Here is a 262,500-nt window from a genome sequence, read left to right as displayed (position 1 = left end):
CTTTCCCCTCACGCTTGTCGAGAACCAGAGGAGAATGAAGGATGGAGGGAGAGATGTAGAAGAAACAAGGGGGATGCTCAAACTCAAACGAAGCTTTCCCCTCTGTGCATTTATGTAGCGTGATCACTCGCACGCTGCTGACAACAGAGCCTAGTCGGTGCCTCTCACCCCTCCCCCACGATGTCTTCCCCCAGCCGACAGTGAGCTGCTACTTGTCAAATATCAGGCAGATTAATGAGATTCAGCGCAGCTGATATGAGCGACAGTTCGGCCTGTGCTTTAACGACACGGTGTTTGGATTTACAGTATATATTTCTATAATGTAGATGGACTGTACGTCTCCATTCAGGGGTCCTATTGTTAGGCCACAGGCCATTGTCATTGAAAGAAGAGACAGAGCTTACCAGTGTATGTTGTCTGACCTTCGATGCCTCATAGTTGTTGTCATAAAAATGTATGCATGAGAAACTGTTTGAGTCGTGCCCGTGATGTTTCCTCACTCCCTAGCAACCGTGTGATTCTAGCAGTTCAAAGTTCAATATACTTTGAGACATGTCACTCACATGAGCAGAAGGCATGTATCCTCAGGGATTTGTTGCCCTCAGGCACTGACCTCGAATAGAGGTGTACTGTGATCCGGTTAAAGCTCCCTGCTCAGAATTTGAGTCAGCTACTGTTAGGGTTAAATAGCGAGAGGGGCTTCTGTGGGCAGCGCCGTCATATTCCTCGCGGGCCGAAGGAAACGGGGCTGAGATGAGCAACCGAGACTTGAAAGAGAATTCAAAACAAGAACCTGGCACGGACAGGCGGGTGAGGAGGGAGGACTAATTAGGAGGGTGGAAGAAGCGGCGTTTGGGAAGGGGTCGCAAAAGGCACATGAGGTCACAAGAGGCACTCGGAGGTGCATTAGGCAACTGTCAGTCTCCATAGCAACGGCCCATTATGGAATGGGTAAGTGGTGAGAAATTTTGCCTGTATTTGGTGTGTGTGTGAAGCAGGGAGTTTCTGTTGTTCTCTTCTAATGCTGACAGATGGGACCGTCTATAAGCACACTCATTTGATCAGTTGAGTGCATAAGCAGGCCAGTGCACATACATTAGACTTCAGTGACTGAGGGATCCTCTTATTTGCCATGTGTATTTAGTTTCATTGTTAATTTACTAGTTTTTTGTGTCTTCATTATTAACTTGATTGACTAAATGATTTGCATTTATAACATTTTTTTTTTTTTTGTCAGTGATGCTTCTCAGTGACAAGTTGTTAACAAGAATGTAGTTTCAATTCTGAGGCTTTCAGATGAAAACTATAGAGCAGCTAAAACGAGAACCTACTTCAACAAAAGGGAAACTGTTTCTTCCACTTTGAAACAAACATGGAGCCCGAATCTGCTTTATTAACAATTTGAGGAAGGAAATGAGAGGTGTGATACAGAAAAGGTCACCGGCTCAGTCTAAACATTTCATGCACTAGTTAAGCCTGTGCATTTGTGCCTTTGCCTTCACATTGTTTTCATGTTCCTTCCATGGCAATCTGAGTGGATCTTTCGCAAACAGGCTCCTTTTCTTTATCTTGTTCTTGAAGGCTAACAGTAAATATTCCCTCACCTAGATGTACAACTGTTTAAAGCCTCTTTAAAAGTCTTTGTTTTACTTTCACTACTTCTTAGCTGTTATTGGATTAAGAAATGCCCCATTGTGTAGGGCACATAAGCCTGTGTGTTGCATCCCCCTCTTCTAGAAACATGGCTGCATAATAAAGTGGGCCTGCAGACAATAGACAGAAGAGATGTGGGAACCTGCACTGCCTAGCACCGGGCTCAGAGAGCCAAACAGTTCCTTACAATAGCACATAACCCCATCTCCTTGCTAATTCTGGATTGTTCTTGGAACTCCAGTTCTGTGATTTACTCATTATTTTCCATTTAGTGTTTCAAAAGAAGGCTGTAATTAAAACTTTTGTGCAAGGTGGCTGAGAAAGCCCCAGCAAGAGAGTTTAATGGAATCTACAGAGCAGCTGAGACAGATGTTTATTTAACTGGGTCTCATTTCCACGTTTAGTTAGATGTGCAAAGGCTGCCAGTGGCACATAAAAGACTAACCTGTCAGAGCACAAGTTACACATTCACTGTTTTTACACGAACAGTCGTGCATCAGTGAAGATGGTGCAGTGATTATTCTCTGTGGTAACCTATGGGTAAGGTTTATGACTCGCAGGTGACAAAGCAGGAACTCTGTTGGTCTGATGTTATTTCTTTACTGAGAATAGTGAAGCCAGAAACCCTGAAGCAGTAAAAGTCTCTGCTCAGACAAACTGAGCTGAAGCATTCATTTACATGTTTGCAGGTTTCTGTGAATGAGCTTCTTTGGTTGTACAATAGGTTCTGAGGTAGTCGTGTTGGGGGGGGGGGTCTTCTAGAACTGTCATCCAGTTGATGTAAAATTCAGTATCGTGCAATTTCAGCGTGCAGATTTCATCCCCTCTTACAGGCATCGACTGGTGCAGAAGATTTTTCACTTTAATGCTGTCATCCAAAAGATTTTCCGCTATTTTTTTTGTAACTCCCTCCTCTTCCGAGGCGCTCACCTTCGTGGATGAAAGACATGTCTCATTAAATGTGTTTGTTTTTGTGGGGTAGAGAGGGATCCGTGTCTCTCACTCGTCCTCTTTTCCTCTCTTGTTACACATCAGGATTTTTTGCCGTCTCATTCCTGACACACATGCTCACACTCTGCTTCCCTCTCTGGAGTGTGTTAATTCTCATTCTCAGCCATGATATTCCTGTTAAATACAGATGACTCCAAAGATGGCTGCACGTTAATCAGCTGAAAAAGGGTTAGAGCTGCAATTTTCTTGGAAAGTAGGATTGCTTTAGCTTTTTTGTGATGATGTTTATGACAGTTTGGCTCTAAATGTATCATGATTATTGTAGGGAATTAATGAAGGGCATCACTGTGCATGTAGAGGATAATAGATGTGGTAATCTTTGTCATTTGCTTATCTACCAGACTGGCAGTAGCATCTGTATTGGTCTTTTTGATCAAATTATCTCAACTCTTAAAACATCGGAGGAGCCCTTTTGTGCATTTGTGTCTGTGTGGATTGCATTGATTTGAAAAGTCAGGCAGGCAACAGAAGCCCTAAAACTAAAACTAGTTTTCCCAGAACATAGATCAACTTACAGTGCTGTAAACTGCATCTCGGTGGCTCCTCGTTGGAAAATACTACTTTGAATCCAGGCCCAGGAACCCAAACTAGAATTAAATTTGTGAGTTGGAGAGGTTACTGGGTTTCTTGAAAATTACTGTTACAACAGTCTGTGGAAGTACGCAGCAGCCAAGAGGAAAGAAAAGAGATGTTCTGGGAAATTGGGCTCCTGTTAGAAACATCGGGTTGAGCTTGGAAGAGAGATGAAAGAAAAGGAAAAGAAAGGATAAAGACAGATTGGATGGAGGGGGAGATTTGGAGTGCAAACAATAAAATGGCAAGGAGACAGAAATAAGACGGGGGAGTAAAAAGAAACAGAAAGATCCGAGATAAATGATAAGGATGTAAGAAGCAGAACAACATAGTAGGCAGAGAACTATGCAAAAAAAAAAGAGCTGAAGCTGTGGGGCTACAGAGCAACCGGCTGATGGAAAGATGGGGGTAAACAGGGAGGACAGGGGGCAAGACGGTGTGTATTCACCTTCCTGCTGTCTTATTGGCAGAGACGGCGTCAGGCGGGCTGAGCTGAATTTAATCAGAGATGTGCGTCACCAGCTGCAGTTCCAAGCTAACATCCAGCCAGATACTGCTGGAGCAGCTCCCCTTTTCTTTTCTCTCTTTGACTAAGGTTTCATCAGTGGAATTGAATTCAAACAAGTCTTTTTGCTTGTGTGGCACATTTTTATGTTTTTGTTTTTTTTTTTCAAACATGTGCACTTTGTGCCCCTGAGGAAGTTTGTGCGTGTGTGACTAAAAGAAAGAAAAGAGTCCAAATAAAGTAGTCTTCCTTGTGTAGAATGATAATGTTTCCTACTTTCTGCTCCCTTCGTTGCTGTGTCTGTGCTTCAGCAGTCTGTTTATGTCCATGTCTGTAGTGAAGCTCACGTCGGGCACAGAAAATACCTCCGTACTCATCATTCATTATAACCTCCGGCGTTAGCAGATGTGCACGTCACTGTGGGGTTCATTGCTAGCACGGCATTATAAGACGTAGTAGTTGAGGCTCGCATAGCAACGCGTTTGAGCGATTGAAGCTTTAGTTCTTTGACCCCCCTTCTCTTCCTCTTCTTGCACTAAACTGCTTTCCCCGTCCCCATCCCACTCCCTTGAGTGGAAGCTGTCACATCTGCTGTGTAGAACAGCCAAATCTATCTTGAGACTGTGGAAAACGACATCATGAACTATTCATCCTGCATTTACACATGCCACAAAAAGCAACTCAAAGCAGCTGTTGGGTCGTTAGCTGTTAGCTGTAAATGAAAGCAGAAAGGAACTCTGAGGTAGAGTGCTGCTGATACTCGCTCATCTGTGCAGTCGGCCGCAGAATCGTGCCAATATACTCCTCGACTCTCTTCATAAAACCGCAAAGTGTGTAAGTCAGACCTTTTCTCTTCTTCTCCTGCCAGTTTGTGCAATTTGGCAGATATTCAAATCCTGCAGATACAAACATCTTTCAGATGACTGACGGGTTGGTCTCTGCAGCCACAGGGTCAGACTAGTGCCAAATCATTTGAGCTCTTATAGACCAAACCAACATAAGAAACCAGCGGCCAGGAAGCAACAGAAGAGCTTTAATGAGGAAGGCAGCAGGTGGCTCTGTATGTTTGTGTGTTCAGGAAAAAATGACCTTTTCACAGTAACGCGTGTCTGGGCTGGTAACATATGTTCAACAACAGGCTGTCTGAAGCAGGTGATTTGAAGTGATAATACACACGTACAGTACTTAGAAAACACCATCAGAGTAGCATACATACAATGCAATACACAGAAATGGTATTTACTCGATAAGCATGTGTTTCCAATCAGAATCACTTGCTCATTCTTTAAGACATTTTCATTTGTCGTGCTTATGTTCCATCAAAGTCTGCGAGAATGTAACTGGTGTCAGTTTTGTGTGCTGCTATCACATGTGATGAGCATACTGCATCTGACAAAACTGGACTGCTGTTCACAGAAACTTCTCTGTTTTAGAGGCGGCGAGAGAAAATGTGTCTGACATTTTATTTCAGGCTTTGTTCAGCGTCAGTACTGCCCGGTCATGTTTAACCTCTGTAATGTAGGAATGTTCCAGTGAGTTTTCCCAGACATTAACACATTGCTGCCTGCATGTGTTTTTCTGTGTGTGAATGCTTGTGTGCCCGTGTATTATATCTGTCCAGTGCCAGAGCCTGCTCCCACTAAGCCCAGTCCCGGTCCATCTCACCACCTCCACCCCGCCAGCCCCTCGCTGCCCCTCTCCTCCTCCTCCTCCTTCTCCTCCTTCTCCTCTTCTTCTTCTGGCAATGGCAAGCGCCCCCCCTGCGGTAGCCAGCTCCCATCTCAGACTCCCCCTCAGCAGCAGTGCCAGTTGTCCTCTGCCAGTGCTCGCTACCCGCCCAGAGAGGTGCCCCCACGCTTCCGTCAGCAGGAGCACAAGCAGCTACTGAAGAGAGGCCAGCCACTGCCTGCAGGAGCCCTCGGCGCTCTCACTCCCTCCTCCTCCTCCTCACCCTCCTCCTCTTCACCCTCATCTTCTTACTCTTCTTCTTCTTCTACGAGTACCAGCAGCACTACCCTTAACTCTGCCACGTCCGCTGCGGGCAAACGCCACTCAGGTTTGTGTCAGTATTGTCAGTTTGTGTACGCGGCCTGTGTGGAGCACGTTTTGTTTTCCATGTGGTGGTTGTCACTTCAGTTGATGTTGGCTGTATTGACAGTAACTTCATGTTTGGACACATACTGTAAACAGACTTTCCATCCTTTCCATCTTTTGTTTTTTCGTCTTGAACTTTGTATTCAACTCCTCTGATGCAAAGCAGCACACATTGACCACAGTGATGACACGGCAAAGAAGAAGTGATCAGTTTGATAGTTCGGCAGCACATCTGCATGTTCTTGTATAGAAAGGGGGTTCAGTTGTTATAGCCTCTGCATGCGCTTGGCCTTGACTCACACTCGGACCTCTTTAGCCAGCGGTAGCTTTTAATGAATCCCTTGTTGTCCCCTACACTGCGCTTGCCTCAGAGAGCTGTTTGCGGAATGGTTTGTTTGTGTTTGCGTTGGCAGTTATTTACGTCAGAATTACAGCTATATTTCTCTGTCCTCGGATGCTCCCATTTTTTCTTCAAAGAGAAAAGTGCCTAAGCACTTGTAATTAGAATTTTCAGCTTTTATGTCCTTTTTTTTTCGTGCCATGTAGAGCATATCGTGCTGTTTTCTTTCATTTTATTTATTTATTCATTCATTTATTTATTGACTGTCTGTGAAGCATTCGCACTTATCTGCATAATGTGCACACATGCAGAAGTGGCAGTGAATCCCATCCTCCCACCATAATGCACCAACTTTGATGATATGCATGCGGGGATACCTCTATCATGCCCCACACAATGTTTTCATGGTGGAGGCTCTGAGCGTGAGCATTGTGAGCGTGAGCATCTGCTTGCATCTTTGTTGGGTTTCTCCTCTCTGGCTCACCCCCCCCAGCTTTTGATCAATACTGTTTTGCCACTCCGTGCTGCATTTGATTACTGTCTGAACATTTGCTGTGAGAACACCAGGCTCTTGGTAAGCAGATCTGCCAGAAAAGCGTTGCAGAGGCACTGGTCTTTGTACGCTCGTTGTTCCTGCGCTCGTGCCTATTCCACCAGTCACAGCATCAAACAAAAACTTAAACTCATGTAACCGCAGTGAATTTCTGTTTTTTGGGATGTTTTGCATGTCTTTCTTTCAAGCTGGTGTAATTCTTTAAGCACTTCTTTATAATTGAGGTTAGCTTAATTGATCCAGCATTTTTTAATTATCGGCTAAAAGCATGAGAAACTTGTAGTTTCTAATAATAAAGATGTAATATGTGTTCTCGGCTGTTATGAGTGCATGGTTTTCTCAGCTGTGGGCCGGGATCTAAATTTGGCTGCCGGCTTAATTCGCAGCATTGGAGCATAATGTCCCAGCCTTTAGTTTTCAGGCTTCAGACGTGTTAAGATGCCCTGGTTGAGTGTATTAACCTGTAATGTCTCGATCCAGCAGTTGTTTTCCTTGTTGGCCTTTACCTCTCGCTCTGGTTTTCTCAGGGGTCTCTCAGTCCAACACTGCCTTTGGCAGATTAGCCATTGGCAGGGTTTCTTCCTCCTTTACACTCTTGTTTTTGTCCAGAGGGCTTCCAGTCCGCAGCCTGTTCTTTCTTGTCTGATCAGCTAATAGCCTCAAGCCAGCTGCCCCGTTGTTGCAGTGATTCTGGCGTACATAAATTAGAGAGAAAACGGCGTAGTTAAATGATGTCGCGCTCATGTTGGGCTCAAATCTCCTGCTCTGTGTATTGTTAACATTATAATTGTTGTATTTGAATGCTATTAAGATTATTTAGGTTGTGCAGGTGCCACTTTGTCTATAGCTCTATGCTTTGAACTTATAATAACTGATTCCCTTTTATGCACAAAGAAGTCATGTTAATTATATATCTTAATCAAAATCTCAGTTTCATGTTAAGTTCACATATTGTGCACACTGCCAGAAAATACAGACATGAAGTTTCCTCTCTTGTCTTTGCTCTGTTTAGATTGATTTTGTTTTTGACCTCTGACGAGGCTCCAAGGGGATGTGGGGATGCGACAGTTCATTGGTGTTCTTGTGGTCATGAAAACAAAAACACATGTATAAAGATGCAGTGGCTGACTGGTCTGACCCAGTTGTGTCCTCTGAAATAGCCGTTTCCCCTCCGGGCCAGCCAGCTCAAAGTTTAAAGGGAAGAGAACACAATGATATGCACACAAAGCGCAGGGATAGCAGCAGTATCGTGCACGTGCCAAAGCGGTTAAAGACATGTCCTTTTGCCTTATTTGATGTAAATGTGTGGAAATTTGGCTGGGGAAAAAGGTTCTTTCTTTTATTTGAAGGCTGAATTTGAAACATTCCCCCATGCTGTCAAACACCAGCTCATTGCAAAAGACTGAAAGGCAACCTCCTCCAAATTCAAGGGCATTTACACACTGCTCTGTCACATAACCTCTGCCCTATTAACAGCATTATTTGTCCCACCAGACAGAGACCCCCTGTCCCCTTTTCATCCGTCTGTTGCACCCACAGTTCCCGTCTCTCCAGCTGACTGGGGACCATTAAGTGGTCTGAAGCAGCCAGCAGCCGTCCAGACAGACTCCCCACCAGCAGGTGCTGGAATGGGGGGTCTTTTAAGACTGTGGGAAGCACAACACAACAGCTGTTTGCTGGTCATCCAGACAGCACATGTAGCCAGAAGGGACTCTGTTGGGTGCAGTTAAAACACTTGGCTCTTTCATTTGGCCCCTTTTGATTTGAAAGTAAATTGTTTGGGATTTTTAAGTTAAAGATGCAATGTGCTTGCTTGTGTTTGACTAAACTAAAGTGTTTTGAAATATAGGATTCTTTTCTTACAACAAAAAAAAAAGCTTTGAAAAGTATATCAGCTCTTTTGTGCCATCGTATGAAAATGCAGGCCCACCTCTTCAAAATACTTCTTACATCAACAGCCCGTGGCTGTTTGTATGTTATAAAAAAATCAAATAGTCTAAAGACTACTTGGCTCTAATGAAGCCGGGGACGTATAGATTGCCCCTTGTGCTCAAGCTGCGACACACTCATGCCCACACAACTGAGAGAACTCCCCAGTGGCTTCATTAATGCAGCCTCTGTCAGGGAAACCAGGGTAGTCATGATGGTGTCCCTCTCCTATTTTCTCTCATCTCTCAGCAGAGGTAAACAGACATGAATGATGAGCTTTTCAGCCCCCGTGGGACCATTCCTTCAGTCGCTCTTTTTCCTCTCTGCTTCCGGGAAAAACAAGTGCACGCCGTCCTTGATGTGAGTGGGCGTAAAGCGCTCCTCAAAGAGAAATGGAGAGGGCACAAACGATTAATAAACATCTCCTCTTGATTTGGTTCTGGTTTCATGTCGTCCGACAATTTGCACGAGTCTGTGGCCCGCTGTCTAAATGTGGAAATCAGTTTGTTGCCACACTGAGTGTCTGCTCTTTTATTCCCTCTTCTTTTCCCTCGACCCTGCATATACCAGCCCCTCCCCCCAGACTCTCCTCCATCTTTCTCCCCGCCACCCTCACCCTCTCACGTTCTGTCACCCAGCCTTTCATTTCATTCAGAGGGGAGGGGAGGCATTTAATTCTTGGCAGAATGCCATGTCTATGATGGCAGCAAGTCCTCCATAAGAAGTTTGTCTTTTGCTCATTTCTCCTTCAACTCTGAAATGCATCACACAGCTTCACGGTATAGACGCTGTTACTTTGTTCCCGTTATTACAAGCACCGATGGTTCACTCATCACTAGGAAAATCTTTGTTAGTGTTGAGCTGTAGTCTGCTGGCTTTACAGTTCTGCGCATGTCTATGCCGTGAGCAAGCTTGTGTTGACTTGCACGTAATGCACACAAAAGGTAGTCCTGCTCTCTGTTGGAAGCATGAGAAGCCATAGAGAGCCCCTTTGTTTTTTATTTTCCACCGCTTTCATTCAGAAGGCATAATCAGAGACTGCCCTACTAATTGCAACCTGAATGAACGCAGAAGCGCCTTACTCACACATGATTGCAAATGGTGGATGAAAATAATTGTCCCCTTGTCTTTGTTTTTCATGTTCAGCTTGCTGTAATGCTCCTCCCTCAAATCAGTGATTTGCCACGAATTAGCGAGGCCGTTTTTTTTTTTTTTTTCCGAATTCCTGCGAAGGCGTTCGAACGACACGTATAGTTTAATTTGAAAGAGACTGTTTTGGGTCTTTTCAGAGGTGTATATACAGAAGCATCAAAACCAACAGCCCTGTGATAAATGCTCGATTCGCGGAGCTCATAGTGTTCCAGTTTCTGTCGTGGCAGATGCCCATATTTGCTATTTCCAGAGCACACACTTAAAAAGAAAATCCTGTTATGCATTTCACAGCCACGAACACCCTAGTCTCCTGGTGGCTGCAGTGCATTGCCCTTGTTGCTCTGTGTTAGAACGCTGCAGATGCATGAAGAGGATGTGTGCTCTTGCCCATAATTGCATGGACCTGGAAAAGTGCTCTGAGAATGAAGTTGTTGCACCTCTCCTCGGGTATTTTTCCATTCACCCTTTCCCAGACCGAATGTACCGCTGGCAACACCGTGTCCTTATGCTTCTAGTTTCCTCTTTTTTTTTTTTTTTTTATTATGGGGCTTTGGGTGTTAGATTTATATTGTATCCGATACGGGGGATTAAAAGAGTGATGGCTTGTCATCTTTCCTTTTTTTTTTTTTTTGCATGTTTCAGAAAACAAACTGTGCAAATGAGTAAGGAAGATGTGTGTGTGGTGGTTGTAACGTCAAAAACCAGAGTCCAGCCCTGATAAACTGGCTCTCTGCTCAGAAAACTGTCATGGAGTAACAGCAGTTGCCTTGAATAAAAGTCGTGTTTTCTCTCTCTCGATCTTTAGAAAACAAACGTGGACAAGCTGCTGAGAGTTTGCTGTGGAAAATTAAAACAAAACATGCCGTTTTGGGTTTTGTTTATTTTTCTTCTTTGCTGTGTATTTGGGTAGCAAGCGGCACGCACCAGTGAGTTTAAATGAAATGGTGCCAAATCAGCCTTTTTTTAAATCACACTTTACTCATCCAGCTTTCAGTATTGCAAGCAGCGATATTTGACACCTTAACACTTTTGATTTAAATCTATTTTTATAACTTGGAGACATTTCAAGGCATGGTGTTCTTTCAATGGCAACAACCACATCCTGTATAGGAAAACACAAAAGAGGAATTGATTGAGGGACATTAAAATAATATCGCCAACCTTCACTAGACATTTACTTCTCACTGCATGAATAAAGAAAGATATTAATGCATACCATCATTCAGTATGTAATGATAAACAATGCTGGAGGTTCAGTTCAAGGTTGATTGAATATGTCTTTAAGTTTGGGCTGTTTCCACCAGACCTCATTTTTTTGCCTGCTTGTCATGTATGAAGGCTTTGCCCTGCAGGTAACTGCAGAATGTTTCTACCGCAGTCTTTATTAGATTTGTTGTGCAAACTAAGATTTGGCCCACTCCTTTGACTAAACTGTCAGAGGACATAAAGCTTGTGAAAAGTCTAATTAAAGGCTTTTTATTGAACGCTCTCGTCTGACTTGTCTTCAGATTTTAACAGCTTCCAAGGGTGCTCGACTAGAAAAGCAAAGGTACTGCAGATGTAGGTCTCTTTTGTTGTGATGTTTCCATATATTTTCTGTTTTCGCCTGATTGCAAACTTACTGCAGACTAGTGTGTATGCGTGTGTGCCATCAGTCTGATGACCCCATGAGATAATGATGCCTGGGGAGTTGAGATAAGTGTGTTGAGGAGCAATTTTTATTCACAGCCACTCTGTGGCATGTTACACAGTATCTTGTGGCACCATTAATGTTTGTGCCCACACACCTCAAACAAATGGACTTTTCTCTCATCTGTGTGGATTACTTTGACCTCAGGGTCTCTATCTCAGGGTCAAACATTTCTAGCTGTATCAGAATAACTGCAGAAATCTGCTATCAGCAGAGTAATAGAAGGTAATGCAGCTGAATTAGTAAACCAAGCAAATATTTTACCAACTGCGTTGTCTTTACAATTGAAAGCTGGCGAAAGACATCAAAGATGGCCAGTAATGTTTAACTGTCTTTTATAATTGTGATTTCTTACATGAATACTGACGGCATATTGTGCATTTGCATTTTAATAGGAATTTGATGCAAGTTACAAAAATCTCACTGTAATGTTATAGCTTATCTACGGTGGATATGCTAAAACTCATCATGGTTTTTACTTTTGGAACCAAGTCTTTTGCTGTTTCGGAAATCAACTCGGATAGATACCCAGTGTCCATGTAAACGTGTTTATGATGCACATTTATCGTCTTGTCGTCCTACATAATAACTGAGAGAAGTTCTCCTTTTATATGCTTTTTTGCCTGTGTGCTGGAGATATTCACGACAGTCATTTTTATTGGTTTTCTACCAGTTGACTGAGGCTGGCCCAGTGGTTGGAGTGTTTGCATGCTGGATCAATATTCTCCCTGCACTCCCCTAGTTGCATTAATAAGATCATTGATTAGCTGCCTCCCAATGATTGATTACCCTTTTTCAGCATCGACTCAGTCTATTGTTAGTTCCCCATCTGATTGGAGGCTTTTGTGCCCAATGAACTTGCTTGCGTGCGATACAATGCCGATCAGAGTTGCTGGAAAGGTTCTCATTTGGTTTAGTCTCTCTGGATTTGTGATTCTTAGTAGTCCATAAGTCCTTGATCAAAATGAGCATTTGGTCCTTAGCTCCAGTGTTGTTTGTACATATGAAGAATAAGTCTATTGTCTAAAAACACTTACTTATTTAAGAAGGTATGTTCCAACTTTTAGCCTGTACTTTATATGAGAGGAGAAAAAATCCAGTGGTTTATGTATATGCAGGTAGTGAGAAGCCAGCAGAGAGACGCAATTATTGGTTTTAGTGCAGTGCAGTTGGAGGAGGAGTCAGCCCAGCAGAGCATGAGGAGTGATGGATGAGAAGCCGTCCTTGTTTCATTCCAATAAATGAGCGGCGTTCCACTTGGGCTTCCCTTCACAGTCCCAGCCAGCAAAGCCACGATGGAGACAGATGGGCCTCTCACTGCTGGGTTGTTGGAGGAGAGCAGAGGGGAGAGAGGGAGAAATTAAGGGGTGAGGAGAGAGGTGGGAGATGAAGGGGAGAAGAGATATGGGCAGAGTGAGAAATAGGGGTGTGGTATAATACCAGATAAGGGCATCCTGAGAAAGAAGTAAGGACCAAAAAAGGGGTGAGGAAACAACTTGGAAACAGAAGTGGAAGTAAAAAAAAAAAAAAAAAAAAAAAAAAAAAAAAAAAGAAGAAGTGAGGATGAAGAGAGTAGGAAAGGGGGATGGATTAAGGACAGAAAGTTGAGTCTAACCGTTTCTGCACCAGGACTAGGATATATGGATATGTCATAGCTGATCTGACATGGAACATGCTCGGCTATGCATTCTGATTGTGTTGGATTGTGAAACATACAGGTGTGACGATCTCATCCCGTTAAGGCTGATAGCCAGCATTAACCAACCAAGAACATAAAATTGGTTCAGGAAACTTATTGGACCCTGACTGTGGACTTAGTGTTATAACATGAAGTCCCTCAGTCAAACCTAATGTATTTCTTTCTTTCTCTTTCCCGTCGCTCATATCCCACTCTGTAATTTTTATCTTATTTTTTTTTATCCTTTGTCTTCTTATGTTATGTATTATCTTCTTTATTTCTTACATTTCTGCGTCTTATGTAAATTATACGCTCTTATTTCTGTGTGACTGACTCATCTTCAGCTATCTCTTTGATTATATTCCCCTGCTACCTGTTGTCTCACCCTTCTCTCTCTTATTTTTCTTTTCAGACATATCTATCCAGAGTGGCCCTGGTGCCCACTATGACACCTCTCATTGGGGAGCCTCTGTACACTTTGACAGTTCCTCCAGTGCCGACAGCTGGGACAAAGTGATCATTGACGGAAGTGATACAGAAAATTGGCCATCCATCAGCCGTAGTATTGACTACAGCCACCCTGCCATACCAGAATGCCCCTTGGGCTCGTCTGGCTCTGACCTAGACAACAGTGCTGTCACTACTACTAGTAGAAGTGGTTTTCTGAGTATGGCCACAGGTGCCGCAGGCCAGCAGGCCCACTACAACTCTCTCAAAACAAACAATAACATGATGACAGGACCTGTATCAACCAACGCATTTGCGGGCAATAGAGGCTGGGGATCAGATGTGAAATTAGAAGCAATGAATGGGGGCAGAGTTGGAGCTCCTAACAATTGGGGATCACCCAATTTTAACTTGAACCTCAATCCCAACGCCAACCCATCAGCTTGGCCTGTTCTGGGTCATGAAAGTGGTGGAGGTGGAGTTATTGGTTCCAATGGAGTGTCCAACTCTCCATCCCTCCCACCAGGCATAAATGGCAATGGAAATGTGGGAAATGGGAATGCAGATAATGGTGGGGGAGGATGGGTCAGCATGATAAGTGGTAATGAAAATGATCAACAGCACCCCTCAAAGAAAGCTAACTTATCCTTCAATATGGAACCAACTAACCTTAACACTGACGGACCAAATTACACTAAACAACAGAAACAAGCTCAGGAGCCTATGAGCCCTATCCATGGCTTAACTGGCTGGGGAGGCCAGTCTCCTACTGAATCATCCCAGCTCAATGGTGACACAACAGGCAGCTCTGTGTGGGGTAGTGGAGAAATCAAGACGACTGGGTCTCCGAAGGACTCAGGCTGGGACTCGACTCCTTCTGGAGGCCCTTCTGCCTGGGGTCGCCAAGGCAGTGGTGGTGGAAGTAGTGGAAGTTGTGGCTGGGGTGACTGGGGAAAATCCTCTGGCAGTGGGGATGTATCTAAAGGCTGGGACTCAGTAGATGCTGGTAGTTCTGGCTCAGGCCAAGAGCAGCACATTAGCTCATGGGGTAAGCATTCTGGGACAGCCCCAGCTAGTGAGGATAGTGGGGACAGCAGTGAAGGTCGATCCTCTCAAAGAGACAGATCCTCCAGCATGGAATTTACCCCTGTGCTACCCCGGCAGGACCTAGACCCCAGAGTGCTGAATAACTCAGGTTGGGGACAGACCCCCATCCGACAGCACACTGTCTGGGAGATGGAAGAAGCCAATTCTGATGATGTAAAGAGCAATGGCAGCTCTGACAGGATAGGAGACTCTAGCTCTAATGGTGGACCCTCCTCAGCCAATGGAAGTGCTATCAACCCTAACATTGGGCCCTCTCAGAGGCCTGGTTCTGGGGGAAAAAGTGAAAGTGAGGGATCATCATCCTTTGGCTGGGGAGCTCCTCCACCTCAGCCAATTCAGACTGGATCAGGATGGGGAGACGCCCCACCGTCACACAATAAAGCCCCGAATGGCAAAGGGAGTGGCTGGGGAGACCCTTTACCTTCCAATGGTTCTAAAAGTGGGGGAACACCATCCTGGGGATCTGATGATAAGTCACCAAGCTGGGACGATGCCCCGAAGAAAAACCAGCCAGCAAGCTGGGGAGATGGCCCCAAAAGCTCCCATGGTTGGGGCAGTAGTAATGGGGCCTCCAATGGCTCCACCACAGGGGAGTGGGAGCCAGATGTGAAGAACAATGGATCTTCTAGCAACATGTGGGAAGGAGAAAGAGGTAATGGCGGTAGTGGAGGAACTGGCGGATGGAAAGAAAGCCCCAGAGGAGGAGTGAGAGGAGGAGGAGGAGGAGGAGGAGGAGGAGGAGGAGGGGGATGGGGCAAACCCGCTCCTGCCGTGAGTAACAGCAATTGGGGGGAGACCTCATGTACCAGTGGCCCAGCGCAGGGAGGCTGGGGCTCTTCTAAGCCCCAAGAAAGCAGCAGTAGCACTGGTAGTGGAGGATGTGTCAGCATTGGTTCCTGGGGTGGTCCTGGCTCCGTGAAGCAGAGCAGCTCAGGCAGGGGAAATGTAAGCAAACAAGACCAAGGCATGGAACCCACTGGCTGGGAGGAGCCCTCTCCTCCTTCCATCCGCAGGAAGATGGAGATTGATGATGGAACATCGACCTGGGGTGATCCTAACACCTACAAGAAGACTGTCAACATGTGGGATCGTAACAATCCCAATAATAACCCAGGCAACAGCGGCCCACCTCCTAGCAAGAACGGTGGAATAATTATGCCCAACAATAACAACAATCACCACCACCCTCACCACATGCACCACCATCCTCATCACGGCCAGCTCCCAACTCACCTGCAGCACCAAGGAAACAACAATGGATCACCCAACAATGCTGCCTCGCATCCAAGTGCGGGCCCCCAGGGCAGACCCCCTCTCGCCAACCCAGGTTTTTGAAATCTATTAAAAATATATATCTCTGTTATAATGTATTACATTAGCTTGAACTGGCATTTAACATTTCCACAGTTTAAAAGAGTGTTTCATCTTTGTATAAAGGCAACAATGTTTATTGACTTACAACGCAACAAAATTGCAGGAACCTTGGAAACAACAGATTTTTTTCCTTAGAAAAATTCTCTTAGTGGTTTTTTAGCAGATGGCATCAGAGGAATTTAGTTTCTTACCATGATACCTAATTAAAATCATGAATAGTAGTCTTAAGTTAGTGCTGCGGCCAGTTCGAATAAATCCACAAAGACAAAGGCCATGTATATAGACACAACAGAGCTTGAATACCTAACTCTGCCACTCCTTATAATTGTGAATGAGACCACCTCCCCCTGCTGCTTACCATTTATACTGCACCTACAATTGAGCCTAATGACCACCTTAAGATACTTGCTGGCTGAACAGAAATACTTAATCAGCCAACTCAGCTGAGATAATTATGGCTCTGGCCTATCTCCAGTTGCTGCTTTCATTTGTCCTATTCTCCCTCTCATTATTCATAAAAACGCCACCCGACAGCCAGAATAGTGTGGTCAAGAAAATTGCTGCTATCGGGAAGAGGCTGGTATGAGAGGCGATTGGCAGCTCAAGACTACTGTTATCCATTGTTCCAATAAAGCATTTCTAAGGTCTGCACAGACTGAGAAGAAAGAGAGGATGCATTTTAATAATCTTGTAATGTAGTGACTACCATTGTGTCATAATATGCTGTCATTTGCTGGCAACTCAAAGTGTATTTTGTCAATGTCTTATATGTATTTTGTTCTGCCAGGTTGGGGGGAACTTCCCAATGTTCAGCCCATGTCAGAGCCTGCTTGGGGAGAGCCAGCAGCTCCAACATCAACAGTAGACAATGGTACCTCTGCTTGGGGCAAGCCTACAGGTGGTGTAGAGGGATGGGGGGACGGTGGCCATGATCCCCCTGGACCTTATGTCAGGGCCAGTGGACCCACAGGTTCTGCACCTTGCAAGCCAGGTAACATCTAAGAATGATTTATATTTGTGAATGCAATAGTTACTGATCACACTCACAAATCCCAATCTTAGAAACGAGGAGATCGTGAAAATTACTTTGGATTTTGGTGATAGTCTGTACTGTTGTGGTTATTACTGGAGATTGGGTGGGATGTGGAACATGACAATGTGGAAGCTTTTCAACCTCAGCCTTTGAGCAGATTTTGTAATCTTAGCCAGTGGAAGCTTGTAAAATACTTATTGATGGTAGATTGCAGTATGTTTGCACAACACACTTCAGTTAGGGAATAAAAACAGGATATTTCTTCAGACCTGCACCATTTGTGCCAGCTGTGAAGGTGTTTGTTAGTGCTATCTGAGGGGAATATAGTTGGGATTAAAGCAATTCCACGAATCAGTAGATCTTGGTTAGTTGTGGTGTAGGGTTGATCTGTTTTGAAATAGAGGGAGATGCAGGGGGGAGGCACAGAATGTCAAACGGCAACAGTGACACCCAGTGGTCAGGTTAAAAACTCCCTTCTGCTCACCCTCCAGATTTCTAGCAGTTTTTGTTATTTTAAAATCGTTCTTTATTCATATCCTCAGTTTGATTTTGATTTCATTGTTTTCAGGCGCCAAACCTATGCAAGATGGCTGGGGAAGTGGAGGAGAGGAGATGAGTACGTCAACCAGCCAATGGGACACAGAGGATGGAGATGTATGGAACAGCCCCACCTCCCAGGAGAGTAGTTCTTCTTGTAATTCCTGGAGCAATGGACCTAAGAAGTGTTCAAACAAGGTCAGAGAATGCGTCTAACATGGGTCAGAAACATAGCAGTAGATGTGCTTTAAATTATTTGGGAATACTTTTGTTGTTCATAGAAGTTAATTGACAATGTTTTTGCTTGTGTGTTGTCAGGTGAAAATTGGCAGCAAGCCAGATGAGGCCTGGATCATGAACCATCTCATCAAACAGCTCACTGATATGGGCTTTCCGGTATGGACACTATGTATTTAGAAAGAAATGTTCATGCTGACATCACTAAAACGCTGTCTTCATTATTATTCTTGTTATTATTATTAAATATAGGCACTTGTATAAAGTTTACAAACGGAACACGATCACTTCTGGGCCACATTAACCACCCACTGATAAATGCAGCCAGCTAAACTTTTAATGTCAATATCAAACCCTTTCTAGGACTAAAACTCAGTCAGGTTATATCAGTTACAGATATATTACCAATGTGTTACAGAGAGACCCTGCTGAGGAGGCACTGAAGAGCAACAATATGAACCTTGACCAGGCCATGAGTAAGTCAACAAGCTAATGAGATGCTTTATTCACAAATATGAATTTTATCATTGCACAACAACATTGTTACTATATCTACTCAATTCAGCTGAGATTATTAGTGAGCCATCCATAAATGTAATATTAGCCATTACTGTTGACAATCTATATGTATATTTTACAGCACATTACTTGTTGAAGTAAAACAGCTTCCACTGCTAACCTCTCACATCCTCCTATCTGCCTCCAGCCGCCCTGCTAGAGAAGAAGACAGACCTGGACAAGCGTGGCATGGGCATGTCCGATTACAGCAATGGCATGAACAAGCCTGTAGTGTGTCGGCCTTCTGCACTCTCCAAAGACCACTCCGACTGCGCCACCTTTCTCGATAAGGTGAGAAAATTAGTAAGTGACCAATCATCTGATCTTCTCCAAATATATGTCATAAATTATAGATGTTTCAGTGACAAATTTAAATGCATGGTGGTATTCTTGCTCTGCTTTGTTGTTTTTGGTCTATACTTCACTCTCTACAGTTACGAAGACTGATTATGGCTCATTATCCTTTTGTTTACTTTTTTTTATTTATTGCCTGTGGTCTGTTGTGTTTTTTCTTCTCTGATCCAGGATGGTGTCCTGTCAGATGACGCCTCCCCATCACCGTTTTTGCCTTCCCCTAGCCTGAAGCTCCCCCTGGCCAACAGTAGCCTTTCTGGGCAGGGTCTGGGACAGGGCAACCCGGGGCTGGCCATGCAAAACTTGAACAACAGACAGGTAATTGTGTTTTTATTATTCCTTCATCTTAATGTGGAGCTCAAACTATCAAAATAAATGAGTAGACAAGATAAAGTGTGCAAAGTTTTCACCTGTAGAATTGATACAGACAGTTTTGGTTTACAATTTAGGACCAAATCATGTAAAAATATAAAGGCAACAGTTCAGTTGGACAGCTGCTTTCAATAGAACGCATTGACAGATGCAAAATGCATTTATAAGTATTTTGCATTGACTGAGTAGAATTTAAGTGTGCCTGGGATGATCGTAGCCGAGTCACACACACCTCTCTACCAGCACACTCTCCCCAAAATCTGTTGCTCACTTAAGTGTGAATGACCTTCCCTGAAGCACCAAGTGAAATCAGATATCTAAGCCCTTATCAAGTATCACCCCCAGCAGCAGGCATGGCCCAGAAAATGCACCATGTCCTTGAGGGACTGTAAGCAGCCAGTTTTCTTTTTTGCTCTGAATAAAACAAAAAAAACTCCCCAGTTTTATGGAAATGTGGCTAAAGCCACCTTTCACTCACTGATAGTTTGATGTATGGAAAAAAACCTTTTTTCCTAAAGTCCAGCTGCTCTCATTGTTCAGTCTATGCTTTTGCACACAGTCTATGCATGTTACCCTGAACATTTATTACTGTTGAGCTTCCTGCTAGGTTAAATAAAACTGGAAAAGGAAAAATGAGGTTTTGGTTTGCAAGCTGCGAATGTTTTCAGTCCATGTTTTGTATGCATGTTTTTCATCCAGTTTAGGTGCACTTACTCATGTTCTGCATGAACTGTCAGTTTTCTTATGCTTAGACTCTGTTCTTGACCTCTTTGTGCTCTGCACTGTGTATTGCGCTCACTGGAATTCTGAAAAATACCTTTTTCTTTCCAATTTGGTGACCCAGGCCTGCAGTAATTTGATTAAAAAGCTTGAGGAATATCATTGAGAAATGATTGAATGATTATTATGATGATGTAATAATTGGAATATAACTGGAGGGTGTATTGGGCTGTTATGATTCGTACTCGTAGATATCCAGTGGAATGTTTGGCAGTAGTGGAGCAGCACAAACCCGGGTCATGCAGCAGCAGCAGCAGCAGCAGCAGCAGCAGCCTCCACAGCCACCAGTGCCACCTCTCAACTCCTCCCAGCCTAATCTACGTGCTCAAGTGCCTCAGTTTCTCTCCCCTCAGGTAGATACACACACATGGCAATGCACGTGTTATATTAATTACATGGAGGTACTGCATATCCATTCATAACACACAAAGATTACAGTTTTTGTCTTGTGACTATTTAATATTTATTACTGTAAACCATGATTTCTGAGTTGGTTTATCTTTTCTCAGATTTTTTTTTCTCTCAATCTGTGATACTCTGTTAGAAGTTAGAATAGTCCTCTGACTTTGTGTTTGTTGGGGATGCTGCAAAATACTTTTTATCTTGCCACTAGGTGCAGCTGTTGTGATGTGCAAAAGCTCTCTTGTCATCTTTTCTCTTGTTTTTTGTTTTTCTCTGCCTTCCTTCCTGCCAGGTCCAAGCACAGCTCTTGCAGTTTGCAGCAAAAAACATTGGTCTTAACCCTGCACTTTTAACTTCACCAATAAACCCTCAACAAATGACCCTGTTGTACCAACTTCAGCAGCTGCAAATGGTGAGGCACCACCCCTCCTTTCGCCGGATTTGTAGCGCAAATAAAAAACAGCCAGATTACACCAAGTTCAGTGTAAAAAAAAATAAATAAATAAAACAAATGGCCAGTATTTCATGTGAATTGTGTATTGAATTTTTCTATTCTATTTCTAATGATAAACACCTTGTTGAGAGCAAAGACTGTTGTCTTTGAGCAGAAACAGACTGATGTAACAATGGATTTAGCATATCAAGAAGGTTGTCTGCTCTCTGCTGCCCTGTTTTCTCCTTATTGTTCTAACTTTGTGTTGGTTTTGTTCCCTTAATACAGGCGTACCAGCGTTTACAAATCCAGCAGCAGATGATGCAGGCGCAACGCAATGTTTCCGGCCCCATTAGGCAACAAGAGCAGCAAGTGAGTAAGCAGATGCATTGTTACCACAAGAAAGAGTGAAGCTAGTCATTTCATGTGCGTGACCTTCTGCGAGTCCTGTCTCACAACACTGTGACACAACATCATTCTAACATGTTGCTATAACAACCAAGGGGAAAACATGTATTGTCATGACAGGAGCTGTCTAAACTTTTAGATGTCTAACTTTTAGTTCTCACTGAACATGGTCAACTGTTCTTCCATTGTTCACGAGCTGCTAAAAGATGCTTTTCTAAACAAAACAAGTGCTTGATATGCTCATTTTCTCATTCTCTCCTTTCAAAGCTGAATTGTTTTCCTCCCTCTACCCTTCTCCTTCTTCATCTTATTTTTTCATCTATTGTCCTATTGAAATGATTCACTTGATCATCTTGCTTGGCTTGCCTTTCTTTTTTCATGCCCGGTTCTGACAGTCGCTCTCATCTCTCCAAGGTTGCGCGTACAATCACCAACATGCAGCAGCAGATCCAGCAGCACCAGCGTCAGCTGTACCAGGCGTTGCTGATGAAGCAGCAGCAACTTCCCTCTCATTCCTCCTCTTCCTCCTCTTCCTCTGCTGGTCTGCATCCCCCCGTTGGCCCTGCCGGAGGCTCTGGCCACGGAAAATCAACCCTGGACCCCTTCAGTGGCTCACACCAGGCTCCGGGCCTCGCTGACACACTGCACACCAAAGAGCCGCCGTCTTCGCCCAATGCCTACAGCACCTACCCTCTTTGTGAGTCTTGGATAGGGATGACATACAAGTTGAAAATAATTGCAGCCATGAAAATATGCTCAATATGTCAACAATCATTGAAAGAAGTTTGTGAACTGCTGATAAATCTGCAAAGTTAAAAAAAAAAAAAAAAAAAGATATTCCCACATCCTAATTTTTCTTTGAGAAAAACATAATTTTCAGTGTCTGAAATCATATTATATAATCAGCCATCGTCACACAATGAACCGCTCTATTGAGTCATTTGAATTTCCCCTTTTGGATGTAATTTGAATGTCATTTCCCCAAGTTAAAACTGTGATGATGTTGCATATAAAGAAGACGACTGAGAGATGCGTGCGTTTTGTGTGCAGCTGGACTGAATCCAAACATGAATGTAAACTGCATGGACGCTGGGGGTCTGTCCCTGAAGGAGCCCCAGTCCCGCCTGTCCCAGTGGACACACACCAACTCCATAGACAACCTCTCTGGCAATTCTTCAAACCTGGAGAATAACCTCAGTAAGCACGGTAGGTAGCAGAAGCGCACGGGGAAGCGTGCTCTTACTCCATACACGGCCAATTTACGAAAACGGCTGCAGACGAAACCGACTTCACTCTGACTCTGTCTCACACGAGTTGCATTAGACAAACTCCTGCGTCATGTCAAAGTGATGTAGATGTTTTACTGACAGTGGCGTACATACAGACATCTCTCAAGCTGGTGCACTTCTGATCCATACTCATTCTCTAGTTGAAATCCTGGGAAATCTTTTGTTAGGTGTCAGAGTGGCATCCACCAGTAGAAACAAGTCAGTAAGAAGCAGCTGAAGCTTTTATATGCCACATTTTTATTAAGTATAAATGTGGAAATGCTAGGCCCTTGAATATAAAACCATATATGTCATTTTTGTAATATTTAGATTAATTTTGTGCCACTTGAGAATGTATCTTTCTCACAAGTGTGTGTTCCCATCATCTGCACCTCACTGAGTGTTTACGGCTTCTCTTTGAGGGGAATATAAAGAACTCTGTTTATCCATCCAGGTGCCATATCTGCTGCCTCGACCCTGGTTCCACCTGGGAAGCCTCCCCAGCTGGAGGACTCATACAGCCCTTACAATCTAATCTCCAACTCTGAGTCCAACACCAGCTCCCTGGTCCCCCCTGACAACTGGGGCCAAGGCAAGAGCCCCAATGAAAAAATCTCAAATGGGACCAACATTAATTGGCCCCCAGGTGAGGATGAAATGATCATTTTAATAATCTCTGTCTGTCTGTTTGTTAATGCTGGCAAACTTAGGTTAATTAAAATTTTAGCAACAAACCTTTTTTACCCCCACTACCCCTTTTTTGACTTGCCACAGTAGCAGAAAATCAGATGTTACAGATACATTAAGATCAGCTTTGGGCTCGTTAAAGCCAGATATAACAAGTCAGCATAAGACTGTGTAGGTAAGGTAGAAAAGATGAATAATTAATGTTATTTTTTACACCTGTGCTTCTGCCACTGTGAAATGTCAAAATGTTTTCAATCCAAACTCTGATTTTGATGTTTAACTGCAGTTTATTGGGACTTCTAAGTGTGTCGGCTAGTGCAGCAGCTGCTGTAGAAGAAGGTAAAGAGACACATGTTCTCGGATTGGTACAGCAGGTGGATTAGACAGAAAAAATGATGAAGAAACCATGAGAGGCCATGAGATGGCACTTTTGAAGCTCTGGATCGTCCGATCATGTTGTTTAATGAACACGCCTCATTCAGTGAATTCTTCTTATGCCTTAGAGTTCTGCCCAGGCGTGCCATGGAAGGGCCTTCAGAACATTGACCCCGAGAATGACCCAAATATGACCCCTGGCAGCGTCCCCAGCGGTCCCACCATCAACACCAACATCCACGATGTTAACCGATACCTGCTGCGTGACAGAAATGGAGGTATGTAAAATAATAGAAAAAAGGGCGCGTTCTACTACGCCACAAACCTCAAAGACAAGATCGATCATCATGAAGCTTTTTTTGTTTGTTTGTTGTCCATCTTTGCTTACAACACTTGGATCTCTACAACAATGTAGCCACTTCCCAAACTTCTCCTCTTCAGAATGCGTCTCTGCCTCCGAACAGCAGTGACTATTCTAGCTCTTTCAGCCTGTCGTCCTGTAGTGGAGACAGCGCAGCCACCCCTGATCTGTGTGTGCGTGGGACCTTTCTTACACATAGATCTGTTACTTTTGTACCTTAAGGCAACACCTTCACCTAAACAGCAGCCTTGGTGACTGTTAACCTTCTGTGCCTCCTGCTACCAAAGCCACAAAAAAAGCATGCCTCACCCAGCTGGTGCTAACTTCAGTACACACCCTGTGCTCTGTGTTGTGTGAATGCTTTATGAAAGTCATGTGTGGGGATTTTTCCTTTCCATAATTACAAACTTGTTTTTCTGTTCATTGTTTTTTAGGGAAGACCGAAGTAGCAATTAACCCTGCTTTTCTTTTCTTTTTTTTCTTTTCTTTTTTAGAAAAAAAAATAGATGGGGTGGGGGAACTTTTCTAATGGTACGGTAGCCTTTTGCAGACTCATGCACTGTATGTGGCATTTTCTGACTACATTTGGACAGCTTAGGCAGCTTTTCTGATTTAATTTAACTGAATCGTAAGCATTATTCCATAAACATTTGGAAGAAAGCCTTTCTTTTGCAAGTAGACGGCATCTTACTACTTTGTCTTTAATCAGATTTTCTCTTTTTTCTGTTTAAAGGTAAACTATCTGACTTGAAGTCCACCTGGTCCCCGGGCCCCATCTCTCAGAGCCAAGCTTCTCTGTCACACGAGCTATGGAAAGTCCCTCAGGGGCCTCGCGGTTCCACAGCCCCCTCCCGGCCCCCACCAGGCCTCACCAACACCAAGCCCTCTTCCACTTGGGGTGGGAACTCATTGGGCCTGGCTCAAAATTGGAGTGGTTCCTACTCCTCTGGTGAGCACAAGTTTTTATTTTTACGTTCCGTTGAAATTGAAAAACCATCGATACAAACTCTTTGGGCATTTTTCAGGTTCACTTTAAGTTTTTTTTTTCTTTAACCTTGCAGTATGACATTCAGAGCTGTGAGAAAGTGTTTATCTCCAAATGCCGTCTGTTTTATCATTCTAAACCCTGTCCGATCTGTAACCAGAGGATGCCAGTAAACAACATCAACCACCCTGCAGAGATCGCAAACATGATTAGATGCTTTCAAGCCAGCTCAAACCAGTTCATTATGTTTTCTACATTAATAATTTCGAAACCAGTTCAGAGCCATCTCATTGAGACATCTTAGACTTTGTATGCTGAGATTTCAGACTGTTGAAATCTTGAAAATGGACTCAAGTAATTGTTCTCTAGGCTTTCTGAAAAATGATTGGGACATTATCTGTGAAAGGCAAAATGCAGACGTTGACAGAAATCATGCACTTTACGATGCACTTCACACCCTTAGAAAACAGGCCTGACTGAAGATGCATAGATGTGCTCACAGGTGCATTTGTACATTCACAACACAGGCTTCATAAATCCTGTGGAACACGCCCTGTTAAACTGACATTTTGAGGTTTACTGCAGAAGCCACATTTATACATAAGAACTTTGTGACCTTGTCTTGACTTCACATGCATATAGATTTGTACTCTTGCTACATAGATGAAAGACTGACTAGAACTACGCATGGAAGTAGATAATAGTAAGCTCTCTACAGTTGAACTGACCCAGATCTGCCTTTAAACAGAATCACAGTAGCTAAGACAATCTAGCACACACAGCTTTGCAGGAAGTGACCTTTTTGGAAAGTAGCTGCTTTGCTTTTTTATAGTCAAACACTCGATACTAAAGCAGATTTTTACTTGGATGTGTCTGCATTTGTGTTGTAGAAGGAACCACGTGGAGCACTGACAGCTCGAACAGGACCAGCAGCTGGCTGGTGCTGAGGAATCTCACCCCGCAAGTATGTGCTGTGTTCTCAAACTGTTACAGTAAATAATCCGAAAGGTTTAGGTTAGTGAACTCACAGCGATTATCTTCAGTGAGTATTTTTAGATTTGAAGTGACGAAACAATGATTACAATGAAAAGCCCGAAAGTGAAAATAAACAAGGAAGCTAGAGGGCAGATGGCGTGCAAGAGAGTGAAATGCATGAATGGCTCTGAAACTGGGTCTCAGTGTTGTTTTTTCCTTGCGTACATCAGATCGATGGATCAACTCTGCGGACGCTGTGCATGCAGCACGGACCCCTGATCACATTCCATCTCAACCTGACCCAGGGGAACGCCGTGGTGCGCTACAGCTCTAAGGACGAGGCTGCCAAAGCCCAGAAGTCCCTGCACATGTAAGCCTCAGCAAAGTCTCTTACAAAGCGAAGGAGGGCTTTAAAAAATAAAAGGAAAACTTCACCTTCGTTTGTGTGTCAAGCGAAGCAGAACAAAAAATGAGGAAGAGTTCAGGAAAACCTCAGATTCTCCTGTCTTCTTGTTTCCCCTCCTGAGAACGCTTCAGAATAAGTTCTGACGGCGTTATTTTTGTATATGGAGAGTCACATGAAAAGAGGGGGTGGCTAGTCACGCTGCAGTCAGCTGCAATGTATTATTAGTGATTCCTGCTGTGATCACATAACAGGGGGAAAAACCCAGCATGGATGTAGTCTGCAGGACCACACGCTGTCTCACTCCTGTGTCAAAGGAGTCCTCAATCATGTTCGGTTGTCGTGGAAACAAAATAGAAGATGTATGTCCCCATTTTTATTAACAGCAGCTGGAAATGTGGATACGGCAGCTCACAGTAATGAATGATAGCAAAAACACCCAAAGAAACAACAGTCCCACTTGAATATGTAGGCCTGTTTTTTACACTGTGAGGAAACCTTAAAGCCAACAGTTTCTTGTTTGTTTCTGAGAGATTGTATTTATTTTTTTCTCTTCTGTCCTGTAGGTGCGTGCTTGGAAACACCACAATCCTGGCAGAGTTCGCTGGGGAGGAGGAGGTTAACCGCTTCTTTGCACAAGGCCAGTCGCTAGGGGCAAACACCACGAGCTGGCATGCTAACCCGGGAACCAATCAGAATCGCATGGGCGGGGCAAATCAGTCCCACTCGATGGGCCAATGGAGCAGCGGCGCTGGTGGGGGCAAGGCCAACGGGGGCGATCTGCTGTGGGGCGGGTTCCCCCAGCACTCCAGCTTGTGGGGACCGCCTGGTGGAGAGGACGCCCGCGTCATCGGGAGCCCCACTTCTATTAACACCCTGCTGCCTGGAGATCTGCTGAGCGGGGAGTCCATGTAGGACGGTGCCCCGATGCGCTAACCCACCTCCACCGTGTCATGTAAAGCCATCGGTGGGCGGTGAGGTTGGGAAAGGAAAAACTCCAAACAAAAAGTGGTCAAAATAAGCAAGAGCAAAACCCAAGCAAATCATGTGGCGATAATCAGTATCAGTTTAAACTGTCTTGATCTGTGAGTTGTGAATCAGAAGCCTGGGGGTCCCTAACAGACTTTACAGCCCCATGCCTCTGCTTCACTGTGTTCTTTTTTTGTTTGGTTTACCGTTTCTTTTTTTTTTTCCCTTTCAGTATTTTTAAAATGCATCATATAAAAGTAACTGAAATGAGTCAAAACACAAAGTAACTTTTAAAGAGTTTTTAAGGTTTTTTTTTCCATAAATATACATGACATTCTGTGTGAAGAGTTTTAAAAGAAGCAATCAAAGCTGCCATCTAAGACTTTCCTTTACCCTGTGAAAAAAAAAAAAAAAAAAAAAAACAAACAAAAAAACTAATCATCCCAAAATAACACTTTAACAACCATTCCCTCCATATCCATGGCCAATGATGTTGTTCAAAGACCTTTATAAGTTATGTTAATGTTTGTTTCTCAGCACTAATATTAGCCTTAAGTGCTCTCTGGCCCAGGTCCTTCCCAAGCCGCCTTTTTTTAGTTTGTTTTGTAACTGAAGAAATAGCTGAAATCTTGCACAGTTCACCTCTGAGCCAACAAAGTGGTACAGGAACACGACTGGTGACCAACTCTGTCACCGGCAGTAAGAAGGCCTGGCCGCATGACTGGCACTACCAATCATCTGCTCAGTTATTTTGATTCTTCTCAAAGGGATTGACGCAGCTGTTAAATGTTTTGTCATTTTTAAGGTGTAAATCCCAACGGTTATTTTTTACACCTATCGCAAAAATATAAGCTGAGAGAATATTAATTGTTGACCTTGCTCTGCGTTTCCTTATGAACGTGTATGTCCGGTGGAATCTAATCATCTACACCTGCAGACTCAGATCCTTCTGGTCACCTTCAGCCTGAACTCCAGTCGCTTTACTGGTGCTTTGTTGAATTTTTCTAATGTCCAGTGTTTTGTTGTTTTTTTTCCTAAAGCCTCCCCGATCAGCCAGTTTTTCTGAGGGGAAAGAAAAAAATGTACTTGGTTTTATTTTCATGTGACTGTAACATTGTGCAATATACAGCATCGACTTTTCTTCCGTCCATACTCCACCGGAGCTGGTTTGTCTTTTTTCTTTTTCTTTCTTTTTCCCTCTTTTTCCGTTTTTTTTTTTTTTTTTTTTGTCTTTTTGTGATTGTTGCTGATTTCAGCAAAAAGACTTTGGAACTTCAAACAAAAAAACCTTACCCCTTTTCAAAACTTGGATTCCCTCCAGGCCTCCAGACCCCTCTGAAACTGTTGGGAAAACTTTGCAAAGAGGAAGAAGCAGCTGTAGAACTGTGCACGCGGCAAAGTGTACTACGAAGTGACACTGGGTACACAACGATGCACACTTCCTCTCTGCGTGCCACAGCCACACCCAACAGAGACTGAAGCCACAGTGGGATTGGATGGTTCTGGGTATCTGGCACAATACCAAATAATCCTAATGCAGTAGACCTTCGAGTGTTCCTTGCGCTTGGTACTGTACAAACAGAAGAGACGGAGGCTTTTATAAATTCAAAGGGTTTGATCATAGCACTTATGAAGAGCAAATCGCTTCAACTGCAATCCAATAAATCAAAAATAGGAGCAGCAAAAACATTGCAACCAACAAGAAAAAAAAAGAATCGATTCCTGCTCTTTTACGTACTGTATCGATTCCATGGAAATGTGTATGCCGTTGTTCCTCGGTAGCAGGATGAAGGGAAACACAACCGAAATGTACCATCAGACTTTGGGGCTTGTTGTTTTTTTTCGCCCCTCCTTTGAACTATATCAAAAATGAATATCACTGTTACTCCAAAATTGTTCGCCTTGTTCTTTTTGGAGGCACTAGACTTTGCAATGTCAGCTGTTTCCGACACCCGCCGGCCTGCCAGCCAGCAGGTGCGGGGGAGTCGGGAAGGAGTGGAGTGGGGTGTGGGAGTGTCCACTGAGTGCCTCTTTGCTGTGGTCCTCTGGGTGTCAGGCGGCAGCCCCACAGTGCAGAACTTCCTCCTGGGCTCCACTTGACCCTCCCTCCGTCTGGCAAGAAAGACCCCCCCAACCCCCCAGACTGGCCAATCACGGCTCTATGCCACACGCGGCATCTCCAACGGGGGAGGGGGCCCGCCACCACTCGACCCTGCTGTCGTCCTGCCGCCCCAACCCCATCTCTCAGTTCTCTGACACAAAGATCACTTTAGCTGGAAGATGTAATAGTCATATTTCTGGAATTTTTGCCAGTGTACTTTGTATTCTTTGGAGAAAATCATTTGACTCTTGTTTTTTTTTTTGTTTTTTTGTTTTGTTTGTTTGGTTTATTTCAGTGTGTTATATTGTGATTAAGATACTGGCTGCTGAACTAGCCCTTCACTGTTCATATGCAGAAACACTTTGGTCAGAGGTGCCTCTGTATGTTCATCCTGTGTGTTGAATGCAAAATGAGGATCAATACTACAGACCGTTATTGATTGTCTATTGTTTTTAACTGCTCATGCTTTTGTGTTTGACAGTATTCTGTAGTACTTCCAGGTAGTATCTTGAGATGTGTAAAAATACGGTGTCTCAGATGGGATTGTGGGTGTCTGCCGCTCCAAGCTGCTCCGCCTGCCTGCAGGCTGTCCCCCCCCCTTCCTCTTCTGCCTAGCTGCTACGCTATAACCTCCTCCACTTCAGCCAGACCCAGTAGCCCTCCCCTGACCAGGCACCAACAGGCCCCTTTATCCGTTTCTATGCAAAAGACTAGAGGCTGGGCCCCTTTACAGCACGCCAAACCTGACTTTGTCCCCTGTGCGCTCCTGTCAGCACTTCAAAATGGCCACAGCCTCTGTAAAGTCAGGCTAAGCCACTAGAACACTGTCATAGTAAAGTGAAAACACACGATCAAAGGTTGGCCTTTCTCTCTGCGCTGAAGACACTTCTGTCCAGCTTGATCTCAGGGTAGGGGAGTTGATGATAGCAAGTATGAGACGCAGCTCTCCGCATCAGTCCTCTCTACTGTGAGAGCAAACAAAAAAGGCCATCGAAGCAACAAAAGCTTAGAGAAATTTTCAGCTCATGCCTTGAAATTGAATGAATCCTTATTGGAAGGGAAAAAGGCTTGTTATGAACCCTTTTTTTTTTTTTTTTGTTCCCCTAAAGGTTGGTCTACTGTTCCTGTTTGGGGGGGCATGTGTGTAGGAGATGCCAATATATTGTGCCAATATGGATTAGCTGTGTCATACTGTATCTGTTCAGAGAGCACTTCTTTTCTCTGTTTGGAGGAGCTTTGATAACCTTAGCAGAGGGTGCAAGGGGGGGACAGGAGGGATCAAAAAAAGAGCGGCAGCATCACACCCTTCGATGGCTGAGATTTTTTTTTTTTTTTTTTAATGCTTTTTGTGGGGAATGCCCCATGCTAAGGAGAAAATATTAACTCAGTTTGGGGGTTCCAGTTTGCTACAGTGCACAGTTGATAATGGGTAATCCCGGGTACATATTTTTTTAAAACCAAAAATGAAATTGCATTTTAACGTCATTTTTATGAAGTTTGACATAAAAAGCTTAAAAATGCTACAAAATCTAAATGAAAAAAAAAAAAAGAAGAAGATCTATAATATGTTAAAGCTCTGCACTTCTAGCTGAAACGTCTCCGGCCCCTCAGCCTCTGCCACCGGCGTCTGAAAGGTGGTGGGAATGTTGACCGGGGCTCCGTTTTGTGGATGCTGTATTTATCTTGTTTTGTGTTTTGTGTCCTGCTCAAAGCAGGCCCACCGAACTGTACATTTCCACAGACCCAGATGGCTCGGGCCACTGTATCAGCCTCACTCTCTCGTTCTGCAGCAGCAGGAGGGGAGAGGCACATTTCAAGAGGTACAACGTCTTAAAAATGAATAAAAAAAAATAAATAAATAAAATATACAGGAAAAGGCTACCTTTCGGGACTTTGAGTCCTGCAGCACACAAGCAAAAATCACTATTGCCTGTTTCTGTAACTGCCTTGATCCAAGCTCAGACAGACCCAATAGCCGAGGACCTCCCAGCATCCTGTACTAACTGGAGAACCCTGACAGCTAAGGGTGTTTCCCATGCTGCACCAGCACTGAGAGGCTCCCCTCTCTACAGCTCTGTTCTACATAGCAGTATATGTGTATACATGGCATATATATACTGTGAGTACTATGTGGCGTCACCTCTTCAGACTTCTTGGATCGTAACCTCTGAAACTTTTCAGTTTAGTTCGAAAGGTCCTGGTTTAATACAGCTGAAAAAGAGCAATATGTATTTTTTTCCCCCGCAAATAAGTGATGCAGAGGAAAGGTTTTGGGTCGGGTGTAAACTGATACTTGACTGACCGAAAGCTACGTCTTTCTTACGTGGAGACGGATATGCACGTTCCGGTTTTGATGACATGCTACAGTACTCTGAAGTGCTTGTACTGTATATGTGTGTATTTGTTAATTAGCCTGTCTTAAAGCCCAACATGAAGCACCTGGTCTGATGCATATTTTACCCACTTGTTAAAAGAAATCGCAGACATATCAAGACAAAAGAAATTGAACAAAAATACTTGAATCAATGAGCGCCAATAACATAATGTGAAGTCAGTAATTATTTCTTTTTCTGTCCATCTGGCAGGTACACTTACGGGCTTTTTAGAGAATATCAGATATGTATTGCATTAGGTTACAGATACAAAATCTTTTTTGGGGGGGGGGGGGGTCATAGATGTGTGCTTGAAAGTCAGATGTTTGTATGAATGTGTACTAAAGAAACTGTGTATGCAGGGCACATGGCCTGCTGTTATGCTCCACTCAGTGTGTTATATTATGTCTGTTATTAAATTTTCCTTTTTTTGTTCTGTCAAAATCTGTTCTGATGGACGTTATCTTCTAACGTTGCACTGAGTGTCTTCTGCCCCTCACTCAGCTAATCGTAGGCAAAATTAAACTAAGTACAGAGGGGCGATGGTGACAATTCACGTGTACATGTTTACTCAAGGACTTTTTATTTCCCACCCCCCACCCCATTCTGTCTGTTTGAAAAAAAAAAGAAAAGAAAAAAAAAAAGTTATCAACCTTATAGTGGCTTTTTATTGTTGAATAATCCAGTACGGGGATTATCATTGAGTATTGCACCATTTTGTTTCAATTATGGGGAGAAAAAAATGTAGCAAAAACAAAAAATTTAAAAAAGGAAAAAAAAAATATTAAAAACCAGAAAAAAGGGATCGGAAAGAAAAAAAAAACGAAAAACTGTGGCCATAGATAGCTGTAGAAGGACTAGTACTCCCAATGTTAACGTGATAGAGAAGTGGAAAGGGATAAAGCGTGGGAGGTGAGTTTGTTACAAGACTCATTTCAGCGGTGCCTATCTTTTCTGTCTTTGTTTTCGCAAAAAAGCCACCTGTCGTTTACAAGCATTTCATTTGTCCAAAGTTCAAGGAAAAATAGGACTTTATAACGGGAACGTCGTGAAAGGACAAATTTCATCTTCCACCAACTGCGGACACGGAGAATCTTGCAAAATGGAGATTTATGCTACTTTCAGAACTCTGGGATTGATCAGTGTTGTGTCACATTTTAAACTTTTAATTTCTCTCTCAGTGGCTATCTTTGTGTGTATTAAGTTGTGATTTGATGTTTTCTGTGATACTGCGACGCAGTTTGCTCACGATCTTGCACACTCGTAAAAAAAGAAAAAAAATGTAAAAAAAGATGTGGATATCGTCTCAGGAAGGCCAGGGTTCCATTTACCAACTCCATCATTTCTTGGTTTAATGTTTGTGTGGGGGAGGGGAGAAAAAAAAGCAACTTACAACTACTCAACTCCAAACAAGCACTGAAGTATGAGTCAACGGGATATAGAGTACCACTGTCTCTTTAAAACAATTTTTTTAATGTTAGTAGCAAGTTACATATTTACCAAATAAGACTGAGAATCATTTTTGAGAAAAGTGGAGCGCTTTACGTGTGAAATCTATGTAGAAATTGCTTTACATTGAAACGATGAACAATGGTTTGATTGTCAAAAAGATGTGTACATTTTGACCTCTTTAAATTTCCATCCTGTTGTTCAGGAGTATTGTGCAAGCCTTTTCCTTTCTTTCTTTTTAAAAGAAATGATCTCTCGTGTCCATTATAGTTCCTGTGACAGGTCGTCAGTAGTTGAGAGATTTCCTAACGTGTAACAGGTGGGTTTCAGAAGGAGGTTGAAATGGAGGAATAAAGCTGGTTTTTAAAGGATCATGATCTATGCACAAGTGGGTGGGACGAGTCCAAACACCTGCTGCTGTACGGCAGGCGTTTGTTGACTCACACTTTGGGATTCAGGGTTTGATGTAGGGTTGGTTTGTTTTTGTTTTGTCGTTCATCCCCCTTCCCAAGCCCCCTCCCACCTCCAGCGTCAATTAACGCTTTAGCGAAACTTTACATTGCATCATCATGCTGTGTTCTCCTTAACCAATGAGCGCTTATCCTTCTGCTAAAGCACTGTGGGTTGTACTGAAAGGAAGAGAAAAAAAAATACCCATGATTTTTTTTCTTAGGGGAGGATGGTGGGTGGGTCAGGGAGTTGGGGGTTCATTGCCTTTCCCTTTCTCTTTACTTTGAGGGAAAATTTAAAAAAAAAAAAAAAAAAAAAGCATTAAGGAAAAATGTCTGTAACTGAAATGCAAATTTGTGGCTTTTAATGTAATTTTTTTTCTCCTCATAGAATGTGATTGTTAAAAACATGCATTGAAAAAAAAGTTTCCATGGTTTATGGAGCTTCTTTCAGACTATATTAATAAATTACAAATTTTCTTGGCTGTTATTTGTCGTCTTGTCCCTTTTTTTCCTGCGAAACAGTTTGCATACGTCTCATCGTTGTAATTAATGTTTTGTCATTGATGTGACAAGGTTAAGTTACCTCAAAACTATGAAAACGAATATGTTGGGAAAGCAAGTTTGACTATTGCTGACATTAAAACTATCCGATTAGCAAGCTAAACTAATCCGATGTTGGCTAGCTTGGGTTCGAAACCTTTAACATTACCCTTTGCTGCTGTAGTTACTACAGCAGAGTAATGTAATGTCTGTGTTGGTTATGTTGCAGGGTCTGAATAAAAGAATTTTGTCACAAATTTTTGTAACAAGATGTGCAAAAAAAATGACAAAGAAGAAGAAGAATGCCAACTTGCAAACATGAATTTGAAAAATTTCCAATGTTTGTGGAAGTAAACTCTGAACTGTTTACATGTGTTACAGAGACCATAAATGTACATGTTTTCTCTTTTTCTTTTTAAATGAACAGTTTTCTCTGTTTGTATCTGGTTATTATTCTGTGTACTGTTTTGAGCAGAAGTCTTCCTACAATCATGAAGCAAAGTTTCAGTGGTTTAATTGACTTGTTTTTTTTCTGGGTCAAACATGTTTTTGCAAGAAAATTACAAGAGTTTGGTGCACAAAGTGTGTCAAAAACACAAGTGTGTGTTTTTAAATACGCACGACTTGCCAAGGCCCTTTCACTTCCTGTCTTTCAACCAACATGACAGACACGTCTGTCTGTTCAAACAATTTTACATGAGATCAATTTGTTGGAGGTGTAGACACTTAACCAATGTCTGAGAGAAGATCAAACTTCAGCTGAGAGGACACTGGTTCCGATGGTCCCAAACCACCAAGCTGCCGACGTCAGTGTCTGCATTCGGTTGAGTTTTACATCACTGTGGACTGTGAGGCTGCTGCCCTGGTAAGAAGTCCCTCCTCCAATATCCACACCTTGATGTTCTCCTGAAGAAAAGGCTTTCTGGAGGAAGGTTTGATGGTCAAATGAGACAGATTTATTCATCACTGAGAGGCTTTTCACCCCAACAGTTGTTAATTATGATAATTGTACCGTCAGTTTTGGTGCCAGGGGGATTTGTTGATTACTCGAGATTGAAAGACTGCCTCAGAATTACTCAGCATAACTTCAAACCACGTGCTGGACTGCAGTAACGTAGACAATACTGGCTCCTCGTCTCTATTCCCAGTTTGTGCATTCTTGACTCCTCTCCTCGTGTCTTGGCCCCTCCCATCAGAAGTGGAAGAGGAGGAGTCGAGGTGTGAGACGTCCTTTGCTTGGAGTCAGTTGATTATGTGTGGCACAGGGGTTAGGGTTAGGGTTCCAGAGTTTTTATTGCAGCATCCATTTGACAGAGGATGCAGCTGTGCTTTATTATTTCTGTCAGATGGCCATTAAACGTGAAATATAGAGATTCTGAAAAGACTTTTATATTAAGTTCATTAAACAGATGCTTTCATCCAAAGCAACTTCAGTGAGGTACTCATTGGGGGGACAAAATGGGATTCAGTATCTTTCCTAAGGATACTTTGACATGTGGACTGGGCTTTGGGGATCGAAGCAGTAATCTTCTGTTTGAATGATGACAGGTTGTGAAATAAACAAGGTTAAGTGTTGCGCTTTTGCAATGGCACTTCCAAAAGTCCCGACCTCAGCACTCTCAAGAATATAGGAACTATGCTTAAAAGTTAGATCAGAAAATCAAGAAAATCCACATATTTTCTGAACTTGATTATTTCTGCCAAGGACTGTAGTCACAAAACCAAAGAGAGCTCAACTTCCAAAGGGTCATTAGTGAGTTGGTGTGTTTATGATTTTGAATCTTTATGTTTGATCTTTGCAGAGTAAAAATGAATGAAAGAAAACAAAATACGCACACGTTTCTTATTTATTTATTAAAAATGCGTGTTGCACAATTCATTTGCCCCAGGGGAGCAGCAGTATAAAAATATCACTTAAAATGGAATTTTGCCATAATATTTATGCCTGTTTCAAACCAGAACTGTTTTAAAATAATACTACATGCTACGATGGAGGTATCTAACTCACTATCATAGCAGCCAAGTGTATTTTTTTTAATAATGCCAAGGGACAAAAAAACAAAGCTTTACGAAGCAAATAAAGAGAGGGAATGAATCTTGTGAATTTGAAGCAGCTGAGTTGCTCTGGTTCATGAAGATGGAGAAAAAGGCTGAGCGTTTCATTTCTCACACTCTCTCCTGGGGAAGAGAGCCCCACTGGGGCTTTCATAATAGTTTTCTGGGCAGGACTTCTTCACTGAGCAGTTTCTGTACTCAGAGGACTCCACTTCCTCCAGATGGCAAGAGGCCAGTTTTCGGCTCTGAGACTGCATGCCGACCATCTCCTCGTAGATGGGAGCTTGAGGGCGTGACTTGACGCTGCGGTTTGCTTTGCCCTGATAGTCATCGAGAGAGGAGAAAAACAAATCAGTGAAGGGAACAAACAGACACACTCTCGATTTCCTGTGTTAAAATCAAAGCTTGTCATTTTTTTCTCCAGACGGCATCTTTTGATTTGGAGCCCCAAAAAAGTCGAAACCTCATGGGAGCGAGCTACATAAACTCTGCTGCTCAGTGCTCGCATAAACTAATTAAAACAAGCAAATAAGTGTCACAGGGGCTTCATTACTGCCCTCACCAGAGGTGGAGACAAACATGGTGACATCTTGCAGCACAGAGTTACGCAGTCAGTGTGGTTTTTGTGGTGAGCTGTGGAGGAACTCACTGGCACGCTCTCAGCGAGCAGCTGCTGTTTGTAGTAAGACGTCAGTTATGATCTTCCCCTCTCCTTCTAATGTTGTCTCAAAGCAGCAGTTTACAACCTGCGAGCAACTTACTTTGAAAAGCACCACAAATCCGAGGAGGAGGAGGATGAGGAGGAGAATGCCTACAGCTGATGACAAGGTATACAGCAGAGTAGGGTAGCTGGAGTCGCTGTCGGCACTGGAGGAGCCACACTGACCGCCTGCGGAGACACATGGACACACACACACACACACACACACACACACACACACACACACACACACACACATAGAAGATGAAGACAAAACGCTGTGATGTGAAAGCAACAGAAGCACAATAACAGCCCATATAGGGAGCTCAGAGAAACAGCGGAAACCACAAAAACAAGATTTCCTTCCTACTTTTAGACTGCAGTTTGAATACATTGTTAATTTCAGGGGCCAGCAGTTATTGCGGGAAGATAAGGCTTCTCTAAAGTGTGAAAGGATAAGAAGTGAACCTGCCAAAACCATTCATAAACAGGATGACGTTCACGTTATCAAACAGGAACTCTGGCATTAACTGGAGATGGTGTCTGGTTTGCGCAAGTAGGAGAAAAAGACAACGGCACAAGACTGATGGTATAACACTGATAACCAGTTTGAAATCATTCTGAGGCAACGTCCTCATAACGTCTTAATGTTCTATCATTTGGACTATCCACATTTTCATTGTGGTGAACGAATCCAAATCCGATACCACAGTAAAGAAGTAGATTGCAGACTTTTTTTGCAGGCTAATTTTCACTGTGAACTAATACATATCTGACTTATAAGCATGTGAAAAACAGAAAAAATATCCCCGAACTTTAAAATGACGGGATCGTCATTCATATTCTCGTTCAGAAAAATAAAATAAAATGTCTCATAATAAAGGTTAAAGGGCATAACAGACCACTTCTATAAACCACCGCTTCCACTGGAGATCGTCTACTGCAGGTAATGAATCATAGATTTGAAACCAAAGATATCGACGTTTGATGGTTTGACTTCCTTTTCTGAGAAGTAAATGTTAAATGAATCAGTTGTAAAAAGCTGTTGCACAACTAATGAAGAGGCTTTTCATGTGCTTTAGAGCCTGCATTTCCCCCCAAAAACTGCATCTGCTCAGTGCAAACACAGAAGCGTGTCCTCCGCCAAGGCTGCGAAATGAGTTAGTTGCCATTTGTTTTGTTATTTTGTGTCTCTGTGTCCACAAAGATTTCCATGAAACTTGGTGAAGAGGTGGAGCACCAGCAAAAGGAAGAAGCCATTCCATGTTAACACGATCAACTTTAAGAAAAAAACTGAAGACGCTGGAATGGCCCCCCCCAGCCTTGATGGCGGATGCACGTAGTGTTTAGAAGCAGCTGTGTTAGTAGAAGCCACAAACTTCCTGACATGTCGGCTGACTGATGATGGCTGGAGATATATGTTAATGCAACAGCAGGAAAGCTGTTAATGGCATTGTCATTTCAAAAGCCCGACAAAGAAAAACCACGCTGGTGATCAGCTCCCGCTGTGATGCGACCCACCTTGCACGGAAACAAAAAACACTCGTCTGCCGAGGCCGGTGCTGCTGTCGGGCCTGCCCCTCTGGAGCAGCTGGCAGCTGTACAGGGCGCTGTCCTCCGGCTGCAGCAGCTGGAAGGTCACGTTGTAGGTGATGCCGCCTGGGCCGGACGCAGAGGACAGCTGGACCCGCTCAGCAGGGAGCTGATGGTGGTGCCCCTTTGAGTGGTAAACCACCTCCACGGGGGCTCTGCCTCTTTGTCTCTTTAAACTCACTCCTTCCACGACCTGGCCTTCCTCATGTGGCGTGAAACAGGGAATCATAGCTGAACCCCCAGCACACGTCTTTACCAGCTCCACGTCCGCCAAGCCCTGGGCATCTCCGGGGGGGGGATAAAGGGAATACAACTGATGTGACCGTCAGGGGCACCAAAGTTTACAAAGAAAGATCATTTGGAGTCTAGCAGCCACAATGAGTTATCCTGAGGTTTTTCAAAACGCTATGAAAATTTTACATCCGGCTTTCATCAACTTTCACACACTTCGCCTAAACGACTGAGGACTGTTTTGGTAGTTTCCTGTGAACATGAAGAACATTCAGACTTCTCATCATGATCGGAGCGCCGGTGGTATTTTTTTTCCCTTAACTACCAACACTGTCCAAACCAATGATGGCATTATCATTGTCATGCTTACATAATACAGTTCAATGACAGAACAAACTCAAAGCTACCAAGAAAACTCCGACAGCTTCTTCAGGAAACCTGTCAGAAGTCCTGCAGGGTAAGAGTCTGAGCCTTGACCCAGCAGAGCATCTCTGGAGAGATGAGAACATTTATCCTGTTACATCTGAAAGAATCCTTCCATGAAGAATGGAAAGAAACTTCCAAGAGTAGGACAGCCAAGCCTAGAGAAGCTTTAAAAAAAAAAGATGAAGGATTTGAATAGAAATAAATCAACTAAACCCTATGAAATCTTCCAGGGCCTTTGGTCCCTGGAATTCCCTGCGGTACCACTCGACTGGATCAAGGTGCCTGCATCGACCGACCGTGTTGTGGATCACTTTGATATGTTCAATTGACAGAAAAAAAAGATTAACCTGACGCCATCATGGGACTAACTAATGAGGAACTGAAGAGTGGAAAATAGTTGAGGGGTAAAGAACTGAAACCCGCAGCTGCTTAAGAAAGAGTACATATTTCAAAAGGTGTCACGATCACTCAAGCAATGGTGTGGGAAATCTACACCCCCAGAAAAGAGGCTTCTCAATGCTATCTCAGAAAGAAATGATTAACAAAGGCTGGGGCATCCTTCAGTCAGTGAGCAGATGTTAACATCTTTTTGTGCGCAGTCACTGAAAGATTTGACTTCCTGGTGGCGACGAACGGGCCAGTTGTGTAGGATGACGTGAAAGAAGAAGAAGAAAAAGTGCACTTACTGGCAGAGACGAGGAGGAAGAACTCCGTTTTTCCTTGTATCCTTTCATCCTCAGAGGAAGGTTTCTTAATCACAAACTCACAGACGTAGCGGTCTGTGTCATCAGGTCTCAGCTGAGAAACGGTCACGTTGAGGGAATGATCGCTGGGGTCTCCACTCACATTGATCCGCTTTTCATTGGCAGTCAGGCCCACGTTAAAGTCGTACTTGGTGTACTTGAAAAGCACTTTAGCGGGAGTCAGCCAGCTGCGTTTCAGGTAGAAGCCGATGGGCGTCGGGCCCCTCGGATCCACGTCGCAGGGAATGACCACCGATTCACCCTCGCTTCGCTCGATGAACTTGATGTCGCTGCAAACTGGACAGAAAGCGACGCGTCAGAACCTCAATACACCCCACACATGTTTAGTTAACTGAATTATACGAAGGCAAACGGAATTTGTTAAAAACAAAATGGAACAAAGTTTCATAAAGAGGAAACAGTTAGGCTATTGTCGCCCTTTATCAAATATCTTTAAATGTGTTCGAAAACATCAAAGGACAAAGAAAAACACTCCAATTAAAATGTTAATTAAGGGTTTCGAAATATCTAGTTCACAGAATGCTGAGCACTTGGTTATGGTGGTTATTTTAGTTTCAGTCCTTTTTTTTCCCAAAGACTATTCTAACCGGGACTCGAACTCCCGACTTTCGCCTTCTATCCGCTTACAAGACGCAGGGCTGACCAGTGAGCTCGTGACACTCGTTTTCACCCCCGTCACTTGCCTATATGGCAGCGTCTTTACGTGTTATTTGAGGGGGTCACTATACAAGCGGAATCCCATCGTTTCTAGCTGTAAGCATAGAAAGCTTTATTACAATTCCTTGTGTTTTTTTCCCTCGCACCCGCTCGCTATGACCGCTATGACTCCTCTCACACCTACTACCTGTACCATTTTCTAAATAATGAACGATTTGTGGAAGGTGTGTATTAAAAAAAAAGTTATCTTAGTTCTCGTCTCAGCAAGCGAAGGTTAGAGCCCCGACCTGTGTGGCTAATTGGTTTTAAACTCCTTCCCTCGGTCTGCCGACCTCTCTTCCTGCAACCTACTATTAAACAAAAGCTCAAGAACTTCGAAAATATCTGAATAAGGACGGTTATGTTTAGAGTGTCACTGAAATTCAACGGAGGACACTGAAAAATATTAGAATATTTTCTTTTTACCGAACAGTTTTTACTTTTTTTAACAGGCATCATTTGTTTGTCAAAATGTGGAAATATTTGTCCTTTCTCTCGCAATTCAACTTTCTCCAAATTACAGAAAAACACCCAACTACCCCACAAATTAGGGTTTATTCGGAGGGAAACAAAAGCTACCTTTTTTTAACTGCATGTTCACATTATTCTCACCTGTACCACAAACGCAACGCTGCTGCGCGTGGGAAAGCCTTTCGGTGTTTGTAGCGGTGACACTGTGCCATTAGAAGCTACTTGCTTACTCAAAAGCAGGGTTTCTAAATAAAATTTGAGTCCATTTTCAGTCCGACACTGAATGTTTCCCTTACCCTCACCATGACAACACACAATTAGATTCAGCTTAAACTTTGAAGCAGCAAATCACAACGGGCAGTTTCAGAAATCCCTCCGCGGTTTCTCCGGGAATCGCATATAGTTACTCTAATTTTATAGGTTTGCTTTTCAAAATTCTGATCAAAATTCTGAATTTTTTATTTATTTTTTTTTTTTTAATGTCGTTTCAGGACTAGTTTGTTGCCCACTAACATATATTGTGCAGCCAGTTGTATTATAGCTATATAAAAACAGTGTATAAAAAGAACAAAACCTTTTCTTCATTAATTGTGAGACCAGAAAACGACATCATTCCAAAATACTTTTCACAAACTGTCTCCCAACAAATGACTGGAGGCAGCTAATGTCATTTTGTCCGCTGTTCGATAACTTTCCCAGAAAAAAATAACACTTCCATTCTCCTTAAGTACAATTCACACTCGCGAAGAAACCACAGATCAGACCATCAGAGCAAAACTTACCAAACCCAGTCTGTGTGATGGCCAGAGTCCACAAACAAGCCAGGCACTGGATCCAAGTCATCCTCATTACAGCCATAAGACACTACAGAAGACTCTTGGGGACGCCAATGATGTAAACCATGACAGCATAGATGTGAGCACTCAAAACTAAATGACAAAACTCTGGGTAACAGTAAATGAAACCAAGAGGAACCCCATGAAGCTCCACCTTAAAACCTCAAGGCCTATGCAAGAGGAAGCACATACTAACCAGTGTCACGTAACCTTCATCAGCTGCTTCAGCAGCAATTTTATATATACAAAAAAACAAAACGAAATATTACTACTATTAAGAAATTAAGTCAAGGACCATCAGGCAATGAGCTGCACACTGGAAACCATCATGGCCCTGAAGGCCCTTTGACCTGACTGTTCAAGTTCAATTCCCTTAATTCACAACAACTATTTTACATCTGCATTAATATTGGGTTTCACTTGTTCATGAAGAGAGAAAGAGAGAGAAAAAACTTCCGGACAGCTCATAATTGGAACATCCCAGAGGAAATGGTTGCCTGAGTGAGCAGGATGTGTTTGGATGTGCTCTTTGGTGATAATTTGCATCAGTGGGCTGACCGAAGCGCCTCAAAACAGTCAAGGATCCCGTTTTTTTTAACTCGGTAAAAATAACTAAAACGCAAACTGCCGGGCCCCTCGCAGTGTTTGTCAGGGCGGTGTGTTGTGCAACATGAAAAAGTAGAAAACTTGAAAGACTTTTCATTTGACGTATGGCTTTACTTTTAAAACATAGGCCAACTTGGCATTCTGAGGTGAAGTGCAGTTCAGTAGTTGACATTGTGTCATTTTAAATCTGTGTATATATAAAAAAAAAACACATGCACCCACAGTGCAGCATGTAAGCGACCCATTAGGGCTCCATCTGAATAAAGCATTAAAAGAGAGTAAATGTCTATAAACACACAAACATTCAGACTTTTCTCTTGTTTGAAGCCAGTAGAAGGAGTGGGCTTGAACTAAAAAACAAAGCCAGTGTTGAGGTGTAGTGCACAGCAGGAAACCACAAATGGAGGCGCTTGAAAAGTGGTTTTAAGAGGCCGTTTGCTGCAGTTTAAGTGTTAGTTTTAGAGCTTACAGCTTCAGTGGCCACTTTCACATTAAGAATTCAATTCAATAGCATTGGTGTGTGGGTTAATGCCGTTTGCTGAATAAACTCAGAAAGGTTAGGATGGCACCTGCGGGCCTAAACGCTCTGAAGCAGAGAGGTGTTCAAACGCTTTGGCAGTGCAGTGTGGCGTGTCCCACTCCTTTCCAACCGCAAACTCAGGCTCAGAAATGCAGTTTGCTTTTATGTAAATGTACACAGCTAAAAGGGAAAATGATAAGACAATTGTTATCTTAGTAGCTTTAACATATTTTACAGATTCTACTTCTTCATAAAATGAAATCAAAACATCTTTCATCATTTCCATTTGGTGTTTAAAACTCACTTTTTTTTTTAAATTTCCCCCACTGGGGAATAAATAAAGTATTTTTCTTTTCTATTCGCCACATGGTGGCTGCAGTAGTGTTGATTTTTCCCCCCTTTTATTTCACTTCCTTTTTAATTCTTCTGAGCTTTCCCAGAAAGGAGAATGTGGTTCTTTATGGGACCCACAAGCCACCTCCCACGTGCCACTAGGTGGTGCACTGGTTTGAGAAAACAGAGACGGAAACCCCGGTGGATTTCACCACAAGTTTGATTTCTGTTATAGAAGAAAGACAAGTGGCAGCAGAGTAATCCAATTTTATTCAGTTTTAATGCATTATTAAATTGAACACATTTAACATTCCTTCATTCACATGTCAAGCTACGTTCTAAAAGCAGCCACACAAAGCAGGTCTGATACTTGCACAAAGGAGACCTCATATAGTGGAAAAGTGATTTAATAATGGTCAAATTATAAAGAGAAATCTCTCCGCAGATAACAAAACACACTTCTGGTATTCAAACAGCGGTAGCTAACCCCCAAAAAGAGGAAAAACATTTCTCTACTCATCTCCAGTGGTTTCATTTGTTTAAACAGAAGTTTGTTTCCTCATTTTCCATAAAACAACAGAGCTTGTTATTGTGTGCTCAGTGTACATTTCACAAGTACTTCTGTGGCTCCTTTGCAGAAATATGTCCCTTTGTCAGACAGGAACCACGCAAAAAAATATATATATTTTAAAAGTACCAATAAAAACAGCTCATATTGTAGATTGTTCAGACTTTCTAGGCAAGTTTGAGCCTTTTTCTTTCTCTAAACAGTCATTTTTCAGCTCTGATCACCATACACAAACCCACTTAACTGGTTTGTTTTTGCAGTACAGACAAAACCTGAAAGGGACCCCAACGAAGATCATGAGAAGGAAGGAAAAAATAAATTAAACAATCGTAATTGCATTTTAACTTTATGTGCTTCTTTCAAGACTTTCACCTTATCAGGTCTACCCATCCAAAAAAAAAAAAAGGTTGGAAGGCTGTAAAATGTTAACAAGCGGTGCTGATGCTGGGGAAGCGTTGAAGGGGAAAGATGCTCAACTCTCAACAGAACAATGACAACGTCAAATTTTGACAGAGACATTTTTCTAGCGTATGAAAAATATTAGCTCCTCTCGAGCTTGATGGCAGTAACACGTTCGTGGCACTAAAAAGAAGCAGCTGGAGGACTTCATCAAGCAAAGACGGGCAGAGGTTCAGCTTCGGCAAAAGCGGCTCAATTTCAGAACAACAATACTCAACATGTAACCGCAAAACCTTCAAATATTCCATCACCTGCAGTGCATATCATCGTCAAAAGATTACAGACATCTCCGAGCACAAGACATGCATCCCAAAATAATAAATAAATAAAAATAATCAATGCCGGGTGCCCGTGATGTTTTGGCCTTAAGGCAGCGCTGCATTAAACTGGAAAACTGCAGGGCCGACTCTGACAGAGACCACTGTCTGTGATAAACTGTGGTATCCGTAAATGCTCCAAACGGAAAGAGAAGCCAGATGTGACCCCTGAAACGCTTAAACTGGGCTGGGCTCAACTAGTTTAAAATGGGCTGAAGCAAAACGGAAAACTGTTCCGAGGTCACACTTGGAAACGCAACATCAACGCTGAAAGGTACGTACAGGTTTTACAGCGACGTAAGCTCCCATCCGGATGACGTCGTTTTCATGGGAGGCCTTGCATATTTCAGCAAGTCAAAGCGAAACTGCATCTGTTACAACAGCACGGCCTTGCAGGGGAAGAGTCCGGGCGCTGGACTGAGCTGCCTGCAGTTCGCCAACTGAAAACATCGTGAAATGCAACATGCAACATCCAGGAAAGTTGAGCAGCTAGAACAGGATATCAGATTGGGACTTTCCTCTCCCTAAAGCTCCAACCACTGGCCTCCTCAGCTCCCAGATGCTTACAGACTGCTGTTAAATGATGCCCCACTTTACTGAGATGTGCCGCTGCCATCAAACTTTACAATGAGCTAATACATTCACAAAATAATAATAAATAATAATCTCTCACTTTCAACATTCTCTGTTGTCTATGTTCTATTGCAAATAAAATATTGTTTTGTTTTTCTGTACATTTTACATTCAGCGTCCCAACTTTCCTGGATTCGGGGCCATAATCTGCGTCTCACATGGAAGGAAAAAAAGACACTTAACTTCCTTCCAACCACTTACCATAATGGTCAGTGTCGCACCAGACGGGGTAAGGGCGCACATATTTAAAGTTTACACCTCAATGTCTTCACTCTGTGTGACTTTTAATAAATCAACTGGAACAGATACCTTCATCTGGTCTTTACAGAACATACTTGAGTCAGAAAACATCATACAGTACACGCAGCTGGTCGAACAGGACAGACCCACACTGTAATGAACATCAGGTACTTACTGGGTTTAACTGACCTGTCATGCCAGCTGACTGGGTTTTAAGGGTGAAAAGCTCATATGGATGGGCTACAGACAACAAAAACAAATACAAAAGCGGTAAGTGATAAGGGCAGAGGAAAACTTGTGCCACACTAAATACCTACATGTGCTCGTGTGAACCAACTCGTGACGTCTTTGCCGCAATAACCTGGTTTACGGTTTCAGAGACTGCTTTTCTGTAGAACCATCTCCCACACAGCATCATGACACGGGTGATTTTGGAGGACGTTAATGCAAAAAGATGGGACAGAACACAAAACCACCCAGCAACACAGACAGGCCCTGCGGTAGAGACCAAGCAGGAGAAACCATTTTCCTTAAAGCTACTATCAGCGTTTACCCCGATCCTGTGTTAGTTTTGCAGTATAAGCCAGCTGTCTGTCAGCTGATGAGGGAGTCTTTGTGACCACTGATCCTTCCTGCTATGAAGGCTTTTTTTGTTGTTATTATTTTGAAGGTAGGCTTTACACGCTGTTAGAATGCATTATAACTAGATGCAAACTGATGAATTACATCTAATCAAAAATAAATACGGTTCTTACAAAAGTTGTACGTTAAAGAAATATCTTAACCTTACAAGACTGAAAAAAAAAATTAGGTGAGCTTCACAAGATTCAGGAACTTAACTCTGACCTACTGTGTTGTTGGGTTCGTCTTGTTTTGCTAACATTGTGGCATTCATGCATGTTTCAGGTACCGATATGCACATGTAAGAGGGGAAAAAGGCTAAAAGTCAGGAAGTTACTTTCTCTTCCATTGTGATGCAATTGTACTATAGCTACACATGTAATTAATCTGAAATTATTTCCTTCATATTGGTCACATGCTGTTATGTGCTACATGCTAACCAAACATTAGCCAACATCCTGGTTTCGGGCTCCTCGGCATACATGAACTGGACTTATAAAAATCGTTGTTCTAAACTGATGTAAACAGTTCTATCAAGACAATGGCAGGTGAACTTAAAAAAGAAAAGAAAAAAAAGCAACACATGATGGTAAACTGGGGTGTTTAAATACCTGATGAAATCTTGTCACTTAACAGCGCCTTAAAACGTGGAGAAAATACAACACTATTACAAACCTTTAGGACTCACCTCCACGTACGTCAGGACAAACCAGCATTGATTTCAAGATGGATTTTATTACAACAGATTGATAAAACATTACAAAGGATGCATACAGTTAAGCGTTTGACCAGGAAATATTAAAACAAACCTGAAAAAAAGAATAAAGCTAGAGACTGATGAGTCGTAGATCTGAAACGCTACTTTGTTGGAATCATCTTTAATTACTGAGACCCTCACCAACCAAGGTTGGGGACGAATGTCCAACAGCACCTATGCATGCTGTGAGGGCCTCAATCAATCTACAAAAAGAAATAAAAAATAATCAAATGTTTACAAGAGAAACTTGCCTTTGTAAGGGGTTGGTATGTTCATGTGTAACTCCAGCAGCTTCAAAAGAAATACGAATCATTTTTACACACTTCACCTCTATGAACCTGAGTGAAACCTATGGGAAAAAATATATCCTCACATGTGATCAAATAACACCAAAACAGCTCTTAGGTATTTATGTGGTGTTTGGCTGTTTTCCAATAAACATGTTACAACAAATGTCCATGTGTTCTAACAAATAATGTTTGTCTTCACCACCACTGGTCTTACTGCTCTTTGCTTTGCAGCTAGGTTTGAAAAAGCACAAGGGTGAGAGAAAGGTATTAACCTCAAACCTAATGTGGTGGCTGCTTTGCTTCTTCAGTAGCGTCCGGCCGGAGACATGACAGGCGGCCTCATACCCATGGGAGGGCCTCCCTGGTACGGGGGCACCATAGGAGGACCTTGCCCGTAAGGAGGCATCCCCCCAGGCATGTAGCCTGGCATACCCTGAGGAGGGGCGCCATACTGACCTGCAGAAAACACAGACCAAGGCGGTACAATTGTTATTGCTACATTTCCAACGAATTCGACAGCCATTTAAAACCCAAAATTTTTTAATAAACTAACTAAACAAGCGGCATGCACTCATTATTCTTATGCACGTTACTGTTCAAAACCCAACAGAAATGTTCTTACCATGCATGGGATGCCTCATGCCAGGCTGCTGTGGTGGCAGGCCTTGCTGTGGAGGCATTATGGCTCCCACAGCTGCCACTGGGGGAGCAGCCACATGGGCCTGACCAGGCCTGGGTATGAGGCGCTGGTAACGAGGCAACTGGGCCTTCATCTCCTCCTGTTTGCAGGGACAACACACAAAGCAAACATTCAGACTACAGAAACCCTGCTATTCCCCTTTCAGTACAAAGAAACACTCACAAAAAGGTTGAGGAATTGGGTACCAATGTTGGCGTGCCCATATTTCAGACTGAGGATATTCAAGTTCAGAATGATCCTTTAACATAACCACAAAAGAGAAACTACTGAGTAGTATAATGGATATACAATCTAAAAGCTCAACTTGCCATATAAGAGATGAATATCTAACTCCATGTTGATTTTTAAGCAGAACCTGGCTGCTGGTCTCATAATGCTAAAGTCCAATATCACTAAATGTACTATAAATCAGTCATTACTTACTGTGAAAAGGGCAAAACAGAAAGCTCAAGCAACTTACCAGTGAGATATCCTCATCAGGGTGGATCAACTTACTAGTTGCACTCGTGGTGGTGAGGGTGGCAGGCTTACTGGTCACTGTGGCTGGGGGTTTGGCCACAGTGCTGCTAGAGGGATTAGAAGAAGAAGTAGAAGAGGAAGAGGAGACAGAGGGTTGGGTGTAGGCAGGGAATGTCGCTTTGAGAGGCTCGGACGAGGCGCCAGTGCTGAGTGAGTTTGTAGCAGCGACTCCTGAAGTGCTCTGTTGGGCCTGTGCAAACACACGAGACAGACCGGTCAAAATAACATGCAAAACAAATCGAAGACTTTTCAGACAAACGAGAAGCTAAGGATTATACCTCAGTAACACCCAGTGGGCAACAGAATTAATTTCATTTAAAGGTCTGCCTTTTCATTCGGGCTGAAATGGATGAATAAGCTACAGTCAGTAACTGAATCCAACATAAAGTTGTACCACGATTTCACCACATATATGAACCACTTACATCGCTACAGTATCTCCTCTGAACCTTGCAAATCCTGCTTGAAATGAGTTCAGCCCTTTGTATCAAGAGTAGTATATAAATTCAAATGAGTCACTTCAGATGGTCAGAAATCAAGATTGAAGAAGAAAATGAATGCACATTATGTACTACTGCAACATACAAAGTCATTTCAAAGCACCACTAGTAATTCTTGCACATTTCATGCTGCAGAAGTCTGGGGTGGACGATGCCAAGTAAGATCCACATTAAATCCCTTCGTATGCCTCCATTTTTTGTTAAATAAACAAAGCACATGCAGTTATAAGCTCACAGGTTTTGCTAAAGAAAGCTTACAGGGCAAATTCTGTTAGTTAACAGCCGAGCTGGATACTTAAAAGTTGACAGGCAAAGTTAATATGCAACATGCAGCTGCCTCCACTTCAAAGTGCTGTCTGTGAGCATACTTGTGGCATGTTAGGAAAGGGAGGCTGGGAGGAGGCAGACTGAAGGTCTGCAGGTGGAGTAGAAGCGGCTGTTGTGCTGCTGTGAACACCAGAGCCCATCTGCAGCATGGTGGAAAGGAGATCACAGGATAGGCATGTAACATGTCCATATCAACTATCCAACTTTAATTCAACGGTGGCATTGAGCAACAAATAATGATAAAGGGGTTAGTAAGAGGAGCTGAGACTACAGAAATCCAAAGGGGAAATAAAGCATGGACACGTTACCCTTGAGTGTTGTTTGTATAAAACCTTAAAGATGACTTAAATAGTGGAAAATAAGACAACCTGCAAATCGTTCTTTTTAAGGGTGATGTGTGCGTGTGGGGGTGTGTGATGCTAACCTGTGCTGCACTGGGGAAGAGAGGTTTGGTGACGGCGGGCTGAGCCGCTGGTACTGCTGGTCGGCTGGGTATTGGTCCTGCTGCCGGAGCTGGGGCGATGTGGGGCATCCCCGGCCTTGGAGCCATATGAGGAGGCATTCCTGAACCATCAAACACATTCTGTTAACATTCTTCCAATGGCACTTAGGGAGTCTTTAAAGAAATAATATAAAAAAAAAAAAGGACTAAAGAAAAGCAAGGCCATTCATCAAGCTATGCCACTTTCTGAACAGATATGGCTCTCATTGCTTCCATTTGGAAGCCAAAGTCATTATTTGGCCATTTAAGAGATTCAATTATTTTGTTGAGGAAGAAACAAGAAATAATATGTTGCTTCTAAAAGTGTAACCAAAACTCACCTGGTGGAATAGCAGGCATCCCTGGCATCATGGGAGGCATCATCCCACCCATTGGCATCATGCTGCAAAAAAAGTGTAGTCGTTTATTTCCCTGATATCTACAGCAAAGTTACAGTTGATGCCAGAAACGTATGTTAAACCCATTAAGAGAGTCGATTCTTACGCTGGTGGCATTCCGTGCATCGCAGGAGGCATGCCGTGCATCATGGGAGGAACACCTGGCATCATAGGAGGCATTCCTGGAAGAAGGAGAGAGAAAGCGTGGTCCGTTTACTTAAAACTCTACATATTGACACAGGCCACACCCCGAACAATTTTTACAAGCTGCAGCAATAGTTTTTAAAACCATTTTGCTCATCTGAACCTGCTGCAGTGCACTGCATCTGAACCACAGTGTGAGCTTTATACATTTGAAATTTATACATTTTATACATTTGAAACAAAAAGTCAGGGAGTTGATCTGAGATGATCTGCAGAAAGCAGCTACACAGAAAAAAACATTAATTTAATCCATTCATTTAACTTCAAAACTCAGTTACTGAGTTACACGTCAAAGTGGCACCAAAGAGTCCCGTTAGGGCTGCGCAATACATTGTTTCAGTGAGGATGTCCATTATCAAGTCAGGCAAATTAATTCAAACACATCGCGCCACAGGATTGGTAGTGTATGACACAAAAGGTTATTCTACAAGGGAAGCCCGCAAAACTTTCGTCTGGATTTATAAAAACACAGGTTGCTGATGTTTTTATGGCGACATGCAGGTTCTGTGTCAGCGAACAGGTGAAGAACACGAAACGTTTTGGTTGCAATAAAAATGCAACGAACTGAAGCGATGAATCAATTTATTCAACTAATGAGGAAGCAGTGTGCTCTGTTTCTTCTCCATTATTTGAAGCGTGTTAGCCAAACGTATAGCCTTAAAGTATATAATTGACATTATTTTAAAGCTGCTATATTCTCATTTTCTAAAAGCTGCCTCCCAAAAGTCAAAACACCAGAATGATGATTCTTTTTTTTTTTTAAATAAAAAATATACCAAACAGAGCATTTGCTGAAAATCTACTTTCACATAAATATCTTAAAGCATTTCCTAAAACTTTAAAATCAATATACCTTTTAAAGTTAAAATACTAACAATGCATCTGGCTAGATGAAGACCTACTTTCAGTTTCCCATAGCTTATGCAATCCTTAGTAAAGCAAGAATATCCTTGCCATAGAAATCCTACAATGTTCCTTATAAATAATAAAGATCAATGCAACCAATATCACTGCAACCCGGAGCTCTCCACTCGTACATCTTAACAGAAATCACAGCTTTTGAGTTGGTGAGAAATCCCTGTGAATGTGTGCGTTTTCAATTCAAACTGATTTCCAGCTTCTGCCGTTTGTAAAATCCTTGCCTTGATATCCCGCATGAGGAATCCCAGGAGCGCCGGCCACAGGAGGTATCCCAGGTTGGGTCATTTGAGCAGCATAGCCTGCTTGGGGCTGGACAGCAGAAACCTGCTGAACTGACGGTCCTGGTTCGTCGTCATCGTCATCATCATCTGAGTCGTCTTGATTGTTAGACTTCTTCTTTTGACTCTCTAGAGAGAAAAAAGTGTGATGGTGATGCCGCTGCCTAATCATAAACCACCCAATACTTTGACAAAAAAAAACACAGTACGGTTGACTTTATTGTTAACACACTGCCTCTGACCATCATAACTACTGAGAATACCATAAAACCCTGAGGTCTACTTTCACCGTTTCTCAATACAAATCAAACCAATTACAATAAGTCTACTGATCCTAGTCACATATTCACACAACTACATAATTAACTCTTGCATTAACAAAGCTACTACAACTACTTTGCGTTATCCAGTTACAGACAATATATGCACAGGACGGTGAACTAACCCTGCGATTTTTGTTCTAACGTTCGTCTTCTTTCCTGCATGTCTTTCTCTGGAATTCCCTCCATGCCGTAGATCTCCAGCTCAATGTCTGTTCTGCCAGGAATTGCGTTTGGAACACTGTCAATCGTCTCTTTGTGCACCTGAAACACATGAAAAAAGTGAGCCAGATCAGATCCTAGTAACAGGCAGTGTGTAAAACTACTGATCTACATATTCAAATTCAATCTTTGGAAATGAACGACCACAAGAATAAAGACTCTTACCTGCATGCAGTGAATAGCCAAGCCGGGACCAGTGTATAACTTCTTGTGGCAAATGTGGCATTTAAAATGCTTTGCCTTCTGATGCTGAATGAGGATTTTTTCATCGTCAAAGTCTCGATTGCAATACCTTCAGCAGTGGTTAAGGTTCACAATAAATTCAGCATATCGCAAAATCTCACAAATAGTTCAATAACAGCGATGCTTAAAAGACAAATTCCGTTTACATGCAGTCACTAAGCAGCTTTCACTCAGCTATCAGCTATCAAATTATCGAACGCTAAAGGCAGCATTTCTTTTTTTAATGGTACAGCTACAATCTTAAATTAGCTTACTAACACGTAAAAACACTCAACGCCAAGTGTTTTACTTATATCAATTGTACAGAACTGGGTAAAAACAGCGCTCTCAACGGGATTAAGACCAACTCGTTAAACTAACGTTAGCTTGCGATATGAAAGGCGCACGGATAAGTTAGCTTAGGCCTCCCTTTGTCAGGCTAACACGTAGCCGGTTGCCTTCCAGCGGCAACGATTTACCATTTACATAAAAAAGGATACCAGCACCATGGTTTCATCTGCTTCTTCTTTTTTCGCCCCATTATACAAAACTAATGTAAAAGAGCTCACACGACGTTAAATAGTACTCCTATTATCTTTTAGATGATAGCATGCTGTCGTCCCGTGACGAGGATGAAAATGGCGCTTCGCAGAAGGAAGTTCTGGACACAAAGTAGACGTCACTGATACGCCACTAGTTTTACAAACAGGAAACGGGAAACACTCTGCACATATTTAGTTTAAACAGAGAATTGAGTTGATTTAGATATATATTTTTTTTCTTTTTATCTATATTTTTAACACGGACAAACACCTACCTCACATGGCTTTATCAGTACAAAGCTCAGTTAGGCCGCCGATGCTTAACAATCATGGCCTTGGTAATTGATTGAGGAAGTTACGTTTTGGTCATTTTGCTGCCATCATTCACCTTAAATTCCCGCTACTTAATGAGAACATATACGAATCTGGACAGGATCACTGGCTCGTAAAGATTAAAGACAGTTTTCATTAATGTTATAAACAGAAATGTACTCTAACTTGCCTTTCATGTAGAGTTTAACCTTGTCTTTGCCCTTAAATAAAACCTTTAAAGACTTCCCAACAAGGACTTCCTTGAATACTATTTCCAAGATTCGGTTTACACACATTGCAGATAAAATGCCTTTTCAGTACATTCTGATGGTAGGTGGTATTCATTCAGATTATCAGTTTCTGCTTTTTATAGGAACCAAAAAAAACATTTCATAAGACACCAAAAACAGCACAGATCGATTAAATACCTGTAGAATTATCCAAAACCACTGTCACAAAGATACATGTTGTAAACACATCGACTCATGACAGCATTATGAAACTAACTGGTGAAAATGATATACGGGGACTTCACTTATTACGCTATAGAAGGATATTGATGAAACTGTCCTTACACAGAATAACAGTCAATCTGATTGAGAGGAATGCTTTATCATGAAATAAGTGGCAGCCTTTTTTGCTTCTAAATCTGTCACATAAAGATCCTGCTGGTAAAACTTGTTCTGGCTTCTTAATTAAGATTTTAGATTTCTGTCCATTTCTGTGAGCTCATTGTTATGGTGGACATTTAAGATGGTGAAGGTAAGCAACTGGCAGCCTATTGGACACACGAGGAAATCAGTAACAACAATCTTATCCCAATTTTGTCCCAAAACGTGTAATTGCCTCTGAGCCACATGTAAAGTAGAAATGTGAAGCTGGTTCATTGATTCAACACAGTTTCCCTTCAGCACAATGATGCTCACACAGCTTTAGAAAGACAAAAGTCATATTTCGGTTGTAAACCACATAGTTTGACCATTGTGCAGCACTGTGCATTGTGTCGGTTTGTGCTTTCCCTGTTTGCTTTGCTCATTCAGGTTTGTGTATACTGACAATTATGGGTAATAATAAAAAAAATATACATCAATAATAACCATTCCTATCCTCTTAATGAAATGAAAAACTTCTTCAATGTCTGTGGACAACTATGATGTAGTACTGTACATTCGTCACCGGAGGGTGGTCTTTCCTGGTAGATGAAATGCAACTGCTTTAAAATCTCCCAAAATTCTTTATCTTTTGCATTATTTTCAGATTATTACTATGAGTCCAGATTATGAGTCCAAGAATGGATGTAAAACATTTCCCAATGAGAGTTTCAATGATAGCAAATGTATTTATGTTGTATTTGAATAGAAGATATGGCAGATGTGGAAGAAGAGTTGGGATCTTGGTCAGATGTAGTTGACTTGAACACAGAACACTGCAGATGAACTAAATGCTCCCACAAACCAGTTTTTAAGGACTTGCCTAAACATACATGGATGAGCTTGATTAGAATCTTAAAATACAACGATTCCATACTGAACTCACAAAGTAGGAACATCTGATAGTCAGAAACAAAACTTGTTATTCACATGTCAGGACACAACGGGAAGTAGCAACAACTGATCAAACCAAAAGCCAACTGTTGTTCAAGTAACCATCACTTATAAAACACATTTAAAACAACAATGTGCTTTCCATTCAGGTTGAATTAAAGAAATAAATTACTGATATATATATATATAAAAAATATTAGAAACATGACACAACAGAATATAAACAAAAACAGTGCCAAAATCAATTAATAATAGTTCAAACAAACATAGAATATGATGACTAAGTTTAAAATTAGAATAAAATCAAACAAAACTGAATAAGAGCTAAAAATAAAGTTTGGGAGCAGCAACTGAGAGTTTGACCGACTTTGGATTTGAGACGTGAGCAAGGGACTGAAAGCCACAAGTGTCCTGGATATTATCTGGTTTCCTAGTGTCCCCCGGATAAATATCTGGAAAACATCAGTCTTCATTGCTTGAGAGGCCCACGTTGACTCCCCACTCTTCCTGGTTCAGTGAGAACAGGGCAGCTCTACGGCATCTCACTGAAATGAAGTGAGTTCAAGCAGGTGATCCTGTGAAAAGACCACAAGTCTTGCGCTCAGTGAGCGGCACTTAGCAGCTCTAATTATTGCTGTGATGTTTACAGTATATGTGTAGCAGATCCCGTTCAGCACAGTGGGAAGAGATTTCACCAGGTATGTCTTTTATCCATCCATCACAGGTGAGGCAAATAAAGATCATATGGACAACAAAGCCAGTGTACCATCAAAAGGCTCATACAGTGGAGATGCAGAAAGCGTATTACAAGTGGATTATGAAAGAGGGTTTTCAAATTTGCAGCTGGAATCCAATAACTTTTGCATCAGTGGTATTTCTGAAGAAGTAGACTAATTTAGTCATTATAAACAAAGTAAATAAGACAATAAGGTAGCAAACAGTTTAATAAAAAACACTTTATAGCCTCGAAGTTAACTGTGGATTGTTAAGTTGTTTCAGTGTAAAGAAATGTCCATACTTGAATGTCAAATAATATTGATATCTATTCAATGACATTTGGAACAATGAACTGCAGCATCTCTTTAATGAAACAGTTATTGTTACTTTGGACAATTTTCATGTGCAGAAAACAATGTGTTGACCGACAGTATACTTAAAGCTACTTTCTTCATAGAAAATGGCTTTCACCCCAATTATTTGCCATAAAGACAGAAAATCCAAACTCTCTGGAAAATAGCTCCTCCTGTTTAGAAAATCTAATCTAAACCCTGCTTAAAGTTGTCTTCTTTTAAAAACAGTATTATTTTGAACTGAAATGATTGTAGGTCAAACAAAAGCCTCCTGCAGTATATGTGTTTTTACATATTCTTTAAGTACAGACAATAGAAGTACAAGGCGGGACTGACTTAATATCATACATGTGTGAGCTGCGTTTATGTTTAAAGCTTATGTTTAAGGTAGCTACAGAAGTGGAAGCAGCATGTCTCCTTCACTTAGAACTCAGTTGGAGAATCTTGGATATGAGGCTACATGGTGGTGTGTACCTTTCACGCAGTGGCAGCTGGGATAGGCTTCTGCTCCCCACGACTGAATTTTATTGAGTGAATAAAAAAGATTTCAGGTATGACACCCAGCAATATATAAGATTAACCGCACCCTTACAAGCTACAATGTTGTACATGTGCAGTGTAACATATGAACATTCACATAATTTCACATGAGTAATTTTACTCCTGGTACTTCACTTCTGCACTTTTTCTGGTTTATCTATCCAGGGATCTAAAAAACTGTGGCTTACATTTAAAACAAGGTAATATTTCAACAGTACTTCTCTCAGCAGGCAGCATAAATGTTGAGAATCAAAATAGATTTTCAGACAGATTTGACTTTCCTCATTTTCTCTTTCTCACTATGATGATTGATTACCTCTGGAAAGTAGAGATTTATGATGGAAAATACAACAAGGTGGCCTTCCTTGTTCACATAATGAATTTTTCATTGTTGCCTTCAGAACCACCACCCTCCATATGGTTGCTACTGCCAGACAGACAGGACATTCAGTGACAGCTTAAGGGATCCCTCCCTCTGAATGAATTATAGCTGCTACTTTTAAGCTCACACTTTTCATTGATCACTCTGACAGCTTTTTTCCCCATTAAGGCTTTTGCCCTGGCTCACCACTGCAGTTCTCTGGGTTTCAACTTAGAAATTAATACAATTCTAAGGCTGCTTTTGGAGCATAAATCCTATCGTCTTCCCCTATATGCTATTTCATGAAATTAGCATATATGTGTGCAGCCTCTTGTGTCATGACATACAGTGATACCTGAAGGATTGTGAACCCTTAGAAGTTTCCATATTTCTGAACAAATTATCTAAAACATGATCAGTAAAATAAAAAGAACCAATGTAAATAGATAAATCACACGTTAGAACTGATCTATCTGGCAAATATTTGTAAACATCCACGATTAGATGCGGAATTTGGAGTCCGGTGTTTTCAGTCAGTGGGATGATGATCAAGTGCGAGTGTGAACTCTGTTTTATTTAAAGAATAGAGATCTCTCAAAGTCTAATGTTCACAAAATGTTTGTGGAGGTGTATAACACAAACAGAAGTGCTGTTGATGCTCATCAGGCAGGAAGGGTTACAAAACAAGCTCAAGAGTGTTTGAAACCCACCACTTCAGAATTAGACACATTAGTTCAAATAGAGGGAATTCAAGAGCCCTGTTATCATCCACAAGAGAGTTCAACCTACAAAGATCACGAAAAGTCTGTGAGGTCAGGGTTACTTCATAGTAACTAAAGGTCTCTCACATTGGCTAATGTTAACATCACTCCTAACAGCAGTGAACTAAAGAACTGCAATTTGCAATAGGCCCCTATTTTCACTTTGCTTAAATTAATGTGGACATATATTTAGTGGATGGACAAGAACAAAATGTAGCTGATTGTTTTAGCCAAAAATAGATGTAAAGCCTTTAAAAACCGTCACGGATACATGACCCCTGCGGTTTGAGTCGACAGAGCGGAAGAGCCTTATCACAGTTAGGACCAACCTGGGCTGGTGGGCTAAGATTTGAGGTATCAAGCTGACTATATTTTATTGTCATTGGTCCTGAGGGTTTTTTAGATAAGACCTCTGATTGATGGCTGATAGATGTTTGCTTTAAGATTCATTGAAACATAGAAAAGAAAAAATATAATATAATAAAAACAAAAACACCAAAACATTTACAAAGGTCAGGGAAGAAATCCAACAGCATCGCATTTAGTTTCTGTATAAAACATTTTATTGAACCCCTTTTTGTACATATCAAATCTACAAAATATGCACAATGTTAAAATACTATCAGTGATTTACCCCTCACTCAGTTTGGTGTCATAGCCCTTATCATCTACAATCCCCGGCCATCATTAACCATGAATTAAATAGGATACATACAGGATATAGCTAAAATATCACAATGCAGACCGACCAAACAACTGACACAACATACCAATATCATCACGTAAAAAAATCAACTGCAAATGCATGTTAAAATATGGATCTGTATTTCATTACATTAATATAACGTTTGTGCAAAGCGATTATCAGTGTGACATGAGGTTAAAATACAGTACAGTTTGAGACTTACAGCTCCAGGCTGGGGTCGCTTTTTTATCTTGGTTCAATCAATTAACAAATCAAGTTGTGACAGGAACTAATGACAGATCATTGATTTATGACTTTGACCAATTGCCTCCTGAACTGAGAGTAAACCAACAACCCAAGCCTAGATGTAGTCGAGGTCAGGCATGTGTGCTTCTAATGAGAAAACGATTTATTCAGAATGTCCAAATGTCCGGCTCCGTGGACACCACTTGGAGTTCCTTTTAATAAGTAAACTTCTTTTTACTTTTTGCAATTCCTCTTAACCCTCACAAGAATCATTGCAAAACCCTAGCAATGATAAAAACAAAAACATTTTTTGGAAAGCTTTTTCAGTGACATTTAACCGACTGTTCTCCGTACACAAAAGCAACACTTGTCAGGCGCTGTTCTTCCCTGGTGCTTGTTGCAACATTTTGGCATCATTTTTTTAAAAGTTTAAAGTCTGAATGGCACTTCTGCGTCACGTTCATATCTGTACACACAATGAAACATTTGTGGCACCCCCTACACACACACACACACAAAGGACACAATATTGAGGTTCAAATTGTCCTGAACAGATAATAATCCTGATGCTGAAGGCAACACTGAACGGTAACCCACACTTTCCTTCAAAATGTAATGTCAAAATGTTTCTGAAGGTGGCTTGTCACCTGTATAATCCCTGTTCTCTCTGTACAGTGTAAGTTTCATTGTCCTGCTGCCTGTTGTATGTGAACTTGCTCACCAGCTACTCATATTGACAACAAAATACAAACTATCTGCAAGTCTAAACACTCATAAACGCCTTGTTCATCTGGAGATAAGAGGATTCTCAGGAAATGGTCTGATTAGAAAATGGTATTACATTGTAGGGTTTTACAGCTGTCACCCTACACAAGAGGCAAAGTTGCAGAAATACTTCTAGCAGGCTGATGTCTTCATGAGAAGGCACCGTTGGATAGAGGAGAAATAGGCAGAGGAGGTTATGCAATGCTGTTTTTGTTAGATCCGAGGCTTCTTGTTTGGTCATGGTATGTTGTCAGCAACGGTCTCACAAACACCCATTAGACACTGAGATGAAGAGCAAGAATAGGTTAGCTTGAATGGTAAGGTTTAACTGACAAAAGAAGGAGGAAGGTGACTGTGAGACGACTCTGATCACCAAAATATGGTTCCAAATGTGAGGGCTGAGGTGACACATCCAGTGAAGGTGGCCAATCAATGCAGGAATAGGGAGGGTAGGGTGTTTTGTCTCCCTCTAAAGAGCAACTCATGGTGCAGGGGGAATTCGCACATCAAGCAGGCTGTAGGCGAAAATGTTCCAGAATACAGCGCAGAGCACAAACAAAGTGTAGACACAGAAAAATATCCAAAACAGAGACTGCTCCTGGAGTCGCTGCTCGTAGTTCTGCAGGACCACCACGCCCAGTGTCAGGCCCACCACCACTCCCCCCAGGTGGGCCACAAAGCTGGGGTTGGGGCACGGAGGGAAGGCCGGAGGGTAGAACCGCAGCCACACTGCTCGACCAAACTCAACGCTCACTATGAGGAGAGTGAAAAAGAGGAAAAGACATTATGTAAGCTTGTATGTAGAAACAAATATCTACTGCACATCTTACAGCCCCAATTCCAAAACAGTTGGGGTGGTGTGTAAAATGAAAATAAAAACAGAACACAATCATTTTTTAAATCTCATAAACAACTATTTCATTCACAATAGAAAACCATACACACATAGCAAATGTAAGTGAGACATTTTACTATTTCATGAAAAATATCAGTTCATCTTGAATTTGATGGCAGTAATGTGTCTGAAATTAATTGGGACAGTGTGTAGCATCACCTCTCCTTTAACAACAGTCTGTAAACCTATGGAAAATGAGGAGACCGGTTGCTGGACATTGGTAAAAGGAAACTTGTTCCATTCTGATAACCCATTTTAGCTGATATCATTATAGGTGTTTAACAGTCCTGGCTCATCTATGTCGTTTTTTGCAATTCAAGATTGCGGCAAATGTCTTCAGTTCATGAAAGATCCGGACTGCAGGCAGGCCTGTCCGGCACCCAGAGTCTTCCACTACGAAGCCATGCTGTTCTAACAGATGCGGATACAGATACATTGTCTTGCTGAAATATGCAAGGCCTTCTCTGAAAATGGGATCTAGATGGGACCATATGTTACTCTAAAATCTATAAATATCTTTCAACGTTGATGTAGCATATGCAGCGAATGCAGTGTATACCACATCCTATGTGGAAGAAGCTTAAAACTGGAGGGGATTACGATTACGACATATCACTTTAAAACAACCATGATCTATCAGAGCCATCGGGAATTATGGTGTCATTACTCATTGACAAGATACAGGTTAGACCTAAGTCAAAGTTTATCTGGCCCTGATATGCAGCTGAGTCGGCAAGGGAGGTAGTAACAGAGGTGAAACAGGCCTGACTTGTGTGTGCTTACACACATCATGTTGGCATCAAGGAGCTCGCCTTGATGCGGGGCTGAGTCTCCTCTGGTTGATGTGTAAATTAAGAGAAAGAACAGCTAAGAAGTTACTAAGGAAGTCTTTTTTTGTCCACAACCGATTTCTGAAAGAGACTTGTGTGCAGAGATTTATTTCAATTCACATTTACACAATTTTTCCTAAAAAGAATATTAAGAAAATCAGATGTGCACAAATACATGGACAGAAATGACCATGCATGTGTGTAAACATCTGCACAATCTACTTTCCATCTACACACGTAAAAAAGCGCATCCTCCAAATGGATGAGAAAAGTAGTAGATTTCCATGGGGGACCAAAGCTGTCAATCTCCATAGAGGACGCTACTATAACTGGCTTGTTAGCGGGTCCCATAGTTTCAATTCTATAAATTTTGAAGCTGCCCTGTCAGAAACTTTAATATTATAGCTAAGGCACAAAATCATATTTTTCAACCAGGAACCTTTGAAGTAGATTAAAAGTATAAGTAGAGGAGAGTGTTGAAAATGTAAAAGAACTTACTGCAAACCAGAGCCATGGCCATCCGGAATAACTTAAACTGACATTTCATTCCCGACCAGTTCTAAAAAAATAAAGAAAAACAGAGGAATGAGAAATTACAAAGATAGACTGTGTCAGAGTCCTCAGAAACACACATATAGGCATGGACACACACGCACACGCACACACACACACACACACACACACACACACACACACACATACATCTACTGACATAAAATGACAAGAGATTGTGCCCCCTGTATCAATTCAGGTCAATTTTGAAAACCCAGGAGGCACTCTGACCCGTAATCTAACACTGTACTGGGTAATAAGATTTCACCAGAGAGGAGAACTTATCCTGCCGGACTGCCGGGATCTGGAGGAGAACATAATAAACTCTGCATAATATACAATAGATGTTCACCTTGAGTGACAACAAAAGTGTACTTGACAACCCATACAAGAGAGCGGTTTCACTAAACAGAGTAGGTATAGATGTCCAAGGACAGCAAAGGCATTGATGGGGAGGGATTTCACTCACACTGTGTCATATAAGTATCTGTACTTGCTCATACTCTTTTCTGATCTTTGAATGACAAGGTAAAAGTGATGCTGAAGAATGTATGGTATCTGGAGATAGAGAGGCACTGGCTGGGGACCTAAAGGGCCAGTTTTGATAATGTTGCAATGCTCTGTAGTGACAGGACAGCTGAGTGATGTGACACAGTAACATACACGTGTATGTAAACAGGAGAACTCACCATTACTACATTAGCTAAATGTGCTGACACCAGGGCATACACTCCTCCAGATGATCCGACCACAGGAGCTGTCATATCAGTGACAGATACCGCCAGAGACCCTGTAGAGACAAGAGAGGCCACAGGTTAGTCAGTTTGCTATAAATACATAAGAACTTCCTTCTAATGTCGGATTCAAAGGGATAAAAAACGTTCTATTTTGTGAAATAATCATACTTTTTTCTCTTTTTTACTATGTGCCTGTGCTGGAACTACACACCACAAATTACTTTTGTTCAGAGTGCATTTATGAAGGTTTCATTGCAGGTTTCAGGAATAGCAATAGTCAGTGGACAGTCAGTGAATTCATTTTGTGCAGAGCCATTGGGATTGAGAGTTGATGATCCTTACCAACACCTGCCTCATTTTTTGCCTTAGCTGATACACTGACTCATAGTCAAATGTAATCTCTTACTTCCCTGCTGGCATGCCCATGCTGGTTCTCCGTATGTCTCCTGAACCCTTGGCAGCTAGGAAATGCTCGCCATGAGAATGTAAGTGGGTTGCAATATTCAACAATACCGATAAGCTGGAAGGTGACTGAAATATCTAATATATTACTATATGAACAGCTCAGCTCAGTGTGAAGGAAAGATGTGTTTATATAATGCACACAATCAACTCCAGGCAAGACAGGCCTCAAATAAAGTATTGTTTTCCATCGTTTTGCATCTTTTTTTTAAAAACAGTGACAATAAAGCTGCTCTTATTCACATATATTCACATCTTTTTTGTCAGATGGCTAAATGTGTCAGAAACTGTGATTGAAACTCAGTCTATTAAGACTTCGCATCAACTTCCATCCATCCATCCATTGTCTTCTGCTTATCCAAGGTTGGGTCACAGATGCAACAGGTTCAGGAGAGAAACCCCGACATCCGTCTACCCAGCGACACTCTCCAGCTTCTCCTGGGGGATCCCAGACTGTTCCCAGGCCAGAAGGAATATATAATACCTCCAGCGAGTTATTGATCTGCTCTGGGGCGTCCTCCCAGTTTGATGGGCCCAAAAAGCTTCGAAAGGGAGGCAACAAGGAGGCATCCTAACCAGATACATCCTCTTCCTCACCAGGGAGGAACAGCTCTCAGGATTATGGGAATACTCAAACCTCTCTGCCACGTTAAGGTAGCGTTTCCATGGAAGGGTATGTGTCAACTTGCAGCTACTTAAATAATTTTCTGGCCGTTGATCTACTCTAAAAATTATTGTAATTTTAAAATCACAACATCATCTCAAAAAAATTCACCATTCACGTCTGTGCAGTGAATTTGATAATGCTTTCATGTGCAATAATCTCAAAAAGTGACAGTAAGAAGTGGCAAAATGTCCTAAATATTTTCTCTCACAGTCAACAGCGTTGCATCACAGGACAAACTTGGGTTAAAAACTTGATTCTGCTCCCTCACATATAAACCAACACAAATATGGTGGTCACATGAAATGACCACATTGGGCTGTAACAGTTGCTTGACTCAGCTATGCTATTTCCTATTTCACTCAGTAAAGTTACACGCACAATGGAACTGAGCTACAATGACAGATTGAATATGCCTTTTAAGTGGGTTCTTTTTTTTTTAACAATTTCTGATGCATTAAGCCATCTGACAAAAGAAACTGAAGAAAAAAATGTAAATGAGAACAGCTTCATTGGAAATTCAGCTATGTACATTTTTGTTTTTTTAAAAAAGCAAAAAGATAAAACTTTGAAGCATGCAAGGAGCGACTATTTAAGTCTAGCTGAGCGTATACAGTAATCTGATCACCAACTGCATTACCTAGCCGATTATTTTATCATTACATTATCTTAAGCTCGATTTTGTACTACTAATTTGTTAACATGTATTTTCAGTTAAGTTTAAGTTCTGGTTTAGTCAGACTCAATCATTTTTTTTATCTGTCTTAGAGTCATGTAAACAAACTCACAAAGTTGGATTTATAAAATCTCTCTGATTAAGGTTGCCTGCTCCTAATGTTTTCAGATGGGGGTCTCTGTGAAGGCTCCCCTAATCCTCAGTGTGTATTCTGTATAATTCTGTGAGGGTTTCAGTCTTTGCTGTAAACATTACTGAACTTCTCACATACAAGAGGTGTAAATAGTTATGAGACTGAACAATATTCTAAAATGTAACAGATTTATTTTGGATACATATACTTTACGCTAATTTTCTAACTTGCGATACAATACAAAATTCTAGAATGTCAATTTGAATTGATTAATTAAATAAAAAATGTCTTTAAGCTTTTGCACTTATGAAGGAACTTTTTTTAACCTCTGAGGGTCATACTGACAGATGCTGTGAATAGCTGACTAATTTGAAAAGGCTCTGACTATTTGCATACTGAATACATCTATTTTGAATAGTACAAAGGCAGCTTTGCTACTCACAGTTTAATGTGGGTGTATTATAAGCCGACCTCTACGAACAGAGGCTTGCTCATACTGTGTAAGAACACACTGTAAAAATCCCAGTGAAAATCCCAGTCAGCTCTGCAAACAGGAAATGGCTTTCTGTAGCACTTTGGTACCAATTCATCTCATACACAAAAGAGCCAATCAAGTATAGAAAAGTTTAAACATGGAGAAACTCACGGGCAGAGTTACACATTTGTTCTCACTGAATTTAATGTTCAATAGAAAAAGAGGGATTATGTGTTTGAGAATTAAACTTCTCAAATATAAACTTTCTTCTTTACTTTGTTCCTTGTTCTTCTTAAAATCACTGTTTTCTTTACATACAGTCACCGTTTCATCGTATATTTTTCTTTCAAATAATATTATTAAGCAAGTATATGGGACACGAGAGAGCTGTGGATGAGTGGTGTCATTTAATCCACTCTCTCGCAATACAATTATACATTAAGAAAGAGGAGCATGCAAACATATCACTGCACTTTGCAATATACACTCCCAAACTATACAGAATCTGATAATGCTGAAAATGCATTTCAGCATTTATTTCATGTAGATGATACAGATGAAAGAGCTGGTATTTCATTCCTCATGCATTGTCCATGTTTGACATCGACTGGAATCTGAATGTCTTTTGGACGAGCAGCGAGTGCAGTGGGAGTTTTTTTTATTTTTTTTATTTTTTTTTATTTCAAAGGTTACTCTGCTTATCGAGATTCCAAAGATTTGTTGTGAATTCAAGGTGAAAACACTTGCAGGGTTGTGAAGGTTAGTCATGAACTGCTTATATTCAACGTGTTTTATCAAAATTAGAACTGGCGAGTGACACTCATGTAACCATTAGACATCCTGAGTTCCATTTTAGTCAAGACCATGATAAACTCTGAAGATTAGCCAAGTTCATGTGTAGTTGGTGCAGCAAGTTGACTGCTTCTGGTGAACAAATTCAACCACAGAGGATATATTATCCCTCTTGAATACTGAATGAACAAGACTTATTGTCATTGCTTTGCAAAATGTGACAACTATGAAAGAAAGTATCTTTGCTTGAGCCATTTCTGCTAACTTTAACCCAAATAAGTCTCAGCTACTAGCAAAGTATGCAGAAGATATCTGACATGAGAACTGTAAATATGAGTTAAACAAGCCATATTTACATGCAGAATGATAACTTGTCAAAAGTGACTCAATGTCCAATTTATGTCTACAGTTGCATTTCGTTTAAGTTGTATTTGAGAACGTTCTTATTTTGCACATAAAGCAGCTGAATGAAAATGTCTCAGGTTAGAATGCAGAAGTTGTAAAATGGCCTCAGTTTTTTGTCCACTCTCTGCCACGCGACTTTCAAACAAGTTCATCATCTGTGTTATGTTCTATTTAGTTCAGCTGCTGCTCTTTCATTTATGATGTCTCCCTCCAACCTCTTGTAGTGCAGTTTTAACTGACAACTAGAGCTTTTTAGCATTAAAGACTCTTTTTTCCACTTTTAATGTGGAAGTTGAAATACAGATTGACTCAAATGGGCAAAGCATTTCTCCTTTGAGGCTAAGTACACATAATCGCTTCTATTTTAAAATACCCTTTGAATTCAACCTTTAATCACAATCGTGTATACTGATGTAGAAACTAATTCAACAATTTACAAGTAACCCTGAAGAACAAACAAACTCCTTCTTTACAAGAGTACTGTAAACTCTGGAAAAACTGACATCTGCTTTAATTAAGCTGCAATCAATTTTAAATCAAATGTCTTGTTTGAATTAAATTGTTACCACCCTGTCACACAGCCCAGTACACACTTTTATGTTTCAACACACACACACACACACACACGCACACACACATGCACTGCACTTAACCAGCTGGTTCAAGGTGCAGGGTAATTTGGGAGGTGTGCTCGGGCATGGTCTCTGTCATTACTTTGGTTTAATAACATTATTTCAGTACTGTGATTGAGTGTGCTCACTAACACACACAGACACACACACACACACACACGGAGACAAAGACAAAGTCTCACTGGCCCTCAGCAACCCTCAGGAAACCTGTACTTTAAAGAGTCCAGAGGTGCACCTCATTTTTCTTGCCGTCTCTTCCAAACTGCAACAATAGTCGAGCCTCTGGCTTTGTGGGACTACGCCTGCTTAGGCTCTGAGAACAGACAGACCACTTTTTTATTGTATCCACGTCTGCTGTCCAGAAGAGTAAGTGTTGTGTTTTTATATTCAGTCCATTGATTCCATTAAAGTGTCAGCGGTGTGTTGGGCATTGAAGGTCACAGACCTTTATCTGAGTCATTTCTTGGTCTCTGAACTGTGCTTTGACCCCTGTGGGTGTGAGCTGAGCCCTTCCGTGCCTGTTTGAAAAATGTGTTAGAATTAACTGTTCTCTTTGAGTTATGCAGCTTGGGAGCATTTTCTTTTGTTAACTAATGTTCTCAGTTCAGTTTAAAGCAATGTTCCATATTCAGTAACTTTGCCCTCAAAACATTACCAAACATTAACTAAAGCCTGACTAACATGAGATTTTTAAGGTTCTGTAAAGAAGATATTTTTTTAACTTTTAAGTAAACTTAACAGTTAATTTAGGATATGGAAGTTTCCACATTACTCTAATTTATGTTGTATGTTTGACCATGACTTTCCTTTAAACAAATGCAATTTCTATGCACGACAGTCCATACGTTTTCAAAAGAAATTTCCGGAGGGGCTGCATGTCCACAACACTGGTTCTTTTCCGTAATACTTTAACATATAAATCTGACAAGGTTGGACCAAGTAACACGTCCATATCAATTTCAACACAGCACAATTGTGAACTGCTGCAGTTACATTAATGGGCAGCCATGCGTTGGTTTGGATATATGATCAGCTGTTCAGAAGAAAGTCACAACACTGAATAAACAAATAACAGCATCTTCACCAGCAAACTCCCCACCCACAGTGTTTTTATCTATGCTAATTAGCTGCAGCACTAACTTTTTTTCTAAGCATTTGAGACAGTTGAAAAAGAGAAAACTGTTTGAGCTGAAGCTGAAGTTTCTGCTCTCTGTCTGACCACATATCAGTGTTTCAGCTGTTGCAATCCACTGCCATTAGTTTACCACAAAGCTCCATTTTTGTTATTATGATTAAAAAAAAATCATATGGCAGACAGCATTTTGTTATGAAAAAATTGTAACTTGAGGACCTGCAGAGTTTTGTGTGATGATGGAGCATCTTTTCTGACAACCCAATGCGACGTTGCACAGATCTCATATGAATTGTTATAGCGACATGAGATGTTGCTGTCATAAAACTGTAAAGGACTATTACATCACAGTCTTATAACTGAAGTCTAGTGTGGACACTCTCCATTCTTGTATGTTTTGCAAATACTATGGCTCTTTGCCCCATTTTCACAGTCATATCTGAATGAAGGGTGTGTAACAGTGAAGTAAACAATGCATGAATGACCCTAATGCCATTGTCTTAACAGCTAGACAAAGCCATCAGTTTTGTGTATCCTATGTGTTATTATGCCACATAAACAGTACAGTGATAAACAAATGTATTGCTGCTGCTAAATGGTGCAAATTCAGAAAGAACTGTGAGTTTTTCAACTGCCAATAACAAAAAAAAAAGCCTAGTCCAAACCCAAACATCAGGGCCAATACAACCAGAGTGTGCATCCTGTCTTCGTCTGGTGGTCGATATCTAATTAAAACAGCAGATGTGTGTGTTGTCGGTATGTGTGCATACATAAGTGTGTGTGTTGTATAGTCTGTTTTCTTGTCATTTCACAGTGAGAATAAAGCTATAGGTCACCACAGCTGGTATCCCCAGGGTATTTGTCAGTGACCCCCTTGCACACCACACAACACACACACACACACACACACACACGCACACACACGGGCTCAGAGAAAGGGAAACACAGAATCTTAAAAATGTCAGCCATCTGCAGTTATAACACTATCATCTCTATCAGTAGCACACCTACATTTACGGCCAACATGGCATCATTTTTTCATCCTTAGGCAACAGATGGGTTGTTCAAAGAAAACAAATGCTGAGGTCCATTACTTTGTTAGTATTACTGATTGTGTTTACAGTGCTCATGATCTTGCAGATACACACACAAATGTCTCAGGGCTGAATATGGAAACTGCCCCAGTGTGTTTGTTTGAAAGTAAGAGGGAAGCTGCAATATTTTTGTTTTAAACTGCATCTGCTTCTAATTTCTCTTTTGTAACCGTTGGCTCTCTTTCTCCTAATTCTGAGCTACCTCTCTTCTTCTTCTTCCATCTTTCTCATATTCTGGTTCCCCTCTTCAAACTCTCTCAGTTATCAATGTGAAAATCTGTCTCTCCTCTCTATCTTCACCCCTTTTTCATTATCACTGAGAGTGTGTCTCTGATTGAACTCCATTTGAGATGACTCTCTTTGCTCAGCCCTATTGTAAATTAATATGGGGGGATGTGGGCGCTTTGATGTAGCACTGACAACCCCCTACATCCCATCATGAGACACAAAGCCATCTGTCCTAAAATTGCCACACACACACATATGCACAAATTCCTCATTGACTTGTATCCACAAGCACTCTGGATGGACCTGATAGGCTGTTAAATCCATAAAAACACACAAGCAGATGGAACAACAGGGGAGAGAAAACTCTGTAGTGTGTGTTTGGATCTTGTCTCACTAGAATGAAGAGACAAAGGGAGACAACTCGCCCACCTGCTAGCACACCACACATGTAGACCAGTCCGATCCTGAGGGCACCATGGACCATTTCTAAAGGGACGCCCACCAGCAGTTGCATGGCCATATTCAGGCTCAAATGTTCAATCCTGTAATACACAAACACACACATATGTACTGTTAGGGTTAGTGGGTCAAAACCAGATCCATATTCAGATGTGTGATAAAAATTACTAAAAATACACTTATACTGTGAGATCACTTCCATGAACTCAACAAATTGTTTATCCTTTTAAAGAAAATTAACAAAGGTATTCATAGTACAATTACTTATAAAGAAATAAAGATAAAATCAACTTTGTGTTGTCATCTAAAACAAGATGACAAGACCAAAACCCTGTGTGCCTGAAGCAGCCTCACTGCATTATACTGCCCACACTGTGCTGAACTGTGGGAACTGTAATTTTCAGATAGAAAGCTTTTTTCTTTTTCTTGACCAAACAAAATAAACACCCAGCCTCAGTTTTGATTCATCGGAACAAAGACTTAAAAGAAAAAGTCCCTGACAGTCAAGCTTTTATGTGCGAGCAAAGCTGTTTTCTCAGGGCGATGGCACTGAAGTGCACTATGACAACCTCACAACAGTATTTCTAGATACTTTAAGCCCAGAAGAGGGTTAAAAGTACCAAGCATGGTTGATGCATTTTTAAAAATTAGATTTTAAGGAAAAAGTTTCATATCCCTTTGGTGGTTAACAATTACCACAGACAAAATAAATTTTTACAGTTGTTAGCCATAAAATGGTAAATGGTAAATGGACTTGTACTTGTACAGCGCTTTTTTAGTCTAACTGACCACTCAAAGCGCTTCACTACATGCCGCATTCACCCCACTCACACACACTCATACAGCACGTCTTAAGATACACATAACTACGTGTTGGTAGTAAAATGAGGTTAGATGTAAGTGTATGTGATGTGTATTCGGGTTATGATTTGAGTCTGAATTGGAATAAAATACTATGAAAATACTGTGAAATACTGTAACAAAAATAAATATTGTAACAAAAATAAATAAATAATCAGTTGATGGGCTTCAAGGGGAGCTTTACATAAAGCTTCCCTTGGCAAAGCAAATATGTTTGGCATAAAAGGTATTCAGATTACAATTCTGCTGCCATCCATAATGCTGGACAGGAAAAGGGGAAGAAAAAAAAGGAATAAAATACAATGAAAATTTTCAATAGAAAGTTTACAGAACCCAGACATCATCATTTAATATCCTGTTTAATGACCAACTTCTTTTTACCGAAGATGTAGTTCCTATAAGAACTGTTAAGAACATCGTGGTCAGCCAATTGTTACCCGAACAAGGCTGCTGCAGTTTTTCAGTGCTGCATGCAAAATGAATAAACAAACGGAATTCTGCTCATTTCCATTGTATTGGGATTGTGACGGAAGTCTCATGTAATCTGTGCACGATTATTCACTTAGTCTTTCATAATCTTAAATGTCAGAAGATTGTGTTCTGAAAGCTTTGGAAAGGAATCTGAAGGTGATTTCTTTGAATGTATTAATTTTCCCAGCCAACACTTTTAATGCAAGGAAGTTAAAAAGGGCACAACTGCAAGAAATCTTCACATCTGACAAGTTGGAATTAGCAAATATCCCCCAGATGACAATCATTTCTCAAACTGTTGCTTTTTAAGTTTCCGATTACTGCAACAGCAAATCTTTTTGGTTTAAAGATATGCTGGACCAACTGCTGGACATTTAGAACAGGAATGTAGCTGTTAAAAGGTCCAGAAAGTCCAGTACGTAGACTCATCTACTAGGAAGCAAAGTTGTAAAAGATGCAGTCTGGAGGATGTGGCTTCCAAAAATATTTCAAAATTTGATTTGTCTGATCACAGAACAGTTCCACTTTGCCTCAGTCCATTTTAAGGGAGCTCTGGCCCAGAGAAGAAAGCAGCATTTGTGGATCATATTCCCATGTGGTTACTGCTTTGCATGATACAGAGAAATGTGTTCACAGAAAGGTATTTCTTGAAGTATTCTTGAGCCCATTCAGTGAGTTCCATGACATAATCATTCCTATTGTTAATGCAGTGCTGCCTGTGGGCCTGAAGGTCACAGATATCCAATATCTATTTTCTGCTGTGTTCCTTGTGTCTCCAGATTCTCTGAATATTTAGATATAAGTACATACAGTACATATGATAACATAAATTATTATATGTACTGTAGACCATGGAATATTCAAAGTCTTCATAATTCTATATCAATGAGAAATTATTCTGAAATTGCTTCACAGTTTTAGATGTAAGTTTTTTAGATGTATGTTCTGCCTATTTTTACTTCTGAGAGTCTCTGCCTCTATAAGGTGCTCTTTTATACCTAAACATTTTACCAACCTGTTGCCATTTAGCCGCTTTAGTTGCAAAATGTTTCTCCAGCTGATTCCTTTCAGTAATACCAACTTTTCCAGTCTTTTCTCGCCCCCCCAAACAACTTTTTAGAGACATGTTGCTGGCATCGAATTCCAGATGACTTCATATTTCTATGGAATTGCAAAACATGTCACTGTCAACATTTTATATGTTTTCTGTTGAGAATAAAATGTTGGATTCTGAGATTTGCAAAGGCTTGCATTCTGTTTTCATTTGTCTTGACCTTTTTTTTGGAATTTGGGTTATATATAAAAAGACCCAGAGAGGGAAAATGGGGCGAGTGGATCTTCATAGTTTCCACAATTTGTCTTTGGAGCCAACTTCTGCACTCAGATTTTGATTACAGTTGCAAAGCTGGTGACATGATTATATGATCTGTGCTGTGTGTGTGCAGCTATTGAACTTAAAGTGCCCCAAAATAACAACAGATTTAGTGCATTTTACTGCAGGATTTAGCACTTGTTTACTGACACTTTATTTTCCTATGTGGCTACATAATAGATTAAAAACACCCATATCCACCAATAGGGCCTTCTACGTCTGCCAACAAATGCAAATATCCTAACTTTCTGCACTTCAGGAGGCAGTTATATCTTAACGATTTATATATATGCAAAATTCCAAATAAAAGTTACAATGTGTTGCCAAATCCCTCTTGTGGGCGTGTGATGATTAAGAGGAAACACAGTCAACTCTGGCACCATACAATAATGAAACATAAACAGTGAATCACTGTTATGTTTACTTTTATGAAAGCATAAACTGTAAAGTGTCTCCATCCATAAAAGAGAATTTTGCATACATTTTGAGGTTTTTGCCAGGAAAAAAATATCTTGTCCATTAAATAGTTTGAGTGTAACTGCACCTTTTTCCTCACTGAATTTCAACAATATTGGAAACATAGCAATATTAGAGGGGGCAAGCTGATTGACCAAGGGTTCACAGGACTGGGTCTCAGTGCACAGCCACCCCACGTGTACAGAGAGATACCACTTGAGTCCAGGAATATCCACGAGAGTGGGAGAGAGTAAACACACTAAAGCAGAGCATCAACTGGAGGCCACACAGACTGTGTGAGAAGTAATTTCAGGCTGGAAATGAATTCTTTATGGAACACTGAGACTGCCACTGTGTGTCTGCGATGGGAAAAAACCCGGAGTATCTCGAGCTTTGCCACACTCGCCAAGTATCTTCTACACCTAGCTTGTGCTAATCTTTTATTGTAGCTTGTGCTAGATTCTCATTATTTTAGCAGTTCCTTAGAGCACATTCAAATTAACTGTAAAGCCCAACCTGCAAGTAGTCCAGATTGGGTTCTCCAGAGTTCCACGCAGAACAGACTGCTCTGACCTTGCCTTTCTGAGGCTGTAGGTGGTGCTCTGCAAATTCAAAACGGAAATCCTCGGCTATACTGTTAATAGCTTAATTTCCTTGTGATATGCCTAGTAGCATAAAAAAAATTGTCTAAAGGAAAAAAACTTTACTTTTATCAGAAGGAGACTTTAAAGTCTGGTCATAAAGTCATAAACCAAAGAGTGATTGCATTGTGGCTACGTCCAGCCTGTATATAAAATCTATGGATGGAAGTTGTTTTCCACACTTGGCAAAAACAAATTGGATCTTCTTAAAGGAGAATGAGAAGATCAATTCTTTGACAAATAACATAAGAATGTGGTCAGTTTGATGCTATCACTTATTTCAGACTCGGTCAGAGTGCAGTGTGGCGGGTTTTATTGTAGCACTTTTTCACTTGCTGGTCACACTGCATACAGACAGAAATATTCATATACAGCCACAGATGTACACACACACACACACAAATAAAAACATCAACAAAAAATGTGTGGCTGCTGCAATAAGAGAGGGATACTAGAGCTGTAGACAAAAACGCTCACACACTCGCTCCCCGTGCCCTCCGTGTCCTTCCAGCCAAACCTCAGTCAGCAGCTTAGACACATTTGGGTGTCACAGCAGAAACAAAAAGGAAAGCAGCAAGCTTATCTCCTTCTCCCACCCTCTCTCCATCTCTTTAACCAGTTTCTGTTTTCTCTGTCTGAATTATTCTTTCATCGGTTTCTGCAAATATTAAAGACATGACAAAAACAGAGAGAAACAAGGGTGACTCTTTCAGGAGTCTCCTTTTTCCTACCCACTCCGCTGTTAAAGAAAACATACCAGCAAATGCATGCATTCCCTGAACAAACATCCAAGAAATAAACATTAAAAAGGCAAATAAGCCCACACATACAATTCCTCCAACACAGACAATGAAAACAAGATAAAAACTATTATCTTTTCAGTTTGAAACAACCCCACTGCCTCAGATATAATGCTGGCACAGAGCATCATTACAGTGATCAGAGAGAGACAATGGGGCATATTGATTAGCTGGGAGAAGCCTGTCCAACTGCACAAGGACAACTCCACTCCGGTGAACAGCGGCTATCTATTTCTACACTGCTAATGAGGCAGTGAGGAGTTGGCTGTGCGGTTGGGCAGATCTGTGGATGCCAAAAAGAGGTCCTTTTGTGCTCAGATCACTAATAGTCTTTTAGGCACTCAAAAAAAGTGTTAGCTTTACTTTACTAGCTTTACTAACTGGATGCAGCTGCTTGGTACTGCCATCTGCAAAGAATGAAATAATTCTTGTAAAAACTATATGATGTAACTTTACTTCTCATAAAGGACAACTTTCGACCATGATATTTAGAACTGGGCAAGCAGAGGACAAATACATTTAATGCAGAGAAACCAAGGAGAAAGAGATAGACAGCTTGCATGATGCTGCGCCGAGGGACGTTTTGAGGCTGATATGAACATCCTGTTTTAGTGTAGAGAATTGAGAGGATCAGCGAAGCTGAGCAGTTGATGGGATTACATGGTCTGTGGATGTGTGTAAAACAGAGAGAGGGTTTGAGTGTGTTTATGTGTGAGTGTGAGAAAGTAGGCAAAAGTGAAATGGAAACAGTCACTTCTAATGTGAGCACTATGCAGCAAAGTACTCATTTAATCCCGATATTTAATTGAGGACAGTAAAGAGAACAGTCTGAAACGTAAAAAGATTGTGAAAAATTTGTCTTTGGAAAATGATGTGCTTATTTTGAATTTGATGCCAGCATGTGACAAAAAAGTTGGGAAAGGGGCAAGTTTAACACTGGGTTTCATAGCCTCCTCCTTATATAACACTCTGTAAGTGTTTGGGAACTGAAGAGACCCACTGGTGTAGGTTTGAAGGAAAAATGTCATCCTGTTGTTTGTTGTAATGTTTGGTAATAAATAATAATAATGCTGATGGGCTGGGGCAAATAAAATTAATTTGTTTCTGGGTGGGGTGTGTTGGAAATCCAACTACAGAATATCATGAAAAGAGCCAATAAAATCTATTTTTTAAATTAAAAAAATCTATTTTGCTTGTTAAACATTCACCTCACCTGAGCCTCTGACCAGAACAAATAAATCACATATATGTACATAAAGTACATGTATGTAATTTTAGACTTTGCAGATGTGATTTGAATTACAATTTGGTAACTAAACTACTTATATCTCACTTTAATTGTGCCCAGAAACATATTTTTATGTATGCTTAAGGTGAAATAGACTAAGTAATCAGCTCATACAACAGGCACACTTCCTAAAGAAGAGAAGAAGAGTTCAACTGTCAGGCCTGATTAGCTAGGAGCACCAGTAAGGTGAAAGACAACTGTGGTTCAAACCTGATCAAAAGCTCGAGGGAAAAGCAAAGACAAAATCAAGTCACAAAGTAATCTGGATTTAGCTTCAAACAGAGCTTTACATTCCCATAGTTCCTTTTCCCCAACCATTTCCCCCAAAAATCCAAATAATTCCAGTGTGTTCCTCGGCAATCGGTGCATGTTAAACAGCCCAACTCCTTCCTTTTCTCCTTCAATCGTTCCTGTTTTTTGTCTTTTCACCATACACTATCATCCCTGCTACATTTTTCCTCTTGAGGCTAAGCGTTCTCCCAAGAAGCCACTCTATTACTTCTCTTTATTGGCTCACACTACATTACTCGCAGTCATAATTAAACCAGGATGACACAACCTGAACTGACTTTTCACAAGAGAAGAAGAACTACTGCAGGCTTTATCCAATTATTCATTAAATCATAAGTTATATAAAAGATATTTGAGTGTTCCATTAGCACCACTATTTTTTTTTTGTTTTGTTACACTAATAGTCCAAAAATAATCACTTCTTTGATAGTATAACACTGGAGGTATCCAAAAAGAATATTTAACCCTTGTTGATTTGCTTTGTAATTTAACACACCCTGATGCATTGTGACCCACCAGTTCTCACCAATTTTTCTTATCCATCATTGCTTAGTATGTGTCACAGAACAATATCTTCTGCATTGCTTTATAGATTAAACTGTTATGTGACTAGCTCTGAGTCATTTTAGCCTTTCAAATGGCATAAGCCTAAAACGCACCAGGCCTCATGTTTAAATACATCCACCCATTCATTTTGAATCAGTAGGTGTATCCAAAATTTTTAATGGAACTGTAGTAACCACGCCTAATTTGCACTCATCAGTGCTTAATTTCTCCACAATGGTGCTACAAACATGTTAAAAAAAATTATAATTTGATAATCTGATGTCAAAACCCTTCTCAAGATCCAAAAATCTGTATGTTGACAGGATCCCGACATGCAGCATGACACAATACACTATATACCCGATTTGAACTCACCCAGTATGCATGAAAATGTAGCTGAGGTACCTCCAGGCTTGGGCTCGTAGTTGGGGGTGGTAAGGTAGGGGGCTCTTTAAGAAGGATGGGCTGGACACTTGCAGAACCATGCGTTCCAGCTGGATTCCATAATACATGAACGCTGCTACCTGACAGAGAACAGAAGAAACACCTCAAGGTTTGAAGGAGTAATGCTTTGGTATACACACTAGTCAATGTACATAAAAACAAATTAATTCATTTCTGTAATGAGATGAAAGTTGAGCACAAGCTTTAGATTCAACGTCTTGTTAATAGTCATGTCGACTTGAACAGGAAAAACACCACAGGTGTAAAAAAAATAAATCAGTCACTCTTTCTAATGGCAGGTGACTGTTTAAAGTAAGTAAGATTTCAGGTTGCTGTTGTCTGAGTGCCCTCCTCATGATGCTCCATACATTTTTAACAGATGACAGATCTGGACAGCAGGCAGACCAGTTGATTACTCACACTGTGTTCATGAAGTCATATTGTAAATCATGCAGGCATACTGACATTGACCTGATGAAATAACCACGGACCTCCTAAGAAAAGAAAAGTTACATATGTCTCTCCAAAATTCCAATATATGCCTCTGTATCAATGATATTTTCACACATAAGCTACCAATGCCATGGGCACCAACTCACCCCCATACCATCACAGATGCTGGCTTTTGCACCTTTGTCTTTTAACTGCTTAGATGGTCTTTCTCATCTTTGATGCACAGAACCAGATGTCAGTTCTTTCTCAAAAGAAGCTGAAACATGGACTCATCTGACTACAGAACACATATCCGATTGTCTTTCTGGCCTTCTGAGATGAGCTTGTGCCCAGAGCAGAGTGTCTAAGCAGAGTGTTTATATATGGTTTTCCCCTTGTGTGATAGTTTCAGGTTACATTTCTGAATATAGCAGCAGAGTGTGTTGATTGAAAATGTCTTGAGCCTGAGCCAATGAAACAACTGATCATGGTGACATGTTGGCTTCTGCCTTTAAACAGTGAGATTTCCCCGGAACTCTTTTCATAATATTATGCACTGTAGATGTTGAAAGACCAGAGCTTTTTGCAATATCACATTAAGAAATATTTTTTGGAACTTACTGATGATTCTCTGACTGAGTTTGGCAAAAAAAAAAGGTGATCCATGACTCACCCTTACGTGGAAAGACTAACCCTTTGGTGGATGCTTCTTTTATACTCAATCCTGGCACCCTTACCTATCACCAGTTAAAAGGGAACTCCGGTATTTTTAAACCTAGACCTTATTTCTGGCATGAAATACATTTATCTACTCACCGAGAACAGTTTGGCGAAAGTCAGTGTCCTTCGGAAGATATTTAGATAACTCGCGATCCATATAACGGAGTGAACAGGGCTTAGACCAGGGATGTCAAACTCCGGTCCTCGAGGGCCGCTGTCCTGCAGGTTTTAGATGCTTCCCTGCTTCAAAGCAGCTGAATCAGATCAATGCATAATTAGCAGGCTTGTGCAGAACTTAACAATCTTTCGAAGAGATCAATTTCATCTGAATCAGGTGTGTTGAAGCAGGGAAGCATCTAAAACCTGCATGACAGCGGCCCTCGAGGACCGGAGTTTGACATCCTTGGCTTAGACGATGCAGCCTCTAAATAAGGCATTATCTTATTTGACAAATACTTTAAGACGAATGAATGAACAAACATGTACTATAGTTCTGTTAGCTAATAGGTGCTGTTATTTCGCTACTTGCAGGTATAGGAGAGCTAACGGAAGGATTTCTACACAGGCACTCTACTGGGACCACTTCATCCACACGCCCCCCTGGAGCACAGTTTATTTACTGCTCAGTGACAGTCGACAAACTTCACATGGAGTTTGCTACTGATAGTTTTGTGCAACATGGCAGGATATTTATCAAATTTTGACAACGTGAACGACAATTTTGAGTAAGATGGACGTTCTTACCGGAGTGAATGAGCTGTGCTGCAGCCATGCGTGTCGATGAAGTCGATGAAATAGTACGCGTTCGTTCATTCATTCATCTTAAAGTATTGGTGAAATAAAGACAGATAATGTCTTATTTAGAGGCTGCATCGTCTTTACCATTATATGGATTGCGAGTTATCTAAATATCTTCCAAAGTATGCCGACTTTCGCCAAACTGTTCTCGGTGAGTAGATAAACGTATTTCATGCCAGAAATAAGGTCTAGGTTTAAAAATACGGGAGTTCCCCTTTAAGTAATTAGATTGTAGAAGCAGCCAGAACTTTGTCACTTTGCCCCTTCAACCTGTTTTTGAGCAAGCTGCTGGCAATAAATTTTAAAGTGAATTGAATTTTCTAAATATAACGAAGTTGGTTGGTGAGCTGAAAATCTTGCTTTGGTCTTGTATCTAATCAGTAAAAGTTCAAACAGAGAAGACAGATATTTAGAAGTTTTTAATGCATCCATTTTAGGACATTCCCCAACTTTTCTTGAAACGTATCTTGTTGTCTTGTTCAGAAGTTAAGCTTTATATTTTGTCTCTTCTAAAACAATTTACCTCAGCAATGGTGATAGCCAGGATGAACCAGGGAGGAGGACAATATGTGTAGCTGTCAAAGTACCACTTGCGGTCGACCTCACGGGGCAACGTCTCATAGGCCACATGACGGACAAACCGCTGGGACAGTCCCAAGCCAGCCTCATCTCTGAGACTGCAGCCTTTTAGCTGCCTGCTCCCCTGCAGAATGGCCCTGCGGAAACTATTGGAACGCTTGTTGCTCATCTGGGAAAAAAGAGGCAGGACAAGGGAGGAACAGGAAAGGGGCAGATATGAGGAAAAAGGGAGGATAGAGAGGGAAGAAGAGATGGATCAAGGACATGTTAGAGATTATAGCTTTAATATATACCGTACAAACTCCAACCAACCTTTAACCTTTCTTTTTTTTTTTAAAGATTTGCACTACACCTCTTGTTTAACCTTACTTTCTAATGCATTTGCCTTTTCTACACTAAACAATGCTGGAATTTCAGCAGACACTCTGAATACAGGCCACACACACTCCAATCTTCCTCAGTCCCCGCAGATCAAAACACAACTCCCACCTCGCTATGGCAAGAGAATGCCTGTACCATCGCTCAGCAACCAACGCACCCTCTTTACATGTCTCTCTGCCTCTGAGGTCATTTTAATCTCCCCGTGTGTATATCTGTATCTATACTGCATATACATTTTTTCAGGTTTCACAAGTTGTTAATCATTCAAAAGCAATTAATAAGAGACTTGTAAACCTGACTAAACTACCCTTCAGATCTCATTTTGAGGGCATCGATTTTGATTCAGTGTAACCATTTTTCCAGAAACTTTATCACAATTTTCACATTGGTTGACTATCATTTGGTCTACCAACAGTGCAACTTGGGAAATACACTGAATATGCGACATTTAAAAGTCAGAAATCAACTAATCAGGAGACTGAAATGAAAATACAATTCTGTACATCCAACCATATAAAGGAGAACATACATATTAATCCAGTTAATTATTAGAAGAAAAGTGAGCTTAAGTGAATATCTGACTCAACTCAAAGGAAATTACATTGATGTATAAACCAAATAACTTAAATCAACATGCAAGTCATTACACATGATTATTCTGTCATAACATCATTACTGATAAAATGTTTGGTAATGAACCAACAGTTTGGCCAACAGAAAAACCAAACAGAATTCTCATTTAAAAGGAAATATAAATGGGATTTGTCTATGTATTCGACATCTATGAAAAAACAAACAGGTTCACATGGTGAATTTTTTATAGTTCTGATTCTACTATTGTGATAACCCTAAAAGTAACACATAAGGGTTTGACTACAGTTTGCAGGTTTGCAGCAGGCTATTTTAGGACATAGGAGGACAGGAGGTATTCAACCCCAAGAACACTGTGCCTCTTGTTAATCATCGTAGCGGTATCATCACGGAACAAGAAAATTCCACAAGGTGGATAGAATGATGAAGGAGGAGTACTATCTGAATTCTTCAACATCACCTCAAATTATCAGTTAAAATGTTGAAGTTTTTCTTCTCTTTACACCAAAAGTACCATCTTTAAACTGGATTTTCAAATGCACGTACGACCACTAACACAATCCGAATAAATCCTTTCCCAATGCCAGCAGTAGTGTGTTTATCCATGGTGCTCTTGGGAATAGAATATATTCGAAACCGGTCCAGAGACAACTCCCAGGACACAGGCCTGTGATTACATCAAAATGAAGGGATAGCTTTGCACTTCATCCTATGAGCAAACTCATTGCAAGTGTGCTGCAAGATTCAAGCTTGTACATGTGCACAGAAAGAAATAGCACAATGTAAAATCGATGTTTTAACACACATTTATTCTCTATAAAGGAAATAGAACAATTCTAAAAGAGGAGCTACGATCAGTTCCATGAAACTGTTTTTTGTTTGTTTTTGTGCCAATAAGTTGCAACTGATCTGTGAAAAAGGCTTAAAACTGAATTCAAGAAACTTTTATTTGATTTTAAGTATTCAGAAATGGTCAGGAACGTTTGTTGACATGTGCAATACGTTGCAGAGTCAGAATAGAGGTTTTATTGGATAGTGTCACCACTGAGTATTAAACTGTGTAGTATATGACACTTTAGAGTTTTCTAACCATAAATATGTCATTTTTAATATCTAAACCTAACCAGATACATTAATTCTAAACCAAACCATGTACTTCTAATTCCTATTAATACTGTGAGTGGGTGGGAGCAAAGTAGAAAAGTAAGCAGTCAAGGAAGTGGAGAAATTTCAGAACAGTAGAAAATTGTACAGGCTGAAAATTTAACCAGTGATCCCCCATTTAAAAGGGGAAAAGGATCTAACACCAAGCACGAATCTTTCCTTACCCATACATGGCGCTTTTGCCGTACATTAAGAAGAGAAGTGAGCTTTCATACCAACATTTGAGGTCTCATTCTGAAATTGCTGAGTTGTATGACATAACACATCGTCCAAATGAACCATCCAGCTAATAATACGAAATCTGTTTCTCCTCGAGGGGATAAAGCTCATAACAGTGCAACAGGCAGGTTGAATAAGTGAGAACAATAAGCAGGGGTTTCAGTTGCTAGGGAATCAGGTTCCATCTATAATCAGGAAGCGTTACTGACGATGCTTATTCATCTTAACTCAATCTATACAATTACCTAATCTATTACTTTGTTTGTGTCACTGCAACTGCAGGAACCTCAGATGTCAGTTACCAAATATTCTTTTAAGATTGCCAAAATAACCATATATAATGGCAGACTAGTCATAATAAAAGTATAACAGAAAAAGAGAAAGAAACTTGAGATTATCTAATAATGATGGTTATGTAATGAAGCTTTGATTTGTTTCTTTCAAGTACAGATTCTTCGTAACAATAAGATCAAATATAGAAGACGTACTTTGTCCTGAACATCTTGAAAAAGGACCATATCATACTTGATTTTATTTGACTTATTCTGAAAGATAAGAAAGACAAGAAAACACCACAAGCGGAGAATACAATAAGGGGTCTTGTCAAATAAGAAGCTCGATAAAGTTGGCAGATGGTTCTTTAATGACACTCTAGAGATAAAACTGTTTGGAGATCAAACTTCAGAAACAAAGACAATTATTTCAGCCTTAAAATCAGGCCCAGAAAACTGTGGGAAAATGATCACAGGTTACCATGGCCACTCATAGACCGCACAACAAGGCCAAAGCACACATGGACCTCCCTCAGACAGCTTTGCTCCATAAAGACAGTCAATTCTTCTTGTAAAGTGACTGCAATTCCTTTCCTCTTTGTAAGACACAAAAGAAAGAATGGTGTTTTGTGTGTTGTCACACTGCCAAGAGAGGGGAAAGAGAAAGTGAGGAGGTGAAGGAGACAAATGTGTGTTCGGCAAGCGAGGGACAATTTTGTCGTTTGATCAATAGAAAACACAATAAGTGAAGACAGACATTCTTGAGACTCAGACAAAAGGAGCAACAGAGTAAGAAGAAAGTGAAACACAGAGAAGACTCCAATAGAGCAACAGAAGAAGAATTCTTATCTTCATCACATACATATCACACATGCTCAAACAAATGAGATTAAGTTCATGCCTTAATCAGTGCAACACAAGGGAGCTCCCAGCTTCATCTGATTTGTTGGTGTTTTTTTGCAGGTACTTCTGTCTTCTACGGAGTGGCTTCCAATCTGGTTTTATGGCCCAACATATGTGGCCACGAACCGATCACGTTGCAGTTTAGATGTCTGCTCAAATAAGTCTCACCGAAAATTTCAGCTGGGGTTCCTGCTGCCTCTGTGGATCTTCCTTTCACCTAACATGCATGAAAGGAAACGGCATCTGGCGGTTGCAAAATGACTATGGGTATCAGTGTGTGTGTATGGTTGGTAAGGTTGTGCATCTCTGTTTTAGCCCTGTGATGGACTGGCCCTATCACCCCCTGTCAGCTGCATATGTTCCAGTGATGGAAATTTGTAGAGCTTAAAGTTTTAATTTGAGAACACCATGGGTTTTGTTTAGATGGTAATAAGAAGTTTTATATCATGCAAGATCCACAGGAGTAATTTACAGCTTGTAGTGTTGGAGGAAAGACCAGAGTAGTCAGACTCACCTTGGCAGCCTCTTATGGGAATTTATTAACCGGAACAGGATAGAAACATATTACATGGCAGCATTCAAGGAATTCCCAAAGACAGTAGATTGTGGTATCCTCTTACACTTTCTGATAATGCTCTGTGCGTACATGGCCCAATCTCTATCTGACAACACTGTGTCTTAGATTTCTACAGACGTCTTCTGTTGTTGACCTTACCAGAGAACACTCTGACCCTGAACAATATGTAGCATGAGCAGCGGTAAGGCTGAGTGACTGATTATGTGGCGAAGAGTAGATCACGTATCATCAGTATAAAAGTGGAAATTGCCACGAGATACACTTTGATCATGACTGCTCACACCTGAAACAAGCAGCAGTGGTTCAAGGATCGATTCCTGGGGATCTCCCTTTATCATGCTGGAACAACTACATGTGATAGTATCTGCCCACACGAACTGAGATCTGCCACACGGATCATTTTCCCAACATCCAAAAGTATTTCTGAAAAGACAGATTGTGTCAAAAAAAGGTGGTAATACCTTATCTTGGTTGCTGCCTAAGATTCAAAACCTTTTAAAGATGCTGAAGCTGTGCTGTAATTTTTTTTCGAATGCTGGATTGAAAGTTTGATAAGATATTAAAATAAGAAAGGAAACTTGTTGTTCACTTATGAGGGATTGAAGAACCTTGACAGGGCCAGACAGCTATAATTGTTTAAGTCAGCAGGGTCATCCACCAGAAAGAACAAGACGTATGTCTTCATAGAGGGAATTTTCAAGTGTTCAAGGAGAATTTTTTTCAAGTGTTCAAGAAAAGATTAAAAAGATGTGTCAAAGGGGAGCAATAATATCAGCTAGCAGCATTAAAAAGTAACACGTAAAAATAAAGGGAAAAAATTGAGTTTAAGATATATTTATAAGAAATTGAACAAATTTAGATAAATATAAAGACAAAAGGCTGTTTGTTTTTGAAGAGTCAGACAATGTAACAATGCAACAATTTAGATACAGACAGAATATTAGAAAAATATATAAAAAATATAAAAAAAATAATAATTGAAGATGCAGAGTTCTTCTTATCAAGCTCTGTACAGACTGAGGGAACCCTAAAATTAATCAAGTAATGGGAGCACAGATCATGACTGCTATGTTTACATAAAATGAAGGAAGATAAATATGTTGACAGCAAAACTAGAATAGATTTGTAAATCAAATTACACCCATGCAAAGTCTGCTGATGAGGTGAGTGAGGTTTTACAGCCTGTCAAGAACCATACTGCTCTGTGATGAACAGTGTCATACATCTGTAGAAAACTGACAGAGGTGTTCATGTATACAACTTTACCCTATTAATAATTGGTAAGCAGATGGCAACAACAAGCCATTTCCTGATGTGAAATGAAAAACACGTTTTATTCCTAAAGTAAAATCCTAGTTTTAGTCTTAGTTTCTTTAAAACATGTTCAATATGGGACTCGAAAGAAAGATATTCATCGGTTAAGATACCAAAGTATTTATAAAAAGCCACATACTCGAGAGGGGTGCCTTGTGTGGATTTGATAACAAGGAAAAAAGTGATGTCACTTTCTGTGTTTTGTTAGCATTTAGTTCGAGTTTAAGGTTGAGCAAATGTGACTAAATCGTCAGAAAAGCACAATGCAAACAATCAAAGACCAAGGCAACAGTGTTTGCATGACAATAAACAATTGTATTGTCAGCATAAAGATGCAAAGATTCATAAGTAATATTCTGATCCGCATTGTTAACGTAGATCACAAAAAAAGTGGGTCCTGAAACTGAGCCTTGTGGCACACCTCTGGTGAGACAACGAGATGACAGAACTCTGAGTTCCCACTCTCGCCACTCAAAATAGATTGGTGTACTGACAGCTGGATGGGTGGCAGTCCACGTCCTTGCTACGGCTGAGGTGCCCTTGAGCAAGGCACCGTACCCCATGCTCCCCGGACACTGTGATTGGCTGCCCACCGCTCCAGTGAATGGCATCTGTCTCCATGAGCGTGTGACTGTGTGCATGTACATGTGTGTTCAACAGGTGCCAACCTGGATGGGTCAAATGCGGAGGAGTAATTTCGTGTTAACATTCGTGTGTACATGACAATAAAGTAATCTTAATCTTCATCTTAACCACAAAGACAGTTTGAAACCAAAGAAGTCTTTGGCATCCAAAGCTTCAACATCATTTGACATTTTTATGGAGGCAGTTACTCCCACAATTGGGAGATAAAATGTTGATAGAACACAAGTCTGATCATTCACAAGGGGAGAGGTTATCTGCTGACAGAATGAGATGAAATAGTGTAGCAGTTGTGTTGAACAGAAGCCAGAAAGAGAAGGGAACCTGCCTCAGATCTTGTATCATTGCGGCGCATAGTTTTGAGTCCCACTATGTGATTAGATTGTTTTTTTCATGTCACTGTTGATAGACATGTTTGTCATATGCTACGTTATGACAGAAATACTGAATCTTGTCATGCTGTGTTTCAGACACACAGAAAAGCCAACTGTTTGTGGTAAAATGACAAATCTCCGACTGACAACATCTGGAGCTCAAGGAGTGGAAACTATTAAAACCCAACCAGACAACATGATCACCAGTTAAACATGGAAACCTGCTTCACTACCCAAACAGGATCATCCAGGACAGATTAAAAAAAAGCGGTTTACCGCATGGCTGGAGTAGACTACACAGAGGGATGGATGGGCTACCACATAATTATAGGGTCTGCATGTCAGTGGGTGAGTCAGGTATACACAACACGGTCGTGAAAACCTCACAGCTTGTCTCACTGCCATTAAATCATGGATGGCCTGAAATCTCCTCAAACATTAAATCTGAGGTAAATATGTTCAGTCCCTCAAACTTTACGCTCAGTTGGTAATGATCTTGGAAATCTCTCAAAAATATCTCCAAGGCTACAAGGAATCCAGGGTTATCTGATGCTAATCTCTATTTTGATGCTCTGGATAAAAGTGTTACATGACCACTTACGGTCATCATACGGAAATCATGTAATTTGTTTCAGATACTGACTCCAGTGTCTCCACTGTCTCCAGTTGCTCCAAAATACTGCTGCTTTAACTTACTGCTGTGACAAAGAAGCAAATTGCAAATTAACAGCGAAAAAAAACAAAAACAAAAAATTAAATAGAAACAACTGCTGGACTTCTTCGATTGCATTTCGCTGGCGTCTGAAAGGACACAAACAATGCTGCAGCCTGTGTTGTTGAAACACAGGGCTTTTATCCTTTAGCTATGAATGTCTGCTTTGTTAGCTTAGACACTGAGGTTGACAAATAGATGGCAACGATGTTCACTGGCACTGACGTCAGACGCTTGCTGCAAAACATTCGACTTTTTAAATATACCAAAATTGATCAGGAGAAAATTTCCTTATGTGCATGAAATGCCTTTCTCCAAACTGTTACCACAAAAGAAGCGACACAGCTGTCGACACTACCATCTTAAAATGTAGCAGCAATATGATACGCAAAAGATGTCGAGGAGACGAGCAAAATCATGTGTGTTACACAGATTTGACCCAGTTTGGGTATAAAGTAAAGTGGTTGAAAGTGTCAGGATACTTTGGGGTTGTATAAAGCTATTATGGGCTACGTTCTGGCCAGTCGTAATAAAACCAACCTGTCAGAGTGATGTATGAGACAGATAGAAAAAGACATATAGACAAACTGAAACGAGGCAAAGGCACAGATAAAGAGGAAACAGGCAGAAAAGATGAAAAACAGAGATACAGATGTAAAGGTAAAGAGTCGGATAAGATGGAGAGGTACATGGAAGAGTGAGCAGTGATATAAATGTCAACGGTGACGCAGCAGTGAGAAGGCAATTACTGACAATCACGCTGATGGAGGAGCTGTGGTGCAAAGGAGAGGTGGCGAGCCAAATAAACCCCCCGCAGTCTGTCTCTGTCTGTCCTGGCCTCGGCCTCTCCTTCCCTTGTTTCTCCCTCTTCTCCCCACACTTCGTGCCTGCCTACCACCTAACTTTGAGAGCAATTACAAACCTACCATCAAATACCAGCCTCTCACCGATATCTTGGTGGAATGCAAATGCTCTTTCTCTGAGGTTCTCATTTTTGCTGTGGCACAGTAATCACTGAGACCTTTTATGTCCTTAGGAAGTTTGTTATATCATGCTGACATGACATACATTCCCTCAGATCTTTGTAAAATATTTGGTCTTTTCAGAGAACTGCACTTTTCTGTCTCTTATAACACTGTATAAAAAAAGTTGGGAGACAAAGTAAAATTAAGTTAAAAGAAGAATGAATTCATGGAAGGATAAAGGCAACTAATCAAACGTTTAAGACAACAAATATTTTTGTTTTTAATAAGTTCAAATAAGTTTTTTTTTAATGTATTCTTGCTTTGAATCTATAACAACTTGTTTGAAATAACTGGGCCACTTTTTTTCTACAACAGCTTTATTGAAGCATTTGGGAACTGCACAGACCTGAGGCCTTTCGTACAAATTAGGATTAGTGGTTTGACAAAGTAACGTCAGGTTCAACCTGCTCCAGGGAAGGTTATGGCTGATATAAAAGATCAGCACATATTTGGGCTCTTTTACACCAAACCAACGTCAAAAACCAGCAGCAATGGAAAGGCCCCCTGTGACAAGTGATCTACCCCGACGCAAGTGGACATAGCCCTCCAGCTCAAAAGGTGGATGTAGTCTATTCCCGGTGTTCAAAAAGGGAAAGCAGAGCACCACATTCAGATAAAAAAAAGAAGTAAACAGAGCAATGTTGGCTTATCATCACACCACTGTCGTTTGGATGCCATAAAGTTTGTGTGTACTTAAAAAAAATGGCCTGTTGCAACACTTGGCCTGCAGATTGTGGGGAAGGATAGGAAGAAAGGCTTGGATGAACTATAACATAATATAATGTCATTAAACAAAACCCCAGTAACTTGGTGAAATCATGGATCATTCTCCAGATATGGTGAACAGCCAACTGGAATGATGTGTCTCACTTATAGATTCAAGATACTGAATTAGCTGAAAACAGCATTAACAGAGCAGGGACAAGGGACAGATATTTACCCACGCTCCAGATGTTGCCATGAATGCATGGTATTTTTTTTTTAATCCAGAAAGGAGAAGCTGGGCCTGTTAGCAGGGAAAGCATTCCAGAGAGTCGGAGGCAGCGACACTGAAAGCTCTGTCTCTGTAGGTTGTCAGTCTGATTTAGTGGAAGGAGATGCTTATCTGTTTTTGTGATAACTCTGAAGCCCGTTCTTGTTTATCCTATCAGATCTGAGAGTAATGTTCATTTTCTTCTTTATTGAAATCATTCAACTATAAAAGTCTCCTGCTGTTTTTTTCAGACTCCTGCAGCGAAAGGTCATCTTCTCGAAATTGTTTGAAGGTACGTCTGCATACGACTTAGATGCCACAATAATACAGCTGCAACACATAAATTCAATTAAATACACAGCTGTAATTATAGTCAGATCTAAATGTGCTTTAATGGTGAAGCAGTGAAATTGATAAGCCTAATAAATCAGACATTCATGTAGTTGTTGTGCTTTTTAAATCTCTCACAAGTTCGAAAGAAAATATTCAGATGATATATGCTTGAAAAAATGTGCTTGAGATACAATGTGATTTGTTGACTGGTGCCAACTCTGCCCCTGTGACACGAATGTGCACACATTCATTGTCAGAAAACCTGAGCTGACTTGGAGAGTTGATGGCCAGGTTAAGGTGTTCTTGATTGTTAGGTTTAGTTAAGCCACATAATCAACCCTCACACTGGGAAGCTGTGTGGAGGTTCAGTATCTTGCCAAAAACACTTGAACATCAGGAGCTGGGGATTGAACCAGTCACCTTCCAACAGAAAGATGACAACTCTTCAAGCTGCAAAACATCTTATTCATGGCATTCAGTGATAGTATAAATAGATACTATGAAAGATAAAGAAAAACAGCTAATCTGCATATTCAACTGACCAGAAGACACAAACCTTCTGCATTTTAACTTAATAAACTATTCAAATCAGTTAAGTAATCATAAATAATCCCTTTATTTCCTCTGTTTTTAGCTTTTGTTGCTGCCACTATGAATGTATTAAAAACTGGGATTAGACAACATAGGGACTTTTCACTATGATGCACAGACACATCCCTCTCTGTCCCACTGCCATGACCTACTCAGTGGGTCTACATGATGAGATCAACTCGATTATAGCTATAGTTGGGTTATTCTCCTTATCTGAGCAAGAGTAATTATCCTTGGATATATGGCGGTGAATGAATCGAATCACTGGTACAAAGCATACGATAGGTGGCGCTGTACCCATTTCAACTATCATTAATAGAGCCACTTCCGGTTGACCTCTTCACCACCAACAACAACAAAGCTAAGGCATTTGAGAAAGATGGCGAACGAAGAGCAAAATTAAGCCACGTCCCTCTACATTTGGGATGAGCTGGTTATGGCACAAACGTGATGCACAACGGCGCATTCTCCATCGCGTTGTTTATTTCTTTCTGACAGCGGCAACAACAACAATAATATCGTCTCCTTCGACTTCCGGGTGACGATCCCGGGAAAAAATCTCGAGCATGCGCAGAACACTCAATCCGACCCACTGTCGTCTCCATGCACATTCAGTGGGCAATTGGATCGAGTTATCTCAGGGTCTTAATTCGATCAAGAGTAACCTGATCCGATCTGTTATTTTGTCAGATTAAGGTGTCGACATGAACTGAATAACTCAATCTTATTGTAATTTAGCCATTAATCCAATCCGATGGCACTCATGTAACCGTACTGATAGACTCTCACATGATGGAACTGGAAAAAAAAAACACAAAAAGGCTTTTTGACATTTTTTCCAAACTTCCTACAGGCCTCATTCCTCACAAACTGTATCAAAGAGACAGGAAGAGAAGGCCATGCACACAATGAATCTCCCCACAGTCTGCACAGACGTGCACCCACCCAAAAACACAAAAACGACTCCTACTCCGAGACCACTTCCCATTGTCGTGGGTCCAGCTTCCCATAAAGAACGGCAGCGAGACAGTGAATAAAAGAAAGTGAAGGCCAGGAGGCAGCAAGCACAGATGGTGGGACTTGAGTGAGACTCTGGATGATTAGCAGCAGGCAGCAGTTAGAAGGTGAAACTGAAAGTGGGGCAAGGTGATCGTTAAGAGGGGAATTTGTCACCAGGCAGGAAGAATCTACACCAAGTAGCAGAGGTGATGTTGAAGTATTTTTTAGGGCCGGATGCAAAAACTGAGAGAAAAAAAGAAAAGAAACCCATAGGTAGATAATGCAGACAGGATACAGAAATTGTTTTGCAAGACAAATTCAAGTCTCACCCCTCTGTCAATATCCAAATCACGTCCAAACCCTAAACTCCTTTGAGCTTCATACAGCACAAGGCATTATGTGTACGTTGTATCGAAATCTGTAAGTTTTCGTCACAGAATTCAAGAACACGTTGGATAAATACTGTATAAACCTAGATATAAAGACAGCCATGGCAGAGCTCCCAATAAACTGCTGTCTTGTGAACACTGATGTCAGAGAGTCCATAAAAAACATCTCACCAGGTTGACAAAGTCCTGGTAGCAGATCTTCCCGTCAGCGTTGCCATCAGCAAGAGCCAGCAGGACTTCCAGTTTGTGGGGGTCAAGCTCAGAGCCGTGGGTCGCCAACAAGTCCCGGAACCTCTCTGTGCTGATAAAGCCTGAATTGTCTGGATCATACTGCAAGTGAAGAGACAGAAGCAATGTGAAAATAATTAAAACTGCACATAATCTTTAAATATATATATATCTTTGATATAGTAAATATTACATGCATTGATATGGCTCACGACCCAAACCACATGCATTCTATCAAATACAGCATGTACCAACAAAAAATTCTGGATTTTCTCCACATTTGTTCTCTACATCTCATCCTGTTTTCTTTCCTTGTGGTTTTTCAGCTCTGTACTTCAAATCTTGTGAAATAGTGAAGTTGCCAGTTGAAAACAACTGGCAACTTCACTATTTAAACAAATATCTAGAGTCTGGAATTTAAGGATTGCAGATCTCTGTCACAGAACTGAGGGTTAATAATTCTGTCTCAGTTAAAAGATGACCTGGGGGAAAAAAAAGCAACAAATATCTGCTCAAATGAACATTTTATTGTTCACAATCACTCCTTTGTTGTGACAGTTGGGGCTTTATTGCTCCTAAAAGATTCTGTAGCTCTCACGCCGGCTGCAGGTCTCGGTGCATGGTGTGTCCTCCAAAACAACTATTCCTGTGTCACAATTTAGTATCAACATAGTTTTGCGCCTTGGAGGACTGAGACAGAAATGCAGCATATAGGTTAGCAGAATAGAGTATAAAGCAGCAACTCTTTCTGGCACCTATTTGCTGCATCCTTCGCACAGTGTCTCACCAGCTGATCATCCAGAAGTTTTACTGGGTGGACAATCTCAGCAGGAAGTGTAGAGAGAAAGCTGCAGGCAATTTTATCCTCACGTCACTGCTCCAGAACATTTCTCGAACATTTAAGGACTGCAGGGCATACATATTAATGGCTCTAGAATGATTACAGTTATCCTTGATCTTAGACTCATGATCTTGATTTTTTGCATTACATTTTATAGCACAGCTTGAGTCAGTTCTCCATCTATGAATTAATGACTTAATACATTTTTTGTTTATCTTTGTGGGTGATGATGATAGTTTTTCATTAGTACCTCAGCCAACGTTTCAATTGAGCTAAGACCATACTAAAAGGCGTTTAGCGAAGCATTGCGAACCACTAATAGGTTACCGATGGTGTAAACAACAATCTGCACCAACACCTAAGTCCTGCATACCTGAGGTAGTTTAAAATGTGTGTGCACAATGTACAATTCTGGGGGCATGAATTTAAAAAAAGTAATAGATTCTATTTTCTCCACGGACAAGAGGTGAGCTCTGCAGCGGACAGTTGGTATGAATGGTTGGTATCAATCCGAAAAGGCACTCAAAGTCCTGCTTCTAATAAATACAATCTTGAGACTCTCTTGTTTGCCTTTACATTTACCTGATTGAATTAAATGGAAGGAACATTTTTCTTTCCTTTTTTGTGTGTGTCTAAGGTTTTTGTGTTACTGCAATCTAGCATACTATCAATATGATAAACTGCTGCTCATGTACTGTGATATACGGTCTTAAGCAAAAAAAAAAATTAAACTGTAATTTGGGAAAAGCCTCAACAGACTGCCAAAAGACATAAAATTGCAATTCATCAAGAGAAATTACAAAGTTCCGCAATCAAATCACAGTAATAAGACATTAGAATTCAAATCAACAGCCCCAATTCATGCATAACTTTCAGAAAAGCAACGGTGTTGTACTAAAAGCGATGCGCGTAAATTACATTTTTCTCCAATTAAGACAGGCAAACAGGGATATATCCTACATCCTTCAGTTTAAGTCTGGCACACCAAAATCAACTCACTAAAACTTAATTCACAAACAAAACATTCTCATGTACATCACAAATGTAGTTTCCTTGCACGAAATCTTTTTATGAGGGCAGATTCTACAATTTTGCTGCAAAATCTAAATTTTTTTTAGCAAACCTGTTTGATAATGAGGACATAAAAATGACTTCATGTAAAAAAAAACAATTTTATCCACTGTATATTTGGATAAACAAAAGGGATCACAAAAGTAACCTACCCTGAATTTAGCTATTCATTTACAATAACTGAAGAACAGCAAGAACAAGCCCATGAATAACATGCACTGATGAGGCCAACATGCACACAACAAAGTCACTTGTACATGCATATCTCTGTAAAATATAAACTCCACTTTACAAAAAACACACACACACACACAAAAGAACAAACCTTTTCTGTTGAGGACATTTTGTCATGATGATGTCACATCAGCCAGAGTCCCACCACTGTGTGAGTGTGACTGAGACAGTATGCTCAGTGTCTATCCCTGTCATATTGTTTGTCCCAGACTGTGCAACCCTATTTCCAACCAGGACTAAAGGATTACAGTCCAGTCCAAGACACTCATCACACACCTCCCCCTGTCTTTCACTCTAACCCCCTTCCAGAAACCCCCCAATCAGCCACCCGTTAGCCTCCTCGCTACAGCCCACCCCATAATACCCCCTCACTCTACATTCATCCCTTACTTTCTCCTGTCTAGCAAACATGCAAGAGGGCTAACTGGAAAAAGAGATAGCTCCATAAATGCAGCTGTTGACTCCTTTCACGTCACTCACAGATGCAGACAGTCATACGTTATTTTCCCCACACTCACTCTACATTGCAACAGCGCAGGCTTCATAGCTGAGTGAACACTTGAAAGCCAACAGGCTGGCTGCTGGGTTGGAGACGCTGAGGGTTGCACACACTCAACAATGGGCCTCTGATGGCAATTTCATGCCAAGTTTACCCAGTCGCTTCACTCAAATTAGCAAACATTTCGTTCTGATCCAGGTCCACTCTGAGAAGGACATTATACTGGAAGATGAATGAACAACCCTCCACTCAACTTAGAAAGTAAGACATTTATGACTTGACTATTTAACAAGTGGAGTTATTTATTTAACAAATGGTTATGACTGCAAGTTATGGTTATGACTGACTGTAACTAAATTTTTTGGCAGTTAAATTATGTTTCAATGAATTGATCAGAAAAATAAATGCTCATGAGATGTTCAGTTACACAGATATTGAGCTTAGTATCATAGAAGACATACAGCCTTACTCATTAGTTTAGACTTCCTATACTTAAGCATATTATATCTTAATAACACATTTAAATCGCTTTACTAGGTCAAAATATTTTAGAATAATATGAGCACCAGATAAATATGTAGTAAAACAGATTACTATTGATGGTATGTATGTAAGAACAATCACCAGATTGCAAATGTAGATGATCTTTTGGCCCAAAACATTTTCATAACTATGTTGTTGCCTTTGTTTCAAAAAGCCTGCATTGCAAACAGCCAAGGGAGTGTGATGCAAATCCCTCAGACTACAAAGAGCACACACCCACACATACGTGCATACATAAATCCGGGTGTGGACATAATACCATAGAGCATTCACAACCAGTGATATTAAGGTCTTCTAAGCTGCCTCTCAGTGTGAAGGAGAAAAACAGCAGAGGGAGGGGAGAAGGGAATAAAGAACGTGGGTTGGGGGGGTGAAACAAGGGGGTTCAGATTGGACACAATGCAAGGTTTTTGTTTTCAGCCTCATTTTCATAAAGCTGAATATTAAGGAAGAAGAGGGAAGGCTGTCTGTGGGGGTCAGTGAGAGTCTGAAACTTCACATTTGCATAGAGAGCCTGGAGAAATTAAGCAGTCCTGGAAAATCGTGCAAAATATGCTCAAAAACAATTTAGAATGATGAAATCTGGCCTCATATCAAGCGTCTGAACCAATCCAACAACAGTCCTTTACTGTTCTTAGGGATGTATTACGGGATACGCAACAATAAGATAAAAGACTTTCAGTTAAATAATTTTGCTAATGGCCAGACAAGTGAGTGTCTAATCCAATGGGTCACCACCTTAAGAGATTCTTGCTGTTATCCTCTCTGTGCTAATATTTTTAATTTGCCATCACCTCAGCTCGGTTACCAGAGCCAACTCATCATAGACCTTTTTCATAGTAAATATTTTGACTTGAAATAAAAGGCCAAGCATAGGTTTATTAAGGAGGGCTCAGTCTCACTGAGAGGGAGTTCTCCTTTCGTTTCTTCTTCTACAGCTAGTGAAAAGCATATTTCATACACCTAAGCTTGTCCTGTGTCAAGTCAGAATGTCTTCCATGAAGATCTTAGTCGAATTAGCAGGAATCTAGCCCCCTGCTACAACAGTACAACCTCTGCCAAGTGCTCAATAGTCTTAATTTATGACCTTTAGACTCAGTTGTTTTGTTAGTTTGGCAAAGTTGACCTCTCATGCGTTTTTCTCATTACCTGTTGCTGTTGTTAAGGCAGAAGAATTCAGCTGCCACTAAAGTTAGCCTTTGGACTCTGTACTTTAAAAGGGAGCAAAGCAAGCATCTGGTTGCATTTTGGATTCTGCAGTGTTTTGGGCAAGAAGAACTTGGAAATGTCTAATTCAATATGCACGGTACACTAAGTAGCAGGTTATGATACAATGTAGTAGCGCGTGGTATCAAAATGGACATTCAATGTTCCTGATTTATTTTCATATGGGATTTTATTTTATTTTAATTTATTTTGCACACAGTAGATTACTAGAGTACACTTTTATTATCCACAAGATTACATTTGGAATAAAAATCTACACCCCAAAAGGAAAAACAACATAGCATAGCTCCAGATTCACCCACCTACTGACATGTGCTAGAAACAGATCATGAAATCACAAAATGTTTGCTTTGATTTGGTATGAAAACCTTTGCTGTGAGTCACCCTGGCAGTCAATGCTGTCTGTCTTGTATTTAATAAAGCAAAAAAGAAGTATCTCTATGAGGTTGTTTAATTTCACACTTACAGGTTCATCCAATAACAAGCATGAAGAATTCATTCAGCACCATGACATGTGTGACCTGTCTCGAGGGGATGCATTGACACACAGGGGTTTTAGCCTATTGTTAATGTTCCTCCCTGCAATTTTTTTTAAGTTGTCAGGTGGTCTATAAATCATCTGAGAGGATAAGAAGTAATAAAAACACTGCATAAATACACATGGCCTTTGGTTAAGGAGTCAGTGAAATTTCTAATGTCACACTTAATAATACCATCCTCCAGGCTTGGGCCGTATATAAAGCGTGACCACAAACCAGCGGGGAAACACACACTGGCTGGGGATGTAATAACGTGTATGAGAGTGTGTGTGCAAGCACATGCTGCACAGTCAGTGGTTGTAAGAAGGAGTGCCACAAATACACACTGGCAATGTATGACAGTGTTACTATAACTAAATTACATGTCTGCAAAACACAGTTCACAAAATCAAGGAGTCTGCAATGTCATATCAAATTGAACTTTTACAAAATATTGCTATTTTCGATAGAACTGTAATTTATCATTATTGCTTTTCTCCTGCTCAGTAATTACCCCGTCAGCACACAGCCTGTACATATGAATGATTACCAACCTGTGTCTGAAAGTGTGCACCACTGAGTTTCGTTAAAGTAAGGCTTATTCAGTGCAGAAACGGCTTCTACCGGTTTGATCTGCTCACCCAAAAAGAAGACAGACTATCCGAAAATACATCAAATATCTTATTAAAACTTCAAGCAATAAGACTGCATGGCAACACACATAAAGGTGAAAAACATTATGCTTTTTCAAGACACTTTCCATATTTACTTGTTCTTTAAATTCACAATTGTACCATTGGAAAGCACTATTTTAAATTCTTACGAGGTAATTGTAGATTCCACTGCACATACATCTTGTAATATGGCATTAAGGAGTAATTGTCTGTAGCTAACTGTGTAAAAGCTAATTTAATAAAATTGGTTGTTTGCTCCCCTAATATTGTCCTTTTCTGAGGGTCTGAACTGCAGGCTGCTGGTGATGTAATTAATGAAAAATGTGCATGTGTGTGCTCCAAAATGGGTTGAAAACCCTGGTTAGCACATGAAAAATGAAAGCCATCCAATCTCTCGTAGAGAAGTCCTTTTATGACAGCTTGTTCAGCGCTGTGAAGGGAAACACTGGCAGACAATTTGGAGCATGCAGGATAACCAGTTAATCAGCCAACACTGATTGTTGAGGACTTGCCCAGGAGCAGGCAGGGTGAAATTAAGCTACATGCATGCTCATATCCCTACTATTTTGAGGTTTAGGGAGGTTTAGGCTGCACTAGGGCCAAAAGAACAGTAAATCACTGTACCAAGGGTAATTTCCTCAGTCGACATTACGACATCGCACAGTAGGAAAAAAGCCCATGTGGTAATAATACCATTAATAATGGCTCTGTTAAAAGTGTCCCAGTAAGCGACCTGAATGTGACAGTGATTGGGCATGCATATTAATACGATCCTGACCCTGGAGCAACTAAACAGAATTTGGTCATTTATTTTACTATTTACACCTATTTGTCAGAGCACCGTAGGTTAACATCCTCACTGACTAATCAACAGCGTTAAAGCAAATGTTAATGAAAGATCATACAACTGTGATTAACATTTTTTTACACTTATTTTTCACCAGGACAATAGAATAATATACGGATTGTAGCAGCAACTGCATTGGCTCATGAATATAACAATAATACAGCTTCCTGTGAAAACAGTAATTGTCATTAATATTCACACATCCTTGCACTCAGCAAAGCCAAGCAACATCCTCTCTTCTATACTTGTACTGTCCTTGTGTTTGTCCTGTGGTTATAAAACAAGATTATACAAAAAAACTGAATAAGGCAGCTCCAACCCTCTCTCAAACATGCTGAAGAATGGAGTGCCTCGCAATTTCACTCGTCAAAATTCAATCAGTTTGCACTCTAGGCAAAGACAAGGGCAATTTTGGTTAGGTTGCAGCTTTCGTTTATGTTAAAGGTGACACTCTTGCAGCTGCGTGCAATGCACATGTAAAGAGAAAAAGCCCACAGACATGTAGCACATATTGTATGTTTATCTGTAAATGTGTTGATCTCCTTGATTAAATTATTTTCTGGCCATTCTACTGTAGATTTTTGTTTCATGACCCAATTTAAGTCAAGATTTAGCTGTCAGATGGCCTCACATTTGTGTCTAAAATACTTTTTTATGCAGAGGAATTAATGGTTGACTTAAGAGCCCTTTTCAGACATCAGTCATTACCCACCACTGTTGTTCTTTGCTAATGCACACAATCCAAACAATGGTGACTCAGCACCTCATCAGTGTGTACTTACAGAAAACTGCAAGTAAAGAATCAGCTGAGTGATAACAGCATCTCTGGTCAGGGCAGTGTGTAACGCAATGTTGGCTCATTCTTGCACACAGACTGTTTAACCTGATTGACAACACTCCTTGCTTGGTCAGAGGTACATCAGCAGGGGATCAATCACTCAGTCAACCACACATGACACCAATTTGCCACAAAGGTGCATGACAGTGATGGGTTAAAAAGCCCAATGACTGCAGGTTATCCAGGTCCTGTGGCTGCAAAACAAGTCCAAATCACCACCATACATGACAGTTTGGTTTTTGCCAAATGTGGTGCTGTGCATTATCTCCACTTTTGTCTCGTGTTAAAAGGACATTGCTCGTAGAGTTTTGTGATATGTTTAGATTTAACTTTGCAAACCTGCTCTGCTGCCGTTTTCTTTTATAGAGAGAAGAAGCTTTCTCCTGGTAACCCTTCCAAAGAAACAATACTTCAGTTTAGTCTTTTTCTAATTGCACTGTCATGAACTCTAACATTCAACATGCTAACTGAGGCCTGCAGAGCTTGAGATGTAGCTCTTGAGTTTTTTTGCAGAATCCTGAGCATTGCACATTCTGATGTTGGGGTGAACTTGCTGGGACGTCCATTCTTGGGAAGCTTATGACTGTTTTGAATGTTTTTCATTTCAAAATCATTTTTCTTATTGTAAAATGATGGATTACACATTATTTGGAAATGATCCTATAACCCTTCTTCAATTGATGGGGAGCACCAATTGCCTCTATTAGATTATTGCTGATGTCTTTCCTCTTTGACATTGTATAAACACACTGAATGCTCCAAACCAACAAACTGCACAAACCTCTGCTGTTTAAGAAGAGCTTGCAATTGCTGATGATGAAATAAATCAAGTGCATTTGATTAGCTGCATCTGACTGCTACTTACCCCTTAATTTATACAGTAGCAAGAAGGTTTGACTTAAGTTTTCATTCACTGCTTCTGCATTTGACTTAGTTTTTGTTCAAATAAATAATGACACATTTTTGACCTTATAAGGACCAAAAAACCTAAACTAAACTAAAAGAGTATTTATTTTTTTCACATGAATAAACTGAATATTTGAAGATCCCTGTCTTAATTTCATGAATGCAAGTTATAACCTCCTATTCAGGGTTTCTAGAGGTCAGATGTATATATTTAAAAATCAAATAAACCAACTCATGTACAAGTCTAGAGTGAAAATGTTGGTTCTGGCATTCATGTTAATGCCACTTTCACCTAAAGATTATTGCAAACCAAGTATACGTCCCCATGGCAATGACATTCCTCAACGTTGGTGGTCTCCCTCAGTAGGACAATGGGTCCCCGGCAGCACTGTAAAAACTGCCCAGGAACAACTTGACCCAACTACAAAACGCCACAGATCCTGGTCCAAAGCAGCATCTGCAAGATGTGCCAGAACAAGCCTGATCCATTAAAATCCCATGAGATGCAATCCCAAAGGATCTGTTTCGGTAATGCTGGTGCCAGACATCCGAAATGTTTTTTCAGTACAAGGCGCACCTACACAATATTATGCAGGTGGTTTGGATGTTTTGGCTCATTACTGAATGTTCACACATACAAAAGAACCTATATATTCCACTTCCCTTTGGTTCCCCCATATTGTCTTGGCATGGAGTAATTAGCACTTCTAATAAAAAGCCAGCCTTGTTAGAGCTCATTAGTCTTCCTGCTAATTACACTGAAGCACCGGGGAGGACAGGCAAAACCAGGGGCACCTCATTCACTGCCCATCACTTACACCTGCTGTAATGGGAAAACACTCTCTCTCTCTCTCTCTCTCTCTCTCATACACACACACACACACACACAGTGCTTCTCATGTTAATCATGCTTTTCATGTACTCTTGACATCAGGCGCACTTTTCTTATGTGGCATGATTCTTGTCTCCATGGTAGTCTCCCTGACACACAAACACTTTCTTTTATCACATCATCTGACACAGCTGAAAGAGTACATTATCAGCGCCACTGAAAGGTGGATGGTGCTCTGTGGTTTGGGGGTTTATCACTGGCCCCACTGCCAGAGCCCAGACTTGGCATCATTTTGGGGACTAGTTCAGGTTGAGTGGAGCTGACAGCTTTTCAGCAGCCGGCGGCTCTGAATGAGAGGGGTGGGACGGCAATCCAGAAGTGGAGAGTCGAACTCTCCCACCAGCAGCTGTCACAGATCCCAGCTCAAACAACAAGTCTAAACTGAGAAATTGAGGACATGGATGGAAATCTTGATGTCAGCCAAGTGTGTATTTGTGTTCATGCAAAGAGAAATATAGTTGAAAGCAAGTATTCAGCCTTTTAACCACTCCAAAAATTAGATGGACTTCCTTTTAACATTCCCAGGATACATTTGTTGTCCCTAGAAGACTTGACAGCAACTTGATGTTCAGACTTATCTCTCATCTCATGTTTCACAAGCACACTTTTTAATTACTGTGAGAGTGCAAAAATCCAAAAATCTTACTAGCTAGTCTCTCATTTTACCCTACTGCATAGGCAGCAGGGCTGAATTGTCGGGGTGAGTCACCATTTATCATGGAAAAGGGAAAGAGCTAAACATTCCACAGATCCTCTACAAACAAGAGGGCTAGAATTCCATAATTTGACAGAATGCATGGATGCATGAAATTTGCGAAAATCAGCTCTGTCAACTCCTAGCTGTACATGATGACTAATGAGCGAAGCGTTACAATTTCTCTTCAGGCTCCACTTTCTTGCTCATATTTTAACTTTTTTCTTGTGGAGGAAGGGGGATTGCCAGTTTGTTGAAAATCTATCAAACAATCAACTACAATAAAGAAAGAAAGAAAGAAAGAAAGAAAGAAAGAAAGAAAGAAAGAAAGAAAGAAAGAAAGAAAGAAAGAAAGAAAGAAAGAAAGAAAGAAAGAAAGAAAGAAAAAATTGTTAATTGATAATCTGTCAATCCCTTTTTCACTCCCAACTAAAGGCATACTGACATTTGAATGCACAGTGTCACTTTTGGGTGTGCAGGGTTTCCCGAGTTGAAAAGGTAACAGTGATGGGACATGTTGCCATAGCAACATGGAAAATGTCAGCATAAAAATTTCAGTTAGTTAGAGTTAATTATGTATTTGAATGCATAAACATAGTTCTTTGTCTAACCTTAACCAACATTTATTTCCTAACCCTTATAAAGGACGTTTTTTGCCATGTGAAGCAATAAACAGCAATTATGGTTATTCATATTATATCATGAATTTCATCAAATGTTTTATCATGGTCAACATATACTTTACTCAGGTGAAGCAATTTTGCAAAAACTCTGACTCCTTAATGTCCCAGAAATCAGCAGCTCTGTGCTCCTCTAAGCAGCTGCCCAGCTCTCTGAACATCAAAGTAAGTCATGAGGATTGCAAAAAGCTTTCAGCTGAATGTTTTCTCTGTTTGCAAAGAGACAGAAGTTAAAAGGAGCCGTGGAAGTCAAGCTGAAGTCTGACAAACCACAAAAACTTTTCAAGGAACCTTGCTGGTGGAATTACTTCTCTGAAAAAGAGGAAAGTTAGTCAGGATCTGGAGTGGTGGTTCTACTGTGCAGTTTCACAAATACGACACAAATCTGTCATCGAAGAAAACCTTTCTCTGTGTCCTCGACATAGAATTTAGCATCAAAAGTTTGCAAATAAACATCAGAATAAACCGAACATCTGATTTGTACCTCTACAACTGTTTAACATGAGGGTGGATGGATCGTGTTTGATATTTGACTTGCAGTAAATGTCACAGGCAGCATTGAGGTAAGAATTGATTCAGTTAAATACCAGCACAGTCTGGAGCCAAAACATGACCTATGTTAGTTAGTTATGGTTGTAAGTTATAGTTTTAAGGTCGCCTGAAATATTTCAAATCAATGTGGGAGGAAAGAGAAAAATGTCAAACTATTGTAATTCTATACTTAGCGATTGTTTATTCAAATGACAAGTAGCATTCAGCGAAGTTTAAAGATTCAAAGAGAAATCAACCTAAAAATGCCACTTTGAACGCACAACTGCGGTGGAGGTGAGAAAAGGCGCAGCTGAACTTTGAGTGACTGCTGCTCCACAAACCAGTGGGTGACATCATGGTGGTTACATCATTTTTGTTCTTATAAGCCTTTGTGCTTTAGCCTTTGATGAGCATCTACTTTAAATATATCCATTAGGAGAAATGTCCATACACTGACAGTGGATGAAAAGCTTTGTGTGCACACACAAAAGCACAAATAAGACAACACGGGAGGAGGAACTGCCTAGTTCATGCAGGGCGATCTGAAATGAGCTGGTCTGATCTCGCCCACAGCCCGGTCCTGAGCTGACAGCTCCTTGCTCGAGCACTGATGTTGATCACAACAACAGTCAATAACCGCTTGGTTGTTTCATTGTTCTCTGAGGAAAAAAGACCCAAGTTACTCTGAGAAAAGCAATTCTGCTATGTTCAAAACATGGAGAGGATGGATTGAATGCAGCAGAATCTAAATCTTTGTTCGTCTAATTCTGCTCTGTGTACTTGTACTTGTGTGTGCACCTCAGAGTCCAAAGCTTCTACCTGCACTGACAAAAACAATCAGCTCACATTGACTTAGATGACACAGGAGCTAGGTGACTTCCTTTCAGTTTTGTGGAACTGAAAATATCTTCCTTCTTCTCGGTTTCATTATCACCAAAGCTCTCAAACTGAGCTTCAAATGCATTCAGCGGGAAACACATTTCCTTCAGAGATAAAGGCAGATAGGCAAATCCAATACCTCCTTGCTCTTCCTGGTGAGATCTGGTGTCACTTGATAGCTGAGTGACACAGCAGAGTGGAATCGGATGCAGAGGGAGCTATGTGTTGAGCCGCCACATATTCAGGCCATTAATTACTCAGACATCACCTCTCCTGTCATGGAGGATTCTGCAGGAAAAGGTCAGCCGTCTGGCTCACATAAAGACCATCTCGCCATGCATGTCACGACTCCTGCCGGCCCAGCCAGTGCTCTGCCCACGTCGTCACACTTCAGAGACATGACTAATGCCTGAACAAGACTTCTAATAGCCCCAAAAATGCCACAGCAGTGTCACAGAGAATCAAAGGCTAAAGCCAAGGCCAAAGAGGGAAAAGAGAGTGGGACCAGTGAGAGGATCCAGACAGAGGAGTGATAGAGTTATAAACAAGTGGGAGCAAGCAAAGGAGAAGACCAAAGTTCATGTTTTTGTTACATTTTGCACACATTTGATTCAGTTCAGTTAGGTTTTATGGCGAGTTTGAGTGCTCTTAAGGGGCTTTCAGATGGGATGCAGCATGAGCTGCATTCACCACAGGCAAAGGGGGCAAAGCAGGAGAGAAGGGCGTACATAAGCAAATGGAGTCCAAGTGTGATGACAGTAAAAAATATATATACAACAATAACAACAACAATAATAAAAAGAAATATCCCTTTAAAAAGTGTTTACACCAGAAATGAACCAAACCGTGGTTCAGCTTGATCTACACTTATACCACGGCTTGTTTTTTGGACCAAATTTGTTCCAGACTCTGGTTAAAGGGAATGTTGAAAACACATGCAGAGAAAATGTCATCAGTAAGAGGAAGACTTAGAGAGGTTGATGAAAAGATTGAGATCATACTGGAAATCCTGTCGATTTGTAATTCTTATCTGATAAGAACAACACTACTGGCTACCATTCATAACATGGTAATGATAAAATATATTATTGTATTTGAAAAATACCATACTTTTACCTGTAAATGGAAATAACCAGCATAACCTGCTTGGCCAAAAACACTTGGTGGCAGGTGAGAAGAATTATTACTACTATTAGTGAGATAGTCATCAGCTAAGCAGGGAGACTTTAAAGCAACAATATAATAAAGCATACATCAGCAAGATCAACAAGCTGAGAGAGGACCTTGCTTGTCCAAGCACAGCTCTCTATTGTAACCGACTTTCACTAAACAGCACCTCCTCCAGCACTTTCTCACCCTCTCTGCTTTCTTTCCCTTGTTACTCATGTTTGAATACGATCTGTGTTTTGTGCCCCTGGGAAACTCTGGTGCTACACAGATGCCACATTTGAACTTGTTATTTGCCTTTTTTTTATATATATGGGAAAAGATGATTACTATAGGACAGAGAACAGACCCCATCCCCTTTGCTTTGAACAGTAAGATACACAGAAAGAGAACAAGATGTCATGGAAAAGTGTAGGTTGGTTGTTGATGGAAGGAGGAAAATATTGCACACTGGTTCACACACATACCTGAGAGAGCACTGTTTCCTTCAACTGTATATCACATATAGTCATGCGATGTATTCAATAAGCATCCATCCACTACACTGCTCTTACCAATGAATGCCTTGTAATATGTAAAGGAGGTTGCGAGAAGTAAATATGTACCCATGCAAAGAACTGCTATATGGTACAACACTTCTGACATACAGTAAATACAATTATTTTTGGGTTACATTGTCATTTTAAAAAATACTCAATTTTAAAATCTACAATATTTTTCCTTCCACATGCTTCCACATGGGGTGCACAAGATGTTGGGAATACATCATAAAAGCATGGTTAAGGGCCCCTCGATCTCATAATGAAGTGCACAGGATTACACAGATGTTCCCAAGAAAGTCTTTATAAATAGCCACAGATTTCCAAAGTAATACTTAACATATGCAAAAGATTTTTGTGCAAACCACCTGACTTTTGTGTTTTTGAGACATAAGAGGGAATCCTATTTAATACATAAAAATAAAAAAAACTGGAAGAAATGGAATTGCCTCGTTTCTGCTCAAAGACTGCAGGACTGTCAGCAGAGAAGCTGCTCCTGCCTGGAAGAGCTCAAAAATTCAAATTTCAGGTGCACACAGATTATTCAGGGAGCTATAATCACTCACATTAAGCATATCAGCTCTCACAGAGAGAGATGACCAGCAGTCCCGTTTGGCCACAGTATGTCCATTTCTCTTTTTCCTCCGTTAGCCTTTTTTCCCTTTTGTCTTCGGCCCGCTCGTATTTCCCCTTTTCTCCTCTCTACACTGCTCTCACTCGTTGTCTGTTATGGGGCATGCACATATTCTTCCACAGGTAATTGCTTTTTCTCACATGCAGCTAATGTACTCTCTGCTCCCCTTCTCTCATCTCTTATCCTTAACTCAGTCTAACAGCAAAAGGTGAAATAGTCATGAAAACTTAATCAATTGATTTGTGTCTGCAAACACGGTTTTCGCTTCTCGTGTGGGAGTGTGAGCGTGTGTGTGCATGTGTGTGTGTGAGTGTGCTACTGGACTTAAAGTAATTACATAGAGGGACACACCACCACTTTTCATGAAATACTCACAAAAGATTAATTCTGGAATTTGCTGCACCATGGCAGCAGTAAGCTGCAGCTGCTCCGATGCTATTGCGTTTACTTTGTGATTGTTTCCTCCAAGCTTTTTTTGTTTTAAGCCAAACATTTATCTTTGAGAAATGTTTCTGAGTTGGTTTTGAAGCTGTGATTTCCCCCATGGAACTGGATATGTAAATAATGTTGCAAAGCTGCTCAATGTTATGGACAATGCTGCACAACCTTTGCATAACAGTAAGCAAACAACGAAGTGTGTTCAGACAGAGGCTGCAACAAAGAACATTACAGGAGGTCATTTCTGCCACAGCTGTTTTTCCTTTTTACAGTAACTAATGACGACTAACTGTTTTAATTCTGTATGCTGCAGTACACCGCTTCACTGCTGTTTTAAAGTAACTTTATTTTAATTTTCACTTTTCGATTCAGTCAGTGATTCTATATGCTTTCAGTATCTTTTAAGGTCAGGAAACATCGTGGCTTAAGTAACCTTGATGTGATACGTTATCAAGGATCACATCAAAATATGACTTACCTGGATTACCAGCAGCCAAGTCCAGCCCTCACACATGAACCATGCGATTACTTACTGTAATACATTACTTTGAAAGTCGTGCTGAGTGGCAAAAAAAAAAAAAAAGAAACAGATTTTTTTTGCACGTCAACAAGAATACAAGATACGTTATTTTCTTTGTGGCTGTTTCACGTTTTGCTATGAGACCAGGCTGCTTTCCTAGCTGTACTTTACCATAAGACAAACAGGTCTGACAACATGCAGCAAATATCCATGGACTAAAACTCTTCTTCACACAGCAGAAAATATTCTGACACACACAAATTCTGTTACTAGTTTGATTTGGGACTAGTTACCCAAATTGTTCACCCAGTTGATATAACCAACATGGTTTTCAGACAGTTCCAAACTTTTCTTTTGCTGTTTCATGGTGGCTGGAGTATAGGTTGATCAAAGGAGCTCTGGGTCACCTGTGTCCTTTGACAGATTTTACACGCACACACACACACGCACACACACACACACGCACATACACACACACACACACACACATACACACGCACTCACCGAGCCCCACAAACTGTTGTTTGAGTCCATCACAAATTAGCACAGGCCATCACTGTTCCCTTGCCAACTGGCCTGTAACCAGGCAACGTTTGGTTGGTGTGGACATATGTTCAGTGCACATGCACACACATGCACACACAGAAGAGACCGGATTTGTGGACAAATGTCAGATACTAAGTTCATTCTTTAAAACCTAAGACATCTGATTCTCTTCCAAGGAATTATCTATGGTTTTTATAATGAAGGGGGAAATTATAACTGTTTCTTTTATATATTCCTCAAGCTACTTTAGCTTAGGTGCACAAGTTCATTTGCAATATACATTAGAAGAGTAGATGTCAGAGTCATTCATTTCAGTGCATCCGTGTATGGCAGGGAGTCTAACTATGGTATTAATCTGTGCCTCAAAGTGTGTGTATATTCTAGTCTCTTTGTGATGGACACCAAGGTCTGAATGGTGTTTCTACAGCTGATATGCTGCGTAACTTGTGTTCACCTGGTCTGAGCAAATCTGATGTCGTTTTAGTTTCTGCTGAAAGTGTGAATTGTGCAACCGTTTTTTGTTCTGTGAAACCATCAAACCAACTGCTGTAAATAATACTGCCATTCCCTTTATTGTACTCACCTCACTTAGGTTGGTATTCATCGGCACCCTGCCTTAGGCAAAAAATCGTAATAAGAATACTAACCTCCTTGCAACCACAAAGCAGCTAGGAGCAGCCTAATCCAAATTAAATGTTTCTCGGCAATGCAGTATCAATACCCTTGATCAAGGAGTAAAATGTTGTCTCTGTCCCATCGACATCTCTAGTAATTCCCACCACATCACTGCAACCTGCTCCACAGATAGCTGAGATCTATTATCCAGGATAGCACACCCACTCTGAGTCCCTGACACATTCAAGACACACACACACGCACGCACGCACGCACACACGCACACACACACACACACACACACTTCACTGCAGTGTTATTACAAAGTCTATTTCCTCTCTACAAAGTTGGTCCCAAAAGTTTAAAACTACACTCCCTTCTAGGTTAAATGTTATTTCAGACAGAGAGGGACTTGGGGGTCTCTAGAAGACGGGATGCAGTCATAACATCATATCCCTAACTTTTCTATGACAGACACTGCAGTATCAAGCATAAGATTTCACCTCAGCCCTTGATGTCATTACCTCCAGTCCTGCAGTCCTGCAATCAGCTGAAATTTACCGTTATTGTTTGTGTGTCAAGCGTGCTCTTCAACCAGTTCTGACATTGCTCAGCTTTGGTGAAAAGCATGTCCAAACTTTTGACCATTACTGTTACATAACTCACAACTGAAACCTACACCTATCACCAGTGATATAAATGTTTCGAGTTGTGGTCTGTTGTCAAATATCACAACAAGAATGGACAACTTGTTCTACTCATCTGGACAGCTCATGCTGACCGGACAGATTTTGGTACTCAACTGGACAGTTCGTGCAATTGGCTGGTCAGCATACGTTATCAAACTGGGTACTGTGCTACTGACTGGATAGTGCAGCTTGACTGGATACGAAAGACCTGCTGAATGAGTGGTGTCTTGGTTGAGTAAGCTTATGAATTGCATGGCCTGCCATACCTGTGCTGGCAACAGAGGTAGTCCCAGAACCAAATTGGCATATGTGTAAGGCTAAGCTTCAACCACAACATAGATGGATAGATAAGTAAATATTTAAAAATGAGTGGAAGAAAGCAATGTTGAGAAGGACAGGCTGATTGATAGTTTAAGAGAGGTGAGGAGGGGGCAGACTAAATGAGAGACAGGGAGCTGTACTGTCCCCAGGGTGTCTTCTCTAGCAGAGGGGATTGCAGCAGACACTTGAATAGCCCTCAGCAAGCTCTTTTGCATGTGTTCAAATAAACACTTTACCCCCTGTTGCAGCTGGTGAAAGCATTTACACTGGAGGAAACCGTGGATGGAAATACAACTATACACACAAAAATAAACACACAGCTCACAAACGGGATTTAGATCTAAGACACACAAAAGAACACCAGGCTGGGAAAACTCATACCACAACAGTCATTAATGTCACAAACACACAAACTTGTGTTTATTTGTCTAAGAACATACATAAGTCAAAATGTGTGTGTTACACATACACACAAGAAGCTTTAAGTATAGGGCACTGGCAGGTCAGCACAGAGAGAAAGGGGGAGATTGGTGACCTTTTCTACCAAAACCACCCCTTTACATCGAGGTGAACAACCCTCTTTAACGACAGGCCAAACCCTCTATAAAACACCCCCTCACTGCTCCGTGCATTCAGCAGCACTTCAAGGACTAAGACAGGGAACAAAAAGCGCAGAGAAACATTTGTTTAATGAGCCATCTCCAGGCTGTCTTTCAGCTCTCATTCAGTCCACTCTTCTGCCACAGGCCTGCCCTCAGGTCAACTCCTCCGACAACACCATCAAATCCCCGCACCACTGATGGCAGCAGTTCCATTCACCATTGAGATTTATGATCTCTAATAGCTGGCAAATGGACCAGTGGTTGGGCTCCCCTAAGAGGAGGCTCCAGACATCAAATCTCAAAAAGAAAAGGAAAAAAGGGGGAGCTGCAAAAAGCTATGGGTGAGGATGTGGGGGGGGGGATGCTTATCGGCCCCTCAAAAACATTTTCAAGGTTGCCATCTGGGCAGGGTGGGACCTTTCAAACTGCCTCTCAGTCCTAAAAAAAGAATCCCTCTCCAAACAAAAGCATCACAGTATAGACTCCTGACATTTTGCTTCCCGTGCTCTTTTGGAGCACTTTTAGCAAGCTGGAGATTTCATTAATTAGCTACAATCAGGCGGTCAGCCAGTCAGTTGTTTCCTGATCCCTGGCATTGGTGAAAAGTCCCACTAGGGCACCCTCTACTTCATAATCCTATTCCCATAATCCTCTAAGGGCAGAAAGCAAGAAACACTCCCCGCTCTACATGATCAACTCCTCTTTTATATTATGTTGAGTGAAGAAGGGAACATTTTCCTACTGCATTATAGAAACTGAACAAAAGACTTCCAGAAAAGACTAACGTAGAGCAAAAGACACATTCATGTGAAAACTAAAGTACACCCACTTTGAATTATAAGATTTTACATAATAGGACATGTAAAAAAAATAAAAAAAAAAACATCTGGTCCTTACCAGGTGTTTGTACTACAAAGCAGGGTTAATATATCCAGGGTATCTTCAGGTGATTTGGGTTAACTAACCCTAACATTAGCGATCTAGCTAAGCTGCACTTCGACACTGGTTGTCATCTCGATAATTCAATGCAGGTTTTCCAATTCTGGGTGTGTGCAAGGTCATGTAAAACGGGCGGAGTTGGCATCAGATGATCAATCACAATCATAGATTCCTAGCAGGCTTAAAAGTAACACAGCTGCTGCAGACAAAGCAGGAAAACTGACTGCCTGAATGCATAAATTAATTACCTGATTAATATCACTGTATGTCAATTAAGCAGGAGTACATCTAATGACTCATGATTGGGTATCTTGTGAAATTAATGTGTATTCTTGAAGTATATGAGAAAGACCCAAGTCTCAATTCTGTCAGATGCAACGCTGGCTGCTTTGAATGCTCTTTTCATTGTGTAGAGATTATAAAAGCGGTTAAAGACAAAACTTAGACTTTTACTGTAAAAGCCTAAGTTAATTTTCTGTCATCCGGTTCTAAAAATGTATCTAAAATTTTGTCCAATTAATTTCAGCAAATTTTAAAAGTATTTTGTAGGACTGACGTTGATTTGGATACATGGAATATATGGACCTTGTTTGATGCAGTTTGGTGAATTTGAATTGCTGCTCACACACACACTGTTTGAGAAGATGGCAGGAATTTTTTTTTTATAGTTTTTAAAAAAAAAAAGAAAATAATATAGCTCCAAATATTTAAAAGTAAGCAACTTCGGAGTAATCAGTCCTTTAGGTTACATAAGCATTTCCTTCTGATGACATATCTCTTAAAAAGATGCCTCTGTGTGAAAGTTAAACAGAGTAGTCACTTTTTGACATCAGTCGAAGTTGTAAAGGGACTCATTGTCCACGCACTGATCTCCCTTTTCTACTTTCAACTTCTAAGAAAACTGACTGGTCGGGAGGCAGTGCTTTTGTTGATCTCTCATCTTGGAACCTAACCTGCAGATTAGGTTTCCAGCACAAGTACCCATGGTGATACAACACAGTAAGAAGTAAAACCAGCTTTGTGTTACTGAAAATCAAGAGCTGAACCAAAAGTTATCTACGGTGAGAAAGATTAGTCGCAAGTGGAAAAACATTCAAGACAGTTGCCAGTCTTTACAGAAGAAGCAAGTTTATCCCAAGGTCAGACCGTACTTAGAGAAACTGAAAAAAAAAACAGAACTACATCCCAGACTCTGATCACACCGAGCAATTTTCTCCAAACTTTCTTCTTGAGGGGAGTCAAAATAATAATGACAATGTTGTTGCTACTGCTCTTGACTGACAGATCAACATTTTAACGCTCTGCATGTACATATGTACATTACTGTGCCCACACAAACACTGTTCCATATGTCTCAATAAAGTGTCAAGCTTATTTTAGAAACACTCCTCTGTTGCAGTGAAGCAGAAATGGGGATCCATTGCACCTAATCATATCATAATCTTGGCAGCTGATACCCTTGAGAAGAAAAGCTCATCATAACGCCAGTCTCAGTGCCAGACCCCGACAGGCAGCCAAATGAGCAACCTCATATGCAGCTGCGACTGCTGTAAACCAAGGCTCTATTCACACGTTTCAGGGCCTGAACTTTCCTCAATTTTACCTGGAGGAGCTGCACATGAATTCACACTCTGAATGGACACTACAGAGATTTGGGCCAAGATTTACTAAACCGGGCCAAATAACATGTGGTTGCAAACGTTTTTTGGTGCAGGGGGTATTGCATGACTCCTTCTAGTTGAAGATTCCAGATGTACTTACATTTCTGCCAGTCTACTAAAATAATGTTTGTTCGCATCACAAAAGCAAATAATGGTAAATAATGCCACAATTAGCCATGAATTGTGAATGCAAAGTTTCCTGAATAAGTATGCATGATTCTTTTCAATACTCTACTCTACAAATTTTGCACTTTGAAAGGGAAACTTCCATAGCAACAGGGCCAGGCGCAAAGACTAATGTATCCTAATCTGGGCTTTACCTCTACCAGCTGCCAAACACAAAGTCTGTAAGTTTGAATTCTGGGGATATTTCGGTTAGTCGTACAAGCATCTCAAGGGGAAGAAGATGCAAACAGACATATCTTTCTGGAGAGACAACAAGAATTGGTCATTGTTTCAAATGATGAACCGGCTAAAACCTCCTGGCCTCTGTCCACTCTACCAGGCAACACCAAAATGTGAGAACACATATGACACAATCTCCTGCTGTATATCCCCCGTGTTAAAGGATTACTGTTCATGTAAGATAACAGCTCCACTGACAAAAATAAGAATATCATGTCTGAATCTGGAGCTCTTGGAAAATTGGAAAAGTCTTTGTTTTCCGTTTATCGAAATCAGAGATTTGTACAATCTGAACATAGTAATAAAGAGCCAATAAATTGAGGATTTTTATACTCAAGTTGCAAGTGAGACCGTTTAGATACCAAAAAAACATTGAACGCTAAGGAAGAAATTCTGGTTGAGCTTAAAATATTGCCTTTTAACCAGCACAGTCCATTCGTAAAAAGTGAAATGGGCAAAAAAAAATCTGTAGGGCAGAGTAAGGCATCACTGTCTGATTCTCCTTCTCATGATGCACCATACAATTCCATTACAAGACAGACCTAAGCTGCCTCCAATATACATTCTACAGTAATGGTATTTGCATATGCAAGTCATCAATGCTTTGGCCAGTAATGCACCCCCATATAATCACATCCACTGGCTTTTGCTGATACCAGCCTGGAACATCTTTCTCATCTTTGTCACTTAGATCCACAAGTCTGTTTTTCCCCCAGAAAAGCAGCTAAAATGTGGAATCATCTGACCACAGAACACATATCATTTGTCTTTCTGTTCATCCGTGATGAGCTTGTGCTCAGAGAACTTGGTAGCATTTCTGGAGAGTGTTGATATATGGCTTCCACCTAGCATTATACAGGTTCAGTTGACATTTTTGGATGCAGTGAAAATGCTTTCCAAGGTATTCCCAAGCCCATGTGGCTATAGTGATCACAGCAGCATGACAGTTTCTAATAGGGCTGATACCAACTGTTTAACCTCTTACAATTTATACTGATATCATCCAATGCTGTCTGTGTCCCCTGTAAAGCTGTAAAGCTGCCTGTCTGTATTTCTCCTCGCGGCGGAGCCTCACCCCCACCTTTCCCTCTGTGTTTCTTAGCAACACACTGAGCTGGACTTGCTTAAAACTTCTTCTCATTGTTGCCAACTTAAAGGCTTTATTTTTAAAAAAAAGCAACCTTTCCTACGTGTAAATACTTCCTGGACAAAATGGGGCTAAATTCCATGGAAGAGTGTCACCAAAACAGCCTCGTGACAACACACATGCCTTCCCTCACATCTCACAACCCAAACAAAGCTGCAGCTCTCTGTTAACTGTGAATACCTTGGACTAAAATTTCTCCAGGTCAGCCAGCAGTTGCATTTTAAAGCAAGTACTTGATGCCCCAATGGTATTTGGCAAACCACTTACGTACTTATGTATATTTCTTACAAGCCAAAATAGTGAAGTTTACTACCACACACACATTACATGAGTCCCTCCCCTGTTAATACACCCACACTCAATCAAAATGTGATAATGGGAGGGATGCTTGTTGGGTTTCACTATCACCAATGAGCATTATCAGGGAAAACTGAAGCCACTCTACCTGTTTAGCTACTGTACATCCACCCAAGAGAATAGCTCCAGCAATTGCTCACTGCATAAAGTATAAAAAGTAAATGAGGAAAACCTGGGTTTAAATTTGATCTGAGCCTCTAGAAATAAGACATAATATGATGATATTATGGGCTGCACAGTGGTGTGGTGGTTAGCACTGTCACCTCACAGCAAGAGATGAAGGAGTAAATGAGCTGTGCTGCAGCCATGCGTGTCAATGAAGTCGTCCCCGTAGAGGTGTGTGTAGAATTCCCTCCTGTGCTAACAGAGCTATAGTACGCGTTCGTTCATTCATTCATCTTAAAGTATTGGTGAAATAAAGACAGATAATGCCTTATTTAGAGGCTGCATCGTCTTTGCCCCATTCACTCCGTTATATGGATCGCGAGTTATCTAAATATCTTCCGAAGGACGCCGACTTTTGCCAAACTGTTCTCGGTGAGTAGATAAATGTATTTCATGCCAGAAATAAGGTCTAGGTTCCCCTTTAAGCTAAACAATATTGAGCCCACCTTGTATAAAACACTGGTGCATATATAAATACATATACATAAATATATATTGGTCCTATATTGCCATTCAGCCAAGAAAATATTGGGATATAAATTTTGTTTCATATTACCCAGCCATAGTTTCTAATGCAGTCCCGTCCGAGGGAACCAAGGTCACACAGTGGTTTTCATCCTTTGTCCTTATGCACTTGACCCAGATTGACCCAGGCTCCCTGAAACTTTTCACACCATTCTCTATTAATGTTGAAAGACCAAAGCTCTTTCTGCAATTTTGTATTGAGAAATATTTTCTTCAAACTTATTGATGATTTCCTGATGCTTCTTTCAATCCTGACACCCTCACCTGTCGATAACCAATCTGCTGATTGTAGAATCTTCTAGAGCAGCGTTATTTGTATATTCTATGAACTTTCGTGTTTTGTTGTCTCTCTTCCAGTTTCTTTTGAGTGTGTTGAGGCATTGATTCAAGATTTTAGCAGTGAAGACATTGAAAATCTTTCATCAGTATTTGCATATTTTAAATATGGACTCAAGAAAAAAAATAATGATAAATATATTTCAAAAACTTTTCAACTTTTCTGGAAATGGGGTTTGTAAAACGCCAACATTTTATTCAACTGAGCTGCAGGATGATGGTGCTGACACAGAACAGTCCTCCATGGTCCTGTTTTTCGCCACTGTAGCACTAACATGCATTTTGGTTGATCTGATTCCAAGAGAACAGCTGGAAATAAAGGTGTGACTGCACCCAAATGCATCAAGGACGCTGGAATTTGATCACTACAGCCAAGTATGGAGGTGACGGGAAAACAATTCCCTGCAGGGCTGGAAAAGGATTAATGATATATATACAGGCTGAGAATCTCCCATACTCAGTCCTGTCAAAGCCCAAAGTCTTTTAAAGTAGCACCACTCACCCAACAAATCTTCCTATTGTTTGTTCAGAAACTTCAAATCGGTGCTATAAATAAGGGTTTACAGAAGGTAGACAGAGCTATGTGCTCAAACAATAATGTTAACACTCTGCACAGCTGGGTCGAGCTATAGTTGCAGCTGGACTGTGACACTAAACTGGACCTCCGTTCTTGCGTAAGCATGCATGGAACGGAATAGAATTTTTTACTCAAGTGTACTATATCTAGCTGAGTTAGCCTAGTGTGGAGAAGCTCGATTTTGCACGATTTCTGTCAGACTCACGCGTTTACATGCATTTTAAGTCATTTTTTTGTTGGACACAACACACAGTGGCACAATAATACCTTTTTTCAAGTGCCATATAAACATGATTACTGCTGAGAGCATCTCAGTAGGTCAAACCTTTTCCTGAACAATGATTTAAAAAATGAGAGCAGAAAAAAGTTTAAATAATCTGACAAAGCAGTGAAAAGATACGTCACAGCTGTAAATTCAATCTCCAAAGCTCTGTCATTTTGAAAGGCTTTAAAAGAGGATACAGATACATCCATGCATAATGTCATATTTTATTGTGGGGATTCAGCTAAGCCAGTAACAGAGAGAGCTCTTTCAAATGTGATACTTCAGCTTTCGTGACATGCTCCTTGTGATCTCAGCCCCTAATCGAATGATAATAAACGGTGCATTCAATTTTTTAACTGCCTGATTGCTCTGCTTATTCAGCTGTGGTAACATAACAATCCACATTTTTAAAATGTAATTTTGAAAAGGTGTTGCAGTTAATTCAATCATGACATTTCACGATATCAAATGAAACAGTAATCCCATGCCTCAGATTACATCAAATAAAAATGGTTGAAATGAGCAACTGATTTTTAAACTGAAAACAACAAAAGACAGACGGACTCAGTATTCACTCTCAAGACCCTAATCCTAACCCAGAGACCTATTTAGAAGGTCTGCACAGTGACCCGTCATCTCTTCACTTGACTTATCTCAGCATTGTCCGGATGTATCTGTAATCTGAAAATATAAAACTTGCTTTCATTCATATTCTGGAGAGAACAGTTAAGTTTTCCCCACTGGAGAGGTTGATTTCCTTTTTATCAGCCCCAAACACAAGTTGTCCATTAAGGCTCATACAAGTAAGGCCATAAGAAAAAGGGATGCTTCTGCAACACTAAGACTTCACCGTAAATGCAGGTCATTTTATTATAAGTGGGACCAGCTCTATCTGTGACCTAATTGTATTCCTTTTCTTTGGCAGAGGTCCTCATCAAAGAATTGTACACATGACACCTGGCATTGTTTTCATAAACCACATACATGTGGTCTGAACTCCATCCAATTGACCCTTTTATGAAAACACACCAGGTCTCAGCAAGAGCACCGCTTCAAACCAAAAGATGCCAAACATCACAGCAGGGGGTGCATGATCTAAAACGGCATTCATTTTCACTGGTTCATTTTTTTGTGTGGTGTGATGTGGTTTTGTCCTTGTCACAGTCAGCCGCCTCAGCACTTTGGTCCAGCTGGCAGGCTTCGGTTGCGATGTAAGACGACACAGAGGGGACGGGACAGGAACGCTTTCCTGGTGAAAGCTAAGCACTGTCACTCACCTTGGACATCTGCTGAGCCTGCCTAGCTGGACCAGTAAAGGTTACCATGACAACAGGAAAAATAAGACATCATAATAGTTAGACTGACTGTCTAAAACTTATTTTTAAGTCAAAAAAGACAAATGAGATAATAAGCTTGTGCTCTCTTTAAAATCTATTTATTTGTGAATAAATAGATAAATAATATCTATAAAGAAAAAAAACGAAAAAAAAAAACAGAGAGAGTACGGCTGTTTACTGCATCCGGACTGCACTGCCCACAATACAGGTTCATAGGTGCATAGGAGGCAGCAGAAAATACAGTTACCTTTGTATTATCCGTGTCTTGCATTGCCTTGATTACGCAACCGCCTGCCATAACTACAAACTCTCCAGGGAGACGAAGAGAAGGAGGAATAAACAAGGAGATGCTGGTGAAGCAATTTGTTGGAATCGTGCTTCACGGACAGCTGAGCACACAGCAAGACAAAGTGATCTGTAAGCCAGCAGGCAATTTAGAGTACAAACCCACAAAAAGTAGCTGGCGCTTGGGCATACAAACCTGCGCCGTTAGTTTTCGTGTGTGGTCGTCACCGCTCCATCTGTCTCAATATGATCTAACCTGTCTTGCAAGGACAGCAAATGGTCCATACTTATATCATACCTTTTTAACCTTGTGATTTATAAAGTATTTGTCTTTAAACAATTCACACAAACACTCATACAGCTCTTCTTCTTACAGTTGTGCACCAATGAGCATTATCAGGGAAAACTGAGACCACTCCACCTGCTGAGCTACTGTACATCCACCCAAGGAGAATGAAAACGTTGGCTCCAGAGAATGCTCAGTGGAACATTCCTTAATAGGAAGTGCCTGACAGCAGAAGCAGAAATCAGCAGACACACACACACAGGGGTACACAGAAAACACAGGGTTATTGTGACTGTGTCAACACTGCACCTGTGAGGCTTCACTGTGGACCCGTATGTCATAGGAATGTTTCCTGGGACCTGTGAACACTCACATGGCGTCTATGGGACAAAAACAGACATTGTCCATTTCGTGTTCCTCACTGGTCCCTGAAACCACTACACATAAATGCGGTACAGTCCTGAAATGTTCCAGAGATGTTCCAGAAGGGTGAATGGCATGTCAGAACACAAATGGTAGAATAATAGCTGCAGACTTCTTGCAGGACTTTCCACCCAGGACATTAAAATGTCAGAGGATCATCGGGTCCGACAATGTTCGAGCTTAGAAGTTAATCTGCCACAGCATTTATTGCAAGAATGCATGGGGGGTCAGTCCGTGCTTTGCACCTTTTGTTCTTGCAGTTTTTGTTTGTACTTAGTTATTTCCGCCTCGGCAGCACATTCGTTTTGGAATAAAGCTTCAGTTATCATCTACTGTTTCTCTTTGCCACCTTTTCCAATAGTACTGTATTTGGGTCCTCTTCCACAAGCCGTAGCATAGACAGGGCCAACAGTGACCAAAGAGCCCCTCTTCCTCTCTGATCTGGTACCTGATTGATTTTCACTCTTTCACCTCAGCAATTTTTGGGTTATGCAGAGACAGCTGTCACATATGGACCCTGAGGTGAGAGGAAATGGGACTTGTAGGGTGATTGCATGTGTGGTTGTTAGTTCTGAAATGATCTGTGGTCCCTGCTGGCAAGCTGGCACCCAACGGGACAAAATACTCATTAACATGACGCAATAATCACAACGTTTACAACTGAAAAAGGATATACCAGTCTTGTTTACTTGTTCTCCCTCAAGGTTCCTGTTTCTAGCCAGCAGCCATCATTTTGTTTATTACAGCCATGCATAGCATAGCCCACATTCAGTAGGTATTACATGGCCTGATTCATTCACCCCCTACCAGTTAATTACAAACTTAACGCCCAACTGCAAGAACCAAATAATTCAAAAAGTTTGCTTCAAATCTGTTTTGACAATTGAATGAAAACTCACATGGCATGTACCTTCGATGTTGTTATGAGAGGAAGAACTGATCAAGACCGAGTTCAGCTATTTACTTGTAGCTTGACTGTTGCTATTTTCTGATTTCACATCACATGTGACACAAGTTGCTGATTTTGATAGGTCATTCACAGTTTAATTTACCTCAAGCCTGCGAACACCCTCTAACATGTGGCTCTAATGTGGAAGTGTTTAATCAGCATTCAGCATTCGCATCTACTGCAAAGTCATTTGACGCAGGTTTTAATTGGCTCCAGCTTGGCTCGGCATCAATGGGAACACAAACACCCGGGTGCACGCTGTAATTTTCAGAGAGGATGATGTTCAGAGGCACAGCTCCCATTTTTCCAGAAACACAAATTCCACAACCATAAAATCTCACAAGAAGGCTTTGAAAATAATGGCAACAACTTGAGGACAAGAAAAAATGAGAATAACAAATCTTTTTCAAAAATTCTCTTAATTTTTTATACCTGTTATGACGACATCTAGAAGCTTATTCTCTGTCCCACTGTGTGGGGGACAGATGATAAAGCCGCTAATACACACATGAGAAAGGCTATAATCGGCCTGTTTTAGAGGATGTGAGCACTTAAAAAAAATTCTAAACACACCACATCCCTCCAAAAGAAGAGAAATTCTACATGTTTTCATTCTGTTGTTACAAGTTAGCTGTCTAACAGAGACAGTCTGACTGACTGCGTATATACGTGACAAATGACACCTTCACACCTTAAAAGTGGAGCTTTAGAATAGTCAGGTCTGACATTTATATTGTGCATCTCTGCCAGAACTCAGATTAAATGGATGGAATAAGTCTGTGATAAATTCCCATTGAACAAGCACTATTAAGAATTTGTGCAGAACAAACCTATTAAAAGACTTTGAAGTGATCAGCTGTGTGTTTGACCTCAAAACAATGACACGTACTATCATGTTGCTTTCCAAATAAAATTGTTTGCAGGTATAAATAGTCCTCAGGTTTAGCTGGCTTAGTGTGGACACAGTATAGGAAACATCACACATCATCTTTCCTAATAATGCGGCTTAACAGTGACTAAAAGCAATCAGCCATCAATCAATTTATTTAAAGTGGCTGAAACCTGATATCCCTGACAAAAGTAGTTTAAAGCAGCAGTGACACATACTGGAGCTCACAGCCACACAACATGTAGCTTCAGAGGAAACAACGGTGCAAGCTCTGACATCAACTCAGTCCATTCTGAAGAATAAACAGCAATCGGAGGGGAGAAAAGATAAAAAAAACAACAGTAACAATGTTGAAACTTGAACACCCAGCCTCCACCACTGCCCTCACTTGTCCCTACGTAATGGATTTACATTTTTAGCCCTGAAGTGTATAGAAAGACACTGTGTGCATACATGTGCAAACACACATGAAAACACTGCAATTTCATGCCACGGCAGCTTTATGAGTTTTGCACACAACAACCAATTACAGATAAACTGGCACATCTTCCTTCATCCATTTACAGATCAACAGATATGGCAGCTATTTTTACCTCTGCATAAAAGCAGAGACTGTTTTCACACGCTGCCAACTGGAACTGTGCCTTTCATTAAGGAAATCTATTTGGAGCTGAGCAGGGGGGAGGCAGAGGAGCGGGGAAAGATGAGCGCAGATTAAATCTTTCAGTGCAAATGTTTGAAACTCTCTCTGTTATTTCATCGCCACACCACCCAGGCGCTTCATACCAGAATGAGGCGGAGCATAATTTGAGGCTTCTAACTACTTTTATCATCCTAAATTAAGACAACACAGCTCAGTGTCACAGCAAAGTGTTTCTGAGTCATCCCCGAGACTCAGCTGGTGTCAGTCACTGATGCAGCGTTGGATGAGCAGGTCAGCACACTGTGACCTCCGCCATCTGTGCATGTGCCAGTGGTAATTAAGCTGATAAGCACATCAGAATACTATAAATATTGTGGATAAAAGAGAGAAAAGAGAGCGTGAAGTCAACACACACATTAAATGAAACTACAGGCCATCTAATGCAAAGATATACCACAGAGGGTACAAAGAAGTAGTAAAGTGGATCAACAGTAAATATCTTGATCACAACATTATGAGTTCTGTATTAAGTTGAATGCTCTTTCCTATAGGGTTGTAGAGAGTAACCAAGATGAATAAGAACCAGATTCTAACATTAAAGATGTGATTACATCACTATGTCGATACCTGGGTCAAATAAAATGTGTCATAAACAGGTCGATGGCCCAATTCTTCCATTAAAATCCAGCTAAATAAGATTTTGCTACAGATCAAAGCATGACTTCAAAGTCCAAATCAGAGTTAACATTAAGACATGGCGTACACCATTACTATAAGTTTGTACACCACCTGCCCGCACCACCCAGATATAGCGCTGAAAGTCCTCAATTAGTTGTGCGGTCAACGCAAAACCTGTTTGTAGACCTACGTTGACGTTGTTTACATTGCACAATCAAATATGCTGTCTGGATATCATTGGAATTTTGTAGGAAGGAAGAAACATTGAGAAAAAGTCTGCAGCAAGATGCCCGTGATGCCAGCACAGCTAGCACAAGCAAGAACAACAACACACAAAACAAAGACAAGGATACTGAAGGCTTTCTCCAACCAAAACGTACTCACAATTCAGCAAGCACGAGAAAAAAGAAAGGAACTTACTGTCTGTTTATTGCTTAAGATTTAGGATATTACACGGTGGTGGAGGGAGACAGCACTGTTAACATGATACTGTTTATACGTTAGAGATAGCAAATGTATGCCAAACCTATAATTCAGAGTAATTCAAACAAATGAGGTGAAACAAGAACTCTCAAATGATTTTTTCAATACTAAACAATGAACAGGGCTGGGTATCGCAAATGATTTCCTGAATCGACTCAATTCCAGTTCAGCCGGTTGCGATTCAATTGAATTTCCGATTCAATTCAACATCGATTAAAACAAATACTCTAATTCTCTGGCTTATTTTTCATCCAACACAGTATATCTAGTTTAGGGTTGTGTGACATATTTGTAGAAATGTACAAGAGAATGTCAGCTGTATCAGACAGCATCGAATCTCTTCGAATCACATCAAATCATTCTGCTTTAAAACAAGTTGTTCCCTAAACATGTCTCTTGATAGGCCCCTGTATCGAATTGTCTTATAAAGGAGATACACACCCCTACTTCCGTGCTGCACTGACCTCTCTCTATGAGCTCACTGTCTAAACCCCCTTGTTTTCAATGTGGGTAAAACTGACAGGGCGTGGCAGGACACGCTATCCCTGCATGCACCACTAAACGCAGCTGAGGCTTCACAGTTGGGTTTCCCATTAAGTAACAGTTACCTTGGGGGTGGAACAGTGCACTTCATGAGGCTCGGTGCTGTGCAAGAAGATACTTTATATATAAAAAAAAGTTTCCAAACAGTATAGATGTGTTGGGATGATTATATACTGTGTATTATTCTATCAACGTTTGCTTTCCCCATATTGCCGCATACTGACACCCTCAGTCCAGTTCCTAGAACACATACAACACGGTTATTTGTGTAGTTCCAAAGAGTTGCTGTGGGATAATATTACCAACAGAGTCTTTTCTGTGCCACTGACCAAGAAGTGAAAAGGGAAACACTTTCATGGAAAGTATGCAGCCATGTGAAAGTGTTTAATCGCTAAGCTTCTGAAGGCGCATGCCTGGGAGATTTTAACATGGGGTTGGGAGAGGGCTGTCAACACAAAGGATGCAGGGGACGCACACACAGATGCACTCGCACACTGGAACTCAGCCCAGGATCAAAGATGTGTTACTCCTCAGTGATAGTTTACAAGCTTGACAAAAAAAGACAAGTTGCAAGTCTAAAGGCAGACTTTTATATGACTGAAATACATTCTATAGTTTTTAAAGAACCTTTTCGCTAAAAGTGAGACAATTTCTTATTCAAATTTGCTCTTCGTAAGATGACCTGCGAGAAAACGATTCTCAAAGTGATAGTACTAGAAGAGAAAAGCTTTTTGACTGAACTTTTTTTACCAGTTTACACAAGTAGCAACATAGCACAAAGAAATCCTGTCAAACACTTCTCATATCTCTCCCTTAGCCACAGTCACACAAGAAAATCCGCCAGATGTGCCTTACCAACGAGCACAAAACAAATGTGTCTGCTCATTGCAGAGTGGGATGTAAACGTTATTAATGCGGTTTATCACGCAGCCCTACACAAAAAAATCCTAAAATCCCCAGAAATTCCAACAAAAAAACAACTAAATATCTGCAACTCATCCAGCACAGAAGGGAGAGTCTAAAAAAAGACCAGGTTTCTTTTCTGGGATGGTACATTTGTACGATCAGGCCACAGTGACAGCAGCCTTTCCAGATTTGTGTGTGTGTGTGTGTCTGTGTGGTGGACAAATAGATGCTGGGACACATTATGAAGAAGAGTGCAAGCTGCTAGGCTGTGTTTGTGCTCAGTCTTATTGTTTGTTTCAAGCAATAGGGAACATAAATCTAAGCATTCTGAGGTTTGCTCTCTAACTTCCTGTACACAGAGGAGGGAAGTACTTATACAGCAACAAAATCCTCTCCAGGGACAGGAGAGAGGAGAGAAGAGGAAAGGGAACAGAGCGACGCAGCACTTTGATTCTAGCCCCGGATGGTATGAAACTCAGATATGATTGTGCAGAGTCACATGGGAGCTGCTAAAAATGACATGTATACAGGCTAAACTGCCATAGTCCAAAGAACGAGTGAGGAGAAGATTAGCCTCTGTTTACTCGGCTCTGTAAACATCTTTAATGTGATGGACAGAACAGAGTGTGATCTGCATTTAACCGGGCTGTGATGTCAGACTTGATTTACACAAAATATGAACCAGTGTCTTAATCTGAGGACATCTGATTTTGCTTGTTTATTGAGCTGGAATATTTTGTTCAAATCACTAAGCTGTATTCACTCCAAGGACAGATTGTAGCTTATGGGACGTATGGAAGGGTACAGGCCAAGGCTGAACAAAATCCTGAAAGATATACGCGGAGCCACGAAAAGTAGCCATGTTTGTTACATTGTTGGCGGAAAAATTTTGAAAAAAAAAAAAGAAGATTGCTCAGGGAACCTTTGTTGCACGTCCTTCCTCTTTCTGCTCTTCACTTTCACGCGAAAAGCTAAAAAAGAACTGTGATATGATACAGTTGCATAAATAAACAAAACTGAACATGACACTGGACTTGCAAGCACAGATGAACTTTGCGGCAAGCATCTTTAGACAAACAAAAGCCAGGGCCTTCCTCTTTGTTTTCTTCCAGCATTTATCTTTTGTCCCTCATGCACTAACACAGGTTGCCAGGATGGATTAAAACCCTTCCTTTCCAGGCCAATCAGTTCTCTTGTCGCTTCACAGAAGCAGGGGGTCTCCAAGGTCAGCCCTTTGACAAATGGAGCAACTCATTGTGAGTGCGAAGGAGGGACAGAGAGAAAGGATATTTGTTGCCGCCTGAGAGGACGGCAACCTCAGCATTTGGACAAACCCATGTTTTGTTTTTTTTTTGTTGTTTTGGGTTTTTTTTCTAATTTGTGGCCAACGCCCACTTGAGAAAACTCAAAGCCATCCGGCACGCATACAGACAGTGGCTTGAGAGGCCCACTTAATGCCCACCCATTGAAAATGCTCCATCACTCATACACACACACACACACAACGTAATCCCATGGGACCTCTGTCTCTCCCTGAAAGAGTGGGCCTGACACTAGCCTCAGACTTACCCTAAAATCCCAGCTAACCTTTGCACACACTCACACATGCACACACATAAATGCATACAATTACCCACAGTGGAAGGTGGGGGCCCCGGGCCAGGCAGGTGCTGCAACAGTCCCACACAGCGATAACTGTGCATGCATAAGTGTTTTTGTGCGATTGTAGGAGGCTCGTTCGCCGTCTGTCAGTACAGGCTGCTGCTTGCATTATCAGCCGGTCTCTGTTTCTCTTCTCCCGGGGATTCTTGGCTGATTGTGTGCGTCTGCACGGTGACATGTGTTGCGTACAAGTCGATTCTGACTCATAGATCAGTGGATCCAGTATTATGTATCACCCTAATGTCATTACCGGGGTCACTGTCAGTGAGCGACACACCCACAGCCTCCAGCATCCTCCCGCTCTGATGCTCCCTGCATTGTTACATGTTAAGCCATGACTGTAAAACGGCAGGTGAGGGCTTTAAAACTGCACTTGTCGTGATTTTGACCTGAAAATAAAACTGACTAATCAGCCTAAATGACAAACTGGGGCTTCCGTCTTCACTGCATTGAGTGAAGCAGTGCTAATTGAGCTCATTTAGCTCATGAAATTCTGTTGCCATGCATGTTTACCCCCCAAAAAGAAACTAATTACATTTTAGCAGCGATGTGCAAGCAATAAAAAGCAATGAGCGAGCCACCAGCACGATCTCCAGGGATGCTTTAAGTGGCACAGATCAGCAAAGCTGGCAAACATGAGCGAGATGAATAAAGCCAAGCGAGATCTTAATGTTTCATTTTTACTGACTTGGGTTATTTTTTCAGCTAAGCAAAAAATTGGTTTGTACCACGTTGCTAAATGTCCTTAAACGCACGCTGTTAGTGGTAAAGCCACCGTTAAAGTACAGTACTTTACAAAAGTCTGAAACTACCCTCATTTCTTTATATGCTGCCAGGAAAACAGGCAATAAGTGTAGCAATTTACTAACAAATGTGCACTGTAGAAAAAAGGAAACACAGCAAATCAGGTAAAAACATAGTTTGCACCATTCTAATAGGCTCAATAAGTCAATGACCACCTTTTTTTCAACACAGGTTGAACCCTTTTGGGCGAGTTTTATTGTCATTTCTTGAAGTAGTCTTCAGGAATAGTTTTTTTAGGATTCTGGAATGACATTCAAAAGTTCTTCTTCAGATGTACACATCTTAATTAACATCTCTGTCTTACTGTCATTTTGGACTTTTTTTTTTTCGAGATGCAACTACAGAAATTGGAACTAGCAGCCTGTCTTTGCTTTTAACAAAGTACTTCACAAAGAAGAAAAAAGAAAAAAAACGATTCCTCTTAAAATGGTCCAGTACAAGGACTGGGCTGAAAATGTGTGAAAAAGCAGTCAATGTCCATAAAAAAAACCTTTCAAAGACCTTCAGAAAGCCTGGAGAAACAGTGCTAAAGAAAAAAAAAACACTGAAAAAATGACTGTCTCCTTGGAAGCAAAATATTCAAAAAATTAGAGGCAGCTCCAGACTTTTGCAGAGTACTTTATAATTACAACGTAAAACACGCTAAGTATTAGTTCTTTCTCTTTTAAAGAGCAGCTATCCTGTCTTCCTGTTCCCACTGATGTCCAATACCACAAATCTTCCGCCTGCTTCTCACCCTTTAAGCTGATAATCATATGTTTGTGTTGCTCTGAACTCATAATAAAGATTAAGTCAGAGGTCACCCACAGTTCACACATACACACACACACAGAGGAGCCAAAGAGTGAAGCATGCATATAGAAAGAGACTCAAGCCTCTGAGGCTTGGCATACATACCTTGTCAAACAGAGTCTTCCATTGCTGAGACAAGGAAAGAGAAGAAAAGAGCATGGTGAAGGAGTGAGTCAGAGGAGGAGAAGGGCGGAAAAATCAACTCAGAAAGAGGTGCCAGAGAGGAGAGGAGCACCTGTTTGACCAAAGGGGCTTTCTTAACAGCAGCCTTGCAATCACATGCTATAATCATCTGATTATTGATAATTCCTGCGCTGTGAAAATAAAGTCAGCCCACTGTGTGAAGTTAAATCCGAGTAAAGAATAAACAGAGGTCGTGTGTTCACCTGAGCCTGTGCAGACTTACCACATCCTCTGGAGCGACGGGAAGGACGTCGGTAGTTTCCAAAACCTCGATCTCTTCGCCCTCCGCGTTGGCAGCCACCGCCGGAGAGATGTTAACCGGTGCCTCCCGGGTTCCGCCAGTCATTCTCTGACTGCTCTTCTCCATACATCCACGGAGACCAGCGAACAGATCCTCAATGACTCCACATACTGTACTCCACATCCATCTTGCTTTGGAGATTAGACATTAAATGTGTGCGCATTCCAGGGATTTCGAGTGCAAACAAATCCTCATCCGCATAAAGGGGAAAAAGTTGATGAAGTTCAGTGATAGGTTAGTGGTGTCGCACGGTCTGGCACTACAGCGCAGCAGAGTCAGATGTTTGTGGATCTGGAGCGGAGCCACTGAAAGTGGGCAGCGATCCAAGTTTTTGAGACAGGTTTTGATCTTTTTACTTTCAAAGACGTGACGCAGGAGGAGCAGCAGTGCACGGATCCGTCTGAAAGAAACAATTACATCATCATCATCAGCGGTGACAGCGCAACACAGATGACAAACCGACCCGGATGACGCACAGAGTCTCGTGTGGCTTTTCCATGCACAGCAGCCGGTGAAAGTCGACTCAAGCAACGCGCGCACATGGCAGAGTCGAGGTGAGAAGTTGGGAAATGTGCCAAATTTTTTGGTGCGTCATGACACCTGGCACGCGCTGTTTTCTGCTGGTCGACGGCGCCAAAACGAAGACATCCGTTTAGTTCCTCCGTCTCGGAAGCCTCGATGGGGTGGAGAAAGATGGGGAGGGGGGGACACACATCGACTGAGTCTGCTAGGACGAGACGACTCCGCTCCACGCGTATTCGTCCTCCCGGGTACTAGGAGAGATGGAGAGTGAGGGTAGGGGAGGAGAAATGAGGGAGGGAGAGAGGAGGGATCACCGGCCACTCCAGATGAGGGATTTCGAGGAACTCCGGGTGTCTGGTTCAGCAGCTGGGTGTCACAGCCCCAGTGTGGCACTTTTATTCACATTTGAATCATTTCACATCTCATGTTATAAACGATTATTGATTCTGCTTCACAATGAACAAAAAAAAAAAGAAAAATGCTGGGAGTGTGCAAGGATGTAGGCTTTGTTCCTGATAATTTCTGGAGATCTAAACTGTCCCCTGCAGGTCTGCTGCTACAATCACCCACCCAAATATTACCCTGTGAGACATCAAACACACTTAATATATAGTTGGAAGCCAGGTATGAGGAGGCATCATGTGTGGTCTATAACGTGTTGGTTAATCAGTATCTCTGGTGAAAATCCCCCTGGTACGACGTGATTGCATTGCCATGGAAACAATATGGCTACATTATATTATATATTTCCGTCCCGAGAGTATTTTCCTGACTCCTATACAGCAGCGATAAATTAAAATCTCTTTTTAGATGTTTGAAATTCATGTCACTGCTTCTCTTTAAAGAAGTTTTAGAGAATATTGTAAACTTCTTGTGGCGTCACCAGTTCAGCCAAGTTTGTAGCCAACCAAGTTTGTAATGATTCCATCGCTTGTCTGTGGTTTGCTGATCTTAATCATGAAATATCCCAATTTCCAGGCATATTGGTGTGCAATTTCCACAACACATACCATATAACTTATTTGCACAAATATAGGCTTGATCTTTGCTAGAGGTCCTATTTTCATATTCCCACAGTTACTTTTGTCTCAGTTAAAGTTAAATCAGATTTAAGGTCTGCCATACAAGCTACAAAATCCAGTGTACACAGCATGCAAAAATATAAGAGAGTGAAATCAACCAATAAATAAACTTCATTACAGTCTTTCAGTCCAGATTAAATTCTGTTTTACATGTCACCAAGGAGTGAGTGAAAAGCACAAGAAGAATTTCCATCAAAAGCAGCTAATTGGCCAAAAGTGAGCTTCGAGTAAGAAATATTTCACAGGTCATGAGCTAACATCAGCCAAAGAGCTGTAACAGGAGAGGCAGAGGTGGTGAGGGAAGAGAGTGTGAACCAGAAGAGGAGAGACAAGAAGTACAGCAGGAAAAACACCTGCTATGTGGGAGAACTTAGCTCATGTATGAATTAGCAGCTAAGGAGTGACAAGACAGTGTTGCTGTCTTGTCACAGGAGTGCGACTGAAGGCTGTTTGCAGGCGCCAAACACTGATGATCTTACACCAATGCACCAGTTCATTAACACCATCTTCCATCTTCCAAATACATTAATCTGTAGGGATTTTAAAGTAGATGTTTCACTCACTGAAAATACAGCTGCACAAAGTTTGCTTTCATGTCATATGACAGGGTTTGTACCCCACTTCCAGTAGAGGTTTTCCATTGTGAATTGTCTCAAGCTTCTACATTTCCAAGCGACTGCCCAGTAGTTCCCTGTGAATTGGACTGTGCAGAGCAGAAACACTCAGTTCAAAGACAACTGTGTACTGTGTAGGGACAGAACTGAACACTGGTTCATCATGACACTTATCATTAAAACAGAGCTCATGAAAACGTTTACACGTCTTGTCTTGTCTAAACCCTGTTTAAAACTTAATATTAAAAAAATTCTGTTACAATGTTACAATTCTGTTAAATGTTACAATTAGTGGGAAATGATTTGTGTTGGTCCAGAGTGAGCTAATCATATCAACAACAAATTGTGAATAATTTTTGAGCTATTTCAAATGTTTATGCAACACTTTTAGATATAGGTGTTAATTTATATTTTTTTGCCATTTCAATTCTTTGAATGACCCATAACAACATTATTTCACATATTTATTAATTGATTTTACCTGACAAACGGTAAGGTCCAAAAGTCTGAGAGAATATCTAAAAAAATCTGTTATATTTTCAGGTGAACCTGAGAGATTTTCCAAAAGTTCATGGATTTACAAAAAATCAAAGACATAATAAGTCATGATGTGCATGATAGAGGAAATATTTAAGATTCTGCACTACTTAAATTAAGATGGAATCACTGCGCTAAGTCATCAGCACAATATATCAGATTTCACTAAGTCAGCAGTTAGATGACACTCAGGTAGATTTGATCAACTCATCAGAGGATTATCCAAAAGAACTAACCTGAAGCCATCACTGACCTCTTGGAAATATGACTGTGAGTCAAGTTTCAGGCAGAACACTAAGTGGCACTGTGATGGTAACAAATGTCACATTCGAAATAAACAAAAATGTCAGAGGTCAAATTGTCCTCTTTCTTAAATCATTGCGCAACTGGATGTCTCTAAAGGAGGAGGGGGGGGGGTGGGGGTGGGGGGGGGGGGGGGGGGGTGATGCACGGAGCTCTGAAACACTTCGAGGAAACTGGATTAGTTCAATTCCAACAAAGTTAAGCAGACCAAGAGTGAGCACACCACGAGAAGACCAATGGAGAGTGTTGTCCACTAACAGATGAGTGTATGTCAAGCCGAGCCCACTTTATTTATAAAGCACTTTAAAAATAGCAACCACTGGCCGAAGTGCTGATGAACATGATGCTGATGTATGTTAGATGAACATGAGGGAATGACACCTTCCAGAAATGCAGGGGTGTGAACATCAAAATGTCACCTTGTGCAAAGAGAAGTACAGTTTGTATTTGGTGCTTTTTAAGGACTTGCTACAGACAAAACAGATCCAGCTGACAGCTCAGCTTCAGATATCCAAATTCAGTTCCTCAGAAGCATAAATGTAGCAACTTCACAAGAAGTAGAGGGTGTTTTTCAATCTTACCTTCAGCCCTCATGAATTCCTGCCAAATAGGTGGGGAAACACGCTCCTCGCTCATAATTGTTATAAAAAAAAAGGAGAATTTTATATTCAAACTCTGTATAAGTTTACAACAACGCTCTATTCTGATCCAATTTATTTCTAGGTTCTGTGACCTAAGACGTGCAGCGGCTCATTTTCAAATCAGAGCGAAACCAGCACAACAACCAACTGTGATGACCCAAATATTCTGATAATTTTTAGACAGAACGGCTTGATAAGCACTTTTATAAGCTGATTTGCTTCACTTATTGTAAGGTCTTCATCTGAAGAGTTAAAATCCTCTTGACTGATTCCCTTGTGCTAAAGTTCTCACCTTGTACTGATCACCTCAACACGCTCTCATCTTGCCACCTTCCCTCAGACTGGATCATAACGGGTGCTGGTGTTTTTATTTAAACACATCAATAGGCCTGAGTCAGTTTCACACTGCATCTTTAAAACGTACTTCACAAGGCAGACATTTCTTACTCAATGCTGCCCCCTTGTGCCCAAGTAAATATTTCCCTCTGCGCCGAAACAGAAAAGTTCATCATTATGTGGATATTAAGTATAAAGGCATATAAAATAAATGACAAACTCCAAGAGACTTAATCTCTTGGCAGATTTTAAAGAATAAATTGTATTACACCACGTGTTATAGATATTAATTTATTGGAAACTTTTGGAAAGACAGGGTTGAGAAAATATATAAACTGCTCCTTTTGCGATGAGGAGAGCTATAGGAATTGGTAGAAGGATCCAACCGTCCACTGCGCAGCACTCAAACGTGCAAAATTGGACCACAATCTTTGTTGAAAGGGACACAGGAAACAACTAAGATATACTGATGGAGCAATTTATTTGCATCAAATCTTAAAACACTGGAATATGTTCAGAAATTTGGCAGCATGCTCACACAAAATATCATAAGACGTAAGCACGCTCATACACAAACATGAAAAGTAAAGTGACCCAATGTGGGAAAACACGAGAGAGAAGAAAAGTCTTCGTTCTCCTTTGAGACCCACTGATGATCAGTTCTTATGTGCAGCCTTTAAGGAAAAAAATAAATACAAGTGTGCCCAGGAATTTGGCGAATTTTCCGTCCTAGTGGATAATCAGACGCTTATCCAAGTGTACGAGCAGGATGTTAAACAAATACCGCTGTGATCAGATATAGCTCATTTAGACAACAAATAACAAAATAAGCAGTCTGTGTTAAATAGTGTTTCCACAACATAGCTCATACATCACAAAGCCTGTTACACTGTGAGTGACACCAAGTCGATCATCACATCAATCACAGAGCAACCGAAAAAAAGGTTTATGTAACATTAGTATATTACTATCATCATCATGACTCAGCAGCAGCTTATCCATCTTTCATTTCATATAAATATAAATATATTATCTTTACTTACTTGCACATGAGAGATTAAGCAAATTAGCAATTTGGTATAAAATAAAACTTTTTTCCCTCTATCCCCAAGAGGAGAAAAACATTGTAATGAAACAGCAAAATCAGAATGTTTGCTTGTACAAATCAGCGTACAACCCCCCAAAATCCAACAAAAACAAAATACACTTCTCTAAAGGGGCCAACAAAACTACAAGATAATGACAGATGAAAAAAATAAATAAATTCTTTACTAAATTGTAAATAGGGTTTCGATTGGTCAAAATGGCTCCATTTGGTTCCGTGGTCGTGAGGGTGGGCTCTGCCTGCCAGTGGATCACCGCGTTTTCAGCAGCACTCTGTACATGGCGAAGCCCAGCACTGCAAACACCGAGGCCCCAACACTTGCTCTCAGCCAGAACGTGGAGCTCTTCAGGTCCGCTTGGCTTATGTGTCTGTCAATCAGAGAGAAACACCCAACCAATGTAAAAACAGACGCAACGTGGATGTAAGGATGAAAACAGAGATGACAGAGAAAAGGGAGATGAGCAATCTCCTCTATAAAAGGCAGATTGTGCAAAATCGAATGGAAATCTGAACACAGTTCGACTGTCAAGCTTTAAATCAATGCGACAAATTACTTTCACAGAAGAAAGCTTGAGAAAATGAAGAAAACTGATGACAGAACACGGCAAAAGCTTTCAAATATGGAGATGCCGAAGCGCAAGTCAGTAAAACTGATCAGTCAGTAAAGCTTTACAGTTCTGACACGATTTGGGAAGACTATTAATGAGTTAGGAGACCAGTGAAAGACAGCAACAGATGAAAAGGTGAGGACACCGGAAAGATAGTGGATCTAAAATATAAACACTGAGAGAACTGCTTACAGTCCTGCTTATTAAAAACTGTTACAGGAAACCATCGTGGGACACAAAAAAGCTGAAAAAGAAACACTAAAGAAAAGGGTGATGATGGACAAAATGTCTGTTATGAGAACACAACACTCAAATTAATCTGACAGTGTAAAGAGAAAAGGTTACAAAAAAAAGAAGAATGGAAGAAAAGCTTAAAAAATGTTGAATGAAAGCAAACACAAAGTCCAGCAAGGCTTCATGGGGTGGCTTGTACCATATATTCTGGTACCAATTAAAAGTTTTATCTTCAAGCATTTTGTTACTAGCAGCCTGTCACAAAGACACATCATTTGCACCTATTTTTCTGGCAACACATGGAGAAATGAGGGGTGGATCAAGACTTTTGGACAGGACTGTATATTTGGATCATCATTTTCTACAGCAAGACTGAAAACTACTCGTCTGTACTGTGAGTTGTAGAGTAGAAAGATTATTAATGTATGAAGCAATGAGTTTATTGCTTCATCCTTTTCCCACATGGTGGCATCTGCAGCAGCCTGCTGTGATGAATTACTGAAACACCCCAATGCCACGGAGCCGTGTGATAAAGCATAGCAGAATGAGAAAGAAGAAATGATGACAAGCAGCATGCACTGATGGCAGTGACACATTACAGAGAAAAAAGAAGTTCTCAAGAGACCTTCTGAGCACGACAGCGTAGAGTTTGGCCCTGACGGTCTGCAGAAGCTCAGAGTTGAGGAAGTTCTGACACAAGCAGAACGTGCACCGGTTACAAGTGCACATGCAGCGCAGCCGGGCGTGGCTGAGGAGAAACACAGGGAGGACGCAAACACCGGGAGTTACAGACATACAGGGTTGGATAGGACACACACAGGAGAGAAAAGGTTCGAGTTAAAAAGACTTAAAGAGTCCAACGTGAAAAGCCGATTCTCCTGTGAGCTATATTCAGAAAAAGAAGGAAACCAGCACAGTTGGCCCTTAAAATCACTTCAGTATTATACAAAAACACAGAGATTCAATTAACAAGACTACTTTTGAACTGGGTGAACATTCCTCTGGCCCCAGATTAGTCTCTTTGCAGTAACTGAGTGATTTGTAATGGGAAGCAGTTTGTGTTGACAGTGAAGTGCAGCCTGACCGACTGTCAAGAGCCTCTGGGAGGGATTCACGTTAAAGCTCGGCAGCAACCTCATGCATCCACAGAGCGCGGATGCATAACTCTCTGGCATCTCACTCAAAGCAACATGTCCAGAGGCCAGGGCATTAAAGCATCTAGAGTGCATGATGTCAAATAGTGACACTCAGAGAGAGAGGGAACATCCCCAGAGGTAACACTTTCACAGACTAAAGGCTCAGATTTAAATTGTTTTTAGAACTATTTTTTCTTAGGTACTGCACCATAGGTGACATCTAAAGTATAAGATATGAAAAGTAACACTTTTAGAAAGAGTCGGTGTTTGAAATGCCTAAATACATACGGGTACATGGCCATAGTGGTAAGTTTGGTGTAAATGTCTCTGTTGGGCTCTGCTGCCGTGTTGCAGGTGAAGGACTGAGGCGGCGGCATCTTGTGCCTCCTGCAGAACTCCAGAGGACTGCAGCCGTACATCTGTTTGACCTCCGGCAGGTCGGACTTCGCTGCGACCATCATAGATGGTGTCTTGCTGTCCATGAAGTATTGCTGAGCGAGAAAGACTCGTTAGGGCATTTTTTTTCAAGGTGCGCAAATGTGTGTCTTTTGATATTACGGCAACATCGGACACAGCTGTACCTTGAAGACTTTGGCGCAGTATTCAAAGGAGTAAGGGTTGCTGACATCATAGACCAAGCAGACTATGTCGCAGGCCAGGTCGGCATCAGACAGGTAGTCGAAGTCAGGAAACACTTCGTGAAGCTGGAGAGCAGTGGAGAGGATGTGAATTTAACACTTTGTTAATGTGCTGGACATGAGCGTGGCGCGTCTTTATTTTCTACAATCGGCTCTTCTGAGGGACCCTGGTTCTCTCCAGTCATCAGCTGACACATTGTTACTTTAAAAGATGGCAGATAAACTGCCAGAAGAGAATGACTTGTCTTTTTCCCCCCACCAGCAGTATTACTATAATGACTTTATCATATTTTACACACACAACACAGAATAATTTATTGTACCGTTTTTAACATGCTGTTGGGGACATTAGTCAGATGCAGCTGTTGAGAATATGCAGCAAAGTAAAGAACAAAAGAAGTCACAGCTATCCTGTGACAATTAAGACTCAACCATAATGAGGAGTCAAAAGAAAGTGTCCAATGCCTGCCGAAGGGCTTGGCAGTGGTCCAGGTTCTTTAATCAGTGATCACACAAAATGAGTGCAGCTCAAGTTAAACTCTTTTGTGAATAACTGAGGACGTCCTGCCTCGACCAATGCTGTTGAAATGTGAAATCTAACACTCCAAAGCTAGATGTTCCGCAGAACTACACAAAGGGCGGCCTTCGCAGCCGCACAAAACACAGCAGGTGTGCACATGCAAAGCTTATTGTCTGTACTCGTTCAAAAGTGAGCAGAGCACTGCAAATACTTCCGTCAAGCAGGGAGAAGTGCTCGCTCGACAAAAGCACGAGAGAACGTGATAAGAAGATTATATAACCGGCCAAGTTAAGCACCTCAAGATGGGCTGGCCTTCGTGGCTTCATAGCAGACACCCCTACATACAATGCACAGCGACAACAAGCCTGTTTTCCTCTCAAGGCTCTGTACCTCATCGAATTCTATCTGGAATCTAATAATGGATACTGTACTTAGGTTCCACGTGTGAGCTTTAATTTTAGCAAGTTTATGTCAACTTATGTACTGAAAGAACTGAGTAGGAAACAGAGAATTTTTAAACATGCCCAAACTGCAAGATCATATCATACCATGTATTCAGGAATGACTAATTACTAACTATAATGAGCAACTGGGAAGAGTTATTTAGATACTCACAAGAAGGTATTTCTCCTGGCCGTAAACATAGGTGGTGCTGATGGCATAGTAGGATCTGTGCTCCTCCTTAATCGTATTTTGACGCTGGGAAGAAAGAAAAGGTTATGATCCCACATTGGGGAATTGTTTTGCCGCAGAGAGAATCAAATCAGTTATTAGTCACTGTAAATTAAAAAAATGTTTGCTGTAATGTTCTTTTGTTGCAGTGAAGCTGAAGAAGCCTCTGACTGAACACAATTCATTGTTTGATCCATTACATACGTTGACTCTACATTATGTTGAACGTCCGTGTTAGATTAAGAAAATTAAGAAGTGTGAGACATGGTCTCCGTGTCCGACACTCGTCCGGGGGAGTGTCTGGTCAGCTGGTCACTGGTCAGCTGCCTACATCGACATTTAAACCAGGAAGAACTATATTAACCCAAAGTCTGCTAATGTTACACGTTTCTATGAGGATCAGGTGTGTTTACTTGTGCCTGGAAATGTAACCAGAGCTGATGGTTTTGTGGGAACATCCCATAAAGCCCGTCATTGTGGAGAAGCTTTGACCCAGTCATCCGGCCATCACAACTTGGCCCTCGTCAAAGTCCTTAGATCCTAGATCCTTACACTTGCCGGCTTTTCCTGATTATAACACATCAGCCAGCCCAATATAGCTCACCTTTTGACTGGTGCCATTGTAATGAGATAATCAGAGCTAATCACTTCAACCGTCAGTGGTTTTAATGTTGTGGCTGACCACTGTATCGTCCAGCTTATGCAAGGTGAGTTGGCACGAGTATTTTCATCTAGCTCTGCTTACCATGAGGTTCCTGCCCAGAAATGCTTGGAGGAAGCCGCTCTTTCCGCTGCCAATGTCTCCAAAGACATTACAACGGAAGACGCTGCGCTGGGTTTGCTTCTTCTGCAGGTCAATCTTCTTATCTCTGGTCACTGTAAAGGGGGGTGGGGTGTCAAAATTACTATAAACTTTTATAGTAATGTCGACATTACTATAAACTTGCCTGTAATTCCTGCTGCTTGGGACTCCTGCTCAGCGATTATCGAGTAACCAAGGTAACCAAGGTACTCCAAACATCGCTGGACATCCAGATAAGTCGTTAACCTGAGCAAAAAAGCAAGTTGGAGGTCAGATATCAAAACTAAAACAGGTGATACACCATGGACACCAATATAACATTCTTTAACTTTTTTATTCATCCTCTGAATTTTGGCCCTGCCACGTTTTTGATGCCAAGCAACGGCGCATTCACTGTACTCGGGTATAGGCTGTGACTATTCTAAATGAGATCACTATTGACCCCAAGGTAGAGATAAAAAAAAAAAAAATTTTAAAAAAAAGGTGTTTTGTTCACTTTTTGGGGAAACTTTATCCAAATTACTGACAGAAATACAGTCGCTTGTGTTGTTTCTCGGATTTTTAACTGAATACAGCATAACATCAGCATCAAGAGGTAAGAGGACAAAGACTCGAATGAATAAATTTGGTCTACTAACTGTTTCACAGCAGCTACTTTCTCAAAACACAAACACGTCCACATAAGTCTGCGTCATCACTGGATTTCATGGAAAAGATGACTTTCTGCCAGTGGAGGGTATTGGCTTGTGTGGTGGCAGTTTGAACCTCTTGTAAGATGCTATCGGCAAAGGCCTCCGCAGGCTGCAATCATTTAATTCTCTGCATATCGGCTTCAGCGTGACGCCTACTTACGTCCACTGTGAAAGGTACCCCTGGTAGGTGATCCAGCCCTGGTCATTAGTGCAAATTGTACTATTGACATCCGGGCCCCAGGGCATGTAGGGGAAAACGTCAAACAAGTCCCTCAACTCTTCAGGCGACAAGGCACAATCACGGTCCTGTGGGCCAGAAAGGTTAGTGTTGCAGAGAAGGCAATCACTCTCAGTGGGGTTCGGGGGGTGAAAGTGAACTCAAATAATTGCTTCTCACAGAAAGAGACGTCTCTGCCCATCACTTTTGCCCAAGACAACAAACATAGACTGAAGCACACATTCACAGTTGGAGGCTAATCACTACGACAGACAGATCTTGGCGCGAGCTGTCACTTTCACTCTTTGACAATCCCTCTTAACCGGGCTGCTAATTCTCTTGTAAATCCCACCTCTTGTAAATCCCACCTTGTACGTGCCAACAGGTTAAACCGCGTCTCAGCAGGGGAGCAGCGTTGGCGGCAGGAATGCCTTTCGGTTTGTATTTTGGGACCTGAGCAGCTTCCTGCAGGTGTCTCCTCAGGGCAGAGGCTAAAGTAAACACAGAAGCAGGTGCACAGGGTTGTACCTTGTCATGTTTGTCAAAGACGCTCTGGAGGAAGAGGTAGGCATTGTGATTGAGCTCAGTGGTGCAGTCTGGAGGAAGCTTCAGCCTGAAGAATGCGAAATGTGAGAGGTAAAGGCTCATTATCACATGAAGTACTCAACTCAGATTTACATTCTCAAAATACATTTAGGAACAAGTTGGTGGTTGGAGGGATGTCTTAGGGAGACTCACGTAGGGAAGAGATAGTCCTGATTTAACTCCAGATCGTCATCGTATCCGAACCTCCTCAACACTGTCCAGGTGGTTTCATGGCGACCTCGCTGAATGAACAGTGTGTGGAGGAACAGGAAGCCTAGAGGGGAGCATGACAGAGACACCAAAGCAAAGAGACGGGAAGAATTCCACCCAGGATGGTGACATGAGACACGAAAAAGGAAGTCGGCGCGCTCCCTCTTACCTTTCAGACTGAGGCCGTTGTCGCTCACTCCATCAATCAAATTCTTCCTCACCACGTTTTTCACATCCTCCAACGCCTGAGGCTCTAGAGGGGTGTTGAAGCATGTCCGCTGGGAGCGGTCACACAAAAACATTTCTGTTGTCAAAACTAGTAAAAAGGAAATGGATTTGCACCAAGAAGAGGAAACAAATTCACTTAGTTCATCTCTGGAAACCAAAGACTGGTTTACCTGGAAGAAGTTGAGCTCGTTGTCATTGAGAATTCCATCATTGTCCAGATCCGACACTTTGAAGATTCGAGTCAGAGCTTTCACGCAAAGTGGCTTCATCTGAAAATTTAGGCGACGAATCAAAAGAGGACTTTTAACTTTTCAAATGTTGCATTTCAGATTGAGCTCAAATAAGGGCATTAAAGGCATATTTTGGGGTTTTCTTTTGTGTGTGTGTGTGTGTGACTGTGTGAACTATTAATAGTAAATATCCACAATATGGCTTTTGCTGAAACTGCTATGAAATATTCACAGTTTGAGTTGTTTTAGTTGGTGAAAATTTTGCTCTTCTGGCGGCCCGGCGCAGTGTAGCTTTTAGCTTTAGTTCGCCTGCCAGGAAAGCTTCTGATTCTCCAAACTAAGAACACTCTGACCGCTGTCTGCTGCAGGTAAGATGCTGACGACTCATGAGTAATTCATACAACCCCCCAAAAAAACGATATCCCTTTAATGCTAAACAAGCTTGAAACGGCTGAATTAAACAAAAAGAGGTGTAGAATTCACACAACACAGTTTCCTTTGCTCTCACATCTTTTTTCTCCGGACTGTAGAGGGGACCTGTGGGATGGAGGACTGCCTTTTGGGCGTAGTAAAACAGCTCGGAGATGTTCTTCAGATTCTTTGCTGAACACTATAAACAGAAGGGGAAAAAAAGAACACTTACATGCACACTTTTTTTCCATTTCTAATATTGCAACGCAGATCTGTAACATATAGCATACAACCCAGAATATAAAAACCTTAGTCATTCTGCGCCTGTGAGAAAATGTGGCGCTGCTTGAGAGCTGTTGTTGCCAGACAGAGACTTAAGACACAGGATCTGTCTGAGCAACACTTCTAGTCTAATTAGTCAGTACAGGTGATGCTCCGTTAGCAAGAAGTCGGGAGCTAAAGAGTACCGCACGAGGACTTCAATACACAGTGAGCTCACAGGTGGACAGAAACAAAGAAACAAAGGTGGGAGAGAGCCTTGAACGTTTGGGAGAGCAGGCCCACCGCCCTGAAGTCCTCATCCTGTTGAAGGAGAAGAAGTGAGATGCCCCTTTTCTTTTAAGGCTCAAGGAGTGACTTGATCTCCAACAGAGAACAAGGGCCAAGAGGAGAAACTGAGACTGGACCTTAAACCGTGTGTGTATCACATATCCTCTTGTTCACACACCAGCTCATGAAAACAGAAAATAAGCATACTTCCAATTTGTGGGCTATGATTTATGTTTGGCATCATGGAGAAGACAACAAGTTAGAAACAGAGAAGAAGTAGCAACAGTGGTCCCATTAGGCTGACCTGTGCAACCTCAAATGACAACAGAGCTTCACATTTTAGCAGCTCAAAGTCACATCTGCATGAAGGGTCTTGATTCATCAGCAGCATCATAATCTGCACCACAATATACTCAGAAATATTCGGCCATTTAAAACAGATTCAATGAGGATGACTTGTTCGGCTCCTGCAATGAGAACTGCAGCAGAGGTCACTTTCTCACCTCCACACAAGTCTCTATCTCGCTGTACTGGTTCATAATGGGCAGTATGGTCTCCATGCTGCTGTGTTCCACCAGGTCAGACTTGTTCCCCACCAGGATCAGAGGAACCCTGGACACACAAACACCCCCACACACAGCACATTAAATGTGAAATGGACAAAAAATTGCACCTGGTATCAAACCTGGTATCATTTGTTTACATGTACACACCTGCTGTCCTTGTCTGTGTTCTCAGTAATGAGGGGGATCCAGTGACTGGTCACCTGTGAAGGTAAATATGCTCAAGTTTTCACCATCATGAGACACAACTTCTCATTTCTGAGCAGCACACAGTCTCAGATGTTACACTCTTTAACTGATGTGAAGGCTGTCAGTCGGTCTCTCACCTTCTCGATGGACTTCTTGTTGTTGACAGAGTAGACGATGCAGATCACATTTGCCTATGCAAGAGATAAATCCAGAGACCCGTTAAGCTTTTAACACTTTGTACCAAGTAAAGCACCCAACCTCTGGCAAAAGTGATGGAATCACCACATTCAATCAAGCTCATTCGTCTTTTTTTTTTAAATTTATTTATTTTTATTTCGCATCCTGATTGACAAAACGCAAACATGACAAAAAAAAACTGATATTCAAACGCTAAAAAAAAAAAAAAAGAATAATTTTAAAATATGGAATCACCTTGTAATATGCATTTCTAAAACAAGCATCGACACATATGCAGATGAGGCTACGGATGCTGGCTGTTCCCAGTCATCTGTGGCTAAACTTGGGAGAACTTACAAACAAAACGGGCAGGTTTTAAAAGCCAAACATACAGGTCAATAATTCTAATTCTAAGCATAATAATTCTAAGCAATATTCCAATATTCCTCCCAAACAGAAAGTGCACGAGAACGGAGATAAAAATAAAGCCGTTTCTCAGAAACAGGAGTCAGTGTTTGGGGCCGAACCATAAGAAACCACCTGAAGGAAATGGGATTTACATCCGGATCTCCATCCAACTGAAAATTGATGATGGAAGTTGAAAACAAATTTGGAACCTAACTGATGAAGAATATTGTTTTTCCATTCAAGCTTTCATAGAAGCCAGAGGAGCTGCAACAAAGTGCTAATTGCGATTTTTGTTTTGGTTTACGATTCCATCATTTTCCAACTCTCCTTCATCTGAAAAACACCAACTGACCTTTGAAATCTCCTGGAACAGCTGCTCGTCTGTCTGCTCTGCCTCTGTGGAGGGAACACAAGTGAAATAGTAGAGGGGGGAAAAAAGAAAAAGAAACAGGAAGTGCTCCTCTTTCCAACTTTGCCAGGCTCAACAGAAAAAAAACAACAACTCATAGCACAAAACAGCCATGTTCCCAAAGTACCTGAATAGTCAACAATGTGTGTGGGGACTCTCTCTGGTGTGACATCTGCAGGGATCGTGATCTCCTCAGCTCGATAGGGAACCTGGGAGAGACACAAGTGACAACAAGGATTTAATGATACAGGCAAAACAAAGGCGTTGAAGTCCCTCTGATATGAAAATGTATTCCTACCACATCTGGGAACTCCTCGCTGACCAGGGACATGATGAGCGATGTTTTCCCCACCTTGGCTGTGGAAGGAAGGGAGATGCAGTTTAGTGACAAATGTTGTGTTAGAGTTTAGTATAACCTGATTTACAATGGCTTACTAAGGCAATGGAATTCTCAGGCCGTGTCACTGGGACACAAATGTCAGGTCAGGGGCATTACAAATTAACTGTGCAAATCTGTGACCATGCTTTTGTATGTGAGCCATTATCCCACCATGGCTTTCAAGGACAGCGAACTTCCTGAAACACACTCACTGATGTGATCAACGATCCGCCAAAAGGAGCTACAGTCCGTTTGATACCAAAAAAGAGAACGCAACACGGTTTCAGAAGAGTGCCCTGAAATAAATTTAGGCAGCATCATCATGGAGACATTTGCTCAGCATCACATGCCAAGCTGGTGTCATCTGTGCAATTCCAAGTGAACACCACAGGCTGACTCTGATAACCAAAGCTGTGCAAACTCAACTGTAGTTAAAAAAAAAGCCAATAAAAATAAAGCTTTACTTACACTCTCCAACAAGCAATATCCTTACGTCCTTGCGCATATTGTCCAATGTCGTCAACCAAGCCGGCAAAGAGGTTTGTGGTCAACATTTATGCCCCCTGCTCTGATGAAGGATACAGCCGGCCAGCTCAACGCGGCCTGGCTCGCTCGCTAATGGCTACGTTCGCATCTCGGCTCCGGTTTCTAATGGTTCAGAGCGCACGAGACACCGCAGGATATCTTCATAAACCGTCAGTTATCTGGAGTAATAATGATGTATTTCTAAAACTACAACTCCACCTGCCAGACACTCCCAGCTTGACCGCAATAATGCTACATTGGTAAAACAGCGACTCACACAAACTTGACTGTTACACCACCTCAGCATCAGCGGCCAGCCGGGAGCGGAGCCTGTATGCGTCCTTTCTCGTGCCTTCCGCCACGCCTCTTCCATTCAGCTGACTGTGGCTGAAACATAGTTTAGTAGTAAAATGCTCGCGTACAGAAGTAGTAAAAGCAAAACGTATCCCCTTTGTTATCCTGCAAATGAGAGCTTAGATAGTGGCTGTTAATGTGGAGATGGTGTTTTTAGACGTCTCTGTTTTCGTGTTTGATCATCTCGAGAACATTTATGGTGCCGTGAAAATGGCACGGAGTGAGACATCTTGATTATTTTTTATCTCATCCTCGAAAAGTCAATGTGCGCCACCCTGCGGCAAGAAAATGAACAGCAGCGAACACACGATGAAACTTGCAGGGTACATTGGATATTCCAGCTATTGCGTAAACTATTGTTTTCTGGTAGCGAAATCCATCATGTGTACAAAATAAACTGAAAAGAGTCATTCTCACGCCTTTCCCTTGTCTTTTTCAGTTTCTAATTTCCTTTCAAATGGTTAATTACAACAAACTAGTTGACAAAGGATTATATATTGGGCCATGGCAGTTGCTCTTTTAGGTTGTTACCTTGTACTAATAATCAACCCCATATAATAAAATAATAAATATATAGAGAGGCACATCCACAATGCATATCATTTCAAATTCCAAATGCACAATGACTCAAAATGAATAAAATATCTATGACAAATTTGAATTAACTTGAATTTCTATTTGACAGATATGCTGCTTCTGGCAGGATATGACATATACAAGAGAAAAGAATATCAAGTAGAGTTATTAATGATGCATTAGAATTATTTCAGTCTTGTTTTAATCATTAAAATGCTATGTCCAAATTGTTAATACCCTTTATCAGTGTCAAAGTCTCTGTTTGACAGCCTTAGTTGTATTTACTAACAACGTCCCTCGCCAGATTCCAGATGGGATTAAGGCTCCAGTTTAGACACTTCTTGACCGCTTTGACTCCATGTTTCTGTCTTGATGGTAGGTCCAATGTTTAAAAAAAAAAGTTTTTCTGCAGCCTGCCTCACGTTTTCCTCCTTACTTTTTTTTGGACAAGATTTGCTGGTCTAATGGCTGAAAAAAATAAATAATAAACTCAACTGCATGACATCCCCACTACCATGCGTGACCATGAGGATTTGAGAGAATAAATGCTCCTTTTTCCATAATTTTATCATGTGATTTTGTTTTTGCAAAGGCTAAGCAAGCGTGTTTCTGGCTTGGTGAACAGGAGTCTTCTTTGGTTGTCAACCATATAAAGTTAACCTTGCATCTGTGGCATTGGAAGTTCTAACGAAACAGAAATACGAAAATAAAGACAAGGTGCCCAATATGTGGGTGGACAGAGAACAATGTCAACATTCTGAAATAACCCTGACAGCTCTGGATAAAATAAAACAAAAAGTAATAAAATAATAACGATTAATCAAACTTTTTTCAAAGGAATACATAATTGTTCAACTTATTCTCCCCTAAAATAAGTCATTAAATAGAATTGAATAAAAAAATGCATTACATTTATTCAAATTTAGAGTTTTACAGATCCAAAGACAGTTAAAAAATAGTGTGTAAGTATAAAATATTGCAAAAATGTACAAATTCCATTAAAAAAGAAAAGACAAAATGTCAACAAAAATAGGTCCATATTTGAATAGATACGATATTTTGCTCCAGCAAAAGCATAATATGTTGCACAGGAATGCTTTGATGAGTTGCTGTTGTAGCACTGATGAAACAGTGATGGTATTATTTCAAAAGACGCTGCATGTGATGTTCAAGGATCTTCTAAAGAAACAGCATTTTACAGGAACGTCTGCGTATCACACGCTGTGTCACATTGGAGACAGCTGTCCGAGTCACTTCCCCCGTCTCAAAGTGGCTTCATCTACGTAAAAGTGAAAAAGGGTTTGCAGTGAGGGTTCAAATATAAGTTTCAGGATGGAATTTAGCATTAGTTCATAAACACAAGACGGCATCTGCATTGCATCAGGTGGAACAACATTATCTTACTAGCATAGTCCTCTGGAGTCATGGGTTGAGAGATGACTCTTCTGAGGGCCTCCATCCACTCTCTCTGCTCCTGCATCTGTTCACACATGAACACAAACTGCCTCCCCGGAGTCTCCAGTGTGATCCCGCAGTGCCACCTGCCTCCCCTTGTGCTCCGGCCGCTGCTCTCTGACACAGAGTAGCCATGGTTTTCTGTGCCAATGAAGACAGCGCCCAGCTCTGTAGCATCCTAACAAGCCCCACAGAGGAGGAAGAGCACAACTGTAACTGACAAAGGCCTTGGATGTTGTGTTTGTTGCTCAGGCTCCATGGCTATCTGCATACAGACACAAACTCAAGACACATCTGTTGTCAAGTTTTACTGGCAAGTGTTAACGCACGTACTTAACACCGTCCACTTGCGACTGGATCATCCAAGCAGCATGTTAGCACCAGGTCTGAACATTTACAAATCCTCATTTTGGACTGACATATGCACTTGTTTTGGGTTCGAAATCTAAAATAAAATTAGTCTGTATTTGAATTACCACAAAATCCTGATTTTCACTACGATTATTGTGGCCAAAAGCATTCACAACAGCAACATTGTAACATGACAATAATGTTTCAATAGAATAATCAAAATATATACATTTCTATTAAAAATTAGTAATGTGGAGTATTTTTTGTCAATTTAATTACACTTAGGATAAGATGAAAGGAAATTTAAGAAGCATGAATTCAATATTCTACTCTATCAACTGAGATCAAATCACTGTATTATCGTATTGTATATCAATATATCAGTACAGCATCTTTTAAAATCCTGATTGTCATCAATACTGGTCTCTCACAACACCCCCAGCTGAAGGATGAGTGACTGTATGAATTTAAATCACTGATGTGTGATAAAAATTACTTTTTTTGCACACTTCACTTGTTTTCTCTGTTCATTACCAGTGAAGATTTAAAATACAGAAGCTTCCTGTTCATTGAGCACAGGGTGAACCACCTCTTCTTGAATGGTTCCCGTTGCTGAAAACACAAACCCACCAATTAGTCCAATTAATTTGGCAGATAAACCAAGGGTGAATGTACAGAAATGACATGATTAATTGATGCACTTGAACGGACCGTTGGGCCAGTTTTCTCCATGTAGCCCTCCTTCAGGCAATGAGTTGATATCTGGGGTATTAACTGTGGAAAGAATCGATTAAGAGACACAATCAGACTCAATACAAACATAAACTTTACGTGTGACGGCGTGCCTACATAATATCGACAGCTAACGACTATTTAACATCTTTGTGATACTTTTTTTTTTTTTAACAATTTACTTATACTTGTACGAGCAGAAGTGTAGTGTGTGGTGTGGCAGATAAAAATCCTGCTTATATGCAGGCATTCAAGCAAAGATGACAAAGATCAAACAGATGAAAAATAAAACAAACACAGGCCTATACAACAAGAGGAACGCCCACCCACAGCAATGAAATATGGAGGTGGTTCTGTCCTATTGTTGGTTTCTTTGAAATGTCAGGCCATTCTGAAGAGAACTGTGATAACATCAGAGTGTAATCTGAAACCTACGGATCATTGTCCTTACCAACAAGCCCATGATGCTGTAAAGGTAAAAATAGAGTACAATCGTTTTCATTTCTTAGGCTTTGTAAATCGTAACACAATGAATATCATCTGTTCTGTACCAGGTCTTAGAATAAAGAAAATGCACCTTCAGATGAACAACACACACATATCACACCGTGCGTTATTTTATCTACCAAAAGCTAAACCAAAATGCAAAAGCGATGTGTGAAAACTGAATAAATCCTCACTGCTTCCATAGGAATTAGGAGGGTAAGTAGCAGCCAGGTGCTGCTAATTAAACACACTTGATTAACTGATCATCAGCAGGTGTGAGCACCTCTATAAAATCAGAGGTTTTGGCAGTTTGCTGGTCTGGAGCATTCAGATGTGTGTTAGCTGCGGTCCAGTCACCTGGAAAGGGTTAAAAAGTAATTTCCGAACTATTTTGAGCCCGTCGTTTTACGGGAAGAAGGATTCTACACAAGTGGAACCCATTCGAGGCAGTAGTCAGTCTTCCCAGAAGTGGAAGCAAGTTCATCAGCAAGTTTCAGGTTGTGCAATTCTCAAAGAAACAGAACTCTGCAAAAAAAGAGCTACATCTGAGACTCAAGCCTCAGTTAATGTGTTGAACGTTAAAGTTCATTGACTGAACAAGTATGATTTGTTTGGATGGGTTTCCAGGAGAAAGTCTCATCTCTGACAGCACCACTTACATTTGTAAAATTGTATCGGAACAAACTACAATGTCTGGAACAATGTCCTTTGGACAGACAAGACCAAAGAAGAGATGTTTGGCCGTATGAGCACAAACACCTCAAATCAAATGTCAAGCACGGTGGTGGAGGGCAGATGATTTGGGCTTGTTCTGCAGCCACAGGACCTGAGCACCTAGCAATCACTGAGTCGACTGTATATCAAAGTATTCTAGTGTCTGACAGCTAAAATGTTATATGAAATTGAGTCATACAACAGGTCGACGATCCAAAGTAAACCAATAAATCAACAACAGAATGAGTGAAAAAGAAAAGATTCAAGGCATTGCAATGGACCCACCAAAGTCAAGACCTCAGTCTAAATTAAATGCTGACCTGAAGAGAGCTGTGCAGAAATGAATGTCTGCGAACCTCAATGAACTGAAGCAACATCGTAGAGAGGAGTGGGCCAAAATTCCTCCACAGTCATGTGAAAGGCATCAGTTAGTTCAGGACGTTGGTACGAACAACTTTCATGGGTTGCACATAGTCTTTCACTTATTGCTTTTGCATTTTGGCCTAGTTTTTGTCAAATAGATGAACGTGTAACATGTCATGCGTTGCTGTTCATCTGAGGCTGTATTCACCTGATTCTAAGCTCCAATAAGGATCAGATGTTTTATATTTTGTCCTAAAACATAAACTCTTAGAATTAAAGGGGATGTCATTTATTATTCACATTATTGTACATTCCCGTCAAGTAGCATTCAGGTTAGATGTTTTTCCTGGAACATATTTTTTTGGAATTAAAGCATAGAGTGGCAGCTGTATAACCAACAGCATACTGTAGTTAAAAATCATTCAAATATGCATTATTCCACTTAATTTGACTGCATCAATTGACATGATTTTCATTCAAATCACTGGAAAATCAGTGACCATGTAGGCAATTGTATGTGATAAACTTCAAAGAAAATCTATCTCACCTCATTGTTTTGAAGAGTTGGGTGTTTCTTTAGGAGGTATGCCAAGCGCGTAGCCCGGATAGCATTGAAAAAGGATACAATCGCCTGGAAAAGGTCAGATATAGAAGACTATATCAGAAAGACAACAACACAATAACACATGCTTCTGTGTGAAAGTGTACAGTCTGCCTGAACAGTTTCATAGTCTTTAATAAAACTATGCGGGAGTGTACAAAATTAAACTGTGGTTAGGGGGTTAAATAGGCTGCTGTGACATGTTAGAAGTAGCACTGTAGCAGCTGGCTTCACCTGCCCATCCTCGTGGTAAACGAATATGTTCCTTGTACGTTCATCCTCCAGATAGGAAATCTGCAGACCATGGTTATGACCAATCTTCTCTGGCTGGAAATGTGCATTCAGATCCTTCATGCTGATGACAGCTTTAGGAACCTTGGACTTGGGTTAAAAAGAAAGAATTGAGTGAGACTACAGAAGAAAAAAAGGAGGTGTATTTCTGGAGTTGTGAATTACTAAGAGCATCTTACGTCTTCTTTAATGAAGTATCTGAGGGTGAAATCTTTCTGTGACAGCAGAAAGATCCTCTTAAGAAACTGCCTGTTGTCTTTGCCCTTCTTCCAGAGTGTTGACTCAAACAGATCTGGGGTGAATACATCAAATATAGTCAAAAAAGAAAAAGATGGTACAAACAATGAAAAACAACCAAAATGCAGAAGCACCACTGTGGAGGAACTTTTCCCACTCTTCTTTACAACATTGCTTCAGTTTGTGGGCATTGGGTTGAGGTCTGGACTTTGACTCAATCACTGCAACACCTTGAGTTTTTTTTTTCCAATCCATTCTATTGGTGCTGTGCTGAGGGTCATTGTCCTGTTACATCGGTTTCAGCCAAGCTTTAGCTGCTGGACAGATTGATTGACATTTGACTCTTAAATACTTTGATACACAAACTAGTTTGTGGTTGACTCAATTACTACAAGATGCCCAGGTACTGTGGCTGCAAAACAAGCCCAAATCACCCCCCTTTCCACAACCGTGCTTGATAATTAGTATGAGGTTTTTGGTGTCTAACCTAAATGGCACCGTGGATTATGTTCAAACATCTCCACTTTTCTTCTCATCTGTTCAGTTGACATTATTCCAGAAGTCCTGTGGTTTGATGAGATAAGGCTTTGCAAACTTAAGCTGTGCTGCCATGTTCTTTTTAGAGAAAAGAGACTTTGTCCTAACAATTCTGACAAACAAGCCATACTTATTCAGTCTTTTTTTCTAATGTACTATCATAAACTTTCACATTTACTAGGTAAACTCAAACCAGTAGAGTTTCTCATTATACAATATATAACACACACATTCTCTTTTAACAAAAACAATTAAGACAAAACCTACACCAACATGCAGAAATGAGGAAAGAAACTGGAAAGAAACTGCAGGAGTGCTGAAAGGAGATAGAGAAAATCAAAACTAACAATTCATTATCAAATTTGAACTCAAAACCTACAATAATGCAATCAAACAGGCAAGAATTTCCCACTTCAAAAAACTGATCTCTGACAATAAAAACAATCCCAAATTTCTCTTCTCCACCATTGATCTTTTAACAAACAGTAATTTAAGCAGATCCCACACAACACAAACAACATCAGGGACTCTCTGCGAGGACTTTGCAGACCACTTCAAAAGTAAAATTGATGACATCAGATCCAGGCTTTTATCTCAACAGTTTTTAGCCGTCACCATACCTGGATCATTGCTTTTACCTGAGGAAACACTGGAGAATTTGGCCCTGGTTGATGCGAGGACACTTGGTCGAGTCTTCTCCCAGGTAAACCCTATAACCTGCCTTTTAGACCCAATCCCCACACTGTTTTTTAAAACATTTGATGGATTCTTTGAGGAATAGCTTTTAAACATTGTGAATTGCTCTCTCCAGACGGGTGTCTTCCCCACCTCTTTTAAAACAGCAGTGGTGAAGCCCCTTCTGAAGAAGAGCAGTTTAGACCCAAACATTCTTAACAATTACCGGCCTGTATCCAACTTACCATTTTTAAGTAAAATATTAGAAAAACTGTTTTTTAACCAAGTAAATGATTTTTTAAACATGAATAATATTTTAGATAAGTATCAGTCTGGTTTTAGGAGGAACCACATCACTGAGACAACCCTCTTAAAGATTTTGAATGACACCAGGTGCAACTTAGATAAAGGCCAGAGAGAGAAACTTTTAACAAAATCTTAAACCATCAAAAACTGTAAAAAATCTGGGCGTGATTTTTGACTCTGAGCTTAGTTTTATTCCACATATCAAAAACATAACAAAGATAGGTTTTTTCCATCTTAAGTGTCTGTGTCTCTCTCATGCCAGCACGAAGGTGCTGATGCATGCTTTTATCTCTTGTCGTTTATATTACTGTAACGCCCTGCTCTCTGGTCTTCCAAAAAAAGTGTATTTCTAACCTTCAGCTACTTCAGAATTCAGCCGCACGAGTGCTGACAAGGACCAGAGGGCGGCTGCACATTGCACCTGTTTTAAAATCGCTCTGTTGATGTTCTTAAAAAGAGGCTCAAGACTCACCTTTTTAATCAGGCTTTCATTTGATTTTATTGATTTTCTTTATTCCTTTTAATCAAACTTTTTATCACATTTAATTTTTGTTCTATATTATTTTAATTCTATATTTTAACTCCATGTTTTAGTTAGACAATTTAACTATATGAGCTGAAAAGCTTTTTATCTATTTTGTTCATTTTATACATTTTTATATTATTTTACTGTTTTAGTCTTTCAGTTATTAGCTCCAGTGTTACCTCATGGGGGCCTACCACACTGGGAGCTACTTTTGGTCCACTGACGGGGTGCTGTTCTGTGGACTGCTCTGGCCCGTGTAGCTCTTTCCTTGCCTTAGGTCTGGGTGCCCGGCGATGTCTCTGTCTGATAAGTGCAGTGGGTCTGAGCTTGTGTGTGTGTGTGTGTGTGTGTGTGTCTGTTTGTCTTTGTGTCTCTCTGGGTATTTATGGGGGTGGGAGGGTTGGTATGTTTATCATTGTTGTTTTTAGCCTCTGTGAGGCACTTTGTGTTGCTTTTAAAGTATGAAAGGTGCCATATAAATAAAATTTGATTTGATTTGACCTGAATGCTCCAGACCAGCAAACTGCCAAAACATCTGATTTTATAAAAGTGGGCAATCTTGCTGATAATTGATAAATCAAGTTAATTTGATAACCAGCACCATCTTCAGTCCTATAGAAGCAGTGACGGTAGTTTTAGGCAGTTTCTCATACACCGCGTCTGGATTTTGGCTTAGTTTTTGCTGAATAAGTAATGACAGTGAAATATGTCACATGCTGTTAATCTGAGGCTCTACTGACCTCATTAAGACCTGGTGAAGACCTTTTTTTCTTAATGGTGTTCTGATATGTAAAAGCTTGGAATTGAGAGAAAGCATACTTTCTTTTTCACATGACTGTATATTATTATGTAGAGATAAAAAAAAAGAGAGCCTACTGTGCAGCTTATGATCAGAATTGAAAACAAGTGCAAAATTCTTTGCATTTTCTTCTTATGGCAGGAAAGTTACCTGAGTTATAAGCTTGTAGAAAGTAGTTGTTTTCTCCTGTGAATTCTCTTCGTTCATACTTTGCGCGGATCCATTGATCCTTGAGAACACTGAAAGCAAAAAATCCCATTCAGATTTCTTTGTGGAAGTAAACACACAGCCTGCTGTTGATGAGTGTTTGTTGTTGTTTTTGTTTTTTTTACTGGCAATGGCTCGACCTCTGTATTGTTCCTCTTTTCATATGTGCAACATAACCATGAGAGTTGATTGAGTGATAAGTGCGGTAACAGGCACTCACATACAGTCTTTTTGTTGCGGTTTGTAGAAAAATGCTGGGACGCACTTCTCAAAAATAGCTTTGGCTGCAGAATTCCCCCTCTCCTGCATGAACTAAAATCACAAGATATGAGAATTAAAGGTCACTCAGTATTAATACACTTCCCTAACATTTCTGTCACTCCAGTTGATTATAAGCAAATCATGCATGACACAAAAGGACACATTTACCTATCTACCCAAAACGAAGCATACTGAAATCTGATAAAAACACACATTTTAATAAAAGGAAGTCACTTTCAAGGAAATGCTGAAAAGTTAGATTGAAAAGAAGACTACTGTGCAAATTTAACGGACAGAAATGTAAACTGAATAAATAGTAAATGCACGGTAACGGTAAAACACACTAGAAATCAATACCTTTATGAGTGAATCCTCCCAGTAATCTAGCCGTATGGATTTGACTTTGCTGACAGTGGGCAAATTACGATGCATCCCTGAACAGTTCAGGCACACAAAGACACCAAGAGTGTACGAGGCCCAGTCAGGCTCTGTGAACAAAAAGGATCACAGTGGTTATTTTGTAAGAAGGTTAAACACAACTGTATAAAGAATAATTTTTGTTTTTATAATGACATTATCTGTCTCTTCCTTTAACACAAGCAAACGTTGTAAAAACCGTCTTTCTGGTGATAAAGAATCGGGTGTTATAAAAGGAACAATGAGGTCATACCGCAGATATACAGCAGCCACTGCTTCCTCTTACAAAAGTTTATCACAAAACGTGACTAGGTTACAGATAATCTAATTTGTTTAAAAACATCACGTAACTCCAAACTGCCGTTTACCACTATTGCACTTTCATGAACATTTTAATTCACATTAAAAAAGCTAAGCAGAAGTCAAACAATCCTAATACACTACCAAAATTCAGTGAACTCACCAGGAGCTGCACAGTCAGCACACAAGTTGTTTCCTGGCTGCTGCACCAAATCCAGCAAGATTTTGTGATTTCTTCCCAAAGTGGCCATAGATGAAGATCTTCTATCAAGACTGACAGTCAAATCCAAACTAAATTAACCTCTAGGTTTTAATTCCATGGTGATTCCTCACATTGGTACAGAACTCTTCTGCTCTGTAGCAGGTGAAAACTCTGTTTCTTGTCACTGGCCCAGTATTTCCTCTTACCAGAGCAGCATCATGAAATATATTGTTCTCTACACAAATGCAAAGGTCCAGAAATAACAGAGAAAGGAAGTGAAACAGACGTCACTCTGCGACAGGGTAACGGACTTATTGTACAAGCTGATTGGCTCATAAAAGAAGTTTGACTGGTGTCGATGAACTGATATCATGTTAGTTGAGGTTGACAGAAGGTAAACTGTAAATTGTTAAAAGCAGTTTTGCAAGAATTTAAAAGAAAAATGATGTAACTACATGTATTGATGTAAAGCTTGCCTCTATCTGCAAGCTTTACATACAATATGTTGTTATCTTTTATTTTATCTTGTTTCTTTTTTTGATTATTACAGTAAAAACTCAACTTGGATATGATTCAACACCCCTCTCCTCATTGATGTCATGGGGTTAAATAAATATGCTAACATGGCTAATCTCTGCTGTGATATCTCTGCCGACCAGCAGATGGCACCAGCCCTTTCCAGTTCACTGACACTGCTGTGCGGTGGCCAGTTTTTAGGACCAGAGATTATCCAAGGTCGCATGCAAGTGGAAGTAATAGTATCGTAATTTATTAATTTTCTATCAATTCCTAGAATATCAAAAATGCACCACTTGCTTTTTATCAGCAAAGATGGCCAGCTTGCTGTCAGCCTTGTCACAAATGCTAGCGGCTGCCTAGCAGCTAAAGGATGCTAGCTAATGTGGCAGCAAGGCAGGCCAGCTGACTGCTGCTCACTCACTCTGGCAAGTCTTACATTTATAATATTGTTGAAAGCTGTGATACTTCCACTTGCGTGCAACCTCTCTTGTTAAGTATATTCCTGTGTTTACAGTCCCTGCTGTAGAAGCCATGGTTGCTACTGCCTGTTTAGAGCAGCCAACTTCTCCTACGGGTAGAAGTCAGCTCCACCCAAAGGTGGTCGGGATCGGTTCCTCCAGTGTTTTAGGTGGACCATACAGGCTGAAAGACCTCTCATCTCTCTCAGACTGTAGTTGGTGCTCTAGAGATTCAAAGCAGAAATCCCCAGCCATAGCATCAATGGCCGATTTTGCTCAGATATCTTGCAGCACACAGGAAACATATTTTGTACAGACGTTAAAGGGGAACTCTGGTATTTTTAAACCTAGACCTTATTTCTGGCATGAAATACGTTTATCTACTCACCGAGAACAGTTTGGCGAAAGTCGGCGTCCTTCGGAAACTATTTAGATAACTCGATCGGCAAAAATCCATATAATGGAGTGAATGGGGCAATGACGATGCAGCTTCTAAATAAGGCATTATCTTTCTTTATTTCACCAATACTTTAAGAAGAATGAATGAACAAATGTGTACTATTGCTCTGTTAGCTCATAGATGCTGTTATGTGGCTACTTGCGGCTATAGGAGAGCTAACGGAGGGATTTCTACAGAGCAGCATGCGTATCGATGAAGTCATCCCACTAGAGTGCTTGTGTCAGGATGTTAACTTTTGGGTTTGAAACAAGACTGTACTTGTCTGTCTGTACTTTTGTGAAATGGTCTAACTTAGATTAAATTAGTCTAAGCACAAATGCTAGATTGATCTCTTCACCATAGACCAGATTTTGGGAAACCTTGAGCTAGGTTTCTCAATAGGTATGTCGGTGGTGAAGACATGCAGAACTGAAGCAATATTAAATATTTGATGTCCCTCTCTTCGTTTAAAGAATCTTGTCAGGTTATTAAGGGAACTTGCCTTTTCCCCATTTTAAACCATTTTCCCTCTATTTCACTTTTTTAGCAGATCACCTTGTGCTTGTTAGTGACATTGGGGCAGCAGGATGCTACAGCACTGAATTTCAGGCCTCAAAATTGTGAACACATACACTCTGGGTCTATGAAGCTATGCTCTAGGAAGTTGTGCAGAATGAGGTCTAGCACTGTCCTGATGGAATAATAACAAACCTTCTAAATGCCATAAATTTGAATGTAAATGTATTATTAAAACCTTGGACATTATTATTGAAATAACTATATAAATATAAAACAAAAGGTAAAATAGAAACTCAAATATACAATGCTGTAATCATTTACTTATTGTACTACATACATATGCAAAACTGAAACATAGGACCCTTTTAATCTGTCCAGAATTTATCACGACAATATCTCCCTTGGAGTTCCTTCTGTTTCAACATATACTTAAATCAATGATGAGATTTTTATCTTTATTGTAGGCCTATGATTTGCTTAATTTCAAACTAAAACACAAACACAGTCTGAAACTAACGAAATACTTGTGCTCTGCATTTTTTATATAGGCTTACAGTACATGTTTCTATGCATTTTGGTCTAGAATCAGTACAGAAATACAATAATGCGAGTGAGGCAAGTCCTGATGTCAAGATGCAGCCAGTAGTTGATTCACATGACCACTTCCAATGAGACAAATCAGCATCTATCCTGATGTGAACAATGTAATAAAATAAAAAGGTGCATCTGCACCTCGGCAAGGAAGGAATCAGAAACAAGAGTTTGTGTTGTAACTCTTCATACTCTCATACACTAAGTGACGCCGTGCACCTTTAACTTTGTTTTGCCATGGTCGAATAAAACAGGGAAGAAATCCTCCGGAACGAATGCGAGTGACGTCACTTGCTGTTTTACACCGGACGGTGTAACCGTCGGACACCAAACAATCTAAGGGCACGGTTGTTAAACTTAACTTGCTGTAACGTAAAAGACTATATGTACATTTAAAGCAACGATGATGTGGGTCGTTAGGCGGATCCTGTCGTCGGTCGTCCAGAGAGGTTAGTATCTGTAGAAAAAAACGAATCGTTTTATTTCTTGTTTTTCTTTAGATTTGAATCCGGTGGTAAGCAATGTGTCTCGGTGGCTACAAAGCAAGTGAAACATACTTTAGTGCTTGAAGTATCCATTTTAGAGCGTTTTATTTTGTTTCCCACACATTTTAACTTGACGTGTGTTTTCAATAAGATAAGAGTTAAAGCAGTCGCATGCCGTGTAGCCTTCTGTATGATTTCAACACTTAGCAGATCTGAGACGGCTCCCTCGTTCCTTTGCAGCTCAGTATGCGGGACAGCCCGGGTTACTCCGTCGCCCCCGGCATGGCTCCCTCCCTGAACTGGAGCTGCGTTACCTCCAGTGCACATGTTGCTGGAGGAGCCGGGTTCCCGTGGCAGGTTTCGAAACTATGAACGCCACTGTCACCACTGAGCCCTGCAAGGAGGGCGACAGCAGACCCCTGGACGCCTGCTACACCTCCAAACAACGAGAAGTCATCCTCCAGCTCCTTAATAACGCCACCCAGTCGGAGCTGGACAGCATAAAGCTGCTGAGAGGCCGCAAGACGCTCAACATAGTCGACTACAGAACCAAAAACGGGCCATTTAAAACCCTGGAAAGTGTGGTGAATGTGTCGCTGCTGAAGCACAAGAATGCTGTCATGGTCTTTCAATCCATTCTCAACCCGGTTAAGAAGAAAGTGAAGATCCATCTGGCTAAGTTTATCAGGCCAGAGGTGGACAGGTCCTGGTTGGAGGTGAGTCCCTGCTCCTGTGTATGTGGTTAGGGGTCACTCGACCCTCATTTGTGTCACTGCAAGGAAAAACTGTCATGCGGAGCAGACGTGTAAACGTGCACCTGTATCTTTAACACGCTACGGTCCCAGTTAGCACTGCAGGATTTGTTCAACATGGCTGTCTTCAAACCAAGATTACTCAAGTGACCCTTTTTGTGTTGGATTGCTGATCCCTTATTGTAATAGTCTTAATGCAAATTTGTCTTAATGCTTTTTCAGCTGTCATATGGAAAGTAAAAGGAGGACAAATTGCTCCCATCATATGTCATGGCTCTGCATTTGTTTATTCAGGATGCCAATTCCATAGTATCAATAGTCTGTGGGACGGATAAAATCGCCTGGGCACATGTGGATCGTGGGATGATGGTATTGGATTGGCAGCAGTTTATGTGCCCCAATTTCTTGAAAGGGCCGTACATGGCATCTGCGTATTTGAATGATGTGAGTACATACACTATAATACTTTTGTACTACCATGTTACCTTTTGATTCTATTCTAAACTCCTGTCTAACTAAACATTATGTCATTTCTCTTCTCTGCTGTCAGGTCTCATCAGTCGTTGCCCTCCTCCCACCAGCGGACTTCTACTTAATAGAGAAACCCTCCATCTCAGTCCAGAATACAAATCTGTTCCCCGTCATGGCCCATATGAGGACCGTGGAGGCCATGCTGTTTGCTCTGCTGGAGCCCAAAATGTCCCCGCCAGAATCCAATGTTCCTCCCAGGTCGGAAAAACAGATTTGATTTCAGTATAAACTGTAGTTAACTAGACCTGTAGTCACCTAAATGCGTGGTCACTATTGCTTGAGCTAAATTTGATTACCGCCCTTCACCTGTGTGTTTTTATGGCACCCAAGTTAAGAAACTCAACTTTGTTGACACTAAAGTTATGGTATGGGTTTAGTTGGTAACTTAATGCAAATGAGGAGCTCAATAAGCTGGAGAAGGAGATTTTCAATCTAAAAAAACCCACCTAGTCACCCAACCCAAATTTTCCTAAGAGCTTTTTTTTCTCACAAAAAGGGGATCGGAAAGTGTTTATTTTAGAGAACGGAGGTTGGCAAATTAGAAGAGGCAAGTTTGCCTTTTGTCATCAGTGTCACTTCCCCTCTCATGCACTCCTTTGCTGGCTGACACGAGGCTGATTCAGACTCATTTTGAAGTACACTGACCTTCATTTAGCACCTTTCTGAAGCTGCCCTGGAGTGCCTGAGGGCTCAGATACTGCAGTTCACAACTTTTTCTTCCAGCCCAGCGTACATTGTACCCCAACTCTTTACAGTATCCCATCATGCCAACAACTAGATAACAAAAACACATTCCTCCCCAGCTGCGCATTAAGAGGTTGAAGAAGTGGTCGATTCAGTTTATAAAAAAAGTACTGAAACATGTTTACCTACTCCAGTCTTTAACTTTAGTGGTCTATATCACAACTAACTGAAAATACACATTACAAGTTATAACCTTGTTGTTATCATCTCAGCTTAATAGATGAAGACTCGTCAGTTCGGTTGTAGACTGGCAGGTCTTTTGCTAGTGTTTGTTTACCACCAATATCATAGTATATAAAAGTATGCAGTCTTATTTCTGTTAGGCCCTGGAACATTGCCCTACATTGACATCTTTGTTGGCTTCTGGAGGCGTTTTTGTCAGACTCCTCAGCTTGAAAACTCATTTTCGTGTATTGGCTGTATGCAGGGCTCAGACGTTATTTTTCCACAGTGGCATTACAAACCACAGCTGTTGGGGGGAGCCAAAGAGCAAATATTTGTCAGATTCTTCAGTAATGCCTTTTACAAGTTTATCTACTGGAATAAAATAGCCAGACGGAGCCAACGGGGTGCATACAAGAGATGTGCCTGATGGCCAGTTACAGCTCGGTGTATAAGAGCCTCACTTAGAAGTACACTCGGAACTATGTCCAAGTTACTATTTGTCATATTTGCTTATGAAGTTTATCTTTATGGCATTTTGTATATTTTTAAACAATTATTGGGATTATTTACATATGATAATTTAAAGTGAACTACATTTACTACATTTTCAGTGACATTTACTACCTAATGTGCTCAATCTGAGGTTAAGCTTTTCAGCTTTGCTTTTGCTCCTGCACATTTTAAGCCCCGGAAACGGTAGCTGCATAAATAATTCCGCCTCCCTTCCTTCGCAGAGTTCTCAACATGATGAGGACTGCCGTGGGACGCCACTTTGAACTGATGGTGGGGGAGTCCCGGGCCAGCGGGGCGCAGGTGGTGCGGCAGCTGATGACCGAGTCGGCGACACAGAAGCTTCCCAGGATAAACTTTCCCCGCGAGCTGCTGGTCAGATACAGGCACCACTTTCAAATGGGAAGCAGAAGAGGAGGGGAGGAGCTGTGCAACGCCTTGCTTCAGGCCATGACCTTCTATGAGCTTCTCAGCGAATCTTACTCTTAGATGCTTCCTGGACTAATTTTCTGCGCGCCGTCATGCTACCTCCTGAGCTGCATTGTCAGCCCTTTGGAACGTTCATGAACACATTCGATGGGAATAATAATAATAATTTGCCAACCTTTGGTGGATTAAGTGTTACTCGGATGTCACCACGTACCCAAAGCAGGACCTCAACCATATAATATATAAAAATAGATATTTATTAGCATTTCACAATTGCACTAAAGAGGGAATAAAACCTTATTCTCATCTCAGCTGCAATAAATTCATTTGACAGTATTTGGGTGAAAGGTTCAATCGTCCTTCTGAACGTTTCTTAAAGTGAAATCTTCGACCAGGAGCTCCATGGTTGATTTTGAGAGGCCCAAGAGGGAGCTGCTCGGGTAGTTCAGACACCTGATGAGGGAGATAAATCATTAGAATTTCACCACAAAGGATGGACGTCAAATTAAGGCACCAAGTCACATTTTTAGGTGTTGTTTAAACTAACTAATTATTTACCCCAACAATGACTTAAAAGATTTAAACAACACTATCTGTAATCTGATAGTTAAGGTTTGATTACGATGTACATCCAAGTTAGAGTTCCATCTTTTTTTTAACAGCACACAAAGTCTGAATGATTCAGTCTGAACTGAAGAGCTCTTAAAAAGGAAGACGTATGACATCACAGGCCACCTTATTGGCTCTCCTTTCTGCTGCTGAGCACAAGTGGAGCGCCAGATGCAGCGCAGGAACGGCATGTAGTCGACGCTGATGGCCCGTCGGTTCCCCAGCAGGCTGTAGCCTTTGCTGCCGTGCACCTTCCTGCTCAGTCTGCACCTCCTCTGGGACACACTGGAGAGACAGGCGCAGATGTAAAAGACTCAAAGCAAGCAGCAAAGTCGTACTCTTCCCAAAAAACAAAGATCGTTGAATAAAACTAGATAAATACTGATGTAGAATAGAGACACTTGGTAATACCCCCAAACCATTTGATAAGCATCACAGCTTGTAAATACTTTCCTGTATCCAGCTAAGGATCTTGTAAGTTCTTGTTTGTTTAATTTGTTCAGCAAAAGTCTTCCAGTTACTCGAATACCACTGTTCACGCTGACTGGCATTGTTGAGCCATTTAGAGCAAATCAGTATCGGACTTGGAGAAAGTCATCAAAGAACTGTCTAAACCTTAGACACCCCCCCCCCCCGAAACAATTAAAAACAACCCCACTTCTCTTGCCTAAAATATTGATTTGATTGTTTCGTCTTTAACTTCGGGCCTTTAAGAAATTTTGATCAAACTTTTTCGTGCTGCTGTGAGAGATAAAAAGGAGGAAGAGAACATAACTGAAGGTTTAACGTCCAAATGACTTAAAAAAGCTGGAGGAGTCAACTGGAGTCAGCGTTCAGATGTTAAATTAAAGAGCACGCTCACCACGGTGCACACGGAGCTCGAAAAGTAAAGCTGAGGCTTCGTCTTTCAGCAGAGGCCGACCGTCTGTCCTCCAGGTCTTCAGTCCAAGCCTCAGACACTCTCTGCCAGCAAAGGCGACACCCCAGACCCTCCACAGCAGCCTTAATATCCAGAAGCCTCCCCTGGCTTCGACTGCAGGTTTCGTCCTCGTTCACCTCATCCAACAAACCGTCCTTTATCGCCGCTCCTGTCCAGGCAAACGCTTCAGGCATCCAGGAGCCCGAGACAAGCGACCCTGCACCTGAGAGGGTGGCATCGAGATACGACATGAGATCATAGAAGTCCTTCAGGGCGTCCAAACAGTCAGTTACCACTTTGTCTGCCTTTTGGTTCGTTTGTTCGCCTGAACTCTGAGCTCCAGCTGGAGTTCTGTTCCATGATGAGGATGTTCTTTGAGGTTTGTCGGTCAAACTGGAAGACGGCTGGGCCTCACAGACTACAGGCTTCTTCCGGCTGAGCCGGGAGCGGATCCTGACAGATTCGCCGCAGGTCATACGAAGGTCACTGCGAGAGGGTCGCGGCTCGCTCTGTGGCCAACAATCGGCTATTTTGTGCAGGCGCTGTGCCGAGGTTCCTTTGGCTCCGAGGGACAGAAGAAGCTCAAGGTTTGAATAGAGGAGGGGGACGCCTCTTCTCCAGCTCTCGGCCAGGAGTTTCAGGAGCTGGTTCCTGCCCATTTCAGACCGGGACCCATGCTGAAGAATCAAAGACAAACTACTGAGTGGTGAGGAGCGTTGGAGGGAGAAAAAAGAAGAGGGCAATGGGAAGATAAAAAAATAAAAATAATACTTGCTTTTAAAAATTCCAGAAGGTGGTTTGGGGTTACAGCGAAGAGACCCAACATTTCAGCAGAGCAGCCTGTTTGGTACGGATGAAGCTGCGCATCTGAACTGTTTCCTTCTGCGGCTTCTAAGTCTGCATGTGGGAATAATAATAAAAAAAGTGCTGGAAATCTGTACTGGTGTACAAAGCTATTTAAACAACAACATTACACACATACTGTACTTTGCAAGAGTCTTTAGCCAACCCCTCATTTATAGATCTACAGCCAGAAAAACAGGAAACGAAACAGAATTGCGGTATAAAACACTTTATATCATTCTAATGAGCTTGAAGGTCAGTATTTGTTCTGAGCACCTTTGCAGAACAGAGCCTGAACCCTCTTAAACAAGCTTTGGCATTCCTTTAAGCGGTCTTCAGGAATAGTTCTCCAGGCTTCTTGGAAGGACATCAAAGCTGGTCTCTGGATGTTGGCTGCCTTTGGTTCCCCACACTGCTTCAATGATATTGAGGTCCGGGTTCTGGGGAGGATTCTTTCCCATAGAACCTGGTTTTCAGTCCTTTCCCTTCCTTTAGAATGGCTTCTTGACAGCCACTCTTCCATGGAAACCATTTCTGATGAGGCTTCAGTGAACAGTAGATGGATCAGGTCTTAGCTTCCCCCCCATTTCTTCAGGATGTCCCATTAAAAAAATAACTATTAATCTGCTTGACTTTTAATTTCTTTAAGTCATCTTTTTTGTCCTCTACTTGTCCAGTTTCCTCATTTTTTTCCTAGGCTACATGACATAGATGTGCCAGCTTTTCAGCTAAAAGCGCTTTGGCAACTGTTATATTTTCCATCTTCCATAAATGCAACTACAGAAATGTCCTTGCGACAGGCTGCTAGTAAAAAAGCTGCCTGAAGATACCATTTAAAATAGATCCTCTGTTGTCAGTAAAAAGTTTAATTCCTTTTATTAAGTGCCTTTTTTTATTTTATTAATGCTTGAATGATGTTCAGGTCAGCGTTAAGCGGCTTAACGTACAGCAGCTGAGTGTCCTTGAATGACCTTCAGAAAGCCTGGAGAACTAGTGCTCAAGACCGCTTTAAAGACTAATAAGAAAGTCTGGCTCCTCGGAAGATAAATATAAAGAAACGAGGGGTGGCTTTTGCGCAGTAGATTTTTGTAGGGAAGCTTACGCTGTGGACAGACTGATTCTTTGGGGAACCCTTCAGTCTGAGATGCTGATCCTCTGCCACTGTGGACCCAGAGCTGCAGCTGCAACAGGCAGCGTCTGACATCACCACGGGTGAGTTTCAGGAGGCTGCTCACATCGTCATAATCCAGTCGAGCGTTCTCAGCCAGACACACTAGCTGCAGGTAGCTGCATACACTCACCTTCAAATAGATGGAGTATGTTTAGGACAATCTGGGTCACAGAGTGGAGGGTGGCTTCTCTTTTCCTACTTCCAGACACATGCCGGCAGTTTCCACTGAAGCTAGAAAGGATATCAACGTAACTCACTGCTGATGGAGCTTTGAAGACGATTTCCTCCAAGCTGCAGTCAAATCTTTCTTTGAAGGATGGATCTAAGGAAGACAGCCGCTTTTCATCGCAGATGAATCACAAACTTTCAAGTGTGTCATCACGCTGTCTGTGTGTGGTGAACTTACCACTTGTGGTCAGAATAACTGGCCTTCTGGCGGTGGTCATGAAAGCCTTGATGGCCGCGAGGAAACCGACGTCCTCCTCAAATACGATGTCAACCTGTGGAAGGAGTCGTCAGCTGAGAACACAGCAGCCAGTAACTTCTTACAGCGGGGCGTCACCAGCTGGTTTACCTCTTCAAACAGAATGAGGGAGGTGGCCATCTTTTTGCTCCGTGGCACCGCTGGATCGCAGTCGGCCAGTGATTTTACAGCTGGGGACGTGCCACCAAAGCAGAAGTGATCTGCCTTGTCCCTCATCCTGAAGTAGTGAGCCAAAGTGCCAGCTGCTGGTTTAGCTTTCATCTTGCGACCAGAGGAGCTTGAGTTCCGCGCTGGCCTCTTTTTTAAGGTAGCGGTGCCATTTTTAGGACATGCTTTTTTTCCTGTTAAAGAAAAAAACAAACAAACATGCTGAGACTGATGATGTCATACAGGAATCATTTAGCTCAAGTTATCCCAGCTTAAAGGTGGTTCTACGAGCTAGTTTTTGTTAAACAAATAACGATGGAGTCAGATATGTCGTGTTGCTGTTCATCTGAGGTTGTATCGACCCGATTTTCAGATCTGTTGAGGACTCTCTGAGGTTTTGTTCTAAACGAAGGAAAGAAGTGAAACGGGGTGTGCTTGTTTTTTTCGTTTTTCGGCATATGACAGACTGAACCAGCGCCATCTACCGCATCCTACCGGGTAAAGCCTCGGAGTAAAGAGTGCAGCTGCTGGCCGTGTAGTTGCTGAAGTACGCTGGTTTCAGCGGGTCTTTCCCTGAAATCTCCACCAGGTGAGATTGGGTCGCCTCCTTCAGCTGGGACAGAACGTGGCGGCCGCTGCGCTGTGAGGAGCTGTTCACCTCAAACACCTTAAATTGAACGGGAATAGAAAAATTCAACCAGGACTTTAATGTCAAACCAAGTCATCCATTATGAGTGAACACTCGGCTCTTTAAAACTCGTTTTAAAGTAAAAGCGTTGGAACTGTTGATGTCAACTATGAGCTTTTAGAGCTCCGTTAGCAAAAAAGAAACACCTTAAAGCCAAGTTCCTGAGCACAGGCATACACTGAGGCAGTCTTGCCCACACCCGAAGGTCCTGTGATCAGCACGGTGTTACACAGTGGCTCCTGGGCTCCGTTCCCTGACCCGGCCTCGCCCTGGAAGTCTCCACAGTCCCATGAATCTGCACAGGAGGAAGGTTTTTACTATTCCAACCAAATCAGGCAAGCTTCAGATCATTTCCCTGCTCTTTTTACACACTTCATCCTGTTCAGGACTGGAGCTCATCGCAGCGGACGCAGAGCAACAGGTACCCCCCCGTCGGTCCATCACAGGACCGAACCAACAGAATTTCCAGTTCTTACCATCACCGTCTTCTTCTCGTTTCATTTCCTCCATTTTTCTCCTCTCATCGCTGTCGGCTCGGAGTTTCCACTTCTTCAACCACCTGAACTCCGGAAGAAAGGGTCCGATAAAATAAATAAACAAGAGGAATTATTATCATTGTGCTAATTTTAACTTTAATGTAACAGCTAAATAAAATCCACCTGAGCAGTTTAGTCACCGAGGCAGCGTTACCAATGACTTCACTTGAATGTTTTGGACTGTACTTGTCTGTCCAAAGCACATCTTCAACATAAGAATCTAGACAAAAAATATATATACATATATGTTAATTTTGTCCAATTTTAAATGGGGAATAAAAACTGATGAGAATGTGAAAAGCTCTACCTCTTTGGGTGGCGTCAGAGCCTTTAAGTAACCCAGTGTCTGATTCAGAGGGATTCTCCCAGCCAGAGTCAGACACACTTTGCTGCCTCAGCCTCAGCTTACCGCCTCTGGCCGCTGGGAGGACAGACCTCTCCAGGACATCTTTTCCTGGCAGATTACAGAGACCCATCCCGGACTCTGCAGAAAGACCAGACCTCGGGCGCTTCGGTAACCTCGCAGAGATCTCATTCTCCCGTTTTCTCTTCTCTTTTAAGGGGTTATGCGAGGAATGTGGGTGCAAAGAGTGTTCTGCTTTGGAGAGAAAAGGAAGACAGTGTAACAGTTCAAATGACGCACTTTGCCCACCCAAATAGGTGCAGAGGCAGACTGCTAAGAGGCTGTTGCTCACCTGCAGACCCATCCTCCTGCAGCCTCTCACTTGCTTTCTTCTGCAACGCGCTGAACACCGTTTGGACCGGAAATGCGGGATTCGATGTTTGAATTTCTTCCAGACAGCTGTGCAAAGCCGAGGGTGACAGCTGAGCTCTCCAGCTGGACACAACGCGCCCCTCTTTCGACGTCAGGTAGGACGCTATGGGTGAGCTTTCGAGCACGTCATCATTCTGAGGGCCGCGCGCTGGTTTCTGCGTGGCTTCGGCTCGTTGACCTACGTTCCAATCAGAGCTTCGTTTATTCGTCTTCCGCTGTATGAAAATTGGTGCAATTTTAAGGCCTTTTCCGCACAAGTTGCTCCTCTCCTCTCTCGCAGCCGTTGGACGTCTCTCGTCATCAGTGCAGCTCGACTCTGACACTAACACTATCACCTCGGACGTTTGCGCTTGGTCTTTGCCTTTGGACGGTGTTTTCTTAACCTTTTTGCTCCGTTTGAGTTTGTTACGCATTGTAAAAGTCCGAAAACTCACGAGATAGTCGTCTGTGGCAGCATTTTGGATTTGGCGCCAAACTATCACTCAATACGCAGCGCCAACGTCAATTTGTGCGACGTCAGTTTTAGGCAAAAATGTTTTTGATTTTTAATACGGAGTCGACTTCCGTGTTGTTTTTAACTAAATAAAAATATTGAAATAGAAACTAGAGACAAAATCACTAAACTCTCAAACATTTTCACGTTCAGCATTACATCAATTCGCTGCGGTGAGGTGACGTTGTAAATGTGCGTCATGTTATGGAGCAGACATAGATCGTCTCTGCAGAAAGATACTCTCATATCAGCAAGTGAACCGAAAAGATTCTTATGTGGCTCAGTCTTTCAAGCTACATAAACAAGCCTAATATTTGTTTAGAAATGCTGACGGTGCGAATTGTCTTTACAGATAACGGAAGACATATTTTACTTAATGTTTTATGTCACCGAGAAAAACTACACCATACCACTTTTGATACCTAATCTTTAGTCTTTTTTTTTTACTTACTTGGGCTTGAATGTTTTGTACTGTACCTGACAATGATATTTGTTTCTCTAAAAGTTTTCCTCAAAGTGTATGTGCCAACACGGGACACCGCCAGATAGCATTCCCACTTAAACATAGACCACTGCCATGTAAAAGTCAAAAACACAGTAAACATAAAATAAAGCAATAACCATAAAGCATCTAGGCCTGTGCCTGACTAAAACTAAAGCCATAATTCAGCCAATAATGTTCATTCTGCACTGGTCGCAGATTGAACATGAATAAAATAAAACTGACTTCACAGGTTTTGAAGGCTGACTAAGAGAAACTCCTCACTTTTCTACTGAAATGGAGGTCATACACTACACTGTGTGCTGCTAACACTTTGAGCTCTCGTTCTTGCTATTCTCATGTTCTCTTGACGCAATCAAATGGCAACCAAAATCACATCAAATGAGTTCTTGATGTGATGATTAGGTTACAAGCACATTATTTATCGGTTTACTTTATAATTACTGACACTCTCAACTCTCAAAAAGTTGGGACATCGTGTAGAATGTGAATAAAAACAGAATGCATTGATTTGCAAATCTCATAAATCAACATTTTATTCACAATAGAAACAAGAAAACATTAAATATTGAAAGTGAGACATTTGACTATTTTGTGAAATTATTAGCTAATCTTTAATTTGGTGGCAGTAACAAATAGTAGAAACTGACAATGCATTATGCTGTATTTTCTGCATTAAAACACTGTATCAACGTGTTCACCAATAGAGGCTGGACTTAGAGAGACAAACCTACAGATGTACCGATACACATGTCAACAGTTCATTACTGCAGCTTTCACCACTTTTTAATGCATTGGGCAGCCATGTTGAATCTCTATGTCAGGGCTGGTGAAGTTTACCTGATTTCAAATGTAACATGCCAGAATGAAGAAAAAGCTGCTCCATTTGCACTCTGATCTAAGCATGTCACATCCAAGTTGTCCCTGTTCCAACTGAAAGTTTAACAACCTGTAAAGTTTACTCACTGACCACGCTGGGTATTATTGGCAATACAAAATGATATCACCGTATTACGCTGTACATACAGTTTGTGCTTACAAACACAATGACACCAAAGCAGCATCTGATTCTCTGGGCTCTGAGATGGACCCTCACACAGTGGAAACATGTATATAGGAAAACTTTTTTTTTTTTGAAGAAATAGTTGCTGTTCCTCCCAGACTCTTATCAGTTAACGAGTTCAAAGGTCAGGCTCTGTGATGGTATGGAGTTGTATCATTGTCCTTGGCAAAACTGATTTACACTTTTGTGATGGCAGCATTATTGCAAAGAAGTTTGTGGAGATTTTAGAAAAGCACGCTGCCTTTTTCAAGAACATTCATGTATTTCTTAACAAGACAATGGAAAAACCACATCCTGTACATGTTAAAAAGGCCTGGCTGTGGAAGAATACAGTGCCGGGATTGGACTTGTCTCCCTAACAGAGATCATGTTAAGCAGGGACGTTGCTAGACCTAAAGGTCTACTGGGGCACAGGCCCTTCATGACTCAAACAAATCACTTTTATTGAAATAAACACTCCCACATTTCAGCGTGCCATGTGCAGATAGTCTGCACCGTGTGCAGTCGTTATACATCAAGATGAAGGCTGTGCCAAAGTATAAAAGCTCTACCGTCCCAACTTCTTTTGAAAAGGGCTTCCAAAGGAGATGTGTAGTAATAAAGTTAACCAGACAAAATGTGAAATAGTGTGTGCTAACATCAGCAACGGTCTTAAGTCAAAGTACAACATACAATTAAAAAAATACTTTTTTTTTTTTTTTTTTTTTAAATGACATTTTCCCGTAAATTTCAATTTGTATTTCTATGCCTCAGAAGGAAAAGATTTCCTCTAGAGTGGAGAATTTGACAGGATTTGTGCTTTGCATGTGTCCAATGATTACCTACCTTTGCATCGATGAACCAAAGTTCCAGTTAGCGTCTCACGTTCAGTAATGCCTGATCATTACATTCATTTTAAACAGAAATCGACATGATCTGTAGCACAAAAGCCTAATAATAGAAATAATGAGCCGTCTCGATGTAGCCTTGCATTGTGTTCACATTTGCTTAATTCTGAGTCGATGCTAACCCAACCCACAATCTGGCTATGTTGCCTCTATTGCCATCCATGGGCTCACATATCAGGATCCCAACAAGAAGACAAGATAAGCTGAGGAGTGGCGCTGCCTTTTTCCAGGTTTTGCCTGAGGGAAGTTGCGTTCAAATGGGAAATAAATAAATAACATGCTTGCTGTCTCCTTGTTACACAGTTGACTAAAGAAGAAATGTGTAAATAATGTTATAAAAATACCACGTCCAGTGTTTTTTTTTTAAGCTGTAGCAACTAAAGATCCAACATTTACTTGGTAAATTTGGAGTTTCAGATGAGGACATCTGACTTCTGAAAAAAATCCAACTTTCTACTTGTTACAGATGGCAGATTAAGAGCTGGGATTCCCCATATCTTGCCAGGAGAAACAACTATTCTATTCAGAAGCAAAACAACAAAACTGCACTCGGTATGCAAACAATATGACGAAAAGTCCAAAATTCTGACAACATTGCAAGCATGAAGAAGGGCAAATGGACTTTATTTAATTAAATATAAAATACTCCTCAGCCAGAGTTTGTCGTTCACAATTTTTTACTTTGAGTTATGGTGAATATATCTCCCTTCTCTTTCCATGAGGGAAAAAATATATCAGTAAGTTGGCTGTCCACAGAAGAAGTCCATTGAAGTAGTAAAAGTTTATCGCCAATTTATAACAAAATACAACTACTGCTGTAAAAAAAAAAAAAGAAAAGAAACATTGATTATGGAATGGACACAAAAATATCTAAAGATACTGGAGAAAAAAAATTCCCATTTGGCATGAACTGCATTTTCTGCTTTCAATAAGAAAAGCAGGGAAAAAGCTGTGAGCACCACGCCCCCTTCTGGTGTTGAGGCAGAACAGATACCATCCATCCATTTTCTACACCCGCTTAATCCAACTGAAGGGTCGCGGGGGGGGCTGAAGCCTATCCCAGCTTCCATTGGGCGAGAGGCAGGGTACACCCTGGCTGGGTTGCCGGTGCAGAACAGACACCGATTTGGGAGAGTTGAACATGAAACCTCATGACAAGGCAAAATTTATGGAATCGCCACACAGGATTGTCATTCAGTACTTTTATTTTGTAAAAGAAAAAGGAAACAGATACGACACAACACAATTTTCTTCAACAGCTGAACATTCTGGCTTTGTCAAACATACCTCAAAAATTTTAATCCAATTGTTGTCGTTTTTTTCCAGATCAAGTAGAGGGAAAAAATGATTGAATCACCTCCTGATTAGCATTCCTAAAACATTTCTGTATGCTTAGGTTTGCTGTTAACAGTGTCTGCAAATCTCGGGGAGCTGTAGCAGCTGGCTGATTGGCAGGAAGAAAAAAAGCCATCAGTGGGAACTATAGGAAGGATTATAAACTCCTTTGAGAAGGTAACCCACGCGGGGGCGTGGCAAAAGATATTACTCTTCCCAGTCAGCTGTGTCTAAAATTGGCACAAAGTACAAACAAAATGGGAAGGTCGTAAAAAAGGGAAACATAGGGGTCGACCAAGGAAGACATCGTAGCATCAGGGCAGAAAAAACTCAAAGCAATATGCCTGAAAATAGAAAACGCACAACAAAGGAAACGGAAAAACAAATGAGCAGAATCAGGAGTCAATGTTTGTGACCAAACTATTAAAAAAATGAATAAAAAAAACTGATGGAAATGGGAGTTTAGGTTCAGCCAAAGCCAAACATAAACCATCACGGGCTCCTAAACAGAAGAAATCAAGATTACAGCAGGCTAAAGAGAAGCAGGCGGGAACTGTGGATGATTGGATGAAAGTGATATTCAGTGATGTGCGATTAATCTGCATCGGGCGTGGAGATGATGCCGGAATGTTTGTTTGGAGCGGGTTCAGAGAAACATAAAGATGAAACAGCCGAAGGACGATTGATGTCGGTTAAAGGACCAGCGGACCATCACCTCTAAGTAAATGTACAGGTGCACAATGACATTTCAGACAATTTGTATGTTTGCTGATGCTGAGGTCAGCAAATAGCTCAATCTCACTGAAAATTCAAGGTGAAAAAAACCGACACAAAACAGGACCGTGACGAGCCCCCATCCTGCACATCTGGGAGAGATGAGAAAGTTGGGACCTGGTTGATGAAGAATATTAATCTCAAAGAAGCTGTAATAAAAGCTAGATGAGATGCAACAAAGTTCTAAATGTTTTTTTGTTTTTTTTTGGTGCATGATTCTTTATTTTTCCCCTCTACTTCATCTGGAAAAAAAGCATATCAAAGTAAGACTGTTCAGCTGTTGAATAAAAATCTTTTGTGTCATATCTGTCATTTTTTATTTTTACAAAATAAAGAAGGATCCAGCAAGTGTGGTTATTCATAATTTGCGCCAGGGGTGGTGGTAAAAAAAATAAAAAAATTAAATAAACTGGAATAAAACCCATAATGTGGCGCCGGTGTTCAGTTTTACCTGTTTTCGTATTGTGGGCAGAACACTGCACTTCATAAAAAAAGTCGGAAATGGACCGAACATCCAACGAACAACCTATTGCTTGGGGAAAAGAACGGGGAACAGCTAAACGTGATGCGCCTGCAGGTACACACCTTTCTGGAAGGAGAAAGAACCTTTAAAAAGCCAGAAAACGGAGTTTTCCATCACTGATGCTATAAACTCTACATGACACAGGGAGTAATGTGCTGCTGGTTTTTTGGAAAAAAGTGTATATTCAGAAAAGGTTATTTCCCTGACTTCCTTTGAGCTAGTGTCAATGCAAGCCGAAAGGCTTCGGAGTGATGAAATCAAACTTTTTTTTTTTTTTTTTTTTAGCCTGAACCTAACAATTAACCGTCTCGTCCAGGATCCCAGCTTACGCTCTAACTCTACTGCCGTGGCAACTTATCCACTGACCGTTCTGGGGTCCTAACACGAGCTTCACAGACGTCATTGTCAACCGAAGAGTTTTCCCGCGGTGTTCACTCAACAACGTGGCCCTTTAAATTAAATGTCTCTCAGCAGTGAGCTCCAACTCACCCACGTTTCTCCACTGACAACAGTGGGAAAGCTGCTGCGATATTTGGCGTGGCACAGTTTATTTTAAAATGTCACTTTCAAGGTAAACTTTCTAAATACAAACACCAAGTGCTAAAATAATCAGCTAAAAAAGATACGTTTTAAACATGGCTATTTTGCATGTGTACAAATAATCCACGGTGACAATGTTACCAGTACAGTTTTTAACTGTAGACTTCGTACAGTTGCCTATCACAACAGCAGACCAAAGGCGGCCGCGCCTCGTCAGAAGATACTCGGTTTGTTCGTTCTCTCACTCAAAGACAGACACTTCAGCGGCTCCTACATAATAAATGGTAAGTAGGATCGACTGGCTTCATACGGTCCTCAAACTCCGGGCTTGAGTAGATGTGGGTTGTTCACTTTTGTATGGTTCATATTTGGTTCAGTTCTCAAGCTTCAAAAACCTCTTTACCTTGTATACTGGTCTGTCATGTCAGATCATGTCTGACCAGTTTTCCCACCCATCTAAGCACCAAAGGGTTGGTAATGGTAACTGAATTGGAAAAAAAATTAAAAAAGAAAAAGGAATAAAAGAAAAACCCACGACAATCACTGTCTCCTCCATTCAGCTCTACGTCAGTCTGTTAATGCACTTTTTGTCCTCTTGCCCTGCTTTCCCCCGCTGGATGTTACAGCGGTGCCGTTGCAGGCTCCTGCCAACACCAGACTCTGGTCCTGCGGCTCCTCAACGTCCGGCAACTCTTCTCGGATCTGCCGTAGGCGCGCCATCGCGCGGTCGATGGTGGCCGTGCTCACCAGGTTGAAGTCGTGCATGCTGACAAGGTGCAAGAGGAAATTGCGGCAGAGGTTGCGTCTGATGATGTGAGCGCCGCGGTTCTCCACGAAAAACATGATGGCCTGATTCATTTGGTTGTCTGCAATGAAGCTACAAAAAGAGCACAGCAGAGGACAGATTTAGGGATTTTCATTGATAAGAGACCTCAAGGAGGTCGGTTAGATATGAATGGGCTTACTCATAGCCTCTGTCTCCACAGTCAAATGTTAGCTTTCCCTAGTGGATGAGGGGCAGCTTTCCTGTGCCTTCAGACTCTTACTACAAAGGAAAGCAGCATCTCCACTACAAACTGTGGTTGGGTTCACCCAACAGCTCACTCCAAGGTGTGTCGCCAGTGGCCTCCATTGTTCTGCTGCGAGACTCCACACTCATGTGAGGGGTGTGACAGAGAGGAACGACCGAATGGTGTATTATTGTTGGGCTTCTTTGCTGTTCACACCATGTTTGAGAGAAACAACGCATCTGCTGTCCTGGGCCCAGGGTAGAGGGGGGCTCAGAACTGGGCCCCCATTAAATTATGGAATCATTTTTCAAGATTTCTCAAAATAGGCCTATTTATGGAAAATATATATGTAATACTTGAGTTGCATAAAAGCTTTTTATTTGTTTTCTTCCTAAATGTCCTTGAAATAGTGGTTAAGAAATTTATGTTTTCTGAGGTCTACACTCAAAATGTCAGGTCATCACAAGTCCAGTGCTCAGAAAAGAAAAGAGAAGAAGAGAAAAAGACAATAAAAAGGTTAAGAGATTTCTAAACAATTTAAAAAAAAAGGTGGTGACTGTGAAGCTGGGTTAATTAAAGTCAACGTAGAGCGAGGTAAGAAAAGCGCAGTCAACCTTGTAACGCAACCTAACTGGCCAGCTCTGATGTTAACGTCTGTTAGTCAAGTTTCTATAAAAGCCTGACACAGAATGTTACCTCTGAGTTTGGTAGCTCCAGAGGAAGAGACAGAGAGGACAGAGTCAGCTGCAGTCAGGTGACAGACTGAGTAAAGCGGGAGGATTGGAGAGGAGAGAAAGACAGGAAAAGGAGAGGAAGTGCAAAGCAGGAAGTAGGAAAGGTGAGGAAGAGGAGAAGGGAGGAAGAGGAGAGGAAGAGCAAGGGAAAGGAGACATCTGAGCACGGGGTGGGGGGGTATCTAAGATTATCTTGTCCCGGGCCCAGGCAAGACTGTCAGCTGGCCTGCCCTCAGCTACAAGTTGATGACTGATTTTGTAATCCTATCACCACATATCTCAGACACTCGAGTGCAGAGAGGAGTTGTCAGCAGATCACCACCTGGTGGGGAACGGATCAGGCGGCAGTGGATGATGCGTTCTTTAACTACCATCTCGGTCGTCGGTGCTAGCTGTGGCAGCATCCCTGCAACCTGATGGTGGACAACTGAGCTGAAAGGCTGAAGAAGGAGTCATACTGAGCTTGCTTGGCCTGTGGACCTGGCTCTGGATAAACGGATGACACCTGCCCAATGAGGAGGATCGCCAGCCGGAAGTTAACCAACTACACTGAAAATCTTACTGACAACTGCCACTTGGCAGGTGTTTGCGTCAGGCCCTGATCAGACCTACAGATCAGTACAGCTGCTGTGTTGTATATACCCAACTCTACGGACATACCCAAGCTTCATCACGTGAAGGTTCCACAGTTTCATCACTTCCTTCTCTCCCTCGTTGACGTCCGTAAACTCGTCTAGTTGCTGCAAGAAAAAAAAACAAAAACGATGACACGTTTACCAAAAAGATTGCTGTGTTTACCACTGTGGTAGTGAGCACCAGCGTACGTTTTAACTAAACGTAATGCAGTCTGGTCTGGAAAGACGGACCCATTTAAAACAGACAGGATGCACTTGTGAACCTTCAGTCGGATAGAAAACAACTCGGCGAGTAGCGGCTTCTCACCGTGGCAGTCTTCTCTCTGAGCCATTCCGGATCTCTCTCGTCCTCGCTGTCCTCATCCATCTCCTGGGGCCGCAGGGGCATGCAACTGTCACTGTGGAAGTAGAGGCGGTTGTGTCCGCTGACATAGGTCCTCTGCTGCTCCAACTCTCCATCCTCAGACTCAAGGAACTCAGATGGACTCTGTTTGGTCCTCTTATGCCTTGTAAAAGCAAGAGTAAAAGCACATCCTCATGAACTGCTAACGTTTTATGAAAATCCGGCAAAAACAGTCACCTTAAAATAACACCATTACACTCTCAGACACAGATGAGCTTTGGTAATGAAAACAGCTGCTGATGTTTACCTAGAAACCAGTAAGTGAGTGACAGCAGTTCTCTTTACTGGGCCGTTACGGCTGAAAGCGAAGCCGGGCTGGCTGTGGATGTCCTGAGGATTGCCAACATATGAGCCGTCATAGCACTCATTGATGGACACATCTATCCTTGCTCCTTTGGGGTGAGACTGCAGATTACACAGGTTAGGAAATTAGGAATCTGCATTCAACAAACGGAGGGTCTGGTATTTGTTCTGCTTGAGAGAAAACTAATAAGTGTTAATACATCAGTTATCAGTTGGGACACAGAAGAGGAAGTTGCTCTCAGAGTCTACACCCCTGGTCAACCACAGCCGTTTATGGTTTAACCAGAGATCTGCACGGCCATATCTTCAAAAATTAAAATACTTCAGAATCTTCATTGTGCACGACTAAAACTAAACTAAACTAAACTAAACTAAAAAGCCAACGTTTTTCCTCGGCTCAACATTGTTTTTCAGAAGCAACGTCTCTTTGGAGAAATCCTGAACCTTTGTTGGTTGATCCATTTAATGAAGGAAGAATTCTGCAGTTAATTCAGAGTGAAGCCATCTTTTCCACTTTGTAGAGGGCATATTACCTGTAACCGTATGTTTAAAATACCTTTATGCAGCCTCAGTTTTGAAAACTCAATCATCCCTCTGCGACAATAAGGCAGTGGGTGCCCTCAGAGTGCCCGTCTAGTTTCAAACTCACACCCCATGTCGAGTGAAGGATTAAGGGAATTCAATCTATGCACAGGCGACAGAGAGAAGCGTGTGTGCCGTGTTCCAAAAGAACAGTGCATTCGCTCCCTGTGATGAAGCGGTGTGAAAGTCTGCTGCTGATTGGCTGAGAATGAGTCAGAACCTGAAGGTGGTGACCGAAGCATAATTCCCCATAGAGGAATAAGCATAAAAAAAAGAGAAGCAGAAGTAAAAACTGGGTTATTTTTAAAACCGGATTTCAATCAATCAGGTTCCACAAAATAGCTTTTGTCCACTTTGACTTTCGTCTTTTCTGCAGATTGGCAAAGCTAAAGGACCAACAGAGCAGGACCAAACCACAGTTTGTGGCAGGAAGTTAGGTCATTTTGTGTCTGGGTGGCAGCTGCAGGCAGGTTTTAAGTTTACTGGAAAGAAAAATAAAAGCCGAATATGGTTTGTGACTTCAAGAGACCGATCATCATCATACAAGTTTTTTTCTTTTCTTTGCAGTGGCCAACCCTTCTCCAGATAGTGGCAAAGGAGGACTTAAAAATTAAACCATCTGGCTCATCAGGTCCCACATGTTTGACACTGTCCCCAACAGCAGGTAAACGTGCATCAGTAACGCTGCGCCTCGCACCGGGGCAAACTTAAGGAGTTCAGCATCAGAAATCAAAGATCTGCATCAGAAAGGATGACAGACTGAGCTCCGTGGGTGGTCTTTACATCGTGTAAACGAATAGTTAGCAGAGGCGTGGACATTTGATACTTTGAACATTTGCAATGTACAGGCATTTCCAATTCAAGCGTCCTGAAGTCCACTCAACAGAAAACAAAGCAGAAGTCGGGGCACTTTCACGGCAGCCACATCTGTGTGGGCAAAACAATCAGGACTCTGCCGCGGTCCTATTTCTAGTGCATTTGGGGTGACGAGCACTGACATTTTCCATTTCCATGTAATCGGTCTACAGTCCTTGTACTCTTTCAGTTCCATTTTCCAATGGCAATTCTCTTGCAAAGTCTCTCCTCTAAACAAGCGTCCATGTTGTTCTTCTGCTTTTCTGGTGCATTTTCCCCACAAAGATGGATACAAGGCCACGCCCTGTCAGCGAGGCTATACATTTTGGGGCTCCATGCACAGGGACCCGGTGCGCCCTCGCAGACTTGAGCAGATGAAAAGATGATGGTTCACGTGGGCGTGGAACACAAGTGGGCGCAGAAACCACCAAGTGCCCCGTTTCAAAGCTGCGCTTATTTCCACGACTGCATCTCGGATGTAACTTGCTACGTCACACATTGCTCATCGACCTCTGAAACCGCTTTGTCGCTAAAATCCTGACCTGCTTAGTACATTTCTCTATGGTCTAGAGGTACTTCCTGAACATGGCAGCAGTGTCTAACGTGGTCTTGTTTAAACTGAGGCATCTGTCACCGTGGTGACCAGAATCGCATAAGCTTTAGTTACATTTGTCAGACTTGCATTAAATCCAGACTCAAGGGTTGCCCAAACAAACACACACACATTAAGTCCCTTACCACATAGTTGAAGATAAAACGGGAGTGGGAGAGTTTGAGGTGTTTTAGCAGGCTGTAGAGTTTGCTGCAGTTCAGAGTACACCAGGGACAGTGAAGATCGTCTCGTGCCTCTGTCTGCTGCCGCGTGTTATTGTTGTACAAGAACTAACCAAGAACAGACCACACAGTTACTACAAGATCAACTAGAGAACCAGAGAAGGTCAACCTGCAGCAGATATAAATGGGTGATTCTTACAGTGTTAAATAACATCAGATTTACTGTCACATTTTGGTGCCTAAACCCTAAAGAGTGCCGAACAGTCAAAACATTTTAGAATTGCTTTTTTTTTTTCTTCATTAAAACCATACTAGAATATTAACACAAATGAAGTTTCTCCATGTCCCAAAATGTGACAGCAATTCTAAGAATTGCCTTTAAAGAGAACAAACCAAAAACAGACAGACATTTTGCTCTTCAGCGACCTCACCAAAGCTTCTGGTAAATCAGTGTCCCAGGCCAAGTGTATTCCTCACTGTTGTGTGGTGTACCTGATAAAATATACGTAGCTTCTGTCGCGGCTCACATGGGACCTGCTCTTTCCTCGTCTGAATGTCTGTGCTGACTGACTCTTTCACTGCTGACAGGAACAGACGGAGAAGTTAAGTCTTTGTGTATCACCAAATCACAAAATTTAAATTGCATTTTTAGCCCATTACATCAAGATATGAGAGGTCAGTGTACAAATGGCTGTTGATGAAGCCCTTTTCAGACAAGGATAATGCAACACTGTTGCATCTTAAACCCATTAATAAAAATGTATTGTGACGTTTAGATTAACAGCAGGGGAACTAGAGGTGGGAAGAAGAAGGAGGAGAAGAAGAAGCAGAAGAAGAGGGCTTCCAGTTTTATAAGGAGCTCCATGAGTAATTTTTTTTTCCTCTGACAAAGTTTAAAACTATGAGATGTTATGTAATCACACATTTCACATATATGCTGTACGAAAGCATAACATTGAATATTCATACATGGTAAAGAAAAAAAAATGATAAAAGGATCATCAGTGAGACTTCAACAGACAAATAATGATTCAAATATGACAGCGATATGTTTAGTTACCTGGAGATTTATGCAATGAAATGCGCGTCTGAAAGGGACTCAACAGTTTGGACTAACGCTGTGTTTTTGTCAGAGTCAGATATAAAGAAATTGTCCCAGACCAAAGGAGAGCGAGTAAGAAAAAAGAAAAAAAAAAAAAACATGGGCCACTCGGCTTTGCTCAGAATTTGTTCACGATATGAATTTAGTCGTTCGCTCAGAAGAATTTCACAGTCCCTTTAATAAAATCAGTAGGTTTGTCCCCTTCCATCTTTCCTAATCTGCAGATGCTTTTGACTCTCTCTCAACTAATGAATCAAACACGACACACACAATATGACTTTCCATAAAAAAGATGGCTCCACATAAGAGAACCGATAGGAATGTTGCACAATATTTTTCCTTTCTACAGCAGACTCATCTCATCCATTTTGTTTTTGTACTTACTCATGAGGGCAGTACGGTGGTGGCTGGTTCTCGTCTCCATGGGGCTGGAGCTGTCCGAGTTGCGTGTGGCAAGAGGTTTGGCCACCGGGGTAGCGGACTTCCCGCTGGCATCGCCTGTCCAACGCAGTGTGAACTGCAGTGTGGGTCCCTGAGAAAATGTCTCAAATGGTGGCAGTCTCTGTCGGACAGTCATCCAGAGTAACGGTTGGTGACAATGATAATATAATAAAAAAATTAAACAAAATGGGAGTCTGTAACAGGATACATTTAGCACTAAACGTCATCTATGCACCGGTATCTGGTGAGTAAAAAAAACAACAAACAGTATTTCTAAAAAGGTATTTCAGAATCTGCAATTTCCAGAAAAGAAACACAGAAATGCTGACACGCTAATCCTGTAGTCAGGGGCGCTTCTTCCAACCTTTTTGTCCAGTGAAGCGCTTCTCTGGATTTTCAGCAGATCTGATGCTGAATAGTGGGCAGTGCCTGATCAGGACACTAGCTGACTAGTCAGAGGAGACCGGACTTATGTGGAAAGGGAGAAGTCAGGGAACACCTGAATATACTCTATCAAAACATATATCACATCGCTAGGCCCTAGCCAAAAATCAGACTATACAGTTTATATCAATACAATCTGATGCTGCATTTGATAACCAATTACCCTGTAAAGCTGTGCCAGAGGGTGTATTTGTCCCTGCCCCCTTTTCCCGTGTTTATGAGCAAGACAGCGAGTTACAGGCTCATTTACAATTTCTTCAAACTGTTTGTTTACCGACTTTGTCCACATGCTTTCTCAAAAAGCAGCCAGGTTAAACGTAGCAACGTGTTTGGTAAACCATATGTTCTTTTCAAGAGCCAGATGTCAGTGAGCATCGCCTCATAAAGACACAGAATGTGAAGGACTGATTGCTGAAATCGAGGGACTGGAAGGTGCACTTAAAGGTACACCTTGCTGCAAACACGTCGGTACAGGCTGCCTACCTTCCCATCGAGAATGGTTTCCCACGTGGCTCGCTTCTTGCTCACAGGACAGTCCTCCATCCCTTGCATCGACACCTCATACTCCCCGTCCAGCAGCTGCAGTCTCCTGTAACAAGTAAAGAGAAGCCTCCGTTAGAAGAAAATAGTTAAAAATGAATATGAAAAAGGGAATACAAAACCCCCCACAAAAGCTTACCTATTCTTATCAAAGACAGTCATCTGTGCAACAAAGGTCTCTGTGGTCTCGCCCTCTTCCCTATGGGATGAACTCCTCTTCTTTCTATTGGGAGTATCTGTTACATCTTGGCACGAAAATAAAAAACGTACCAAAGTGAGAAATCTTATATATCACAAACAATTACATCTAGCATCTAGCACATAACCGTTGTATTACGGACGTACCGATATTCTCGTTGGCCTCTCCGTTGACCAGCCCGTTGGTGTCCCTCCTCCCTGTGCGCGACACCCTGAAGAGGAGCGAATAGGACTTCACCATGTGGCTGTTGCTGGGCTCAAACTCATTGCTTGGGATGAGTAAGGAAGGGTAAGAGCCAGGCTTGGTTTGGTTACTGTCAGGATTCAAAGGCACCTGCTTTTTACCCGTAGGCACTTGCTTTATGGGGCAACTGACATCCTGCGGGAAACAAATGAAGAAAACAGCTGCAGGAGTTCATCACTGGCAAGTTAGAGCAAAAAGAGGGACCGGCTTAATGATATTTTACTTTACCTTGCGTTTTTTATGGCAGACTTTGACAAGTAGCACCTCTAAGGACACAGAATTTTGTTCATTTTCTGAATTCTGAGATGGCTTTTCTGAATGGCAACGAGAAGAGTTCATGTCAATCATTCAGATATCACATGCAGTGATTTGTGGGCATTTTCTTTTAGTATGAGGACTTAAGTCTGCTTACCATCCTTGTGGAAGAACCCAGTGAAAGTTAACTGTAGATGTGAAGATAAGCTACGGAGCAAAAGAAAAATGCACACTTTAATGAGTTATTTAAAGTTTGTTCAATGCAGATTTTCTATTAACTTCTGTGGAACAAAGACTTAAATTGTGTCAAAAAGGGCTTCCTAATCCTTAACAAATCCTTAACATACAGTACTCAACATAAACAGTTGCCAGGAGCAACTAAACTCTGTTTTGGCAAGTGGAAAGTCTCACATTTGTCAAATCTGTCAAGTGAAAACAAATATGATGCAATCATTTATTTCCCACTGTTGTAAAACTGTTATTTACAGTCCATGTGGCTCTCTACCAATCACAGACAGTGTCCACGACTCAGGGACCAATCAGACTTTGGTTTTTATACAGCTGGCTGGAAAAAAGTCTCTCACTTAATTAGAATGAAGAGAACGACGCGTCACCTGGTACCTGTCAGGAGTTCTCCAAAAAAAGCAGACATATAAGCTTGTATGAAATTCAGTTACCAACGTATTTTGGGGCTTATCAGTAAAATGTGACAGTTATGTTTATGTTATGACAGCGTAGCAGCGTTTAAAAGGGGTGCTTGACTCAAAAATTCCTAAAAACTTGGATCAGAGCGGCCCAAGAAGCTAACATAAAAACTGAAACTGTCCACATTCACAAGTTTATTTATCTTATTTTTATTTTTAAACAGATGGATCCACCGTGTAATTGTAATGTTATTATACATATTATTCATATATACTGCGAAAGCATTACCATAATGTTACTACTTGCAACTGTTTTAGTTCAACTTCACGAGCGTAATTACCGCCAATAAACTAAGATTTAACCAACAGACAAAGTAGCTGATTTCTCACTCCAGTTTAAAATGAGGTAAACAAATAATTCTCCTCCATGTTGCTGGCATCTGTACCTACCTGATGCTGTGCAGATATAACTTAACTACCATGTTTTTCTATTTTAATAGAATAGTTGAAAGCAGAAATAAGCATAACAATATTACTAACTCATCAAAGAACAGCTTCAGACTAAAAATATATAAATATTTATAAATCAGTCATTAGCTTTCAACCAAGTGGCTGAAAAGGTTTTACGTCAAGGCGTGCAACACTTAAAACTTCCTTACCTTAAAGAATCCTGCTCGCCCTTCATCTTCTCCACTGTCTGCAACATGTCATCCACTTTGAATGTTTTCCTGGGAGGAAATGTGGAAGTCATTGATTTAAAAAAAGAAAAAAAAGGTACAGATCATCTTTTAAAACTTGGCTGGTGCATCTTTATGTGCAATTAAATCATTCACATTTCTATACTACAGTTGAAAACACAGGTTCCATACCTTCGGGCATTTGTTCGATTATTTCTGTGAGACATGAAGTTAAGCGTTCTGTGCAAAAATATGGGCTAAAAAGAAGATAGGGTGAGAAAGAGGTAGTTTTAAGTGAGCAGTTTAAAGCAGTTGAATGACTAAAAGGGAAGAACGAGTAAAGTAGTCCACTTACTGCAATCAAATTCCTTGTGCGGAGGAATCTGTATATCTGAGTTGGTTCTAGAAACAAATTAGGACTCGTCTTAGACACAACTTTATCACAATAACTCAAACCAAGTTAAATAGCACTAGCTAAAATCCCCAACATATGCTTAAGTAAGAGTGTCCAGTTGGGGTTACAATGAGGGCAGGTGTCCTGCTGTTTGATGCTGCCCCTCAGCAGCCTTCAGTCATACAGCTTTCATGTGTCTGAGATCTGCATGCATAAACACATGCCAAAACATACTGCCATCATGTGTTCTGCCAAATCAACACCCACCGATCGTGAACAAATAATACGTGGGTTAACAGATTACAATCTGATCATGTCTAAACTTTTTAATTACCCCAATAACTGGGGCTATTTAACTAAAGACGTGTCAGCAAAAAACAGAAACTGAAAAAAGCGGCATCATTGTTGAGTCAGGTAAAGCTTACGAAGAGACACGATAGAAATGGGTTACAGACTAAAGAGCGGTGGAATCTCACTTTCAAAGGCCTGTAGGAAGAGCTCATGGTCGGCCTGAATCTGCTCCATCTTCGGCTTCTTTACGGCGCTCATCATCGCAGCTGGGGCGGTGTATACAGCGCCGTTCGCTTTGCAGCTCGCCCCACTCATAATATGACCTGAGTTCTAGGAGTGAGATCAACACATGTCGGAATATGAAAGGAAATAGAACAAGTAGTGGCAGTACAACAAGTTAGCTTAGCCATTAGGTAGATACTCGATTTAGCAGTTATGCTAACTAGCTCAGCTAAAAGCAGTGTTAACGTGATGATCTCCGAGATTTCAGCCTGGAATACAAAACTCTACAATAAAAAAAAATCTCTAAAAGAGACACATGGGAAACACCGAGGGCAACAAAAGGAAACCAACCCTTGCTGATGGCATTAATTTGTTAGCCTCGCAGCCTCTAGCACAAGCCTGGCAGACTCAACAGCAGAAATCCATGAAGAGGAGGCGACGAGACGGATGCTAGTTAGCTAGCAGTGCTAGCATAGTTCACTTAAAATACAAACGTCCTCACACACAAAGTTCTCCCGCATTCACCTGTCGCAGTTACTATTTGATATTGGGTGGTGTAAAGAAATTTTGATCAAATTATTGATCATATATCTTTGATTTGATCTCGATAACGTCCCCCTTATTTGTACTGAACAACAGAGCACCAGTCAGTTGTCAGCCAATAGCAAACGAACCAAGATAATTCAGCGGTGTGATTGGCTTCTAATCTCCGGACGTGACATACAACCCGCTCTCGCTTCCCACGATTTTGCGGGAAATCCAGTTGATCAGCCTCTTAAGAACATGAACTTGCCACCAGAACTTTGTCATTCACATAGGAATGTTTATTTTTAACTAGAGCCCGTCATTAACTTACCATGAACTCTCAAAATTTTGTAAATACCTTGTAAGCGTAAAACTGTTATGATAAAGCAAACGGAACGATTCCGAAAAAAAACCCAGAACGCTGGAGAGGGCTTAACATTAAGTGGGTTTGAGATGTTTATGGCTTTTGTCTTATATATTTATGCTAATTAGGGTGAAGTGCCTTTTGTTTTACTTAAAACAATACAAATAAACGTGGTATTTTGAAATGTATGTAATTACTTAATACGAGCGTGCTCTGAGCCACGCTTTACAAACACGTTAAGTAGGATCTTTGTGTTCTCTGGTATTTGTCTGTGGGTTAACTTTTTATTAACTCCATTCACTTCCATGGATAACTATTTTTCATGTAAACCCAAACTTAATACACATGTGAAAAATAATAATATCTCTAGACACATTTTTGCATATTTGTGAGTAGCAACGGGATACATGTTTTTCAGTCGCACGTGCCAATTACATTTAAGCTTTACATTTGACGTTCGTTTCATGTGAGGCGTTATTTCCATCAACGTTTTTTAATTTGGCTTTATAAATATATTTTGCGCTATTTTAGAAATTGATATATATTACATTCAATTTTCCAACGTACAGTTTTTAAAACGGCGAATGCAAACCACAGACACCGTGAACACTCCCTGTACTCTACTTGCTCGTGTTTCTTGACGGACCTATTTACAGACGTAACCGGAACATCCGCGAATCACAACCTCTACACATGTGGATTTTAGAGATCCAGTCGAGCCGTCTTGGCCCCTAAAATAATCCAGTGTAGAGGAATTGACATTACTAAACTGAATAGCACCAACCAGCAGTCGTAGTTGAGGCATTCAACAAGATGGCGGAGATCGTTCAGCAGCGAATTGAGGACAGGATCCCAGAGCTGGAGCAGCTGGAGAGAGTGGGACTGTTCACCAAAAAAGAAGTCAAGTAAGAAAACATCCGAAAGATTTCCACACTCTGTCCTGCAGAAGAACAGCAAAGCAGTGGATAGGTTACCCCAGATTGACAAAACGTTCTTTCGTTCTTTCTCTTTTTCTCGCAGAGAAAAACATCTAAAATTTCCCTTCCCAAAAAAACTGTACTTTGAAGTCTTTTGAGGTGTCCAAGCAAACACTGCTAATCCTTTTACAACACCCGCATGGTGGGATTTTAAGTATGATTTTGTTCAGTGCTGGAATTCACGTCTTCAAGCCAAACGTATATATTTTTTAGATGTAGAACATTTTCCGTGTGACATCTTCATTGAAAAGTAGCCAATTATTCTGCCTCCCTTCTTTATTTCGATAAGTATTGTTCAAGACTGTTTTGTGTGTGTGTGTTTGTCTTGGTACACCACTCACATGTTAATGTCTGCCCATCTCTTTCTCTCTCTTCCTGGGCATGTGTTTAGTGAAGTAGTTTGTAAAAAATTGATTTAACATGACTGTTTCTCATGGTTGTAGATCCTTAATCAAGAGGGCAACGGCTCTGGAGTACAAGCTCCATAGGTTGATGGTGAACAAGGATGACTTCATTGCATACATTCAGGTATGGGGTCATTGTCATACAATGTGTTCAGCCTGGATTCAAAACAAAATGAGTAGAAACATTGTGTGACGCTAAAAGCACTCGTTTCAGTGTAACATATTTTTTAATTGCAGTATGAAATCAACGTTTTAGAGCTGATCAAGAAGAGAAGAGCAGTAAGTAACCTATTATAGATTATTGTAACCATTGTAAAATGTTGTAAAGAGACATGTTGACTCATCCATCTAGCTTCTAAGAATTTGACTTGGATGTTTTGGTGTAGGGCACTAACCAACAAGCATGTAAAAGTGGCACAGAAAAGGTGAACGCTGTTCTTTTTCTTCATCTAAAGTGATTTATTTGTGCTTGTCATTTTCAGCACATACACTACCAGTTCAAACGAGAGGAGATCGAGTTCCCCATCATCCACAGAATAAATAGTATCTTCAGAAGAGCTACAAAGAAGTGGAAGGTACTGAATATACAGTCTTTACTAAGTTACAAGGATAGTTTTCCTGGGTGAAATGCACAGGTTAAATCCACCAACTGTTCAGCTAATTTTCTTCTCTATATCTTCATTCCAAGAGTATATTTTAGGGGTTTATTAAACCTTACAAAGCCCCTCAGCTGTCTGAAACAAGTCATTTTAGCTCGAGGGTATAGTCGAATAACAAATAAAAGAAGATGATAAAGGAAGCACTGAAGGTCCTTTCCTTTGAACTTGGAGAACTTGATAATTTCAGTTCGTCATGAACCTTCCTAAGAAAAGAAAAAAGGCCCACTTTTTTTAAGGCCCACTATTCTCTTTCTCATTTTACATGGACATTGTGAACTCCGTTGCACTACTGTCTATTTATTTTATTTCTGTAATTAAGTCAGATATTTTTTTATTCTGTTTCTATTTCTTTTATATTTTATTCTACTTTATATTTATACTGTTTTACTTGTCTTCTGGAGCCTTGCAATGAAATCTCGTTCAAATGTACATTGCGAATGTGCTTTTGAATGACAGTAAAGTCTAATTCTAAGTCTCTGAGAGCTCACTCTTTTCTGATTGGCCATGTTCCGGAGGCCTGCTGAGGGTAAACGTCTGTTCTAGACTTTTTTCTTTTTTCCTTTAGTGCAAGCAGCGGCTTACTTGCATCACAGTAGCATTACTGGAAGCTTCAGCAAGTGATGATGCCGTTTGCATAGTTTTAAGTTTTACCTTCAACCTAGAATTGCTTTAGATTTTGGCTTCACAAAGGAAATCAGATAGTATGTTTGCAGTGACAAAATACTGAGAGCCAGTATAAATTCACACCTCCAAAATGTCCTTTTAATTTCCAGGACGATGTGCAGCTATGGCTCTCACATGTTGCTTTCTGTAAGAAATGGGTAAGTAAAGATCTCATCTTTTGCCTTCAGCTCAGATCAATCAGATTCATTCATAAATCCTTCTAAAAATGATCTCTGTTTGGGTTCTCTCTTCAGGCCACCAAAGGCCAGATCAGCAAGGTGTTCTCGGCTATGCTTGCTATCCACCCTGACAAGCCAGGTACGGAAATATGTTACATGGAAAAAGAATCCCACCTATGTCCCACTTAACAAATTTTAACTCAGACCTCCTCCTTCAGCCCTGTGGATAATGGCTGCAAAGAGTGAGCTGGAGGATCGAGATTCTTCTGAAAGTGCCAGACACCTGTTCCTGCGAGCACTGCGTTTTCACCCAGACAACAAGAAAGTCTACCAGGAGGTAAAATACACAGAAAATACTCCTGTGCCAAAAGATCCCACCTTAGATTCAGTCAAAGAAGTAGGTGTTGGGGAAAGTGTGATGAATGCCAGCAGGTGTGAATTTACTGAGACCTCCTCTAAATTCTGCCATCGTTGCTGTATTAGTACTTTCGTATGGAGCTGCTGCACTGTGAGAAACTGAGGAAGCAGAAGGATGAGCTGGAGAAGGCTGAGATGGACCTGGTGAGTGTGGAACTGAGAGCTGACTGTTGGAAGTGCATCAGGTCAGTATTATTGAGTGCCTCCTTTTCACACCTTCCAGGGCGAATATGAGTTTTCTCCAGAGATACTAAGTGGCAAACTGGCTGAGGTTGTGTACAGAGGTGCGACGGGAAAAATCAAAGGTAAACTTTTCAACATGTATTTGCAAAAACGGTCATTATAATGACTAGAAATTGCACTTATGTGTTATATTTTAACTTTTTCAGATGTCTTTTGTAAAAGTAAAAAACACATTGGGATATTAAGGTGCTGTTTGAACCTAAGTACCAAAGCTTTTCTTTATATGATCCTTATGTATTTAAACACCAGTTTTCCTTGATGTTGCTAACCAAAACTTGCATATTGAACCAGATCCTGCCGTGTTAGTGGTAGTAATTGATGCTATGCATCGCTCTTCCTGTGTCCATAAACCTTTATGTTCCACAGAAGCAGAGTTTGTCATCTCACTTCTAAACATAGCAGCTATCTTTGACTTTGCCAAAGAACTCCAGGACTCCATCCTGCAAGAGTAAGGCGCACATTTATTTTACAAAAAAGTTGAGTTTTAACCGTCTCACTCATTGAACTGTTAAACGGCGCTTTATTTTTGAGCGTTCCCGTTTTCCCTCTCTTTGTTTCCAGCTTACAGACAGACTACACAGAGGACAGCGTGACATGGGATTTCATGGCTAAGAGGGAGTTGGAGGCTCCGGGAGCAGGGGAGGAACTCCACACTGCCAAAGGCCGGGCCTCGGATATCAACCGCAGAGAGGAACGCTGCTGCCAGGTCTACGAGGAGGGCGTCAAGAGCCTCGGCACCGGTGAGAGCTCAGAAAATACATGCACATTGTCGATTTGGCATTTTTAAAATCCCTTTTTGAGACTTAACTGTGCTGTTCAGATTTTGAACATTATTACATTGAACGCAATGGATTTTAATGTTGTAGAATAATTACCACCCTAATATTGTGGATGCCCTTTGAATTGATACCATCATTGCCAGTTATAGTCAGTATAAGGCTGTGCTTTGCCTTTTAGAGCCAATGTGGACTTGCTATGTGGCCTTCTGCTTGGAAAGACTAAAGAGGAAGACCAACGTCCAAGAACTGAAGGAAAAAGTGTGTAAACGGAACCGATGAACAATTTCCTCCCCATGTACAGTGTCAAATTTGGGCTTAAGTGTGTTTTAGTTGATGAGGAAATTGTCACATGTTTGTGTTACAGAGGCAGGAGAGGTTGCTTGGAGTACTAAAACGCGCCCATGACTCCTCACTGCTGAAGGAAGAGTATTACAAGAACTGGGTAAGGGCTGAATGGCATTTGGATACTGATGTGCACATGGACAACTGCATGCACAATAAAGTTGCAGTTCAATTATAACCTTCACTGGAAGGACCCTGGATGGAAATCTTTTGGAGTCTACAGAAGCAGACATTGAGCACAAATCTATTGACAAATGTATGCAGTCACAACTAAGTTCCGGGTATGCGGCTGTTCTCATAGACCCTGGCACACATTCTTTAAAGGAGATGCACAGTATTATTTTTCTTTTCTTTTTTTACAAGTTGTCACAATTTCCTGAGGTCTCGGTTTGGTCAAAATAACACCTAGAAGACCATACAACAATTCCCCTTTAAACCATGAATTTATAGCTCTTTTCTTAGCAGCTGGTATTAGGGTGTGGGGGGAGCAACTCCACTCTACTACACTGGGCAAAGTATGCCCTAAAGGTTTGAGCTACCCTGCAAACATAAATTTAGACTCAATATTGCAGTCAGTAACCCTTGAAGTACAGTTTTACTTTCTGAAAGTGCACACAGTTAATAGAGAGCTCACGCTAGCCTTCACGGTAAAATGAGCTCATACTACCACACACTATACTTATGGAGAAATACTTGATTGGCACTTTTATTCTTAGATATCAAAATTTCACTCGGTTGTAGTTCGAGGGTGGGCAGTTTGGTACGGGTTCCTCTTTTAGGCTCAAAGTTGTGAGGATTCATCTGTTGATCTGACCCAGATCGATAAAACACTGCATCACTGGTAGGAAAGATGAAGTCACATAAAGATTGGCTGGCAGGCTGATAGACAATCAAAGATTAATCCCTCTGCCTCATTATGAGCTCCAGGGACCCTTGGCTTCACTGTCACTCCATTCCTTTGCTTTTTGTTAATATTTTTAGAAGCTAATGTTAAGAACTGCTGTTTTTATGAGCTACTTTTAATCATTGTTTCAGAAATGGCCGTACATGTGATAACTAATTGTAAATTAGAATTTTCAACTTCGGACTAGGAAAAAAACACAAGGAACACTAATTCAAAGTCAGATTTTCCATGTTGAGATATAAAACTTTAGACAAAGTGCTGCTAAAGCATTATTAACATATTAATTTCTGAAGTTAAATTAACTAAATAACTGCAGATGATAGCACAGCAAAAAGGAGCATCAGCATCCACTTTAGAGGTACAGTGAATGCATCATGATGTGGAATTGAAGCTGGATGGAAATAAAGATGGGAAGGCAGTGCAATTCTTCTGAGCTGGGAGTGTGAAATAGAAATCCAATGCAAAGCTGAAGGGCTCTCTGAATACTTTAATTTCTAAGCAGCCCACAACAATGTGCCCGAGTTTTTGAGGTGTTAGTGTTATAATATACACCGTGAAGCATGGAATTTTTATATATTTTTTATAGTACGTCCTCTGTAATGTTAACTATGTCATGCGAACTCCTCCTGGTTTGCATAAAGCGCCACAGAAAGTATGTTTCACTTTGGCTGTGTATAATAATGAAAAAAAAAAGAGAAAAAAAGGCGTTTGTCAAAAGCTTTGTCACACTTTTTCAGTGCACAACCATTCCGTCTTCATTGCGCTTCGCTGTTAAGGCTCATTTATACTCCCATTGCTTAAGTAAATGGGTACATCCCTTACAAACGTCGTCAACCATCACTACTCCCATGCATGCTTTACGTTGGCATGTTGTTAGGCAATACGTCCACCAGAGGGCAGTGCAGAGTTCACTTCTGAGTTCTGAGGTCGGTTTCAGACAATGGCAAACCTGGTGACGGCGAATTGGATCATGATAATACACCTTAGCAGAAAGAGACTAAAAAGAGGCAGCACAGAGCCGGCAGTGGACTGTGCAGCCATTAAATAAATCGCGGCATGTGGAAGGATTTCCTCCATTTCTGTTTTTGTCTTAGTTTTGTTTGTTCCTTTGACTGGCTTTTTGGGGACACTGGCTTAAGTTTTGAAATCGCCACTGATCCCCTGTGTCAGTTTGATTGATCAAAGATGGCCAAACAAGTTTGTCATTTCTTTGCAGTGATTTCAGCTGAATCTCTGCGTGAAAATGCTAAAAGGCTGATTGTGAAAACAGTCGGCGAGTCTTGACCTTGTTCTGATGAACTCTGTGGCGGTTGACAAGGAGCAACGATGTAACTGCACTGATTTTAAAAGAGAACAATAACAGCAAGGAGTTGGTTAGAAATGTGATAATACTTTGTAAAGATGTACGGAAACTAACATGATGTTTTCCATGTGACCAGCTGCAGATCCTGCTCTCATCGGGAGATGCTGAGGGAGCTGTCAGTGTTGCCATGACAGCCACACAGCGCTACAGCCAATCAGTGTCAGTATGGTGTCTGAGTTTTCAAACATTAATGCAAGTGGGAAGTGGAGACATAGGCCGGCTTTTCCAGGACGCCCTCACACATGTTAATCCCAAGGTACACACACACACACTCACTCACTCACACACACTCACTTTGACCTCAATTCATTAGTCCTCAGTCCATTGTCACATCCAGTTTGATAACTTTGTCTGCGTACACTGAGCACACATGTGCTGGTACAGTACTGGAGTAATTGCAGTCCCCTGGAGATCGGACACACATGGAAGGACACTGATACACACACAGCCCACCGGCACTGCTGTATAAGTGGGCCATCTCCTTGGCCCACTTAGTCTCTATTCCATCAGATAAATTTCCTCAGACTGCTTTCTATATGTGTATGTTGAGAAATATGATGACTTTTTGAAAGCTTAGCTGTCAACAATAAATGTAACACAATAAAAGCCTGAAAACAAATTATTAGTGTATTTCTATGAATACACACAGTAGCTGGTTGTTGTTGCGATGGGACTTTCACAACACTTGAGAAGTAGCTGTATAATGAGGATTACTTACACACTGAAGTTAAAGTGAGACTTGCATAATGAGCAGAGTAATGGTACACACCTCCAAAAGGGTTGTGTCTGGTAAGGTTTCCAAATGGGCGAAAATGCTCTTAATCCGGCTTAATGTCGAACACTTTTAAAAAGAAACCTAAAGTGAGCTCATAGCAGTGGAAGGTGAGCTGTCACCAGCCAGGAGTGCGGAATAATTAGTCCCTCTTACAGTGATGAGAGGAAGGTTCAAAACCAGAAGCCTTAACAGGGAAACATAAACATCGAGGTATTATACTGTATAATTGCACTATAGAATTTCCAAACTGTGGGACTAATAATGGACTAACTTACCTTACAAAGGAAACATGAACAATTTACTGGAAATAAACTGAATCTAACTTGAAAGTAACTGTTGATCTGCTGTAGCTCAGGCTGAACTCACACCTTCCTCCTGGTCAACGTGGCCTTAAAGTGGATGCTTGCCAATGCCTAATCAACTCCTCAAAAGAGACTATTGTTAGAAGGCTGTGCAGATTTGCCTTCAAGTGAATACTTTGTATTTGTATTCTCCCAAGGAGGTGATCGGGAATCAGCCAGAGTCCCCTAACATGAGATTTCCCGATTCTGTGGCCCATAGGGTGGTGCAGACGCCCAGCCTCATTTCCACAATACATTTGGGACATTCTAATGACTTAACTGAAAAATGACTAAATTCCTGAATGATCAGGTTGACTCATAGACATAAATTTGTTGTATGAAGTGAAATGTTCCCCTTCCTGCTGATCTTCTTTCAAACTGTTGATATACTCACACAATACATTTTTAAAAAGTGGGTGATGGTTATTCAGCTGATATTTTCTGTCTCTTACAGGAAAGTCTACCACTGTGGCAGCTGCAGCTCCAGTGGAGCGTGGCCAATCAGAGTCCTGAAGCTACAGAGGCCATCTTCAAGGTAGCCCACCTCAGTTCGTCTGATAAAGGAAGCAGGTCTGGCTGCAGCTACTGTTATATCTGCTGTAAGCGGAAGAACAAAACAGCACTGGGGATCTTCTTTTGGCTAGGAAGACATTCGGACTGCGTGTTGTAAACATTCTTTATAGATATTTGCAAAGATTCACAGAAAGAACATGGCAGGCCTGACTTACTACAGGGTCTCCCTCATTTTCATCATGTCGTCAACATCCAGTGAGTGAAATTAGTGTGAAGCAGTTTATCTAAACAACTATCAGACAGTTTGTACTCTTATCTGTTCCCAGAGAGGTCTGCTGTCTGCTGTAGCGACTATCGCCATGGAGATGAAAGAGAGCTACCTCGATTGGTCCTTCTCAACTGGAGGCTATAAAAAAGCAAGGAAAACCTTTACAAGGTAGCAGCTTATAAAGTTTTCCATTTTGATGATTAAAAAAAAAAAAAAGGCATAATTCTGGTCTCAGAACACTGTGGTGCGAAAGCAAAGTGACCTCAGAAGATCCATGGCAGTTTGTGATGTAACTGAATTTTTGCATCTTCTCTGTAGCTTGCAAGAAAATCGTCCTTTGTCCAAGACCTTTTTCACCAAAATGATTCAAATCGAGAAGAATCAGGTATGTTTATCAACTGCTTTGTGTAAAGCTATGATGCAAAATGAACATTTTTTCTTCAAAAACTCAGAATCTTTCAGGGCTTCCATCTGCCACTGATGAAAATCTTCAGATTTTATTGAACTGACTGAGAGATACGGCTAATTTAGCTTACTCTGCCACAGAAGAAGAAAGGGGGGAGGGGGCATTTCGGGATATTTTTTGTTTCATGGATAAAATAAGACAATCCTGACGGTTAGAAAATGCTTGTTCTTCCAGGAGACTCCGAAGATGAACAATCTGCGAGACTGCTATGAGAGGGTGCTGCAGGAGTTCGGCACGTCAGATGAAGGTGAGCGGAGTTCTGAATGCGCTTTAGGAGCAATCGGGCAAAATGATGTTGGTTAAAAACCTTTATTTACACTTTCATGTTACACGGGTGAGGAGGGCAAAAGTTCCTTTCTTTACAAAACAACTTGCCGTGCGATGATTTGAATAAATCTATTCTTGGAAGCTCCGTTGTGTCAGCATCCCTCTTTGGGTGCGTTCAGATGAAAAATTCCCCTCGCTTCACTCCATGAGCCACATTTACTTACACTATCAACAATGAGCTGCCTTTTATCTCTCTCCTGTCTCATAACGAATGTGTAAGCTTTTTTTTTTTTAAATGTCACAATATACATCTTTAAACTTCAGATATGTGGTCGATTTAACAAGATGTGCCCAACAGCGGGGCAGCTGACAGCCTCGCCAGGTATCCAGAGAGCAAGCACACCTCTGCGAGTTGCTTTACAGTTTCTCACTAGTTAAGTGCTTGTAGTGGTTAAACGTAAGGTAGGAAATTTAAAAGAAAAGCAATCTTCCAGACCAGAGTTCAGTCGTGCATCTTCACTTTCAACATGGTTTTATTTGTCCTACCTGTAACCCAGTAACTGACTGAGGCAGTGCTAATTTAGTCCACACTAATTACAATTTCCAACTGAACGCCAGTAGCAGATACACATTTTTAGAACTTGTCTGGTAGAGCTGCAGCTTCGCTCACTTTCTTTCTATTTACTTAATGCGTAGCCCACAAGGTTTAGTCAGTGTTTGGTTGCAACACCTTCAAATTACTAGTCTGGTTTCCGCAGAAAAAGTTACTAGAAATGGAGAGCTGGCAAACTCCTCGAACAGCACTGTTAATCTGGAAGTTTTATCTCTAATATTTTCTGTTTTATTCTGAAGATCTGTGGCTGCAGTACATCCAGGAGGAGCTGGGACCCCTCGGCCAGCCGGAGAACTGCGGAAAAATCCACTGGAGAGCCATGAAGTTCCTTGAGGGGGAGAGTGTGGAGAGATTCACCTCCAAATACACTCTGCTACAGACCGGACACTTGTGAGGGAACTCTGTAGACTGTAGACAGCCCAGCATAGCACAATATGTGAAATGACCAAGACCACTTCGCAGCGATGTAAAAACTAAGTTATATGTAGAATAAACCATGATCTTTCTCCAAACCTGACTAAGTAACAACGACCTAAACACTGGCAGCAGCATTTGGGTCCATCCAGGAATCAAACAGTTGTACTACACCACCTGGCCCTCCTGCCTCTGAATATGGACTTGTTCTTCAGCTCAAATGAATGTAGGAATTTGTGTGTCCGCTACAACAAAGCAGCTAACTGATTTTTCCCGTTAACATTGCTTCAGTGGGTCCACTGTATAATTTCAACACATCACATCTATAGAGGCTGTGGTCATCTCACATATTTGTAAGCTGGGGATGAAACCAGACCTGTGAATCCAAACAACACGGACACCTGTTCAGCAAAGCTGTGGCTCCCCTGGCTCATGAATAATTCCATTGCTTTTAAGTGGAAAGCCTGTATTCCAGTTTGAGGGGGGGCTTACTGGAAGCACACTTTGTGCCATTTTTTTCTAACAACTTGCATTTACTGAGTTTTAATGGTCAGATTTTGTTTCACGACCACACCAATGTTCAAAAAATATGGTTAAGAAAAGGAGGCCCAGTTTAATTGAATTACACATTTGTCATTTTCAGTGTACAAACTTTGATGCTGTTCTATTATTAAAACAGTCTTTTGTCTAAGGGTGTTTTCTGGTTGTGGTCCCTCTGAGACAATCACATGACACACACAAAGATAACACCAATATTCATTTGCAAAAGTCTTGAGTCACGCCTCGTTTCTTCCAAAGAGCCAGACTGTTTTGTAATCTTTAAAGTGGCCCTGAGCAGTAGTTCAAGACTTTATGAAGGCCTTTTCTTTGAACATGGGCTGCTCTTTTACTCCTTTTGAGTCCAGTCCTTGTAGCTGACCATTTTAAGAGGAATGTGTTTGTTTAAGCCACTTAATCATTCAAGCATGAAGAGGAATCCAGCTCCAAGGATGGGCCAGTGTTGTGTCTACACATGACACTCAACTTAGCAACAAACTCATTTTAAGTTGTATGCTTAGGCACTTTGAAACTAGCAGCCTGTCACATTTTGTTCCCATTTCTTTAGATGCATTTACAAAACAATGCCACAGATAACATATTTTAACTAACACAAAATGGTGTTTTTGCACCCAAAGAGATATGAGATGAAAACATGGCTCAGCAAGGTCTTCAGAAAGTCCTTTTAAAAACAAATTGAGAAAACTGGGCAAGTGGAGGACAAAGAAGAAATTGTAGCCAAGAACTGACACACAACCTGAGAGATGCATCTGGATCATCCATTTATCCATCTACTGTTCACTGAAGTCTAATCTGAAAAGGCCTCCATGGAAGGGTGGCTGTCAAGAGGCAATTCTCAAGGAAAGGAAACCGGGAGGAAAGGCTGAGGTATGCCAAATGACAAGACTTGGAGTGAAAATCAGTGGCAACAGGTCTTATGGAGGCATGAATCCAAATTAATGTTTTTTTGTTAAAATTACCTTCAATATGTACAGAGAAAGCCAGGAGGTTATGGATGTTGTTCAAATGAATGGAGGAATGAACGCTGAAGCACCACCAGGTTTTGATCCATCATGCCATGCCGTCTGGAAAGCGTCTAATTGGAAATGTCAATGTTTCAGCATGACACTGATCCCAAAAAGACTGCAGATGCATTAAAAACACACTGAGTCACAGACCTCAACGTTACTGAAGCAGTGTGGGAACAGCCAACATCCAAAGAAGAGCTTTGGAATGTCCTTCAAGAAGAAGAACTATTCCTGAAGACTACTTTAAAATACAAATGACAAGAAAGCTCGTCTAAGAGGGTTCAAACAAATAAAGAATAAAAGGTGCTCGTACCAAATATTGACTTTCAAGTTCACTGGAAGTATACAGACTTTGTGCTTGCCTTATGTACTGCATTTCAATTTATGTTTACACACATTCTAATAAATCAGATAATACATTTCCCTAGCAATAAATAAAGAAATGAGGGGCGGCACAAGACCTTTGCACAAAACTGCAGTTCTCACCGACCCACTTCTTTCAATGGATCTTTTGGCAGGTTAGCAACATTGAGTCTTTTGGACAAAAAAAACAAAAAGCATCAGTTACATTCTCAAAAACACACTTGACACTACGTATTTAACCAGTGTTTGCCTTAAGTAACAGGGTTTATCTTGTTTAAATTGTGGCCTTTGATGGTACAAAATGTCACCAGAGGAAACAAACCATTAATACGGAGCAGCAGAAGCACTGAGTGACAGAACACCTACAAAATGCTCGAAAGGCCTCAAATCAACCTCTAAACATATGTACAGTTTTTAAGGACACTTAAAATTAGTGCTTTTTAAAAAAATAACAGCAGTGGCACCCACATTGATACAAGTAATGAGGTATAACAAAATGTTCATGGAAAAAGTATAAATGAACCAAAATTCTGGACAACACACGTCCATCTATGAAACTGTATCACAAGAGGTTACTCGACATGTGTTTACTCATCTGACAGTCAAGAACAAATTAAGAAATGCGCACGGTCATGTACAACGTCTTATCAAATCAGTAAATGATGAATTATTCGGTCTCTTATAATCGAATTGTCTTGGCCAGCACACTTGCAAAAGAGATTTTAAATCTTGTGAGTCCAATTCTCTGGTTAAGAAACGGTTACATGAAAAAGAAAAAGCCCAACGCAGATGATAACCTGAAGGACATTCTTGTAGTAAAAGACCTTCAGCCTCTCAAACGACGCTGTCGCTGACACCACATTCAGCATAATGAACATTTCCTCATATCTCAGATGGGCTTTAAGAGAAGACGAAGAGACAAACTGGAAACATTAGGCAAATTAAGGCCGGAGTTGTGAAGAAGAATAAAGTTCTCTGTAGTGATCCCTTTGGAAAACGAGCCATGCTGAAGTTTTCTCTGTAAATTGAGTTACTGCTACTACAAGCGGTGTAATGGTTTCATATGATGTTGGCAGATCCTCTTGTTTTCTGGAATATTGAGAGGAAAGAACGCAGAGTGGCCCGTTGACATTTCCTGCTGATACAGAGTGAGTTTGTATTAGACTGCTAACCTGAGAAAATGTTCAAATATGCGCAGGATGTATTTTTACTCAGCGGCTTCAGCCTGCAAAACCTGAAGGGAGCTGGTGAGTTCCAACATCTGCTGATGCTCAGAGAACCATTTAAGGCTTTTTCAGGGGTTTCTTACTCTTTTATGAATAAATTGGAAGGAGATTTCAACTGTTTTGGTATCTTAGCCTTTAGAATCAAATACTGATTTCAGTTCTAGAATTAAAATGAAATAATACTGGGGCATAAATTCTGCCTTTATATGAATAAACACTCATTAGGCAGACCTATATAACTAATGATGGAAGATCAGGACCAGTGTGTGTGTTTTCTTCGCCAAAACGTTGAGGGAAAACAGGTGGCACTGCAATGATTTTTGCAATAAAAACTTGTTGTTTTGATCACATTTTAAAAATAATCCTTCTGCTTCTTATTACCTTGTTGGAATAAAGACGGCTTGCCCGTGTTTTTCGGGTCCCATCATAAAAGCAGGCCAGCCGTCACTGCTCTTATGAGCTTTAAAGATGTACCCAAAGATGTAAAGATGTACCCCCCACCCAACCCAACCCAATCCCACCCACACCCTGTCTCTATTTTTACCACAATGAGCTCCAACGCTTCTGCTCGCTCCACCTCCTGCCTGCCAACCCCCACCCCACCGCTTCAAATGTCCTCAGAGCTTCTTGAACAGGATGTAGGTGAAGAGTGCCAACACACCAGCAGACAACAGCCCGATCACACACTGGTGGATGGTTATGACGTTCTCCAGCGCGTGGATGCGCTCCTCCATGGCGTTGGTGTGGATGTAATCATAGATGGAGGCCCCGATGCTCCACACCGCCCACACAGCGTCCACCACCGCCTTCATGGTGGGAGAGACCATTGAGAGCGCTGCCTGCGGGCGGGCGGCCGCTGCTTATCGGCCCCGCTGCACTACAGAGAGAGAAGAGGGTGACACACGGTGCAGAGAGGAGGGAGCAATGTGTGGGCTCCGATTCAGAGCGAGTTTTATTCTTTCTCTCGCCGCGACTGTGCATTTTGAAACCAGAACTCTTATGATTCAAGTCATTTTCTAGTTTGATTTGTGTGGTTTTTTTTGTGGCTTCACTGTTTATTCACTCACGCAGTTTATATACACAGTATGAAGTGAAAATGAAGTGCTTATAGATTAACCTGGCAAATATTCTGAGTTACTGAATAAAGCTACTCGTCAAAAAGCAGTGAGATTCTCCTGAGAGCTGGTGATTATTTTTTGTCCTGTGTGGAGGACACGAGACCTTTCAGTCCAACACCATTCATGTGACCTCTTTCAGCCTTACATCCTGTTCCTGTGCGTTTCAGTGATGTCCCGGTGGTTTGGTTGGGACTGAAGGAGCATCTGGGCTTTCTTTTCGGAGTGGCAGGCATTGCATTGTCTTGTTTAAGGCAATGAGAAATGTTGTTCATCATTTTTTTTCACAGATATATGTGTTTTGATTATAATCAATCGGTTTCTTCATTTAGTCAGATTTCAGTAATGTACAGCAATGTTAACCCTTTTAATTCAATGTCCTTTTTAGAGGACATTTTCTGCTTTTAACCAGCTTCCTCACTTCAGGAGGCAGAAAAGACCAAACAGATGCAGTGGGATCACAAATGTCAGAAGATGAGCTGCAGGAGGGCCAGTCAGTAGAACTGGAATCTGGCAGTTCAGAGTCCAACATAATTTTATGCAGAACCAGAACAGAAACAGAGTGGTGCCACCCACGGTCTGCTGTTTTCGAATCTTTTGACCTTGTGGCTTCGTGTAATTGATGATAGATTAGCCAACTCTATTCTCCATCAGTTCACTTTAAACCCCCACTGTGGAGGAGAATGTTTTACTGGTCAATGCTGACCCTAACCTCCCAAAAAAGGAGATCAAATTTGAACAGAAAGTGATGACACAAGACCTGATGTCCACTGCTAAGATTAATCATAATATATATATGTAAAAATCCTATAATTCAGTTATTAGACTCATAATACTTTAGGTGATCAAAAAATACATGTCAGGAGATGGTTTCATTGCTCATTTTACGACTCCGAAGCACACACTGAAGGCTTGTTCATGTGTGTGGAACGAACATAGGTGTGGCCTGAAGTGATCAACTCCTTATATTGTGATAATTGTGCCAAAGTTACATTGAAATAGTTAAATGTGCACAAGACTGATGCAACAATTTGAAATAGTTTAAATAATATTGCAGCTGTACACCTGTGACAACGAGACCATTTTTGTTTTGCTTCAAAAAAAGTAGAAAAAGGTGCAAAAGTCTTGCGAAAAATTAAATATAAATCTTTTAAAACACACTGAGTTTTTTTTGGACTGACAGAGAGCATCGACAATAACAGCCTAACTCACTTTAACTTTGAATGACACTCTGAAGAATGCAGCACTTAGTACTTTACATTCTAGACTTTCAGTATGCAACAGTGTGCGAAAGTCAATATTTGCGATGAGCATCTCAATTCTTCAACACAGCCTGAACCCTGTTGGATGAGCTTCTTTGCAATTTCTTTAAGTAGTGTTCAGGAATAGTTCTCCAGGTTCCTTGAAGGACATCCAAAGCTCTTCCTTGGTTGTTTGTTGTCTTTTGTTCCATTCTCTCTAAAGATGATCCCACGCTGCTTCCATAATGTTGAGGTCCGGTCTCTGGGGAGGATTCATCCCTCCATAAGACCTGTTGCCACTGATTTTCAGTCCACTTCTTGTGTCATTTGGCATAGCTCAGCCTTTTCTCCCTGTTCTCCTTCCTTAACGAAAAACTATTGCCCTCGAGCACTTTAAATGTTGTAAGAATGTCAGGCTGCTGGGAAGCTAAATGTAAAGAAATGATTCACTATGCAATGTATTAGAGGATTGCAGAATCATTTTTGTGACGTCCCTTAGAGGTTTCCATTCTACCGTTCCTAAACTAATGATGTGTACATCTATTTGTTTAAGTGAAAGCTGCAACATTGTGATTTTCTCCGTTTTTCTGTATTTCTTTGCATACAGGGTCTTCACATTTCTCTCTCTGATGAAGGCTAAATCACTTTACGCACGCTGACGTCATCACAATATTTATTAAACTCGATCCACTCGATCTGGACTCAGTTCTCGTGATTTTGGCGTTTTGCTCTTACGGAATCGGAAACCTTTTATAAAATAACAAGCTTACTCTTAAAGTGCGACAGGATCCCGACTTTGAGGGGAAACCAGGGACAAGACGGACATTGTGTGGTACACAAACCGGCCAGGCTGTCACAGAGATGACGAAGACGTTCACGAATGGTGTCAAAACTCACCGACAGGTGTCAGATGTTAACGTTCTGATGCGGATGATGGTGAACATCCGTCCAGTTGATGCCGGATTAATGAATCACCTTGTTTATTAGAAGCCGGGTTGTTCTTGTCGGGCACCAAGTCGGACATTGCTTTTGAGACTGAAGCTGGAATCAACGGAGCGCATCGCTTCCGGTCAAACCCTTCACAATTAAATAATTCTCTCTTCGGGTCACCGACGGGACATCTTCGTAAAAGGAGGCGACGATGCGAGCGGTGACGAATGTGCGAGGAAATACAAGACATCCAGAGAGTGGCCACGTTGAAACTGCAGCTCTCATTCTAATAAGAATTAGAAACGATTGTTTTTAAAAGGACCAAGACTGAGGCCAGGCTTTTATTTAGAAGAAAACGGTCTAATTTCAGGCAGTGTTGCGGTATTGGTCTTCGGTGGAGCAGCTGACTAAAGCCATGTGAGTCTCAGCACGGATCTAAAAGTGAAGTGTGACGAAACATCGAAACGGAGAATAAAATGAACACAAGAAAAAGAGGAGAAAATGGGGCCGAGAGAAAAAGACAGGCAGTGAAAACGAAATAAAACTAAATTCAAAATACATGACTGGGAAAAAAAATCCCCAACAACATAATAAATATACAATTTTAGATTAAGTCAAACAAAGCAGAATGCAGGACATAACAAAACACACCAATGACTCTATATATACACACACACACACATACATATATATATATATAATTTTAATTAACTCGTGAATTAAATTAGTCTGACAGAATCCAGCTGTCACGCTGTAATTACCACCTGATGCGCAGCGGCACGTGATCCATTTATCCGAATAAAGCAGTAAGAGGCGGATATGCACGCGGTCATGTAAGAGCGTCAATGCGCGTCGCTGCCGCCAGAGGTCGCCGCACACCAACGTGTTGCCGGTGAGGGAGAGATAACGGGAGAGGTGTGATGAACCTGGGATGTGGAGAGACTCCGAATCGATAAAAGAGGGGGAACACCTTGAGAGGGGCGCAGACGAGCCGCCCCTCAGACACCGGAGACGCAGCGGAGCGCGGCGCGTGTGGACGGGCGGCTCCACACAGGAATGTGTGCAGTTTAAGAGGCAGACGCACATGCTCGGACATTACTCCGTGTAAGTGGCTTTTGGTCGTTTTCAAGTCATCTTTCAGAATAATAGCAAATGCGGGGCCACTTCGCTGCGCCCCCCGACGGAAACCTATAATTGGAGACGAGCGTGACGCGCTGAAAATAACCAGGTTAGCACTTAGTACCGGTCCATTTTGGGGAGGGCCCAACACGAGGGCGCAGCACCATATATCACCTCCTTCCAGCTGTTTAGGAATATCCTGCTCATAATTCCGAGGCTGCAGCATGGCAACAGTGGCATCAGGCTGCCTTTTTTCTCTCGTCTCCTTCTGTCCCTCTTTCCATAATGGATATTGGGCGACTGACTGTGTGCGCACGGGGGGGGATCTCACGGTGAGAAACGCAGAAGCTTTTCATTTATTTATTTATTTTTCTAAGAGAGGGAGGGCAGGAGGTGGGAGACTGGCACAAGGCGCGACACTGTTGCATGTTTTTTTTCTCCTTGGACAGACGGGAGTAGATGGGCCAGGGGGACTGTCCGACTTATTCCAAAAGACAATTCGCCCCCCCTCCTCCTTCCCTCCCCCAAAAGGATATTCTTGCACAATTTGGGATGCGTGCAACACCAAGTGATCACATAGTACTTAGGCGGAGGTGGTGCTGGAGCTGGTGCCGGCGGTGGATTGACGGCGAAGTTAAACTTCGCTTGCAGACGCAGCGGCGCAACCAACCAGACAGTCGGCGCTTTCGGAGTGAAGTCCCCATTGGCTCCGGGATGCTGACACCTGCCCGGTACGCAGGTAACAACAACCCACTGGGAGCCCACTTGTCCACACGGTGACAGGCAGCACACATCACTGGGTATGTATGGACCAGATTAAACCCTCTCGCATCTCCTCATTACCTGCTCCGAAAGGGGAAATCGTGTAGTCCGAGGATATTTCTATCTAGAGTGCAAAGCTTTTGGAGTTTCCTCCTCATGCAGTCACCGGCGATGGGACCGACGATGGTGATGGTGTGTGTCAGAGGTTGGGTCTTTGCGGGCAAGGTGAGTCCTCAGTTTATTCAACTGGCCTACAAAGTCCCAGTTTCTGACTCATGTGAGCCCCAAGTCCAAGCCAGTAGAAAAGCCAAGAAAAGAATAAGGAACAGATGGAAAATTGTACAAATTGACTTTGACAACCTTTTTGTTCTTTTTCTTTTTTTTTTTTTAACTTTACCGTAATATCAGTAAAACGTCAGCAAAGCACGATTTCGTGCACCGAACACGTTGTCTAATGGGGCTTAATAGTTAAAAATCTGAGGCGGGAAGCAATTAGGAAATATTACATTAACTGAATAACACCAGAGGGTCAGAGTAATGTCACCAGGAAATTACAGATGCAAAAAAATGATATCACACAAATATTTAAAGAAAAATCCAAATTCTCCTATAAGACAAAATAAAAACACGAATTATTTGAAATGAACCATTTAACAAGTTGAACGGTTAGTACCTGGCTTAAATGTTCGATTAGTCAATGCAGAACATTTTGAAATGCTTTCTTAAAAGAGAAAAGTCTCATAGAACTGAATGGAGGTTTGTTTCAATGAATGCACTGACTTGCACGTGACGTTTTTTAAGGAAAAGCCTCTGCCGCCTTAGTTGGCCTCATTCTGCTGCTACATGATATGATTAATTGTTTAAAAAAAACATTTTTCAAGATTCCACTGGCTTTCTCTAAAATAAGTCAGAGTAAAACCTTGAATTCATTTTGTAGCAACTGGACGTGGATGAGCAGATAATTGGGACCCTTACTGTGAGGTCTCCCAGCACAAGCTGGAGACACAGGCAGCTAAATGACTAAAAACAGGGGCCGAGTCGTCAAGAATCACAAAGTGCAGGGCTCTATTATGTCAAACAAGTGTGTCAAGTGTTGGAAGAGGCTGGTTCGGAGGCCTGCTTCTATATCTGTCCTGACCCTAGCATGCCGTACATACCTCGCTAATGAATTCAGCATCCTGACACTAGATGCTTTATGTAATTAATAGAGCGCAGGGCCACGGTGGCATCTCCGTGCTGCAAGTGACACATAGGTAAGACATTCGCTGAAGCATGGGATTCTTATTTTAAAAACACAAGACCACAGGGATTTTTACAGCGTGCCTAAAACAGTCTTGGAAATGAAGCAGACTCCCCTCACTTCACGAAAGGTGGGAACTAGTTCCACAGACTTGTCAGCTTCATTTGTTAAAGTGTGAACACTAATAATCAGAAGTTATTTTAGGCCTTGTATAACACGTCAGTGGCAGGTCATTTGTTTTTACAAGCCTGCTATTACCATTGTTAGACCTCTTGGAGTTCTAATTGAGCTCCTGAACACTGAAGGTGACATCCTTATGCTAATGAACACTGTCACATGCGGACCATATTTTTCACTCTGCTGCTTGCGGGACATATTTGAAAAACTGCTCGAGATCCACTTGAGATCGTGGGGGGAGCTGCACTCGGCTCTCAGCACTGCTTTCAGTGACACATCACAGAAAACAGGTAAAACAACTCCAGCAAACAGCTTTCCATATATGCTGCAAACCAGCATGAGCCGAGGGCCTAGTAAGGGAGGTTTGGTGGAACGAGCCTGGTTTGAATAAGCTGCATGGCTACAGGGAGCTCTGGGATAGTCACCAAGTTCGCTGATTAAAACTGTGATATTAAACAGTGCTGGCTGCTGCTGCCTGCCAAGCCTCCCTCAGTGGCATTTCACATTGTTTAAAAGGCCCAATTGGACTCATCTCGCCACTTGCTGCACAGGGTTTCTTGCATTTATTTATTTTTTTCCTTCTCACCACGGCTGTCTGCTGTTCTCCTCACACCATTTGTCAGCAGAGTTGTAGACCTACTTTAAATAGACTTTTCCTGCAATTCCCAGGTTGTTGCGCTCTGGGTCACTGGGTTCTGTTACTTCTTAAAGTGAACACAATCAGCGCATGTGCACGTTACTGCAAGCGCCATATAGAACGGCTTGCCGAGGATTGTGTTTACCTTTTCTGTGAAAGCTGAACTTCTAATGAACACACGGAGCGCTCCTTCTCGGAAATTTTGCTCTGAACTCATTCAACCCCCTTTAAACAACGTCACTGCAAATCGCAATAAAACTCTACTGTTACAAATATACAATTCATAAATACTGGAAAGGGGGCTTGCTTTTTATTAAATAATTGAGCCAGCCTCCCTGAAAAGGTCAAACTTCACACACCGCGGCCACTCCAGGTACGTGCGTTTTTATCCCGCCGAGACCGTGCGAGCTACCAAATGTTGAGCAGCAAATTTTAAAGTTTGATCTCAAAAGTTTGGAATGAGAGAGAAATGTGACGTTAGGGAGGGAGGGAGAGAAAAAGAAAAGGCAGCAAGAAAAGTGAGGGACTTTTAGGGGCAGCTGTGTTTTATTAACCCAGTCATAATGCCCCTAAAAATCCTTATTGCTCTTGCAATGGTCAACGAGTTTCCTGTTGCAACAGGCCGAGGATCTCAGAGCATCATGCGGATACACGTCAAAAACATGTCGCACTGCAGGGCCAAACCGCAATCCGGTGCATGTGAATGGGTCACAGAGGTTACCTTCCGAGATTTTAACTTAGTTTGATCAAAACATAGAAGTCGGACAGCTTATTGACTTGCAGAGCACATGAGAAGAAGGGTGCAGTCTCAGGGGAGCTGCTGAAATCGAACGGTTACCTTTGGCAGAATATTCTCAACAGAGTTGGGAATGTTAGCAAGCCTGTCTGTGGACTGCACAGACAGAATGAGACGCTTATCTTTACTAACAACACAAATGTTTCTCTTTGGCAGAGTTGACTTATGTTGTCATTTTGTTTCTGTCGAAGTCGTCACAGTTTAATATGCAGACGGGGAAGTCAGCGCGATGTGTCCTTCATATTTTGACATTGTCGTGGAGTACCAGGGGACACACTAAAACACAGAGAGGCAGTCGTGCAGGCTGGCAAGCAGCGAAGCCATCCCAAAACAATTTCAGAGTACGAGGACACAGAAATCCAGGGAGTGTAAAGGTAAACAATGAAAGATTTTGACAAGACGACAGTTAAGCAGTGAGACATAGAAATCGGCAACTAGGCAGACAGAAAAAGGCAAGCAGGGTGACATTAACGCAAACAGACAGACTGACATGGAGGCAAGCAAGCTGTGGAGAACTAGGATCCAGGCCTGGGTGTGGTGTGGTGGGCCGTCATGGCTTGAGGGCAGGCGGCGTGGAGCTCTCGATGTTGGTGAATGAGTCATTGGAGGGAGGCTATTCTGTAGTTTCCCTGTGGGACGACTGCTGCTGAAGGAAGGAAGAATCCTCTTCACAGACAGGGGGAGAGGGCGTGAGGGAAAGTGTGGACGATGACTCAGGGCCACGAACCACATGGTGATGGAGAAGGGAGGGAGGAATTACTCATCAGAGCATGTGGACTCTCATACGGCTATCACAGGACTGACAGCGTGCTCCCCCCCCCGGCTGCTGCACAGTCACCATCAGTTCCCGAGGCCCCGGCTGAACACCAGCCACCTCGCTTTTACTGGACGAGATAAGAAGGGAGGTGAGGACTGGGGGGAGCCTTGGGGATGGATTTTTTGGATTCTTTAATGCAAGCTGGGTCCTCTACAACTTAGGCAACATGGAGAGTCATGTGGCATAAATGAGGATGAATGAACTCTTTACCAAATCTAAATGCACTCCAGTTGAGTCACAAAAAATGTTCTCCAAACGCCCTCGCTTGTGACTAATGAGTATATGTTGGAAATACTACATCATTATCTGACAAAAGCTTTGAATTTTAACCGTCGGGATAATCGTCCTCCTGATAAGCGTGGCTCAGTTTTGTAGTGTTATTGGAACTCATGGAGACTGTGTTTGACCTGATGTGGTAGAGCAGTTATTGTAGTTTCCAGTTTCCATCACATCCTTCTTTAAACCAAGAACAAGAAGTATTATCAAAGGTGAACGCTGCATGCATTTTGAAACAGGAGTTTCACTTCAGTCACCCACTGCTTGCACTTATGTTTTGAATTGTAGTAAGTCAATGTGGGCCTCTTTGCTCTTGCTCCAAGCGAGGCAATATTGTCAGAAACACTAAATCAAAGACAGTTGAAAAATAAAAGGGCTGAGAATTATTTTATAAATATATATTCTTAGTGCTCTGAGTGCAGAGGGCGACATTTGAAAGTGTCTCTCAGCTTACAAAATAACCCTGTCATAGCTGTGTAAAGCCATCTTTCCTGTGATAAATATGCCACTGCAGCGAGCCTGTGGATGACAAAGTTGTACAGAAGGATGAAAAGACAGAAAATAAGCACAGGCAAAAGGGCAACCCATGTGACACGCACCCTGAATTGTCTCAAGCTAATCTAGATTCAGCCGCTGAATCAGAACTAGTTATCGCATATGAGTGGCGGCGAATTAGACATTGACAAAAAGCTCCATGATGGGGGAAGGAGTCAGCAGAAAGCCTGTTTGACTGAACAAATGCACCCTCATCTGTTTTTTACGATCATGTGGCTTCTGCACCTGTCGCATTGAAGCCTTTGGTGTGCAGCAACTTAGATTTATTAACTTATGCGCATTCAGCAAAAAAAAAAAGAAAAAAGTGGTGATGAGTTTGCCACGATGGCATGACTCAACAGGTGAAACAGGCACGCCCAACACCCCAGTGGCAAAAATCTACATCTAACAGTTATCATAAGGGTGTGGGCTGACAGCACTCCAAGATCCCAGAACCACTCAAATCCAGAGCAAACACTCAAGACAAAGGCTAGATAACTAGAAAATCTGGAGCAGACCTTCCCTTGAGTGGATTTCTCCAGCACCCCTCTTTAAACCCTCATAACCTGCTTTTAGCCAATCAGCCGGTAACACAAAGCACTGCTGTGGCTAGATTAAATGGAAAGAAGTGTAATCACTCATCACATACCTGTTATGGTCATTTTTCCAGCAAGAGATTATTATGACTATAAAACTTAAGAAAATGTTGAAAAGGGCTATATTTCACCAGGTTTAACTCGTCTTTGATTCAGCTCAATCCAGTTTCAGTTCCACACAGATTGGCCACAACATTAAAACCCCTGACTTGTAAAATGAGTAACATTGATCATCTCTTTGCAATTCAATGTTATGTTGGGAAACATGTGGAGGTGACTTTGATAGATGTACCCACCTAAACAAGCACAGTAACATGACACTAGAAAAAAAGTCTGTTAGTCTGACCAAAATTGTATTAAATCAAAGCAAACATACTCAGATAATGTGCTTGGAGGTCTAATTATGTGTTCGCTTGAGTAGACTCAAATGGGCTTAGACACTCAGCACATGCACCAAATTTCAATCTTTTTGTAAAAACAGTAAAGTGTAAGTGTATAATAATACAGCTGAATTCCAAATAAAACTGCTCTCATTCACATATATTTCTGTCTTTTGTCAGCTGGCTAAATGCATCAGAAATCGTTACTAAAAATCAGCCCATAAAGTCTACATGTCAACTTGTGGTTGTTTGAAGCATTACCAGACTATCGCACTGCTCTAAAAGAATCTTGATTTTTATAACTGCAGTGTTATTGTTTGACAAGATCACCGTTCCAGCACCTTAAAGACAGTGTCTGTGCAGTGAATTTAGCTAACTTATATGTGCAATGAGAGTCAGAAGTGGCAGAATGTCTTTTCTCACACAGTCCACAGTGTCGTGGTGTACCAATAACTTGATTTCCCAGCAGTACAGGTGTACCGGGAAAAGTACGGTGGTCCTGTTAAATGGCCAGGTTAAACTTGACTTAACTGTGCATGTAATAGTACTGATTGCTGCACACCCCTCAATGGCAGAAACCTCACCCACCAAAACATTGTACCCGACAATCCACAGAACCTAAAAGATCCACTGGGAATGCCCAGATAGACATTGGTGGAAATGGCCTGAGGTCCTATGTACATGCATTGGGTTGTTTTTGCATCATGAGTGGATGAAACGGAAAGAAGGTGGTTTTAATGTTATGGCTGAACATTGTTTTACATATTGAACCAAGCCTAATGGTGTTTGAGCAACTGTTCGCAACTTAGTTAACGGTACTATCACATAAAACCAATAAGGGCACCAGATCCTTTAATTTGTCAAGCTAATCTTTTTATGCTAACAATGATTTCAGATCCACACCAATTTGGCACACTACTCTTAACCGTTTAAACCTGGTAAATGCTAGTTGAATCTAAAGCCTTTTTTACACTGGTCAAAAAAACACTAAGACCTGGAAGCATCTGGCTTTTGAGTGCCATGGGAAGTGTTCAATCACCATTCAGTCCTGCATCAAGTGACTCTGTGGTCGTTGGGGGGGTTTATCAGCTTTAGCTCCGATCGCCATTGATGGGAACACAACACCCGGGTGTATGCAGTAATTTTCTCTGGGGCTGCTGAGGTCTGGGCTGCAGGAGTATGCGCAGCTCACTTTTTATTTTTAGAAACACACATAACTGAATATAAAGTCTCACATGGACGCTGTGAAAGTGACAGCAACAAGTCTTTATTAAAGAAGATGAAATTTATTGATTTTTTTTTACCTGTCTGCAAGACCTGGCTGCTTCCTCTCAGTTCTGCTGTGTTGCTGATGTCTGCTATTCAGTTAAAACTAGCAAACTAGTTTTATCTCGGAAAATTGTGAATATGAGAAGTTGTTATGGGCTTTTTTTTTTTTTGTTAGTGGTAGTTACTGGACAGGAGGATGAACCCGATTCTGATGGGAAAGGATATATTCAGCTTGTTTTTGCAGGTGTACCCGCATTAAAAAACCCAAAACAAGAAACATTTAAACATGCTACTTTTGATGTTAACTAGGCATAACAAAGCTGTTATTAGCTTACTCGCAGCCCATTTAGAGAGAAGGGTAAAAATAGAGGTTAAATGTGTGCAACAGGAAATTTTTTAAATAAAAAAAGGGATTTCAAATGTGCCACTAACAATTGATAATGCGACCATATAAGGTAAGGTTAACATATCCAACCAATTGTAATGACTCTACTACCTCAGAGGCTCACAGATGTCTCCATGATTGTATGTATGACTAAAGATTAATATCTTTTTTTAATGATAAAAGCTTGGAAGTTACATTTATTGTACAAACAGAAACTGTGGCTTTTGGACGCTTTGCTTGTGCCTATAGTGCTGAAAGTGACTTCCTGTTGGTGCAACACATCTTTTCTTGCAACTGATGCACACTCTAATATGGTTTAAACTGCTGGTGGAAGGATTTCATACAAGTCATGCAATGTGAGAACCACTTATGAATTTCAGCATAATCAAATAAATGCCAGGAGAAACCAATTCCAATTGCTCCCTTTTAAAAAGATCTGGAAACTAATGTGCTGCAGCAGTAAACAAATAAAAGGGCCGTGCGGCACACTGCAGTTACATAAGGGTGAAGATGCACTGGAAGGTGAAACACTTCACATGACTCCCCACCTTCAACTGTAGGAGGAGGAGGAGTCTCTCGGTATCTCACACAACTAACAAAATAAGGTCTTTAGACTTGTGAGGTCAAATGCAAATGCACACAGCCAGACACATTAACTCTCAACCCCTCATTGTTTGCTTTTTCTCGTGTCAGAGAGCTCGCAGGTATCAGCCTTTCCTGCAGCAGGCTACTTTCAGTCCAATCACCAGCCGTGCCCCATCTTCAGCTGTTTATCTTTGTGATTATGTTTGAATATGGAAGCAGAGGGCTGCGCCATAGAGAGCTGATGTTTGCATTGTTAGAGACCGTTTGCTTTAGCACGAGGAGGAATGCAACCAAGGTAGTTTTGAGGTGCACAACTGCCTTGGCTGATCTTGAGTTCAGCACAAATATTATCAGATTCTTGTTCTTTTCCTCTCTCCAGCTTACCAACCATCGACGAGGGCATGTCACGTTCCAGTTATTTTCTGGCTATTTGAGGTCAACAGTGCATGTTGGCACTCATCGACACTTTCTCTGTGCATTGCAAAATCAGTTGGAGGCTGAATTCAGCTCAGCGTGTGTGTGCCTCAATGTTGAGTAACAATGAGCTCTGCAGGGCGATTGGCAGACGTCGGTATGATGCTGCTGATACAGTCATGCCATTGTGTGGAGTCAGTGAGTAAAATGAGTGTGTTTATATGTGTTTGTGTATAAAGGGAAAAGTTGGTGTTTGCTTTGGCAGGCAGAGAGATCACTTGCCAAAGAAGTTGATGCTCAGCCAAATCTCACCAAACAAACCTGTGGTGGAGAGTGTTTTATCTGTTGAATCTCTTTCAACCTTTAGCTCCTCACACTTACTTCCTTGCTACATTTCTGCAAGCTAATAGGGCTACTGGTGTGCTGCAGTTGGCCATTTTAAGTGTGCTCTCAAAAGCTACAACTGCTCAACACATGCAGACTCCGCAGTCTTACCTTTGAGACTTTGGAGGTGTCTGACATCTCTGCTTCTTTGATTGATCATTGTTGGGTAAGTTAACAAATATAAGCAGGGTTGTCAATAAAATACTTTCTGTCAAGCTAGAGCTTTTCGTCTCGTATCACAATCACTGTCACTGACTTCTGTTGCTACTGCAAAATATTAGTAATGCTGGTATATGCCTTAGTTGTGCAGTCATTGCTGCTATACTGCTATTACCACAGCAACATTTTAAGACGGACTGACACCACTACTTTGACCATTTCTATTTGTGAGTACCACTATTTCTGTTAATTCTGTTACTGTCACTCTCTGGTAACAGAGAGGGAGTAGACACTCAAAAGTCAACCCGACCAGCTTGTGGAATCACATTTGTGCACAGAATGCTTTTCTTTGTTAATACTGTTCTGTTCACTTCTGAGGCAGAAACGCTCCCTCGCATTGATAGTCTCTTAATTGCAGAGACTGTTCAGCATTCTCGCAATACATGCGCACTCGTTGTTTTTCACAAACTTTTTAGATTAATTGAGCACCCTAGTTTGGTTGATATAAAGCAAACACCACAGGCAAAAGCTGCTTCATAAAGCTTCACATTTGCTGTTACCAAGAAATTGAACTCAATGTTTTTAGCTAATCGGGGCCACAACAGAGCCTCATGGTTGCTCTGACCTTTTCTTTTGCCAGCTGTGCTTCAGCTGAAGTCCTATTGTTGCTGTCCGAGCCAACATATCCCAGTCTAGAGGGCCTCTGTGCAAGCTTGGCTCTGAGGGTATTATAAAAAGGGAAAACCCATCTTCCCCAAAACCTTCTTCCATTACAGAAAAGTGGTTTTCCGCATCTATCGAAACTGTCAATGGAAGTTATTCAAGCCACTTGGAAAACATCAGTTGCTCCTTTTTTGGTCTTTACTTTGGCAGCATCTTCAGTCACGGGGACAGCATGATCCTTCCATAGTTGATTCTCAGAAGAAAGGGAGACTTTGTGTGTATATGTGTTTCTATACAGTCTATATTCCCTGGAGTTGCATGTGAGTATTATTGATCTTCAGAGCACATGTGCAGCTGACGGGCCTGTGAAATAACACTATCTGCACAGTTTTTCTGCTTGTAACCTTTTCAAATGATGCAGACATGAATGTGTTCCCTGTGTGCATTCATGTGTGTGTGTGTGTGAAGAGCTTTTTATGTGGGAACAAGAGTTATGAAGAGCCACAATATGAGAGACAACCCCGAGATGACCCGGTGCTTTCTTGGATCTTACTTCTCATTCCTTGGGAGAATAGTGGTAGACTGTCCGCCCCACTCCAAAACCAACAGTCTTGGATCTGTTACACTCGTATCTCTAATATTCAGATGTGTTTTCACGACACCGTATTTGGGCTGAGAGTGGCTTCTTTTTCTTCATTTACAGCTTGTGTGTGTTCAGTAAACGTACCGGATAGATTATTTTGGGCAGTGAAAATGTGTGCCTGCAAACAATATCAACAAACAGTATGACAACATGGAAAAACACTGTAAACACAGTTTATTATGGCTGATGAAATGTTGTCTATTGTATATTTGTGTATAAATATAGAAATTTCAACCTCACTACTTTCCCGGATGTGTTTTTCTATGATACAACTTGTCAGCTCTTTAATGTAATTGCACTTAGCTGCTCTCTCGTTGAGAGATAAAAATATCAACAGGTGACTATTAGGCTTCGTCCTCCATGCTCTGAACTAAGACTGGTGATATCTACAAGTGGTTCATGAAATATGTTTAAAGGAATCCAGTGAGATGCGTTTGCCTTCTGCAACACAGACAGCTGGACGGCTTCCTCTCAGCTCCTTAGTACACAGGACGTTCCCATGAGTCTGAAATGCAGTGAGTTGTGACTGTCACATATACATACTTGGCCAGTGATGTCCATCTGTCTGCAGTCACAGCAAGTTTGCTATGCTTTTTAATAATTTCTGTGTTTTCCCTTGTGGAGTCATACAGTTGTAAATGTATATCAGGATAGTTTTGTGAGCTGAAATTTTATATCGTGGCTCCACTTATATCATGTGTTCCTGAAACCAATCTCCCCAAATAATAACAATGGCCGCGCATCTCAGCATATAAATCTTGCTATCTTGTTGGTAATGGCATTTTTACCAGCCTCTGATAAGTGACCTTTTCTAGCTGATTTTTCCAAGTAACAGGCAATCAGTCTGTTGTTGTAAAATAAGACAGCTGCTTTGTACGAAGTCAACCAACGGTCTTATCTTTGTGTGCTACAATACAATTTATATAGCAAAATCTGAACTTAATTGTGAACACTTGCAATACCTACCACCTCTCAGACTATTCGGTATAATGAATGTCCTCTTTGGACGGTTTTGTTAGCAGGTTACCTAACGTTTTTGAAACACATTAGCTAATTTTACTGAGCTCAAACAGGTATGCATTAGGTCAAACTGATAATTGAGGATCCTCTGTTGGATCATAAAGCCACTTTCTAATGGTCAAATGGAGCACTTTCAGCGCTTTTTTTTTTTTTATTTGAAAGGGTTACCAGAGATTCGAATGGATATTCGAACCTCAAAAAAAAAAGTGACTGCCGTTGTGAATATGAAGCCACAACAATAAGTCTGACACAATCAGTTGAGTGACGCCCCTTTGAAAAAAGTGTCAAAAGTATCAGTATTGGACTGTATCTTTGAAGTGCCTTGAGATGATAATGTTGTGATTTGTCGCTATATAAATTAAACTGAATTGAATTAACTCATGATTCAGTGTAGAAAAAATGTCCATTGTGACGTAAATATAAGAGAAAAGCCATCGTCAGAGTCACATTTTTATAAGCATTAGTGTATTTAGTGGCCCTGTGATGGACTGGCGACAGGCTCCAGCACCCCTGCGGCCCTAGTTAGGATTAAGCGGGTTTAGAAAATGGACGAATGGATGGATAGATAGTGTATTTAGTTTTGAACAAACCTTGATATCTGTTCAGGTTACATTTGTTTGCAGAAATCTGGATTTGTAAATTAGCACTGATTTTCCCTCAAAGAGGCAGTGGAGTAGAAGGGGAAAGTGACAAGAAAAGACTATAAATATGTTGTTAAGGAAACCTGTTCGTCAAGTGCTCTCAGTTACTTATGCCACTACTTAAGTTAACCATCAAGGTGTGGGCTGACAGTACTACAACACTAGAATAAGGACTGAAAGGTCAAGAAAAAAATGGAGCAGACATTTCTTGCATGGATTCTTCCAGCGCCCCTCTTGAATGAACCCTCCTGACCTGTTTTTAGACAGCCAGCCTGTGATGCCCAGTATTGGTATGGCGAGAGTTAATAGACAACAGTTTAATCAGCTCTCACATATCAGCAACAGTAATTATTTTCTCCTAGTTATACTGGAAATAATAAAAGAGAGGCTGTTGTTGTTTGGCTGCTGGTACAAGTAATTTTTATGATCTATTTTTTCAGTTAGTTATGTGACCATTTTATCTACATGTCAGATAATTGTAAAATAGTCATTATAATGTTCCTCAGCTGAAGTAGTTCTCTTAAAATCTTGTCTTTTATCTTTTGCTCCAATTCAATGTTATAAAATGTATTTTAATGTAATAAATTACAAAACCCCCCAGAAAAACTGTATGAGAAGCAAGCACCAGCAGCATCACTCAAAATAGTGGTGATACTTAAAATATCAAAATAGTTAAACATTGCGGCTCTACTCTAAATTAAAACAGATTGCATCACAGCTGTTGGCTGTGGCTGCATGTTTACCGAACAGACCCGGGAATGGTGTCAATCTCTTCTTGGCAGGGGAGAAAGTAAGTGCGTTTCCCCAAAATGCTGAGCCATTTCTTTCAGAGTTGAGTGGGCTCAAAACAAACTAGCTCATTCAAACACGTTTAAAAGCGAAAGGGTTAATGCCTGCTCACGGTGGCCACAGTTATAGGTGTGGATCAGGCTCCCCTGATAAAGAACAGTCACTTCTCAGTGCTATGAAATACTATTGCACCAGACAAACAAAACACACTGAAGTAGCTGCAAGGAGAAAAGCTGTGTGTGCACGTGAAGGTCACTTTAAATGTATCAGTTGCAATCACAAGTCAAAAAGTGAAATCACATCTCTGTCTGTCTACAGGACAAAATTTTGATACATTATTAAATATGCACATGCAGTCTGATCTGAAGTTCTCAAAATGTACTCACCCAATGTTCTATTTCAACTCTCTGTTCATCTCAAGTGTCTAACTGCCTCTGGCTATATGAAGCTCGGGGAGGATGAAGATGTTTCGAAGCAACAAAAGCTGAAGAGATACAGAGGCTAAAATAAAGGCAACAGTCCTTATCCTGCCAGCTGAGCCTTAGTAACTGTTACAGTTGTTTCATAAATCAACTTGCTAAAATGCACATGCACATAACTAAATAAACACTCTCCTTTTCTCAAGGCTACAGGGGAGGATGGGGTTGAGGGAGTCAGAGGGTGATGGAGCCTGGAGGATAAACTTGGATAAACTTTGTCAGTGCACCAGAATCCCCTCATCAGTCGCTATCCTGCTGTCCACCCTCTCTTTAATGAGCCATATCAACCTGTTCCAAAACAGAGTGCACTGCTTACAAAAAAGCAGACCCTGAAGGAATATTTATCACAAACTTAACCATGTCTCTGAGTTTGCAGTTGTGTTTGAGGGGAGCTTGATTGATTGCGGTGTCTATGATAAAATAATCCAGTTATCCGTTTCTCACATCGCTGTGAAGGAATTTTGGCCCACTCTTTACACTGATGCTTCAGCTCATTGAGGTTTGCAGGCATTTGTTTGAAGTCCCACCACAGAATTTCAAGCGGATCGAGGTGTGGATTTCGACTGGGCCACTGCGACATCTGATTTGTAGATTTTCTGCTGCACTTGGGATCATTGTCCTGTTGCATTTCCCAATTTCAGTCAAGCTTTAGCTGTCTGACAGATGGCCTCACATTTGACTCCAGAACACTTTGGTACACAGAGGAATTCATGGTTAACTCATTGACTGCAAGGTGTCCAGGTCCTGTGACTGCAAAACAAGCAAACAAATCATCACCCTGCCACCACCGTGCTTGACAGTTTAAATGAAGTGTTTGTGCTAACATGCTGTTTTTTTTCTCCAAACATGGTGCTGTGCATTATGGCCAAACATGTCCACTTTGGTTTTGTCTGTCCACAGAACATTGTTCCAGAAGTCTTGTGATTTGTTCAGATGGCTTTCTCCTGGCGACCCTCCTAAACAAGTCGTACTTGTTCAGACTATTTCTAAGTGTACAGACATGCTAACTGAGATGTAGCTCTTGGGCTTTTTGCAGTTTCTCTGAGCATTATACAGCCTGATGCTGGGGTGAACCTGCTTGATTGTCAAGTCTTGGTAAGATTGTCAACCATCTTGAATATTTTCCACTTATAATTAATCTTTCTCAATGTAGAATAATGGACTCCATTTTTTTTGGAAATTACATTTACAACCTATCCCAGGCTGATGGACAGCAACAATTCCTTCTCTGAGATCATTGCTGATGTAATAAGGACATGGTGTAATAGGTCCAAGGGTTGTTTTTCAACTGAGGTTAACTGTACCTCATTTTAAGACCTGGTAAGGACCAGAGGATTTTACCCTGATAGGTGAAACCTCAGACTAGAAAGAGTGTGTGCATTCTTTTTCACATGACTTGTGTTAATGATGCTTGTTAATTTTAAAACTATCCGTAATCTCAAACTAAGACTTAATCAATAACTTCTTTGGACCTTAAAGCGACCATTTGAATCAAAGAGCTTTTTGGGAGTCATATTCTGCATGCAGGATGCTTCTCTGTGATTGTATTTGAAGCATGGGTCTAACTTTTGGGAATGCTCTTTAAAATCAATTCAAGCTAGAGTTATAATGTAAATTAATGTTGCAGTAATATAATTCTTCTAGCATACATTGTACTATTTTTCTAACAGGGGACAGTCTGTATTAGAAATGTGTTGACGTGTTGATTGTCAAGTCCAAGCTGGACCATCTTGTGATTTTATGTTTCCTGCATCTGTCTGATTGGCTAAGATGTTGTTCTGAGAGAATAAACACCAACTGAAATATGTGACGATCATCTATACCCTTTTCTCTGCTGTCTTTTAAAAAACCTTTTTATTTTTAGCATGATTTCAGTTTACTCAAAAAAAAATGGCCAACGAATACATGCTTGTAGTTTCTTGGCTACAAATTAAAAAAAAATATATATATATATATATATATCTATATATATATATATATATCTTTGCAAGATATGGATGGGACTGAATTAAGTATGTGCATGTGTGAATTTGATGGTTTATTTAACCTGATGAAAATAACAGTGTTGACACTGCATTGATGTCGCTCTTAGCTTACAGATGTCAGAATACATGATAGACTGCTGCTGCTTGGGGATCTAATGGTTCAAGAGAATATGGTAAAAGTCAACCCAATGGAGACAGATCTGTGATTCCAGCAGTCAGCTTGGGACTGCTAATTCTGTGCTTATACATACTCTCCACCTTATGAGTAGTCCAATACAGCTTTGGAAACGTGGGCCACTTTTCTGCCCCTTTCTCAACTGTTTTATGTTGCCGCTAAAAACCAGAAGAGTGTTAAAAACATAGAATAGAAGTATGAAAAACTTTGACCTTTCTTTAAGGGTTACCATCACTTGGTATTCTTTGTGTCACCGGGCTGATACACATTCAGATGGTTGTACTGTAGCTATTTTCAGCTATTTATTATATATTATTCACTTATAATAGTGAAATTTTCCTGGAAACGGCTTGCATTGGCGAGACTCTTCCCTATTCTCACCTCTCCTCTCACTTTTTTCCCCCCTCACATGGTAACTCACACAGAGGGCTTTGTGGTGGACAGAAGTAAGGCTGGGTACATGGTTTCCATGTTCTCAAAGCGACTGGAACACTGCAGACATGCATGCGGTCCTATACACGCTACCTTTAAGGTCAGCTGTGCCATATCTTCCCATGACTTGTATGCATGGGCATGTGATCGGTCTACAGTAGTTTGTAGAGTCTGCAGTCTCTTCTCTAAACAGGTGTCCACATGTTCTTCTGCTCCTTGTCTTCTTAGTCTGACATGTTATTTTTCTGAATGGAGATTGATCCAGGCCAAGATGCTCAGTCTGTGTGGTACATGTGTGTATATATATATATATATATATATATGTGTGTGTGTGTGTGTGTGTGTGTGTGTATATGTATTTGTGTAGGTAGGCTGCAGAGAGTCCTACTGGACCCTTGTGGACTGTTGAGAATGAAGAAGTTTTTGTCACAAAGACCTCATGGGTCAGTGGTGGTGGAAACTGTGAATTACCTTTAACCCAGGAAGCTCTGCAGCTGCACATGTATCATTTTGCCTTTCAAGTAACAGCATTTTTCAAGGCACACCAACTTTGGAAAAAAAAGATAAACATTAGGGTGATGTCAGTAATTTACAATAAAAGCTGAAGGTTTAACCAAATGATTCTTAGGTCTTAGGTTGTTTTGTGTTTCTGTCGAGGCTAAGAAATAAAACATTTCAGTGCAAAGATTTGAGTTTTCCAGAAGACCTAAAGCGTTTTTTGAAGGTTGATTTAAACAAAGCCTCAGGTCTGAATCAGTTAAAAACATGCATGCATTATGATCAAGCGTAAAACTGGTTTATTTCTTGTTTCAGGTTAGCAGCTGTGCTTACCAAGCAGAGTGTCAAGCCAGCAGAATTGCTTAATTAAGTTGTCTGTTACCACAAAGAGGCCAACAGTGACATTGGTTGCTGTGTCAGCCAGATGATATCTGTTTAACTTGAAACTATGAAAAAGTCCAAAACATCTGCAACCAAACACTGATTTCACTTTCTGAACTCACTTGTCAAACAAGTGACTGTGACTTGCCAAAAATATATAATGAGTCCATATTAAATTCTGACAGTCACTTCTGTTCAGTGCCAGAACCTAAAAGAGAAAAAAAAAAAGAAGTAAAAGTAAGAAATAATCTTCCGCTTTCAGATTTACAGCCATGGGGTCACCAGTGGAAGTGGGGCTGGAGCAGAGTGTTGCAGAACTCTCCTCCTTGCCTCTGACCTCCTTCGCCTTCCATGCTCCACTGCTCCCACTCAATCTTTCCCTACAAGTGGCTACATATGGATCATACTGGTGCTGTGTGTCCATACAGGTGAATACATTCTCTTTTCCTATGTGCATGTGGAAAAGTGCTCACCTCATTACCCTTTAAGTAAGGTAACAACATAGAGGAACAATGCTGCATTTAAAGAAAAGGTCTTGCTTTTCAGCTTTTACTCATCCAGATGAGTTGCATCATCATGTAGATGTGTGTGTTAAAAGAGAACTAATTCATAACACATACTTTCTTACAGAATTTCTAATCATTTACTCCAACATGTAGACTTTGCATAGTTTGAGTTACTTGTTAGAAGTATGGTTGCATTGCGAAGGCGTCTCAAAATGTTGTGAATACGTGTCGTTTCATGACAGTATTTAAAATGTTAAGATATAAACAAAGCAATGTGTATGAGTAAAGCAAGTGTGTATTTGTTCCCACTCGTTTACCTGTGCTCCCCGTGGGAAGTCATAGCACTCTCAGCCTGGGGAGCAAGGCAGGATGTTTTTGATGAAGCTGTGGGCTTAATTTAGTCCCAGGCATTCTCAGTATCTGTCACCTAACTCCCAATGATCTCAACACACAGTGCAGGAGGTGTTAGTATGTGTGTGTGTTTTTAGCTCATGTTTATCCAGGGAGGATGGAATAGAAATTCAAGAAATGTATACCAACATTTGCCGGTCCAACATGTGCCTGTTCTCCTTTTACCCCAAACAAAATCAGTAATATCAATCGTAATAATTGCAGATGTACAACAGACTTCTTTGATAGTGTCTTCATGAAACGATTTTCTTAAACAATTATTAATACTCACAATCAAAATAATCCAGTTACACCACCAAACGCCTGCACTGTTGATTTCTTCTTCTAAAGGATCTAGATTGGTTATAGGTTTTGCTTGGCCAGTAAATAACCAAACAGGCGCAGGCATTGCCAGCAAACCAGCAAAAGCAAAATGCAAAACAGTGCCAACAACCTCTGCCAAAGACTTCAGCTTGCACCCAGTGTTCTCCTCTTACGGGTACACACAGATATTTTTCTGCCTACTTCATTGATTTACAGAATTGCTCTGTTTGTAAAGAAAATGTTTTTTTTTTCTCAATTCTTAAGAATGAGCAACGCTGTAAAGCAGCTACATATCATCTAAAGTAATTACATGATGCTGAGTTTTTTTTTTATCTCCAGGCCCATTCATTTGCTCATTTGTGGTTTTTTAAAAAAAAGCCTCAAGAGAACCTTGTGACGCTCCAAAACTCATAATTTTAATGTTGCATTTAGTGAACATGCTCTGACTCGTCAAATGGCTGCACGGAGAGCATAAAGGAAAGCTGTGTGGTCGTCACACATCCACAAAGAACGGAAAGAAAGGAAGACCACACAGCGGCACGGTCAGATCAGGTTTTCAGAGGCCATATTTAAAATCTGGGTCAGAGTCCAGGGCATAACCTCACACTCACTTTTTCTCAATGCTCCCCCCTCTGCACCTCACTTCACCTCCAGCGACTCTCACACTATCTTTGACTTTTTCTCTCTCTCTTTATGTCCTCACCCACCTCTCATATCCACTTTGTTTATTTCATTCACTCATTCAACCCTCTTTCTCATCTTCTTTTCTCTGCGCCACCTTAACTATCCACACAGGCTTTGCCATCTGCCTCTGCTGAGCTTTATGGGAAGCAAATTATGATTAAGATCAGAGTTGCAACATCAGTGCAAATGTCTAAATATGTGTAAATTTTTTTAGAAGACTAAGTGATTTATATGCAGGCTCAGGGACAGGAAGACTACTATGTGAGTGTTACAATAAGCCCATTAAATTTTATATTTTATAGATATATGGATAAATCTAAACATTTAACAATGTCTTTCACAAAAATGACCACCATGCTGACCAACCTCTTTTGATTTGTCATGAAATTACATTGTAATTCCACACGTATTTTACATAAAACTGGACATGAAAACTGCTAACATTAGCCTTTCCCTTTGCAGTTGGAACGTCTTTATCAATTTGAATAGACATGTTAAACCCTAGGGGGCATATTATATAAGACGGAATTATGAACTGAGCAGACCTGTATGTGAAAATGAAGCATTAGCTATGGAGGCGTATTGCATTCACTTGAAAAAAAAATAAAATCTGTTTTTTCTGAGTAATTTATGTTTTTGTTTGTTTTTCAGGGGAATTATTTCTGTTTTTCTGAGTAATTATTTTTCTGAATTATCGAGATACTTCAAAATCCCGCGAGAACATCCAATCTGCAAGTGAATCCTGCAACTAGCCAGTAATGTAGTTCAAATCAGCTCCAACTTAAACATCTGCAATAATAAACTGTATTATGCAATTAAAAACACTGATAGGGAACATTTTATTGCATTTGATACTTTTCATACTTTAAGTACTTTGACTATATACTGCTGATAATGCTGTCCTTTTACTTTAGTGAGGTTTTGAATATTGCCAACATGGATTGAGCTCTTTTTCCCTAATATGCCATATATGTCCAGCTGATCCTGGAGAAACATTGCTTTGTCTAGGAGATCTGAATGGGCTCTCCTTCTGAACAACCGCAAAGTCGACAAACATAGTAGACAAAAAGACAGGACTATCTCCCAGTGTCTTAAACCCAGATCAAAGTAAAACTTGGTTAAACTAAACAAGCCAATCATGTTTGCTTCCATTAAATTGAGCTCTTGATAAAGGAATGAATCTAAGAAAACTATTCTGGGGAGAAAAAAAGAATTACTGCGAAAAACAAACCAAAAAATATATTACTCAGAAAAACAGAAATAATTACCCCGAAAAACAAACCAAAAAATAGAGTCCTTAGAAAAAACTGATTTTTTTTTTCAAGTGAATACAATACCCTTCCGGAATTAGCCCTTGTTTTTAGACAGTGTGGCAAAATAGACAAAACAAATGAATACTTGTATCAAATATAGCCCCAAAATTGATCATTTCATCTAATTCCTGATCAGTTAACAGAACTCCTTTGATAGCCTAGTCCTAGTTCTTTTATTTAATTGCATTCTGGCTCAGAAAGGGAAAAAAAAGAGCCATAGACAGAGTCTGATATAAGAGGTGCCACATTGCTGCCCATTCTCTTAGGCCTGCCAAAGCCATAACAGTGTCTATGCTGTCATTTATCATGTGAAAATGGCAAACACTGAACAAATCAAGTGGAATAAATGTCCATGCATCCATTTAGATCTGTGAATCTGAACCTATTGTAGAGCTAACATGGCTGCCAACAATAAGACATGATGACATTGTCCTGTTTTTCATGCCGGAGGCCTCCCAGTAAGGAGTTCTCTAGAATACTTCCTCAGCGTGACATGGAGACGGGCCCACAACCACCAGAGGAGCCGAGCTGAGCTGCAGAGCTGCTTTAGAGCCCTGCTGAGACCTGCCAGGCTCACAGCCCTCCCTGCGAGGGGCCTCAGCGCCCAGTCAGAGTGAGTTACAACCCATGCTCCTGACACACGCACACACACATTAGCACAGAAGCACACATCCAGTACGTAGGCATGCAGGCGCACGAACATGTAGAAAACACATAGTAGTGAGCGTTATGTGTTCAAAAACTTAGAAAAAAACAATACGTGAGCATGTGTACAGTGTGCTCATGCTCACATATGTGTGACAAATACACACATCCTCAAATGATGATACTCGTAACAGCAAGTGTAGCTGTATTGGACTAGTTTATAGCCTACGGCCTAGTCAAACATGTCTTCAACCATTCTTTTCTTATTTTTAAGCTAGAAATTTCAGCGACCTCTTGAACACACACATCACATACCCCCACACTCATGGATATGGTATGTGCAAACAAAATAAATGTGCTCTGTGTGCTTGCACACACGCAGTAAAGTGAGCGTGTCCTTCAACAGGAGCTCTATCTGTCGGGGACAGTTTGAGATCAAGGTCTGGATCTGCTTTGGATCTGGATCTCTGTGTCCAGGTAAACATGAAGAGTGGGACTGTTTGTGATCAACACACATGGTGTGCTTTTTGTGAGTAAGTGACAGAGGCGGGTGGTGTGGCTTCAGTACAAGCTTGTGTTATTTGATCAGAAGAGAGCACCAAGTAATACCTCACTACATTTCTACATGTTAACTACATGTAATCCAATCATTCGCATACACATAATGATGAAATGTCTAAAAAACTATTGCCCTTAGGGACTTATTGCGTGTATGCAAACTCAGAGGTGATTTACATGTTTATATTATACTAGTTACGTGACCTAAATGGACTATGACTTTGAAACAATTTGATGATGTCATGAACTTTGCAAACCAATTTATCTTGAAAATTAAAAAGTGACAGGGCATCAGGGCCTGTTAAAGCAAACAGTATGCTTTTAGGATTTCCAACTGTAATGACTGAGGGCACTACAGGTTTTATTATTTATTGCTGTTTGTATGAGGAAATCACTGAAAGAGCCTTAACTGTACTCCAGGGGTTGTTTGGAAATCTGCTGGAATTTCTTTTCCTCCTATGACAACGAGAACTGGAACTTTCGGTGCCAACATTAGTTTGTTATTCCGAAATCTTTATGGTTGATCTGTGATTTAATTATGCAACTAAAAGCTATTTCTAGGCTTGTGGATGGCAAATAAAATACATGGTTGAGATGTGGGCAACTGCAACAATCTAAAGAACAGGAAACTCATCGAGTGTACTTGTTCTCTATTTACAGAGTTTTGTTGAGTGTGTTGGTGCACTGGGGGTGGGGGGGTACAGTTTGATAAACTCAAAAAGAGTCTGGACACTACAAGCTTTAAAATGAACAAAAATTCAGAGCATGGAGTAAGTATCTAATAGTTAGCCACACCTCTTGAATGTCTGGTCCGACTTACCATGTACAAGTTGCATTTTGGGAAATGTAGGCTGCAGGTCTTGCTTTGAAAAAAAAAAATGTCTTGAATTGAAGATAAATATCTCTGCTTCTGGTGCGTTTATACTTTCATAGTTAAATCACATTACATTACATTTTGAGGAGCCAATTTGTGTTAATTTACAGGTTTGTGATTTAATCTTGACATCCACTTTAACAGGTTTGCATGCTTTAAATCTTCAAAAAACATGATTTCCCTCTTGTCACCTTTTCTGTTTTACAAATCTGCCATCCCGTTAAGGCCTCCCCTCCACACGAAAGGCTTAGTCTGGTGTGACTGGTCTTATGTTCTTAAAAATAGTCTTAAAAATGGTGGTGTGTGAGGTAGCTGTGTTGAATGGTGATGTAGACAAGTGAGGAAAGAAAAGCCAAGACGCTAAACAAGCCATTTCAGTTAGTTGCAGGACAGATTAACTAATTTTGCTGTCAACTTTGGGCTTTGTAACTTTGGAGACCTTTTGTATACACACAAATAAATCATTGTGAGACACTGAAAGAATAGGAAAGCCATGAAAAGCATAAAATGGGCTCTTAAAAGTATATTAATTAGTATTAGGTGGCAGGAAACAAATTATATCATGTCCCAATCCCATCAGTGAGCATCAACAAGGGTCATCACCTCCATATTTTCTGAAAATATGCACAAACTGTATGTGATTAGTTAGCTGAATTATCTCATGTAATGCATTCAAATAAAGGACAACGTTTTCAGTCCCTGAAGTCGTTCTGCCTAAGCTGTATTTGAATTTTATCAATCAAATGAGGAATGACTAACTGTTTTTTGCTAGCTATATGAATGTTTCTCACAGCAGTAATGTATTGTGTGTTTGCATGAGTAGCCATAGGGTTTGAGGAATGTTGATATGGTCCAGAGTTTAATAAAATAAAGCGTGGGTGTGGAGTAAGATTCCCCTGGAGCAGAGTTAAGGTCTTAAAGTACTCAAAAGCCTTGACCCAGACCTTGTTCACCCACTCACAGGGACGCAGCACCTCCTCCCCAGTCCAGCAAATGCTTTCACGCTTTGGCTGTGCAGCAAAGAAACACACATTTGGTCAGATGCTGACAAACACAAGTAAGACAGGGAAAGAAAATGGCCTTCCATAACATGCAAAAAAATACACACTTAAACCACAGAACACACCCCTGTTGTCTTGTGTTGCTCGCCATGCAATGAGGAGCACATGACTTGAATCGGGTGTGGTGCATGATCTCTTATCGGACAAAAGCGTCCCACAGAGAGAACTGATGGGGGGAGACTGTGCCTCCCCGCCTGTCCTGTTTGTCGACAGTCATGAGGTCTCCATCCCGTTCTCCACGCTGTGTCTCGTGGTTCCAAGTCCATAAAAAGCCAGAGTTTAAAAGAAAAAATCCCCTGCTTTTAAAACATTCAGCCATGGTGGTGTGTTGTCAATAAACCAGCTGCTTACCCTGAGGAGGGCAGCTCTAAATTTGTGCTGGAGGGTTTGGGGGACTTTAGCTTTTTCAAGAATGAACCAATTGAATTGTTTCCTGGTGTCCTAAAAATGTCTCACCTAGAGGGCCTGAAGATTCTCTTTGAGAATGGTTGGTTTGTATACCATTCAACCCCAATGCTTCAACATCCTGAAGCAGTTCTGTCAGTGAGAGGTTGTATCTTGTTTAATCTCATTAACTGAGCTCTTGAAAAGGTTTTGCAGTTAAACTTACAAAAATATAACATCTTCTTTTTTTTTAAAGTAGTATGTTATGTGTGTCATATCTTAGTATAGTATGTATTGTTTCTCACACTTCATCATATATTTGATCCAGTAACAAGTTCTAGTGTTGCTCGCTATGGGCATGTTGTTAAAGTGCTCCACTTGCTTCACTGACCATTAATGCAAAGTATTCAACAACCATGAGAGCTGGAAGTGGTAAACTTAAACCGAGCAGAAATGCATGTGGATATATTCATGTTCATGTGTGTCTGTACAATTCCATCACAGGGTAGAGCCACTGGGAGACAATGTCCAAGGGCAGCTGGCCACTGTCCATAGAGGGCTATTTAAGTTAGAGCAATGTTCACTAACACAAGGTTACAGGGTCCATTCAGTCGAGATGTGAAAAGGGCCAATTGTCTGAATAGCAGCATAAAAATCAACTGAAGAAGCTTTTAATTGCAGGCCTATATGTGATAGCCATGCCTCCTAAAGGTTGGGTGAATCAAAGACCTAAAAGATGAATGGAGGGACCTAAAGCAGATGCAAGTACAGATGACTGCAAAGATGGATCTACTCAAGTTCTGGCTGCAATCAAGAACTGATGATTTTATGTACAGGAATTACAAGGTAATGGTAGAGTGACATAAAATAAGATTTGTTAAGATGATTTATTCTTGAATTGTGTACATGAATTACATGTAACATGCTGAATAAATTCTGTTTAAGATGATGCAAACTGTGTTCCTGTCTGTGTGCAGAACCCTCACCCTCTGAATTTAATTCAACATGCAAAAAGTGTAGCTGAATGACACCAGTATCTAATCTATGGTATAAAAAAATCCATTAAAAAGAAGCATCTTAAAATGTATAGATGCAAAAGTCACACCTGAAAGCAAAGTCTTTTATGTTTTGACTGATGCACACTTTCACAGCCAAATATGGGCTGAGCAATTTGTAATGTGTTCATAATAGGTACAGTAGGTAGAGTATGAATCACTCATTTGGGATAGTGTGGTTCACATGAGGTTAGAGCTTTCTTTGTTTTTCCAAAAGTCTGCTCAAGTAGAAAACAGCACCACTGTTAGATTCCTTTTACATGCCTCACTGTTTACCAGTTATCTCCCAGTAAAATCACATGTTCAGTCAACTGTTGGCAGTGGATTAACCAGACTGATTTTAATGATAAAAAGCCAAGAAAGTTTCTTTAAATCGTAATGTCATAACCACAGTTTATGTACAAAGTACAAGCTGAGGTGTGCAGCTTTTAGTCGGGGTTTGCACATATGGTGCACACACCTGTGCACAGCAGTGTGCACGTCCTTGGCACAACAGGCCTAAAATAAGTTTAAAGAAAGTTTTAAGGAGAAAAAAGTGAATGCTTCAATGAAGGAACCAACACAGTTTTGATATTAGAGGCCAACTTTTTGGGAATGCTTTATTTTAGATGATTCATACACACTATTTTCAAATATAATCATAAAATTATACTTTTTTCAAACACATCAGGCACTAAAGGTGAGAACATTTTTTAAAAATGTAAAATTTAAAAAAGTGAATTTATTTGAGCAGGACTGAGCAGATCTTTATGTTTTGCATTTCCCTCGCTGAAAAGGTTTGACATATCTAACAACTCGGGTGATTTACAGTATAACACATTCATATACACACAGAGTCATATAAGGAGGAAGCACGAAGCTTCCCTGGTTCTCGAGAAGAGAGCGCACGTTATCACGCTTCAACTGCTATGAAAATCAGGGTGGTTAGGCCTCCATTCTCTATGCAAAGTGACAGCTAAAGAGACAGTCCCCTCAACTTAGTGGGAAGAAAAGTATAAACGATCTAACTAACCTTGTTTTGCTCAGATATGAATGACTCACAGACGAACACTGGAATAATGAGTCAAACATTCCATGCATGTAAAATAAACTGCTCTTTTGCACAAATGTCTGATAAGACATGGAATGTTATAAGCAGCGGTTTGCCAACCAACTACTGTCACTTTAAAGAAAAAAGCTTTTCTCTCTTAGACAAAGGATACGAATATGGCAACTTGAAATGTTTTAAAGCAGACCCTGTTTAATAGTAGCACTTTTCAGTACCTTATCTGGTATGCGCTGATATCATTATTAGTCATGTCTGAAGAATCTGTGGTGAGTGTTTGTGTGAGTCTCGTTCTCAAGGCACAGTATGGCAAACCACAAAATTCCTTTAACCCCCCCCCCCACTCCCAACCAAATTATTAACTACTCCAGACAAAGCAAAATGTAAACTGCTTGGAAATGTCACACAAAGCTTAGTTTGAGTGGTATAAAGGGCTGATGGATACATGCAGGGTATTGGCAGGTTGAATCATCTTCCTGATTATTAAGCAATTTAACAAATCATTTCCATTTCTGAAGCAACTTTCCCCCATTTATCACTAGATGCTCTTATGAAACCTCTCCGCTCACCAAAACTTTGTGGCAGCACATATTCATCAAATTCAAGGGGGAAAAAGGATATTTTACGTTTCAACCATTGTCATAAAAAAAACAAAAAAACAACAACCTCTAAAAGCAAACTGTGGGAGGTTGATGACAAGCACCCAAAAAAGTGCCAGGCATTTCCAGGACTATCCATAATTCCCATATGCCTGAGTCACAAGCTGCATTAAGAGGCCCGGCCATACAGCCTTTGATCCACACCCTGGAACTGCACTGAAGGAACTGTTCACAGATTCCAGCGGGAACAGTTTAGAATGTGCAAACATGCCGACACGCCTTATCTGTGCTGCATCTCTGCTAGATACTACACAGATCCACAGACATGTGCAGGTAAAAAAGCAAATGTATTAAGCGGGAGGTACCTAAGCCAACAAACTTTTAACACAATTCCTCAAATCCTATATTTAGGTGCATTTAGTTGAACTCGATGTTTGCAGCAACTAAATGCAGTTATAGGGCAAAAACATCTGCAGTAACTCGTGTTTATCATCGGTAAACACGCACAGCTGCTAGCGTCCAGTGTAGCTAGTGAACAATGCTGGCAGCTGCACACCTCCAGCACAAGGGACACATTAAGAGGAATAGTAGGAGGAACTGGCCCACTCTCTGCACACCAATCTATTTGTGTATGTGTGTGCAAGTATTAAATGTAAAATGTCCTCACTCTGAGAGCTGGAGAAATTCTTACTGCAAGTCACATAGACTGCTACATGTCTGCAAAGTCAAACAGTACTGAACCAGCTTCAACTGCATTTCTTTTTTAATATAAAGCAACAGTTTGAGAGCAAAATATCTCTCCGTTCAGTTCTGCTTTAATTTCCTGTTCAGTTCAAGTTTGAAGTTGCTACACATCGACTTTTTGTGCTTTAGGTTTTATGTAACAAAGTTGATTTAAAAATGGCAAGCATGGTGGCTTAAAAAGCTTTTGCTTGCATCTGTCAAGTCCCATGGGAAGAGATGTTTAAGGCGCATACAAGGAGAAACGCATGCACATTTACTGGCATATTACATTGCCTAACCAGTTGATCAGGCCCTTTCTCACATGTCCTACAAGCATATTCCAATTTGGGCTGTTTCTGTTTACAGTAGAAACTCTCACTAATAGCTTGCCAGCCAACAGCTTGAAGCTAAATTCATATGTTTATTTAAAATTGCCATAAAATGGCAATATTGCAGGTTTCAAATATGTACAACCTTGTGCAAATGAGCACTGAAGTGACCTTGAATAGTGAGCAGGGATTTGTTATAAAATAAACAAAACATGACTTTTATGACTTTTTGGCTTTCTTAAAACCAAGACGCAGACAGCAATGTGGGTGAAAGGCTGAAGTGACTGAGAATGAGCATCAGAGTTTGTCGGTTTTGCAAGAGTAAGATATCTCAAGTTACAGCAGTGATCCCTACGGCCTACAGCGACACATGACCCCAGCACAGCACTTAGTCAGTGGTATGGGTGGCTGTGAATGCGCACATACAAACACATTTGCAGATAAACAAGAGAACCTCCCTCTAAACAAACCTTCTTTTTCCCAATGGCAGTAGTGAAGAGCAGACGGTTTTGCCATCCCTCTCCCAAAATAGCCACCGTTAGCACAGCCAGGTCAGATGGTTTTGAAACATCTATAGCAAATGGTGCTGGAGGATAGGCTCGGAGGGGGCAACAAGTGCTTGATCACCTCTCGAAGAGCTACAGAGTAGTAACGGGTAGGTCACATTTGGAAGTTTCTTACATACTCGGGTGACAACAAATACAGTGGAGCAAAGGAGATGTTGAAGAAAAACTGATGGTTTTACCACTGTCAGTGTAACTTGGTTTCATCTTTATGTATGAAATTCAAAACTCTCTTATGTCTTAAAAACAGCATTCAGTCTTCAGGCTCTGTCTTGCCATTGTTACAAACATGTCTCAACTTATAACTGCCATTGACTCATCTTCTTTGCTGAACTGTGACCTGCACTACTTTGCAGTGGTCTGACACTCATAAAAAATCATGTTACCTAAAAGACCATCTGCACCGATCTGTTCTCAATCCCAACTTGTCATATAAAGAAACTTCATAAGGATCTATTGGCATCCCTTGATAATGCACCTATCATACTTTTATCATATTCTTCTAACTTGCAAGAAAGTCTGATAGATGTTCAAAATGTTATTTGCTGGAGTCGTCACTGTTGCTGAATTTTGCTGGATGATGGCAATCCAGAAAATGCAGAAGACATGTTTTGCAAAAGGGAGAAGTGTGCATTCAAACATACCATTATCATCAAAGCTTGTATGTTAATCCAAACCGTGGAATTTACCTAAACCAAACCAGGCTGTTTAAATGCCTGCACCTAAAATGGAAGTCTACTAAAACAGTCTCCTGTTAGACTTTAATTCACATCCAATCCAGTTTTATGGATGAAAGCTGTGTTTTATGTTTTCACCAACCTTCACAAGTGGCATTAAAATGTGCCTGGCATTGGTGGGAACTAAGACAAGAAGAACAAAAAAGACACCCCTCTAAACCAATTTTGTGTTCATCCATTTCATGATAATTCAGAAGTATAGCGAGGAAACATGGTCGACTGCCAGGGTCAGCCCTGTATGGAGATCAAATGGCTTGTGTTAAGCCAAAAAGCACAACCATTCCTCTCTTCACACAATTATATTTATTATCTATTATTATAATTATACTCATCAAAACATTGCTATGAATAATAGATTGCATTTCAGCCAATACAACGCCCCAAATGCAAAATAATTTGTTTGATATGGCTCATAATGGGATCCTATGAAGTACCACTCCTACAAGCAGCAGAAGTGAAAAGGAGCTCAGTGTTTTCAAATCCAAGCAGACGTCATATTACACCAAGTCCTCATGAAGAGGAAGGAAGGGGGACCGGAAGGACAGCCAAGCAGTGCGCTTTCCACCATGGTGCGTTGTGGGATGTCAAATCCAGATCAACAAAGTGGTGTCAATAACACGACATGTTACTAAAGCGCTTCCTGGTTAGTTTAGATAATAAGATAGGGTTAGAAAAAGATCATGCTTAGCTCTAAAATACATTACCATTACCATATAATTACCATACAACGTCACCGTTATGGACAACATTTCATTGGCTGCCAAGATTGTAAATAGTAATGTAAATCAATGTAAATCTTCCTTTCCTGGTCAACTTTAGAACATAGCATCACTTGGTTAGAATTGGAAATCAAAACTTTTTTGGTACGGGTAGAAGAAATCCCTTCTTTTTACAGCACCATTACATTACATTACATTACCATTACATTACCCATTACAGCACAGACCGTACTGTAATGGGTGCCAATTTTACTCTTCACAAACATTCGCTTTCATCACCAGTACAGGTTGCAGGTTCTCTGAACATACTAACTGGCTGTATCTGCCTGCATGAACAAATGCCGCATGGGCACGTCTTAGGGAGAACAATCTCCCTGAATGTTACTCGATGGTACTTTAGAATATTACACCTCATATGACATCAGTAAATATATAATTATTAAACTTAAACTGATTGTAGTGGTAGAAAATGTAAGGGAAAAATGTGAGGCTAATCACTTACAGTATCCTGAGATACTGTATGTTTTCACAAAGTAATCGAAACAAGGGTGACGTGGCCAGAACATTAACTCAACAAAATTTGCAAGCTAATTCCCTAGCAGCAGGTAGCAATCAAATGCACGTCTGTCTTGACTGATGTTACACCATTATTACTTTTAGACACGCCAGCTCACATAATCTGTTAGCTAAAAGCTAAAATGATCTTGAGCCAAGTAAACCAGAAGCTAGATCCACTCTTGATTCTCTGTGTGTGTATTCCACAAGCAGGCATTCAGTGTATTGATTCATCAGAGAAGCAGGCCGAAGCTTGACATAGCAACATAACATGCAGTCTCCTAATGACTTAACCACATCACCACTCTTTCTCCTCTGTGGCGTTCACCCTCCCTTCATCTCTCCCTTCAGGCACCAACTGGGGCTAGAACATGGTGAGTCACGTTGGAACAAAAAGCTCCATTCAAAGCACACACTCACACGGAGACATACACACAAACTCCTGATCAACTCTAGCCAGCCTGTCTTTTAATAAAAACTCCTTCTCCTCTTCGGTAACCTCCCCCCAGTCTCCAAGCAGAACTGGATCACCATGGCCGCGGAGAGACCAGATCAAGCCAATCCAACTGCCAGGCAGGGATCAAGTCACTGTGTTGGTGCAGCTCCCAGAAACCACCAGGAGCCAAACCTCCAGAGGTCTTCCCACCACATCACACAGTGGGCACATGTGTGTGTGAGAGTATGTGAGAGAGAGAGAGAGAGAGAGAGAGAGAGAGAGAGAAAGAAAGGAAAAGAAAAGAAAGCAGGATTAAAAGATAAAACCATATGAGCAAACCGAATTTATTTTGAAGTACTGTGACTTCCTTCCTCAAACAAGGCCTCAGTTGCCTTTTCAGTCCCACATGACACATCATCACGATCCCCCGCTGGCCTTTTCACAAGCCTATGCTCTGGTCAAGGATTATTTATCAATTTTATTGGATCATTTTGACAGTATTGAGAAATATTCTGTCGAGTCCTTTTATTTTTTTTTTCCTATGGCAGTATTTGACTAGCAAACCTAAAATAAACGTGTGACTGGTGGATATGTTTCCTCTGTTTTGATCAATTTATTAGTTTTTAAAAAAAAAAAATTAAATTCTTTGTTTAATCCCAACTTCAGCTATTGTACAACCACAACGTTCCGTGTGGAAAAGTAGATACCTTTACTCCAGTAAAGTACAAAGACTACATTAGTATTGGCAAGTTAAAACGTTTATGAAAAATAACACAACTAAATATTACCTGTAGATAATACATTCAGTCAGATGTTAAAGTGTATTTTTGCAAATTGGCACATTTCATGGTTTTATATCAAAGGATGACGCACGCGATTCTCCAAGGCTGACTTTCAAAAACAGTCAAATGAACATTTAAATCAGCTTGGCTTGCTGTCATCATTTGCCTTCCCTTGCTAGGCATTCAAATATCCTTTCATGGGGTACTTTCAGTTTATCGGAAACCAATGTATAGTTTATGCTGTCTTAGGTGAATAGATGGACACAACAGAAGTATCCTCTGTGGTTTTGTTTTGTTGTATAAAATTCTAGTCAAGTCAACTGAGAACAACCTTTAGTATTATGTTCTGTTAAAGTAAAAATGCATAAACACTCAGGAGTGAATCAGTAGGGCTCCATTAAAATCTCTTTTTGTATTTGGAAGTATATTAAGGGTCAACTGTTTTCCACCTTTTTTTGTTCTTTTCAATGCTCGTAACTAACAACTGTGATTACATCGTTTGTCCCTCCCACGTCTTGGTTTTAACTTCAGGGAGACAGACATGACATTGAAAGGTTGAACAATTCATATTTTTCTTATTTGCCCTGTCAAACTTTTGTTTTTACATGAACAATGTACAAACATACAGAAAAGGGAAAAGAACCAAAACGCAACACGAGGGAATAAAATAAATGGGACAAACAGCCGTTACAACAATGATACAATGGTGACATTGTGGCAGCGAGTTGTGCCACCAAAGTTCATAAATCAAGTTAGGCTTGATACCCACTGGAGTAAAGAGGAAAGATAATATCTTTATGTGTGAGGGGGGATACTGCACAGAGCTTGCAGTGGCCCCCACATTCTCCCAAAGGTCCCGAGTGTTGGCTTTAAACAGATGAAGTTTCTACATTTGTATGACAGACAGCGTCTCAGTAGGCCAGTGCAACCCTTCAGCAGAATGACATACCACACTAAGAGGATCATGACTGGAAGATGGATCTCAGATTTACTTTTAAGTAATGGAGCAAATACATGACATTGCATTGAACTAATATATAACGTGTGTAACAGAACAACAGTTGACCGAAGCTCTGCTGATACCTCCGAACCTAAATAAATGTTCCAGATATCTTGTAGAAAAGTAGTGAAACAGTTTACACATTTTGAAACTAAATCTGGCGCATGCAGTACATGTTAGTGGAGAGGTTGAGTCTCTGTAATGGACTCAAATCTGGAAATATTGACATAGTGTCTACCTTCAGAGTATGAAAAAAAGGTTCTGAATTCATAAGCTTTAACACCCCCAGCTATGTGTTCAAGTTTGAATCAATGGCTGGGGAATATGGGACCATGAATAGAAACAAAAGGCAGTTTAGAAGTGGTTTTGATCTTGGTCAGTACCACTGAGAACCGGAACCAGTAAAACCAGTATTTCAAGAACTATTTCAACTCTTAATTTAAGCTCTGAAAATGGGAAAGTCACACTATATTCAGCCTCAAGTTCAGAGATAAATGGCTGCATGTGGACACAGACCCGATAGAAGTAGTCTAATTGTGCACTAGAACACTTACACTAGTTGACATCTGTTAAATTAGTTTAACTGAAGCCTGTTATTGACCTAAGATTAACTTTTGAATGAATTTTTGCATAGTAAAAACTGGTTTAAGTACATGGGGTTACAGTAATAATACATTAGAGCTGTACTGGAGTAAATAGTTAATTTCTGCTACTGTTTAGAGTACATGGCAAGGGAGTCAATCTTATGTTACACCTATATGAAAAAAAAAACATTGAAGAGATACAGCAGCTTAATAAATGAAGATAATGGGAATGTTAAGAAAACAACATGAGTCACTTCGGTTTGATGATTGAAGCAGCCCTCCAGCTGCATCTACTTACAAATAAAATTATTTCACTCATTTCAATTCCTGCAGTGCTCTTCTTGATGTGTTGCTTAAAGTGATTCTCTAAGGATCTCCAAAGATACTTGGACTTGTTTATCATGACAACAGCATAAAGCATGCTTTCTCGAGGCATTGTGCCAATATTCACACTAACAGTCTACATAGGAGGAATCTCGTTGCAGGCCACAGAGTCTGAGTCACACATTAGTGTGGGTGCCATGTTTAGACTGTGATAATAAGTTAATAAAGAGGCAGTTCACCCTTAGCTTTATGGTGTTTTAATCTCCCAATTATCTGTACGTTGACCTTCTCTATGGTTCAAAGATTCCCGAACAAACATTTGCCGCCTTAATTTTCTGAGCTGGAAGCCTGGCAGCTGGGTGCTAAAAGATGTTCATTAACTTTACTTTTGAATAAAAATGGGCAATTTATCTTTTGCTGCTTTATCTTATAAAAGCCTGTTCACGCAGCCCCAAAAAGAATTAAATGAGGCACAGAGTAAAGGTAAGAGGCCTCTCAAAGAAGTTCCTCCTGTTGTATCTAACAGTTGAGCTAATTTGCCTGAAAAAGCTTCTTTCTGTGCGTGATTGATCTCTGCTGGCATCAGGGTCAAGATCCCAGTCAAAAACCAAGTCAATTATTTAGCACATTTGCTTTGAAATTGTGCGTGTGATGGCTGGAGGGCACGAGTTATCCCTGAGGGAAACTGTCTACCTCGGACACACTTGGCATTTATTCAAACACAAAGACAGACTTTCCATTTATGACAATCATTCCAGCAGTGAAACCGTCTCTGCATGTTCTTTGGCCACATGCTGCCTGGAAAACGCACAGAACACTTAAAAAAAAAACATTCTTTCTATACGCCAGAAATTTCACATAATCATACCTTTTTTATGAAAGAGCATTTCAGTAAGGTTTTGATGCCTCGCAGATCATCTTTTCATTCACGTGTGTTAGTGTCGTGACTTAAGAGCTATTTCAGAAATTTAACTCAGCTCAGTGAGCAGTGGAAGCACGGCCAAATTGTATTTACGCTGGATAAATCTCTGCGCATGCACAGCCACACACTTATGATCTCAGGTTAAGAAGTCATAGACCTGAATAGCATGCCTGTATATTTGAGTTCATTGTGTTTCTTGCCTGGGGTGACTAACCTTTACAGTTTGTAGGTCTTAGAAATCAAATATTCAATAGCAGGAGATCTTAGTAAGATTTTTGTTTCATGCTGTAGCTGGAATAGAAATATATATCTGCTATGAGTGTGTACTCTTAAGAAACACAATCCAGATGTTCCTGTTTGAACTACAACTTTAGCCTGCTGATGTGCTCACAATGACAGTGCCAAGAGGCTTACCATGTTCATGTTCACACATATGCTGATTAGAAGCGAATGAAATACATATGAGGCCGATGGGGAGATCAGTAATTTTTTTCTCCGGAGATCAGTAAATCTATAACAATTCATCTGCAATAGATGTGAGACATCCCGCTTAAAATCCTTTGTGGTTTTGTTGGAAGTCTGTACGTTCCACTGAAATCCATTCCACCAGTGGAAGTAGAACAGGCAGAAAGTGACGTAGTTGCCATGTCCAGTAACTTTCCAGTGAGAGAGCCTCATAGAGACCAGGGATAGATAAAACAAACAATTTGAAAAAAATAACAAAAATGTGTCTTTAATCTATAATCCACCTTTTTGATATTTGCTCCACACAGAAAGGCCCCAGCCGAGGGGATGGTATTAACCAAAACACCACTGTGCGGTCTATCCCACATCAGTCAAGCCCTTTATACCATTTTAACACCAAAATTAGCGTGTTTAAACAGGTTTCTAAAATGCAGGTACACTCACTGAAACAAATTGAAGCCTTTGCCACTGCATGCAGGGGAGCTTTATCATTTGTGCTCTGAAGACTACAACTTACCAAGTTGAAGTTGATAGCAGTACACAGCATCCTGCAGGCTGTGTGTCTCATCATCATAATTCTGATATAATTGGACTTGCTCACAATGTTTGACTGGACCTTAGTCACACTGTGGGTGGAACAGAGAATAAGCTTCCGGTTGTCTTGACAAGAGGAAGAAAAAGATCATTCTCATCTCTTTTTGTCTGACAGTTGTTGCTGTTAGTTTTTGTAGCCACCATGTGTCGGTGCATTTTCCTTCATTCATCAACCACTTCTGTAAACAAGGGACCTCACACAAGTCTCTTTAAAGCCCCTTATAATTAAGTCAGAAATGTCATCTTGCCAAATTGACCCCTTTTGTGAATGGTGGGATACAGTTTTCCAGATAACGAGTCTGGAGAAGTATAATATTTGAACCCACTGCACACAGATGGTTTAATATGTCCATATTAACACATCAGATTTTCTTGTGCTTTACTGTGTATTAGTCGGTAAACGTGCACATTTTTGTTGCCCTGACTGCAAAATCCTCAGTGAAAATCAACGTGTACACCTGTATGTTATGCTCCCTTTGCTGCTGAAATGGCGCCTATTAAAACCCACATCTACTGCAAAGTCATTTGACCCAGGATGGAGGGGCTTGCCAAATACTTTCATGTCGCACACAAGAGCCAGATGTTAGCGGGTGTTAGCGGCTTTTTTGACCAGTGGCAAAAAGGCCTTTAGTTTGGTTACACTGTCAGGCATCAGCATAGACTCAATACTTTCACCTGATGGCAGAGAAGTGTTGCTTCAGTCTGACTTCACTGTCTGGAATATCATCAGAAAACAAATAAGTAAACAGGACGACATGTTTTACAGGCTATTTAATTAAGAAAATCTGAACCGAAACTGCTGGATATGTGTTCAGCCTTAATTACCACAGTGAACTAGCCTGTTTTAAAAGAGGGCCATATTTGGACCTCTTTGCCTCTGTCTTTTGACTGCAACATTAAAAGCAGACTTCCAACAAGTTTGCTGAGATGTGTTGTTCTTGTGCTATTTCAGTTCAAAACTAAAAGGTTGACTAATCAACCGGCAGAGAGACTGACATTCCAACACTGCCATCCCCGAAGGCCATTTCAATAGCATTGCTCAAAAGACATCACAGCGAGCTGTAAAAGAAGCTTAGAGTTTGAACCACTGTTGCACAAAGCTGCACACAGTATAAAGGCAGGTCAGTACAGCATTAATAATGCCGGGGATCAGCTGTCCCTTGAGGAGTCTACAGGGCTGACTGTTCATATTTTCAGCATGGTTTTTCTTGTGAATCGGGACAAACTTTTCAGACTTATCTGTTGCATTAGTTGCATCATGTGGAGTACTGTTCTCTGAATGATGCAACTCTCACCGAAACTGTGCAAAAATTACATATTTACAGGCTCACAGAGCAGGGGCACAGGAAGGCTTAAAAAGAAAAACTGTATATATTAGTAATCATTTTCTCCAAAAATTTGAGAGGTACAATTAAATCTTCCCTCATCTCTAAATTGGGTCTTGACCCAGATTTAGAACAAAATGCCCAAAGGTGGCTATGTAGACTGACAACACACTGTACAGTGTGGGACTGTCTGCTTCGGGTGTGGTAAAAACAGCCGTGATGGAAGGTGCTAATAAGAAAGAGGAGCACTTCAAAATCAAAGATGACTGGCTGAGAGAGAATCTCACTATAAAGGGCGGGGACGATAACCTGTCTCCCCAAAGCAGCTCTTTATTCTTCCGATTCCCCCTGGCACACTTAAATAGTCTGATGAGACCAGAGGCTGATAACTTTACCAAACCCTAGATGAGTATAAGCCCAAACCAGCCTAGTATGAGTCACAAAGGAATTTCCCGTACAGATTTTTTCACCAAAGACGGTTATTCTTACTTTCAACTTCCTGTTGGAGATGCGTAGAAGCAATTCAGGTCATGTGCACCGATGCCTGCAAGTTTGAGCTTTACCACATACACAGCTTTATCAACTTTTAGTCATCACATAATATGTTTAAAGATGTTTTTCACTTTCTTCTGTTTGTTTCATTTTTCCAGTCAGGCCAGTAATAACTGATATAACAGAATTTTGAATATTTTTCTAGTCCAATCAGTGGTATCTCACATTGCTAGAATTGTTCTTTTGGCTTATTCCACTAAATATGCAAATACCATTTTTTCCGCAGACTGTCCTAAGAAAGTCCATACGGAACCAACATGTTAGTTGTGACAAATCAATGTGCAGTCTGATTGACACGACAGCCTGTGTGTGTGTGTATGTGTATGTGTGTGTGTGTGTCCTCTTGTCTGCCTAAAGGATGGTCAGGACAGATGACTGGAATGGAGAGAAAGGAGAGACCTGCAGCTGTAGGATTGTAATTTTCTTCTTTTTTTTTGTACCAATATGACAAGGATATAAGAATCGGAGTGTGTGTTCTTGAAAGCATTAGAGAGGAAGCTGGAGTCTAAGATGCATCAGCGGTGTGAAACTGTGTGTGTGATTACAGGCTGCAAGGCAAAGCGTTCTGGTGGTATTTAATGCAGGTCTCAGTGACAGGCTTCAAACAAACTGTCACACAGCTTTTGTTTAAGGCACACATACACACAAAGACACACACATATTAGCTAGCTTGCAACACATGCCGATGCATGCATGCACACCCACGTGCACACACACACTGTTTAAGTCTCCAATGTATCTCCAAATAACAGTGCTGACCACATAAACCCATCTGAGTCTGCAGAGTTGTGAGACAAACATACAATCCCTGGAGACCAACAAAAAAAAAGAAAAAAATTGGAATCATCACTCTTAGAGGAAGTTCACTCAGCTGTCCCATCATGTAAACGAAAAAAAAATCACAGATATGACACAAAAGTTTTTTGTGATCAAGTAGAGGAAAAAATTATGAAAACACTATCATGAGGGAAAAAAAGGAATCAATCAGGCATCACCTCATATAATAGATATGCAGTCAGTCTGCAGTAAGAAAGTTTGCAGAGCTTAACAAAATGTTGCATCTGGCTAACTGACAGGAAACATCACCCGAACAAGAGAGCTGTCAGTCGATACAACAGAAAGTAGGACGATAAAACTCCTTCAAGAAGGCAATTCATCTCCACATATGGCTAAAGATGTCGGTTGTTCCCAGTCGGCTGTGTCTAGAATTTGAAGCAATACAAACAAAATGGGAAGGTTGTAAATGGGAAGGTTGTAAAAGGGAAACATACAGGTCGACCAAGGAAGACATCAAATCGTCAGGACAGACAACTCAAAGCAACATACCTGAAAATAGAAAGTGTACACAAACGAAACCAATGGCATTAAAACTTGTTTATGGCTCCTTATTGCAAAGCTGATCTGTCAGCTGCTAAATTAGAAAGTTGGGACCCGATTGATGAAGAATATTGTCTTTCATCAGATAAGTGCCTTAAAGAATTCAAGCTGTCGTAAAAGCCAGAAGAGCTGCAACAAAGTACAACATTTTACTTATTTTTCTTTTTTATCACAGCAGCTGAATTTTCATTTTTAGGCGTGTTTTTCAAAGAATGTTCAGCTGTCAATCAAAACAGTTGTTTTTTGTCTTCAAAGTAAAACAGCTGAAAGAACAACCTCCAAGAGCGGTGATTCCATATTTTGTGCCCGGAGTTCAACATGCCGACACATGCGCACACAGCCGCTATACTCAGCATGAAGCATGTCTGTCGGGGCTTCCACGTAACAAAGAGGCCTAATCAATTCAATTTCTAATATGTTTATCTTAAACATGATCTTGCACAAAGCTCACGTCCTACAAAACAAACACATGCTGACATATTGCGGCACATATGCACAGACACACACTTATAGCATTCACTTCCATACAGTTGTGTGTAATCGTACACTGCATACACTCGGAGTGCAAAGTAAATAGATAACAGAGCATTCTCTTCGTCACAGACACACAGTTAAACAGCTCTGACACTGTTTTCCTTTACAGTGGGTCATTTCCTCTTCCAGATTTATCACCAGTGTTGCACAGACCATGCAATTATTTATGTGCGTGTGTCTTTCTTAAGAGAGTTCCCAAATGAGCGTTTGCAATGTGTCTCTCTGTGTGTCTGTCTGTGTCAGAGGGCATTAGGCCTGAGCTATCGAGATCAGCATAGTGGCAAGATATGCGATCTGAAGGGACGATATTTCAGTGTAAAGAACAAAGCAGATGCTATTCCACAGAAGAAACTGTACAAGGGCCAACATTCAAACCCTGGGGGCCCCTCCACAATGTTAGCTTTAGAGAAGCTATAGTAGATGGCCAACAGTATTAGAGCCAAAGTTGTAATCTAATACACAGTAAAGCACTGCCAAGAAAATCTGATGTGTTAATATGGACATATTAAACCATCTGTGTGCAGAGGGTTCAAATATTATATTTGTCCAGACTTCTTATATGGAAAACTGTATCAAACCGTTCACAAAAGGGGAAAATATGGCAAGACAACATTTCTAACTGTAATTATAAGGGGCTTTTAAAGAGACTTGTGTGAGGTCTCCCGTTTACAGAAGTGGTTGATGAATGAATGAAAATGAAAAATTAAGTAAGCAGAATTTTAAACAAAACTGAGACAAAGTCAGATGAGATATGCCACAAAGCACAACTAACTTTCCTTCGAGACAACATTCGGAGCAGCGTAACAAAGTCGAGAAAACCAGATCTTGTCAAGAAAAGAGAAAAAGAAGTGGAGGTCTGTGCAAAGTATAAACTAAGGTGAGCCAAACTATCCACTGCAAAATGCACTATACATACATACCTTCACACTACTGCCGGCAGAACATTTGAGGTCTCCTTTGCCAGTGAGAGCGAGAGAAAGAGAGAGACACTTGGCGAGCTCAATGGACAGAAATACCAAAGCTCCCATTTTGAGGTGGTGGAACTGCAAATGAGCCATGGTGGTACATAACACAAGAACGAAGAAACCAAATGGTCAGACAAGAGGCAACAAGAATGATAAGTCTTCCAGAAAAATGTGAGTCATTCTGCACAATCATTCAAATCCCTGGAAAAAAAAATCTCACTATAGTTTGTATAAATAACCATCAAGCTTAAACTGGAATTTATCTAAACATGTCATCTTCTTCTGGATTAAAATCTGGATTTTAATAATTTTAGTTATACCTTTCTAACTATTTAAAGGTGTATAAATAGGATTTAACTAAATACATATATAAAAACATTCATATACAGACATAAATGAATATATAGATATGTATGTGCACAAAGGTAGCTGTACTGCCTGTGAACCTTTTTCTTTATATGTCGATATTTGTTCTAAAAAGATTTTTATAAAGGAGTACTTCCAAATGTAAGGTCCTATTACAAAAACCATGAAATAAAGAAAACGTAAAAATTTCCCTCTGTGTTATTGTGCGCATGATGGGAAATCAAATGGGAGGACATTTGTGCGATTTTGTGCTTTGTTTGAGTTTTAGGGGAAAAATGATCATTTTAGCCCATTTGATTTTTGAATGTTAAAAATACAAATTGTTCCCAGAATAAGAATATTTAAAGTGTACATAGTTTAGCTTTTTGAACTGTCAAAAAATAAAATAGTTTAGCAGGGAACAGAAATGAATTACAGATCTAACCAACAATATTCCTCTGGTAAGGATTATAAATATCTATATTGATTTTATATAACAATACTCTACCGATTTTATTTTCTATTTAAGAAAAAAATATGAACAAATTTTCATCTTTAAAGTATGAACTGCAAATTTGATAGTTTGACAGTATTTGTCAGATTCTAAATTTTAAATAAAAAAAAAAAAGCTTATCGTTTGCCGGTTAGTGTCTCAAGCATTTTTCTGAATTGCAGTCTTTTAAAAAACACATTGAAACACCTTGAAAAACATTTGTCACCTTTGTCATCATTATTTTATTATTATTACATATTTTTTTTAATTTACCATCAATATGTTTTTTCCCAAGAACTCAGAGTTCAGAAAGCGCTGCATTTTTTTTGCAAACCCGTTCCCTTCAGCTGGTTCCAACACAACAGCACAGCTCTTAAACATGTATGAAAAAGTTAAGAGACATGGACCCACTCAGTCCATCTTCAGCTTATCTTCGTCTTTTATTGCACTTATTGAAACCGGAACATATGAAAAAGTTTAAAGCCTTAATCTAAGAAGCTAAAAAAGGAATGGAGAGAGGAATCTTTGATTCTTCAATTTCCCTCTTTTTCATCAAACTTGGGTTCTGCTTTGGCCACAGGAGTGGAGCCAAGCACATTTCTCTGAGTCATCATGAGAGGGAGGAGGAGAAAGAGGAGGAGAAGAAGAAGAAGCAGAAGAAGGGGGAGGAGAGGAGGAGAAACAGGAGGTTGCAAGTCTGGAGTTTCCCTCCTGCTCTTGCAGGCAAGGGCCGACACCGAGCTGCAACAAGCTGAGAAAACCGTGCTCTATTGTTTCAGGGCTGCTGGCAATGAGAGCCTTCCTGAAACTCTGCAAACAGCTATCAAACGCAAATGGGAGAAAAGCCAAAATGCTGCTCAGTGAGAGAGCTGCCAAAATTGTAGAGAGCTTTTGTGTGGGAAGTTTAAGAAGACTTTCGTAGAAACTTGTTAGAAACGTTGTTTCTATGCTGAGCAGTCAGACAAAAAAAAAAAAAATGCTTTCAAAATATCGTTTAAACATTATAAAGAGTGGGACATAATCTTTTATCAGTAGAAAAAAAAAAGCTAAAATGATCTTTGCTTTTCATTTACATTTATGATGAGTCAATGTAGCTGTGACAGAAGGAGAAACCATGAGAGTGACAACCTACTATTATCAGCGATCCAAAATACAGAGTTTCATGCAAACAAATGCCACTTAACTGCCTTGTGATGATCACACTTCGCTTTTTAATCTGCTTTATAGTGTTGCTACTTTATAGTTATACTAAAATATATGATCTAAGTGCTGCCTATAAAAGCTGGAAGCTCCTTTACTTTTACTATGCAGAACAAGCTTATGTTGGCTATGACACAGCAAAAGGTGGCGTGCAGCAGCAATCATTGCTGCTTGGAGGAGGAAACAGACAATACTAGCACATGACTGAAGATGGTTCCTGAGAAGCATCTGAGAATCCCTCTACTGGGAATCACGGCAGCTTAAATTGGGACAGCTTTCCAACATGACAGGCCACATTGATCGTTGTACCAAAATATTAAGTGAACATCTTGGAAAGCAACTCATTCCAGCTGTTCCAGCTGAGACTGTAAGTGACTGTTTATGACATCAAAATGCAGATTAACGGGGGGTTAGAATGTAGGCGCAAACTTACTGCTAGAGGTAAAAGTGAAAAATATGGAGGTGGACATGAGAAATAAATTACAAGATAGGAGAAAAGTGTGAAATGCAGTAGCACAGCTTTTAAAGTATATGTCTTTATTTCTCATCTTGGCCTCTATTCAAACAGCCTGCAGGTTCTTATGTCCCCTCTGGACCTTTCAGGCAGCTCCACTGTTTGTTTTCCACTCCAACGTGGGGACAGATTTGGACAAGGGCGACGGCAGAGTCTATTTTCTCCACCTGGAAGCTTGGAAAGGAGGGGAGGGAAACTCAAGACTGGTTTTACCCACTTCCTGGAAACAGTAAAGCAAGCGGGAGGCCCTGCTGTCAGGGAAAGGGGTAGGGAGAAACTATGTGACAGAGCGCTGAGAGACTGAAGCCTCTGACCAACAGATAAAGAATATGTGTGAATGCATGAGTGGGCGTATTTATTTGCTTGCCTGCCTGCTTGTTTGTGTGTATGTGAAAGCGAACATAATAGAATGGTAAAGAGCACACGCTCAAGCCAGAGGATTTGCTGATGCCCACAAAGATCTGTTTACAGAGAGTGCCCCTGATGACCCCCCAGAGGATGCAGGCTACAGTGCCAACAAGCACACATACACACAACCACACGTAGACGCACACTTCATCCCAGTCACATATCTCAGCAGACATAGATACAGAGTGCCTAAGGACACCTGTTAGAAACATCCGGAGGTCTTGATTTCAGACAAAACATGTATACCTACAGCTGCACTACAAAACTGCCTGAAGCTAGGTGTTGGTGGGTGTGTGGTACAGGGGAAAACGTTATAAAGGTTTATCAAAATCAGAACAGTGATTTGCAGCTGAATTGCATTGGGAAGTTTTGTATGAAGAGATGAAACAAACAAAATGCGCTCTCTCAGCAAAGCAGGCCAATGAAGAGTGTGAGTGTGGGAGTTAAAAGGCTTGTTCTAAAGCCTGAAGGAAAAAAGAAAAGGGGGAAAGGGTGAGAGAAAGATGTGAGAGAGAAGAGACAACATACATGAGCAAAGGGCTGAGGCACAAAGACAGAGATAAGGAATGAAATGTCAAATTAGGCAAGCGGCAGGGAGGGGGCCTAAAAAACTCAGCGTAAAAACAAAAATGGAACATGAACAATGACCGCTTTGTGTGAGGAAATACATTGGGAGATACACTTATCTTCTTTACTGCCACAAGACTGATGAGAAGTTTGATACTACAAAGCTAAATATGAAACTACAGCCAGCAAATAGTTACTAGTTATAGTAAACTTACTAGTAAACTTAATAGTTATAAACTTACTGATGCTTAAGCAATAGAAAAAGGGGAAAATATCTAAACGGGGTATGTAAAAAATCATTTAGATTCAGCTTCAAACAATTATCAATTTCCTGAAAGCCCATTTGTGTTCCTCAAAATTGTACGTTTGAGTCTTTGCCACAAGAAAAAAACTTTCATGTAAAGGAAATGGTTTGGCTTGGTGTACAACTTCACCTTTTTTTCTCATTCAGTCAATGGAAATCTCTGTGTATGCTAATCTGGTTCTGCCCAAATCTCTGCCCGTACGCAGTGGACACTGCCTGCACTATTTATTCTGATTCTGCTACAGATACACAATGCGATGGTCACCTAATATATATATAATATTGACTTTTATTCGATTTGAACAATATAGGTACTGCTCTCACCACTTGGCCAGAGCTACAGCTATTAGCTGCTAGCTCTTCCAGCTTAGCAGCTAGGCTGTTGCTTAGGTTGTCTGGCTTAGCCGCCTAGCAGCTATGGTCTCTAACAGCAGCAGCGCCTAAGCTGAACGGCTTAGCTTCTAAGTAGGCAGCTGGCCTCTAGCTGGCTGGCCAGAGCCTTGGCTGTAAACGGCTGCTTGCTTGCTCAGCAAGCCAGTGAGTCAGCTCACGGGTGGTACATTTCTAATTTTGTAGCACTGTTGAAAGCGATAGAAAGTGAATACATCACTGTTCTAATACTTTCATCAGCTACTTTGAGATACCGCAAGCAGCTGTTCGAGTAGCCAGCTAACTTTTCATCATTGCTTGCCCAAGCTTCTCAAATCATCCATTTCTCACAAACATGTATATCAGCTGTAAAGCAATGCACAAAGTAGTCAGGATTGGTTCCGCTCATGTTCTGGGTAGAACGAAAGCACTGGTCATTATTCTCTATATGCCCTTTAGATATATTTTCTGTTAAACATACTGCTTATTTGTACATCTGTTCAATAACTAAAACTGGTACACTTTAATACCGCATAAGTGCATATTTTGTTGTATATAAACAATATTTTTACTTGAATCTTATTTTGTAATTACAATCTCAAAGGTTGATTTGGACATTTTGTTTATACTACTACTTAATAGTAGGTGCTTTGTGATTTCATGTGTATTTCACTCTGTAAATGCTGCTACTGTATCCTGTTTGGGATGAATAAAGTACTTCTATTCTATTCTATTCTATTCTATTCTATTCTATTCTATTCTATTCTACTCTATTCTATTCTATTCTATTCTATTCTGTTCTATTCATATGAGCTTCCTGATCTAGCCTCTCTGAAACTGCAAGTGGGTTAGGGTTAGAAATTTCTAGCCATCGTGTTGATGAATAAGTTTGCTTATAATATGCTTTATAACATTTAAGAAAAATCTTGTAGTCACATTAATGAAAATTAGATTTTTGTTTGGGGACTACATAATCCTGATTTAAATTTTTTTGGGGCTCAACTGAAAAGGGTTTACATCATTTTATATCTTTTCAAAAATGTATTAAAAAATGTATTCAATTCATAGTTCTGTTGACACTCTTGTCACCCTCTGTCTAAACCTCTTTGTTTTAGCTCCAGTCTCTGAAAGGGAGTCCTATACACCAAACCAACATCAAGAACCACATGATGAGATTAACTCGATTATAGCTATAGTTGGGTTATGCTTCTTATCTGAGCAAGGGTAATTATCCTTGGATATATGGCGGTGAATGAATCGAATCACTGGCACAAAGCATGTCATACCCCGGTACAATAGGTGGCGCTGTATCCATTTCAACTATCGCTAATAGAGCCACTTCCGGTTAACATCTTCACCACCACCAACAACAACAAACTCAGGTATTCGAGAAGGATGGCGAACGAAGAGCAAGATGAAGCTACGTCCCTCTACATTTAGTTTGTGATGAACATGGCACAAACGCGATGCACAACGGCGCATTCTCCATCGCGTTGTTTATTTCTTTCCGACGGCGGCGACAACGACAGTAATATCATCTCCTTCTACTTCCTCGTGACGATTCGGGAAAAAATCTCGAGCATGCACAACACGCTTGATCCGATCCACTGTCGTCTACGGTCAGTGTACATTTGGATCAAGTTATCTCGGGGTCTTAATTCGATCACGAGTAACCCGATTCGATCCATTTTTTTGTCAGGTTAAGGTGTCTACATGAACTGAATAACTCAATCTTATTGTAATTTAGCTATTAATCCGATCCAATGGCACTCATGTAACCGTACTGACTGAGTGGTGACAGCATGACCCCCTGCTGTGTCTCCTCCTGTTGCTAGATTCTGGGGAAAAAAAAGCACTTGAACACAATGCAAAAACACCCTCCAACTACCAGTGAGGATGTACAATCTATGCCTGCACAAGAGGACCTAAGTTTGCAGTGTAGAATGGAGCAGGAGTTTATACATCATACACTAAAGTTAAAAAATGTATATAAAACGAGAAGTCAGGTCACTATTAATTCAGTTTTAGATCACTTAGGTGTGTTTTAATATGTTTCAACTCTTAAACCTTTGTTTAAACTTACACATCATACTGATTATTTTGTACATTGTACATATGCTTTCATGAAGCATTCAAGTTTCATGCATTGAAAAATAAAAGTTGGTGTTTCATTTACGTACAGAAGAGTTCTTTCTCTATGCTTAACAGCCAATTGGAGGGATCTTTCTCACTGATAGACAGAACACCAATTCAACACACTAAATTCCGCACGTTGTAATTTAACATGTTGAATTGGTTGAAAAAGGCGTTGACAAGGCCTGACGGAGTCAACAGTGCGTTTCACGCCGAAAAGGCAAGAGAGACAGACGTTTGCAGAGGCTGAGAGATGAGGCTGAAAGCTGTCAGTTTTGTGTCTAAGGCCCCTCACGGTCAGAGGTCGGAGCCCTTTTTTAAAGGGCTTTCAAATGTAATGCGTAAATATGTCAGCGCCATCTCACCTTAATGATGTTAAAAATGTAAGTGCCCTCAACAAATGTAAAAATATAATTAGATTCCCTGCTGTCCATACACCAGTCCAGCATATCTCTAACACCAACACTGTCAGTCCTCGCAGTATCTACATATACTTATGTATATATGTATATATATATATACATATATACATACATACATACATACATACAAATATATTAGGCCATCTGAACAACTGATAAAGCCTGACTGAAACATTATCTTGCAAAAGGACAATGATCCAAAGAACAGCAGCAAATTTACAACACAGTGGCTGAAGAAGATCCAGTCCAGACCTCAACCTTATTCAAATGTTGTGGTGGGGCCTTAAGAAAGCTGTGCATAACCAAAGGTCAGCAAACCTCAATGAGCTGAAGCAATGTTGTAAAGAAAAATGGGCCAAAATTCTTCAGCAACGATGTAAGAGGCTGATTACGTCATACAGAAAATTATTACCGCTACTTATAGTTATTGCCGCTAAAGATGATTTTAAAAGCTACTTAATCATAAAATATGCTTCATATTTCACACAATGCAGCTTAGGTTTTGTTAAATCAATTATGACACACTCAAGTGTTGATGTTCATCTGAGGTTGCATTTATCATATTTCAAGAGCTGGTAAGGACCAGACCATTTAGAATTGAAACAGGGTGTACTTTCTTTTTCACGCAACTGTACAGTTCGGTGCAAACTGTTCCCTCCACTTACCAGTCTTAAAGCTAAGCTCAACTTAATGGCTGTCACCTGTATCTTCATATCAAGCATACAGACATAAAACTAATAGCCTATCTATATTCTCCCTCTCAACACGAACACCGATAAGAGCAATTCCTGCAGTCCCTCTCTGCTCTCCACATATCAGCCCAGCTGTGCTTTTCACATTTGCAGGACGGCCAGGTTCTCAGCTTGTCTGCTACATTTCAGTGGCAGACACCTTGACAGGCATGGACGTGCATGCCTGCTGACTCACTAACATGCTCGTCTGTCACAGTGATACAGCACGATGAAAGCTGCGTGGCAACTGTGGCTGTGCTTATGTAGAATAATGATGTGTGCAAAAGCTGGAGTGGCCTTAAAGTCACAAATTACCTTAAGAGCCCCAGTGTGTACATATATAGTGTATAGACACACCAAATCATAATAACCGTGCACTAAACCACACAGTATGTGTGAATGTAAGGAGATTTTAACTGTGCCCTAATAACTGTGTATGAAAGTGTGCTGTAATGTAGTGTGTAGGTACGTCTGTGGGAATAGAGAACATGTCTGTGAGTGTGACCACAGGGACCAACACAGCGAAAGACAGAGGAGGGTGAAAGTGGGACAGACACCATCAATATAAGATCTAGCTCCCTCCTCTCCTCTACTGTTTTATCCTCCCTTCTTTCTCCTCTGTCTTTTGCCACAGAGGGGAAGTGAAGGAGGTCACCCGTACCTACGAGCATTCAATCAACCTGCCGGCGACCTTGCTTGTCCTGAATACAGTGCCCGCTCCCCCTGTTTGTCTGCTTGCTACACTGCCAACCTGCTGTCATCTCTCTGCAGCTGGCGCCAGGTTATGACAGCACAAGCACACAGGGGCAGCTCCATGAGAAATACAGCTCCCTTTTATATCGTCATTTTAAAAAAAAAAGAAAGCTGGCACGCTGTTCAAAAGGAAAATGATAACAGAGTGCAAATATTTACAGATAAGTAGAATAACATTTATTCTTAATATAGACCAACAAACCAAATGTTAAAACTGAGTAATTGTATTGTATTTTTGAAAAAATACATACATTTTTAACTAAATGTAAGTTACATTGTTTGGGTTGTTTGGGAGAAAGGCGAGTTTGGCTTTATCGTGTGTAAACAAACAAGGCCTTCCTTGAAAAACAGCTTATGTTGCTCAAAAAATTGAAATATGTTTCAGAACTAATGTTTACCCTTGCCTGTGTACTACTGCATACCACCGCTGGGCTGGCTTTCGAATTGTGTATGAAAAACAACAGGACATCGCCTTTCCTGATGAGCACCACCCATGATTTCCAACAATTTTCTGATTGACCACAGGGCAGTATTCCACTTCACCTGAGTCCATCTTTAATCTCCCTCTCTACTGTTTGGTAGAGTTCATTCTGAGTCAGTTTACTGCATCTTTTTAAAAACTTGTGGAAGTGAACCAGCCTAAGTCATCTTGACACCTCAGTTAAGATATGTAATGTTAAACATAAGTATATGCTGTGCCATTACTTTTTCAAATGTTGTTCTGTAACCACAGAGCTTCATCAACGTGTCACCCGAGTGCTCAACTATAGCAACCATTCAGGGTTTGTTCTCAGCTTTCTCCGAACCTTTTTATGATGTTTTGTAATCTAGATAATGGAATTCCATTTTCAACACTATCAACAATGATTGCATCATTTTGCACTATATCAAATTAAACATTAGGTTTAAATTATGTACAAGTCACGATATTTGTTTGGTCTTATACATGCTAACATTTTTAGAAATATTTGTATGTCAGTGACTATCCTGTTTTGAGATCTTTGATGGTTTGTTTCAAACTGTAAGTCAGTTAGCTGGAGGGTGATCCGATACTGCAGGAAAATTATCATTTTGAATAAAATATTCTTTTGAATAAATGTTTGTCAATGCTAAACTGTGCAACTGACTAATAAGCAGTTCTCAAGAGAACTGTGAATAGATAAATATATGCCAAGCATCATTTGAGAAGTTTACACATACGGAGGTCGCCAAACCAAGCACCAAGTCATTAACAATCTGCTGTGAAAAGGCAGGGATTTAAAGTTCTAAAACCACATATGAATCCACATTTCAAGGCCTAAGATACCAATTATTTTCAGCACTGTTTAATCTGTCACTTATCCTCCCAATTAATTATTTTTTATTATTCTTTATTTCCGATATTCTGTTCATGGAATGTTTTTATCCATGCAAGGTTAAAAAATACAAAGGAAAAGGAAAAAGGAAAAGTAACATGTCAAGAGACTGAGGAAGACTAGAAACAATTTATGCTAAAATAGCTTAAAAGTTGATCCATAATCAAAGTATTTTGTAACTTTATTTCAATAACAACATTACGTCGGTATAGGCCTACTACACCACAAAGTAGTCAAAAGAAAGATGTTAAGTTCTGATGAAATGGTGCCATTAAGTAGCACAGAGAACAAAGCTGGGCTCAGAGAGACAAAAGTCCAATCCTATTTCCTCCCCTGTGCCCTTCTTTAACGCACATTAAAAATCAACTCCTTGATAACCTTTGATCATTTGAACAAAAAAAAGGTGACAAATCGTTTTGTGACTGTTTGTACTTGTCTTATATCCATCCAGCCATCCATTTTCTATACCCATTTTCTGGAGCCTATCCCAGCTGTCATCGGGTGAGAGGCGGGGAACACCCCGGACAGGTCGCCAGTCCATCATAGGGCCACACAGAGACCAACGAGACAAACGACCACACACACGCTCACACTCACTCCTAGGGACAATTTAGAGACATCAATTAACCTAACATGTTTTTGGATGGTGGGAGAAAGCCGGAATATCCGGAGAGAACCCACGCATACACAGGAGAACATGCAAACTCCACACAGAAAGGCCCCAGCAATATTTTGTATTTTTAAATCAAACTGGCATTGCTTGTATTTCAAAGAATGGACTGCTCTATAATTTTACTCCCACTTTTTAGCAATTACTGGATATTACCTTTACCACATGGTTGAATATTTGCGGCCCCCAACAGCCCTGTTGAATGACTACATGACCACCACAACTTAATTCTAGAGGGCACCTTACCTTTGCAGAGCAGAGGGATAGTGCCAAGAGGGGGAAACAGCATTTGACAAACACAGTCAGAGACTATGAGGGAAGTTTGTTCATTTTTTATCAGTGTAATGACATATGGAGCCCTAACATAAAGACACTAGTTTTGTTCTGGTGAAAAGTAAGCATGTTTATATCAAACAAAAAAAAAAAGGTTTTAGTCAGACAAAAAGCCAGACTCATGTGGTTGGGGATCAAAGTGTCAACTCAAAGCATTTCCAGACTGTCGCTCTGCTCTAATAAAATCCAGATTACTGTCCCTGCAAAATCAACTGACTAAATCTCCATTTAAGTAACGTAAAGACAATGCCTGAGCAGTGAATTTGGCTATACTTACATGTACAATGATCTTCCACAGATAAATTCAAAAGTGGCAGAGTGTCTTGAGCATATTCTGAGACAGTCCACAGCTTCATGTTGTCAGATGTAGTTTGCAACCAGATTCTGCTCCTGTGCATGTAAACAGTTACAAGGACAGCGGCCCATTTAAATGGGCAAGTGGTGCTGTGACCCGTAACTCGATCCAGTTACATATGTAACTGTATTGAATGTGTTAGGAAGTTAGGAAGAGTGTGGAAAACGCCTCTAGCCTAGCCTAAGAGAAGCATTGTTCAGATTTGGTGAGAGAGGTGAAAAAGTAAGGAAGAAAGCCTGAGACTTGACAATGACAGCACAAGGGACAGGACAGAGGATAACAACCCTACAACCAGCAAAAGTGTCCCAAGCAGCATTTGCTCTTGAATAATATATCTATGTGTATTTCCCCTCCAAAATCTGCAATGAAATATCTGCTCCTGCCCAAAGCCACTTCTTTTAACAATTGTGTCAGCATTTGTTAAAGTGCATTTGTTAAGTGTCAGCATCAAACTGAGCAACCCCCACTGGTGTTTATCAACAGTGAATAATGTTTTGTCTTCAACCTTTATGAAAATTTTTTTTAAAAGTACCTATGAGGTTTTGACTTAAACAGTAAAGAAATATGCTAAGTGAAGTGAGACTTGTCATTTTACAGAGTCGGATTTCCACACTAAGACAATTACCTGATATGGTAAAAAAAAAAAGTTGGAAACAGCTGACCACCAGTAGATGCTGCAAGGGTACAAATTAACCCACAAGTCTTAAGATATCTCTATCAGCTGTGACAGTCGGGTCACATTCCTTTGTTATGTGCTGTTGGACGGGCCTTCCCCTTCGGAAAGTTAGTTACGACTGTGGATACAGCTGTAATGATGGCTCCAATGACCACAGCTACAAAAGGCATGGAAACACAACAGATGGGCTGAGGGACATGAGGGAAGAAGACAGATTGAAAAAAGGTGATTTTGTTTTTCTGAATGGATAGCAGACATGTTGAAGAACCTTGGACATGATCATGTGTTAGCCTATTACAGTTTGGAGGCTGTTAAGAGTGTGTGTGTGTAAGAGAGCGAGAGAGAGAGAGAGAGAGAGAGAGAGAGAGAGAGAGAGAGAGAGAGAGAAAAGGGAGAAGGAGACAGAGACAGGAAAATGATTCATCTTTAAAAGGGCAGATTCCTGGATGATATATGGTGTCTGTGTGTGTATGTGTTTGTGTATTGTAGAAATGGGCGTGGGAGGTGTAAGCTGGCTAGCTACAACTCATCTTACTGCTCCACTGAGCAATGTGGGGAATGAGGATTCTGGGTTCTGCCTGTTGATCAAAGACACGGAGGAGCTGATACAAAAGCTGCCTCGCGCTCTCTTCCCTTCCAGCTTTTTCAAGCATACGTGCGTGCATGAACACAGACACACACACAGAATTACGAGCTCAGCAAACAGCACGAAAGCTAATGCTATGAGTGATCACTACACTGAATAGAAGGCAAAAGGGGAATTTATTTCATATATGTGCGCAAGAGAATTTCAGAAAGAATCCCACCTGTTTTTAGACACACTTCTTTTGAATTCAGTCTACATTCTGTTGCCAGTTTTCTAGGTTGACATTATCAAAACAAAGTGATGAGTTTGTTATTGAGTCAAACCTCAAAGGTAAAATGAATACTTGTCAATTCAGATATTTAACCAAACTAGCATCAATGGCAAACTGTTGCCAATATTATTTGCATACAATACATTTTGTATGTCTATCTGAATTTGTATTTAATCTATGACAATGTGCTGTATACAAAATTTGAAAGGTAGCTGCAAACACTCAACATACAGAAACCTTTTCAGTTCTTTTAACTTTCGAAGGAGGGTCCCTCCTCTTAAATGAAATGAAACTCGTTTTATAGGGAACAAGGAGAACATCTCCTGGCAAAAAAAAACAGCTATTGCACAAAATCTTCTTCTACCTAAAAGAAACAAAATAAAAATGTCCAGATCAAGAGAAGAAAAGAATTATGGAATCAATCGATCATTAGGAAAATATTTAATGGATCTCCTTGTAATTTGCATTTAAAAAAAACTATACCAGCACAAGTCTACTTATGCAGAGGAGTCCGCAGTTCACAGAGAGGGCTAGCACAGCTTAACAGGCTGTTGCACTTGGGCGACTGACAGGAAACATGGCCCCAACAAGAGAGCTGACAGTTGAAACAATGGAAAGAATTATAAAACTCCCTCAAGAAGGTAATTAAAAACAGTGTGGGCAAAAGATGTCGGCTGTTCTCAATCAGCTGTGTCGAAAATTTGGAGCAAGAGCAAAAAAAATGGGAAGGTTTTAAAAGGGAAACATACAGATCGACCAAGAAAGACTTCAAAGCGTCAAGACAGAAAACTCATATCAATATGGCTGTAAACCGAAAATGTACAAAGAAAGACATGACAAGAAAAATACAAATGTGCTGAAACAAGAATCAATGTTTGTGACCAAACTGTTAGAAACAGGCTGAAGGAAATGGGATTTAGAACCAGGAAAGCCTAACATAAACAATGACTAACGCCCAACCAGAAGAAAACAAGGTTACAGCGGGCTAAAGAGAAGCAGTCATGGACTGTAGATGATTGGAGGAAAAGTGATGTTCAGTGATGATTCACCAATTTGCATTGTACAAGGAGATGATGCTGGAACTCTTGTTCGGTGCAGATCCAAAGAAACATATAAAGACGACTACCTGATTTCCACAGTCAGTGATGGCATGCAGTTGATGTGAGGGAAAGGGTACGGGGGGAATGTGAGTTATTTCCGCTACAGTAAATGCACAGGTGTATGCTGAAATCAGTTGAAGGTAGGGTTGGTGAGGAAGTTTTTCAGAACATCTTCCCGCAGAGCAAAGAGCATTAAAACATCTTCAGAAAAACATATCAACTCAATGACAGATCCAATCTAATATCTAAAAAAAAGGTTTACCCCCACCCCATTTATTGCTTTTCATTGGTGAAGTCAGAATTCAAATGGTCATAAGAGCCAGAGGAGCTACAGACCATAACGTTAAATGAATAAATAAGAAATTCTTTTGTCATATGTTTATTTTCTCTACATAATGGAACAGCTGAATGAACATCCTCCAAGAAATGGTATTACCATTTTTGTATGTGGTTACAGGTGCTTACCCATGTCAGATGACAGTAAGTGTTCAATGATCAGTTAAACACGCAGACACCTCAATGGAACCCACCACTATGAAAAAACCCACAAACATTGGTAAAACTTTGTCCATATGAACAAAGTTCTCAATGCTAATGTCTAAAAACTTGCACAAAACACACAGGAACTGACCAAAAAGGAAGTTGGGGTTTTACAGAGCTTGTACATGATAGAGGAATTACGATGTATTTTGGACTTGTCTGTCAACTGTCAGCTGGCTGTATGTCCCATTTAGCGTTCCCCTGTGTGGTGTGATTGCAACCAGACCAAGAGCCCATGAAGTCACGATGTCCTCTAGCGGTTCCCCAGTACCCTCCTCAGCGAGCAGTGTCAACTTTTTGGTCTGTTAGTAGCTTAAGCTACACATTATAGAAATTCTATGCATTTCTTACTGCAGCACTTCACAAGCTCTCATCTCTAATTCAGAAGCAAGTCCCATAACAGTGTGCATGGCGTCTAACACAAGATAACTGCCTGGGTAGGTGTGTATATGTGTGAGAAGGTGTGAGAGAAGATGTGAGAAAGATAGCACCAGGAAGTGTGTGTTTTTGTGCATGTAAAGTCTTGATGGAGTCACAGTTCTGCTCCACAGACTAACAGTACATCTACATATTAATTCAGGAAAGATGAACAGACACAGCGTGCAAGCCTCTTAATAAGCAGTGTGCCTCTTCTCTCTGTCTCCTAATTTCTTGTCTCACCACCGCTTTCACTCTCTCCACCTATTCGTCTGTTTTACTCTCCCTTTGCCATATTTCCCTGTTCCGCTTTAGAAGATATCAGATGATATCGCTCCTTCCCAGTCTAACAGTCTTTCTCTCTTCAGCCTCTCTAACTGCACGTGCTCTCTCCCTCGTCATCTCCCCCTCCTTTTTCTCCATTTATTTCTCCTTTTATCTGTCACAGCCACCTCCTCCCCCCTCTATCACGCCTTCCCTCCAAGCCTCTCTTCTTGTGAGCAGTGGGTCTGCAGGGTGCTTGTTATCCAGCACCTATCCAGACATCCCTCAGCTGGAAAGCCAGACAGCCAGACAAGCATGCAGATAGACAGACAAAAGGTGACCAGAGTGGAGGACAGAGTGACAGCCGAGCAACTGCTGCAGCTAGACTGACAAGTAAGAGAAAAGGCAAAAAAAATAAAAAATACAACCATACGGCAGACGTCGAGAGAGGCAGCACTGATACAGACAGGAAAGCAGTCTGACAAAAAGACAGAGAGGCTGTCAGGGAGAAACTCTACCAAGCAGGAAGGATGATAGATATAGGCAGGCAAGTATGGGACAAACAGGTAGGCAATGCAGTCAGACAAGCAGGTTGTCACAGGCTGGTTGTGTATCAGCCAGCTGAGCTACAAGCCCTGCATGCCAACAGGCCAGAGGGTCAGTAGCTTCACAGCTGACAAACACTGCCGCTGTCTGGGCCTGGTGCAGTACTGCAGGCATTAACTGATGCCCGCAGAGTGACGAATAAGCCTTTAATTACTGAACGTTAAACGATATCTTCCCAGCGAGCACAAGATCAGTGTTAAAGAAGCCAAATAAAGTCAAATTTGGAATTGAAATGAAGGCAGCCGATTTAGCTTGACAGCAGGAGATTAAACAGCTACCTGATGAACAAACAATGTTTAGTTCAATCGTTCAGTCTTTTTTGTTTTGCACAAGAAATTGATTTTAGATGGTTGACTGGACAAAATAAGATGTTTAATTAAGATTTTTTTTTTTTAAATGATAGACTTGAAGGGTAAAGGATAGTCTTTAATAATTAGTGGGTCTTAATTCATTATTTTTTATAATTTCCTCTCACAACTTTAGTAAAAGGTGACTGAGAACAAAGATACACTTTGTATGCAGATACAATGATCAGCAACAACTTGAAAACCACAAAAAGATTACGTTAATAGCATTGATTATCTAATCACAATAGTTTCTATAAAAAGGTGGCTCCAGCTGATAAAAAAAAAAAAACGTTAGTTTTCGAAGTTGTAAAGAGTAACAATAAGCAAGAGTAAGAGTCTGAGAGACTTTGACAGGGGCCTTATTATTAATGGCCAGATGATCGGGTTACACCATCTCAGAAAAGGCAGAACTGTAGGGTGTTCATGATATACAGAGGTTAGTGTTTAACAAAAGTGGTCCCGACCAGTAAACCAGCAACTCAGGCTCCTTCTTCTCCCTCAGCTGGGATTGCCACATCTGTCATGACCACCCACCTCTGCTTCTTTTCAACCATCGCTTTGTCTGACCTGGTTCTTGCTGCTATGATCACCTCCTCTGTGCTGCTATCCTTCAGGTTGAGCGTTTCCAGTCCCTGGTAGGATTTCTTGGCACTTCCCCAGTTGGTCTTCTACAATACTTCCTCTTCCTTGTCACCCTCTTTAGCTGTATGAGGCACTTTCTCAGCAGTTCACCTTTCAGATAGATTCTTGGATGCTCTTACTGGACAACGGCTCTGAAGGTCATCAGGTCTTGGCCCCTATCTTTCTGCTGTCTGCAGAGACTCAGGGTGCTGGACTTTGGGTGGAGCCCTCGATGCACTGTGAAGAGTTTTCATATTCTGATATGAGTGCGATCTATTTCACAGTTTCAGTTTTCGGTTTGATGACTCATGGGGCGTACAGTCTGAGGGCTCCTGTCTAATTATTAGGAAGTATTAAGCTATGGCCTATAATGTAAAAATATAATATAACGGCCTGTGGGATACTAAGGTATTTAGTACTCTGGTGCCTCCAATCTGTCAGTTCTGTCCATCTTTATGCCACATCAAGATCAAACAGAATCCTGATGTTCTTACTGTAGATCATGGTAAGTTTAAACAATGGGATTGTACGTCTTTCTGTCTGGGATTAAAGCTTGATGTAATGGATGTATAGGAAATGACTGATGGTTACCCTACGTTTGAATCTGTATCAAATATTTGCAACGATGGGCCAGCTTGAGGTCTGTGCAGCACAAAGCAACAACAAGAGGCGGCACATGGAGGGTGCTGTCGTCTGCAAAGACCAATGCTCTATATCTATTTTTTTTTTTTTAAAGTTCTACTCGCGCTGCTATGAATCCCATATAAACTGATTTGTGTCTCTCAAAAAATGGTATATTGGTACATAAGTTTTTTTTGCCATGAAAAATCCTCTCAAGTCTTAAAGACGGCTTGGCCCCTAAGCCCCTCGCTAACTTCTCATTGTAGCATGCATTGGTGTCTTATTTCATTAGTTCTTCCGACCACATGCAAACTAGCTGCACAGCCCCACTGTGCAAGCGGTCGGGATTGCCTCCTTCAAACTTGTACGTGGCATTGATGGTTGCTTTTAATAATATATATATATATATATATATAATGTCTTGCAACACATCTTATGTAAATGTTAAAGTTAAAATCTTGATTTATTTTGTGGAGGGGAGAGACAAAAAACACACAAACAAAACAAAGTGATCTGGATCTGCACCAAAACTTAATGGGTTCTTCCTTTGATCGTGCTCCAGTGCTCCACAAAGATTCATGGAATTCTATCTTGGTGGTTTTTGTGTCATGTTGCTGACAGACTGCAGAGGTTAAGAATAACCCAGAAAAAGTAGTCCCAGGCAGTATAAACCTATCTCCTCTGTTTACAAGGAGGAGATTTACCATCCACACACATTTTTAAGTACTACTGTCTTTATCATGAAATGTAGACGGCAACTCCTTTTCCTTTTTTCCTCTTACTTACTTCTGAAAATGTGAGGCAGTGTGACATTCAACATTCAAGGACTTCCCTTGTTTTTGGCTCTTAGTGATACCGGAGACCGTTTTGATGAGCTCAACTCTAACATCACTGCAATATGATGCTCTAATTCAAGCCAGAAGGAATTCCTTTTAAAACATATATTTTTCCTCAACTGTTCCAACATATGGATCATTCAACGGGATCTTTTACGAACGAGGACGCTCGGGCAGTGAATTTACCATTGCTCGAGAATCACCATGTGGTGAGGATTTCACTCCGGGCAAACGCCTCCTGATTTCACTCATTCTGACTCAGCAAAACCCGTTTTGCCCTTCTTCTGCTCACCAGATGTGGCAACGGTGAAGCAACGTTCAGAAGAATCCACCGACATGTGTAACACTGAATTGCAGTACCCCAGTTTAAGATATCAATAAATATCAAAACTAAAGCTAAAGTTTAAGGCCTGCAGATGTATAAGAAGCTTGTCCAGTTGGAGGCATTGCAGAACCTCCTCATTTCATCACAGTTAAGAAACACTGCGTTTGGTCACTCAGCTATCATAACCTTTAGAGTGCAGTAACTACTGCCAGATATTTCCACAGACTGCATTTTTTTTTGCTTTTTATGAGCAGTCTCTTACCCAGATCTCTACACCCTGGCCGTCTTCCTACTGGGTCAAGTCACAATGGCAGTAAACCCCACTTTTTCCTCTTTGGGAGAGATACAAATGGTTTTATAGACACTTAGAGAAAGATTAATCGAGTTAATGTTATTAGCCAAACTGCCTATAAGAAAGCATGACCGTTTCCTGAAAGTGTGAAGAATATGAAGTTGCCAAGAAGTCATTTAACTTTTCATGGTCCTGGATTAATGTTCAGTAAAATGCATTTTACTCTTAAAAGTTTGAAGAAGTAGACTGAACTTAGCTGGATTCCGTTATGTAGAGGTAAAAGGGATCACCAAAACCATTTGTCATTCTAATCGTCCTTTTCCCAAGGAATTTTTAAAAAAAAAAGCATTTTGTGCAGATGTTTACGGGTTAATGTTGCCAATATTCTGTGAGGAAAACCAACAAAAAAATATTTATAAAAATCAACACTGGCCTGGAGGTAAACTGACACAGACTTTCCAAAGTGCTTTGTAGTTTCCATCTTGTACCAGTTTTTAACAGCAGATGATTATTCCAATTTACAAGAATCTCTAAATCCTGGAACAGACAATCCGTTTACCGTTTTGCATTGGTTAGTTCTGACTGTGGTTAGCTCACCGCAGGCCTCTTCCTGTACTTTACAAGATCAAGTTTAAAAAAATAAAATCAGGCACAGAAAATTACTGGACACACTGGAGAAAGATGAAAAGGCCATGACTGGATGTGAGTCACAGAGGAGAAATAAAGGGCTTAGTTTCCTTTCTGAACTGGCTGTACCATTTAAGTCATTTAAGTGAGGGGGGGGGGGGGGGGGGGGGGGGGGGGGAGGAGGAGGAGGAGGAGGAGGAGGAGGAGAATGGCATTTTATTGATACAGCACATATTAGTGCTGTTTACGGTGAAGGATATGAGAGAGCAGATTAATATCTCTGATGGTGCTTTCCTAAAAAGGACTGTGTCATGCCCCAATATGGCTCTATGATTAGGACTGATATAAATGTCCTATTAGTGCACATGTAAGGTTCATTTTGACAAACAAATGCCTACAACTTAAACAGCCTGGAGCTTTATTCAAGGTGCTAAAAGGTTATTTCAGTTTTGGCTCTCTGCGGTTCCGCTGAGGTCTAAAGTACAGGGTTGAGCAGGTAAATTAAGTCAGCTGCAAAGTGTTTTCACTCATCAGGCAGTCCTCCCTGAGGTTTTGGCACAGTCCCACTGATCAGAGCTGCCTCCACAGAGTTAGAACCTGGGAGTCTGCTTCAGCTGAATCAACTCAAAATCAGCTCATGTTACACATTTCTACGGATTGTGGATGTTTCTATTTGTGCCTTTGAATATAATCGCTGCGAGATAATCAGAGATAACCTTTTTATTGCTGCGATTTCACTGCCACCTGGTCACAGTCACCGATATCTCTGTTAAGCTTGGTCGACCCCCACAGTGTGATTGGTCGTCTCCGCTGGTTGAAGGCGGCATGAGTGGCTGAGTTTGATTGTTATGTTCACAAACAGTGTCTGGAACTAAACACTATTGCTGCGAAACGACGCGATATTAACAGATTTACTAAAGTGGGGATTAAACAGGAGATGACAAGAACAGGAATAAAATGCTGGGAACAATCAACCAGGAAGAAACGCCCTGAAGGTTCAGGTTGATCTTAAAAGTACCATCGCCCTCCCAGGGATGTGTGTGGGGGTGGAATTTCTCCCCATGAACTCGTGTTTAGTCCCTGTGGCTGAAATGGAGGGAGTGGAGGGAAATACCCTCTAATAACTCCTAGCTCTTGGAAAAGTTCCTGCACTCAAAACGTAGGTTTCTATTAGATAATCTAACTTAAGAACTACAACAGACGACCTGCTTCCTAACCCCAACCAGTCGAATCGGATGCCTCCAATTAAAGCCAGAGAATTATTCAACAGTCTGCAATTTCTTTTGTTCAAAGTAAGTATGGACTTCCTGCACAGTTGGGATTATATAATACTATAATATTCACTATAATATGAAACATCCATTTTCTATACCTGCTTAATCTGTTGGTTGGGTTGTGGGGGGGCTGGAGCCTATCCCTGGTCATTGGGTGAGAGGCAGGGTACACCCAGGACAGGTCGCCAGTCACAAGACAAACAACCATGCATGCTCACACTAACTCCTAAGGACAATTTTAGAGACACCACTTAACCTAACATGCATGTTTTTGGATGGGGGGAGGAAGCTGGAGTACCTGGACAGAACCCACGCATACACAGGGAGACTCAGGTGGGGATCAAACCTGGAACCCTCTCACTGTGAGGCGACGGTGCAAACCACCACACCACCATGTAGCCCAGAATATGAAACAAAATTCAAGAAACTGCCTCGGACTTTAGTACAAACCCTAGATGGATGGATTAAAGTATTCTGCTCATGTAGTGTTTGTAGTCACTCAATTACTGTGTGAATCTTATTCTTAAACTGCCGCAGCAGAGTGTGTTAAAATTCAGCCTTTATATTACAGAAATGTCCTGTTTTTTTCTCCCTTCTCAATGAATAAATGATGCATTAATCTATGCGCCTCTGTGCTGTCCTAAAAACTCTGTCTGTGGCACTTAATGCCCACTGCTGAAGTTCACCAAATAAATGTGAAAAAATAAAAATAATCTGTGATGAGTGTAGTTGAGGTAATGGATATATATTTCTATGTTTCTATATGTCTCCTTTATGTATTTTTAAAGCCTTCCTCCACACTTGGTAAATGTAACTTGTCATAACACAAGTGGCTTTGTCTGATAGTTAAAGGCTCTGAACCCCCCCCCCCCCCCCCCCCCCCCCCAAGCATTTTAATAGATCATAGAGTTCTGTCAATCACAGAGAAACCATAGAAGTTGTAATTTTTCATATCAGACTTTACATTCAGTGAGGTCAGCTCATTATGGCTTTTCATGACAGATGTCTCTTCACTACCGGAATGTGTTTGCTTTGTTCAGCTGCAGGACTTTGAGCTGACCACAATCCTCCTTCCTGCTTCCTCCCGGGCCTTTTCATGTCTCTGGTTAGCAAACCATCATGTTGCCAGATCAATAACGATGATGAATGCTAAAAGGCTGCTCACACTGGAAGCACATCAAATAAACGGTGGCGATTCATATTTCAGAAATGGGACTCTGTGAAGGCAGTCATCTAAAATAAGAACATTTGACCATGGTCAAAGTCAGCAGGGCGACTCGCGTGAACGTCGCGCAGGGGGGGGGGGTCTCTGCGTTAACAACACATACGCCTAAATGTCTTAGATTAAAAGTGAAGCGCCAGCAGAGAGCAGAACTAACGAGTGAGCAGATGTATGGGTTCAAGTGGGATCGGTCAGTTCAGACCTCCGGTGTATCTGTTTATTTGTAGAAATACTGAAAGGGTTGAAAGGATCCATTGGCACATATAGGGGCATCAATCACTCCTGATTACAACACGGATGAGAGAAACTATTTCTTAACATTAGAGTTGAGATACCACCCCCACAAAATGTTACCACAGCACTATTCCAGCTATTTCAGCACTCAAAGGGAAATCCCTTGAACCCCGAGGCGATGCACTTTATGAATCTGAATGCTGCTTAATCAAGATTTATGAATGTGAAGCACCCTCGCGGAGCAAAAGTGAGCACCAGTGTCAATCGATAACAGATGCTCTTTGTGCACAGCC

General features: G+C 41.0%; 10 protein-coding genes and 1 long non-coding RNA gene across 20 annotated transcripts in view; 3 read left to right on the top strand and 8 right to left on the bottom strand.

Annotated features, from left to right (window-relative positions):
* The window catches only part of tnrc6c2 (trinucleotide repeat containing adaptor 6C2), a 47,274-nt gene extending 15,427 nt beyond the window's left edge, over positions 1-31,847 (top strand). The window contains exons 4-22 of one of the 3 annotated variants that reach the window (XM_072383452.1): positions 5,364-5,798; positions 13,591-16,059; positions 16,894-17,097; positions 17,708-17,874; positions 17,995-18,072; positions 18,332-18,389; positions 18,620-18,762; positions 18,997-19,143; positions 20,169-20,330; positions 20,672-20,791; positions 21,101-21,184; positions 21,635-21,917; positions 22,271-22,426; positions 22,943-23,134; positions 23,679-23,828; positions 24,645-24,860; positions 25,787-25,860; positions 26,102-26,241; positions 26,841-31,847. In XM_072383452.1, coding sequence (XP_072239553.1) covers positions 5,364-5,798; positions 13,591-16,059; positions 16,894-17,097; positions 17,708-17,874; positions 17,995-18,072; positions 18,332-18,389; positions 18,620-18,762; positions 18,997-19,143; positions 20,169-20,330; positions 20,672-20,791; positions 21,101-21,184; positions 21,635-21,917; positions 22,271-22,426; positions 22,943-23,134; positions 23,679-23,828; positions 24,645-24,860; positions 25,787-25,860; positions 26,102-26,241; positions 26,841-27,189 — 5,627 coding nt within the window. In that variant the 3' untranslated portion in view covers positions 27,190-31,847. Of the gene's footprint in view, positions 1-5,363; positions 5,799-13,590; positions 16,060-16,893; positions 17,098-17,707; positions 17,875-17,994; positions 18,073-18,331; positions 18,390-18,619; positions 18,775-18,996; positions 19,144-20,168; positions 20,331-20,671; positions 20,792-21,100; positions 21,185-21,634; positions 21,918-22,270; positions 22,427-22,942; positions 23,135-23,678; positions 23,829-24,644; positions 24,861-25,786; positions 25,861-26,101; positions 26,242-26,840 lie in introns of all 3 variants that reach the window. The other 2 variants (XM_072383451.1, XM_072383453.1) reach the window with 2 other exon arrangements.
* A 4,153-nt stretch (positions 31,848-36,000) lies between these two features.
* Positions 36,001-42,126, bottom strand: cd7al (cd7 antigen-like). Its single transcript, XM_072383444.1, has 5 exons — positions 41,876-42,126; positions 39,849-40,202; positions 38,434-38,790; positions 36,974-37,101; positions 36,001-36,532 (listed from the first exon to the last, which is right to left on the bottom strand). The coding sequence occupies exons 1-5, from the start codon at positions 41,949-41,951 to the stop codon at positions 36,317-36,319; spliced, it is 1,131 nt and encodes a 376-aa protein (XP_072239545.1). The 5' UTR covers positions 41,952-42,126; the 3' UTR covers positions 36,001-36,316.
* Positions 42,127-46,943: 4,817 nt separating this feature from the next.
* Positions 46,944-53,045, bottom strand: znf207b (zinc finger protein 207, b). 2 transcript variants are annotated; one of them, XM_072383442.1, is made up of 11 exons: positions 52,866-53,045; positions 52,309-52,435; positions 52,047-52,185; positions 51,545-51,730; positions 50,305-50,380; positions 50,142-50,203; positions 49,744-49,883; positions 49,361-49,459; positions 48,434-48,682; positions 47,896-48,052; positions 46,944-47,729 (listed from the first exon to the last, which is right to left on the bottom strand). In XM_072383442.1, exons 1-11 carry the CDS (start codon positions 52,904-52,906, stop codon positions 47,578-47,580), a joined length of 1,428 nt encoding a protein of 475 aa, XP_072239543.1. In that variant the 5' UTR covers positions 52,907-53,045; the 3' UTR covers positions 46,944-47,577. The 2 variants fall into 2 exon arrangements, with proteins under 2 accessions (XP_072239543.1, XP_072239544.1); XM_072383443.1 differs by lacking the exon at positions 49,361-49,459 and having other exon boundaries at positions 52,866-53,044.
* Positions 53,046-58,035: 4,990 nt separating this feature from the next.
* Positions 58,036-127,027, bottom strand: rhbdl3 (rhomboid, veinlet-like 3 (Drosophila)). 3 transcript variants are annotated; one of them, XM_072383439.1, is made up of 9 exons: positions 126,152-127,027; positions 125,851-125,874; positions 90,687-90,845; positions 79,001-79,225; positions 76,459-76,607; positions 69,328-69,440; positions 62,158-62,258; positions 61,415-61,475; positions 58,036-59,944 (listed from the first exon to the last, which is right to left on the bottom strand). In XM_072383439.1, exons 1-9 carry the CDS (start codon positions 126,350-126,352, stop codon positions 59,673-59,675), a joined length of 1,305 nt encoding a protein of 434 aa, XP_072239540.1. In that variant the 5' UTR covers positions 126,353-127,027; the 3' UTR covers positions 58,036-59,672. The 3 variants fall into 3 exon arrangements, with proteins under 3 accessions (XP_072239540.1, XP_072239541.1, XP_072239542.1); XM_072383440.1 differs by lacking the exon at positions 125,851-125,874; XM_072383441.1 differs by lacking the exons at positions 125,851-125,874; positions 126,152-127,027 and adding an exon at positions 92,981-93,112.
* A 3,699-nt stretch (positions 127,028-130,726) lies between these two features.
* rhot1b (ras homolog family member T1) lies at positions 130,727-142,125 on the bottom strand. Of its 3 annotated transcripts, XM_072383437.1 has the most exons (21): positions 142,029-142,125; positions 141,695-141,874; positions 141,146-141,204; positions 140,975-141,056; positions 140,791-140,834; positions 139,991-140,044; positions 139,815-139,867; positions 139,605-139,713; positions 138,650-138,751; positions 138,082-138,180; positions 137,853-137,961; positions 137,627-137,747; positions 137,417-137,501; positions 136,832-136,977; positions 136,125-136,225; positions 135,923-136,053; positions 135,121-135,204; positions 133,929-134,051; positions 133,636-133,838; positions 132,837-132,959; positions 130,727-131,737 (listed from the first exon to the last, which is right to left on the bottom strand). In XM_072383437.1, the coding sequence occupies exons 2-21, from the start codon at positions 141,729-141,731 to the stop codon at positions 131,620-131,622; spliced, it is 1,983 nt and encodes a 660-aa protein (XP_072239538.1). In that variant the 5' UTR covers positions 141,732-141,874; positions 142,029-142,125; the 3' UTR covers positions 130,727-131,619. The 3 variants fall into 3 exon arrangements, with proteins under 3 accessions (XP_072239538.1, XP_072239537.1, XP_072239539.1); XM_072383436.1 differs by having other exon boundaries at positions 141,695-142,076; XM_072383438.1 differs by lacking the exon at positions 132,837-132,959 and having other exon boundaries at positions 141,695-142,076.
* Positions 142,126-143,623: 1,498 nt separating this feature from the next.
* LOC140304698 (arf-GAP with dual PH domain-containing protein 2-like) lies at positions 143,624-152,381 on the bottom strand. 2 transcript variants are annotated; one of them, XM_072383435.1, is made up of 11 exons: positions 152,103-152,381; positions 151,580-151,710; positions 151,182-151,273; positions 150,905-150,993; positions 147,854-147,966; positions 147,618-147,764; positions 147,330-147,413; positions 145,199-145,261; positions 145,002-145,099; positions 144,086-144,314; positions 143,624-143,960 (listed from the first exon to the last, which is right to left on the bottom strand). In XM_072383435.1, exons 1-10 carry the CDS (start codon positions 152,188-152,190, stop codon positions 144,104-144,106), a joined length of 1,116 nt encoding a protein of 371 aa, XP_072239536.1. In that variant the 5' UTR covers positions 152,191-152,381; the 3' UTR covers positions 143,624-143,960; positions 144,086-144,103. The 2 variants fall into 2 exon arrangements, with proteins under 2 accessions (XP_072239536.1, XP_072239535.1); XM_072383434.1 differs by having other exon boundaries at positions 143,626-143,960; positions 145,022-145,099.
* A 2,605-nt stretch (positions 152,382-154,986) lies between these two features.
* On the top strand, positions 154,987-158,445 carry tefm (transcription elongation factor, mitochondrial). Its single transcript, XM_072383431.1, has 5 exons — positions 154,987-155,116; positions 155,393-155,868; positions 156,199-156,348; positions 156,455-156,633; positions 158,079-158,445. The coding sequence occupies exons 1-5, from the start codon at positions 155,071-155,073 to the stop codon at positions 158,341-158,343; spliced, it is 1,116 nt and encodes a 371-aa protein (XP_072239532.1). The 5' UTR covers positions 154,987-155,070; the 3' UTR covers positions 158,344-158,445.
* Positions 158,446-158,519: 74 nt separating this feature from the next.
* Positions 158,520-165,090, bottom strand: atad5b (ATPase family AAA domain containing 5b). The gene is made up of 14 exons (XM_072383432.1): positions 164,376-165,090; positions 163,988-164,275; positions 163,804-163,900; positions 163,621-163,703; positions 163,291-163,439; positions 162,952-163,123; positions 162,400-162,650; positions 162,232-162,325; positions 162,083-162,147; positions 161,757-161,955; positions 160,553-160,708; positions 159,755-160,478; positions 159,019-159,177; positions 158,520-158,736 (listed from the first exon to the last, which is right to left on the bottom strand). Exons 1-14 carry the CDS (start codon positions 164,866-164,868, stop codon positions 158,634-158,636), a joined length of 3,033 nt encoding a protein of 1,010 aa, XP_072239533.1. The 5' UTR covers positions 164,869-165,090; the 3' UTR covers positions 158,520-158,633.
* Positions 165,091-168,587: 3,497 nt separating this feature from the next.
* suz12b (SUZ12 polycomb repressive complex 2 subunit b) lies at positions 168,588-182,015 on the bottom strand. Of its 2 annotated transcripts, none has more exons than XM_072383429.1 (17): positions 181,672-182,015; positions 181,284-181,428; positions 180,769-180,815; positions 180,606-180,670; positions 180,396-180,464; positions 179,250-179,299; positions 179,066-179,151; positions 178,741-178,972; positions 178,535-178,640; positions 178,339-178,444; positions 177,355-177,532; positions 176,361-176,449; positions 175,833-175,976; positions 173,602-173,759; positions 173,259-173,457; positions 172,977-173,056; positions 168,588-171,449 (listed from the first exon to the last, which is right to left on the bottom strand). In XM_072383429.1, the coding sequence occupies exons 1-17, from the start codon at positions 181,684-181,686 to the stop codon at positions 171,140-171,142; spliced, it is 2,079 nt and encodes a 692-aa protein (XP_072239530.1). In that variant the 5' UTR covers positions 181,687-182,015; the 3' UTR covers positions 168,588-171,139. The 2 variants fall into 2 exon arrangements, with proteins under 2 accessions (XP_072239530.1, XP_072239531.1); XM_072383430.1 differs by having other exon boundaries at positions 176,361-176,446.
* Positions 182,016-182,851: 836 nt separating this feature from the next.
* utp6 (UTP6 small subunit processome component) lies at positions 182,852-193,487 on the top strand. The gene is made up of 19 exons (XM_072383428.1): positions 182,852-183,114; positions 183,630-183,714; positions 183,828-183,869; positions 184,073-184,165; positions 185,023-185,070; positions 185,167-185,230; positions 185,310-185,428; positions 185,575-185,652; positions 185,732-185,813; positions 186,118-186,199; positions 186,313-186,491; positions 186,709-186,788; positions 186,895-186,972; positions 189,216-189,395; positions 190,710-190,790; positions 191,095-191,204; positions 191,355-191,421; positions 191,677-191,749; positions 192,622-193,487. Exons 1-19 carry the CDS (start codon positions 183,023-183,025, stop codon positions 192,774-192,776), a joined length of 1,788 nt encoding a protein of 595 aa, XP_072239529.1. The 5' UTR covers positions 182,852-183,022; the 3' UTR covers positions 192,777-193,487.
* Positions 191,796-196,432, bottom strand: LOC140304693 (uncharacterized). The gene is made up of 2 exons (XR_011915285.1): positions 193,118-196,432; positions 191,796-193,059 (listed from the first exon to the last, which is right to left on the bottom strand). It is a non-coding gene; the product is annotated as an uncharacterized lncRNA (long non-coding RNA).
* Positions 196,433-262,500: the final 66,068 nt, after the last annotated feature.

This window comes from Leuresthes tenuis, unplaced genomic scaffold, assembly GCF_036924035.1.
Source record: "Leuresthes tenuis unplaced genomic scaffold, fLeuTen1.0.hap1 SCAF_4, whole genome shotgun sequence".
Lineage (NCBI taxonomy): Eukaryota > Metazoa > Chordata > Actinopteri > Atheriniformes > Atherinopsidae > Leuresthes > Leuresthes tenuis.
The sequence above is the reverse complement of the archived record's forward strand: the minus strand, read 5'-3'. Positions and strand labels throughout refer to the sequence as shown.

Coding starts and splice junctions, on each gene's coding strand:
- znf207b (XM_072383442.1), bottom strand. CDS start 52,906: ATGGGGCGAAAAAAGAAGAAGCAGATGAAACCATGGTGCTG. Junction 52,186..52,308: donor TGGCTATTCACTGCATGCAG/GTAAGAGTCTTT, acceptor CATGTGTTTCAG/GTGCACAAAGAGACGATTGA. Junction 49,884..50,141: donor GATGCCTGCTATTCCACCAG/GTGAGTTTTGGT, acceptor TTGATGGTTCAG/GAATGCCTCCTCATATGGCT.
- utp6 (XM_072383428.1), top strand. CDS start 183,023: ATGGCGGAGATCGTTCAGCAGCGAATTGAGGACAGGATCCCAGAGCTG. Junction 191,205..191,354: donor GCAAGGAAAACCTTTACAAG/GTAGCAGCTTAT, acceptor TCTTCTCTGTAG/CTTGCAAGAAAATCGTCCTT. Junction 191,750..192,621: donor GTTCGGCACGTCAGATGAAG/GTGAGCGGAGTT, acceptor TTTATTCTGAAG/ATCTGTGGCTGCAGTACATC.
- tefm (XM_072383431.1), top strand. CDS start 155,071: ATGATGTGGGTCGTTAGGCGGATCCTGTCGTCGGTCGTCCAGAGAG. Junction 156,349..156,454: donor CATCTGCGTATTTGAATGAT/GTGAGTACATAC, acceptor CTCTGCTGTCAG/GTCTCATCAGTCGTTGCCCT. Junction 156,634..158,078: donor GAATCCAATGTTCCTCCCAG/GTCGGAAAAACA, acceptor CTTCCTTCGCAG/AGTTCTCAACATGATGAGGA.
- cd7al (XM_072383444.1), bottom strand. CDS start 41,951: ATGGCTGTAATGAGGATGACTTGGATCCAGTGCCTGGCTTGTTTGTGG. Junction 38,791..39,848: donor CTTCCTCCTCGTCTCTGCCA/GTAAGTGCACTT, acceptor CCCCCCCCGGAG/ATGCCCAGGGCTTGGCGGAC. Junction 36,533..36,973: donor GATTTGTGGTGCTTTTCAAA/GTAAGTTGCTCG, acceptor GATGACTATCAG/GGCAAAGCAAACCGCAGCGT.
- atad5b (XM_072383432.1), bottom strand. CDS start 164,868: ATGCGTAACAAACTCAAACGGAGCAAAAAGGTTAAGAAAACACCGTCC. Junction 163,124..163,290: donor CTCAGGAACTTGGCTTTAAG/GTGTTTCTTTTT, acceptor GTTCAATTTAAG/GTGTTTGAGGTGAACAGCTC. Junction 162,651..162,951: donor TTACTCCGAGGCTTTACCCG/GTAGGATGCGGT, acceptor TTTCTTTAACAG/GAAAAAAAGCATGTCCTAAA.
- LOC140304698 (XM_072383434.1), bottom strand. CDS start 152,190: ATGGCCACTTTGGGAAGAAATCACAAAATCTTGCTGGATTTGGTGCAG. Junction 151,711..152,102: donor TGCTGACTGTGCAGCTCCTG/GTGAGTTCACTG, acceptor TTTTGTTCACAG/AGCCTGACTGGGCCTCGTAC. Junction 147,967..150,904: donor TCTACAAGCTTATAACTCAG/GTAACTTTCCTG, acceptor TATTCACCCCAG/ATCTGTTTGAGTCAACACTC.
- rhot1b (XM_072383437.1), bottom strand. CDS start 141,731: ATGCGCAAGGACGTAAGGATATTGCTTGTTGGAGAGT. Junction 136,226..136,831: donor GGGTACCTTTCACAGTGGAC/GTAAGTAGGCGT, acceptor TTTTTTGCTCAG/GTTAACGACTTATCTGGATG. Junction 132,960..133,635: donor ACCACTATGGCCATGTACCC/GTATGTATTTAG, acceptor GTTTCTCCTCAG/CCACGCCCGGCTGCGCTGCA.
- rhbdl3 (XM_072383439.1), bottom strand. CDS start 126,352: ATGTGGAGTACAGTATGTGGAGTCATTGAGGATCTGTTCGCTGGTCTC. Junction 125,875..126,151: donor CCGTCGCTCCAGAGGATGTG/GTAAGTCTGCAC, acceptor TCCTTGTCTCAG/CAATGGAAGACTCTGTTTGA. Junction 61,476..62,157: donor ATTTAGCTAATGTAGTAATG/GTGAGTTCTCCT, acceptor TTATTTTTTTAG/AACTGGTCGGGAATGAAATG.
- suz12b (XM_072383429.1), bottom strand. Junction 178,973..179,065: donor TCTGCCATAAAAAACGCAAG/GTAAAGTAAAAT, acceptor TGTTTCCCGCAG/GATGTCAGTTGCCCCATAAA. Junction 173,760..175,832: donor GTTTTATCTTCAACTATGTG/GTAAGGGACTTA, acceptor TGTAATCTGCAG/TCTCACCCCAAAGGAGCAAG.